The sequence below is a fragment of the Vulpes vulpes genome, chromosome 4, assembly GCF_048418805.1.
Source record: "Vulpes vulpes isolate BD-2025 chromosome 4, VulVul3, whole genome shotgun sequence".
In the NCBI taxonomy this organism is placed as follows: Eukaryota; Metazoa; Chordata; class Mammalia; order Carnivora; family Canidae; genus Vulpes; species Vulpes vulpes.
Genome location: NC_132783.1, coordinates 133,385,040 through 133,669,137, shown reverse-complemented (window position 1 = coordinate 133,669,137; position 284,098 = coordinate 133,385,040). Strand labels below are relative to the sequence as shown.

At 42.4% G+C, this 284,098-nt stretch overlaps 2 protein-coding genes, 2 long non-coding RNA genes and 1 pseudogene across 8 annotated transcripts; 3 read left to right on the top strand and 2 right to left on the bottom strand.

The window, feature by feature from the left end:
- Positions 1 to 70,571: 70,571 nt before the first annotated feature.
- Positions 70,572 to 77,920, bottom strand: LOC112908616 (large ribosomal subunit protein eL21-like; annotated as a pseudogene).
- Positions 77,921 to 85,375: 7,455 nt separating this feature from the next.
- Positions 85,376 to 105,780, top strand: SUB1 (SUB1 regulator of transcription). 3 transcript variants are annotated; one of them, XM_072757127.1, is made up of 6 exons: positions 85,416 to 85,489; positions 86,317 to 86,376; positions 88,042 to 88,114; positions 90,141 to 90,263; positions 100,990 to 101,098; positions 102,780 to 105,780. In XM_072757127.1, exons 2-6 carry the CDS (start codon positions 86,345 to 86,347, stop codon positions 102,857 to 102,859), a joined length of 417 nt encoding a protein of 138 aa, XP_072613228.1. In that variant the 5' UTR covers positions 85,416 to 85,489; positions 86,317 to 86,344; the 3' UTR covers positions 102,860 to 105,780. The 3 variants fall into 3 exon arrangements, with proteins under 3 accessions (XP_072613227.1, XP_072613228.1, XP_072613226.1); XM_072757125.1 differs by having other exon boundaries at positions 85,443 to 85,489; positions 86,317 to 86,931; XM_072757126.1 differs by lacking the exon at positions 86,317 to 86,376 and having other exon boundaries at positions 85,376 to 85,489.
- A 9,281-nt stretch (positions 105,781 to 115,061) lies between these two features.
- LOC140598693 (uncharacterized) lies at positions 115,062 to 119,079 on the top strand. The gene is made up of 2 exons (XR_012001314.1): positions 115,062 to 117,349; positions 117,812 to 119,079. It is a non-coding gene; the product is annotated as an uncharacterized lncRNA (long non-coding RNA).
- A 9,950-nt stretch (positions 119,080 to 129,029) lies between these two features.
- On the bottom strand, positions 129,030 to 170,452 carry LOC112908607 (uncharacterized). 2 transcript variants are annotated; one of them, XR_012001312.1, is made up of 4 exons: positions 170,189 to 170,452; positions 163,447 to 163,517; positions 133,618 to 133,819; positions 129,030 to 131,149 (listed from the first exon to the last, which is right to left on the bottom strand). It is a non-coding gene; the product is annotated as an uncharacterized lncRNA (long non-coding RNA). The 2 variants fall into 2 exon arrangements; XR_012001313.1 differs by lacking the exon at positions 163,447 to 163,517.
- Positions 170,453 to 170,599: 147 nt separating this feature from the next.
- NPR3 (natriuretic peptide receptor 3) lies at positions 170,600 to 241,121 on the top strand. Of its 2 annotated transcripts, none has more exons than XM_025984101.2 (8): positions 170,600 to 172,294; positions 182,113 to 182,235; positions 193,044 to 193,210; positions 225,655 to 225,790; positions 231,137 to 231,231; positions 232,867 to 233,002; positions 234,460 to 234,544; positions 235,586 to 241,121. In XM_025984101.2, the coding sequence occupies exons 1-8, from the start codon at positions 171,544 to 171,546 to the stop codon at positions 235,695 to 235,697; spliced, it is 1,605 nt and encodes a 534-aa protein (XP_025839886.1). In that variant the 5' UTR covers positions 170,600 to 171,543; the 3' UTR covers positions 235,698 to 241,121. The 2 variants fall into 2 exon arrangements, with proteins under 2 accessions (XP_025839886.1, XP_025839884.1); XM_025984099.2 differs by having other exon boundaries at positions 170,601 to 172,294; positions 234,457 to 234,544.
- The last annotated feature ends 42,977 nt before the right edge of the window (positions 241,122 to 284,098 follow it).

Here is a 284,098-nt window from a genome sequence, read left to right as displayed (position 1 = left end):
ATCAGGCTAGGTCCTGGAGATGTCTCAGGGAAGAAAATCAAGTCCCGTGCACGCAGGGAATTTACGTTCTGGGGAGGAAGGAAGAGGATGTCAGACGGGTATTGACCAAATGGTAGAGCTGATGGTGATTGCAGCTTTAAGAATGAAGCCCAGCAAAGACAGAGAGGGGAGGGAGGTGTTAATTTTATATAGGGTGGGTGTAGAGCAATCACCTGAGCAGAGCCTTGAAGGGAGAGAGGAAGAGCCCGGTAGATACCTGGAGGAAGGATAGCAAATGGAAGGTCCCAAAGCTGGAGTGCTCAGGCGCTGCAAGGAAGTTAGGGTGGCTGGAGTTGAGTGATAAGGAGACGAGATCTGCAGAAAGGTCCCTGGTAAGAAGGCCAGATCTTTCATAGTAAGGACAGGAGAATACTTTCCCCCGTGAAAGCATTTCTTTCTTCCCTTTTTAAAAATTGTTTTAAAAGATTTTATTTATTTACTTATGAGAGACTCAGAGAGAGAGAGGCAGAGACACAGGCAGAGGGAGAAGCAGGCTCTATGCAGGGAGCCCGATGGGTAATTCCATCTGGGGACCCTGGGATCACAACCGAGCCACCCAGGTGCCACTCTTCCCTCTTTCTTTCTCATTGTTTTCTCTTTACTATCCCAGTTCATTTCCAAACATTCTCTTTTCTCTTACAGTCCTTCTTCTGATTGACTGTTTCCTTCCACCTTCCCTCCTCCCATCAATGCTTAAGTGCTCCATTTCATCTCTTCCTCATCTTCCCCATGCCCCAGACCCTCTGCTACTGGCCTCTCCTCAATGTTTATTTATTTATTAAAAAAAAAACCTGATTATTTTTTTAAAAGTTTATTTAAGTAATCCCTACATCCAATGTGGGGCTTGAACTCAACACCAAGATCAAGAGTCACTTGCTCCTCCAACCAAGCCAGCCATGTGCCCCTCCTCAATGTTTAATATGAGCATTAAAAAGAAACTCAAGGGGTGAATCAGAGCTCACTCATGAAGTTTAGGGCTTTATCCCACCTTCTTATGCCACAGTAGAAACAATACCTCAATTCTCATTTGCGCCAACCTGGCTCCCCCACACCTCCTACAAAGGTACGAGTTCTAAGAACTTGTGTGATTTATCCTCTTACTCATTTGAAAAAGAGAAAATGTGGAACATTGGGGGGGAAATCAATGTCATTGTTTTTGACAATACTGACGTTTCTCTAGGCAAAAGTTATTTGCAGTCCAAGTGTGTTGCTAGGAAAAAATATCTCCTAAGTAGGGTATTAGAACTGCATTTTAAAGGTAATTTGTCTTGAACTTCATGGAGCACTAAAGCTTTTAAGGCATCGACTGTAACTGTTTTGATAAACTTGTACTATTATTTACTAGGCTACTTGAATAAAACTGGAGGAGAAAAGACAGGTGTTAATCACCTGCCTAGAAAGATTATTTTTAGGCCAATTTTATGCTTGGCTGCTTGGCAGGCCTTTAGAGGATGGAAGAGGCCTGCTGGCACACCCCAGTGAGCAAGCAGGTAACTAGAAAGAGGAAGGTGTGCCTCTTCTCTTTGGTAACTGTTCTTGGAGTTCAGGGTAGGTGTGGTAGTAGTGAAAATTGCTTACAACAGTGTACTCTTTAAGGAGGGAATCTGTAGGTAGGGCTCAACTTGCCATTGGCATGGGTTTATTTAAGGAAGGAGTTTGGGGTGGACTTGGAAACCAGAAGCCTGGGGTCCTTTTCCTGGGCATTTGGTAGTGGAATTACCTGAACACGTTATTTAATATTTCTCAACCTGTATGACAGGAATAATAATAACATTTCCCTCCCAGGACTGTGGTGAGGGTTAAATGAGGCAGCATTTTTATAAAACAATGCCAAGCATAGTATATTTATGTAAAAAGAACTAGGCAGGATGATTGTGAATCTTTTCAAAATCTACCTTCTAGTAAGTGACTGTGCAACTCACTCACCCAAAACCAAAAAGTAGGTGGCTCTGGCCTAGAAAGCTTTCTGTCCCAGATGTATCTAGTCTAGCCAACATGGCAATATGCAATCCTCTAGACCAAAAACAGAAGGTGGGAGACCAATTACAACATCTGTCATCCTTCATGTCCAGAAATGGTTGGCATTGAAACAGAAAAAAATTACTCTTAGCAGTTCTTCTCCACACTTCAGCTAGAGTGAGGGGTTTATTTATTTATTTATTTATTTAATTATTTATTTATTCATTCATGAGACACACACACACACAGACCCTGATTGACTGTTTCCTTCATAAGCAGGAGACATAAGCAGAGGGAGAACAGGCTCCATGCAGGGAACCTGAGGTGGGACTCCCCAGGACTCCAGGATCACTCCCTGGGCCGAAGGCAGGGGCTAAACCACTGAGCCACCAAGGGATCCCCTAGAGTGAGGGGTTTAAAATGTAAATCTGATCAAACCCTTCTGTGCCTCCCCTCAGTCTTAAGATAAAGCAAAACTTTTACAGGGCTTCCAGGGTCCTGTGTAGTCAGGCCTATCAGCCTTTTCCAGTTACCTTGGCCTCCTATTTACCATGCTCCTCCCCCCCGCCCCCACCATAGGAGGGCTTTGTGTGTTCTCCCCGGCCAGAATGTTCTTCCTTCTCTTCAACTAGTTAATCCTCCTGCTTCAAGATCTCCACTCAGTCAATTCCTCCTCAGGCTTTCCTGACTCCCTGATCCATCAGACCCTTATTATGCTCTCAGAGCACCAGGCATCCCTCCTGAAGTTGCCTTTGTGACAGCTGCAATCTCCTGCTTACTGCATGGTTGTTTGATTAACATTATTTCTCCCATCAAACTACAGCTTGATGAAGGCAGGGTGCCAATATTGGATGCCTGGTGATAGGCACCCAGTAAGTACTTGTTGAATAAATGAACCAGGCAGGGCACAGCTTCATCTTTGATGATTCACAAGGTAGTTTCAGGAACCTGTAATGCCTCAGGGTCATCATTAAGAACTTCAATTAGCATCTGAGGGCAATGAGAAAACGTTAATTGGCAGACCCATTAACCGCAAGGTGGAGCTAGCCTGAGAGGGTCTGTCCCTAAACTCACTCCAACATATCTAGTCACCTTTAGTCACATGTTTGAGTGGAGACCTAGTATCCTGAAAGGCCTTGTTAGAATACAAACCTGTCAGCCAGGGAGGATACCCTAGGAGCTACTCTATACACCAAGAGAGTAAGGCTTGGGGGGATGAGGGCTTGGTCTCTGAAGCTGTACCCATATGGCTTCAAATCTCAGCTCTCATTACCTGCTCTGTAACCTCAGCCACAACCTGTCTGTGCTTCACTTTCTCCTCAGTAAATAGAGATGATACAGTGGTGTCTACAGCAAGGGATTGTTGGTAGGGCTTTAACAGCTTCCTAAAGATTCTAGATCAATGTTGGGTTCATTGCAAGTACTGTGAGTGTTGGCCGGTTATCCTAACCGTGACCCATTCTTGTCACTGCCAGAGAATAAGCCAAAGGGTAGGATGGGTTTTTTTTTGGTAGGGGAAGGGGAGGGTCCAGTCCACGGTGGCATAGAATGGACAGGACCAGGTTAGGGAAGAGGGCACAGAGGATCATAGAGAGGCATGCAAGAGGAGGCAAGGGACAAACTGCTGCTGCGTTGTTTCCCTGAGAACCCAGGGAGGGAGCAAGAAGGCCAGGAAACTCTTGGAACCTGTGATGGTCTCCCAGGATAATTACAGTCATTGCATTTGGGGCTAATAAAGAAAGGACAGGAAATGAGGCCCAAACTCTGGGCCTGACTTGGACAACCTGAGATTCCAGGCATTCTGGGGCAACTCAGGCAGGTGGTACTGGGAGGGGACAGCACGTGGAGAACAACAGAGTCAGGCTAGGGAGCTGACCCACTGTCAGACTGGCTCTTAAGGGCCAATTGGGATAGAACAATGTTCATAATTCAAATGGAAAGTTCTGATATTAATCAAGAAAACCTTAACTGAAGGATGCACTCCAGGTGGTGGGCATGACAGTGAAAGACCAGGAAGCCTTCCCCTCTAAATTCTTCCATCCCCACCTGTCCTCTCCCTCCTTCCTCCTTCTCTCCCTTCCCCTCTACTCTCTCCTCCCTTCTCTTGGAGGAGTAGCCCTGTGGTCTGGGAGATGTGCTATAGTAAGAATATTCTTCCGAATCCAATTGCAGTTCTTGAGTTTTTGGCCAAAGGATGGGAATGATGGATAAATGGATGGAGGCATGAAGGACTTTGAAAGAATTAAGGAAAACTGAGAACCATGGTCCCAGGTCAGACACTAGGGCCATCCACAGAGATAAAATTCATCATCCTTGATCAACACAGTGACACCTACTGGTGCAAATGGGGGGTTAGAGCAAAGATTAGGTATTTCATCTCAATAAGAGAGTTTATAATATAGTGGTTTCTTATAGGGCTAGGTTTTGTGGATTCAAATCCTACACCACATACTAGTTGTGTAGACCAAGGACAAGTTATATAACCTCTCTGAGAGATCCCCGGGTGGCACAGCGGTTTAGCGCCTGCCTTTGGCCCAGGGCGTGATCCTGGAGACCGGGGATCAAGTCCCAAGTCAGGCTCCCAGTGCATGGAGCCTGCTTCTCCCTCTGCCTATGTCTCTTCCTCTCTCTCTCTCTCTGTGTGACTATCATAAACAAATAAAAATTAAAAAAAAATTCTATTAAAAAAATAAAATAAAATAAAATAAAAAATAACCTCTCTGAGACCCAGTTCCTTCAGGAAATAATAACACTAGTTCATATGGTTGTTGTGGACATTAAATGAATTAATACATATTAAGTTCTTAGAACATTGCTTGACACATAGCAAGTGCTCAATACAATCCTTTTCATTACCGTAAAGACTAAATAGATATTACCAATGTCTTTAGGAATAAGGATCTCTTGGCACAGATAGTCTCTTATCTCTGTCACCCTGTTATACTAATTTTTTTCTATTTAATTTTTAAATTGAAATATAATTCACCTGCCGTAAGACTCACCCTTTCAAAGCATTCAATTCAGGGTTTTTTTAGTATATTCATAAAATTGTGCACCTCTCACTACTAATTTCAGAACATTTTCCTGACTCCATTACCAAATCCTGAACCTATTAGTAGTCATTCCCCATGCCCTATTCCTCCAAGTCTCTGGTAACAGCACTAACCTATTTTTTGTCTTTTTTTTTTTTAAAGTCTAGTTGTTTTTTTATTTTTATTTTTATTTATTTTATGATAGTCACAGAGAGAGAGAGAGAGAGAGAGGCAGAGATACAGGCAGAGGGAGAAGCAGGCTCCATGCACCGGGAGCCTGACGTGGGACTCGATCCCGGGTCTCCAGGATCACGCCCTGGGCCAAAGGCAGGCGCTAAACCGCTGAGCCACCCAGGGATCCCTTATTTTTTGTCTTTATGGATTTGTCTATACTGGACATTTAATATATATATTTTAAATATTTTATTTATTTTTTTCATGAGAGACACAGAGAGAGAGAGAGGAAGAGACACAGGCAGAGAAAGAAGCAGGCTCCATGCAGGAAGCCCGATGTGAAACTCGATCCTGGGACTCCAGGATCTTGGCCTGGGCTGAAGGCAGCCACTTAACCGCTGAGCCACCCAGGCATCCCATGGACATTTAATGTAAATGGAATCATATGACTTAAAGCTTTTTGCATCTGGCTCCTTTCACTTAGTTTAATGTTTTCATGTTTCCTTTATGTTACAGCATATATTGGTACTTCATCCCTTTTTTATGACTGAATAATATTCCATAGTTTGGATATACCTCATCTCATTTATCATTCATAAGTTGATGGACATTTGGGTTGTTCCTACTATTTGTCTATTAAGAATAATGCTACTATTAACATTTGTGATGATACACTTTATGTGTCAACTTGACTGAGATAAGGATAACTGGTAAAACATTATTTCTGGGTGTGTCTGTGAGGGTGTCTTTGGAGGAGATTAGCATTTGAATCAGTAGACTGAATAACGATGCCCTCACTTATAGGAGTGGGCATCACCCAATCTGTCAAGGCCCTGAATAGAACAAAAGGGCAGAGGCCTGGAGAATCTGCTCTTTCTGCCTGAGCTGAGACATTCGTCCTCCCTTGCCCTCGGACTTGGAGCTCCTGGTTCTTGGGCCTTTCAGCTCCAACAGGGGCTTACATTTTGGTTCTGATTCTCAGGCCTTCAGACTTGGACTAAATTTTGTTACCAGCTTTCCTGGTTGACTAGCTTGCAGATAGGTGACTGAGAGACTTCTTGGCCTCTATAACGATGTGAGCCAATTCTTATAATAAATATCCTCATATATATTACTGTATATCCTATTGGTTATGTTATTCTGGAGAACCCTGACTAATACAAAATTTTGCATAGACATGCTTTCAGTTCTCTTGAGTGCAATTTCTGGTGCACACTTAAAAAAACTCCAACTTTCTAAATACTTCTAACTCTCTTTCTCTGCACAGCCACTTCAAAAGCCTACTAGTTGATCTTTCTAAGGATCTAATCCTCTCAATCCCATTTTCTTTTTTTTTTTTTTTTTTTTTTTAAATCTTTTTATTTATTATAGTCAAGAGAGAGAGAGAGAGAGAGAGAGAGAGAGAGAGAGAGAGAGAGAGAGAGGCAGAGGGAGAAGCAGGCTCCATGCACCGGGAGCCCGATGTGGGACTCGATCCGGGGTCTCCGGGATCGCGCCCTGGGCCAAAGGCAGGCGCCAAACCGCTGCGCCACCCAGGGATCCCTCAATCCCATTTTCTACATAATTATCAAAGGATCTAAGATGAGAAAAATAATAATAGTAAGAACAACTATTTACATTATAATAATTCATTCTTTTAAAAAACCTGAGGTAGGGGGATCCCTGGGTGGCGCAGCGGTTTGGCGCCTGCCTTTGGCCCAGGGCGGGATCCTGGAGACCCGGGATCGAGTCCCGAGTTGGGCTCCCGGTGCATGGAGCCTGCTTCTCCCTCTGCCTATGTCTCTACCTCTCTTTCTCTCTCTCTGTGTGACTATCATTAAAAAAACAAACAAACAAACAAACAAACAAAAAACCCTGAGGTAGAGACTATTATACTTATTCCAATTAGAGATGATAAAACTGAGTTCACAAAGCTAGTAAGTGGCAGAGGCAGGATTTAAATCTAATATCACCCTGACTCCAAAATGCCTAACCTCTAAGATGTACCGCCTTCTTGAAACACCTCTGGCCAACATATCACCACCCTACTGAAGACCTTACAAAGACTACCACTTACCTAAAGTAAAAACATGACCTATTATTTATTGTACATGGCTATATCTCATTCATAAATTCCTGGAACATTTATATTATCAACTCACTATTTTATTCTGAAGCATCCCATACTTTGCATTTCCTCACATATATCAGACTTGTCATTTCTTGCTTGATGTCTTTCTTTCTCCCAGGAAAGAATGTAGTAAATTCCAGAGTCAGGAACCATGCCTGTTTTATCCACTGTTAAATTCCCAATGCCTAGGACAATGGCAAGAACATAGTAGGCACTTGATAACTATTTGTGGGACGAATGAAGTAGTTCTGTGTTTTCATCTCTTGAGGACAATGGTTTATGATATGTATCTTTGGTATCTCCCTCCACCCTCCTCCGACTACCACCTGCCACAGTACTAAGCACATAAGACATGCCAACCTGTTTTAGTCCTCCCAGCTCCCTTGATACTTGGCACAGGTTATCCGCTGCCAAGTCTCAACACCAGTGTTGTAAGGGTTTCTTTGTGTGTCAGTAACACATTCTGAGGAATCGGAAGAACATGCAGAACTCAAAGCAGCCATAAAGAATAGCTATTTAGGGGCTTGGAGAAGAGTTTAAGCCATGCTGTGATCTCATTTAGAGATTGACATGAAATTAGCGAGTGATTTTGGAAGGGCATATCAGTGACAGAAACTAAATTGTTAATGTTTAACTTATTTTTAAAATTTTTTTATTTATTCATTCATGAGAGACACAGAGAAAGAGGCAGAGACATAGGCAGAGAGAGACGCAGGCTCCTCACAGGGAGCCCGATGCGGGACGCGATCCCCGACCCTGGGATCATGCCCTGGGCCAAAGGCAGACGTTCAACCACTGAGCCACCCAGGCGTCCCATAGTTGTTGAACTTAAATGACCATACATGGCCAGTGACTATCATATTGGATAGTACAATACTAGGATCAGATGACCTGGTTCAAATCCTGGTTCTACTCTATGACTGACCAATTTGCTTAACCTCCTTGTACCTGCTCTCTTTACCTATAAAATAGGGAAAATAATAGTACTGATATCATAAATGTGGTGTGAGAATTAAGTGACTACATATACACATCAAACTAGCATGGGGGTGGCAAGAGAAAGAGGCTGACTGACATACCAAAAAATGGGTCATCTAGTCCACCTGATTAATAGAGCGCCTCCTCTGCTGGAAACACCCTGTCATGGGCATTTGCACAGAATAGTAGTTTCCTATCACTGCCATAACAAATACTACAAACTTCTTGACCTGTAACTGCACACGTCATCTTATAATTCTGTAGATAACCCAATCCATTTTTCCATTGTAAACATAAGGAAATAGGTCTAGGGAGGTAGGTGACTTGCCCAAGATCACAGAACTCCTTAGCCACAGGGGCACATCCAGACACATCTGACTTCTACTCAAAAGCCAGTTTCATTTCAACATGGAGATTTATTACTTATGATTAGTATGGATAATAGCAACCCCAACTTTGTAACATAAACTTACATTAAGTACCCTTATTCTCTTTTACACAGAAATACCAGGAAGAGGGCAGTCCAGGTGGCTCAGTGGTTTAGCGCTGCCTTCAGCCCAGGGCGTGATCCTGGAGACCCAGGATGGAGTCCCACGTCAGGTTCCCTGCATGGAGCCTGCTTCTCCCTCTCCCTCTGCCTGTGTCTCTGCCTCTCTCTCTCTCTCTCTCTTTCTGTGTCTCTCATGAATAAGTAAAATCTTAAAAAAAAAAAAAAAAAAGTAGTACCAGGAAGAGTAGAGGCTGGGTCTTTCGGGACTGTTTTCCTCACCCTTCCCTCTGCGTTTATGCTTGTGTATTCCCTCTGTGTTTATGCTTGTGTAATCAGGCTACTTCTAGAGGACTTGTCTTCTTTGGGGAAGAGGCCTGGAGGGCCAGAATTTCTAAGAGGTGAAACAGACTTTATTTCCCCTTTTGTGGTGGTTTAAAAGAAGCTTTGCCTGTATAACGAATTAATTTTTAAATTAAAAACCTAGTTCTAAGTACATCTGATTTGCACACATCTTGGAAATACAGTCATTTGTACCCTGGCTCCCCCACTCCCACCTACCTTGAATCTGCTTTCTAGCTGTCACATTGCCCCCTCATCTCCCCTTCCTCTGCCCACTCCACACTCCACCTGTGTGGTCAGCACCCCCGTCCCCTTGCTGCTGCAACCCAGCTAGGCTGGAGGCCAGGAGCATCTGAGAGACCCCTTCTCTGCCTGGAAGGCCCTTGGAGTTGTTATCCTCTTGCAGAGACTCAGTCAGAGCCCCAGAGCCCCTGGGCTTGGCTGTGACTCCACAAAGGCCTCTCTTCTGCCCTTACCAGCAAGGACCTGAAGTAGCAGTCAGCCTCCAGTACTTTCAGAAAGGACTCCAAGCCGAGGTAGCCACACCCCCACCTTCCTGGTTTCTCTTAGCCACATCTCAGAGCCCAACAGGCAAGGTTCTGTGTAAGTGGGGTAGGAACTGTACATTTAAATGTCTAAACATGTGAGTGTGGAGCAAGTGGAGCTGTCTTAACTGCAGTGGGAGTGCCAATTGTTTGAACCACTAGGGGAAGTTGTCAGACAGTATCTGTTCAAGCTCAACAAGTGCAGACTTACTGCCTAGCCATACTTCTCCTGGATATACCTACAGAAATGTGTATTTACATGTTTACTAAAAGATCTGTTCAAGAATATTCATGGGAACAGCTATTTATATCATTGAAAGTTGGATGCTCTCCAAATATTCATCAACAGTCAAATGGGTAAAATAAATTCTATTCATATAAGAGAACATTATTAGCAAAGAGAATGAATGAATGATCAATATATGCAGCAGCATAGATGGTACTCACAAAGATATGATTGAGAAAAAAAAAGACATAAATAAGTACAGGCTATATGTTATTTTCATGAAATTTTTCTTCCCTTCCCCCCAGTTTTATTGAGATATGATTGACATATTATGTAAGTTGACGATATACAATGGGATGATTTGACACACATATATATTGTGAAATGGTGACCATAATAAAATTAGTTAACACATCCATTACCTCACATGATTATAATTTTTTACATGAAGTTCTGACTAAAAACAGGCAAAATTAATCTCTAGTGTTGTAAGTCAGGATAGGATTTGAACCGAGGCATCTTATTCCAAATCTAGGTCTCTTAGTCATTATGGCATTTTGCCCCCAAGGAAGAAGAGCACCTTTTTGCCAAGAACCTGTACTATAGGCATAGAGACATGATGTGGTCTTGTATTGGCAAAATGGCCTCCAGAATTCAGCTTGCCTGCAGACAAGTCTCGTGGCCTCCAGTATTAGTGAGATTATATTCAGCTTCAAATAATTGAAAGCTGACTAGTAAATATGAACAATAAGTACATTTATTGCTTACTTAGCATGAAGTCCTAGGACTGGTTAAATGGCTCAGCATCACTAAGCACTCTTGGCTTCACCATTACCAGGGTATTAGCTATTCTTCCTCTCGTATGTTATCTCCTGGTCACAGGATGGCTGCTGATGCTCCAACTACACAGGAGGAAGGGGCAAAGGAAAAAGGATTTTTTTAATGGCCAACATTCTTTTCCATCTCATTGGCCATAACTGATCGATGTGCCCACCCCTAAGCCCATTATTGAAAAAGGGGAATAGTAGTTCAATGATTGTCTTACACAAATCATTATTCACCCCCTGGGGTTCTGTTGCTGAGGTTCCCACCCATTACAAAATAAGGGTTCTGTTAGGAAAGAGAGGGAATGGCTGCTGTATTAGTCTGTTAGGGCTCTAGCCAACTAGAGGCTGTAGAGTCCAATGTCAGGGTCCAGCAGGGGTCAGTTTCTGTTAAATATTCTCTTCCTCTTTGGAAACAGGTGTGCTGTGCTCTCATGTGCTCTACCTTTCTCGGAATGTGTGTTAGGAGTGGGAGAGAGTGAGAGAGAGAAAGAGCAAGTTCTCTGATATCTCTTCTTATAAAAGCCCTAATTCCATCATGAGAGCCCCACCCTAATGACCTCAATTAACCCTAACTGCTCCCAAAGGCCTCATCTTCAAATATTATCACAGTGGGCATAAGGACTTCAACATTTGAATGGGGGGGAGGGGGACACAAACATTCTGTTCATAACAGTTGCCAAGTAGGCAATAAATAGCATCTGCCATTCCTTCTCTGTGGGATGATTAGGTGGTCCCAGCTGATACCAACCTGGGGAATACGTTGGTTGCAGGCAACATCAAAGATGCAATCATGGTACTCTCAGCAATAGTGAAATCATGTTTCTCTAGCCACTCAGGCCTAACGCATTCTCTCACATTCTCCTTCACGGACCTCCAGAGCTTGGGACACCTTGTGAATGGGCTCTATCCTCAATGTCCTTGATGATCTTAGTCATCACAGGGCAGGCTGAGTGTGGGTGGGTATTGCTTCTGTCATAAGATCTGGTTTATCCCAAAGAGCCTAGAACCTGTGATGATGTACAGTAGCCTATTGGCAATTTCCTGAGGTCTCTGTCCATGTACTCTTTGTCTGCCTATGCCCTCTGTCTCCGCCACAACTTCATGGTTATCCACGTTGCTCAATTTTGAGGCAAGGCCTGGGGATGGGTATGTCTAGTCTCCTGGATAGAGGAAGTCAATATAACAGATTAATATTTCACCAACAGTAATCTACATACTTCTTCACTTGATATCTTCAGATGCCTTCCTTTCTACCACCTTCACCCCAGAAAGCTGGACCTGAGTCATTCACTTCTCTGTGGGTATGAAAATTAGGGATCTTTGATTACAGGCAATAGAAACCAACTCTGGCTGATGAAATCCATAGGGGACTTTTGAAGAGACTATAGAAAGCTCACCTGCTTAGCAAGAAGGCCAGAGGATCAGGCTGGGAATTGGATAGGAACAAAGTCATCTCTGGAACGTAAAGAAGCAGGAGCTGCAGAAATAGTCTGGATGAACACCACTGTCTAATGAATGAAAGCTAACCATTTTCAATTCCATTCTCTGCAGAACATTTGAACTAAAGGCAGGATCAATTTCAGATGGATTGCACATTTAATTGTGAAAGGAAAAGTCAATAAAGCCTTTAGAGGAAAACAGAGGAGAGCCCTTTTCAGCCAGAGACAGCAGGGCAGGGTATCACATACAAGCCAGGCTTGTCTAGGGGAGGACTCCTAATCTAGACCAGGCATGGGAGGTGGAGGCAGCGCCCCGGGTTTGGAGGGGGTGTGCTTGTGGCCCACCGGTTTGAGAAGCTTAAGCACAGCAGATACTAGGCCTGTGGCAGCCTGTTTCCAGGTCCCTTCCGTGGTGGTTTGGGTATTCCCAATACCCCTCCATTCTTAGGATCAGCTCAGCCTGCTGGAAAAAGGCCTCAAGGCCCACAGCTGAGCAGGGACAGATATCATGCATGTCCTCTCCCAGCAAAGGTGCTCAATTAGCTGGAGGCGAAAGATAGGAAACCAGCTTAGCAAGTGCAGAAATCCATCATTCCCAGGGAAGCTCTCTGAGACAGTGAGGCACACAGCTCTGAGATCGGAGATTGAAATTCAGGCCCACAGGTTACTTCAGCAGAGGAATAGAGCAGTGGGAGCAGAGAACACATGTTTTGCCTATGTCTTAATGAAAAACAACTATGGCTCTTGTGCCAGACCTGTTCTAAGCACTTCACATGCACCATCTTTTCAATCCTCCTGATAACTGTCGTGTAGGTTGCTATTCCTCTCCTCATTTTACAGATGAGGAAACTGAGGCTCAGAAAGTTTAAGGCACTTGCCTCAGATCACACTTCGTGTCAACTTGACTGGGCCATGGGGTGCCCAGATGTTTGGTCGAATCTTATTCTGAGCAGACTGTGAGGGTGTTTTTGGATGAAGTTAACATCCAAAATCAATCATCCTCAATTAATCATCCTCAATCAGTAGACTGAGTAAAACAGTCCGTAGCCTGAGGGAAAAGGCAGAGCTGGGATTTAAATGTTAGCAACATGGCTCCAGAGATCCTTCACCACTGTACCCTGTATTGCCTCTCGTGTAAGCCAGGCAGATAAACATAGACCCCAAAGCAGACTATTTGAGTAAGGACTGGCAACCAGAATGCATCAGCGGTCAAGGAGACACAGACACAGATGCATTCCAAGGTTGAGAACTAGAGAGCCAGAGGGGGTGGAGAGCAGGAGGGAGCGTCACAGAGCCAGGGTGTGAGAGTGTGGCCATGCTGAGGCACGATTCCGTGCAGCTCTCGTTCACCTTGTACCTCTCCTTGGAGGGCTCCCAAATGTGCTTCTTGATTTTTTTAAAAAAGATTTTATGTATTTGAGAGAGAGAGATACAGAATGCGAGCAGGGGGAAGTGGGGAGGGGCAGAAGAGAGAGAGAGAGAGAATCTCAAGTAGATTCCATGCTGAGCCCAGAGCCTGGCGTGGGGCTTGATCTCACAACCCTGAGGTCATCACCTGAGTTGGAATCGAGAGTCAAATTAACTGATTTAACTATCCAGGCACCCCTTCCTTCTTTTCTTTCTTTCTTTCTTTCTTCCTTCCTTCTTTCCTTTCTTTCTTTCTTTCTTTTTTATTTTTTACTTTTTATTTATGATAGTCACACAGAGAGAGAGAGATAGAGAGGCAGAGACATAGGCAGAGGGAGAAGCAGGCTCCATGCACTGGGAGCCCAATGTGGGATTCGATCCCAGGTCTCCAGGATCGCGCCCTGGGCCAAAGGCAGGCGCCAAACCACTGGGCCACCCAGGGATCCCTCTTTCTTTCTTTCTTTCTTTCTTTCTTTCTTTCTTTCTTTCTTTCTTTCTTTCTTTCTTTTTTTTCTTTCTTCTTTCTTTCTTTCTTCTCTCTCTCTCTCTTTCTCTCTTCTTTCTTTCTTTCTTGATTTTATTTTTTAAGTAATCTCTACACTCAACGTGAGGCTCAAACTGACACCCCAAGATCAAGAATTCAGTGTTCTACTGACTGAACCAGCCAGGTGCCCCTGCCCTCCAAATGTGTTTCTTAACATCTCTGTGAGACTTCTAACGCTAAGTTGATAAAGAGAATCTTGGGTTCCCTCATAATTCCACGGTGGAACTTGCCCAGCAAATCCTACTGCTTTGAGGATTTTTGCATACATCGGACTTCTTCAATACCTTCATATATATATATATATATATATATATATATATATATATATCATACATGGATAATATGTGGTATACATGTTTATTGCAAGGAATTGGCTCATGCAGTTATGGAGAGTGAGAAGTCTCAAGATGTGCAGTTGGCAAGTACGAGGGCCAGGAGAGTTTATATGTAATTTCAGACCAAGTCCAAAGGCCTAGGAACAAGGAGAGTGATGGTGTAAGTTTCAGTAAAAAAAAAAAAAAAAAAAAAAAAAGACACAGGCTCAAGATCAATGTTCTAGTTTGAGTCCAAAGGCTGGAAAAAGACCAATGTCCCAGCTCAAGCTGTTAGGCAAGAAGAGCTCCTTTTTACTTGAAGGAGGGTCAGTTTATTTTGTTCTATTGTTGATTTGTTGAAGGCCATCTATGTGAAGGAGGGCAATCTGCTTCAACCAGTCTCCTGATTCGAATGTGAATCTCATCCAAAACCACACAGCAGACCCAGAATAAGGTTTGATCAAGTGTCTGGGCACTCCAAGGTCCAGTCAAGTTGATGCATAAAATTAACCATCAAGGGGTGCCTGGATGGCTCAGTTGGTTGAACCTCTGACTCTTGGTTTTGGCTCAGGTCATGATCTCATGGGTTGTGGGATCAAGTGGTGCATAGGGCTCCACACTCAGCAGGGAGTCTGCTTAAGGATTCTCTCCCTCTGCCCCTCCCCCCTCACTCTCTCCTCCAAATGAACAAATAACTAAATCTTTAAAAAAAATTTTAACTATCATTGGGATGCCAGGGTGGCTCAACGGTTGAGCGTCTGCCTTTGGCTCAGGGCGTGATCCCTGGGTCCTGGGATCAAGTCCTGTATCAGGTTCCCCAAGGGGAGCCTGCTTCTCCCTCTGCCTGTGTCTCTGCCTCTCTCTGTGTGTCTCTCATGCATAAATAAATAAAATCTTAAGAAAAAAATTTAACCATAACACTGTCCTTCATTTTTTAATTGGAATTAAATGCTCCAAGTCCCAAACTGTTATCCTGGTTACTTTTATTTTTTTTTTTTTTATTTTTTTTTTTTTTTCCTGGTTACTTTTAAAGGGTGTGATTCCGGGAGGGGAAGAAGAACTTTAGTGTTTAAAAAGAGGATTAAGAGCAGCCCGGGTGGCTCAGGGGTTTAGCGCTGCCTTCAGCCCAGGGTGAGATCCTGGAGACCCGGGATTGAGTCCCGTGTTGGGCTCCCTGCATGGAGCCTGCTTCTCCCTCTGCCTGTGTCTCTGCCTCTCTCTCTGTCTCTCTGTGTGTCTCTCATGAATAAATCTTTTAAAAAAATAAAAATAAACAGAGTATTAAAAATAAATAGTGGAACTTTGAGTAAATGGTGCTTTTGGAGGGTACTTTTCTATATTTTTTGGTGCATCTCCAAATTAAAAAATGTTACATTAAAAATAATGATCCAACTGCCAGTTATAGAAAATGCAGAGGACAAAGGAATATGTTTAATAAACCATGTGATACAATAAGCAAAATCCATAACTATTGGAAGTTATTCAGGATAAACAACCTAGTTTCTTCAATAGATAAATTGCAAGTGTTATAAAAAGAAGTAGAAGGAAAATCTATGATTAAATGAGATTTTAAAAACATAGAAATCATTTGCAAGATGTGGACATTATTTGGAATCTCGGTTTTTAAAAACCCCCAAAAATTAAAAATTCATAGCATTTATGAGACAATTGGAAATTTAAACAGTGACAGGACATTTGACACTAGTAAGTCTTTTTTTTAAAAAAGTGTGATGATTGTATTGTGGCTATGTTTTAAAAACTTATCTTTTAAAGAAACATACTCACATTTTTTTAAAAGATTTTATTTATTTATTTATGAGAGACCTAGAAAGACAGAGACACAGGCAGAGGGAGGAGAAGCAGGCTCCATGCAAGGAGCCTGATGTGGGATTTGATCCTGGGTCTCTGGGATCACGCCCAGAGCCAAAGGCAGACACACTCAACCACTGAGCCACCCAGGCATCCCAGCATACTCAACATTTTAAGGATAAAAGAATATTATGTCTGAGATTTGCTTCAAAATAATTTGGACTCTACATGTTGGCAAATTGAACACCAATAAAAAATAAAAATAAAAATAAATAATTTGGACAGGGGCAGCCCGGGTGGCTCAGCGGTTTAGCACTGCCTTCAGCCCAGAGCCTGATCCTGGAGACCCGGGATCAAGTTCCACATCGGGCTCCCTCCACGGAGCCTGCTTTTCCCTCTGCCTGTGTCTCTGCCTCTTTCTGTGTGTCTCATGAATAAATAAATAAAATCTTTAAAAACAAAACAAAACAAAAAACCCTAAAAGGGAGGAGGAAAACTTAAAAAAAAATTTTGGACAAGGGTGTGGATAGGGCAGGGTTGATAGTTTAGGGGATTAAGTGATACATAGAGGGTTCATAATACTATTTGGTCTACTTTTGTGTAAGTTGGATATTCTTCATAGATAGATTTAGGGACGCCTGGGTGGCTCAGTAGTTGAGCATCTGCCTTCCGCTCAGGGCATGATCCTGGAGTCCCGGGATCGAGTCCCGCATTGGGCTCCCTGCAGGGAGCCTACTTCTCTCTCTGCCTATGTCTCTGCCTCTCTCTGTGTCTCTCATGAATAAATAAATAAAATCTAAAAAAAAAAAAAATTAAAGAAATTTATATGTCCAGCACAATTTAATTGTCGGTAATTATTTCTGCCCCTGCAACTGCAAAAGACTTATTTAAAAACTTACAGGTTCACTCAAAAGTTGAAAGTTTCAGATGCTAAGAAAATTTCATCTCCGTTTTCCTCCTCCTACACAACATAATTGTCATTCCGGCTGCAGAACCAAACTCATGTGAAACCACATACAACACAAAGTAAATTGTCAGCTCACTTCTGGTTTCTGGCTGCAACTCAGCCTGGAGTTGGCTGTGTTCCTTCAGGTTCCCAGGCGAAGCCTTTGTTGAGACTCTTCCTGCTACAGAGACGGCACCAGATGCCAGGGCTTATGCAAAACCCAGAGGGGTCACCAAAATGATTAAGACAGGGGCCCTGCTCTCAAGAATGTGAATCCACCGTTCCACACAAATGGAGAACCATCCCCATTTCCCAGAGCATCTTCAAGAGTGTGAGATTCCAGATACATTGGACTCTCCTCAGCTCCTTTCTCTCACTACACTTCCTAGAGTTCATCCTGTTTCACAGCTTTATATTCATCTAAAAGGTGATAATTCCTAGGTTCACATCTCCAGCCCTGCCTTCTCTCCTGATTGCCACTCAGATGTTCACTTGTTTTCAAGACATTCCCATCTCAACGACGAAGATGATTCTAGAACTACTAAGTAACAGGGTTCCTGTTGCTGACTCAAGGTGCACTCCCACCCCTCTCTGCCCCTACCAGGAAGTCATTTTGATGCTTCTCTTTTCTTCATTTTCCATATGTTTCCATATGTTCCAGCTGTTTACTAAATTCTCTGGACTCTACCTTCAAACTATTCCCCAAATCTGTCTCCTGCTCACCACTTTACCACTGCCATTTTGGTCCAAATCACTAGTATCTCTCATTTGGGTTACTGTAGTAACCTTCCAACTAGTTTTGCTGCTTCTTGACTTATCACTGGTATCAATGAAGAGTAGGCTTTAAAGATACTAATCAGATTGCAAGTCACCCTCCTACTTCCCTCTGAAGTCTCTCTAGTGGCTTCCTTTCCTACTTAAAATGAAATTCAAATTCCTTGCTTGGCTGACAGGCTCCTTAGCCATCTGAACCCTGCCCACCCACTGTTTCCCACTCACCTTGGCTCATTCTCCCGTAGCCACTGGACTTTATGATGCTCTTTGAATGTTTGCTCCAGCCTCAGGTCCTGATATCTGCTCTTCCTATTCTAATTTATTCTTCCTTAAAACTTCTAATGGCTTGTTCCGTCCCTTGGTTCAAGTGCTAACTTAGATGTTAGGTTCTAAAAATGCCTTCTCAAAAAAAAAAAAAAAAATGCCTTCTCTCTGCCCTATACCAAAGAGCCTTACCTCTGCTTCGCATTTACCCTCCTATTTACCTTATTTTTTGTATAGCACTTATCACCACTTAAAATGATATATTTATGTTTATTTTTTTATTTTCTGTTTCCTTCCCTTCCTCTTCCTAGGAATATAGGCTTCATGAAGTCAAGGAAGGGATTGTGTGTTTCACTGTTGTATCTCTAGGGCCTTTACTCAGTGATTGAATAAATATTTGTTGAGTGAATTGAATGAGTGAATCTTCCAGGACTAGCTTGATATGGATTTATCTTTTCTAGAGAATGGGAAAATGAAAATGCCAGTTTGTTATCCTGCTTAGAATCTCAAAGATGCAGGCATGAGCTATGAGGTTCATGTGCATTTCCCCACAGGCTACCGGATTCTTTCCTCAAAAGAGCCTGGTGCCTGGTACATTGGGACTGACATGTGACCCCCAGAGCTGTACCCACATTCAACTAGAGATCACTAACTTTACCTTAACCTTCCTGGTGGTGTTCTAGAAGCAAAGCAACTCACCAACAGGAACACTCATACTTGGCCCATGAGCCCTGTTTAGGTTGCTGAGGAGAGAGGGTTTGAATGCAGCCTTGATAAGAGTCTCAAATGATCTTTAGGCTCAGCTGTCTTGTAACTATGTCCTGGGGAGAAAAGTCTTGGGCTAAAATGAAAACATTACTTTAGCTTCAGAGCTGTGGAGAGCAGTACAGGGTGGCTCTGTTTTGTGGCTTATAAAGTGTAACCCAGGTTGGAAGAAAGGGTTTCACTTCAGCAGGAACTGAGAGGAGTTGTACCTCACCTGTGACTCCAGAGACATGAGAGGTTTTCTAGGGGATGGTGGGGGCACCAGCCATAGGGGGGAGGGTGAAGACTTGTGTAGCCAGTCACGGCATGTGTCTGGTGAGTAGTGACTATTGGAATGATAGGCAAGGTACATGGTAAACACTGGGGATGTGACCAACGGGGCTGGATTAAATTATGTTTAGAGCCCTTTGATTTTTTTTTTTAAAGATTTTATTTATTTATTTTTTTGTTGAGAGAGAGAGAGAGAGAAAGCATGAGCAGAGGGGAGAGGCAGAGGGAGAGGGAAAAGCAGACTCTGCTGAGCAGGGAGCCCAACACAGGGCTCGATCCCAGGATCCTGAGATCATGACCTGAGCTGAAGGCAGGCACTTAACCAACTGAGCCACCCAGGGACCCCTATGGCCCTTTGATTTTTTGCAATTAATTAATTAATTGCCCTTTGATTTTTAAAAGATTTATTTATTTTAGAGAGAGAAAGAGAGTGTGCAAGTGGGGGGAGGGGCAGAGAGAGAGAGAGAATCTTAAGCAGACTCCCCACTGAGCGGGGAGCCCGGTGCAGGGCTTGATCCCCCAACCCTGAGGACCAAAATCAGGAGTTGGATGCTCAACTGACCAAGCCAGCCAGGTGCCCCTATGGCCCTTTGATTTTTAAAACAGGTAGTTATATATTTTAGAACAATTTCTATTTTTAAAAAGTGGGAGCTGGATCAGTTAGGTTTTACTGCAATGGTTTTGTGTAAAACAAACTGAAATTTCAGAGGCTTCTATCAATATCAACACCACATTTTTGTTTCTCACTCTAGGTTACTGGAGTGGTTCTGCTTCAGGCTATGAGTCTGGTTCAGGTCAACTCCCCGTGTCTCTCACGCTGGGACCAGCAGCTTCTCATGGGAGATGGCTGGGGTCCAAGAAACCAAGCCAGATCTTGCAAGCACGTTTAAAGCCTCTGCTTAGGTGACGTTCACTAATATTCCACTGACAAACCAACCACAGGGTCAAGCTCGACATCAATGGGGCATGAAAAGGTACTGCCCTGGGAGACCCTACAAAGCCGCACCGCAAAGGCTGTGGATGTTTCTTTTTTTGCTGAGAAGTGAAGGAGCAGTAACCCAATATCCTACAGGGCCCATCAAGGCTGTTTAGAGGCACAAGTGAGTTACCATGGAAACATCTTGAGTGAGAAGAGTAAAATCTCAACGATTGGGGCATGCAGCCAAGATTGTTCCTTTGTTCCTGTGACTTTGATATATATTCCTTGATTTTTACCCTCCAGGCTAAAATTTGAGCCTTCTTGATTTTTACCTCCAGGCAAAAATATGAGCCTGTGGAAGTTTGGATTACAGGGCCATGAATTTCTGTCTCTGGCAGGAAGTAGCAAAGCTGGAAGCTTGAGTACATAGAGTTTGCAATTTGTAATCTCAAGGGCTGTATGCTTAGGTGGTGAAATGCAGCAACCAGGCCTGGCATGGAAAAATAAAGCTCTTGGGTCTTTTTTCAGGTTTGCCTAAAATTACAGGTAAGATCTTCCTTGCTCTGCATTTATGAGCTTGGTTCAGCCATGACTTCTTTTCACATCTAAGAACTATAGCAACACTCAGTGTATTGACATCGTGAGAGAATCAAGGTCTCATGCAACTGATGTTTCCATGTAATGGAAACTTGTCTCTTCAAGTGCCAAAATGGTGTTTATTTTAACCATTAAAGTAGAAATTGTCTTAAAATTTGTAATTTGTTAACTGTCTTAAAAATTGAAGAGGCCTAAACATAATTCATTCTTTTCTTAAAGACTCAAGATATTTGGGGTGCTTGGGTGGCTCAGTGGGTTAAGCGCCTGACTCTTGATTTTTGGCTTAGGTCATGATCTCAGGATCCTGGGATTGAGCCCCATGTCAGGCTCCCCACTCAGCAGAGAGTCTGCTTTTCTTCTCCCTGGGCCCTTTCCCCTACTCTCTCTCTCTCTCTCTCTTTTTTTTTTTTTTTTAAGATTTTATTTATTTATTCATGAGAGAGAGAGAGAGAGAGAGGCAGAGACACAGGCAGAGGGAGAAGCAGGCTCCATGCAGGGAGTCCGACATGGGACTTGATCCCAGGACTCCAGGTTCACGCCCTGGGCCAAAGGTGCTTAACCACTGAGCCACCCAGGGATCCCCCTTTCCCCTACTCTTTTTTTTTTTAATATATATTTTTTAAGATTTTATTTATTTATTCATGATAGTCACACACACACAGAGAGAGAGAGAGAGAGAGAGAGAGAGAGAGGCAGAGACATAGGCAGAGGGAGAAGCAGGCTCCATGCAGGGAGCCTGATGTGGGATTCGATCCCGGGTCTCCAGGATCACGCCCTGGGCCAAAGGCAGGTGCTAAACCACTGCGCCACCCAGGGATCCCCCCTTTTTTTTATATATATATATATTTTTAAGATTTTATTTATTCCTTTCCCCTACTCTTACACTTTCTGTCTCACACACAAAAAAGTAAATTACGGGGGTACCTGGCTGGCTCAGTTGGAGGAACATGTGAGTCCTGATTTTGGGGTTGGGGTTGTGAGTTCAAGCCCCCATTGGGTGTAGACATTACTTCAAATAAATAAAATTAAAAAAAAGTAAATTATAACAACCTGATAAAAATAAAATTTCTGTACTACCAAAGATACATACTCAACTTACAAAGCATGCAAAAGACTAGAAAGAATAACTATCACAAATATAAAAGGCAAAACATTAGCATTCCAAATGTAGAAAGAATGACTACAAATTAATAAGGAAAAGATAACCTAGGGATACCTGGATGGCACAGTTGGTTAAGTGTCTGCCTTTGGCTCGGGTTATGATCTCAGGGCCCTAGGATTGAGCCCCATGTACACTGGGCTCCCTGCTCAGCAGTGAGTCTGCTTCTCCCTCTCCCTCTACCCTTCCTCCCCACTCACACTCTGTCTCTCTCAGAAATTAATAAACAAAATCCTTTTTTTAAAGGAAAAAATAATAGAAGTATGGGCAAAGGAAATGAACAGACAATTCTGTGAAGAAGAAATACAAATGGCCAAAAACATAAAAAGATGTTCAGTCTCCCCAGTGATAGAATAATATATAGTAAGCCATAACAAAGATATCCTTTTTACCTATCATATTGGCAAAAATTTTAAAAATCACTTCTAGAAAAAATGAGTGGGAAATATCAGAAAGGGAGACAGAACATGAAAGACTCCTAACTCTGGGAAACGAACTAGGGGTGGTGGAAGGGTAGGTGGGCGGGGGGTGGGGGTGACTGGGTGATGGGCACTGAGGGGGGCACTTGACGGGATGAGCGCTGGGTGTTATTCTATATGTTGGCAAATTGAACACCAATAAAAATAAATTTATAATAAAAAATCACTTCTAAAAAAATCACTTCTAACCAACATTGATGAAGATGTGGGAAAACAGTTATCTGCACACGTCCTTAAATGCAAATCATGACTAGCCCTTTTGGAAAGCAAATTATCAGTATTTATTAAAATTTTAAATGTTTATACATTCAACCTAGATATTCACTTCCAGATGGCTTGCCTAAGGAAACATGCATGTGTGCACTGTGAAACATATAGGATTTTCCCTGACACATGTTCATGAAACCATCTAAATATCCATCAATGGGGGAAGTGTTAAATAAACTGGTAAGCCCATCCTATATATTGGGGGAACATCCATTTCTTTTCTGGTTTCCTATTTCCAATGAGAGGAAATTAACTTAGAGTGACATATCTGTCCCCTTATTCACACCTCTCTATGGGAAGAAGGTACATCTGTGGTTAGTGAATTTGGAAGAAAGAAGTAGATATGCTTAGCCAAGTTCTTTCCTTTTTCTCTTTTTTGATGACCATCAGGAACACTGCATTTTGACCTGTTTTCCACTGCATGACACATTAGTAAATAAATGAGGAGCCTATTTCCACCCCATCTACCTAATTATAGGCTGAGCTACTTGTAGCCAAAGATTTGAATCCATGTTCTATCCAATGTTTAGCAGTAAAAAAGCAGACACTGTGGGCTACTATCTATTTTTCAGTTGCTTCTGTTTGGGGATGGGAATAAACTGCAAATAGCTTCCTAAAAACCCAACAACTCAGAACCTTGAGCAGGAGACAAAGACTGGCCCCCAGAAAAGAAAAAAACACACAGAGAGATCATGCTCCTGACACACCCAGGGCTGCTGGCATTATACTTTGTTACTGTTGTAGGAAGGACAGAGCCAGGGTTTCTTTTGCCCTTGACTATTTGAAATATGGTTTGAACTGTGACTACATTTTATATCAGCTTTTAGAGTCGAGCAGGAAACTAACCTCTTAGATTCATTTGGCTTGTCTACAGGTTAGAGTCATATCCACCATGCTGACCAATTATATAACCTCTGACCATGACTTCAGAATTTAGAGGCTCAAAAAATACAGCTCCATCATGAGAATGGATGCATGCGTGCATATGTATTTAATAAACTTAAAAAAATTAAAGTATAACATACATGCAAAAAAGTGCTCAAATCCCTTCAATGAATGATTACAAAGTGAGCACTACTGATATCCACCACTCAGATCAAAAAACAGAAAATTATCTTATTAGTAAGCAACTATGCCAACCTCTTGGGATGAAACAACTCATTAGAATTGTTGTAAAGGCAAAGGCTAAGAAAGTGATTAAAAGACCTATATCTAGGAGTCAGAGTCAAGGAAAAACTAACTGGATGATGGGCATTAGGAGGGCACGTGATGTGATGAGCACTGCAGGTTATACACAACTGATATATTATTGAACACATCTGAGACTAATGATATACTATATATTGGCTAACAGAATTTTAAATAAAGGAACTGGGGCACCTGGGTGGCTCAGTGGTTGAGCATCTGCCTTTGGCTCAGAGCCTGACCCCAGGGTCCTGGGATTGAGTTCTGTGTCAGGCTCCCTGGAGGGAGCCTGCTTCTCCCTCTGCCTATGTCTCTGCCTCTTAAAAATCTTAAAAAAAAAAAGAACTAATTTTTTTCTAACTGGGTTTGAAAAATCTGCTTTAAGGGGCACCTGGGTGGCTCTGTGGTTTAAGTGTCTGACTCTTGACCTCAGCTCAGGTCTTGAGTTCTAGCTCTGTGTTGGGCTCCATGCTGGGCATAGAGCCTACTTTTAAAAAAATCTACTTTAGGATAGAACAGTGGAAGAATGCAAGCAAAATAAAGATAGAGATTCCCTTCAGAAAAGATTGAGATCTGAGAGCCTTGACATCAATATGTGGTCCCCAGGGTAGCAGCATGAACATCACGAGGAACTTGATAGAAATGCAAATACGCTGGCCCTTCCCCAGACCTATTTCGCAAAAGTTCCGCAGGTAGGGCTCAGTAGCAAAACTTCTAGGAGATTCTGGTGCCTGCTAGAAGATTGAGAACCATCTCAGAGCATAGGCTAGGTGGAATTGAAAGAGAAAATGATGAATTTTGTCATGAGCTATCATATCTCTTGCATCTGTTCTCCTAAGGGCCCATTCATCTTTCCCCACAATCATTAACTCTCCCTGGGAGGCCTACATCCCTGCCCCTTTCTCTTTAAGATAGCACTTAATCTTGAGTTCTAAAGCCGCTTCTGGGAGTTCCTCGTTTTTTTCCTGGGTATTTCCCATGTACACATAAGGTATACATGTTAATAAACTTCTGTCTTTCTCTTGTTATTCAGTCTTTTATTACAGAGGTCTCAGCTAAGAACTTAGAAAGGGTAGAGGGAATTTTTTTCAATACCTACCCCCCAGAATGGAATTGTCTGAGTCAGGAAAATGATATTAGAATTTGTTTGCTGTTGTCATTTGTTTGTTTGTTTGAAAACAAATGCTTTCAGGAAACCCAGAACTCACTGATTTAATGTCTCTCTTTCTCAGAGACCCCACAAGATGAGTTGCAGATAATTATGCTAGAAAAGCATTATCTGGGCCAGAAAGCAAAAGGCTGGTGGGGATGAAGGCACTCAGGCCTAGGGAGCAATATCAGCCATGCAGGAGTTAGAGAGTCAATGGACAAAAATAGCTGGCTAAACTGCTTAGAATCTTCCTGAAGGAGGATGGGGATATGGAACCCCAGGTTCCATATTACTACATTACTTACTACATTACTTATCCCATTACTACAGAAAAAACCTGGCAGAAGAAAAGTAATTCAAGACCTGAAATTCAAATACAGGACCTCAAAAATATGAAAAGCTAAAGAAAGCCTAGCATTTGAGGAAGAACAGATGGCAGATGTGTGGGCCCTCTGCAGGCCTCCAGGAGAATCTACTCCAGGTGACTCCAGCTGAAACAAAAGTGAGGACTCAGGAAATTAGGCCCTGGAATCCCAAGGAGTGCTGGGCTGGTGCTCAACAATGGCAACAACTTTCCTGGACCACCTCTGCTGAATCTCAGCTGTGCATAGACCTGAATATTCACAGTAAGAGGAGCACAGGACCAAAATGTTTGTTCAGGAGAGAGTGTGAAGGCTTTGTCACAGAGTACTGAGTGGCCAGGAATACAGGGGAGATGTGAACGAAGAGGTTTGAAATCAGCTGGGTGGCTAAGAAAAGAACCTCAGGTAAAACCTGGTGCCTTTGCAAGAATGTCTCAAATGCTATCCTCCAAAGAAGGAGACATTTTTCTTCTATGTCTATTAAATTCATGGTTCTCTAATTCACCTTTTTTAAAAAATATAGTTTGTTTTCAGGCTATGGTCTCCAGATAACTGACATGGATGATTTGCTTTCTGGGAGGGCTGGAAACAAAGGTTTCTCCAGCTAATCTCCTTTTCTTAGATTCCATGGCCTTGGTCTTTGGTAATCATAAGTTTCTAGATCAAGCTTTTTTACTTAAGAGCTATCATGAGGGATTGGGAGTTGTTTGAGTTCCCAAGATATGATAGCTTTGTGGCTGGTGCCAAGACAATTTTGTGAATCCTATTTACTCTTTGGACTCATTAAAAGGGAGGTACATTAGAGTCTTACCATTGAATGGATTCAAAGTATGAGGGCTTAAAAGAACTATACTCATTCCAGTGGACATCAATGGGAAGGTATTTTGCTGAAGCAAACTTCACTCTACTGGGCATTAGTGTGAGAAACTTCAGGCAGAAACTGAGCATAATAAGAAGTCAATCAGAGAGGAAAAGTTTTGGATTTTAACCTCTTCAAACCTTAACTTACAAGGTTAAGGGAATTCCATCTTTGGACTTTAATTTTTCTATGAGATAGCCATAGTAGGAGGGAGAATGTATTCAAATCTCTATGTTACAGATATTATGCTTGTGGTTATTGTGGCAAAATATACAGAACATACAAGAAAATTTACTATTTTAACTATTTGTAAGGACAGGGCATCCAAAAGAACTCACTTATCATCAATCCCTTCCCCTGGAGTTTCAACAACCAGAGAGGACAGACTCTTATCACAGGAGAGCAGATTAGAAGTTGACATCACCCCCAGACAAACTATGTTACGAACGATCATATTTACTATCTATTCTTCTAAAGAAAAGCCCATTCATCTTTCCTAAAAATCATTTACTCTCCCCTAAGAGGCCTGCATCTTCCCTCCTCTTTCCCTAGTAAGATGGTATTTAATCTTGAATTCTAATGCCACCTTGGAGAGTTATTCATTTTTCCTTAATTATTTCCTGTATACATATGAAGTATACTTTTTAACAAACGTGTTTGGTTTTCTTATGCTAAACTGTCATTTATTACAGAAGTCTCAGCAAAGAACTCAGAAGAGTAGACGGAAAATTATTTTTTCTCTTCTACAACATAATGTCTTCAAGTGTCAGTCATGTGGTAGCATGTGTAAGAATTTATTTGCTTTTGAAAGTTGAATAATACTCTATTGTGTGTTTATGCATGTGTTCTGCTCATCCATTAGCGGACATTAGGGTTGTTTCTACCTTTTGGCTCTTATAAATCGTGCTGCTGTGAATTTGGGTGTACAAATCTGAGTTCCTGCTTTCAGTTCTTTTGGACATATACCCGGAAGTGAAATTGCTGGGACATCTGATAATTCTATTTTTAATAGGAGCCCCACACTGTTTTCCACAGTGGCTACACCATTTTATATTCCCATCAGCAATGTGAAAGAGTTCCATGTTTTCCCACATACTCACCAATATTTATTTTCTGGCTTTTTGATAATAGCTATCTTAATGTTATAATGGTAACTCATTGTGGCTTTTGATCTGTAGTTCCCTAATGATTAGTAATGCTGAACATCTTTTCATTTGTTTATTGCCCTTTTATATATCTTTGGAGAAATATCTATTCAAGTCTGTATATTATTTCATTTACCATAATGCCTTCAAAGTCCATCCATGTTGTCACAGATGGCAGGATTTCCTTCTTTCTCATGACCAAATAACATTTTATATATATAATTATAAATATATAATGTATGTATATATATGTATCTGTATCTGTATATGTGTGTGTGTAGAAAGGTGATAGATTGTTTGATCCGCATTCATCCGTTGACAGATACTTTAGTTGTTTCCACATCTGGCTATTATGAATAATTCTGCAATGAACTTAAGAGAGCAGCTATCTCTTAAATATTCTGTTTTCATTTCCTTTGCATATATACCAAAAGTGGCATTGCTGGATCAAATGATAGTTCTATTTTTTTTAAGATTTTATTTACTTATTTGACAAAAAGATAGCACAAGCAGGGGGAGTGGCAGGCAGAGAGAGAGGGAGAAGCAGGTTCCCCGCTGAGCAAGGAGCCCAAAGTGGGGCTTGATTCCAGGACCCTGGGACCATGACCTGAGCCAAAGGCAGATGCTTAACTGTCTGAGTCACCCAAGCACCCCTTGTAGTTTTATTTTTAATTTTTGAGGAACTTTCACACTATTTTCCATGGTGGCTGTACCAATTTACATTCCCACCAAAGGTGCACAAGGAATCCTTTTTCTCCACATCCTTTTCAACACTTGTTATTTCTTGTCTTTTTGATAATAGCTATTCTGACTAGTATGAGGTGATATCTCATTTCAATTTGCGTTTTCCTGATGATTATGAGGCTGAGGGTCTTTTCATGTATCTGTTGGCCATTTGTATGTCTTTAGAAAAATGTCTATTCAGTTTCTCTGACCATTTTTTAAATTGGATTTGTTGTTGTTATAGAGTTGTATGAGTTCTTTATATATTTGGGTATTACTTTCTTATTAATATATAAGTTGCAAATATTTTCTCCCATCAGGTAAGAGTTGCCTTGGTTTCATTTGCTGTACAGAAGATTTTTAGTTTGACATAGTTCCACTTGTTTATTTTTGCTTTTGTTGCCTTTGATTTCTGTGTCAAATCCAAAATATCTCTGCCAAGGAGGACATCAAAGATCTTACTGCATGCTGTTTTCTTCTAGGTCTTACATTCAAGTCTTTAATCCATTTTGAGCAGCTTTCTGTGTACGATGTGAGATAGTGGTCCAGTTTCACTCTTTCTTATTTGGCAGTCCAATTTTCCCAACACCATTTCCTGAAGAGACTGTCCTTTCTCCAGTGTATATTCTTGGCTCCTTTGTTGTAAATTAATTGACCATATGTATGTGGGGTTTTTTTTCCTGAGCTTTTTATTCTGTTCAGTTCATCTACGTGTCTGTTTTTGTGCCATTATCATACCGTTTTGATTACTATGGCTTTTTAATACTATAGGTTTGTAATATAGTTTGAAAACAGGAAGTGTGATGTCTCCAGCTCTGTTCTTCTTAAGATTGTTTTGGCTGTTTGGGGTCTGTTGTGATTGCATACAAACTTTAGATTGTTGTATTTCTGTGAAAAATGCCACTGGAATTTTCATAGGGATCGCATTGAATCTGTAGATCACTTTGGTAGTATGGGCATTTTTTTTTTTAATGGACTTTGCGAAGCCTTACAATTACATGCTTGAGCTAGAATGCCAGGCTCCCCAGGGCTCAAAGATTTTATTTCTTTATTCATGAGAGACACACACACAGAGAGGCAGAGACACAGGCAGAGGGAGAAGCAGGCTCCATGCAGGGAGCCCGACGTGGGATTCGATCCTGGGTCTCCTGGATCAGGCCCTGGGCCGAAGGCAGAACTAAACCTCTGAGCCACCTGGGCTGCCCAGTATGGGCATTTTCATAGTATTAATTATTTCAATCCATGAACATGGAATATCGATCTATGCATGTCTTCTTCAGTTTCTTTAATCAATATCTTATAGTTTTCAGTGTACAGGGTTATCACGTTTTTGGTTAAATTTTTCTGAGGTATTTTATTCTTTTTGCTACAACTGTAAATGGGATTTTTTAAATTTCTCTTTCTGATAGTTCATTATTAGTATATAAAAATGCAACATATTTTTATATATCGATTTTATATCCTGCTACTTTACTGAATTTGCTTATTAGTTCAAACAATTTTTTGGTGGCGTCTTTAGCCTTTAAGACTATTATATATGACATATATAATATCATGTGATCTGAAAATAGTGGCAATTGTACTTCTTCGTCTCCCATTTGGATGCCTTTTATTTCTTTTGCTTGCCTAATTATTCTGCCTAGGACTTTAAATACTATGTTGAACAGAAGTGGTGAAAGCACATGTATCCTCATCTTGTTCTTGATCTTCCAGAAAAATTTTCAGTCTTTCACTGTTCAGTATGATGTTAGCTGTAAGTTTCTAATATATGACCTTAATTGTGTTAGATATTACACTTTTGAAAAGATACCTTTTTTTGCTGTATAACCTTTGGTGAGTTATGGACAATATGACTGGGCATGTTTATGATGGGAAGCAAAACATGGATCACGTTTTCGTTTAGATAACATCAAGGTCTAAGTAGGTTTAATAAATGCACTCTCCTAACCCATATTAGAGTCTGCTGAGGTTAAAATGCAAACTTAACAATGTAAAATGCAATGTTCACAAGATAGATCTATAAAGGAATAATTATTGCTATTGAGGGAATGGATTCATGAAGGCAGAAGCCAGGGACATTCTGATAGAAAGGGGGTATCAACCATGCCTCTGCATTTTGATCTAAAAGAGTTACAGGAACAAAAAGCTGGAAAATGATCAGGGCAGTCTCCATTTCCCTGGCCTCAGTTAGATTCTAGATTATATTCCTGTCCTCCTTCCTTTCCTCATCCACTCACTCATTCCTATGAGAAGAGACTGGTTTGTCTGATTGATGAGTTGGGTAGAGGAGCTGGGCACCTTAGCTCAGCCCTTTTGCTCCCATTTTCCAAAGTGTCTGCCTGGAGGGCGTTCTAGCCTGTGCCCTGCTCTGTGGTCAGCTCTGAAGCCTGAGGACATGTGGATATCTAAGGATGCCTGTGACCCCACAGGTAAGCCCATGGTCATTCAGGGGTGAAATGCACCCCTACCCCTAAAGGTAGATGTACCTTTAAGCCATGTTTTCTAATCAGCATATTAACAACATAGACATTTTGATTTCTGTAAGTTTTTGTTTTGTTTTGTTTTTTAAATATTTTATTTATTTATTCATGAGAGACACACACACACAGAGAGAGAGAGAGAGAGAGAGAGAGAGAGGCAGAAACATAGGAGGAGGGAGAAGCGGGCTCCATGCAGGGAGCCCAACGTGGGACTCCATCCCGGGACTCCAGGATCACGCCCTGGGCTGAAGGCAGGTGCTAAACCACTGAGCCACCCAGGGATCCCCAAGTTTTTGATTTATATCTGTCTTTCTTCATTGATCACAGACTGAGGAGAATTATTTTGGCTTCCTAAATTCTCAATACTGCGGAATAGTATGTAGCAGTTAAAAAGAATTAAATGGCTCCATATATATACAAATGGAAAGATGTATTGATAAAAGAAGTCTTTTAAAAAGTTTTTAAATTTTTATCTTGATTTATTTAATTTTTTAAAATATTTTTATTTATTTATTCATGAGAGACACAGAGAGAGAGGCAGAGACACAGGCAGAGGGAGAAGCAGGCTCCATGCAGGGAGCCCGATGTGGGACTTGATCCCGGAACTCTGGGATCACGCCCTGGGCTGAAGGCAGACGCTTAACTGCTGAGCCACCCAGGCGTCCCTGATTTTTTTAATTTTTAAAATATTTTATTTTTAAGTAATCTCTATAACCCAGTGTGGGGCTCAAACACACAACCCTGTGATCAAGAATCACATGTGCATCTGGTTGAGCCAGCCAAGCACCCTTAAAGATTTTTTTAAAAGATTTTATTTATTTACTTCAGAGAGAAGGGCTCCTGGTCAATTAAGCATCTGTCTTCAGCTAGATAGTGATCCCAGGGTCCTGGGATCAAGCCCCACGTCGGGCTCCCTGCTCAATTGGCAACCTGCTTCTCCCTCTCCCCACTCCCCATGCTCTCTCTTGCCATCTTTCTATCTCTCTCTCAAATAAATAAAATCTTTTAAAAGAAAGAGAGAGAGAGAGGATGAGCAGGGAGAAGGACAGAGGGAGAGCAGACTTTCTGCTGAGCAGGGAGCCCATGATCTGAGCTGAAGGCAGCTGCTTAACAGACTGAGCCACCCAGGCACCTCACCCCTAAAGATTTTTTTTAAGATTTAATTTATTTATTCATGAGAGACACAGAGAGAGGCAGAGCTGTAGACAGAGGGAGAAGCAGGCTCCATGCAGGGAGCCTGATGTAGGACTTGATCCCCGGACCTGGGCTCATACCCTAAGCTGAAGGCAGACGCTCGACTGTTGAGCCACCCAGGCATCCCACCCCTAAAGATTTTTTATTTATTTATTTATTTATTTTATTTTATTTTATTTTAATTTTTTATTTATTTATTTATGATAGTCACAGAGAGAGAGAGAGAGAGGCAGAGACATAGGCAGAGGAAGAAGCAGGCTCCATGCACCGGGAGCGCGGCGTGGGATTCGATCCCGGGTCTCCAGGATCACGCCCTGGGCCAAAGGCAGGCGCTAAACCGCTGCGCCACCCAGGGATCCCAGATTTTTTATTTTTAAGTAATCTCTAGACCCAATGCAGGGCTCAAACTCATAACCCTGAGATCAAGAGTTGCACACTCCACTGACTGAGCCAGCCAAGTGTCCCAATAAAAGAGTCTTATTTCAATAAAAAAAAACTAAGCTGCAAAAGAAGATAGGTACAATATGACCCTATTTATTATTTTGGAAAAGCTCTACTGGCTCACAAATATCTGTATTTCTCCATGTACATTTATATATGTAAATATATATATATATATAGAAAGTTCTGGAAGGACATACTCCAAACTAATAAAAATGGCTTATATGTGGTCTACTTGATTTTTTTTTTTACAGTAGAATATATCTATGTAATTAATAGTTAAAAAAAATCTTGCATTTGAGTAGAATGTCTGGCTAAAGGCCAGCTTGTTTTGTAGGTTCAAAGGCCTTTTTTCTATTACTTTCTGGTTAAGAGTTGTAAGATTTTCCCTAATTAGGGTGTTGGGGATGGAGTGGGTCTGTAAGCCAGATGGAATCCAGGGGCCACAAAGTGAATGCAAGCTCTTTCCTGAAGAGCAGATTCTGGGGTCCGTAAAGAGGGGTCCAGACACTACAAAGAAGGGGGAACCTGAAGGGGCAGGCCTGGAATTGAAGTGGGTGCTGGTGGAGCCAAAGACCCACACTGAATTTGGGACTTGATTTTTATTGGGTGCTTTCTGTGACCTACAGTTGTAGGTTGGCCCGGTTCCATGCATGGAGTTGGGCTAGGCAAGAAGCGCACGTTGAAGGGCTGCTAAATGCCTGTGTAAAGTCTCCAAGTATCCAAATATTTTAGGTGGGTGCAATAAATTGTGTGGCTATTTTGAGAGCTGATAGATATCCTTTCCTACAAAACAGTCCTGATGTATCTTTGAAAAGGACTCTGAACCTGCAGATCTGTCCTTGCAAAGCTCTGCGTGGGTGTTGAGTGGTGAGACGCCAGAACACTAAAACTGATTTTCTAGGGCACCTGGGTGGTTCAGTGGTTGAGCATCGGCCTTTGGCTCAGGTCGTGATCCTGGAATCGAGTCCTGCATCTGGCTCCCCACAGGGAGCCTGCTACGCCCTCTGCTCTATGTCTCTGCCTCTCTCTGTGTGTCTCTCATGGGTTAAAAAATAAAATCTTAAAAGAATAGTAAAAACAAAACTGATTTTCTGCTAACGTAAATTGTAGTTTACCTTTTAACCACCAGGGGGCGAACGCATTTCGGTCAGAGACCTGGTTTGGGGCTGGGCTGGAGCCAAGGGGGATAATTACCTCCAGGTGTAGGGGACTCCAGCAGCCTCTTCCTGGAGGCCATAAAAATTAACCCTTCAATTGTCCAAATGGATTGTGTCTTTTTGATTATTGGTTCTGCCCTATGGTTATTGGCTCTAAACCAGGTTTAGGAAGACACTGTGTTAACAATTTCACTTAACTCTCGCTTATCCCAGCATTTGTTTGAGAACTCTTTCAGCTGGTTGCTTCTCCTGTCTTATATATTTGACAAAGGGGCCTAAACACATAAGACAAAATGACAAAAATCGACATAAATTGAATGGAAATATGACAAAATATGACAAAGATATGACAACAATTGAATGGAAAAGGATACGACCCGTGGTCTTCGTTTTTGTCATCAAAGACTAAATCACAAAAAAAGACCCATTCCCGTGTGAACAGAAAGAAAAGAGAAAAACAGCATAGAATTCCAAGAAACAACATTCCATCTTTTGTTTACTTGTCTCTTTGTTTAGTTTTAAGGTCGTGAGCAGATGGTCTGGCTACATCAATAACACATGAAGTCAGAACTTACTAGAACTGAGTTAGCTGGAGATTCTGGAGGGCAGGCTGTGCTAATAGCACAACCCATCTCCCTGGGGCACTATTTTTCTAAGTATAGCCTTGCCTAGTGCATTTGAACCACCTGGGGGAAGGAGGTTCATAAAAATGCAGCTTTCTGGGCTGCATCCCAACCAACTGAATCAGAATCTGGATCTCGGAATCCGCCTTTTAAATGAGTTGCCTGGTTGGTTTCTTATGAATGAATATGCATTACTTTTGAGATATGAGGTAAGCTTCCTGGGGTGAAGTAAGAGGGGAGATGTGGCAGCAGGGATAGTCCTGTGTCAGGTTTCAAAGACCTTACCCTGAGGTAAGGGTCACACGTCTCAGGAAGCTGCCCTGTGGAAAGCATAAATGGCGGAAAGCTGGGCCTGAGGATGGACAAGAAAGGCTGTGGGGCTATAGGAGATAGACTGATGTGTCACTGGGAGGAGACATCTGAAAGGAGACTGGGGATTACTGGATATGACAGGAAGTCCCTCTAAAGCATCCCTGAGGACTCCTTGTTGGACACCACTCAGAAGCCCCCAGCCATCCCAAGCACAATATCCAACAATATCGGTATCATCTGCAGAGCACCTGAGAAAAGTTCCTCTTGCCCCCACGTATCCCCCCTTCAGAAAGTCTCCTCACTTAATCACACTTCCTGGAATTTCACCAAGTATAGCTCCATTTGTGTGGGATTGTGTTTTGTTTTCAAATCTTCTTTTCAAGTGCAAATCCTCTTGGGGGAAATGAAGCTTCTATTCACACGCTGGAGGGAATTTTCTTCTTGCTTCTTGTTGCATCCTTGTGATCTCTCACACTGAGAAGAAAAAGAAACATTTTTGTTGAGTTGAGAGGAAGAGGGAATTTTAGAGCTGGGGAAATCTGAACGAAGGAAGGAAGAATGGGAACAGAATGTTGATTCCAGGGATGTTCTAAGCAGGGAAAACCTCCAGAGCTGCTTCTGGTCTTGCAGGGCTTTCAGCCCTAAGCATAATTCTGGCTGGAAGAAATAAGAAATCGAGAGTACTGGTAGCTGGAATGAAATCTTAGTCTGCGAGCTCCGGAATGGAAGACCTAGAACTTTCAGCATGTTTTTATATCACCCTCATTTCTACTTTGCCTTCCTGTACCTGTCTCTTGACTAGGTTAAGACACCAACCTCCAAATCTCAGTGGCTTACCTCAGCGGAGGCTTATTTCTTGTTTATGTCGCCTGTCTGGGCCAGCAGAGGGGCTCTACTTGTTCTTCTCACTTAGGGATCCAGGCTGAAGGACTCACCTCCACGAGCGCTCCCACCGTTACATCCTAGGTGCCTGCACATAGTAGGCAGTCACAGAGCAGATAGTAATTGAATGGACGAGTCTGTGAGTAAACAAGTAAATAAGATGGAAATTTCTCATGTGGGTCTCAGGCATTCGATTCAGCCCTGTGTTTGATACCCTGCACATCCTTAAATCAATGCTTACAGAACTGGGAAGAAGTTTAATTTACAAGTCTTCCCAAGAAAAGAAACAGCTGAGGAAACATTTGATGCATGGAACCATTCAGGAGGAGAAGGGAGACAAGCCTAATTCCATCTGTATTTCTTTAAATTATTTAACTATTAAACAAAGTAATATAGATAGGCACATGTTTTTTTAAATTTATTTTTTATTTATTTATGACAGTCACACAGAGAGAGAGAGAGGCAGAGACACAGGCAGAGGGAGAAGCAGGCTCCATGCACCGGGAGCCCGATGTGGGATTCGATTCCGGGTCTCCAGGATCGCGCCCTGGGCCAAAGGCAGGCGCCAAACCGCTGCGCCACCCAGGGATCCCTAGGCACATGTTTTTTAAAAATTAAATTCTACAGTGTTATTTACCTACTCTTGTGCACCAGGGATGGACCCTGCTACCCCGAGGCAGCCTCTCAGGTTCAGTTTTTAGGTAATTACTTCTGTGTGTCCATTGTCCTCACGCTGCTGTTTCTTGGTTTATCAGCTTTAGACACTATCTCTTGATTTCCTGTTTTAGGCTGCTCACACTCCTCTCCCAGTAGAAATAGACTGGCATTTTTAGTTCTTCTAGTGGTTACTGTTTTAACATTAAGTAATGGACATGCATGTCTCTTTCTTGTTCCAATGATTTTAGGCAATATCTTTGTGATTTTATTAAAAGTCAGAAAAGCTTGCCTTTCCCTTGAACTCCTCTCTCCGTGCTCTCCTTCCCAAGTCCTGACATCTGTCATTTTGTTTTCACGTTATCCAGGCTGGTAAGGTTTACATTCCATTTTTTTTAAAGTGTATTTTCATTTATTTATTAATGAGACACACACACATAGAGAGAGAGAGAGGCAGAGACACAGGCAGAGGGAGAGGCAGGCTCCACGCAGGGAGCCCGATGTGGGACTCGATCCCGGGTCTCCAGGATCACACCCTGGGCTGAAGGTGGCGCTTAACCGCTGAGCCCCCCGGGCTGCCCTACATTCCATTTTGTAACCATAACTTGTTGCTCCAGACTTTGTCCAGTTTGATTCTAAAAGGTCAAAGTCTCTGGGGGAGGAGAGAGATTTGGCAGGTCCCCTGAGACAAAGCCTGACCTGAAAGGGCCACCTAGATGGGCTAAGGGACTTTATTCGAGGCCTCAGAAGTGAGTGGGAGCTGAGTTGTCACCTGTCATTACCTGTGCTCAGGGGCTAGGGCAGCTGTGCTTTGAGAACTTCCCAACAGTAGCCAGCACCTCACCCAGTGTCACCGCAAATGGCGACTCCCTAAACCTTTGCTCAGCCCCTATTTGTCTTACCATATATATGTAGCTAACCCCCAAAACGTAATATCCTGAGACATCAATAAATTCCCCCAAAAGGAGCCCTAACACTCATCAGAGGCAATTCTCTACGCTGGTCCTGAGATCTGAGGGCCTGCAAAGGTACCCAGCTTAAGACTCTGCATCCAGCACCCCGGGGCTGGAGCAGTGGTTACACTTCATGGCTCCTGTAGACCTTTCGTAGACACCTTGGTTTCCTCCTCACTTCTCCATCTGCCTCTGTCATACCCACAGAACTTTGGGAGGCAATTTCCATCCATGGCATTTCTACACATTTTATGGCGGCCTTTTTCCAGATAAACTTCAAGATTGTTTGCATAGCAAACATCCTTGGTAGCTAGAGATAATGTGTCTCTCTGGGTCAGAAGAGGTTCCTGACTAATATAATGAAGATACCGTCTTCCTCAGGGACATGGGGGTGAGGGAAAGGTTTGCTAGCAGTTCCCTTATAAGACTGGGAGTTTCCTCTGGTACAATATGGACCTCTGTGTGGGCAGTGCTCACCCCAGCAGGCTCCGCATCACCCTATTAGACTTGGAGGGAAGCTTCGTCCTGGGAGTTAGACCTTCCCTCTGTATTTAAGGCAGTGGTTTCCTCGATTCTCTGCCTTTAAAATCCCTCCTCTGCTCTCTTCTGTTCTCTTCCTTTACTGTCATTTGAATGAGGTGTCAGGTGTGGCCAGAGATAGATTATTAATGTGTGTGCTCTGATTACCTAGTTGGACCAGAAACTCCATTTGCAATTCAATATAAACTGAAGAAATAATACAGAGAGATCTTTTTGAGATTTCCAGGAGGCTCATATCACGCAACATTCAATAGTAAATTGCAAGGCATATTGCATGATAAAAAGGGATATTTTTGCTGATTCCCAAATCTTTCTTTTTTGCATGACTCCACAGATTTTCACCATAGGGATCAGCAGAACCTCCCTCCACCCCCTCCCAGCAGAATCTTTTAAAGATCAGAGGCTGGGTGGAATTTTTTTAGCAGCATGAAGAAGGGGAGACAGGGGAGACATGATGCCCTCCACTGCAAATCGTAGAGGTTGCCTCTGTGGATTGTTTTCCAGAACACTGTTCACACATTCCTGTTCACAGCCTACGGTTACCAGACTCCTGTGCAGCTAGGGCTCCTCAAAACACTCATCCAGTGAGACCTCGAGGCAGGAATGAGACCCTGGCTGAGGGCTAGGAGACTGTTTCCTGGAAAGCACCATAGTGGAAGTTTTGATTCTTCTGGAGCAATGGTGGTGGGTTTCTGTTGTTTAATATCAGATGTCATGGGCATGATTACTGCTAATTTATACAGCATCTTGTATTAACTAGAAAAAAATACCTAATGCAGCCTAAAGCACTTTCATTCCAACTGTAAAAAAAATTGTCATTAAGGGGCACCTGGGTGGCTCAGTCAGTTAAGTGTCTGCCTTCTGCTCAGGTTGTGACCCCAGGGTCCTGGAATGGAGCCCCTCTCCCCCTTAACAGGCTCCCTGCTCAGCAGGGAGTCTGCTTCCCCCTCCCTCTGCCCCCCTTCCCATCGTTCCTTCTCTCTCTCTCTCTCTCTCTCTCTCTCATGCATGGACTCTAAGTAAATAAATAAAATCTTTTTAAAAAATTGTCATTAGGGCACTGATATCTTAGAATAAGACACCATCTGCTGGAATTGTAATAAATAATGTAAGATGCCTACCATGTGAATAGCACACCTTGGGATTATAAAGAGAATCCTAATCCGAGATGCTAAATGGCCTGCAGTGGCAATAGTGAGGTCATTGTTAGTTTGCTAGGATCCTTCCCTAATCCAAGGCCAGTTCCCTTCATAGTCTTCTCAGAAATGCATAAGGAGGGGCGCCTGGGTGGCTCAGCTGTTGAGCCTCTGCCTTTGGCTCAGGTCTTGATCTCAGAGCCCTGGGATGGAGTCCCACCTCAGCTCCCTGCGTGGAGCCTGCTTCTCCCTCGGCCTGTGTCTCTGCCTCTCTCTGTGTGTCTTTCATGAATAGATAAATAAAATCTTTAGAAACAAATGCATAAGGCCACTTGATACCTTTAATTAATCCCTTTCTGCATAAACTAACTACAGGGGTTCTTGTCAGCCACTCCCAACTCTGATGGATACAGACAGAAAACACAGAGAAAGTAGCAGCAGTGAGGAGGAGAGGGGGAAAACCAAATGAGTCTTTTTTATTTTTTTTAAGATTTTATTTATTTATTCATGAGAGACACAGAGAGTAGAGAGAGACTGACACAGGCAGAGGGAGAAGCAGGCTCCATGCAGGGAGCCCAATGTAGGACTCAATCCTGGGTCCCCAAGATCATGTCCTGGGCTGAAGGCGGCGCTAAACCACTGAGCCACCTGGGCTGCCCACAAATGAGTCTTTGAGGTCTGTAGGAAGGACAAAAGTTCTCAGGAAGAGAGATGTGATCTTCCACTTAGCTGCTAGGAAGACAGAGTGAGTTCCTTGAAAAGACTCACAATCTGGTTATAGGTTCGAGAGAGGAGAAAAAATATATTTATGTGAAAAATGAATGCACTAGATATTTTTAAATCAGCAAAATATCCCTTTATATGCTGTGTTACAATTTGCAATGTACTAGTTGAGTGATTTTGACATAAATAAACGTGCGATTCCTTTGGTTGTACCTCCGTGTTGGAAAGGAAGTAGCTGTCTTGTCCATGCCACAAATTGATATGCTGATGGAGCCCAGACACCACGTCTGGAAGGATGTCCATTGGAAGGTTCCCGCGGCTGACAGTGGGGGGTGCTGGAGGCCTGGGGGTGGCCTGTGTCCTCCTGTTTCATCAGCTTCCCTCCTGGTTTTCCTCACTGGTGTGGAAAACAGATTTTCACAGTTTTGAGCCAGATTGCCTCCTCTTCCCTTGCTACCCACCTTTTAGTTATCTTACTTCTGGTGAAAGCTAGGTGGGGGAAGGGCCGGGTCCTTGATTTTGTCATCAGTATAGAGACTGTATCTCCACTTATAGCTGCATCTTCTGCTTGCAGGCGGAAAACATACAGGCCCATAAGAGATAGCATAGAGACCTCCTGCCCTCATTTTCTACCACCTTGGATTTCTTTCTTCCTTTTTAAATATTTATTTATGTATTTGAGAGCATGCACACCCACGAGTGGGGGAGGGGCAGGGAGCCTCCTCAAGCAGACTCCCCACTGAGCCTGGAGCTGCTGCAGGGCTTCATTCCACGACCCATGAGATGGTGACCTGAGCCCAAACCAAGAGAGGCTCAACCAACTAGCCACCCAGGCACCCCTACCCCCTCAGATTTCTTATCCCCTCTGCCTCTCCATGGAGGCGCTTCCTTCCCTTACCCTTTTGCCCTCTTCCTCAGTTTGAATTCAATCTTCCAGCCACATCTGGTTCTTTCCCAATAGATCCAGGGCTTGGGGCCTGGAGGATGCTGGACCAGAGGGCAAGAGAGGCCTCTGGGAGGAACTGCCCTTGAGGAGTGGCAGAGGGAGGTACCCAAACCGTTGACACTTTCCAGTCTAACAGATCTTTGGGTTATGATGTTAAGAGGCATGGCTGCCTCCTCCTGTTATTCCAATCCATTTTGTGTTCAACCCTGGAGGAGGAACGGTAAGGGAGGCGGGAAATCCCTTTCCTGCCACATATAAAATATTGCAGATGTTAGCTGATGATTACAAAGACCGTAAGGCAGGCCAAGAAACTGGGGGGGGGGGGGGGGGGGGGGCGGGGAGGAGAGTTTGCGGAACTGACTGCTCAGGGCAGATGCTCTGGAGGATTAAATTACTGAGAGTGAGGTTGTCGATGCCATTCCTCGGCCCTGCCATTCCTCGGCCCTGCTCCTGCTCAGTACGGCTGGCAGCTATTTCAAGCCTGTGGGCAAGAGAGAGTAGACACTATTTGTCTTGAGGAGGCACTTTATTTTATTCCTTGTTCTGGAAAATGATACCCACCCCTGCATGTATGTGGGTGCCTTTTTTATGATGTGTTACTCAGAGATTCAGAGTAAGGAACAGTGGTAGACTGGGCATTTTCTTTCTTTCTTTCTTTCTTTCTTTCTTTCTTTCTTTCTTTCTTTCTTTCTTTCTTTCCTTCTTTCTTTCTTTCTCTCTTTCTGATTTCACTTATCTAGAGAGAGAGAGTGTGTGAGTGGGGGGCAGAGGGAGAGAGAGAATCCCAAGCAGGCTCTATGCTCAGCACAGAGTCCCACATGGGGCTAGATCCCAGGACCCTGAGATCATGACCCGAGCTGAAATCAAGAGTTGGATGCTTGGGCAGCCTCGGTGGCTCAGCGGTTTAGCGCCGCCTACAGTCTGGGGCGTGATCCTGGAGACCTGGGATCGAGTCCTGCATTGGTCTCCCTGCATGGAGCCTGCTCCTCCCTCTGCCTGTGTCTCTGCCTCTCTCTCTCTCTCTCTCTCTCTCTCTCTCTCTCTCTCCTCTCTGTGTATTCTCATGAATATATAAATAAAAATAAAATCTAAAAAAAAAAAAAGAGTCGGATGCTTAATTGACTGAGCCACCCAGGCGTCCCATGGATTTAGCTTCTTCTCCAGCCATTTCCCCCTCCTCTGGGAACAGCCCTATGGTTTTGTGCAGGGAACACCTTTTTTCACTCTCAGTTTACCGAGTCGGTGAGACTGAACCCCATCTGACCCACCCCTATTCCAAGCTGGTGCTTATGTCAGCCTAAGCCATCTGTCACAGTGAATGTATGGGGGTGTCCATGTGACTTAAGTTGGGATGATGAGAGTCAGCCCCAGAACTTTGCTGTCACTTTGTGAAAGTGGGGCTTGCCCTCTGCTGTGGGTGCTAAGTGGATGGAATAGAAGTCTGCAGTGGCTCCTGGCTTTCTTGGTGAAAGCCTGATGGAGGATGTTGTGTGATGACGAGAGAAGGTTCCTGAGAATGTTGTCTGAGGGTCTGCATCCAGCTGCAGCTGAAGCTGATACTGCCCCAGGACTTCGCATTACTCGTGCCTCTAAGTCTTCCTTCCCTCTGTCCTTTATTTGCACCATTTTGCATTTGGATTCCTGTCACTTGCAACAGGAAGGGTCCACGTGGCTCCAGAAAGCTCAGCAGGTCCCTCCACGGTTGCTCTACTGGGCAGAACAAAATGAGTCCCGCTGAGCCTTTGCCTCTGACACTGCGCTTGCAGTGGATGGAGCTTGCAGGCTTCTTTCCAGGTCATGTTTAACTCGGAGCACACAGCTGCCTCTGAGAAAGATTGCCAGCCGGGAGTCGGCAGCCAGAACTCAGCTAAACAACCAACGCACTCAGTTCTTTGCTATTGTATGCCAGAGCTCACCGAGGACGCCCAAGAACAAAAATGAAACATAATAAAGGTCTGTCATGAGTTCGGAAAGTCCGAGTTCCACTTGCACCCATGTGAAAAAAAAATTGTTCTCAGACCCCCTGGAAGAGATAGCTCTTGGCTCACTGACATGAGCTGATGTGAAAATGTTCCTTGAGTGGAAGGCAGCAGCTGTGAAGGGGTGGGCAATTGGAAAGGAGAGGCCACTTTAATATTTGTTTGTCTAGCAAACATTGCTTGGGCGCCTTCTATTGTGCTAATGACAGAAACACTAATAAAAGACAAGGTTCATGCTTTCAAGAAGCTCGCAGGTAGGTCAGGGAGTCGGGCCAGGAAATTGATGGATACATGCAATTAGTGATACTTCCTATGGAGATAATAGAAACTAATAGAAAGGTGTTGCCCCTCCAGTGGTGCCCATCGCTTCTTCCTTCATTCATAGAATCCTGATTTTATTCGAGGAGGCAAGATGCTCAGGTGGGCGGGCCCCACTCGAGGCTCTGGATGAACCATGATAGGTGCAAGCTAGTGATTCACATTTTGGGATGCATCAGAATCACCCTGGGAGGGGCTTTTAAAATCCGGAATCCCAAGCCTCACCCTGAGTTTCTGATTCACTAGGTCTAGGTGAGGCCCAAGAATTTGTATTTCCAGCAAATTCTAGGTGATGCTGCTGCTGCTGGCCTGAGTAGGGGTCATCTAAATCAAACGTGGTGGCCTAGTTCAGCAGGTCTGGTGTTTGGGTTTGGGATGGGGAGGGGTACATGACCAAGTTCTGGCCAATGAAGTTTTGGGATTTTTCTGACTTTAGTGGCTGCGGTTCATGGTCACACTGCTCAGAAGAATGAAGAGGTAGGAGCAGACAAAGAGTGGTGGGCAGCAAAGCAAAGTCTATTGAGCAGTAGTATAAAGCTCCTGGAGAGAGAGGGAGCCCGAGAGGGTTGCTCTCAGAGTTTCCATGTTTAGGCGTTTTTATGAGCTCTTTTGCACTGAGGGTGTGCAGAGTTGTGCCAATCAGGGCTTCGGCCATGTGTCTGTCTACCTATGAGGTAAACATCTATGTGCTGATGGGCTTTTTTGCTGACATCTGGGGGCTTATGTCTTCACTGCCCCTTGCCTGTGACAGTGACAGATGCTTTGTAGGTTATTGTCTTATTTTAGGACATTTTGCAGAAGTCGTTTCTATAAAGGCTGCAAAGGAGAATGCTGGTGTGGTTCCGTCTAAGCTGTGAAACAAGGTGTCAGTGCTGTTTTCTCTTAGCTGTCCTGACTCCGTAATTTCTAGTTGGGGACCCTGGCCCTGACTACCTAACTGTCCAACTAACTCGTAACAAAGTGAAAGGGAAAGCCTATGGAGAATTTCCAAGAAGAATGTTTACTTCCCAAGAAAAAGTGAGTTGAAAAGAGGCCTTCCCTTTCATCCAGCTTTGGGTGGATGAGGAGACACAATTGACTTGTTCTGACTCTTGGATGCGGCCAGGAGACTTGCAAAAATCCTGACATTGGTGAGGAACTAAGCAAACTCCAGAACCCCGCACCTTCAGACTCTGCTGTGTGAAATAATTAAATGTTATTCCCACTTTCATTTAGAGCAGGAAATATTCCAGCTGATTCTGAGGGCCACTGATCTGAGATTGAGTGGGATGGAGTATCAGGAAAGGCTTCCAAGAGGAGGTGACTCACTCTTGTTTCCTGGCTCTTCAGGGAGAATGGTTCCCACTTGTGCTTTGGCAAAATGACAAATGATGACACCTTATAGACTCATTATATTACAGAGTCACTTTTGAACTGGCTAAAGGAGGAAGTTAAATTTATCAATACCAAGGGTTTATTTCACATATAAAAAACTGTGTAGGAACAGAGAGTGAAGAAAGCATTCAGTCTACCTGTGGTAGAGTCGAGGAACAATTTGTGTAGGAGGTGACATTTGGTCCAGGCCACTTATAGCTGATGCCAGGTGGAGGGAAAGCATAGGGCTAGAGCCTAATTGTAGTATGTACCCATATGTTTGTAAGGCATAAGTGATCTTTTTTTTATAAATTTTTTTTAAATTTTTTATTTATTTATGATAGTCACAGAGAGAGAAAGAGAGAGAGGCAGAGACATAGGCAGAGGGAGAAGCAGGCTCCATGCCCTGGGAGCCCGATGTGGGATTCGATCCCGGGTCTCCAGGATCGCGCCCTGGGCCAAAGGCAGGTGCCAAACCGCTGCGCCACCCAGGGATCCCCGGCATAAGTGATTTTAAGAACATGTCATCCAGGGGAAATGGCATAGACAATAGTCCAAAGACCCAACAGAGCTTGGTGTCTCTGGGTAAAAGCACACTATGACATGATGACCTAGCGGCAGGATGGGTTGGACTGTGCCATGATATGAAAAAGTTGGAGAGCATTGGATTAGATAAAATTAGGAAGCAAATTCAAGAACATCAGTTAAGTCAACAAAAAAAAAAAAAAAAAAAAAAAAAAAAGGACTATCCCAATCCTCAAAAGCTTCTGAAACCCAATCCCTTCTCTTATGGAGGCAGTCTTTGCCTTGGAGAGGGAATCGTTTCTCATTGTTCCATGCTCTGCTTGTCATTTTACAATGCCTGGTAACCAAAATCTTAATACAACATGGCCTGGGGTGGAGTGGAGCAGGAAATGATAGAAAATGATCATTTAGATTATTTTGGGTTAAACGATGAGATTGCTCACAGCTGGGGGTTTCCAGTCCCAGGGCTCCATTCACTCGCCCCACCCAACCACCACAAGGATGAGGGGACCAGTAGCTCCACACATCTGTAACCCATTGCTTTTTTACTTATGAAAGTCCTGATGACGTATCTGAGAATGAATTTGAGGATCCTTAAACAAAGATGATGGGATATGATTTTAGTTTGGGCTGAATTTAGGGGAAAGAGTGCAAGTTATATGCTAGTGCGGACGGAAGAGTCTGGCTTTTCTCTTTTTCAACAATGGAAAATAGCTTTTGAAATGATGTATAATAATGTTCATTAAAACAAATCAGAAACTTGTAAATCAGATTTCACCTTTGGTCCCAGGAAAGATGCACCTTAGACCCACTGCCTGGGGAGGGCAGCTACTTCCTTTTGATCTTTCAGTGACAGCTTTTTTTGAGATACGATGCACCTATAAAATTCACCTTTTTAAAGTGTACAGTTCAATGGTTTCAGTATATTCACAAGATTATGGAACTATCCTCTCCATCCAAGAGGACTGCCTGAGGGAACAGTAGGACCCAATGGAAACAGTCCGGGGGGGGGGGGTCGGGGGGAGGTCAAGTGTTGACAGGTCGCATCCCCATCTTCCAGAGTGGCATGGGGTGTTGGAGGGAGCAGAGAGTAGGCTAGTGTAGAAGGGCAGTCAGAGGACTTCCTGAGCAGCTCCCCAGAGCTAATTGGGACAGAAGCATCATCTTGATCATTTAATTTGTTCAGAGAAACTGCCCAGCTGGAGTGGTCAGAAGTCACAGAGAGAGGGAGGGGCTGGCAGAAGGAAAAGAAAAAGAAGCATCAGGACACCCTTCCTCTAGCTGAGGGAAGAAATATGTTTCAAGTTCACTCCAAGCTAACAGTTCTGATGATTACACCTGACAAGACATTAATTTCTTTTTCTTTTTTTAAGATTTAAAATGTTTATTTATTTGAGAGAGAGTGAGGGCACATAAGTACAGAGGGAGAGAAAGAAGTGGACTCTCCATGGAGCAGAGAGCAGGACTTGGGGCTTGATCCCAGGATTCTGGGATCAGGACTTGAGCTGAAGGCAGATGCTTAACCGACTGAGCCACCCAGGTGCTCCAAGATATTAATTTCTAAAATTCAATTTTTGTTGTGGCTGAAAGCAATGAGAAAATATTTTTCTTTTCTTAGAATAAGTGGTAAACTGTGGGGTTGTCCCAGGTTTCATTCTGGACAATTCTTAGCAAGAATTAACCCCACAGGGCATGTAGTTCTTGTTCAACATAGAAGTTACCCTTATTAATAAATGACTTCAAGAAGTGATAAGTGGTATGAGGAATAAAAATTGTTCAGGTGAGGGACCCCTGGGTGACTCAGCGGTTGGCCACCTGCCTTCTACCCAGGGCGTGATCCTGGAGTGCTGGGATCGAGTCCCACATCCGGCTCCCTGCATGGGGCCTGCTTCTCCCTCTGCCTGTGTCTCTGCCTCTCTCTCTGTGTGTCTTTCATGAATGAATAAATAAAATCTTTAAAAAAAATTGTTCAGGTGAGAGATGAAGATAAGGGGTTTGGCTCAGGGGTTTAGCACCTGCCTTTGGCCCAGGGCATGATCCTGGAGTCCCGGGATCAAGTCCCACATCCGGCTCCCCGTATGGAGCCTGCTTCTCCCTCCTCCTGTGTCTCTGCCTCTCTCTCTCTCTCTCTGTGTTTCTCATGAATAAATAAATAAAATCTTAAAAAAAAAAAGAAATAAGGTATTTGGGACAAATGGAGAAAATTGCTTTAAAAATGGACATGATTTGGGGTGCTGGGGTGGCGCAGTCCATTAAGTTGTCCAACTCTTGACTTTGGCTCAAGTCATGACCTCAGAGTGGTGGGATCAAGCCCTGCCTTGGGCTCTGCACTCTGTAGACAGTCAGCTTGAGATTCTCTCTTCCTCTGTCCCTCCCCCAACATGTATATGCATGCGTGTGCTCTCTCTCTCTCTCTGATAGATAACTAAATCTTTTTAAAAAGGGACATGATTTAGTAGAAGATTAGATATGAGAAGTAACGAAGAAGGATGAGTCAAAAAGAAAAAAAGAAAAAAGAAGAAGGATGAGTCAAAGATGGCTCTAAGTTTTCTAGTTTAGGGAATTAGGTGGATGATGGTCCCAAAACTAGAAAAGAGGAACACAAAGGAAGGGGCAGAACTGGATGGGGGAGAGGAAGACAGAGTTTTGTTTTGGACTGAGTTCGAGGTGCACGTACGTGTCCCAGGAAGGTCAGAGTCCAGGAAAGAGTTAGAAATACACCCAGGAGCTCAGGAGACAATTCAGATGGTATGGATTTTGGAGTTTTCGGGACATGGAATGCAGGGGATACAAGGCTAGATAAAACCCTGCAGAGAAAAAGAGCTCAGGGTGAGAGAAGACTTGAGAAGGAGCCAACATTTAATGGTTAGCAGAAGGTACCAAAGCGACTGCAAAGGAGCGGTAGAAAGAGCTAAAAGAAAGAGAGGGGTCCTGGCTGGCGCAGTCAGGAGAGCTTGTGACTCTTGATCTTGAGATTGTGGGTTCGAGCCTCACAGTGGGTGAGAGATTACTTGAAAATAAAATCTTTAAGAAAAAGGGAAAGAGAACATGGTAACCACACTCCTAACATAGGGAGTGAGGGAGGATGTTGGAGCCACACAACCACTCCTTTCAATAGGACAAACAAATTAAATCTTGGTGATGGCTGATCTAACAGTAATACTACACTATTCTTCACGGCACATCAGCTAACATTCTTGGCCCAATGATAAGATGTGGCATTTGAGCAGCAGATAAACTTGCAGAATCTCGCCTGCTCTTTTGCCTGGTGACTCCTTAAAATCAGTGACTTGACCCTGCAAGATAATTGGATAGAGTTGGGTTTTGGACCAAGGTCCAGAATGAAGTCAACTGTTGACTTCTGGATCATTGATCAGATCCACACCCCTTAACATGGGATAAAAGGCCCTTCGTGCTCTGACTACTGATTCCTTTTCAACCTTATCTTTCACAGTTCCCTTCTGTTTACCTTACCCTCCATGCAATCCATTTACTCCAATGTGCCAAGTGCTCCCTCACCCCTCATGCCTCTCCCTACGTTGCTTTCTCAGCTTGGAATACCAGTCTCCAGCCTAAAACCCCTGTCAGCTTCCCCTTGGTCTTGGAATAAAATTCAAATATGATGATATGGACAAACAGTGTATGTTCTCATTCATTTGGGGAATATAAATAATAGTGAAAGGGAATATAAAGGAAGGGAAAAGAAATGTTGGGAAATATCAGGAAGGGAGACAGAACATAAAGACTCCTAACTCTGGGAAACGAACTAGGGGTGGTGGAAGGGGAGGAGGGCGGGTGTTGGAGGGGAATGGGTGACGGGCACTGAGGGGGACACTTGACGGGATGAGCACTGGGTGTTATTCTGTATGTTGGTAAATTGAACACCAATAAAAATTAATTTTTAAAAAAACAAATATGATGATATATGACCATATCTTTGCCTCTTGATAAAGAAAAACCAACCCCATGAGGAAGTTTCATGCTACCTAAACTGCCAATTAGAAGAAAAATTGAAATCTTGGGAAAGGCGCAGCTCTGTAAGTTTTTAGTGGACAGAGTGTGCCACCTGATAGGTAATGCTTTCATCATCTTTCACTGAAGCCAGCCTTTTTTTTTTTTTTTTTACTTATTTATTTATTCATAGAGACACACAGAGAGAGAAGAGGCAGAGACAGAGGCAGAGGGAGAAGCAGGCTCCATACAGGGAGCCCGACATGGGACTTGATCCCGCGTCTCCAGGATCACACCCTGGGCTGCAGGCGGCGCTAAACTGCTGTGCCACCAGGGCTGCCCTGAAGCCAGCCTTTTGAATTTGCTAATTTATAATCCTATTTCCCCTCCTCTGTGGAATGGCATGGTATCCTTCTCCCCGACCTCAGTTTCGTGAACTTTCCCCTTCTTTCCCTGAATGTCACAAAATCTCTCCTCCCCTACGAGTCACAGGACAATTCTCAGCCAGGTTCTTAAGTGTACCTATATTAAAAGAAAATCTGTCACATGCTCTCGGTTGTTTTCTTTCCCCAAATCTGTAGCTTCAGTCTAATCTTGGGAAAACATCAGACAAACCCAAACTCAGAATATTCTATGAAATACCTGGCACTCTTCAAGAATGTCAAGGTCAAGAGAAGCAAGAAAAGACAGAGAAACTGTCATAGACTGGAGGAGGCAAAGGAGACATGACAAGTGACGGATATGGGATCCTGGATTAGGTCCTGGGAACAGAAGGAATAATTTAGTGAAAATTGGAGAAATCCAAATAAACTGTAGTCAATAGTACTGTACCAATGTTAATTTCTTATTTTTGAGGAATGTGCCATGGTATGAAAGATGTGAACATTTAGAAAACTAAAAGAACTCCTATATATAACTTGATATATTAAAAGAGCTAAGGTGTGGGGTCACCCAGCTTCTGGCTGGTGAATACTCTCCTTCTTCCTTCCTTAGTTCTTAGTAAATGACAAATCCTTAAATTCTAAGTTCCGCACTACTTCTCTGATCTTCTCCCATGCTATCTTTCCCTTTATCAGGTTCACTTTAGCCTGCACCTTCTAGTTCCTGGGACACCAACCTCCACTGCAGGGTCCTTGAGCTCGTCATTTCTTATACCTCCCAGCTCTTTCCCCTACTTCTTTGCGGGGCTGGCTTCTCTCCTTCAAATCTCGGCCTAGTGTCCTTCAAGGAAGGAGAGGCCTTTATGACCACCTCTCCCATCGAACTGTCACAGCATCTTTGGTGTTTTTCTTTATTACACATCATCATGATCTGTAATGTATTGATTTATTTATAAGATTTTCTCCCCTCCAGAACATTGGCTCCATGAGGGCAGAGACCTTGTGTATCTCGTTCTCTGTTCTACCGCCTGCCCTTAACACAGTGCTTTGCCTATAAGAGTTGTTCAACCAAAAATATTTGTTAAGGGAATAACAAAGGGTAATTTTCCAAGAGTTGAAAACATGACACTCATCAAACATATTGTGAACATGTGTCAAATATTTACTTAACTCATTTAATGAAGGAACCAGCAGGATAATAAAGCTGGTCTAAGGAGAATTCTAGGAGCAGAGTCAGGAGGCATGCTGAAATCAGTTAGCTTCCTTCCAGGTAAATCTGGTTAATGTCCTAAAGGGCAATAGATATCATCTTTGGGGTTTGTCTTTTCTTCTGAATCATTTGCATCTCTAATGGACAAAACCCTACAAATTAATAGGTAACTACACAGAACCTAGACCCTAATGATAAGTAACAAGTCAAACAAATGTACATTTTAAAAAAAGATTGTGTTTATTTATTTGACAAAAGAGAGCACAAGCAGGGGGAGTGGCAGGCGGAGGGAAAGAGAGAAGCAGGCTACCTCCTGAGCCAGGAGCCCTATGCGGGGCTTAATCCCAGGACCACCTGAGCTGAAAGCAGATGCTTAACCAACGGAACCACCCAGGCACCTCTGAAGGTACATTCTTTAGAGGAACTATGCTTGAGTAGGTCTGCTGGCGTGCTCTGGCATGACATTCAAAGGACATAGAATCATCTTTTTGCCTTAGTTCTAAGTATTGGACAATCACAAAACCCCAGGATGAATGAACAAACGGAAAATTTCCTATTGAAAAGGGGAGGGTTCAATGAGTTAGGGAGCAAGGCAACAGCTACCCACTTTAGCACATCTTCCCCGGAGTCAGCATCTTCTTCAGGAGTTAGCTGGTGTGTCACCATCTCTGGGAAGTCCACCTCGAGCTTCTGCTCTCCCCTGGTCGGGCAAACTAGGGTATTCATCCTCATTATTGAGACAGAGATTGTTATCCGGGCCCTAGATTTTTTTCCTGTGACGTGTGTAGCCCTGCCTTATGCCAAGACACCCTACTCCTGTTGTACCCCTCGCTTCCCGGGCCACATTTTTTGTTTTGTTGATGTACATGAGACGTCCCCTGGGATTCCCAGAAATAATTAAATAATTGAGGTGGGGTTGGGAGGAGACTCCCAGGGTGAGATGCCCCATCCCTGCAATCAGTAAGTGAGGCCAAGGGGTCAGGACAACGTCATCAGAAATGTACAGAGGACCGCTTGTGTTCGGGCTGCTGAAATCAGCTGCACGCCACTCAGACAAGTGTCAGAGCTGCGTCCTCACTGCTCTCTCGATCCCATGAGGATGCTACTCCGCAACAGGTCCAGAGGCCAGCCTCCCACAGGCATCCTTCTCTAGCTTTAGAATTTACTTTATTCGTGGGGATAACAATCTCTGGGACCAAAGGCCTGAGCATCGAACCGGGGACTATTCCAAGAAGAAATCCTTTCCAGGCTCACAAAGACTCAACCGAAGCTGAAAACGGTCCCCTTAGTACATCAGAAGGGAGCTTCAGGCATGTGGCATCTGGCCAGGGAACTGACTCAAGACAAATCTGTAGCAGCCCGGAGGTGCTGGAGGGGAGTTTGGGGAACAATCAGTGCTGGGAGCCCAGGGCAGCAGCTCCCAGGGGTTGCCTCCTCCCGCTCTGATGCTCCTTCTCTGCCAGCTCTGCTCGCAGGAGCCAGAGGCGGTTCCACCAGGAGATCAGGAGACCCTGGAGCCAGTCTGGCCCATCACTTTCGTCATGCAGGTGAGGAATCCAAGGCACAGAGAAAGGAAGGGATTTGCCCGGAGCCACACAGTGGACAGAAGCTGGATCTCTCGGTCAAGCATTTCCAATCCCTGGTAGTGGGCGAGACAGGGGCCGAGGCGACACGTGGGGTGGCCCTCCAGCTGATGCAAGCCTGTTCCTGGTGCGGAGCTCAAGCATCAATCAACAAACAGGAGGAAGCGAGATGAGGCCCAAGTGTACGGGAGCAGCATGTGACATCCCCGCACAGACGTAATTCAAAGCAGTGCCATGGCAACCAGCGCTCACTCGGGGCCCAGACAGCACTGGCAGCTTCATTAAAATTGGCTTCATTAAAAGTGGCTTCTCACTGGCTGAGCAGAGTGCTCCAGCCTCAGTTTCCCCTGTAGTGAGTGACCCTAAAATACACCAAGTTCTGACTAGTTCAGCTTCTTCACCAAAGGTCGTGTGTGTGTGTGTGTGTGAGAAACAACAAGAGAAATAAACTCCACAGCCTTGGGAATCCCCAAGAATTACTATGTCTAGCAGTATGGTTCTGCTTCCTCTTAGAGCAACGCATGTTCCAAAATGCGTTCCCTGAACACTGATGTCCCAAAGAGGTGGCCCAGGTGGTGAGGGGAAGGCAAGGGGGAAGGGCACCACCACCTATCTTGCTTACATACTGCAGGTTCTGCTGCTACCAATAAATAAATACGTCAATTGTAAACCGAGGCAGGAGACCAGGAGGGGTCTGGGCTGAGTTAAGCTTCATCAGGAGGATTGGTTTCTAAGCCATCACACTGAGATGCTGAGGCTTCCTTGACTTTAACCTGAATGCTCATGTAATCAGCAACACAGAACTCCTCAAACAGACCATTTGTTGTCTCTTAATATGTGCTTTCCCCTTCTTTCTCTGATTTTTCCAGTTGGGCCCCTTGAAATACAGACCTCCAGCTACCCTGACATGTTGGCATGGGCCTGTGACCGGTTCTGCTTTTTCTACTGAGTGGACGTGCGGCTTTCCGGATGTGCCCTCTCCTGGGGCCTCCCCCTCTTCTCTTTAGCGCTGATAGTGTGACAAACCACAGTGGGCCATGGGGATGAGGGCCACACCGCAGAAATGGCAGAGCACTAAGATACTTTTGGATAATTAAAAAATATTGCCACTTATTTTATGAGTCTAAAAAAAAATAATGTAGGAAGTACTCATATGCTAGATACATGCAGCCTGGTTTGTTCTGAAGGAAGCGCTTGAACCTGAACTGCCCTACCAGCCCTCTATTCTTTTTTTTTTTTTTAAGTACGGTAGATGCCCAGTGTGGAGCGCAACATGGGGCTTGAACTCATGACCCTAAGATCAAGACCTGAACTGAGATCAAGAGTTGGACGTTTAAGGATTCTAAAAATTTTATTTATTCATGAGGGACACACAGAGAGAGGAAGAGACACTGGCAGAGGGAGAAGCAGGCTCCATGCAGGGAGCCCGACGTGGGACTCGATCTTGGGACCCCGGGGATCATACCCTGAGCTGAAGGCAGACGCTTAACCACAGAGGCACCCAGGTGACCCAAGAGTTGGATATTTAACTGACTGAGCCACCAAGGTGTCCCCAGCCCTCTTTTTTTTTTTTTTTTATTCTTTCTGTATTAACAGCTGAATTGGCATCCTATAATACTCCCACTGAAACTGCCATTGGTTATGCTAAAAGTGTTATTTAGGACACTTTGGGGTACATGTAACCATAAGCCTACTGAAAACAATTTTAAGATATAGGCGTTAAAAAAATGATGTCACTTCAGGGGCACGTGGGTGGCTCAAGCGCTTGAGCAGCTAACTCTTAATTTCAGCTCAGGCCATGGTCTCAGGGTCATGGGATGGAGCCCAGTGTTGGGCTCTGGGCTCCTCGGTGGTGGTGGTGGTGTGTCTCCTGCAGATTCTCTCTCTCCTTCTTACTCTGCCCCTTCCTCCTGCTCACATTCTAAATAAATAAATAATAAAATCTTAAAAAAAAAAATGATGTCACTTCAGAAGAAATCCAGAGGTAAGGAGATCCCAGGGCTGGTTCATCATTAGTTGTTTACTGATGACAAATTACTGCTATGACAAGTTATCACAAAATTTATGACTGAAAACAACACAACTTGATTCTCTTACAGTTCTGGAGGCCAGAAGTCTGAAGTCAGTTTCACTGGACTAGTGTCAGTTGGCAGGGCCGATATTTTCTGGAAGCTCTAGGGAAGAATCTGTTTGCCTCCTTGAGCTTTTGAAGGCCGCCCACATTCCCTGGCCCACGGCCCCCTCCTTGAGATCCTGCAACATCACATGTCCTGCTGTCCAACCTCCCTTGGCCTCCCTATCCTAAGGACCCCTGTGGCGAACAGTTAGGGCCCACCCGGATGATTCAGGATAAACTCTTATTTGAAGATCCTTAACTTAATCATACCTGCAGAGTCCCTTTTGTTACATAAAGTAAGATTTGCAGGTTCCGGGGATTAGAGCATGGATATCTTTGAGGAGGTTGTTTGAGTTGTTAAGTGCCCAGGCTCTTTCTGTTTTTCTGCTCTGCCACTCTCAATATTTTGGTGGTATCTCCCTTCAGGATTTAAAAAATTAATTAATTTTAAAATTCCAGCATAGTTGGCCTACAATGTTGTTAGTATCAGGTGTACAACAGTGTTTCAGGTCTTCCTTTGTGGCTTTAAAGTCATTTTGGGGCTCCAAGCATCACACCTTCGCAAGGCCTCATCTCCAGCCAGAAGAGAGGGAGGTTCCCAGCTTGTCTCTTCGGTTATCAAGGAGGACCTGCTTTCCCAGAGGTTCTCGACAGAAGCCACGGCAAGTCCCAGGAGCAAGGACTGGGTCACCTGTCTGTGCTCTAGCAACAAACAAGCCCGGTAATTTGCTCATCTCTGCAGCAGGACGTGGGTGCCAATGCTAAGAGGGAGAAGGACTGTGAGGTAGGCAGCATCTCACTCTTGAAGGTCTTGCTGTTGATTCCACAAGTGTGCATACCATTGAGGAGCTCTTGTTTCCAGGCTGCCATAATCATGACAGATAAACTTCCATGGATGGAAGGAAAGAAGTTTAACGTGTGTGTATGTGTGTGTGTGCGCGCGTGCAAAGCATCAAACATAATGTTGAACAACTATGTTCATGAAACATGAACTCTTTAAGGACAATGTGTCATAAATGAGTTGTCTCTCATTCCTTCAATGACATCTGAATCATCTTTTTTCTTCCAGACTTCTCCATCAAGGGCTGAAGTTACAAATAGAATAAAAAAGGTCTCTGGTGCCAAAGAGATCTTGGATAATCTAGAGACAATCTAGTGAAGAAAGGGTGTCGCTCTGAGGGAGACATAAGATGTTGGGGTGAGGCATGGTGTTGCTTTATGAAACCCAGCGGCTGTCAAGTTTTATGGAAGCAAGACATGAACCAGGACTGGCTGATGGTCTCTCACGTTCCTATTTCATAGTTTCTTCCCTCCGTACCGTACCTTCTCTCTTTCTCCTTTCTGCCTGCATGACCATGGTTGGATACCCTACAACGAATGGATGGCTTCCCCTGCAGTTGGCTGTCCCACCATAATGTGGTGAGGTCACACCATCACATAGCATCATATAGGTGCTAGACTTCACTAGGAGGTCACACTATAGGTCACACCATCATATAGGTGCTAGCCACACTAGGAGGGTTGTAAGTGCAGGAGACCCCCATAGGTGTCTCTCAGAGATGACGAAAAAAATGAAGATGTGGGGGGCAGGCTGGAATTTGAGGTGGTGGTTGTAATCGGAGTCACTTATGTTAACTGTCTGAACCCACTTTCAGACAACTTGTTCCACTTCTTTGAGCCTGGAAAAGAGTGAACAAAAATCTTTCTGGGTTTGGAGGAGAGGGGGAGTGGCCCACTGCTCTCCCCAGGGAGCACTGAAGCAGGCTGCCACGGAGAGGCTCACGGCAGGTGTGGAGATGTGCGGCTGGCACAAGGCCAGATCCTGTTGTGTTTTGGATTAAGTAGGAAAAGTTCCTGCCCAGAATTAAAGAGTTGGCAAACGTGCGTGGGATTTTCATCTTGTGCTCAGCGGGTCTCTAGCTCCATCCTGGTCCCACGTCAGGAAAGGGAAGTTGGGGTGCTGTTGCCCCTGGCAGGCAACTGTTAGTCCTGGCACTTCTTTAACAGTTCCATTTCCATAAACAATCACAGGCCAAATGCTCTGACTATGACATCGTCTTTGTGGGGGAGACATTTCCGGTTGCAAAGACCTTGAATCTTTAGGAAGCTGCACTTTGTCACTAGAGACGTGAGGGGTGGAAATGGGGGCCCTAGCTAGCTGTTAGTAGCTGGTGTTTTTCTCAAAAGCTAATGTACTTTTCATCTTGACTTCAAATTAAACATGATGATTGGTAAGAATACTTGTAGTAGATGTGAAGGCTCATTTTGTTATATTTTATTTTTTTAAGATTTTATTTACTTAGAGAGAGAGAGAGAGAGCAGGGGTAGTGAGAGGCAGAGGGAGAAGCAGACTGCCCTCTGAGCAGGGAGCCCGCTGCGGGGCTTGATCCCAGGACCCTGAGATCATGACCTGAGCTGAAGGCAGATGCTTAACCAACTGAGCCACCCAGGTGCCCTCTTATTTTGTTTTAATCCAAAAACATTTTGTCCTTTTCTGGGGCCTCAGGAGGCTGGCCTCACCTGGTCAGGCATTCACTGGGTTCACCCTCTCATTCAGGGAAGGAAAGTGAAGCAACCCTTTTTTTTGAAAAGCTGTCTTCTCCTGTCCTAGAAGAAAGTGGATCAAAAGGAGAATGACTGCTTCTTTCTTGTTGTTGAGAGTCTAGTTTTGAAGGGTCAGGGAGGCTTTTCCTGCTGGTCCATTAGAGACAATTTTGAGGAAAAGAAAGAAAATGAAGAAAGAATAAAGAAAATAGGAAGTTTGAGGGGGGAAAGCTGGGGATTTTGAAGAGAAAAGCTGGAGGTAGTGGTGACAGGGGCTGTTGTCCAAGAGGTGCCAGAGGAGGGGCCCCCAGAAGAGGGTCATTTAGAAGCTGTTCCTGAGTTGAAGTCCTGCCAGCTTTCCTATGCGGCTTATGCAATTTTCATTCCACATTCTGGCTTTATTTTCTGTAACAACTGAATTCCCAGTTCCTAATCCACCAGGGCTTCACCCTCAGTGTCCTGGGCATTTATCTGAGTTTAAATCTGCATCTGCAGGGCTTGTGAACATGGAAGTGTGGCGATGGTGGCAGTGAAGGCCCATCTGATCTTCGCTCATCTGTCCACATACGTGTCTGCCACGACTGTCCCTCCAGCACACCAGCTCATGCAGCTTGCACCTGGGATGCCCCTCGTTCCTGTCCACTTGGTTCCTTCAAGTCCCAGGGCCTTTCCCATGTTACTCCTGTCTTAGTCTCGAGGGCAACAGACTCTGAGGCATGAACTCTTCTGTAGCAATTAGGGCACAAAGCTCTAGGCCCTGTCACAGTGACATCTGTCTTGGTTGTCCATCCCTCTTTACACCAGCACAAAGCATTTTTTTTTCCAGAGTGGAGAAGGTGCCCTCCTCCCATCCTGCTTCCAAACATCTGACCCTGCCTGACTCTTCTCAGTACCTCTCTGGGCTTCAGACTTTTAGAAGCCACAGTCAGGAAGAAGTCTGTCTGTTTATCTCTCTCATTCTCTTTTGCTCTTGCCCTTCCAAAAGGCAAGAGGCATGAAATAGACTATTGGCTGGAAATGGATAGACAAGGAAAATACATAGAAAAAATTAGTTAAAGGTTCAAAATATTATTCTGCATGTGCATAGATGGGAACCTCATGTCATCTGCCCAGAACTAAACCAGCTTGTACATCTGGAATCAGAATCACCTGTGTGCCTGCTAAAAATATAGACTCCTGTGCCCTACCCAAAGTCTGTTGAATCAGAAGCCTTCCAGGCAACTCTTATGTGCACTAAAACTCAAGAGTGTTCTCGTCCCAGTCTCAGTCAAATCATCTACTGGGTTTTAACATCGAGTCGTGCTTGTTCTCAAGTTGGGCCTGAGCACTTAATGTGTGTGTTCCAATCATTGTTAAGTTGCATGGTGGGACGTGAGATTCCCCATTTCTAACAAATGCTGCTGTGGTTGGAGGACCACATTTGGAGGGGCAGAGTGCTGGACAGTCTACGTTGCTATGCTCTGCAGGCCTGTGAGGCTGTCTTGAGACTTCTCAAGTCCCTGGTGCCAGTGGCTTGCTTGAACTGGGATTGGAAATTGGGGCACACTCATGGATACTGTGCTTTGTTGACTGGGCTCTACCCAGTGGTCATCTAGACTCACTCTTCCCTCCTCTTTCTGACCCCTACTCCCACCCCACTCTGCTACCCCTGCTCGGCCCTAAGGGGCAAACCCACTGCCAAGCCCCCCGTCTTCCTCACCCTGGGAGCCTCATCTGACTATTGATAAATAGCTGAATAGATTCCCTAGAGAATCTTTAAATTTGCTAATATGACAAAGTCCTTTCTGGGAGAAAAGGGGAAGTAAAATTTGAGCAAGCAAATAAAGATAAGTCAGGAGTTCTTTTTTCTCTTTAGGTTCATCTGCTGTGGGACAGAAATGACAGCCACAGACACTAGCCTTGACTTTGAAAGAAGAGCTGAGTCTGAGGCTGTGGGAACTCCTGCCCCTTTTTGATAGGTGGAGGGTAAAGAGGAACCCTAAACTTTCTTGCATGGCATGTACTCATCCCTCTAGTCCTTGGGGAGTAGGGAAGAGAGTTCTAGGACGTAAGAAGTGGTGAGATTCTTTTCTACAGCCATGGAAGACTTCTGATGTTCAAACCATCGTGACTTTGATCTCTGTTTTCTAATACTAAGAAAGCAGACCTCAGGTAGAGGCACAGGGAAAGACCTACCTGCGGTGTGCTGCAGACATGGAGAATCATTGGTCACATTGAAGGGTCTAAGGTTGGGACACCTGGGTGGCTCAGCAGTTGACCGTCTGCCTTTGGCCCAGGGTGTGATCCTGGAGTCCTGGGATCGAGTCCCACATCAGGCTTCCTGCATGGAGCCTGCTTCTCCCTCTGCCTGTGTCTCTGCCTCTCTCTGTGTCTCTCATGAATAAATAAGTAAAATCTTAAACAAAAAAAGGTCTATTGGAGTGAAGCCAGTAGTGGTCAATGGACTGTAATGCCAATGGATCCAGAAAGAAATCCCTGACCATATGCCTCTGGACCGGAATGAGATCCCCTAGGCCTGGGAGGATAAGAAGTCATTGGCCCTGTAGCCAAAAACAACACTTCTCGGGCAGTGCCACCCAGGCAAGGGTCTGTGGAAAGCTCCATCAATGGCACCTGGGGGAATTTAATAACAACAATTCCAATGCCCACACCAAAGAGGATGATTCAACAGGGCCCAGTGGACTATATTTTAAAAAACACTCATCAGGCAGTTTTATATAGACAGGTTTAGGAACCAACGCCTTAGTACTCAATTTGCCAAATTTTTAGCAGAATGGTTCATTCATTAGATACTTATTGAACAACTGCTATATGTCATGTGTTGTTCTAAGCCCTGGGCAAGCAGTAGTGAATGAGATTAGTAATGTATTTGTAGAGCTTCAAAATATGAAACAGATAAAAACAAGGAGCGGATTTTTCAGGAATTTTAAATATTTGTTTTTTGGCCGAAAATACTGGTTTTTGCTGAATCCCTGAAGCACCACCAGATTCTGTGGTATATAGTTTGAGAACCGCTGCCTTGGAGGGCTGGGAAGCAGTTTGCAGCAATAAAACTAAGACGGGCTTTCAGTTTCTTGATCGATTCGGTGGGGACACCTTACGGTCTTACTGTGAGTAACAAAAGAACCAAACACAAAGCATGGGGTATAGGGCATGGTGTGCAGCCCACCTTTGCTGCATCTTCTTTCTCTTCTCTGTGCGTGGGGAGCAGGTTACTTAAGCAAGAGGATGATGTGGAGGACGAAATGTACGTGGAAGTGTGTTGCAAGAGGGATCTGTGGGTCAGGCAGGATAATGAGAGGCACAAAATACAGAGGCCAGGGAGATGCTCTATCACTACTGTAACAAGGAGCAACCACAGTTGCAAAATGGTTCAGCTGCTGTGGGAAATAGGGAGTACCTCAAAAAAGTTAAACTCAGTATCACCATATGATCCCTCAAGTCTACTCCTAGTTATATGTCCACGAGAGAAGAAGATGCATGGCCATACAAAAACACGTAACCAAAGTTCATGGCGGCATTATCCATGAGAGCCAGAAGTAGACACAACCTAAATGTCCACCAAGTGATGAATGGATAAGCAAAGTATGATCTATCCACACAGTGGGATATTATTCAGCCATAAAAAGGAATGAAATGTGGCTGATAATGTGCAACAGCATGGATGAACTTAAAATAGTTATAGGGAGTGAAAGGAGCCAGTTTCAGAAGACCATATATTGTCCAATTCCATTCATACAAAATGGTCAGAATAAGGAAATCTATAGAAACAGAAAGTAGATTAGTGGTGGCCAGAGACTGGAGGGAGGGAGTAGAGAGTGACTGCTAATGAGCAAGGAGTTTCTTTGGGGGTAATGTCCATGTTCTGAAACCAGATAGTGGTGACAGTGACACAATTTTGTAAACATACTAAAACCCAGTGAATTGTACACTTTAAAAAGGTGAATTTTATGACATGTAGATGATAGCTCTCTCTCTCTCTTTTTTTTTTTTTAAAGATTTTTATTTATTTATTCAGGAGAGACACACAGAGAGAGGCAGAGGCATAGGCAGAGGGAGAAGCAGGCTCTCTCTGGGGACCCTGATGTAGGACTCAATTCCAGGACTCTGGGATCACGACCTGAGCTGAAGGCAGATGCTCAAACACTGAGTCACCCAGGCATCCCACATGTACATGACATCTTAATCTAAAAAATTTTTTAAAAAAAGACTTCATTTATTTAAGACAGAGAACATGAGCCAGTGAGAGAGAGAGAGAGAGAATGAGCAGGGGTGAGGGTCAAAGGGAGAAGCAGGCTTCCCCGCTCAGCTGTGCTCCCCACTCTCTCTCTCATGCTCTCTCAAATAAATAAATAAAATCTTTTTTTTTTTTTAAAGAAGCAATTAGAGACAATAATGCTAACCAATGTTCTGTGTCCAAGAAATAAGACAGGGATGCCTGGGTGGTTCAGTGGTTGAACGTCTGCCTTTGGCTCAGGGTGTGATCCCGGGGTCCTGGGATGGAGTCCCACGTTGGGCTCCCTGCCCAGCTGGGGGCCGCTTCTCCCTCTCCCTCTGCCTGCCACCGCCCCCCCTCGCTTGTGCTTTGTGCTCTCACTCTCTTAAAATTTTTAAGTCCTTTAAAAAATACAAGAACTAAGACAATACTCAGAGCCTGTCGTGCCTTAGCCAGAACCCACAAGCAGCTGCAGAAGGCAACCCGGGGTTCAGATGACAAACCTGGTCAGGCCCAAGATTGCCTTTCTTTGCCAGGGTTTGAAGAGTTTATCAGTGTCTCAGAGGGACACCTGGATGGCTCTGTGGTTGAGCGTCTGTCTGCCTTCAGCTTGAGTTGTGATCCCGGAGACCCGGGATCAAGTCTCATGCCGGGTTCCCTGCGTGGAGCCTGCTTCTCCCTCTGCCTATGTCTCTGCCTCTCTCTCTCTCTCTGTGTGTGTGTCTCTCATGAATAAATAAGTAAAATCTTTTAAAAACAAGTCTTTCAGACAAGAGGGATTAGCGATTAACAAAACTATGCCTGTTACACTTATAATAATAATAATTTTTTCTGGGCCTATGTTCTTTATATATGTTTATATTCAAGCCATAGGAATGGTTTGTTACTTTTCAAATACTTAATTCATTTTGCTATTTTTCAAACACCCAGTTCCAGAAGCTCATTCTGGATGTCAGACATTCAGTGCCATGTCCTGCTATAGTGCAGGTTGGAGGTCTTGGGGACTAGACACATAAGCTCACCAGACAACAGGTACACTGGTCTGGGTCATGTGAATCTCCTGATCAAGTCTGACAGCATCCTGTTGGGTGGGTGAGGAAAGTATTTTGAGGAACAGCAACTTGGAATTTACACGCTGTATGAAAATGCCTTAGGGGGACAGAAGGTGTTTTTAAGCATGAAAAGTTTGGATCATTGATGGGAGAAAAGGACTGCCAGGGAATCATAATTCCACTTTCTGGCTCATCACCGCCTTTGGGTTTTCTCCCTTGACTGGTTCTGACAATGTGCCATTTTACAGAATGTGTCACTGTTGCTTCGGAGCTGCCACATATGCTCTGCTGCACATCTGGGATTATTGCATCAGGTTTGCAAAACCAGTTAAAAAAAATCTTTTCAAGTTTGCCTTTAGCATTTTGCAAGGAGGTTACTCATCAGCTGTTTGTTTATGCTCTCTAGTGATTGTTTTGCACATTATCAATGAGTAGCGTGCAATTACACCATTATAATGGCAAGTATAAATGGAATTCTCAGTAGGGCATTTCTGGGAGAATAGATGGCCTCTTTCTAGGCCCGGTGCCCCAAAGAGACTCCACAGTTAGACAAACCAGTGGTTGCAGGGAGATGAGGGCCCTGTGGTCATATTGCCAAAACTAAGGGCTTCTAGCAACCCTCCTTCAGGCCATTAGCCAACAAATCTCAAATGTTGATGGCACACCAAGACAGGTTTGCCAAGAAGACCCATCTGAACCTCTTGCTACCCATATTTCTGATCCAAATTATTCATGACAAACCTCCCCTCTCCTGGAATTGACTCTGAATTAAAACGATCCTAATGTTCTGGATGTAATTAAAACCTCATTTGTTCATGCATTTTTAAACAACAGCTTTTATTGAGATATGATTTACATATCGTAAAAGTCACTCTTTTAAAGTGTACAGTTCAGTAGCTTTTAGCGTATTCATGGAGTTAGCATCTCTACTCTTGAATTTTAGAACATTTCCATCACCCCAAACAGAAACCTTGTACCCATTAGTGATCATGCACCATTGCCTCTCATTCCCCATCTTCTTCTGATCTCTGTAAACCACTGTTCTACATTCTGACTCCAAATTTGCCTCTTCTGGGCATTTGATACAAACAGATTCATACAATGTGGTCTTTTGTCACTGGCTTCATTCACGTTGAAACATGTATCAGTACATTCATACTTAAATTTTTTAATTTTTATTTATTTTTTAAGATTTTATTTATTTATTCATGACAGACAGAGAGAGAGAGAGAGGCAGAGACACAGGCAGAGGGAGAAGCAGGCTCCACGCAGGGAGCCCGACATGGGACTCGATCCCGGGTCTCCAGGATCACGCCCTGAGCTGCTGGCAGTGCTAAACTGCTGAGCCACCTGGGCTGCCCTTAAAAATTTTTAAATTGTGGGGGCACCTGGGTGGCTCAGTGGTTGAGCATCTGCCTTTGGCTCAGGTCATGATCCAAAGGGATCGAGTCCCACATTGTGGTCCCTGTGAGGAGTCTGCTTTTCCCTCTGCCTGTGTCTCTGCCTCTCTCTCTGTGTCTCTCATGAATAAATAAATAAAATCTTAAAAATTAAAAAAAAAGTTGTAGTAAAATACACATAACACAAAACTTATCATCTTCACTCTTTTTAGGTCTATAGTTCAATAGGGTTAAGTATGTTCATGTTCTGCAACCAATCTCCAAAACTCTTTCAACTTGCAAAGCCAAAAATCTATATCCATTAAACAATAACTCCTCATTCTGCACTCCTCGTGGCTCCTGGCAACCCCCATTCTCTTCCTGTATCTATGAATTTGACTCTTCTGGGTGCCTCATGTGTGTGGAACCATACAGTATCTGTCTTTTTGTGACTGGCTTATTTAACTTAGCATAATATCATCAAGGATCATCCACGTTGTAGCATGTGTGAGGATTTTCTGCCTTTTTAGAGCTGAATAATATTCCTCTGTGTGTGTGTGTGTGTGTGTGTGTGTGTAATATACCAATCACACTTTTTTACATATTCTTCTGTTGATGGACACTTGGGTTGCTTCCATCTTTTGGCTATTGTGGATAATGTTCTGACCATGGGTGGCTGCTTTCAATTCTTTGGGAATTGAAACAGAATTGCTGGTCATATGGTAGTTCTCTTTTTAGTTTATTGAGGAACTACCATACTGTTTTCCATGGTGGTGGTGGCATCATTTTACATTCCTGCCAGCAGTACATAAGGGATTCAATTTCTCCTATATGTCTCCAACATTTGATGTTTACTGTAATTATTATTTTTTGACAGTAGTTATCCTCGGGGGTGTGAGGTGGCATTCATTCATTTTCAGTGCTAGCTGGGAAGAGGGGCTGTCAGCAAGAGAAAAATATATACAAGATAGTAGACAGAATCTTTGCTTCAATCTTAAAATTCAATTAGGGAAGTAAGATCATAATTTTAATTTTGACATTTTTAAAGCAATTACAATGTTCCAGGCACTGTGTTAAATGCTTCTCTAATCCAGAACATTTTCAGCAGCCCTGTGTGGTAGGCCGGATTACCACCGTCGTGGAGGACAGGAGCCTGGGATGTCCCAGTGCTTTGCCAGCTGTCTCCAGGTCAGAGTTGAAAGCCTAGATGAACCACCTCTCACTCTGAAGACTCTGTTCTCTCTCTAAATCAGAGGATGAGGTTAGCTTGATCTTGTTAGCCCAGTCTTGCAGGGCTGGAGAAACTGGCATGGCCTGCGGAGGTAAGGGCAGGTGGTGCTAGGCTTACACTGGAAACGTTAGTCATCTGTTGTTACACACTTTTACCCACTGTCTAGAACTGGAACGGAATTTGTAAGTGGAAGGGATGGAGAATCCACCTGTAGATGTCCTCTCTCCTCCCCACTGTGATTTTTATAGAGGAAGGAAAAGGACCCCCGAGGTCTCTAGCTGATGACATCTAACCGATGTCATAGAGATGGATATAGCAGGAGAAGTGAAATACCAGGAGAGGTGGCGCACCAGGACCTGAATGCTGGCCTATTGACAAGTCTGATTCTTGTTTATTCTAGGACCATGTTGCTGTTTAATGCCCCCACCTAATCTCTATTCTCTCTCTGTCTCCAGGTTCTCCACATTGCCACTGAAATAATTTTTGGCCCAGACCTACTTGAAGGGGCTCACCAACCCTCCTAACTTTGAACTAGTGACAAAACCCAGCAGGCCCTCATAGAGGGAATGGGGGTTCCAGCAGGAGTTATAGTTTTAGAACAAGCGTGAGCAAGACGAGAGTAGGGGAGGCGTGTGGAAGGCAGAAGCTATCATTTATCCAGTTGGGTTCTCGAGACCATTGCAGAGGGGCTCCCTAGGGGCAGTCTCCTGTATCTCAGCTCTGATTCAAGCCCTCTTGAATCCAGTTCTATTCCTCTAGGCAGGATTTTAGGACTACAGTGATGGTCAATTTTATGTATCAACCTGGCTAGGCGATGGCTGTGTTAACCACGAGCCTAGATGTTGCTGTGAAGGCGTTTTCAGATGTGATTAACATTTAGATAAGTAGACTTTGAGTAAAGCAGACCACCCTCCATAATATGGGTGGGCCTCATCTAATCAGTTGAAAACCTTAAGAGCAAAAATAGAAATTCCCCAAGAAAGAGGGAATTGTGTCTGCCGTTTGCCTTTGCACACAAGACGGCAACATCAGCTCTTCCCAGCCTGCCTTGCAGACTTCAGACGTTCCAGCCTTCACAGTCATGTGAGCCAATTCCTTAAAATCTCTCTTGCTATGCATACATGTACGCACACACACACATACAAACTCTTGGTTGTGTGTGTGTGTGTGTGTGTTTTGAGAACCTTAATGCAACTACCTCAATGTCCAAAGATATATGGCCTTGGTGCTCCTGTAATTTGGTATTAGGGTGGAATTTACAACTGGTGGAGGTAGCTTAGCTCTCAGGCCCCGTCTCATTGGGGACAAGGTTTTAGGAAAAACCAGAGGTGGCACAGAAGGAAATACATTGCACACTGACAGCCCAATTTAAACAGTACCCACCATCCTTATAGCAGCTTGTTTTGAAAGAACCTTTTTTAAAAATCATGATCTTTCCCCCCATTATAGCTTTTTGTCTGTTTCCCTCTCTGATGCTGTTTGTTTTTCTCACTCTTGTGAAGCACCTGCAAGATACCAGCCCCCATCCCCGGGCTTATTCATTGGCGGGGGTGGGTGGGGGTGTCAGTCAAGGAAGTAATGGTCCACCTCTGTGCTCTAGCAGAGCTCATCACCCCACCAGGTGGACAGGAGACAGCAGGGGAGGCACTTTACTGATGCTCAGAGGCCGGCTTGAAGCGGTTGAAATTGAAGTTCTGGGAGGAGAAAGCTGCAGAGGCAGCTGCAGGCAGAACCAGTAGGAGAGGGGATGGGCTGGAAGCAGGAGAGAAGATGGGCTGGGCGGGAAAGCCTGGCCTCCTTTAAGCAACACCATTACCTGGAAAGCCACGAGACAGAGTGCAAGGGCTGCAGAGGGGGATGGTCCTGACTGGTGATGTCTCTCCAGGGGCCCTGTACATCCTCTCTGCTGACAGAGGTAGTTAGGGGCCTATTGTCCTTGGGAACGTTCTGGATGCAAAATACACAAGAAATGGCACTAATCACTTTCCTGCCTTGTTGTGAGCATCCCGAGAGCTGCTGTGTGTGGAAGCACCCGAAGCTATACCAACAGCACCCATTTTACCATTACCTTTGATACCTGGAGAAAATGAACTCCTATAGCCAGGTTGCTATGCCAACGGGAACAATACATGTCATCTATCTATATGCTTCTCTATGGATAGACAACTATTTATAATTATCTAATTATTCACTACATTATAAATTTTATAAGGTTATTATTTGGGGCACCTGCGTGGCTCAGTCGATTAAGCGTTTGCCTTGGACCTAGGTCATGATCCCAAGGTCTTGGGATCAAGCCCCACCTCAGGCTCTCTGCACAGCAGAGAGTCTGCTTCTCCCTCTCTCTCTGCCTCCCCTACCCTGCACGTGCTCTCTCTCTCTCTCTCTCTCACATAAATAAATAAAATATTAAAACAAAAAGTTATTAGTTATAGCCACTGGCATAATTTTCAGACAAGAAAGGAACATTTGCAGGTGAGTGTTTGTGTACGGAGATGTGAGGGTACAGCAAGGCCCCCTGCTCACTCCCCCTACACTAAGTCAGGGCTCCTACATAACATGTAAAATATACCATTGTAATATACTTCCGGATATAATTTTAGGATCACTCGAATGATGAGTTATTGCTCTGTGATATGTCATCTTTCTTCTTATGCAGAATTCCCAGGAATGAATGTCCTAGGATGGCAAAGTCACTCTGATTAAGTCAGCTCCCCAAAGCTGCAATTCTCAAGTGGGGAATGTTTTGCCTCCTGGAGGATATGTGGCAATGTTTGGAGCTGTTTTTTGGTTGTCAGGACTGGGGGAGGGGTGTCATTGGCATCCAGTAGAAGCTAGGGATGCTGCTTCCCATTTTACAATGCACAGAAGAGCCCCACAACAAAGGATTACTTCTCCCATGGGGCATCCAGGTAGCTCAGTGGTTGAGCATCTGCCTTTGGCACAGGTCGTGATCCCAGGGTCCTAGGATGGAGTCTCGCATCGGGCTCCCTGCGTGGAGCCTGCTTCTCCTCTGCCTATGTCTCTGCCTCTCTCTCTGTGTCTCTCATGAATAAATAAACTCTTAAAAAAGAAAAAGAAAAAGAATTACTCCACCCCATACGCAATAGTTTCTGGGTTGAGAAACTCTGCCCAAGGGCCAATCAGCAATCCTCCAGACTGGCCCCTCTTCCCAGTCTTTGTGGGCAACAGGCATATTCCTGGGCTTCTTTCTTCTGCATTTTAGGGCCGCTTTGTCCTTTCCCTGGGATAACTTCCTCAGGAGAAACAACATGTTTTTTTTTTTTTTAAAGATTTTATTTTTACATCTTTATTATGAAGGACACAGAGAGAGGCAGAGACACAGGCAGAGGGAGAAGCAGACTCCCTGCAGCGAGTGTGATGAGGGACTCGATCCCATGACCCCGGGATCACAACCTGAGTGTGGAAGGCAGATGCTCAACCACTGAGCCATCCAGGTGCCTGCAACATATTTTTTAAAAGTAATGAAAACAAGCACTCCTGTTCAGACTTGGAGAGCTGCAACCCTTATTTCTTCTTCAGCTTGCCTTGTTTCACCACCAGTTAACCTGTGGGGCGTGCAGGGGCAGTCCACAGGAGGAGGCTCACACGGGGCTGTGAGGGCCCGGCCTCCTATGCAATTCCCTTAGTCCTCAGAGAGACCTGCTTGAGGTCAGGGGGGCCCCTGTGCAGGAGGGGATCCAGCCGGCTGGGGCCTCCTTTTACATCTTTGAGGGACGTGGACTGTGAAGGGAGTTAACTGAAAGCAAATGGCAGGAAACCAGCGTCTGTCTGCGGGCTCCCCTGTGTGAGGGAACATCTTGCTTCAGCACGATTGTCTAGGCTCAGAAACTAAAGTGTCTGCAAGGGGCAGGAGGAAGGTAGGAGGAAGGCTGATAAAGTATACAGTTTAAAACGTCATCCTGGGGTCCTGGGATGGAGTCCCGCATGGGCTCCCCTCAGGGAGCCTGCTTCTCTCTCTGCCCATGTCTCTGCCTCTCTCTCTATGTCTCTCTCATGAATAAATAAATAAAATCTTTTTTAAAAATAAAATAAAAAAAATAAAACATCCTACGTTGTTCAGGTGTACCGGTCAAGGCCCAGACAAGCCTTGCTCATCTAGAAGCTCCCCAGGCCTGGAGAGGAGAAGAGCTAGCAAGGGGCCTAGGGCGCAGAATGCACAGAGCCGCTCCCTCTTGGGGTCCTGCGATTCCAGGGGCAGTGCAGCACCACCTTGAGAGCGTTCCAGCTAGCTCTCTTGCCTCCCCTCCGCCTGGCCTGTGGGTCCCCCAGCTTCAGAGGGGCTGGAGCTGCCTATGCTACTGGAAAGGGTACAGCAGGTCACAGGATGCTTGCGAGCACCCAGGGGCCTGAGTGATCTTGAATCTCCTTTTGTCCAGCTTTAGAGATAAACCCTCACAAAGTCTCCTGGTCTCAGATTCTTCCTTCCAGCTCTGCCCCAGCCTATTCTTAGTCCGGATTATTTGTCTTGCTTCCCTAGAATGTCCGCAGTACTTTTCTCATTTCCAAATCGCGGGTGCTCCTCTTTCTGCCTAGCCAAGCAGTATCTCTCTTTCGACCCTCTGAATCCTATGGTTCTCCGTGAGCTCTCTTAACAATAATTTTTTTTTAATTACAAAAAATGTGTTGTTGAAGTACACTTCACATACAATCTTATATTAGTTTTGGGTGTACAATGTACTGATTCAACAATTTTGTGCACCGTGCTCACCATGACAAGTGTCATCGCCATCTGTCACCATACCACGTTATTATATTTTTTACTATATTCTCTATGCTGTACTTTTCATCTCCATGGCTTATTTATTTTACGACTGGAAGCTTGTGTCTCTTAATCCCCTCCATCAACTTTACCTACCCACCTCTTTCCGTGGTATTGATTACGTGGCTTGATTGTTCTCTGTATTTAAGAGTCTGGTTTTGTTTGTTTGTTTTAAGATTCTACATGTTACTTTAGCATTTTATTCAAAGCACTTGCCAATGCTGTCATCCTTTTTCTCTTGCACTTATTAATTTATAACGTACTGTTTGTGGCAGGCTGAATAATGGCCACTAAGGATAGCCACATCCTAATCCCTGGAGCCTGTGAATGTACGTCAGGTGGCAAGAAGGACTTGGCCATCGTGATTCAGCTAAAGACCTTGAGATGAGGAGGTTTTCCTGGATTATCCGGATGGGCTGCAAATGGGATCCCAAGGCCCCTACAAGACGGAGGCAGAGGGAGAATTGACTGCAGCAGGAGGTGTGATGTTGCAGGGACTCCAGAGAGGGCCATGGGCTAAGGACTGTGAGTGGCCCTCAGAAGCTGGAAGCCAAGACGACTAGGGAACATGGTCTCCTTTCAGAACCTCCAAAAGGAAACATCCCTTCCAACATCTTGCACTTAAACTCCATGAGACGTGTGGCCACCACAACTGTAAAAGAAGAAATCTGTGTTATGTCACCTAGTTTGTGGTTGTTAGCTTCAGCAGCGATAGGAAGCTGGTATGCTGTCCTTGTGTTCTGGTAAACAGTACGCACGTTTTTCTAGACTGTACATGCATGAAGGAGTCAGTGTGGTTTGGGATTAAGAGTAATGGCTCTGGAGCAATCAAACCTGGGTTCAAATTCTGGCCACCCCTTGTAGTGGACATTTGCCAATGTTTTGTCCCCTCAGGCTTTTGGAATTTCTTCCTCTGTGAGGCAGACCGTGTGACCTAATATTCATTTTCCACTTTCCATTACTAAGAGAACTCTGATTTTGTGAATGTGGAACACGTGACCGTCTTAAAAACAATCACATTTCACCCTCTCCTTTTTTTAAAAAAATTTTTTATTTATTTATGATAGAGAGAGAGAGAGAGAGAGGCAGACAGACAGGCAGAGGGAGAAGCAGGCTCCATGCACCGGGAGCCCGACGTGGGATTCGATCCCGGGTCTCCAGGATCGCGCCCTGGGCCAAAGGTAGGTGCCAAACCGCTGTGCCACCCAGGGATCCCTCACCTTCTCCTTTGAAGCTACAGCAGCCACTGACAGTTCTGGCCTTGTGGTCCTTTCTAGGAGGGGCTTCAGAGGAAGCTCTTTAAAAAGGATTGATTCTGATTAGCATGAGCCTTTGCCCTTTGACTTGAAGGCCACAAGCTAAGGATGGCGGAGTGGAAAGGTAGACGTATGTGGGGTCCCTGGTGGAACCATGGAGACAGCATTCCAGCCTGGTTCGCACACTTCCAGGCTTGTTACTTTGTAGGAAGAATAAGCCCTTTGTTTCAGGAAGCCACTGTTTTCTCTTTGTTTTTGCTTTAAATATTTCTTTGGGGGAGGGGCTATCACACTTCTCAATTAGGAGAAACATTTTACAGTTTAGAGGTCTTCTTTTTTTTTTTTTTTTTAAAGGTTTTATTTATTTATTCATGAGAGAAACACAGAGAGAGGCAGAGACACAGGCAGAGGGAGAAGCAGGCACCACACTGGGAGCCCAATGCGGGGACCGGATCCCAGAACCCCAGGATCACCACCTGAGCTGAAGGCAGATGCTCAACGGCTGAGCCACCCAGACCTCCCTCTTTTTTTTTTTTTTTTTTTTTTTACACTTTATCATGCCATGAATTTGTAGGGAGTGGGTTTCAGCAGCTTAAGCTCCTTTCTGTTGGTTCTCACAAAGTGTGCTTCTTGGATGGAGCCACCAGGCACTTCAGTTGAACCCAAGTAACTTCTCTTTGGCTTCCTTCTTTTTCTGGTCATTTTTCTTCAGAGGCTTCAGCAATCTATCTCTGCTCTTAGAGTGCTTAATATGCTCACTACGCACATCGATTCTCTTGGCAAGCCTCCTGCCCTTAACTTGTTTGTTTACAGCAATGCCAACAGCATGCTGGGTACCATTGTAGACTTTTCCAGTTTTGCCATGGTAACGTTTGTGGGGCATTTCATTTTGAACAGTGTTCACTCCCTTGATGGCCACCGTATCACCTGTCTTGTACACTTGCATGGATGCGGCTGGAAGAACAAATCTATTTTCCAAAAGGCCTAGAGAACATATAGCCGGAGCCCTTCCTCTTTTCTTCTTGTTGGTCATCTTGGTGTGTTACTGGAAGATGGAGGATCTGGCTAAAAGGCTAACCCACTGTTTTTTGTGTGTCCTTTATTACATTAACCCTATAATTTATCATTTCTTTCACTTTATGGAACTTAGCCATTTTTATCTTTGATTCTAGTATATTCTAATCTGTTGTACATGTATCTGTGACCAGGCTCCAAACTTCTTGAAAGAGGCAAATTACCAGTGGGTAGGAACACAGTCTCTGGAGTTCCATAGCCCTGGCATATTTGTTAGGATAAGTGGTACCAGTGGGATAGCAGACAAAACTCAAGTTCTCTGTGGCTCCATGCAATAGAAGCTTATTGTTCACACGAAGCCCTTTCTGGTGTGCACTGTCATTCAGGGAGCTAGGCTCTGGCTGTCTCATAGTTCTTTATTGCCTCGTCTCCCCAAAGTGGTTTTCCCACGTGCACCGTTAGGAACTTGGACAGATATAGCTACTCATTAGATTGAGCTGTAAGAAACTGATGATGTTTGAACACAAAAATAGCCTACAAAATGGCAGTTTCACATGATTCTGCTTAATTTTACATGTGTGATTTTAAGCAAGAGACTCTAAATCCATTTCCTCAGCTGTAAAATGGGGTACCAATACTCCCTCCCTCTAGGGAGGTTATACAGATTAAATAAGAGGATGAATGCAAAGGACCTAGTAAAGGGTCTGACACATAGTAGGTGGCTCAAAAGGCTAGTGCTTAGCTTAGGCTCTTTGGCACATACTAGCTACTCCTTAACTATCTTTAAAGAAATTGAGATACAATTCACATACCATAAAATTCACCTCTTTAAAGTGTATAATTCAGTGGTTTTTAGTATATTCATAGAGTTGTGCAACAATCACCACCAATTTCAGAACATGTTCACCATCCCAAAATGAAACCTCATATCCAATTAGCAGTCACTTTTTTTAAAATTTTATTTATGATAGTCACAGAGAGAGAGAGAGAGAGAGAGAGGCAGAGACATAGGGAGAGGGAGAAACAGGCTCCATGCACTGGGAGCCCGACGTGGAATTCGATCCCGGGTCTCCAGGATCGCGCCCTGGGCCAAAGTCAGGTGCTAAACTGCTGCGCCACCCAGGGATCCCTAGCAGTCACTTTAATTATCTTCTAACTGCTACTCCAGTCCTGGATTCAATCATCTTTTCTCCTTAATATTATTATTTATTAACTTACTTTTAATTGAGGTATAGTGGACACACAACGTTACACTGGAATCAGGTGTGAAACAACATGATTCGATAACTAGATGTTATGCTATGCTCAACCCGAGTGTAGCTACCATCTGTCACCATCCAAGGCTATTACAATACCATTGACTGAATCCCCTGTACCTTTTATCCCTGTGACTTTATTTATTTCATAATTGGAATCAATTATTTTTTGAAAGAATAAACTTTGTTGAGAGTACCTTGCTGAGAGTACTTGGTTATAGGACTCACTCAGTATTTATTAATTTTAATTCCTATAGAGTTAAATAAACATTACTTGTTTATTCATCAATTGGGAGCCCAATTTCATGTGTGTGTGCATGTGTGTGTTAAGTGTATATAATCATGGACATCTCACATTGAAGCTCAGGAAATCAGATTCTCCTACACCAGAATCATAAAAAAGACAAAGATAACAACAACAATAATAACACGGGTAACAATCCTGGCTGTGTATTTAGGAAGACATGAGGAAGTCATTGCGATGCTGTGCGGCTGTGGGGATCTCTACCTCCAGGTCTGGGAGAGAATCATGGGAGAGAGTGGAATCCTTCTCGAATGAAGTGACCTTCTTCATACTCCTCCGCTCTTGGAGCCTCAAGAGAAGAAACAGAATCAGTGTTTAGGAGGGTGCCTAGAAAGTTCCTCAGTTGTATTTAATTTTTTATTTTAGAGCACTTTACAAATAGCACTATTTTGGGCACACACAAAGCAGGGCAAGTCAAAGTGAAATAGTCCTTCACAGCTAAGAATGTCTACTTTCCACACCTGTCAGATTGGACAGGATGTGTCACTGGGGGAGTTGGCTTGATTCTGTTCAGTCACAGCTGTAGAAGCAGATGCATTTTTGCCTACTTTACATTCTTAAAGAAAGGTCATCCTGGAAAACAACCCACTTGAGTATTTACATTACTCTGCATGGTGGATGGTTTCAATAGTTAATCACTGAACTATATTTATTTTGGAGACGGTTCATTGCTCTGATTTCGAAACAGTTCTGCTGTTGCACCTGCTGTGGCTACCAGTGCATTGTTCCGGCTTGGGTCCTTCCTTAAAAGTGTGAGCTGCTGTCACCTCGGAAGGAGCAAGAAATACTGTGCCACTGCATGGAAATCAAAATAGTTCCATTATTTTAATTTCTGATGCCTAGGAATGAACAGAAGATACAAGAAAGAAATCTTTAAATGTGAATGTGACCAATTTGGTGATAAAACACTTTATTTTATTTTATTTTTTTAAAGCTTTCTTTTTTTTTTTAAGATTTTATTTATTTATGAGAGACACAGAGAGAGAGAGAGGCAGAGACACAGGCAGAGAGAGAAGCAGGCTCCATGCAGGGAGCCCCACGTGGGACTCGATCCCAGGTCTCCAGGATCACACCCTGGGCTGAAGGCAGGCACTAAACCGCTGAGCCACCTGGGCTGCCCCTGATAAAACATTTTAAAAAATGAATAATCAAAATAAAACTTGCAGACCAAATGGAGGAACGAAAGTGAAAATAAAAACAGCCCATGGTGGGTCAGTGGGTCCTGCCAGCTGGTTACACAGTTGTCTGGAATCACATGGAATACTTAGTTCGACTGCTGACAGAGCAGGCAACTGAGAGGCAGAGAGGTGAAATGACTTGCCCTCGCCCTATTCTGGTGGATATCACGATTGGTCTCTGCACTCGGCTGTTCAGCATTCTTTCTGTCACCCTATACAGCCACCATGTGTCAATTCTGAGTGACAATAACACGGAGTTTGGGCACCTGTAACTCTTACCTTGAATTCTGCAGGCTTAACACTTCTACTTAGCTTATGAAGTCTGGAGCAACCCTGAGTAGGTTTGGGAATCAAGTAACAACAAACACCACCCTTGAGAGCATGGACTATGGGTTGTGCTTGATATTTGGGATGCAGGCAGTTGAGATCAAACTCTGGTCCCTTTACTCACACCAGCTGTGTGATGCTGGTGTCCCAGGGTTGCCTTAACAAATTATTACAAACTGGCTGGCTTGAAACAACAGAAATGTATTCTCTCACAGTTTTGGAGCTAGAAGTCCAAGATCAAGGTGTCACCGGAGTCATGCTACCTGTGATGGCTTCAGGGAAGAATAATACTTCCTTGCCTTTTCCTAGCTTCTGTGCCTTCCAGCAATCTCTTGGACATTGGCTTGTAGACACTTCATTCCAGTTTCTGCCGAGGTCATCACATGGCTTTCTTCTCCATTTCTCTGTATCCAAATCTTTGTCTCTTTTCTCTTATAAAGACACCAGTTCTTGGATTTACAGCCTGCTGTAATTTAGTATGATCTCATCTTAATTGGATCACATGTGCAAAGACTCTATTTCCAAATGAACATTGTACATCCACAGGTACTAGGAATAAACCAGTAAACCAGTTTTGGGTCTGAATAGCAAAGAATTAATAAAAATTGCATAAGTAACCTAAATAGATGTAAATTTGTGTAGTGTGTTTAAAATAGGCAAGTTTTATAACAAAACTATACTGGAGAAGAACGATTCAGTTTCATAGAAGACATCTCATCTTAAAAAAAGATCTAGATTTTCCGGGAAGAGACATTAGTAATCTGAGAATATACTTTTGCAGAATCTAATGTGGTAAGGGGTCTCCAGAAGTTTCTTTAAAGGTAAACCTTGAGCAATGGCGAAGAACAAGAAAAAGCAGAGAAGTAAAACAGCAGAGTTGTTGAAATTGCTAATGGTTATAACAGTTGAAGTTCTTTTAGAGAATAAATAGAAAAAATATCTGGAGAGGAATCATTTACAATGACTTTTAAGTCATTTAAATTTTAAATCATTTAAAATTGTTCATTCATGTTTTCCATTAAAAATAATTAAAATAAAGATGATGTCACTGATTTCTTCACCTTGCTATGTCCCTCTGTGTGTAGGTTCCTGTTTTCCTTATTTGGCCTTTTTTTTTTTTTTTAAGGTTTTATTTTTAAGTAATCTTTACACTCAGCATCGGGCTGGAACCCACAACCCTGAGATCACAAGTTGCACGCTCCACTGACCACTGTCTGAGCCAACCCCTCCTTATTTTTTTCTATGTTTCAGTCTGACATAATTAGATATGCTTCTATGTAACTCCAAATATTTAATTTAATTAATATTTAATTTAATTTATTTTAGCTTTCCAAGCTATTTAAGCTTGCAGTCTAGGCCTAACAACCTAGCAGAAGTCACTGAAGCACATATGTCCACCTAAAGTGTTATTAAAAAGTAGAACTTTTAATAAACAGAGAGAGATACCAGAATCTATATATCTATCTTGATTCCTCAATCATAGTTAAATGTTTGAAACTGGAAGTAAGAAGTTGACTGCTTTTGAACAACATGTATTTACTAAAGATAGAGTGATGTAAAAAGACCACAATTCTAAATGAGATAAAGTAGCATTGCCATGTGGACCCTGATCTGTAGGTTTCTGTGATGGTCCAGATCCAATATCCTACATAGCCACCCTGAACTCCATTATTCAGAGGTATTCACTAGATTAGTTGGGTTTCTCAATGCAGGCATCACTCAGCCCTTTGGTCTCTGGTTAAGTGGCTTAACAGGGCTGTGGCAGATGGAGTTCTTGTTTCAGCAGAGACTATGACAGTATTTGATTGTCATTTCAGTCACTATGCTACCCTGTTGGCCGATATGGCTCATGCTGCGTATAGACAGTCTTCCTAGGGTGTGATGGCCAATCAGCCAGGTAAACATTAGGGTTGGGCCCTAGGTAAAGAGGAAAATGCTTGGATTGGATTTTCTTATTGGGTTCTTTCTTTCTTTTTTTCTCTATTTCTTCCTTTTTTTTTTTAAGATTTTATTTATTTATTCATGAGAGATACAGAGAAATAGAGAGGCAGAGACACAGGCAGAAGGAGAAGCAGGCTCCATGCAGGAAGCCCGATGTGGAGCTTGATCCCTGGACTCTAGGATCACGCCCTGAACCAAAGGCAGATGCTCAACCGCTGAGCCACCCAGGCATCCCTCATATTGGTTTCATTGATTATCAAAGGCAACATAGGATGCATGTTAAGTATGGAGCCCTCCAAAAAAGTTTGACTAAGCAATACAACACCTAAATGAACAGTCCTCCGTGGTAGTCTCCTTGGGAGGTTATATACTTGTTCAGTGATACCACATTTATGCTGGAATACTTCTTCTTTTTTTGAGGGGTGGGGGTTGCCACCAGGGCCAGTTAGTCATCCATATAAGGATATCATTTTATTATGAATGTTTTATGACTCATATAATCATGGATCTGAGACTTCTTTTGCTCTTAACAAATAAAAATTGACCTCAAACGCTAAATATTTCCTGTCACCAGGGACAAATAAAAGACCATGCTTTAAGCTCTGACAGCTATTCTCAAAACAGAGTTCTGAAAGTTAACTCTGACCAATGTCAGAGTCATTGTGATAATCGCATAGCTTCTAAGAAGACTTCTGAAGGGGAAAACATTCATTTGGATGTAAGTTATGGCATATTTACTAGAAACTACACCATTTTATAGGGTATTCAATATGTCAGGTATAGGTAGTAAGAGGAGTTACGCCATTCACCCAGTAAAAACGGTATGTATATTTTTGTCATTATAAAATGCAGTCTTCTATAAAAGGTGATGTAGCATTTCTAATGAAAGTTTGATCTAAGAATAGCTCTACTACCAAGTTCGGAAAAGTCACCCTAGGGGAAAAAATGCTTAGCAGTTTGTATTTAAATAGCCTCCTTAAATATATTCCTGTTACTCTTTGCATATGACCTTACATATAATTCATATTTATTTATAATTACTTGAGTGAGAAGTATTAAACTCTGGGAACTATAAATTATTAACTTTTTAATGTTCTACTATGAAAGTTAATTTCAGCAGATAAATAGGAAAAAAAAAAGCCTGTAGTACCCTGTTTGGTAGAAGAAAATTCGTGTGAGAAGGGCATAGCCCCACACATTCAGGAGCAAACACAACCCTCCCTCTCACCCCACATTCCTATCAGTTTGTCCATTTTGGTCTCTAGCTGTCCACAGAGGAGGAATTTTACTCTTTGCTTTTGATTACTGTTGGCTTTTTTTTTTTTTTTTTTTTGATCTGGTGTTAGGTCTCCCTGAAGCCAGGCCTACATGACATTGGGTGAATATTCTTTTTTTAAAAAAATATTTATTTATTCATGAGAGACACACAGAGAGAGGCAGAGACATAGGCAGAAGGAGAAGCAGGCTCCCCATGGGGAGCCTGATGTAGGACTCAATCCTGGGACCCTGGGATCAGGATTTGAATCAAAGACAGATGCTCAACCACTGAGTCACCCAGGTGCCCCCATTGGGTGAATATTCTCACTAGTTCCTTCCCTCCCTGTCTCTAGATCTAAGTTCCCAGACTCTTAGCAGGATAGGAAGAGGAGAAAGAAAACTACTTTTTCAACCTTCCTCAAAGCCTGTGAAGTTTTTTCTCACTGTTCTTCCTCTGAGGGATGTAGCTTGTAGCTGGTGAAGATAGATATTTCCAGTGTCTCCTCTTAGGGAGAGGGTGCACCACCCTGTCATGTTGTACCCTCCTCTCCCTTCCCACTTACCCAGCATCCTTGCACCAAAGGGTGCCCCGGGCTCACTTGCACTTCTTTCCTCATCTGCATGCATGATCCAGATGCCCCCCTCCTAGGTGTTCCTGAGACCTCTAGACGTCCAAAGACCCCAATACTTTAATATTCAGATGAATGGTTGTCACTTCACTTGCTGCAGGATCTCCAGTAGTCTTGCTAAGTTGTCTAAAAATCTTCTGGAGGTCTAATCATTCTGTGCTGTAGTCTGGTTCCCTATTTTAGCCTAGATCCTCTTGACCAGGGAGGTTTTCTATGATTGCGTTTCAATCACTATTCATTCCATCTAGTGGCAGAAACTTCATCCTGGCCAATTTCAGGTTAAACCCCTGATTTCTCCCCTTCCTACTTTCTCCCCTTCTAAATTCTGTGCAGGGGTGGGGTGGGTGGGCTTATGCTGCCAGAGCATCAAGAATGGTGATGGTGGGATCCAGCCTATTTCCCCCATCTGCCCATGCAAGGTCTTCAGTTAAGAGTGGTCATGTCTGGTTCTTGTCTTTCTTGCTTCTTCACACTGGTGTTTGTTGAGATGTCCTTTGTTCTGTGCAGTCTATTCCGATCACGGCTGGTGGGATCTCCTTGCCCTGACCGCAAGGCCTCCACAGATCTCCTGGTTGTCAGCTCCACATCTGGGCAACTCTTGGCAAGTAAGGAAAATATTCTGCTGAGTCCTGCGGCACCTTGGTGGGCCCGGGGAAATGAGTGAGGCTGGCGTAGGTCTGCCCTTCTTGGCACACAGACGTCCCTACACCATGTGGGGTACAGAGGACTTCTGGGAGCTTTCCCACCTGGCTAGCAAGTCCCTGGTTTGCTTTGCTCTCAGATCCTCAAATTCTCTGGGGATCTTCCCCCAGGGCTGGTCTGGAAACAGGGCACAGGAGTACTTCTCAAAGACACCAAAGATAACTTTTATCTTATTTCTCTCTGGCTCTCCCTTTCCATAATCTGGAGAACATCTCCAGGGGGTTGGAGTAGGGACAGAAAGAACAGGATTTGACTAATTACCTATTGTTTTAAATCTATAATTTATGCCTGGAATCCTAAGATTTCATTTAAAAAAATTTCCCCTCTTTTTTATTTTATTTTTTAATATTTTATTTAAATTCAATTTGCCAACATATAGTATAACACCCAGTGCTCATGCCATGCCATCAAGTGCCCTCCTTAGTGCCCGTCACCCAGTCACCCCATCTCCCCACCCTCCTCTCTTTCTGCAACACTTGGTTTCCCACAGTTAGGAATTTCTCATGGTTTGTCTTCCTCTCTAATTTTTCCCTGCTCAGTTTCCCTCCTTTCCCTTACCCTCCAGCTCCATCTACATCGAAGCAAATGGTAGGTATTCATCCTTTTTGATGGCTGAGTAATATTCCATTGTGTATATAGACCACATCTTCTTTATCCATTCATCTGTTGAAGGACATTGTGGCTCCTTCCAGTTTGGTTATTGCAGACATTGCTGCGGTGAACCTTGAGGGGCAGGTCATTTCACTACATCTGTATCTTTGGGATAAATACCCAGTAGTGCAATTGCTGGGTCGTAGGATAGCTCTATTTTTAACTTCTTGAGGAGCCTCCACACTGTTTTCCAGAGAGGCTGCAGCATCTTGCTTTTCCACCAACAGTGCAAGAGGGGTCCCCTTTCTCTACATCCTTGCCAACATTTGTTGTTTCCTGTCTTGTTCATTTTAGACATTCTTACTGGTGTAAAGTGGTATCTCACTGTGGTTTGGATGGAATCCTAAGACCTTAAAAGTCAAAAGCCCAGAACACAGCCCAGTACCCTGCTTTAATATCCTGCTCCTCATGGAATGCTGTAGCTGGGGAAGTGGGAAGTCAGGAAAGGGTAAGGGTCAGAAAGTGGGAAGTGTGGGGAATGGGCACTACTCCAGGTAACATTTCAAAATAATATCTTGCCGCCTGAACAAATCTTCTTCTGAAGTTTTGGAAGCAATGAGTAACAGAGGTGTTTGCAGGGCAGTGCATGGCTGGGAATCACTGAAAAGTCCACCCCTACCCCCTCCAGGGCTCTAGGAATTTCTCCCATCTGTCTCGTCGTCCTCAAGCTCTGGTCTTCCAGGGCAAATAAACTGGTTCCCTCACTCTTTCTTTTCTCTTCTCATCTCTGCTCCCCAAAGCGCCTCCCTTTCTGTCTACCTACAGATACTCCAAATTCAGCTCAGTTTGTATCATCCACTTCTTCCAGAGCAAGACCTGGAGTGAGGAAGGGCCTCCACAGAGGACGTTCACATCCAAAGATTCCAAAGATCCAAAAATCCAAAGATTCCCTCTGGGATTTTTCCTATAAAAGGAACAATTCCCAGGACGCTTGGCTGGCTCAGTCCAAGGAGCTTGTGGCTCTTGATCTTGGGGTTGTGAGTTTGAGCCCCACATTGGGAGTAGAGATTACTTACAATAAAGAAATATTTTTTTTAAAAAAGGAGCAATTTCCCACCCCGTTCTGTACAAAGGTTCATGAATTCACCTCCCTCCTATTATTTGAAAACAATCACAGTCCTATTTTGCTGTAAATAAAAAAACTTCCTTCCTCTTTCACCTACATGTAAACATAGATTTTTATTACTGTTTTGAATTATATGCATATTTTTTTAAAAAGTGGAAGTCACTTATTTTCAAGGATTTGCTAACAGTTTCACCAAGTTTCAAAACCCAAGAAAACAGCCAACTACATTTGCATGCAAAGCCTCACATTTCCCTGCTTCTAAAAATTCATACTTCCTTAACAGTTCTCCTCCTCCCAGAGCTCAGAGAATCGAAATCCAAACCGGCTGCAGGCATATCGCCCAGTTCGCTCAGTGACACAGAAACTGAATGAAAACTTTTGTTAAAGGGGGAGGGAATGGAGACACCGAGGACGCTGTATTTATATGTATTGGTGCTGGATTTACCTAGAATAGTAAGCAAGATTTTGAAGGAGACCAAATATGTCATTCCAGAATATGCCTCGAAATTGATATCAAAACTATTTTGAGCTAAACGTACTTAAAAAAAAAAAAAACCATCAGGTACAAGAATGACACTGACTATCCCCCCTTTTCTAACTAAATGCAGAAGATAAAACCCCCATATGGAAGATGTCTTTCCCAAACCAGAAGGAAAGTAACGTTCTTATCAAGACAGGATGTTGAGACTGAGAGAATTCTGTACAAATAGGCCCTGTTCAAATTCTTATCTTTCTTTAGCCTCCCCACATAACTGAGTTACTTTTCCACAATTGCCTCTACTTCAACCTAATATAAAGGCTTGTAGGTTTTGCGACTACTTTGAGTCTTCATTTCCTTCTGTGGGCCGTAGTGCCAGGCGAAACTTGCATTAAATTTTTTTTGTATGCTTTTCTCCTCTTTATCTTATGTCAATTAAATTCTCAGACTCAGTGAAGACCCTAAGAGGGTAGAGAGAATCTTAAGCAGACTCCGGGTCAGTGGATAGCCTGTCATGGGGCTTGATCTCACGACCCCAAGATCATGATCTGAGGCAAAATCAAGAGTCAGATGCTTAGCCTACTGAACCACCCAGGCGCCCCACAAAATATATATTTTTAAGGAACTAACTTATAATTTTTGTCTACATTTAATCTTTTAAAAGTCAAATAATCCTAGAAGGGAAAGGGTCTGGAGACAGATGTTTCACTGGAGTGTTCAGACTTAGACGCAGCTTTTGGATTCAGCTTGTTCCTCAAACCCTTCACACAGGCCATACATACTCCCTCCAGCTTCTCCAGAGAAGGTACAGCTCCCTTCTTCTGTGTGATGGGGTGGATGGGAACCACTGATCTCCTTGCTCCATATACAGTCCCAACCATTCCCTGCCCCTTCAACCCGTCCATGGCATCTCAGGCCTATAATTTTGAGCTTCTCTAGGATTCTGCAGCTACTTTGCCAACTCCTTTGCCATTCTTCTACCTGCTGTTCTTCTTCATGTTTTGAGATTCTGAACCATGTTTCCTGCTAGGCTGGCCCTGAGAATGCACATCTCTGTTCTACTTATAGGGAGTGAGTTTGACTCAGGGCCTGGTGATATCTGCTGAGTACTATTTTTTACCAAGTGTTGCTCTGCTGGGGTTGTGGCCTCTGCTCTGTCCTGGGTACTGTGTCCTCTCTTACACACTGAGGCCCTCGGAGTTTATTTTTTGGTAGTCACCTTGAGGCCGCACAATTTCACAGTGGCACCATAATCATAAAGAAGGAAGGTTGACTCTGTTTCCTCTGTATTTAATGCAGGCAAATGGGTTTAAAGCAAAGTCACTTGGACCCAGTGGGTTTAAGTTTAGAACAGCTCTTTCTTCTCCTTATTACTCCTGGTGGTCTCTCTGTTGGACTCAGACATGTGCACAGAGAGCTCAGCAGGGGCCGAGCCCATAGACAGTCACTTTGATATTCTAGAAATGTATCACTTCTTATTTTAGGAATCAGAGAAACCTCCTTGACAGTGTTTCTAGCCTCTAGCTCTTTTTTTCATTCTTCAACCCTATGTTCATATCATTCCAGACATTCCCAATCATTTTAACTGCCCTGGCTCAAAAATCTTCCACACTTCACTGTTTTTTTCATAAGGGATAATCCAAACTCCTTGGACTTCATTTAGGGCCTTTTCCCATTTGGCTTCATCCTACTTTTCCGAAGAATTTCTTACTCTTCCTCTGTGCTGACTCTACTCCAATTGATTGATACTCGTAATTTCTCAATGTGCATTAGTCATTTTGTGGTCATACCTTGCAGAGTGTTCCTCTTTTCTCACTCCACATGTTCTCTCTCATCCCCCCAGGTCAAGCTTAAGACTGTCTTTCTCTTCAAAGTGTTTCCAGTTTATTCCAATCTGGAGGCCCAGCTATCTGTGGAATTTTATAGTATTTGTGGCAGTAGCTGTCATTTGACAATTATACAGAGCCTTGTGCTATTTCATGTACATCGATATCTCAAAACACAACAGCTTGGCTAACACAGATCCATTTCTCTGGGCACAGAGAGGCACAGACACCTCTGGAGGGAAGCTGTGGGATTCCTTGGCATTGATTAGTAATCATGAGTAAGGAAAAGGCAGAGGTGCTGTCTTGGATCCTGGAGAAAAGTCAGAACTGGGCCCCTGCAGCTCTGCAGAGCCAGCATTTCCTAGGACTCGGGCATCCCTAGCACTGAGCCTGGGTAGCTGTCATGTTGGCCATATCTGTTGTAGCCTCTGGTCTCTGATGGGCTTCTACATCCAGTGAATTTTTTGATCTTCACTCGTCCGGGCCTTAGGGCCTTTGGTTTCTTTGAAACTCTCAGCACCGGGGAGTCTGGGTGGCAAAGTTGGTTAAGTGGCCGACACTTGATCTGGACTCAGGTCATGATCTCAAGGTGGTGAGATGGAGCCCCGTATCTGGCTCTGTGCTCAGCACAGAGACTGCTTGAGATTCTCTCTAACCTCCGCCCCTCCAGCTCCTGGGCTCCTCCTGCTTGCACATGTGCACCATCTCGCTCTCCCAAATCAATCAATCAATCTTAAAAAAAGAAAGAAAGAAAGAAAGAAAGAAAGAAAGAAACCTCCAGCACCAACATTTTTAGTCCTGCTGTCCCTTTTCATTCAGGTCCATGCCCAAGTAGTTGCATTTCATCCCGAATCATATCTAAATTAACCTCACCCAACAGTCTGTATGGCATCATCCTGTTTTTCTTTTTTTTCATAGCACGTATCTGAAAAATGTTTGCTTATTTATGCTGTTTCATGTGTTTACAGCAGCCCTATCAATCTTGTTTATTCCTGCATTCCCAGCACTTAGAATAGTGCTAACATATAGTAGGTGCTAAACACATGTTTACTGAATGAGTACATAAACTGGAGAAGGACCTTTGGACCGTTTCTTGCATTTGAGCAAAGAGAGTTGTAACTCTGTTGTGAAGAAGGAGGAGGAGAGGTTGGGTGGCAGAAGGCTACAACCAGAGCTCTGAACCCTGTCCCTTCTCAGCCAGCCCCAGGTTTCCAGGGAGAGCCACATTCATGGCTTTCAGGGCCTGGGAAGCCCAGTGATCCTCTAGTTACCCCAGTATTGAGTTCAGTACAACCACAATGCCCCCTACAATGCCCTAGGGCACTGTTGGCCTCAGGGGAACTCTGGTCAGCGGGCCATAGTGTTGATGAGGGAGCTCCCCAAACTTCCTTTGGGTATGCAAGCTCTAGGCTAGCGAGCAACCATGCTAGAACAGTGGCTGTTAAGTATGTTCCTTTTTTTTTTTTTTTTTTTTACAAATTAAGTACTTTTTACCTTTTCAACTTTCTCATTGAAGTGTAACTTGTGTGTTGTGAAATGTACAAATATTAAGTGAAATCTTACATCTGTGTACACCTGTGTAACTGTCACCCAGACCAAGAAGTATTCAGCATCCTAGCAGATTCCTTCTTGCTTGAAGTGATATCCCCTGAGGGTAACCTGACCTAGATCCCCATAGATTATTTCTGCCTTTTTTGGGGAACATCATATAAAAGGAATTATACAGTAAGCGTTTCATTTTTTTGAAAGTGGTTATCTAGCCTGACGCTGCATGAACGGGAAAGGGATAAGAACTTTTGCATTCTCCCTCCGTCTGCAGTAGTGTGAGTCAGGCAGCGGGGCGTTTGAATCGTGACTCACTCCCTGTATAACCTCCAGCTGCTTATTCAGCCTTGTTGAACCTTGGTTTTTCTTCATTAGGAAATAGAGTAATTAATTATTCCTACTTTGGAAAGTGCTTGTTAAGATGAGTAATGTATGCAAAGTGCCTCATGCAGTGCCTGGCACATAGTGGGTGCTTGATAAATGTGTGTTGGATAAATAAAGCTTTATATATATTCTTGGCTAGAGTAGGCATTCATTAAACATACACTCAAATAATCTCTTGGCCGTGTTCTTGCTTGTACTATAGATTTCTCTTGTCTTCTGTGAACTACCTCTAGGAATCAGTTTAAACATAAGGGTGTGTGTGGCCAAGGACTTCTGTCAAGATTTCTTATACTTTCTGGAATTAAATGTGTGACTTTGGCTTACTTCCTTCGGATTTTACAAACCAGAGTTAAATACTGGGGATGGGGGTAAGGGCCATAAAATGGGCTTTTTCAGTTTGGACATTTCACTTTAGTACGAGAAACATTTGGGCAGCCCGGGTGGCTCAGAGGTTTAGCTCCTGCCTTCGGCCCAGGGCGTGATCCCGGGGTCCTGGGATCGAGTCCTGCATCGGGCTCCCTGCAGGGAGCCTGCTTCTTCCTCTGCCTGTGTCTCTGCCTCTCTCTCCGTGTCTCTCATAAATAAATGCAATCTTAAAAAAAAAAAAGAAATATTTGTGGAACACGTGCAAAGCTCAATGTTGCTCCTTCCCGTTTCATTCGTGCCCTCATCCACTCACAGGTGAGACTCCACCTGCAGAGCACCTCACTTTCAAGGGCCCCGCTCAGGGCGAGGGCCGGTCCCTTTAAGGCCCTGGAAAGGGTTTCGGTGTTGGTTTCGGCGGCGAGGCCACGCCCCGTCACGTGTGCGCAGCCCCAAAGGGGCGGGGCCGGCGTCTCCGGGCTTCCGTCACTTCCGTTTCTCTGTCAGTTGCAAGCGAGCGAGCAGAAGGCAGTTCGGCCGCGAGAGTGGAGCGTGAGTGCCGGCTCCCCGCCCCCACCCCTCGAACCCGGCCTGGCCGCCCCCGCCCCCGCCCCGGGCCGCGAGCCGCCCGCGGCCTCTCCCCCGCCCGCAGGCCGCGGCCGCGCGAACGGCGGCGCCGCCGGGCCTCGCCCGCCTCCGTCGGCGACCCGCGCCCCGGCGCCGCAGGCCCCTCGGCGCCACACGCTGGCTCCGGGCTTGGCTCTGGCGCGGCGGCCGCGGGCGGCGGGGGGCGGCGGGGCGCGGCCGGGCGGGGGCGGGGAGCCGCGAGGACGGGGCCGGGACGCCCCCCGGGACAATGCAGCGGCGGCGCGGACGCCGGCCCCCCCCCGAGGCCTGGCTGGGGCTCCCGGGCCGGCGCCCAGGGTGGGGGGGGCCGTGTGGGGGAGGGCGAGGGCGGCCCCCGTCGGAGCGGGGCTGAGGGGGCGGGGGGAGGGCGGCCGGCGCGCGGGGGAGCTCACGCTTCGAGAGGAGAAAATGGCGCTTGGTGCAAGTCCCTCCCCTTCCACACGGTCTCCTCCGCACTCGGCCGCCTCCCACGCCCCCTGCGACCGGCCTGCCTCCCCCTCCTCAGCCGCCGCGGCCCGGCGTTCCGGCCGCGTCCTCGCGCGCGCCCCCCTCGCGGCCGCGGGCCCCGCACGCCCGCCTGGCCCCAGTTAGTCCCGGTTGATTCTCCCCTCGGCTTTTCCAGTCCTCCCTCCACGCCATTCCTCAAGGACCGAAGATCCCCCCCCCCGTGGCGTTTTTGTATATTATTCTACGCTTTAGCATTTTAGTATCACCTGCCTGAATTACTGGCCTTCCTCCTTTTTCTTTTGAAGGGTGAAGATTGATGAAGTAAACGAGGAAATGTATCTTGTCCAGAGCTCAGAGTGGCTTCAGTTAGCATTACCTTTTTCTTCTTTTTTTTTTTTTTAAATGTTTTGTTTTGGTTTTTGTTTTTGTTGAATGGCCTTCTAATTTGGGTTAATTACGAGGTCGTTCTTTGAAATGATCTTAGGCTGCCCTCCCCTCCCCCCCCCCCCCCCCCCCCCCGCCTCGCCCGCAGCTTTTAATAGACCGTATAGTTATGCTTGACTGTTTCAAAGTGAAAAAAAAAAAAAGGTTATGTCTAATTTAATTACCTTTTAAAAAAATGATTGTTGACGTTATTAGCTACTAGCGTAGAAAAACCTGAATTGCTTTTTGGAGTTCTGGTTGTAAAATGGAGCAGTAGCAGCCATAGGATATAAAATGTGGTTCTGAACGCTGCTGGTTCATCCCCCCCCCCCCCCCCCCCGAATTTACTGTTCTCATCAAGAAATTACCAGTTAAAATCAGCATGGCTGGTTGAGCATGTTTGAGCTTTTTGAAATTAGTGGCCAGGATCGGGATGGATGGCCCACTTCTTTTACCTTGACCTCTTCTTGTGGAACACATTTAGCGTTGGTGCCAAGGCAAGTTTAATCTGGAGAGCTGGATTCCTTAGTATTCTTTGAGGAGAAAATGAAGTTTTTTTTTTCTTTTTTTTTCCCCCTTTTATTCAACATTTACAGACTGTGTGCTGCATAGATGGGGCCCTTTAGGGAGTACAAAAACTAATAGGACTCAGTCTTTTTGGAGATGGAGACAGCCTAAGATACTTTGATAATTCAAATTCACCTGGTATTATAAAGTGTCTTGAAGAGAGTGTCTTGGAATGCTCTGAAATTTGGGCTTTAGCTTTTTTTTTTTTTTTTTTTTTTAAGTCTCTGCAAACGTAGATCTGCACAGGACTCTGTCCTGCTGTGCTCAGGCACTCAGTAAAAGTCTACTGGAAAGCAGGATACTGGGTTATGTACTATGTACCTCTGGGGGAGCTAGGGTCACAGTATGAATTTGAGAAAAGATTTTGCCCCTCCCCTAAGCAGATTCTTCAAAATTTAGTTATATTTCAGAGTGGAACATCAGTGTGAAATGTAATGAACTGTAAAAAATTATGTACAGCCGTGTGAACTCTGAATTAGTGCTTATTTTGATGGCATGGTCAAAAAGCCAAGGAAAATAAACAAAATATGAAAAAATAGGATTATATGGGCAAATGAATTACATCTGTATAGTGCAGCTGTTCCCCGTGTTCTCTGAATGTTGAGGTCAGTTCATGCAATGAATAATGCTGTTAGGTCTCATCAGTGAGAAATAGAAAGTAGTGCTGAGAATTTTCCTATTCCTGGTTTTAACAGAGATTGCTGTCAGCTGCCTTGTAATTTGTCTTACTCATAAATCTCTTAACTCGTCTAAAATGAAGTATAAAAAGACTCAATGGGCTTTGAGAAAGGGGTATAGGAGTGTGAGATGTGTATGACATTGAATTCTTTCTCTTTGCGGGATTCTCCTGGCTAGTTCTGGGTGTTCTTTTCAATTGGAAGAGTATAGACTAAGAATTTTAGCATTGTGCTTAGCGTAACAACTCCAATACCACAAAATGGTAGAACCATGAAACTTCCTGAATTTTTGCTTCGGAAGGAGTTAAGTCGAAGGTAATGTACAATTTGTAAATTATTGTGTATAATGTATTTTTCTTTCAGAATGCCTAAATCAAAGGAACTTGTTTCTTCAAGCTCTTCTGGCAGCGATTCTGACAGTGAGGTTGACAAAAAGGTGACTATTAATGCAAGTCATTTCTCTGATACTTCATTCAGCAGTATTTCTCGCATTCAGGTCTGAAGGACAGTAAGGCGTATGGGAATGGTAATGGGAGAGCCTAGATGGGGGTCTCTGAAAGTGCACATGGCTCCTGGACCACTTGATCAAGGTGCCTAGAGTACTTGGACGAGCAGGCTCCTGGCCCCTACGCCTGACTTGAGCAAATCTTTAGACTTAAAGGAGTCTCACAACGAGGACTTCTAGGAACCCTAAAGCTATAGAATCACCACCTTATTCCCTAAGGGGAGTAGCATTAGAATTAGGCCAGAGCCTCTGCCTTTATTCAGAAATTTGACTGCCTTCTCAGCCATTGATCTTTATCCAGCCCACTAGGATTACTTAAAATCTACCAAGCTTACATTTTAGGTTAGATTATTATTTACTCTGGTCCTCTCCTTTTAGTTAAATCAAGACCCAGCAAAGCTAACATGAAATTATTCATTGTGACAGTGGGCTTTTTGCATGAGATGACAACTCTGCTGAAAGTGTTGTATTCCGCCTAACTGAGCAACTCACACTGTAGTCAGAGCTTCCTTCAATGCAGAACTGTTTTTTATTTCCTAGGAGCTTGCATAATGATGTCTCAAGTTCATTTGGCAGTGTTAGTTAAGTGAGCTTATGGGAAACTTTTGGATAAGATGGACCTTTAGGGAAATACAGAATATTAACCTAAAGGTTGGAATAAGGGATCCCTGGGTGGCGCAGCGGTTTGGCGCCTGCCTTTGGCCCAGGGCGTGATCCTGGAGACCCGGGATCGAATCCCACGTCGGGCTCCCGGTGCATGGAGCCTGCTTCTCCCTCTGCCTGTGTCTCTGCCTCTCTCTCTCTCTCTGTGACTGTCATAAATAAATAAAAATTTAAAAAAAAAAAAAAATAAAGGTTGGAATAAGACCTCAAAGAGCATACATAGCTATACTCCAGAAAAAAATATCTATTAGTTTTTTTTTTTATTTGCACTAAGTATGGCTTTTGGATATTCATTTAATAAATTTTTACTGAGCTCTTATGTGCCAGTCCATAGAGAATATCCAGGCCCTGATGTAAAGAAAAATTACTTTCTGCTTTATTGAGCTGAGTTAATTTTTGCTGTTTGTCCAGAATAGTACTATTAATCCTATAAACACATTAAATACATTCATTTTTTTCAGTTTATATACATGTGTATATTTTACCTACTTCCATCTAATTTAGTAATATACTAACATTAGTTTTTACTTCCCATTAGGGAACATGACTGCCCTCTGCTGTTTAGGTTTGGAACTCTGCTGGTTTTCATTGGCTGTTAGGTTGTATTAAGAATGAGGCTATATAAAGTTTTTACAATGCTGCTTTATTTAAAACATTGTTTTGATTTTGAATGCTAATCTAGCATATTGCTGTCCACTTCCAGTGAAATTTTCTTTTTTTTTTTTTTTGTGATAAGGGAGTTCTTGAGTTGTTGACTTCTAATGCCCAGTAGTAAATAGCTTTCTTAGCATATTCCTAAGTTTTCAAAGTCAATTTAAGTCCCTTTTGAAATAGGCAGGGCATAAATAACATCCTAGATTAGAGTTAGTTGGTTATGTTTTTTCTAATTAATACATATTTTTTATAAGAAACAAGTTGCTAACTTTAGTAGACTTACGGCTTCCAAAAGCTTATTCAAAAGCAGCAGGCCTTCATTTCTATCTTTTTTACCCCCTTCCAAGGAAATCATATGTGGGATACTGGTCTAGAAAAGAATTGTTTCTCTGGTTATTATCACTGTGATGCCTGAAGTGGTTTTTTTTTGGCTTCTGAGAACATATTTTGAAAACACTGTTAGATCTTAGCTCCATAGTTATATCATCAAGTGAAACTTGCCTGTGTATGTATTTATGGTTTTCTTTCTTAATAAATGCAGTCCTTTGATCTTTTAAGTTTTAAAAAGTAATGAAGTGTTGAACCTGAGATGTGTCTTATGTCTGCAAATTTTAACCATTATGCTTGTTTTTCTTTCAAGTTAAAGAGGAAAAAGCAAGTTACGCCAGAGAAACCTGTGAAGAAGCAAAAGACTGGCGAAACTTCAAGAGCCCTGTCATCCTCTAAGCAGAGCAGCAGCAGCAGAGATGATAACATGTTTCAGGTAATTTCCTTAGATCCAGAGGAATTGATCTGACAGATGTTAAAAGTAATCTAACATGTATCATATTAAGGATATTTCATAGAAATTATAAGATGGTAGATTATTGTTAAAGTCTAGCCTATAGTTTGGCTAAGTGTAAAACAATTTAAAAGTTACAGACATCCAAAAAGATTGATAACTGCACATTTATTAGGAAGCAGTTTGGAGGAGGTAGGTCTAGTATTGGGCTGTGTGATATGGATGGGATATTACTGGAGAAGCAGCACCAATTTGGCCTACATAGTTTGGGCTTGATAAGAAGAGGTGACGGGCACCTGGGTGACTCAGTAGGTTAAGCGTCGGACTCTTGATTTCTGCTCAGGGTTCTGGGATGGAGCCTGTGTTGGACTCTGCCCTCAGCAGGGTACTTGCTTGAGATTCTCTCTCTCCTCCTCTCTCTGCCCCTCCCCCTACTCATGCTTGCTCATGCTCTAAAATAAACCTTAAAAAGAAAGAAAAAAAAAAACAAAAAAAAACAGTGGCAAATAGATTTACTGAAATTGGCCCTCTGTATATTATGGGGAATAAAATAGGATTGAAAATCTAGGTAAAGCAAGGGAAATGTTTCAAGAAGGTGGGGCGGGGGGGCAAATATTAGTTGAAGCCAAAATGTTGGACAGATTGAAGCTGCAAACATTTGACTTGTATACATGTATGCATATATGTACACACATGTATGTACATATAAAACACATTATTTCATAATATATATTTTAAACTACATATTTTTAACTTTCTGATGGCCTTGAAAGATAATGCCAGGGTTAAGGTTAAATACATATTTTTAACTTCCTGATGGCCTTGAAAGATAATGCCAGGATTAAGGTTAGAATGGGAAAATAGGGGTGTCTGGGTCACTCAGTTAAGGGTCTGCCTTTGTTTTGTCCAAGGGCCCCACGGTTGGCCCTGGGATCGAGCCAGTCAGGCTTCCAGGAGGAGTCTGCTTTTCCCTTTTCTCTCCCCCTGCTTTTTTTTTCTCTTTGTCTCTCAAATAAATAGATAAAATCTTTTTTTAAAAAAAAAGATTGGGAAAATAGAAGTTGGATATTTTTACTCGCTTTTGCTTAGTTCTGTGTGTGGATAAGGAAAACACACATAATGGCTATATATAATACGATGGAACACAGAATATGCTAAGACAGATTTCAGGTACACTGATCCCATGATAAATGGTAACTAAACTGATACTGTAATTTTCTTGACTAGTAATCATTTCACTATGATTATATCAAGTCATGTATTTCTCTGTCAAAAAATATTAAAAGTATAGACAAAATGCAGATGAATTCTTTAGTTATGGGTAGAATAGGGGAGGAGACTAATTTGGTAGAGAACATCAGTCATTGTATATAAGGAAGAATTATGAAAGGGCCCTCATTTCTTTGAGTTGATAATAAGTTGAATGATTACTGTATTTCATCAGACCTTGCTGAATTCTGGGTGTGTAGTGATGAGCCAAGTAGATGTGGTCTCTGGTTCCATGGAATTTATGAGGATAAATATTATAGTCATAAAACACATAATTTAAGTTATGATAGGGGCTGAGAAGTAAAAAGGCAGATTGTTTTAACAGAGAAGTTGCTCTAGGAATTTCTTTCTAAAGAAGTGGTACTTGAAGCTTAAGGCATAAAGGAGGGAGCCAGTCACATGAAGAGGGAATCCTTTTCAGAGTAGAGAGACTTGTGCAAATATTTTGTGGCTGGAACTTGGGAATTCTGGTTGAGTGTAGATCTAGTTGGTAAGGAGGTTGAGGGGCAGGTCTTGTGCCATTTTCCTGTTGGAAGGTCATTTTTAGGAGTTTGAGTATTATTCTAAGTGCTGTGGGAAGCTCTCTTAAGGGGCAGAATGAAATGTGATATCTGTAAGAGGCTGTCCCTTCCTTTCATAGACTCTGTTATGTAGAATGAAGTGCTGCGTAGGAATATTTTAACTTAATATGTGCCATGGAGGTAAAAACTTTCAAGTACCTGGGCAACTATCTTGGGCTTTTCTCTGATCTGTTCTTGTTCACCATATACCTACCTTTTGCCTGTGTAATAAGAGTATCTGTGTTATTTTAATGGGTTTTATCTTGTACATTGAAGAAACCAGGACCCACATTTAGAGATTGTATTCTGTTAGAACAGCTTGGGGAAAACCAGATCTATTTTTAGGGGATGGTTATTTCACCAAATAAAGTGAGTTCATTTTTAAAATCTCACTTGGAAAGCTTCTTGAACATACAGCTACGAGGCTCCTCACCCATTTGAAAGTGCCTCTAGGAGGAACCAGGTATTTTATTTTTAAAGTGACTTTTCAGAGATCTTAGTAGTGATTATCCCTAAGAGATAATCTTTAGTTTTGTTGCCATTATAGCTTTTTCCTTGTAATGGTATTTTGGCTACAGAAAAATAGCTGGGTGGTAATACTTAATTTTAATTGGTTTAAGAGCATGTTAGAATACATTGGTTGTATAATATAAAACGAGGGCTTCATTTTCATTTGTTTTTTTTTTTTTTCATTTTTGTTCTTTTTTTTTTTATTTGTTTTTTTTTTTTTTCATTTTCATTTGTAATAATGGTTTGATAATTTTATTAGCCGGGTGAAGGGTGAGGTTTTTGGAAGGAAAAATTAAACTCGTGTTTTGTAAAGGGGTGTGTGTGTTTATAAATAGCTATGTGTTTTTTATGTGTTTTTTTTTTTTTAACACCAAGAAAGGGCCTTGAAGACAGCTCACCAAATGGAACTTGTTAAGACATTGCTAGCATCTGTCAGGACTCAAGTTCTCAGTCATACGTTGTCAAAAACAAATAAGATCTAAAATCTAAATTAGAACTGTTTGGCTATTAGTAACTCTAAGACAAGATTTTTTTTTAATCTCCATATCCATCACTTGAGAAATAATCGTCTGGTAAGCAGCGTACATAAACATAAGCAGCTCTTTAAATGTAATACTTGAAGAGAATTGTACCCAAGGAAAGTCATTGCACTGATCATTCAAACTCCAGAATGTTTTGGGCAGAATCTTGACTAGAGAGGAAATACTACTAGATGCTTGGCTTGTGTCTGGTTCCTTCAGCTCTGAATTTAAGAACTTGGTTTCAAAGAGACATCATCTCCTTGAGGTAGGACTTACGTGATCTTAAAGACAGTCCAGAGACCTATTTGTAAAGATTTAGAACCTGTGTCCTAAAAGGTTAGAATGTTAGAATGGTTGAGACAGGGGACTTGGATCTGTATGTTTCTTCAAAGGTAAACAAGGGTAAGTAATACTACCCTAGTTGATTTAATTATTTAAGGATAAACCTGATCCTTTAAGATTCTGTCATTACAGAGACAGTTTTCTTTTTAAAGATTTTATTTATTTATTCATGAGAGACACATAGAGAAGCAGAGACACAGGCACAGGGAGAAGCAGGCTCCATGCAGGGAGCCTGACGTGGTACTTGATTCCGGGTGTCCAGGATCACGCCCTGGACTGAAGGCAGCGCTAAACTGTTGAGCCACCGGGGCTGCCCAGGACAATTTTTTAAAAAAAGATTTTATTTATTGGACAGAGAGCAAGTGCACGCACACAAGTTGGGAGTAGGAAAGGGAGCTCTATGTGAGACTCGACCCCAGGACCTTAGGATCATGACCTGAGCCTAGGGAAGACACTGACTGACTGAGCTACTCAGGAACCCCAACAGAGACCATTCTTAAGCTGGTGTGACGTTGAGGATTCAGATATGTATTCTAGAAACTCATGAAATTATTTTCTTCTTTGAATTTTTTTTGGTATATGAAAGAATTATTCATAACTTTGATCAGATCTCTAAAGGAGAAGTTAATCAAAAAAATTTAAGAATTAGTGTTCAATATAATGTACATGCTTTTTTCCCCCCTTGTTAAATTCCACATTATATGCATGTAAGATTATATGCATTCTGTCATCTGATTTTATTATTTCCTCTCCTAACACAATTGTAGAGATATTTATTCTTCTCTCTTTTTTTTAAAAGAGTTTATTTATTCATGAGAGACACAGGCAGAGGGAGAAGCAGGCTTCATGCAAGGAGCCTGATGCTGGGACCCTGGGATCACGCCTGAAGGCAGACCCCCAACTGCTGGGCCACCCAGCCATCCCTCTTTATTAATCTTGTCTATATATTATTCCTTCTCGTTTCTTTTCTTTTTTTTTTTTTTTTTTCTTTTGGTGGCGGGAAGGGAGTTGGTGACTTTGTCAGCTTCATTTTTCCTCAAGGGAGTGATGACTGTTGGGCAAGTTCCTTTCTTTTTTTAATAAACATTATTGAGAGATAGTTTATATATATATAATGAAATGTGCACATTAAGCATAATTTGGTGAGCTGTGGTAAATGAACACGCTCTTGTAACAAGGCTCTGTTATCCCAGAAAGTTCCCTCTTGCCTTCCCTTTGCAGGCATTCCCTCCATCTGAGGTAACCACTGATCTGATTTTATCACTATAGATTTTTTTTGCTTGTTCTAGAAGCTCGTATAAACAGAATCCTACGATTTGTATTGTTTTGGGCCTGGTTTTTGCTCAGCATAACATCTTGGGGCCAGTTCTTATTGTATCAGTAGTTCCATTTTATTGCTGAGTAGTATTCCAGTGTAGGGTTATATAACAGTTTGTTTATCCATTCACTTTGGATAGACCTTGGGCTGTTAGGAATAAAGCTGATGGGAACATTCTTGTTCAAGTTTTGTGGATTTATTTTTTTCCTTGTTGGGTCAGTATCAGATGCATTTACTGGGCCATAGGCTAAGTGTATGTTTAGCTTTATAAGAAGCTGTCAAAACTCTTTTCTGTAGTAGCTGTACCATTTTATGCACCCACCAGCAACATGTGAGATTCTAGTTGCTTCATATCCTCATTGGGTTTTGTCAGGGTTTAATGCTACTCCCCTAAGTTACTGGATGTGTACTAGGAGCTTGTTACAGTTTACTTTGCATTTGTCTCCTGTCTTAATCTTTTTTGGAAGATTTTGTTCAAGTCTTTTTTTTTTGTCCATTAAAAAAATAGAGGTCATTTGATTTATTGAGTTGAAAGAGTTCTTAATGTATTTTAGATACGAGTTCTTTGTCAGCTATCAGTATAGTGGATATTTTCTTTAGGTCTGTGGCTTGCCTGTTAATCTTCTTAGGCATTTTTAAGAAGTTTTAATTTTGATTAAATCAGTTTTTATCACTTTTCTTTTTTGGTTAATTTTTTTTTTTTAAGATTTTATTTATTCATGAGAGAGACATAGGCAGAGGGAGAAGTAAGCTCCATGCAGGGAGACTGACGTGGGACTTGATCCCGGGTCTCTAGGATCATGCCCTGGGCCGAAGGTGGCTCTAAACCCGCTGAGCACTGAACTACCTGGGCTACCCTGGGTAATGCTTTTTAATGACATTTCTCTACCTGCTCCAGAGGCCACACAAATTTGCCAGTTTTTTTTTTTTTACCTAGAATTTTTATAGTTTTAACTTTCATGTTTCGGTGTGTGATCCATGTCGAATTTAGTTTCTCTGTGTGTGGTGTGAAATAGAGGTTGAGCTCATTTCTGCCCCCACAGAGCTATCCAGTGGTTCTGTACCATTTGTTGAAAAGACATTGACTCATGTTGGATTTTAGTTTTTTGTTGTTGTTTTGTTTTTTAAAGATTTTCATTTTATTCATTTATGAGAAAGGCAGAGACAGCAGGCAGAGGAAGAAGCAAACTCCCTGTGGGAGCCTGATGCAGGACTCAATCCCAGGACCCTGGGATCACGACCTGAGCCAAACGCAGATGCTCAACCACTGAGCCACCCAGGCGTCCCTCATGTTGGGTCTTTGTAATGAAAATCTGTAAATATGTAAAGTATGTGTCTATTTCTGATCTCTCTTATTCTATTGGCCTGTATGTCTTTTACTTCAGTATCACAGTCATAATTACTGCACTTTTATAGTGAGTCTTGAAATCAGGTAGCAAAGGTTCTTTGACATTATTCTTCACCTTCAGGATGATTTTTGCTCTTCTTTGAATTTTGTATTTCTATACACATTATGGAATCAGGCTTGTCAAGTTTTACTGTAAACCTACTGGGATTTTGATTGGGATTGGGTAAAGCTGAAGATCAATTTGGGAATAGGCAGGTTGGCAGTGCTGAGTCTTCCAGTTCATGAATATGGTGTCTCTGCATTTATTTAGATCTTCTTGAATTTCTGTTTTGTGAATTTCATTGTAGAGGTCTTGTTAAACTTATTCTTAAGTATTTTATATATATATTTTAAGGTCTATTTATTGAGAGAGAGAGTGTGCACATGCTGTGTGGGGGACCAAGGGAGGGGCAGAGGGAAAGAAGCAGACTTCCTGCTGAATGCAGAGCTCAGAGGGGCTCCATCCCATGATCCTGAAATTGGGACATGAGCTGAAACCAAGAATTTCAACTGACTGAGCCACCCAGGTACCCCTACTATTTTATGTGTTTTGATACTATCATAAATGTATTCTCTCTTCATTTTCCAGTTTACTGCTAGAAAAAATGTTATATAATTTAGTGTAAATATATGTGTATTGTATGTATATTTATTATAGGTTACATGTGCCCTTTTTAGAGACTTCTTATAACTTTCTGTGGTGTTGATTTGTGAGTTTTAATCATCCTTTTAATTCTTTTTCTTTATGGTTAATATCCCACTATAATACTGAAAACAGGTGGTGAGCATAGACATTCATGCCTTGTTTTTGATCTTAGGGGCAAAGCATCCTTCTAACTCTCTCCTTTCTCTGATGCCATCCACTGTTGTGTAAACTCTGGAACAAATATGTGTACTGCTGTAGTTTTGCTGGTGTGGTCGCAGAGAATGAAAAGCCATAGGGATAAACATGGTGCATTTTCCTGTAGGGCCCCCTCTTTGGAGATGTTCGTTAAAACTTTCTATGTTAAAATGAACACTGATACCCTGGGGATTAGTTACAAAATGCACAGTAAATTTTAGATTATAATAAGAGACTCAAATTTTGGTAGAGCACTATTAGTCTGTTTCCACATTTTCGCTTCCATCCAGCCCCACAGCTCTTCAGTGCTGGTGTTCTCTGAAACGTTAGCAAATTTTAGATTATCATTTTACTGATCTATACTTTTTTCTTTGGATAGTTTCTTGTTTACTATATACATCAAAAACAAGGTATTTGGAAAGTGGTTAAGGACATTAAGTTGTAAATTCACAAAGTTTTGGCTATGGATGGTCAGCATTTTTTTTTTTTTTTAATTTCAACTTTATTTGGTTAATGTGTTCAATTCCAGTATCATGGTAGAAATGGCTGAAGAATAGCCTTCATGTGGTTCAGCTCAAGCACCCTTGGGAGGAAGAAAATGCCGCTTCTGTTAATCTGTAGCAAACAAAAATATTTATAATACACCTCGATGAAGTCATGGGTAAAGGAGCTTCTGAGAAGTTTCTAGGGAGCAAGGGTAGAAATTAAAGTACCTAGCTATCCATTTGTTGTGTGTTCATTGTATTGTTCCATGTTCTTTAAAATAGTTGAATAGTTGTTTGTAGTAATTTGAGTAGTAAAATGCCATTAATGTACTTACAACATGTTTGTCTCTTTAAAAGAAAGGTTTGTTTTCAGTCTTTTTTATTCTTTTTCTAGTGAGATTTTAAAGTTTTAAGTCTATTTTCATATTTTATTTATTTATTTTATTTATGACAGACCTAGAGAGAGAGAGGCAGAGACACAGGCAGAGGAAGAAGCAGGCTCCATGCCAGGAGCCCGATGCAGGACTCGATCCCAGGACTCCAGGATCGCGCCCTGGGCCAAAGGCAGGCGCGAAACCACTGAGCCACCCAGAGATCCCCTATTTTCATATTTTAGATTCTCAGGAATACAAGCCTTGCAGAAGAGAGTAGTGGCAGTATTTTTTCTGCTTCTGTGCCTTTTTTTTTTTGTCCTTAGCTCAAGAACCTACAAAGGCTCCAGAGTTCTCTTCCTGGTTTTTCAAGTCCTCTTCAGTATAGCTCCATCTGTTCAACCTGTCTTGAGTCTCAGCAGTGTTGTATCTTTCTGTTAGTCCCTTCTATGCCCTTGTCATTTTTTTCTTTTACTTAATTAATGAGCTGTCATGTTCAAGGTTAGATCCTAATACCTAAGGTCTCTGTCACTTGCTCAAGCCCACTCCAAACTGTTACTTGACTTTTCAGTATCACTTTATTTAGTAGGGTTTCAGTACATTTTAATATATATATACAGGTAGCTGGTGGGCTTACTAGCTAAAGGGCTTACTACAGAGTGGGTTTACTGTAAAAACCAAAATGAAACAATGTGTACAGTTCAGTGCTTAGCTACCTAAGATACTTCTACATTTCTTAGTTACTAAATCAGCATTATAAATCACAATTAGCAATTTCACTATGATAATTGTTTTGTTCCTATTTAATTTATCCATTAAAACAGTTTACTGGGAACCCAGTATTGATAGGCACTGAGGCGAGGGGGGGGGGGCAGTGCAAAGAAGACTGTATAAAAATTAAGCCATTAAAACTGACAATAAGATCACTGGTGACTTTAGGCAGTGGGAGTTCAATGATTAAAAACAGTATTTTTTTCCTTTTAAAATTTAGCAATAAAAGGAAGAAGGAAACATGGAGAAAGTTATAAAACGTTGCAGTGTAGAGAAATGCTTTATTGAAAAAGGAGAATGAGCATGTTAGCAAATGGTAGATAAGAATTTCTCCAATGGAAAGAGAATTCATATGCAAGAAATGGCATAGGGAAAGTAAAGAAATTTTAAGAACTGATCATGATGTGAGTACAGAGAAGAGAGATTTGAAGGCACTTACCCATACGCATTGGACTTCATTTTCGCCATAAAGCATGGGGCATACCCTGGAAGTAGGGGCATGAAACTTATGTGAGGGTAGAAAACTAAAGGAAAATGAACCAGATCTAGCTGGGATAAGGAAAAGCAGTCTAAGAGCACATAGGCAAGATGGATGCCAAATAAAATTTACTGATCAGCACAGCACAGTAATATTTGGTATCCCAATAAAAGGATTATTTAATAATCAATGGACCCAGTTGGAAGAAAAAGGAACAGGTTAAATCCAGAATCTTTACATGTTAATGTGTTCCAAGCACAAATATCACAGCCAGTTTTTAGTTAAAATTGAAGTATAGTCTTAGAATGAGTTAAAAGTTTTGATCAGAAAGTATGATTTCTTAGTTGAGGTGTTAGTATATTACAGTAGTGTACGACATCCTGGAAAGTGCTTCCAGACATTTTGTTGAGTAAAGCCTTTTCCTTCCCTGTGAAATTTGTAGTTGTTAAACACAATATAAGGTTTGCAAAAAATGGTTTTCTATGGATAGTTTTAAGTTCTTAATTTGAGACTGGGTGAAGAATTAAAGATGTTATTTGAAATGAATGTCTAAAAGGAAAAGCTTTCTCATGTTCTGTTGGCTGGGTATCTGGATTCTTAAAATGGTATATAGCTAGTGGGGCCTGGATTCCTTGTGGTTGTAGTTGGTACTGCAAAAGTTTACTTTCTAATGATTTTTATTGTAAAAAAGACAACCTAAAATTTACTATCTTAACCATTTTTAAGCATACAATAATAGTGTTACATATGTTCATATTACTGTGAAACAGATCTCCAGAACTCTTTTCATCTAGCAATACTTAAATAACTCCCCTTACCTCCTCCCCTGGCCCCTGATAACCACCATTCTGCTTTCTGTCTCTGAATCTGACTAGTCTAGGCTCTTTTGTATAGTGGAATCATACAATATGCATCTTTTTAAAAAAGATTTATTTATTTTAGAGTGAGAGTTTGAGTGTGGCGGGGAGGGGTAGAGGGAGAATCTCAAGCAGACTTCCCACCCAGTGTGGAGCCCTATATGGGACTCCATCTCATGACCCTCATGACCTGAGCCGAAATCAAGAGTTGGATACTCAACTGACTGAGCCACCCAAGTGCCCCAATATGCATTTTTTTGTGAGTGGTTTATTTCACTTAGCATAGGTCAGCAAAGTTATCCATGTGATGGCATTTTCTTTTAAAAGGCTGAATAATATTCCACGGCATGTATATATACCACATTTTGTTTATCCATCCATCTGACAATGGACATTTGGGTTGTTTCCATCTTTGGGCTGTTGTGAGTAATGCTGCTGTGAACATAGGTATATAAATATCTTTTCAAGATGTTTCATTTCTTTTAGGTACATACCCAGAAATGGGGTTGCTGGATCATTTCGAGATCATATATTCTATTTTTAATTTTTTGAAGAACCTCCATACTGTTTTTCATAGTATTACTCTCTTTTACTAATGATTCCTTTAACATGAATGTGATTGAAAGTATGAGATGTACTTTTAATTCCATCTTTTTAAGAAAGGTTTCTTCTTAACAGTGACCTTTCCTTTGGTTGTAGTTTTGATACTGAGAATAGTAGTTATTTTCATGATTAAAAGTAGAAGGAATGTGCAGCAAGTTGTGAATATAAGTATGGACACCACTGTTGAAAATGAATACCTTGGGATGCCTGGGTGGCTCAGCGGCTGAGCGTCTACCTTCAGCTCGGTGTGATCCTGGTCCCCACCCACATGGGGCTCCCTGTTGGGGGCCTGTTTCTTCCTCTATGTCTCTGCCTCTCTTTCTATGTGTCTCATGAATAAATAAATAAAATCTTAAAAAAATGAATACCTTTCCATGTTTTTATTTCTTTTGCAGATTGGGAAAATGAGGTACGTCAGTGTTCGGGACTTTAAAGGGAAAGTCCTAATTGATATTAGAGAATATTGGATGGATCCAGAAGGTGAAATGAAACCTGGAAGAAAAGGTGAGATTTAATTTCCTGAATTTGGTCCTAATATGAGGACTAAACTAAAAATAAAGTAACCTACTTTATTTGAAACAAATAATGTTGGCAGTGCATTTGGAGCATCCTCATTCAGTTCATGAATAGTAGTAATCTTTTAGACGTGGTATTTAACTTGTTTTAGTGACATATCTTAAATAGCTGTTGGAATACAACCCAGAAAAAATTATACCCCTAATATCACTTCATTTGCTTGGATAGAACTTAAAAAAAATTTTTACATGAGTTCTTGGGTAGACATTATCTGGGAAGTTGTAAAATTAGGAATCAAAAATTCTGGTTTACAGTGTTTCCTTTGGGTTCGTCTCCTGAAGGATATCTGTTGGGGGTGGGGGGGTGTGAGTATCCTTTTAGTGGGTCTTTGTCCTTTTTCTGTTGTGCTTCACCCAGTCCCAGGCATATCTGCATTGTAGAAGCATACTTATCATATAGCTAGAGAATGTTTATGTACTAACAAATTCATATATTTGGGTAGTTGGCTGTTATAGGTTGATCTTTAGCTAATAAAAAAAATACCTCCTTATCATCTTCTACTCTGCCTGTTTGTCATCTTGAAGGACCACTTGTTTGCTTCATACAGATCTTAGGTTAATTGAACCTAACCTGTTTTCTTATTCAGGGCTACTGCTGGATTGCTCATTCAAGTCATTTCGTTGTGCCCTATGCTGGATTTCTTTTTGTTCCTGCAAATGTTTACTAAAACAATTTGATAGCTTTAAAGTCCTTCCAAAGTGTTGACCCACTATGTTCTTCTGCCTTCCTCTCAATTTCATGGTCTCCCAGCAGTTTTCTGAGAAATACAGTAATTCTTCCACTTCTAGTTTATTTCTGTTTAGTTTATTTCTCTGTTTGTATGGGTCAAGTGTTAGAATATTAGAAGTTCCAAGTGCAAAGTACTTTCTCTTTACATTTTTACCTCTTAAATAGAAAAGACCTGTTATTAGCTGACATTTTAAATGTTTACTTATGTGTCAGATGATAGGCTTTTTATTCAGAGTAGCTCATTTATTGACTCACAACACCGCTTTGAGGTGTGAATACCATTTTACTGGTGAGGAGACTGAGGCTCAGATAATATCCCACCCCCCCTCCCCCTTTCTTTTTTAAGGTCATAGAGTTAGTGATAGGGAGGCTGGTATTGGAACCTGGACAGCAGGACTCCAGAATGCATTTTTAATCACTGTGTACATTCTGAGAACTCCTGTATGGGTCACATCCCAGGAATTTTTCCAAAATGAAATGAATGCTTCTGGGAGAACTTAGCACAAAGTTGTTCACCTTGAATTCCTATAGAAATTTTGAGCGAATATTGGAACCAATTAGGTACAGAAATGGAGTGTCACATGCCAAATCTGGACCTGGCCACTTAGGCCTGCTTGGTTCAAGCTTTTGTGAGTTACATCTTCAAATCATTTGTTCTCACAGGCTATAATAAGTATTATGCAGGATACAATGTTGGACATAAAAATGAACATAAGACTGGTCTGCTCGGGTAATTGTGATGAATCTGTAATTAACAAGATTTGACTCTCCGTATGGTACCATTGACATTTGTCTATAAAAAAGTATTTTAGTTGGGAGTATGAAAATTGTCAAAGCTTAAATAGATTTCTGACTTTTAACTTTTAAAACTTTGTTTTAGGTATTTCTTTAAATCCTGAGCAATGGAGCCAGCTGAAGGAACAGATTTCTGACATTGATGATGCAGTAAGAAAACTGTAAAATCAGAGCCATATAAAACCTGTACTGTTCTAGTTGTTTTAATCTGTCTTTTTACATTGGCTTTTGTTTTCTAAACGTTGTTTTCCAAGCTATTGTATATTTGGATTGCAGAACAATTTGTAAGATTGAATACTTTTTTTTTATGTGCATTATTAAAAGTGTTCTGAGTGAAGCTAATTGTCAACTTGATTAAGGAGGATTGCTTTGTGCCCGCCACCTAGTGTAAAATAAAATCAAGTAATACAATCTTAACTGTTGTGGCCTTTTTTCAAAAGAATTGGTACTGTTTAAGGCCAAAAGTAACAGTTTATAGACCTGTTAGTTTCACCTTGGCTTTTACATTCAAAAGGATTTGTATTGCATTGAATTTATAAACTCTGACTTGTGAAAACCATAGTTGATCTATTTTCTTCCAGCCCAATGTCTAGACTTGTTGGTATTTCCAGTGATATTTCCCTTCCCCCCCTTTTTTCTTTACATTGTTTTCCTTTAGTAACTTGTCATGTTCCGTTTTCATTTCACTTTTTGCTCTTTTTCTTGAATATATTATACTAATTTTGGAAAGTCAGTGAAACTGTCAAAATGTTAGTTATCTCAATAAGGTACTTGTAATTAAAATATATGAGAACTACAATCACTAATTCTACTGTATTAAATATTAGGAGATATAGTTTGATAAACATGGCTTGTATGAAAACTGAGCAAGTAAGTGTATGTCGTTACCTGTAGTGTTCTGTGTAGTTACCTTATTGCTTAGTCTGCAGAGAATAATGACTTAGATGTCTGATTTGCTTTCACTTATTAAACTTGTTCACCATGGGATGATGTCTATAAAAAAATCAGATACTGTTATATTAGATTAGGATTTAATAAAAATTGTGAAAGCTTACTGGCCTAACATTTTATTTTGTAACATTGAGTATGGATTATATATAGCCAGGAATATCGCTGAGCTTTACTGTCATAGTAGGTCATGTGGTTAGTTTTTGGAAGAAAGAGTATATGGAACATATACTTCTGTTTTTTGGCCTTTTCTTAGTAGACTTGATTCCTTTGCAGTTAGTCTACTGAACAGTAGTATTCTAGACTTAATGTTACGAAGTTTTAGCAGGCACTCTGAAATAATTTTCATTGAAGCATAGTGATAAGCAGATCCAGATTGAGGCACAGATTTCAGGGGCTTTGCAGCAATAAACACGGCATAGTGTGCCTTAGGAGAATTTAAGGGAACTACAACTGAAATGAAAGAAAGTGGCAGTGAAGAAGAAGGAATTCTCTTCAAACTAAATGAAACACATGATATTTTGATCACATTTATAGAACACAATTCTAGATGGAATAGTTGAAAGGTTTAAAGACCTGTAAAAAAAAATTCTTGGTAACATTGTTTTTGGTAGCTAATCTTAAATGGTTTATTGCCATATCAGAGAGTTGCACTATTATACCAAGTTTGATTACTGCGTCTAAAACATTTTATAGTAGAATTGTCAAGGACTTGATTTCAAAACTAGTTGCCAGGATACGCATAGTTACTACATTTTTTTTCTGGCAGCTGTTCTGAGTATGTTTTTACAGTTTTTAGATAATTTTTCTAGTGTTTTTAGCAGTAACCCTAATAGGTGCATAATTGGGGGAATCTCTCCTGGTATTTTAGCCTCCTTCAAATAATAGGTATCAAAAATGTTCAAAATGGTATTTTAGACAAACTATACTTGATTGAAAACTTTCCCCTTATTTGGGAACATATATGTTCTATTAACTTAATTGGATGGATTTTTAAAGTATTCCTTTACTACATATACAGAAAGGATATTAGAACTCAGAACTTTGATTTTGGTGTAGTTGAAGAGGAGAGGATGGGTAAATTTCCTAGGTATATATGAATTCAGGGTGTATGCACATTTTGAAGCAATCTGCTAATACAGGGATGGTGCTGAAATCTCTTACTAGGCATTTTCTTAGCTGTATAGCATTATGTCATTAAAATCTTCATGTAAGGAGTGCTTCCCTGACATATTTTGATAAGCTGACTGCTAAATTCAATTGAATCTATTACTGGATATGTAATATACAGAAATTTTTGTCTTTTTTTGGGTATAGGAAATGAAAAGGTTTAAAAGAAGAGACTGGTTAATTGTACTGAGAAGTTAGAGGACTGAGGTTTCCTGTTTAAACTTCCCTTCTTGGTAAGATTTCTTCCAGGAAGAAAACTTGGCATTTTAAGGCAGCGGTTTCTTTCTTTGTATAATGCCAGAATGAATTTAATTAATGCCAGCCCTGAGTGTACTTGTAGAAGAGTTTTCCTAATGGGGTTATCTTCTTTATCTTTTAAAGTATGAGTAGCTTTTGAGCAATTTCCAGTGCTGTTGGCATTTTATTTAAAGAACAACCACTAAAAAAGAAAAACTATAATTTGATTATTCTCTTTTGCTTTGCTTCATAACTGCTTTTGAAGACTACTCCTACCTCATTAGCTCGTCAAGTTACTGTGATGATGTACGTATTTCTACATAGGAAAAAAAGACTTAGGGAAAAAAATAAAGTATGTACACCCTGGCTTGGCTATTGAGGGGAGAGAGAACTGAGTGTTACTTATGTGTTTCTGATTAGGGATGTCAGGAGAGCACTATAAAGTTTGAAATTTTTAAAAAGTGCTGGCTAATCTTTAGGTATCTCCTAAAATTCTTTGCTATTTACTTTTTATAGAAAGTAATCCAGTGAAACACTTAAATTTTTTTTTTTAAGTGGTATTTTCCAGATAAAGTCTAAGGGTATAAACATTGGCTTAGTCACAAATATGTAATTCTGTAATCGTGGAATAACCTGTGTGCTTTGTTCAGTGCATCTTCCATGGAGATGTCAATGAATATAGTATTCCATCTGTGAATATTTTAAATGTTCAAATAAAAATCAGAAATGTGCCCTATGTGTCATCCCAGTTTCACAGACCTCAAGACGAATGGCTTAGTTACCTGTTGAATGGGTTTTGTTTAACAAATAGAATGCCTTCCTGTGTGAGTGCTTTTGGAATGTGAATTCTTAGCATAAATCTTCTGAAGACCTCTGGGACCGGACTGGACTGGACTGGGTGGAACAGGGTGGGGGTAGGATGTGCAGGTTGAGGTGGTGTGGGCCTGTTTTCTCCATCTGTCTAATCCAGATGGAACAATGCAAATTCTAAGGTGTACAGAATCTCTTCTCTTTTTTTAACCTTTTTGTTTTGTAGTCTGATTATTTCTTGTTATACTTAACTACACTGAATGCTAGACTCCATTGAGTATTTTAAACTTACATTTTCATTTAGAAAGTGTCTCTCTTTTCTTAGTACTTTTGCTTTGTTATATTTTGAAATTTCATTGTTCAGATTTCTGTTCAGGGAAACTTACACAGGGATAGAAAGATCCATGGAAGACTACCCATGACTCTTCTTGGTCCATCCAATCAACTGTAAATTTGTAGAGCATACTGACTCAGTCCAGTCAAGAAGGAAAATATTATACTTGGAATTTACACAGTTAATCACTGACTTTACAGTTTTGTAGTATGTCTCAAGTACGGGATTAAAAATGGATTTAAAAAGCATAAAACATTAAAAAATTATGGAATTATTTACTGTGTAACAGTTCATCCAAGACTTAATACATTTTAAGGTACAAGGTCTTGCTACACGGGAATTTTCCTCAACTCGCTTTTTGTAAGTCCTTTACAGAATTTAGACCATCCTGTACCTGCTTTTAAAGCCATTTCAGCCCTAGAGTAACAATGACGTGTTTCTGAGGAAAGGGAAACACTCCTTTCACTCTTGGGCTCTTGATCAAGTTTAAATAGTTTATCTTTCTTCTTGGGTGACTTATTTTAGCTTGGAAATGATTTTAGGGCACTTTCTTACTCTAGCTCAGCCAGGAAAAACACTTATTCTGAATCTCAGCAGTTGGATTCCATATCCCAGGGTAACAAAAGCACTGTGTAGAAAGTGCTTCCTCCTACCAGCCATACCAGAACCTCACTAAAATTGTGTATGTCGTGGCTCATGTGTGTTGAAAGCCATGTGAAGTTCCGATTTGCCCTATTCTAATAACACCAAGTCTTCTGATAGCTCCTACTCTGACTCCCCCCACCCCCCCCAAAACATAGTTATTGCAATAGTGGTACATATGTAAATATATTCTCTCCATGGTAACATCGCTTAACCTAGAGGCCCCATTCAAATTCTGCCGATTATTCCAATAATGTCTTTATAGCAAAAGCTTCTTAACCCATTTGATAGTTGTGTCTCTTTAGTCTTTGTTCTGACACACTTCTTCAGTCTTTCCTTGATTTTTACAACCTTGCCATTTCTGCAGATCTGTCTTTTGTAGGTTGCTGGTGATGGTGACAGTGGGGAAGGCAGAGGCTGGTTGAACAAGAAGCAGAGACTCAGCAGCTTGGCTGTAAAGGATAAAGAGAAATGAGGGGTGATGGTACCCGGGTGGCTCAGCAGTTGAGCATCTGCCTTTGGTTCAGGGTGTGATCCCAGGGTTCCGGGATCAATTCCCCCATTGGGCTCCCTGCAGGGAACCTGCTTCTCCCTCTGCCTGTGTCTCTGCCTCTCTGTGTCTCTCATGAATAAATAAATAAAATCTTAAAAAATTAAATGACAGGTGGGAGGATGTGGGGTCAGGGGAAATCAGTGTGTGGTCGAAACAGTGCAACATCTGGCTGTGGCTACATTCAGTATATGTTTAAATTGACCTTTGTGTGTCAGTTACAGTTTCAGTCACTTCCCAATTCGGTTTTCTGGTAACTTCTTCCTAAGTGCCACCTGAACTGTGAATACTTTCAGTATTTTTAAGGAAAAAATCTCTACTCCATTTTAATGTGAATGAGATCATTTGGTTCTCACTTTTTGCTCTTCTGAGCAGCTCAGCTGTTCAAGTTCAGAGCATGGACTTGTCCAGTGCGTGTTGGCCGCTTTGCAGTCATCCCTGGTGCGTGAGCCAGTCACGAGCCTCTCCCGTTTATTGTTTTTTGAGGTATGAGCTCTGTTTCCTCTGTTCACTGTTGGTCTTGGAAGATGAAGAGAGAGAACGTTTTCGTGGATTCACGCTTGAGTGATACAAAAGGATGAAAGGGTAGTGAGAAGGTGTATGGTAGTAGCAATCTGAAGGTTTTCAGGAATTTGAGGGTTTCAACCTCAGTCTAGGGTCAAGAGTATCTCCTGGTGGTCAGGTTTGAAGACCAACCCTTTATGTTAATTGGGAAGTAATTTCAGAAGCTTTATGATTTTCCTTAAAATTATTAATTTTTTAAGATTACATTTTTTCATGAGTGACACAGAGAGAGGCGGAGACATAGGCAGAGGGAGAAGCAGGCTCCCTGCAGGGAACCTGATGTGGGACTCCATCCAGGATCTCAGGATCACGCTCTGAGCCACCCAGACTTCCCTCCTTAAAATTCTTTGTTCAGAAACAAAGGGTTTTTTTTTTTTTTTTTTGTCATCCAAGCACTCAAATCTGTCTTTCATCTGTGACTTTTTTTTATCCCCCCCACCCCCCAATACAGGGAAATGCTTCTTGCTCAGCATAGAGTCATTAACTGGTAGGCAGAGAAAGCTCTCAGAAACAATTGAGAACATTTTCAATGCATTAGAGTCCTGTAACAGTGGTTCTTAAATTTTTAAACAGAAAGGAAGCTATTAACTTGCTGTGAAGCAATGTTCAGAGCAGTATTGTCTCAAGCCACTTCCATTAGAAAACCGCCTCCAGAAGGTCAATGGGTGTGAGAACTTGGAAAGAAATTTAAAAATGCACTGAATGAAGTCTGGGTCTGTAACCTTTTCAACTCCAGCAATCTCCAGGAGGGAGAAAAGGAACCGGAGTACTTATATCTCTTTCCTGTACGTATTGAAAAAAATTTGGGTTAGACTCCTTTTTAGGAATTTTTTATCTTCGGAAAGGCGGAAGCACTAAGTTGAATTATGAAGTTCATGTACACCGTCCCTTCCTGTAAACTACCCAGTGGAGTAGTAACCACTTGGATTCGTTGAGTGCCAGGGTGGAGAAGTGTGGTGAGTGGTGGGCATTTTACTGCTCTTCCCATCTAATATTCATCATGCCATGAGAAGGTTCTCTTCTCCTCACTTTACAAGTGGCAGTGGAGGTTTCCAGAGTACAGCTGACTTGGTAAAGCAACAAAGAACATGGCAGAAGCAGAATTCGAATCCACGTCTGGCTAACTCCAAACCTGAGACTGTTTACCTCACTATGTTCCTCTGATGCAGGCCTTGGCCAGTGGCGGAATTCTCTCTCGCTTCATCGATTGGGCGGCAGACTCGACCGCAGGAACCGTCGTCCTGATGTTCACTGGCATCATAAGCTTGGGTTGTTGTCTGACCCAGTGAATCTTGTTCATTGTCTTCAAACCACATTCGCAGCACCAACGGGAAGGGCAGTCGTTCATCCTTGCACCCCAGCACGTAGTAGCGTGCATGCTAGGGTTAGGTTGACTTTGTCGAACCCTTTAATCAAGGCTGAACTCCCCCAAAGAGTCTGTGTTGGATTGCACCTGTTAGGTTTTGCCACTGGCCAGAGCTCCTAAAATTGAGACAGGTTGAATTTTTTTTTTTAAAGGATTTTAAGTAATCTCCACACCCAACATGGGGCTCAAATTCAGGACCCCAAGATCAAGAGTCACATGCTCCACCAACTGAGCCATCTACGCACCCCAGGTGGAACTATTCTTGAGTATAGGGACTAGGATTTCCTTTTGTCTTGGTCTCCACTAACTTCAGGCACCATGGGCTTTGTGATAGTGTAGGAAAAAAACCGGTGATGATAATACTGGGGAAAAGAAGAGGATTATATGAGATTTGGCCTTATGATCTCTTTTCCTTCTTAACTTTTTAATGGGTCTAATGAAATTGGACCTGCAGGCTCTCCACTGTATGTGGGCTGTGCTGTCTTCCAGGGCTCTTCTAAATCCACTCAGCTCTCTGGCCCTGCAGGCTGGCCGGATGGCCACAGCCCCAGGCGCCCCTGCGCTCTGGCTTCTGGCTGGTGCAGAGCCTCACTAGGAGATTGAAGAGACTTAAGAATAGAGGTCCGGTATTTGTTCCCTGGAGTTCCTCCCTCCCTCCCAGGTCCCCTTGGGCTGGCTGTGTCTCTCCACTAAAGGTGACCTCTCAAAGAGCTTTACCCAGTTCTCTCCTGATTTCCAATAGTCACCCCCTTACCTCGTCCCTTTGGGCCTAATGTTAACTATCTCTGTGGTCTTATACTCGACTCGTGTTTGTAAACGGTCTCCATTAAACCCTTCTCGTGCTGCGGTGTGAGGGTGCCACCTGCTTCCTGTTGGCCCTGTGACTGCTCTGGGAATGGGTACCAGAAACGGCCCCAGGGAACACCCTCTAAGTTGTGTAGCGGGCACATGTATCTGGAGAGGACAGGGCGAGGGTCGGTGGGGGCAGTGAGACCTGAGGAAAGCGTGGTCCGTGGCTGTGCCACAGCTACCGACTCCCAGTGTGGTAGCCTGGAGGTGCAGCTGAGGGGCAAGGCTTCAGGGACCAAGCCGTGGGGCTTGGGACCCTTTATCGATGCGGCAAGTGGGACTGACAGCCCGGAGAAGGTACAGAGGGAAAGAAAAAGTAAAAGCCACGCACATAAAACCAAGACTGAAAGAGCTAGAGAGGCTCCTTGGCAGCTTTGGAGGAGCCTCCTCTGTGGGGGCAGAGCAGTGCTGGAACGAGCCCAGGACTGGCTGGGAGGGGTGGGGAGCTGCACCATCGTGGCTCCAGTTCGATGCTTAGTGCTCGTAGATCTCTTAAGGGTGCTCACTGGGGAAGGAGGCGGCATTGAGCTGAGGACTTGGAACCTCCAAATTTCCCTGGACCTCTGTTGCTTGCAGAGGCAGCCACAGCACCTCCTGCTGCCTCCAGCTCCACAGCCAGAGTGAGATCCTGATGTACCCCTGTTAGGGTTACAGGGCCTGCTGGGGGAGGAGAGCCTATAAACAAATGGAGGAGGGGCTGAGAGGGCGTTTGTCGGGGGGAGCTCTAAGCATCTAAGACCAAAAGGGGTCATAGATGGGAGTGGTCTCTCTCACTCTCACATCCAGTAATCAGGAGAAGAGTGTTTGCCTTCCATCCCATGACCTTGGACTTGAAACCTCCCCCCCCCCCCCCCCCCCCCCCAGCAAACACACATTTTTATTTGGGGAATTTTCAGACCTACAGAAACATTGAAGGAACAGTAAAAAGAACGTCCTTATATCCTTTACCTATTATTTTGCAACATTCATCTTTTTTTCTGAATTGTTTGAAAATAAATTGCAGATACATATGTAAATGCATATGTATGCGAACACACACTCATCTATACATAATGTACAAATCTTTCTGGTTGGACTATTTGAAGCGAACCAAACCATAGATAGGCTATTACCTCGATACCTCAGTATGCATTTCTTAGGAATAAAGACATGCTAAACACAAATAACAGTTTTAAAAGAAAAATAACCATGTTTTCCAAAACAAAAAATGAGAAGGGGGGTCACATTACTCTACCTATTACCATTCTCTTTAATAGAAGAAAGTGGGGTTTATCCTACCTGCTTCTGTGATATGTCGTTTGGGTTGAAGTATGTGAAGAGAACTCCACCTCAGAGAAATAAGTGATTGGAAAAGAAAGGAGTATTTTAGTAGCCTTTGCAGATAAGGCTTCATAAGAGCCACCAAACTTGACAAGTGGTAGTTTCTGGAGGGTTAGTTGCACTGTGTGATTTTTGCTTGAAAGCTTGAATCCCATCAGTGGCAACAAATGTTTTTTTTTCCTTGAAATGAGAGACCCAGTTTATTTATATTTGAGAATGTCTGCAGATCCACAAGTCTGAATAATCATAGTTTGGCAGTCATTCCTGCAAGCAAAAATGGTGCTCCATGGAGGGCAACAGCGGTTTGGGTTCATAATCCAGTTGTGTTTATGCTTTTCCTTGAGACAGCCATTGGCCCTCAGTATGCATCTCCTAAAAAGAAAAATATTCTTCTGCCTAACTTCACTACCTGTTACCACACCTTAGAAAAATTCACTCATTTTATTCAGTATTCAGTTTATATTTAAAGTTCTCGAATTGTTCCCCAGGGTGTTCTCGTTTCTTCCCCTGATGCAGTCAGTATCTGGTTGAGGTTCACGCCCTTCAGTTGGTTATTAGTGTCTTTTTTTTTTTTTTAAAGATTTTATTTATTCATGAGAGACACAGAGAGAGAGGCAGAGACACAGGCAGAGGGAGAAGCAGGCTCCATGCAGGGGGCCTGACGTGGGACTCGATCCCAGGTCACCAGGATCACACCCTGGGCTGAGGGGGCGCTAAACGGCTGAGCCACCCAGGCTGCCCTAGTGTCTTTTTTTTTTTTTTTAGATTTTATTTATTCATGAGAGATGCAGAAAGAGAGGCAGAGACACAGGCAGAGGGAGAAGCAGGCTCCCTGCAGGGAGCCCGATGTGGGAATCAGCCCGGGACCCCAGGACCACAACCTGAGCCAAAGGCAGATGCTCAACCACTGAGCCACCCAGGCATCCCTATTAATGTCTTTTAATCTAGAATAACTACCTACTATCTATGTTTTCCAAAACACTGTTTTTTAAAGAGTTCAAGCCAACTATAGTATATCTTATAGTATATCTCACCTTCTTGATTTGTCTTTTCATTTTCCTCATGGCTCCCTTCAGGTAAAATGTCTTTGGCAAGAAAACTACGTAGGTGAGGTTCTGTACGTGGGGCACACAGCACGCCCTCAGGCCCATCGGGCCAGGTTGCTTCACTCTGATCACTAGGTTAGTTAAGGTAATTGCCAGATCTTTCATTTAAGGCTACCTTCCCCCACTCTTAATTCTTTGAGAAGCAGCTAAGTTTGGGGGACTTAGTGTGGGAGGGAGGAATGGTTCCAGTGAGTTGGTGGTGGACATTGCCCTTGGCCGTCTTGGACTTAAGCCACTGAACCAGTGGACTTGTCAGCTGAGTTAACTGATCTTGATTGTCTAGAGGAAGCTGGGCTATGGGGAACTATGGAAACAAGATTTATTGATGACCTTTTATATCCCCTTGACCAGTTGTCCTGGTGAATGAAAAATTGCAACAACCCATAAAATACTCCCAAGTGTCCCAGACGCTGTAGCGACGCAGAGTTTGAACCCTGGTCTGGCCAAGGTGCTGGGAGAGGTTAAGGAGCCCATGAGTGGACAGTGGGAAAGGGCAGCCACAGTGACCCAACACAGGCCTCGCGGACGTCAGGAGCGTCGTAGCAGTGCTTTATGTTACTCGGTGGTTTCTTGTCTCCCTTCTCTTTCTTTCTTTCTTTTTTTTTTTTTTTTCAAGTTTTAATTTAAATTACAGTTAGTTCACATATAGTGTGATATTAGTTTCAGGCCTTTTCTCTGAAATAAGTTATGTGGGTAACACCAGTGTTGGCTAAAGCTTTAGGTTTAGGTGGGAGTGTGAGAAAAATCAGTATCAACTTGTAACGACATGGTAGTTGATAGAACTTCATGCCCACCCTGTGGTGGGGGCTTAGTCCTCCTACCAGATGAAGGACCAGAGAGGATGATGGGGAGTGTGTGTGTGTGTGTGTCTGTGTGTGTGTGCGTGTGTGTGTGTTACATGTTCCATCTCCCTCCAGATCCATTGTACCTTGTTCTGTGTCCTGGAGGCTGATGCGTATGTATGGATCACATCCACAGGCCATCCTCTCTAGTTTCTGGTTGGGTTTGGTCCATCATGGAAGGAGAAAGGGGTGGAAAGGAATCGCTTCAGGCCTGCTGTGCTTCTCATCACTGCTCTTCTCAAGGTGACTTCTATGTGAATTTCTTCTTTTGGGTTCCGGTAACTGCTCTTTCCCCTCTTTTGGCTGTGGACGGTAACAGCTCCTCCATTGCTACCAGTTCCGTGTTAGAGCATGGTGACCTTTGGTTTTCCTGTGCCTTTTGCCCACACCTTTATAAATAATCTATTTTAATGAACACACTGCTTGAATTAGCCTAATTTGCGTGCATCTTTTCAAACTGGGAACCTGAGTGATAACAGGCAGATAGGGTTAGAGAGAACTAGTACTGGGATGAAAGCTCTGTTGCTTGGTCCTCTGGATTAAAGTCAAAGGAAGATCAAGTGAGTCTGTCTTCAAACCTTTGCCTTTGGCCTTGCAAAGAACTTCCTTCAGTTATTTTCTCCGTGTGTGTTCTCCTGGTGAAGAGTGGCCTCTAAAAACAGTCATATTAATGACCAGAAACAACTGCTAAAGTCATCAACTAAAAACGATCGATTTCCCAAGGAAGAAAAATTCTTCAAAGTTGGGTCCACCAATTTAATTGGGCACACTCCTCTCTACCCAGGCCGCAAATTTTCACCATCTCAGAACCAGAGAATCAAGGTCGTGAGGAGGAACCTGAGATCAGCGGCAATCTCATGTTGCTGTGCATCAATGATTAGAAGTCACCTGCCACTGCCACTGCCACTCGACCAGGAAGAGGTTCCCAGCACATCCAGCCTCCACAGTGGTTTGCCAAGTGGCTCTGGCAAACGGAGAGGAAGAGGAGGATGTTTGGGTGCAGGTATCTTCTGCTTTTCAAAAGGTCGCAGTAGGCCACTTCGCTTTTACAAGAGACCTTGTACCTGTTTTGGCTAACTGAAAGAAATTCAAGGAAGATTTTCTTTTATATATATATATATATATATAAAGACAAAAAGCAAAAATAGTGCTCAGTGTTTTGCAGCAAGCTCTTAACAGAGGCCCTGTGCACCCAGAGCAGTGAGGGTGGCGCCACCCAGCGGCTTCCCTGGGAACTACATGCAGCATCTCCGCATCAAGCTGCCAGAGCTTTGAACTGTGTCTGTGAGCATCTGTGCTTTGTCTTGATAGATTCTGTGCAGCTGTTAGCAAGATGGGTACTGAGGTATCAGAAAAGCTTAAGGCTATTTTTTGGGCCTGGGAATGCTCCAGATTTTTTCCATTATAAATTAATGGTGATCGCTTCTTTGCTTTCCACCCTTTTGGCTTATGAAAGGTTTCAGAGGAGTGCTCTGTTTCGTGAGGGAATCTATACTTGGAAGCGGTGGGAGATGTTGGCAACTTTGGAAAAATGGCCAGAGTAAATTGTCAAGGCAGGTAGACAAGTTGGACATCAGCTTGTAGTCGCAAGTGGCAGGCTTGGAAGCCTTGACGGTTCATCATGTGAGAGGTCAACTTCTGCCATAGACAGATTTTTATTCTCTTTGCTGTCTGCCCCACTGGTGCAAATCGTTTTACAAGGAAGGAATGTATTGAAAGGTAAAGAACTTGGCAACTTATAAAAGTGTTGGTGGTAAGGAAGTCTTTGTTATGACCCTTCCAGTGTGGCCAAAGGAACGGTTTGCTTTGGTGAACTTCAATGTCCGTCACAGGTTATGGCTGGGCTCATCGGGGATGGCTTTCCATACCTGTGAATGGAAAGCTTTACATACTTCATTTGTGTTTTTAATAGAATCCTGCATATCTTTAAATATCGGACTATTCTGTTGTGAGTGGCTCCTGAGGGAACAGCAGTAAGTGCCGTGGGCCGTCTATTAGTGTGGGGAGATTGTCTTTCTATTGTCCGTGGATCTCATATTTGTGAGAGCTACATGCAAGGCATGTGGCCTCTTGAATCTGTTCTGTGGACTAATTTCAGCCAGTTATTTTTCAGAATTCTCTCCCACTGTTCCACTGTCCTGCTGATTCTGGGAGCTGTGAACACTGAAAAGGCTTTGTTATAGACTTCCTTTGTAATTTGACCTGGATGTAGTTGGCTTCTGTTATTATTGGACAAAGAATCTCAAAGAGAATCTTCTTGATGACAGTTGTTCTAACAGCTTTAGTGTATAGACATGCTTTCAGTTCATGCAGGAAGCCTATTAGCAACAATTAGCAAAATGTATTTATATGAAAATACACATCTTCATTTGGGTCCATCTCAACATTTACAAATGTCTCGTACAAGGGAGACTGAATTGCCTTCTCTGTGAGCTTGACAAATAGGAAAGGTATGACAATATTGCCCGATAACGCTGGAAAAGTTCATAGCAAAGTGCCTCTTTCTTCTCAGTTGGAGATGCCATTCCAAAGGCCACACGGGCAGTCGATGAGGAGATCCTTGGACACCACCTAGTGGCCATCTAGGGACTGTCAAAGGCGACAGCAGCGCTGCTCAAATTATCTGTGGTGAAAGACATGTCATCTCTCCAATTGGTTGTGCACCAGTACTTTTGTAAAATACAACAAAAAAATTACTAGAAAAGTTATATAAAAATACACACAGAGTACAAGTCGCAATTCTTAATGATTAGATTCAACAAAGAATATAATTTTAATAAATATAATCAGAACAAAAAGTAGAAAGAAAATAAAAAATATCCATCATTCACTGCAAATGTAAATAAAACTGAACAAACTGTTAGGGTGGGATAGCTATCTTCCCATGTTAAATGCCTAAATGCAGTTGTGAACAAATGCCACAGATACCAGTATTTTAGTTTTGTATCAAATATTTGTTATAAATGTACTAATATTTGCTATGCGCAAATATTAAATTTTTAACGTGATAAGTGAACTTGTTTCCTCACTTGTTCAAATTATCTAACCTAGATTGAAAATTTGTCTGATCTAGATTTATCTGATCACTTCTTAAAATGTATCTAGTCTAGATGATGATGTTACTCTGGGGATAATGTATATTATGCTGTTTCTATGTTTTGTTTTTAATAACTTACATAATAGGAGAATCAGCTCATAGGGGCTAGTTTGAGATGCTCATTTGTTACTTTTATGGAGATTGAGACAAGGGAGTTTATATTTTCAAAAGTCATCACCAATCCTTCACAAGTAATCAATTTTAACAATATTTCCTATATTGCTATAGTTAAAATTAAATCATCTTTTGATGAAATGAATTCAAGATCTATTTCCATCTTTTGATGGAAAATAAAATTCAAAATATTCTATCTAGTATCTAAAGTATTGGTAATTATTGTTAAATTATGGTAAATGATATTATGGTCTGTAAATTTTGTCTTTCCAAATTATAACTTTCGTTTTTGCCCTCAGATCTTATTTGCAGCTGGAGAACATGTTGCATAAAACTATTAAAATCATTAAAAGTATTGATGTTACCAGGCAAAGAAGTAAGGCTGTTCAAGTCACATCTTTAAAAAGTAGGAACCAATTTCTTTTTTTTTTTAAACTAAGAGCTTGTTCCTGACTTTGTCAGTGAAACTCCCCTCTTGAGTAACTATCATATCCAGTAAGAGATAATGATTGTTTACAATCAGCTTCTATATTATCACATCATAGTATTTATCATGTCGAAATATTAGCTTTTATGTCATTCATGATTTTTGCTACGTAATAAACATACTATTAGGATTATCTGCTTTTTTGTTTGTTTTGTTTTTGTTTTAATATAGCAAGACCTTCTTAATTAAAGGAGCAGCGCACTGCACTGATTTAAAAGGGTAAATACAGGAGGGTAAGGGGTAAGGGGGTTGGCTTCCAGGGGTCATACACACACACACACACACAGAAAATTATAAAGCAAATGGGCAAAATGTTAAAAATTGGTAAATCTGGGTAAGGGGTAAAAGTCTTTATATATTCTTGCAACTCTTCTGAAAGTTTGAAATTATTTCAAACTAAAAAAAGAAAAGGAAAAAGATCATTATTTGACTGGGAAGTAACCACACCACCAAAATCTATCTCATGATTACAAGTATTATTAAATCTTTAAACCAGGTAAAAATAAATAAGTAAATTAATAAACAACATAAATTACTTCCTAATTTAGCTGGTAGTATGAAACATAAATTTAAAAGAAAGCTACCTTGACTAAAAATTAAAATTATTGTATTATTGTATAACAAGTGGTGAAAATAAATGCTTACATTTTCTAAGATTTGCACATGCTTTTTTTTTTACAGCTGACAAAGAAATGTAAAACAGTGCATCTTGTAATATGGTTCTCCTGCTCAGGACTCCTACTCATCTCTGGCACACAGCTCACCAGCGAGTGGGACAGCCCTGGAATGTTCTTTGCCCTTTGCCACATACCCAGTGCTTGGATGTTGCACCAATGTCAAGTTACTTGAAGTGTTCCTGGCACCTCCTTTCAACTTCTGTACTTGATTTGTTTTGGACCAGTACTACCCTTCGATCAGCACTGGTGTAAGGGACTCTGGAAGGAAAAATGTTGTTTTCCTTCTCTACACACAACACTCACATTTCTGGTCTCTAAGTATGTGGGGCTTTTCCTGTATACCGAGTGATTCTCCAGTTGTCCGGACAGCAGTGAGGTGTCCTGCTGTGAGGTTCAGTTCCGACACTACCTGGAGTTAGCATCAGGTCCCACAGGTTAAGGGCTCAGTCCCACAGGACTGACCCCCTCCCTACTTCAGATGCTGGCAAGTCCAAGGTGTCACCTGGGCTTCCAGAAAGTTCTATAATTTGCCATAATGGCTCACAGACCTCGGGAAAACAGTTTACATACTAGATTACCAGTTTAGTATATAAGGATATAATAACTCAGGAACAGCCAAATGAAAGAGCTGCATAGGGCGAAGTGTGGGGAATGGGGGCTCCATGCTCTCTCCAGACATACCGCCTGCCCACCGTCTCCACATATTCACCGACCTGGAAGCTCTCCAAACCCCTTCAGTTAAGGTTGTTAGGGTTTTTATGGAGACTTCATTACTGTAGACATGATTGATTAAGTCATCGGCCATGAGCGATTATCTCAATTTCTCCCCTCTCCCCTTCCAGGAAGTGGATGGGGGTAAGGGGGTAGGGCAGGAAATTCTAACCTAATTGTATGCCCGGTTCCCCTGGCAGCCAGGCCCAGTCCTGACGCTAGCCAGGAGCCCCCAGCCACTAGTCAGCTCATGAGCATTCAAAAAGACACCTCACTTGAGAGATTCCAGGGGCCAGGAAATAAGACAGACACCAAATATATATTTCTTATGTCACTAACATCCTGTTGTTTTTCAAGAGTCTTCTCTGAATTTGAGACTTGATTTCGGAGCACAGCAACCAGCTAAGGGAGACTGGTTGGTGCATGTGAATAAAGACAAGAGTTGACCTAAAACTTGCAGAATTCATTTTGCAAAGTCCTGGTAATTTTTTCTTTTTTGGTTCCGTTTGCATGGTGACAGTACAATTATTCAGATGAAAAAGAAAGTAAACCAGAAAGACATTCTGTGCTCAACTTTCACTTTCTCCCAGCAATTATTGGAATGCCAGCAATGAAGTCTCTTTGAAAATACTGATCTAAACACAACCCAAGCTTGGTTTCTTCAATGGTGGGATTGCATATTTATCAGGGACATGAAGAAGGGTTTTCTGGTCGTGTTAGTGCCTGTTTGAATATTACTGCCCACCTATGTTCACGATTTCAAATGGCACCAATCAGCATGTTAGTATGATTTTTTTCCCCCTAGCAACATTGAGCTGTTTGGGTAGATAGTGAGTTTCTGTGACATTGAGTTTTGCAGGTAAGTAGAACAGAGGGTGAGATGGCCAAGGGGGTTGAATGTTTGAATGTTTGCAAGAGAGCATTTAAAGTGTTGGACATGGGATATACGGTGGGTGAAGCAGGCAGACAGTGTATGGTGCTGGGGGCGAGGGTAGGTGATGGATCCTGGAAAAATGGTCATGTCAGTAAATTGGGGGGTCTCAACAAGCTCAATGTTTTTGGAGTGGGACTTGGGGTCAATAAGCTATAGTTTGGGTACTTTAGTTCAAGATTTGAGAGGTGGCTGAGAAGTGGAGGAGATTTTTAGATGAGAGGGTTGGGGAAAGGAGGGAAGAGGATATTGAACGGATGAAGTCATCTTTGAGGCATGAAGAAAGGGTGACCAGGGGCGCTTGGGTGGCTCAGTGGTTGAGCATCTGCCGTTGGCTCAGGTCATGATCCTGGGAGGATCGAGTCCCGCATCGGGCTCCCCGCAGGGATCCTGCTTCTAGCTCTGCCCATGTTTCTGCCTCTCTCTCGGTCTTTCATGAATAAATAAATAAAGAATCTTAAAAAAAAGAAAGGGTGACCAGAAGGTCAGTAAGTGACACTAACACAGAGGCTTAGTGAGGGCTCTTTAAAATAATCTGACTTCAAAATAATCTGTAGTTTAAAAAAACCTTTTGTTTGTGAAATAATTTCGGACTTTAAAAAGTTACAAGAACAGCACAAAAGATTGGGGTAAGCACCTACTCAGGTTCTTACAGCGTTAATATCTTACATAACCACAGTATAATCGTCAGAATCAGGAAATACGTAGTCTTATAGACATTAACTTGAATTTCACTACTGTCCCACCGAAGTCCTTATTTTTGGTTCAGGTTCCAGTCCAGGATCACACACTGCATTTTCTCGTCCTGTCTTCTTTGTTTCCTCTAATTTGAAGCACTTACTCAATCCTTCTTGACCTTGATATTTGGGAAATACACTGGCCAATTATTTTGTAGGGTATCTCTCAATTTGGGTTGTGTAATGTGCGCTGATGATTAAATTCAGGCTCTGCGTTTTTGGCAAGGATGTAGCCTAATTTTAGTACATCTTATCAGGAGGTCCGTGGTGTTTATTTGTCCCACTATTGGTGATCACTTTGACAGTTTGGTTAAGGTGGTGTCTGCTGGAGGTCCCCTGTGCCGTTACCCAAGGGGAAGGAGGAATATACGGGTGGGACAAGGAGCACACTTTGGAAGGAGCAAGGAGGACCCCTATCCTCCACCCCTCAAGTGAGGGAAGCCCCAGCATCGGTGAAGAGGGCTGGGGTGGTGGTGTCCTCAGAGGGCCTCGCGCCTCTTGTAAGACAGGGGCGAAGGGGTGCCTGGGGGCTCAGTGGTTAAGTGTCTGCCCTCAGCTCGGTCATGATCTCCAGGTCCTGGGATCGAGCCCCATGTCAGGCTCCCTGCTCATTGGGGAGCCTGCTTCTCCTCTCCCTCTGCCACTCTCCCTGCTTGTGTTCTCTCTCAAATAAATAAATAAAATCTTTAAAAAATAATAATAAAACATGGGCATGATGGGATCACTTGGAGGAGAAGCTGGCAATGCTAGAGGATTTGCTGCCAGCAGAAGCTGATTCCGGAGGACCCAGGGAAGGAAGGGAAATTGGGTGAGATGGGGGGCAGTGCAGGGCCACCTGGGGGTATGGACTGTGACAACAGTCGGCCTGGGGGCTTGGCCTGCAGGTGGTGGCTGAGGGGAGAAGGCTGGTGGGGTGTGGTGGGCTCAGGCCCATGGCCAAGCCACCGAGAGCTCATCAGAAGTGTGAAATTTGGGCCCAACTTCAGACACTGAGAAGCAGAATCTCCAGTTTTCATGAGATGTCCGAGTAGTACGTAAACATCTTTTCTTTTTTACGATTTATTTATTTGAGAGAGAGCGCTGGTGCGTGTGACTGGGGCGAGGGGCAGGGGAGAGAGAATCTCAAGCAGACTCCCCGCTGAGCATGGGGCCCCATGAGGGGCTCAATCTTACCACCGTGAGATCGTGACCTGAGTGGAAATCAAGAGTCAGATGCTTACCCTACTGAGGTGCCCAGGTGCCCTAGAGTCTTTTTCTTTAGCCGTCTCAGCGATTCGGAGATACAGACCTACAAACAAATCTCTTTTTACCTAAACCGAGTGGGCCGGATTCTGTTGCCTGCCACTGGGAAGCTTGACCAGTATACCTCCTCTCCCCAAGCGGGTGAGTCACAGCAATGCTCCATGGTGAGGTGAAGGAGGAAGCCACCTGTGGGTGTGTCCTGCTTCATGGATTTTCTCCTAATGGGACCACAGACAAAGGGGATCGAGAGATGGGATCTAGCCCATTCACAGACTGGAGGCCATGAGACTCCACCCATGAGCTGGCCTCACTCCTGTTACGAGCTGAATGTGTTCTCACAATACTCAGATGTCGAAGCCCAAACCCCCAGTGTGGCTTTATTTGAAGATGGAACTTCTAAGGAAGCGAGTAAGGGTAATGAGGTTGTCATTAGAGTGGGGCCTTGATCCAATAGGATTAGTGTCCTTATAAGAAGAAGCACCAGAGCTTGCTCACATTCTCACTCTCTCTCTCTGTCTCTCACTTGCACCGAGAAGAGGTCATGTGAGCACACAGAGAGATGTATAAGCTAAGAGAAGAGGTCTAGGAATGAAACCTACTTTACTAACACCTTGATCTTGGACTTTCCAGCTTCCAGAACTGTGAGAAATAAGATGTCTGTGTTTTAAACCATCCGGTGTATGGTATTTTGTTATAGCAACCCAAGCTGACTAACACGATTACCGTAGCTGTCCCCACACAGGACCTTCTGCAGAATCAGTACTGTTCATGCTGCACAATGAGGTCTTTTTCATAGTGAGTAATGAATAACATGGTTCTGTATTATGCTATTTTTCAGCAGGTAAAGATTTTGTCACAGAATTGATGCCCATATACATCAAGAATTTATATAAAACTATGTATATATAATATTTATATATAAATTATAAATGCATTATTTTTATATAAATATATGTCATATACATATTTATATATTTTAATGTCGATAAGAAGGGAAAGCCTTGAGTGAAAATATCAGGAGTCAAACTGGGAAACAAACAAGGGGTGGTGGAAAGGGAGGTGGGCAGGGTGGGGGTGACTGGGTGACGGGCACTGAGGGGAGCACTTGATGGGATGAGCACTGGGTGTTATGCTATATGTTGGCAAATTGAATTCCAATTAAAAAAAAAGAAAAGAAAAGAAAATATCAGGAGTCAGGGGGCAGAGCTGTTGCCCAGACCCAGCCTGGTCCCTACAGGGTTGTCAGCGCTGACTTGTCACAGCAGAGTCTGGTTCTGCCTGCGTGGCTTTAATGACCTGTAGCTTTCTACAGCATGTGTCCTTTTCCATCTGACTTCTTGGCCTCAGCATTTGGCTTGTGAATCCATCCACGTTGTGACATGTAGGTATAGACTGCTCATGGTCATTGTGTTGGTAGTCTGTGTGCCGTTTCTCTGCATGTTATTTATGTTTAACATGGGCAATTCTGTGAAAACCTAATTCCTCTTATATGTACCGTGTGAGTAAATCTTCCTTGACATTTGCTCATCTTGTGTAGGGTCTATTTATCTTGCTTCCTTTGAGTGACAGTTGAATGGCTCGGTATTCTTTCCCTTCCTTTTGCTGTGTTACAACAATATGTTTTCCTTGTGGAGGGCAGGGTAGGGAGGGCAAGGTCAGATCTTGGGACTAAGTCAGATCCATTGGTGAGGATCCTGATCTTTCATTCTCTTCTGAGCCATTGAAATGTCCAGGACAGATTCACACAGTCATTGGTGTGTCCCACCCCAACGGGCATAAGTTCGGTCTCCTGACTCAACCTGTTGCCCTGGATGAGCTACGGCAACACTTCTTGCTTTTGTTTTTAACCTTGATGGGTTAAAACAGGTGAAGTAAATAAGTACAGAACACGAATGAAACAAAATTATGGAAACTCATTCTAGTCAAAGATCGTAAGATGTTCATTATTTTGCCAGAAGGTGGTAGCAAAGTTACAATCAGAACGTGAGTAAAAAATTTCAACACTTAATGAAAAGCAAACAGAACCAAATAAAAACAAAACAAAACAAAAAAAAAGGAACTAGGAAAATTGTAAAATGGCACCTGCTTATTTAATACGTAATTTTTACCTTATAATCCAGTTATTAGAACTCAGTATTATTAGAAGAAAATACTCTACAAAATAGAGATATTAAGTCTGATGAAATGAATGTGACGAAAAAATTCTTGACGAGTCCAAAGTCTTTATCAGACTAAACTTCTATCCTCTCCACAGCATTTGCTACTGAATTAAGAGAATGGAAACGAAAGTGGTAAAGTAATAAAGTTCACAACATGCTACAAACTCTCACAGTGGTATCCCATTTGGTGCCCATTTACATTATTCAACACATTGTCCAACAGGACAATGTTGGGAAAGAAGCTAAAATCTAATAACTAACATGGTCTCTGTTGAGACGATCATGATTAATTTATGAAAATTGAAGTAAAGAAATGAGAAGAACCTAAACAGACACTTCTCTTGCTTCTTTTTTCTCTCCTGTTCAGGATACTTTCAATGTTCCTTCATTTCCTTTCCCACCTAATGAACTTCCAGTTCATTCATTCATTTGTTCATTCATTCCTTTATTTCTTATTCTTCATTGAGTCTACCATATGCCAGGCACTGTTCTAGAGGCCACAGAAATCATGGTGACCAAGACAAATAAGGACTCTGGCTATAGGCGTGCTGGTGTATTACTAGTTTTTAATAGACTGAAACAGCAAATGTTGTCTTTAAGATTTTCAGAGGCTAAGCCTGTTACCTAACACATTATATGACATGGACTTTGAAAAAATTTTACAAAACCTAGTCTCTTTTTGCTGTCAATCAACAAACGAGTTCCTGTTGAAGGTCTGATTGGACCTCTCTGTGCTCTAGCCATGAACGCAAGAACCGGCTCCACGTGGGGATCTTTCTTTCCTTCTATTTGTTAACGTTTTTTTTCAGAGCTGGCCAATTTGTCATGGGGTTTGGAGGGCAGAGTAGGGATGAGAAATGCCTTTTAGCTAGGCAGAGAGAAACAGAAGGGGAGTTGTTAAGAAAAAGTGCCCCGAAGTTTTAGAACAACCTATCTCAAAGGATGGCTTCCTGAAGTGCACTTTCCCTGCTCTGTTTCTCTAAACCATACAGGCCAACCAGTGAAAACACACACCGGATCCAAGAGCCCCTTTCTCACCTGCCTGACGGATCTGCTTTGTCTTTGAACGTTTGAAGCAAGAGGAGGTCACTGTGACTTCCTGAGGCCAACAATTCCATTTGTGGAAGTCAGGAAGTCTTCAAGGGTCTCTCCATCTATCGAGCTGTAGTTTGTTGCTCTGTAAGGTCACCCTAATTTGATACTTTGAGAGCTAAAAAAAGGAAAGATCTGCTTTTCCTTTCACAGGAGGAAATTCATATGTTGGGAAACCCATGGACACACTGGGTGAAATCCACTCGACGTTCTCCAGGGCGCTGGAGTCTCTCCGGGGCAGAAGCTGCTTCCCTGGGGGTACATTTCTCTGAGACCCCCTTACTAATTACAGCCATCATCACCTTGTCGGCCTTACGAGGGCCTTGACCCCAACCTATGGGTCAAGACCAAGGGCAATTACCTCCCATCGTCCCCACAATTTTTTTAGTAAATAGTGATTTCCAACAATGTCTTTTGCTTGCTCTCTGGAAGTCCCCTGCCTGCTTGCCCTCAGATCCTCCCAGGAGGCCAAGGAAAGATGGCACGCTCAAAGATTTGATCCCTAACGCCTTTCTCTTTGAAATTCTGTCTTGCTCTTACCTTCCTTGCAGCTTCTGGGCAAGGGCCCTGCAGTGTGAGCAATGGATCCAAAGGCAAGGGCAGTTGCTGTTGCTCCAGACCATCGTTTCCCCCTCAGGCTCGGAGGTAGCTCTCTGGGGTTCCGAGGAGATGGGTGCCAGAAGCATGAGAGGCAGCCAGGCAGCTGGGCTGGGTCCCCACCAGCCTCCCGCCCACCCACATTCTTAGTCACATCATAGTTACTTTTGCATTCACTCCTTTTCTTGATTTGGCAAGGGCAAGGTGAGGTCTACTTAAGAAACCTGTTACTGCCTAGTTACTCTTTCCGAAAGGAAAATAAATAATACAACGAGAAGATGAAGAAGAGAATCGAGCAAAGAAAACGTTTGGGGGGTAAGAGACGTGGGACGGGAAGGAGCAGCATGTTCGCAGGTGCGCGTCTATCAGAGGAGCTTGGTCTGGCCCAGCCCCTGGCAAGCATGGACTTGGGAGGTTTCCTGTAGCCTTGAGATTCTGTAATTCTATTTCCACCGAACAAAATCCACAGACTCCTCTGGCAACTTCCAACATCTCACAAACCTTAGAGTCAGGAAATTTCATGAAAATCCTCAGGAGAGAAGTTATAATCCGTGGCACGCTTCTGAGCCTTGCACACAGCAAGGTGTCCTTAGCGTGTGGGGATGTGGGCCGAGGCGAGACCCGGGAATTAAAGGACACTTCTCTGCCATCGATGAACTTCTTCCGTGTGAATTCTTGGCCTGGAAGTGGGAATGTTTTAGGGGAAGGGGAGAACACCTCTGCCCCTGAACCTCAAGTCACTGCACATGCTTTGCTTCACGGTGGCCGGACCTCCCTGCCGTGTGCAGAGGGGAGCCTCGATCTGCAGGGACTTAGGGCGGAGGATGGGCGCAGAGGCCCCGTGTGGCCCTTGGTGCCTCCCACCAGCCCTGCCTTTCAAAACACTAGCATGCTCAGGACACCTGAGCATCCATCCAGTAGCTTCCATGGTGCTCGCTCTCAGAAATGGCTTCGTGGCATACGAGAGGACAGTGGCTTGCTTGTACAGGGCTGTCTTCCTAGCGACGGCCTCACCGGCCGTGAGCACGGCGTTTGGAGTCAGGAGACTTGGATTTCAGTCTTAGATCCTGGTTAGCAGGGGGGGCTTTATCAGGTCGCCTAACTTTGCAGAGCACGATTTTCTCATCTGCGAAAGGGGATGATACTAGCAATAGTGTTTGCTGTTGGAATGAAATGAATATTTCATCATCTATGATATGTCATAAATGTATCGTAGATACTGTATAAGGGACACTTCAATGACCAGTTGGACACAGCAAGACAAGCCCATTATGTGGTGCACCACCACACTCCTGGTGTTCACGTTCGTGGTGGTTGGAGTGTGTCTTGTAACCGCCCAGAAGGGTTGGAGAGGAGAGCCTGGGTCCTATTTGAGCAGCAGAAGGAGGCGGTAGAAAAGAGCTCTGGTTCTAAGTATTTTGATGGAAGCGCAGGTGCCACCAACTTCAGGAGACCACAGCTGCTGGCTCAGGTGGAGGGTCAAGTGGTCTTGCCTTTGGTCGTTCCTCCTCACTAAGCGCCCTGCCCTGGCGTCTGTCCCCTCTCCCTGAGGCTCCCTGTCTTCCACGGCGTCCAAATCAGGCCCTGGACTCTCTCAGGAAAGGCTCCGAGATCACACTGTGCCCCCTCGGAGGAAAGCTCTTTGTTCCTTTCTTTCAAAGGTTTGCTGTGCTTTCCCAGCTGCTGAGGTGGGGCCACTGCGGCGTCTCCCAGTTCCCTTCCATGCCCTGTGACAGATGTCCTCCCTAGTCGGGGTGCCTGGGAGGCACGAGGGCCGGCAGGCAGAGGGGGAGGCTCTGGAGAGGGGGAGCCAGCACAGGAAGGGCGCGCTGCGGACGCCTGTGTGCTGCTCAGTGGGGGCCGGAGGGACAAGCCGGGGGACTGGGCGTCATTGGGCCTGCCTGGCTTCTCTGTTCCGAAGAGGGGAGCACTTGTGGCAGCAGCAGCGGTAAGGCAGGAGCACCCAGAATGAAGACGCCGGCTCTGGGGCACGTGGGTGGCTCAGCGGTTGAGCGTCTGCCTTCAGCCCAGGGCGTGATCCTGGGGTCCTGGGATCGAGTCCTGCATCGGGTTCCCTCCAGGGAGCCTGCTTCTCCCTCTGCTTGTGTCTCTGCCTCTTTCTCTGTGTCTCCCATGAATAAATAAGTAAAATCTTAAAAAAAAAAAAAAAAAAAAAAAAGAAGCCTGCTCTGATCCCATGGAATGTCATAGACTGACATTTGCCAGTGGAGGACAGATTCTTTCAATCTTATTATCTCTCTTGGTCTAGACCAGCACTATCCAGTAGAACTTTATGCTGTTATTTTAAACAACTATGAAAAATTAAATAAAAAATTTTTAAAGTCTATTTTGTGGTCACATGAACCACATTCCCAGCGCTCAGTACGTACATGTAGCTACTGGCTACCATTTTGGAAGCCCAGGTCCAGACCAGCCACCCTGTGGATGTGGGATGGACATTACTGTGCTCCTTGGATCTGCTGGTCCATGTCCTGAAGAACAAGAAGAGAGCATGGACTCGAAGGCCCTCAGGAGCCAGGAGGGTGAAGAAAGGGAGTGTGGTGGGTGGGTGAGCTGTGGGAGTGGGGGGCCCTGGGCCAGAACCCAGACCCCAGAATATGCGCCTTGTCCTAAGAGCAGCTGTTACTTGGCTTTGGCTAATTGCTGCCATTTGGAACTGTAGGTCGGGCTGGGCGGGGGTGGCGGGGGGTGGAGCAGATCTTTCTTTTCTGACATTGATAGATGAATTTTAAAAAATTCAACACTATATAGGTTAGAGACAACAAAAACTGAAAAGACAAAAAAAACAACAACAACAACAACACATTGGAGCCTTGACATAGTCCAGGAGCCCCCAATTTCACATTCTGCAGATGGACTACACCACTGTACCTGGAGGGAGGACTGCGGGAATGTTGGCTGTAGGAGGCTGGAGCTTGGATGTGAGCTTCTAGAAATGGGTAGACTGAATGAAGGAGATTGTGGTAGGAGTAAAAAGGAATGAGGAAACAAAACACGTTTGTTTGTTTTTTTTTTCTTTTAAAGGCCAAAAGTCGGAGAAACCTCCAATATGTACACAGGCTGATGGAGAGGAGGGCTAGGGATTGGCCTCCGGCTACAAAGAGTCTCTCATTAGGGGCAGCGGGTTTCCCCGGTGATCCCGGTTTCCCCCATGTCAGCATTTTGTAAGTGCTGTGGGCTCGTCCACGGGCAAGGAGGGGAAACGTGTTTCCTTGCCCCAAGGCACACAGCTGTCGGGTTTGGGCCCCCAAATCTCCCCTGTGGGGGTCCAAAGCCATAGCACAGCTCAGCATCTCAAAATGACAATACTAACGTTTCAGTGAAAGGAATGGATGGTGGGGTGGGAGTGGGGTGGGGCGAGATTTAGTTTAGTTATAGAGATGCCAGTTATCTTAATGGATAATTAATTGTCCTGCTGTTCCTTGGTGAACGTTAACCATATTCAATTCATTTTTTAAAAGATTTTATTTATTTATTCATGAAAGACAGAGAGAGAGAGAGAGAGAGAGGCAGAGAGAGGAGCAGAGGGAGAAGCAGGCTCCATGCAGGGAGCCCCATGTGGGACTCGGAGATCACATCCTGAGCTCAACTGCTGAGCCACCCAGGTGTCCCAACCATATTCAATCAATTCTTCTGACATATAAGGGTTAGAGACAGCTTTCAAATGATCAAAAAATAAAGTGCATCATGCTGAATGTATCTGTTCTACAAATTCAAGACTGCAAAAAAATGGCCTTTTTTAAAAAGATGTATTTATTTATTTCAGAGAGGGTGAGCATGAGCAGGGGGAGGGGCAGAGGGAGAGAATCTCAAGTAGGCTCCCCACTGAGCACGGAGCCTCCCTGGGGCTTGGTCTCAGGACCCTGAGATCATGACCTGAGCCAAAATCAAGAGTTGGACGCTTAATGGCCTGAGCCATCCAGGCCCCCCCAACCCCGCAAAATGCTGTGTTTTAATAGTTCCAGTCTCTTTGACCATCTGTATTGCTAGATTGCATTCACTATGTGTCTTGGTTCAGATGCTTCAAGAAAAATGATTTATCTGTGATTCAAAGTCCTGGGTTATGTTTCAGTTATGATCAGATGTTCTGCTGATTGTATTCACACTGCGGTCTTTTTTTTTTTTTTTTAAAGATTTTATTCATTTATTCATGAGAGACACAGAGAGAGAGGGGCAGAGACACAGGCAGAGGGAGAAGCAGGCTCCCTGTAGGGAGCCCCATGTGAGACTCAGTCCCAGGACCCCGGGGTCACGCCCTGAGCCAAAGGCACTCACCGCTGAGCCACCCAGGCATTCCTCTTCTTCCTCTTCTTATAAGGACACCAGTCCTATAGCAGTAGGGCCCCATCTGTATGACCTCATTTGACTACGATTATCTTTTTTAAAGTTCTCTCTCCAAATACAGTCAAAATGAGGTTTAGGGTTTTAACACAAATTTTAGGGGGAACAAAATTCAGTCCATAAAAACTTCTTTCATTTTAGGTATCAGATCATTTCTTTTAGGAGCCAGTGGTGCCTGACAGTCATTGCCCACCACCCCTAGTTTAATAAAAAAGAGACCCAAACAAACCAGGTCCTTCAAGGTTCACCCTGGAAAGAGAATCTCCTGGTGAAGAGGAACGGCTGGATCCTATAGCCCCTTTGTTTGTACCTCAAGTTCCACCATCTGGTGGGGGATCTCTTATATGCACCCCTGCTACCAACTCCATGACGACTGGGGGTAGCGGTGAGAGTGGCAACGATTGTTTCCCTTTTAACAAAACTGGCCTAAACAGGGAAGTGTGACCTTTCCACGCATGCCTACAGCACAGTGGAGCCAAGGTCACGTCAGAGAGGCCTTCCTGAGATCTAAGAAGGGACAAAGGCAGAGAATTACTGACTGCTACAGGAAGCCAATAGGCCCTTGGCCAAGTCTTCTCTGCTTAGGGTCCCCTGGAGCGAGCTGCCTTGCTTCCTAGTTCCTGGGGTACTAAAGATAACCTAACCTTCCAAATTCTATTCCAAGAGAGAATTCCTATACAACTTTTTTCTATTTCCGGTGCCCCCCCTTGCTGGTTACCCCAGCAGTGACCAGCCCTATGCAGGGGAAGTCATGGAGGCACAACCCTAACGAGACAACATCCCAGCCCTGGGAGTTTCCCCCCTTTGTCTCCATGGCGTGGCTAAATGGTGAGTCCCCGTTATCTTCCTAGTTGTTCTAGATTAGGTACCGATGTGAGCAAGGCACCCTTGGCAAGCTAAGTTGCTCACATGCCATCTTTCTGTCGGGTGCTAGATGATCTCTACTTCATTCCAACTGTTTACTCTTGCATCTTTCTTCCTTCCGGATGACACATCCAATGCCCCCCAAAGAGAAGTCAACGGGCTGAGATTCAATAATCCTACCAGACCTTGCTTGCAGAGTTTAATTGTCATAATTATGCAACAACCTCAAATAGCATGAAAACACACCCTGAAATCCCTATAGGCTCCCCAAGCAGTTGCACAGCAATAACGAATGGACTAAAACAACATATTTACATCCACACATTCTGAGCATCTAGTCTTTGTGACAACATTTAGAAAATACTGTTTCCCATACATGCATTTTATCTACCAAATAAAAATTGATGGAGAAAGCCTTCGTGAAGAAAAGGAGAATGTTAGCAGTAAAAGCCAAGGTTATTATCCTTTTTTTTTTCAAGGTTATTATCCTAAATCAATTGTGACTCTGATTCCCAGCCTTCTGCTGTCACTCTTCAAATCAGGCCCCCGGTCTAAGGTCTGGGAGGCTATGCCAGTTCCTGATTCAGCTCCTGACAGTGCACAGGATTCCTCTTTGAGCATTCCTCTGGAGAACTGAAATCCACTTCCTTAAAGAGAAAATTATGGAAATTTAAGGCACTGTGTTGTGATCTTAGTGGAGACAAATCTTAAAAAGGAGTTCCTTTTTTATTTTATTTTATTTTATTTTCTAAGGATCTTATTTATTTGAGAGAGAGAGAGCATGAATGTGTGTGTGTGTGTGTGTGTGTGTGTGTGTGTGTGTGTGTGTGTGTAGGTGGGGGCGGGTCAGAGAGAGAGGGAGAAGCAGACTCTGTTGAGCCAGGAGCCCGACACGGAGCTCGATCCCAGGACCCTGGGATCATGACCTGAGCCGAAGGCAGACACTTAACCGAGCCACCCAGACCCCTGCAAGAGTTCCTTCTTTAAAAATTTATTTTAATTTTTAAAAAATAGACAATGATAGAAAAGACCAGGAAGACAGACTCAATTTTTCCTTGAAAATATTTAATTTCCGTGTTTCCAATTTTGACTCTTTGGGTCTGATGGTAGCTAAGAGCAGAACCTTTTCAATCTAGGGCTTAATTAAAACAGGCCTTTCCATTGTTGATTCATACAGTAAGCATTTATTAAAGGCCACCAGGTAGGTCTGAGGGATGCAGAGGTGGGAAGTGACACTCTCCTTGCTTTCCAGGGTGTACGTTAGGACCTACAGTGGGGTGAGCAGTCCCCCGAAGCAGCCCACTCAGTGGTCCGGGCAGCCTGGTGGCCTTTGCAGGAACTCTGGCACCTGGGAGGTTTAGGGCGGCTTGGAATGAAGTGGGTCATGTGTCTTTCTGTGTATAAAGTAGGACGTGAGGGGAGACTGTGGCTGCATGGCTCCCTGGGTTCAGCAGATGTCAGAAAAAAGTTGTTCCCATGACTCAAAAAAAAAAAAAGATAGTAACCCCAGCTTTTGATCGAATATAGCTTGTTTGCCAGGGGATGGGGCAGGGAGAGGACAAAGTGTGGAGAAAAGCACACTCATGTACTGCAGTGCAAATGCCGAAGAGTCTACCAGGCAAATGCAATGGAGTGTCCAGGGGAAACCTCCAGGCACATGATGCCAGGGGCATGAGCTGAGGGACACAGAAAGGCTCTAGCGCCTAGCGCCTTTACGGCAGCTCTCCTAGAAAGGACTCAAAGGGCTTAGCCCTTTTCCTTAGTAGGAAATTAGTTTTTATTGTCTGTAACACCCTATGATGCTTTTTAATATCTGTGCTCTCCCTTCTCTATTAATCTCTCTCTGGACCATCCATGAGAACTCCCCCCGCCTGCATTTTGCCGTCTTCAAAGCTTAGCTGGCTCTTATTTTATCCATAAGGTGGCTTTGTCTGACACCGTCAGTAGATGTCACTGTCAAATAGTTGAAGGCGTCTACCCAACCAAGCCCTTAGGTCAGAAGCTTCAGGTTCCCTTGGATGCATTTACTCCCTACTTGGTTGGCTCCGTAGGGTCCAAAATCTGTGTAGAGTATTTACTTAAGACAGTGGTGTGGCCACCTCTCCATTTCAGATGTGACGTTTGAGGCTTGGTTTGCCCGGGGTCTGTGATCACAGGCTGTCACCGGCCTCCAGCTGCAGAGCATTGCCTCATGCAGTAGGAAGCCACAGTTGCCCTTCAAGGCTGATTCAATGGCATTTAATGGTATCTAACCCTGGCCCATTGCCCTCTGGACCTAGATCTTTAAGTTGTGGCCAAAATCTTAGCTCTGAAGATGGAGACAGGATCAGATACCACATGGTCTCGCGCGTAGGAGCCAGTCTGAGGGTGTCCTGTCACTTGATAGCAGACAGACACTCTTCATCAGCTACTCAGGACTCCAGGCGCCAGGAAGTAAGTTGAGGTCAGGGAGTTTGTTTTATCTACTGATTTGGAAAAATATTTAGCCTCCCTGGAGCAGGGATGTGCATTCCGTGTGCCTGAAGCCATGAAATTTGGCAAGTTCCATATCAGATGCCTAAAACTGTTATACAACTCTGTCTAATTTAGATTGTAAGGCTGCCAGAGGCAACCGGGTGTCTCCTTTGGTCCAAAAGTCCCCTCTGACAATTCTTAGGGCCCAACAATCAAAACCAACCCACAACAATAATAATGATAATAACAATAGTATCCATTGCTCAGGTCCGATGACACCGCTGTGGATAATCAGAAGCTAGAGTTTGGTCCAGAGGGACATGTGAGAACTTGTGCAATAATTTGGCCCTCTTGCAAATGAAGACAAAGGTATCTGACGGTGTAGGTTAGAAGGAAAACATCTCCCAAGCTAGTGTTTCTTCTAAAATTGGCTGTGGCGATCCAAAAAAAGAAAAGGCATCTTTCTTATAATTTTTCACAGAAGAGGCTGTTGCATGTCCCAGATCGTTTTTATTCAGAATTTTCTTAAGAAGATCTAATTCTACTTGATTTTGCATGGCATATGTGAATCTGCAAGAACAAGCGCTCAGAACTTTGTCCTCTGGCAAAGTTACACTCAAAACAGAAAAGCAAACTCAAAACCGGTATGTCTAACACTTACCTTCCGGATGGTCAGTGATACTTCGGCTGTGTTTGTGTGTATGTGTATACAACTATAGAAAGGGTGTATATTTTAGATTCAAAGAGATGTGGGTTCAGCCTGTCCCTCAGCATATTCTTCAGCCTTCTTGTCTTTATGCTCTGTTTATCACACCAGCGTGTATCCTGTGGAACACTCATTTTGTAGAATAGAAAACAAGGATCTCGGGAAAGAAGAAAAGAAACCGAATTAAAAATTAAGTTTGGAAAGTGCTAGGTTGAATAAAGCTCAACTGGCTTTTTGGTTGCAGGGTCACTCAGAGCCTTTACTATATTCACATCTAATGAGACTATCAAAGAGGGGAGGGATATAAATTAAAATACACAAGGAATATCCAAGAGTTGCTCAAACTTAGGTATGGAAACTCTTTCTCCTAGAGCATCACATGGAATCCAGGAATTTAGAAAAATCATGACTACATCCCTCAGGACGCTTCAGGCTGCAAATAATAGAGACCCAACAGTAACTCTTTTTTTTTTTTTTTTTTTTTGACCCAACACTAACTTAGACATTTGCTCGGATGACCAAACCAAAGGCAGGACATAGTGGAGCAGGTTATAATAGTTAATGTTTATTGTGAGATGATCGTGTGCCAAGCACTGTTCAACATGCTTCATCTGTGTTAATTCACTCACAATAGCCCCACGAGTGAAGTACTATTATTATCTTTTTACAAAGGTGAAACTCAGGTTCGGAGACCTTTCCCAGCGTTCCCCAGGCAGTCTGACTCCGAGCCCACTCTTGGAAGCACCGTGCATTGCACATCTCTAGGGACTTCAATCTCGTCAAAGTTTATTTTCTCAGTGTGACTCTTGTGTCCTTGGATCTGTTTCATCCTCTTCAAACAGCTTTCCCTGTGAGATTAGAGACCTCTTAGCTTGCCCTTCCCCTCTTTCCTAGGAGAGGGATCCTTCCCTAAAATGCTCTGCTGGAAACATTTTGGAGCAGGGCTACGATCAGCCCCACTGGAGGTCACCTGCCCCGTCTTGGTGGGCAGGAGGGTGAGGAGCTCTCATGAGCTCAGCTCACATACCCCTACGGTGGCTTGCAGAGCGGAGGACGTCATTGACCACATCCACTACAGCTACATGGTCTTCGTGGTGGGGTGGCGGGGAGCGGGTCTCTGAAAGAAGGAAGGTGAGTTTTTCTAGAAGAAGGCTGGGGCCTTGGTATTCTGATATCTGACACACACTGGGATCTTTTAGGACCCAACGGGCTGAGTATATAAAGCTGCCAGCACCGTTCCTGGCTCTGAAATAGGCCTTCCGTTTGTTGCGGCTACTCTTTGTTAATTTATTTTTTTATTTTTAATATTTTTGTTGTGGCTCCTCTTCCATTCAGGTTGCAGAAGAGGTAGACCCTCCATTTAATGAGGATACCAAACAGGGGTTGACGAGGGAGAAAGGGATGCCAGAGAGCTTCCTCCAATCCTTAGATGGGGACGATCGCACAAACAACACCCTGATTTCCCGCCACCCCCACACCCACAAATTCTAAAGGTCTTTGACTACTTGCAGGAATGGGTCGCCAAGTCCCCAATGGGGCTCGGGGGCCCTGGTGGCTGGGGTTCTGAAGGGACACTGTGAGTCATGGGACCCACGAGGTGGGTCCTCCACCCTTGCTGTTGTTCCTTCCAGGTCACTGTCATAAATCACCATAAACTCAGTGACTTAAACAGCACAGATCCACCACCCTGCAGTTCTGGAGTCCAGAAGGAAACACCGGGCCAGATCATGGGGCTAAGATCAAGATGTTGGGAAGGCCGTGTTCCTTCTGGAGGCTCCGGGGGAGGATCCCTTTCCTTGCCCTTTCCAGGTTCTAGAAGCTGCCACATTCCTCCATCGGTGTCCCCTCCTCCGTCTCCAAAGGCATCCCCCAGCGTCTAGCCCTGACCCCCTGCCTTCCTCCTTAGGGACTCCTGGGATTACGCTGGGCCAAGCCCCGTCCAGGTACCGCAGGATGATCGCTTCTTCCCAAGGCCCTTTAACTTAATCACACCTGCGCGGTCCCTTCACAGGTTTCAGGGCTTGGATGGGGGAAATCTTTGGCAGGGGAGGGGCATTAATCGGCCTGCCCCAGCTGTCCTGTTCACTGGGAAACCTCCGGACGGCTTTGGCTGTTTGTCACATGCACACATCATTCCACGGGGCTGGCAGCCGTCTGTTGCAGGCTTTAGGGGCAGCGGGCGGGCACCCGCAGGGCGGAGAGCTGCAGGTCCTGGATCCCCCATGGAGGAGGTGCGCTGGACGGTCCCTGCTGCTCCTCCAGGGAGCTGGGCTTCTGCAGGGGTCATTGCACGGTAGGGGCCCAGGTCACCCAGAGAGCCCTTCCCCCACCGTGAGGTTTTCCTCCACGAAGGGAAGAAATTTCTTGGCAACCTGTCGCTAGCTGCAGCCATATAAATCTGCTGTATTTAAGCAACCTTTATGGAAAAGCAAACGCGACGGATAGGTCTCTGGAACAACTCTCATGCCTGTGCTCCAAGAAAAATGCACCAGACCATCCATCACGGTCTTGTTTGCAATGATGTAAAAGTGCAAACAACCGAAGTTTCCTTCAGGAACAGAATGGATATAAACGATTGATACACCCCATGGTAATCAGCACAAGTGACTTGGAAGTCTGTATAGTAATATGGAAAAAAACCAAAACTACAATATGAAGTGAAAAAAATCCCCAAGTTACAGAATTATATTGTTTATGTACTTAGGAAGTAAAAGTTTAAAAATATGCTTGGGATGGAAATACTTCAGCTTTAGGATAGTGAGCTTCTCTGGGCTGGGGGCAGGAAATGACCCTGGGAAAGGCCACGGAGGAGACAGCGGCTGCAGTGCTAAGTTTCACTTCATTAACAACAGAAAAACCTGAAGGAAATACGGATGGCAAAGCGAAAATATTTATTATAGCCAAATGGTGTACTATACTCTATTTTGTGTATTTTGAAATAGTTAGTAATAAAGTAATAATTAATAAAAAAATCTATGCATAAGCCATAACAGATTTAGATTTTTTCTTTTAAAGCAACCTTTTTAAATCTATAATACAATGTTAAAAGGAAATTTGAGGGCAGCCTGGGTGGCTCAGCGGTTTAGTGCCGCCTTCCGCCCAGGGCCTGATCCTGGAGACCTGGGATCGAGTCCCACGTCAGGCTCCCTGCATGGAGGCTGCTTCTCCCTCTGCCTGTGTCTCTGCCTCTCTCTCTGTGTGTTTTTCGTAAATAAATAAATAAAATCTTAAAAAAAAAAAAAAGGAAATTTGAACTAGTCCCATTAGGGAGTCAAACTGCATACTGAGCCAGTGAATGATTGGTAGATTTTCTATTTATTTATTTATTTATTTATTTATTTATTATTTATTTAGCCTTTTTTTTTTTAAAAAAAAGATTTTATTTATTCATGAGAGACACAGAGAGAGACAGAGACACAGGCAGAGGGAGAAGCAGGCTCCATGCAGGGAGCCTGACGTGGGACTCGATCCCAGGTCTCCAGGATCACGCCCTGAGCCAAAGGCAGGTGCTCAACCACTGAGCCCCGATTTGTACGTTTTCAATTCTACACCCTGACTTAGCGCTCAAGCCTCGGGCCTGTAATTATAACACTACAGCTAGTAATCTGCCTACTTGTCTGGCTATATAGCATGGCCAGTGAGAATGTATTCTCTTGTACAAAATCCCACTTGAAAAGGGAATGAGATTTTTTTTTCTTCTTTGTTTTTACCAACACTAATTTTACTAAAAACCTGTCTAGTATGATAGCATGATAATTCCATCATGAACTTGCTTTAGCAGGGTAAAGTCCATGTTCCAGATTTTTTCCTCCCAGGGACTTAGGCAATAGACATGAGTTTTCTCTGTGGAACTCAATGGAAACATGTGCTAGGTAAATTTTTTTTTTTATAATAAATATAGAAAAATCCCTACAACCATTATGGTCATATTGAATTTTGAATAGGACATCATCCAAATAATGATGTAAGAATGCAACTTCCCCAGTGCTACATTTCTGCTTATACAAGATGTTACAGGCAAGTTTAAAAGTGACCGCTACTTCGAAATTTGATATAGTCGTCCTGTGTCTATTCTTTTCCAGCCACCTGGTGCTTTGTACTTTTCTGTGCTCTGCAAGTACCATGTCGTGCTATTTCTCCAGTCTTAGCAGATTGCAAGGAGAGGTTCTTGACACTGTATGGAAGGAGAATTTATAGTTGAAAAACGAGATTTTAAGGAGTTGAGGTAGTGGAGTGAGAAGTGAACATATAAAGATTTTTATACAGTTTTAGGGACGCCTGGGTGGCTCAACGGTTGAGCGCCTGCCTTTGGCTCAGGGTGTGATCCTGGGGTCCTGTGTTTCATGAATAAATAAAATCTTAAAAAAACCAATTTCTCCTTTTAAAATTTAAATCCAGTTTGCCAACATATTATTAGTTTCAGATGCATATTTTAATAATTCATCTGTCACGTATAACACCCATGCTCATCACATCACGTGCCCTCCTTAAAGCCCAGCACCCAGTCACCCCATCCCCCCACCCACCTCCCCTCCAATAACCTTCAGTTTGTTTCCTAGAGTTAGAGTCTCTCATGGTTTTTCTCCCTCTCTGATGACTTCCCACTCAGTTTTCCCTCCCTTCCTCTGACCCTCTGTGCTGTTTCTTATATTCCACATATGAGTGAAACCATATAATTGTATTTCTCTGATATACAATTTCTTGTTGTTGCTCACTGAGTCAGAGTGGTAAAGATAATACATCCATGGCTGCTGCTAGGCCGTACAGACTCTCCGTGTAAAACTTATAATGCCCCACGTTCTCTGGGTGGACACAGCCTCAATCGGCCAGGTACCCTTGTGCAGGGCACGACCCGCCCAACCATCCATGGCAGCTTTGAGAGGGATTATCCATAGCATCTTACACGTCTTTAAACAGTAATATGGTTATGCTACAAATAATTTAAATGTGCTCGATGGAAACTTTTTAGGGTCTTTCTTCTGCACTTGAAACAATGTGCATGCAAATATCTTTGCTGAGATAGCATGTACAGTGAGAGACATGTTGCTTCCTCCTTGTCCATGTGTCCATCCGAATAGCCAGCCAGTGGGGACTGCAGGGTCACTTCCACGCTCACTGTGGCTCCATGGGGGCCGCCTGGGGAGGGTGGGGGGAGCAGTAGTCCCCAGGGGCTGATGCGGCCCGAGTTGGCAGTAGGGCAATGATAAATTGGGCCAGACAGATGGCACCTACCAGTAGAAATAAAGTAACTTGAGCGCCAAGCTGTGTCTCCTGACTGTGCTGCACACACACACGGTCGTCCAGTCACTTGAATGTGAGCCGTCCCAGGCAACTGGGGTCCGCAACCCAAGGAAAGCATGGCACAGGGAGCTTGGTGCGGATGGAATGAATGAGGGATGACGGATTTCTTTTATTATTTAATAGACCTCCCAATAATTGGCTAGAATTAGAAAATCCCAACAGGAAACAACCACCAGAAAAGTTGGAAATGTTCTGTTTGAATTTTTTCAAGCCACTGACTATGTTTTAGTCAGAGTCAAATGAACATTTCTCATGCATTTTTAAAAATATTTTATTTATTTATTTGAGAGAGAGAGAGAGAGAGAGAAGCAGACTTCCCACTGAGCAGAGAGAGCCCAGTGTGGGGCTCGATCCCAGGATCTTGGGATTATGACCTGAGGCAGGGCACTTAACCATCAGCGTTGGGACCCAACGCTGGGACACCCAGGCATCCCTCTCATGCACTTTTAAAAGATAGAATCTTGGAGCAATCATGTAGGAAAGCTGCAAGTACAACACAGAACATTATTACCTCCGAGACTTCTCTTTTCCTCTCTGGTAATTAGTAAGTAGATCAGTAACTATTTTTGTGGAGAGCTGTATGTACCCTGTACCTCGTTAAACGGACAATTCATTGATTGTGTTTTTCCAGTATGAATATGGGTTCACGTGTTTGGGTAAGAATCTATGATTACCGTAGCTTATCTTGATAAACTGTCCCCATTTTGGCCCCCATTCGGGCTGGCTTCTGCTCTTTTTTGGCATGTCCCCTCATCCCCTGAGCACTGCTTGCTCTCTGGCGTCAGAGGCTCCAGGCTCATCTTCTGCTTTCCCTGCCCAGCCTGGGGCCGGCTGGCCATCCCTCAGGGAGCCCTGGTTCCCTTCAGTGGCCAGTGGTGGTTAGGATTGGGTACTGGGTGTGCTCACTGTTACTGGGGTATTCTTACTCCTGGGCCCTTTTAGTAGGTAGATTCTCTCACTGTCTCTCTTGATATAGGTATGTGCAGAAACACACTCTTAAATTTATATTAATTTCTGTATCTGCTATTTGTTGAAACTCATGACCGCCCACCAATACCTCCAATCCGAATCCATCACCGTAAAAGTTCATTCCTTCTCTCCTGTATTTGTACCTCTCCTCTGCATGAGAAGCCTGGCTCCATTTGCTTTATAGTTGTCCCCCCTCATTGGGGGTTTCCGTTTCTTGGGGTTCAGTTAGTCGTGGTCAGCCGTGGTCCGGAAGTAGATGATCCTCCTTCTGACCTATTGTCATAGGGTCACTAGATGCCTAATGCTATGGCACCACGCCTCCGCCATCGCCTCACCTCATCTCATCAGGCAGGCGGTGTATCATCTCATGTCATCACAAGAAATAGAAAGGTGTGTTGGCAAATCAAATTCCAAATTCCAATAAAAAAATATACAAAAAAAAGGAAAAGAGTAGTTTATTATCAGATTTCAAAAAAAATAAATAGGAAAGAGTACAGTAAGATATTTTGAGAGACCACATTCATACAGCTACTCCTCTCCCCCCACTTGTGTGCTCTCTCTCTCTCTCTCAAATTAATAAAATCTTTATTTATTTATTTATTTTTAAAGAGCAGTGGGGAGGGTCCAAGGAGAGGGAGAAGCAAGCTCTCTGCTGAGCAGGGGCTGGATCCCAGGACCCTGGGATCACAACCTGAGCTGAAGGCTGATGCCCAACTAACTGAGCCACCCAAGTGTCCCATAAATAAAATCTTACCAAAAAAAAAAAAAAAAAAAGGAAAGAAAGGAAGAATAAAAGGACCCTAACCTTAACCTCACTAAATAAAAATGTTGAACCATTTTAAAAAATAGTGCTGATTTGGAGACAGGCCAAGTTGTTGGCCTTCCTGGGGCGCCTGGTGTCTACTCAGCCCTGGCTGTCAAGCCCTCTTATATATGTCTTAGTTCCTTCCTTCTGTACAATCCCAGAGCACAATCCTGAGGAAGTAGGCTTCCCTCCGCTTCCTTTACCTTCCTGAGTTTTCATTGAAGACATGCTCTGGGTCTACCTTCATTTTCTATTTTCAGCAGTCCAGCTTCCACGTGCATTCTTCCTTTTCTAAATATGCCTGTCAGGAATGACTTGGGCTTACTGGCATCCAAATTCTCAGGCTTGCCAAAGAGATGTATGGCGGTAGGTTTGTTACTTGAATTTGTTTCTCAGGAACTTGTGACTGAATTTCTATACATGTTTATTCCTGAATCTAGAGAGCTGTGTTCTTTCTTTCTTTCTTTCTTTCTTTCTTTCTTTCTTTCTTTCTTTCTTCTTTCTTTCTTTCCTTCCTTCCTTCTTTCTTCTTTCTTTCTGACTTGGCATTGTAGCTGACACATATGAGGCAATCAGTGTATGTTTGTTGGGTTGTAACGAGTGATGTTGACTGATGCTGTACCCCACAGTGTTTGAACACCTGATGAGCTGAAACTGGGAAAACTTCTGACTTTTAATTTGTTTGGTCAGCTGTCCCTTTGTTCTGGGGGAACTAGTTGAGACGGGCCTTTAGTACTGAAAGGTGAAGCAAAGACCTTTTGGAACTGACAGGTGTTTGCTAAATGACTAGTCTGTGTACACGGGGGGTGGGGAGCGATATGGTGGGCAGAGCCGCCTTGCTGCCCATTATCTTTGCATCAGTGGGGTTCTTCCAAGTACAGATCCAGGCCATGGAGTTTTGTACGTCAGTGCTCCAAACACTGGAGCAACGTGTATCTATTCTTGCTCCAGTATCAGGGGCAGAGACTCTGAAGAGTGTGGGAACACACACAGGCCCCAATCTTCTCTTGCCTTATGCTGGAGGAGAGACTGTGCCAAAGAGCTTTGCTTGGAGCAAAGCGACCTGGGTGGGACTTGGCTGACCCCAAATGGTGTTATTAAAGATTGAATACCCCATTTGGCAAATGTACCAATACAGAAATGCGTTCTGATGTCTTTGGGGGCTAAAGAACAATACTACAGCCCTGGGAGTGGAGGCTGGAGTTTCCTGTGAAAGGAACGGACAGTCTGACCACCAATCAGTCATCCTGGAAAGAGGTCAGCCCTGAGGAAGGAGGTGGGAGCATAAGGGGTGGGTCTTAGCAGAGGCAGAGGAGGAGTGTCTTTTTCCTAAGCCCTCAGGTCAGTTGGCCTGGAGCACTTTAGGAACTATTTTCCGGAAAGCATCTATTTCACACACTCTTTTACTTACTTTGAGCACTCCATTCCAACTGCCTTTCCCCTCCAAAAAGCCAATTCTTTGCCCCACGATTCTTTATTTTGGTAAAGACGTTCGTGTGTGTCCTGGTGGCTCACAGCACTTAATTATTGGTTTATCCAAGATGATTGTAAAGAAACAATGACATAAAATAAAATGCTGAAATGTCAAAGTGAAAACATCAGTGATGATCTATGTTAGTTTCACAGCAGGGCTATGTTGATTTTCTTTTCTTTTTTCTTAAATTTTTATTTATTTATGTATGATAGTCACAGAGAGAGAGAGAGAGAGGCAGAGACAGAAGCAGGCTCCATGCACCGGGAGCCCGATGTGGGATTCGATCCCGGGTCTCCAGGATCACGCCCTGGGCCAAAGGCAGGCGCTAAACCGCTGCGCCACCCAGGGATCCCCGTATGTTGATTTTCTGATGGAACAATTCTTTGTCATATGGGACTGGCCTCCCAATTATAGGGCATTTAGCATTCTTGATTCCCTTAATTTTTATGACAACCAAAACCCACCCCACACAAATCCAAATGCTCCTGGGTGTAGGAAAGTACCATTCCTGTTGAGAACCATCAAAGCCTTCATTGCCTAGAAGTTATGATGTCTGAAGTAGTTGTGAGATCACCAAAATTCCAGAGTGAATTAGAGAGCCAGAAAAGAAACCAAGTCCTCTCACTCCTATAAGTGAATCTTATTATCCTCTTCACCTGAAATTAAGAAACTAAAGTTCAGTCCTTAATTGGTTAATTAAGGACATGTATGGGTCACAGAATTCATAAATGGCAAAGCCTGTAGTCAGCCCCAGGCCTGGGTGCTTTCAAAGCTCATCCATTACACTTGATCTCGTGATGCTCATAAGTTAGCTCATATCCAGTTAGAAATGAAGACCCTGACATGCTTGGCACTTTCTACAGGATAACTTCCCCCAGCTTACAGCTAAAAAAGTGATGATCCATAGATTTTTCTTTCTTTATATATATATATATATATAACATATATATAATATATATATATATATATTTCTTTCTTTATATATATATATATATAACAGATTTATTTATTTAATTGAGAGAGAGAGAGTGAGAGAGAGCATGAGCAAGCAGGGGGAGGGACAGAGGCAGAGAGAGATAATCCCAAGCAGACTCCCCACTGAGATCAGGGCCCAAAACAGGGCTCAATGCTGAGACAAGACCCTGAGATCATGACCGGAGCTGAAATCAAGAGTTGGATGCTCAACTGACTGAGCCACCAGGTACCCCCATACTATTTTTCTGGTATTTCTAAAATGTTCTAATTTTTCTCATGTAAGGTACAGTAAAAGTTGACATCTTTAGGTGACAGATGGTGCAGAAATCTCTTATTTTTTTTTTTAGTTATTACTCAACTATTAACTCATTTGGAATTGTGCAAGTAATTAAACTTGCCCAACCTTGCATTCTTTCAGTATGACCAACTTCATCATGGGAGTTTTCATACAGATATAAAATGTTGACAAACATGTTATTATTATTTTTTAAAAGATTTTATTTATTTATTTGAGAGAGAGAGTGAGAGTGAGAGAACGTGAGGTGGGAAAGAGGAGAAGCAGACTCCCCGCTGAATAGGGTGCAGGGCTTGATCCCAGGACCCTGAGATCATGATCTGAGTGGAAGGCAGATGCTTAATATGCTGAGTAACCTAGGCACCCCAAAACATGTTATTATTAATGTATTAATATTAAAAGCAAATTCTTTGAATTTCTAACTACGGAAAATAAGGGCTATATATAATATTATGTGTAAAATGAAACTAAATATCTTAAAAATATTTTATTTATTTGAGAGAGAGAAAGAGAGAGAGAGAGAGAGGGAGAGAGAGAGCAAGCATGCTCATGAGCTGGGGGAGGGGCAGAGGGAGAAGCAGACTCCCTGCTGAGCATGGGGCCAGGTGCATCACCAGGGCCTGAGATCATGACCTGAGTCGAAGTCAGACGTTTAATCAACTGAGCCACCCAGGCACCCCAAAATGAAATTGTATATTAAGAAGATATTTCCGTATTGCCTCTTTTCATAAACCTAGACCATTAACTAGTTCTCTTGATCTATGTAATCAGGATCATCCTGGGATTTGGAACTAGCACATGCAAGATTACATTTTTCTTATGTGGGTGATATGAGAGCTCTTCTTCACTGAAATATTCTCAGTGCTATTTGTTCATGTTTCTAAGACACTTGTAAACAAGGCATAATTATAGATTAAAGAGACGATGCCATCAGTGATAATCAGAATCTTTCTGTTATAGATGATCACCCAGATAATCATAACATGCTGATATTAAACTTTCTGAGATTATTTTAGAAATATAAATGCACAATTCAAGCATTCTTGAAGGAGCCTATCTTGCCTATGGAAGCATTGCTTTTCAGCCATCAGTGTTTTGTTCCTTATTTTTTTTTAAAGATTTATTTATTTATTTATTCATGATAGAAAGAGAGAGAGAGAGAGAGAGACAGAGATACACAGGCAGAGGGAGAAGCAGGCTCCATGCCGGGAGTCCGATGTGGGACTTGATCCCAGGACTCCAGGATCACGCCCTGGGCCAAAGGCAGGCGCCAAACCGCTGAGCCACCCAGTGATCCCCTGTTTTGTACCTTATTAAGATGCTATAATTCTGATTCTAACTCAGTCATAGAATTTAGAATAATTTTAAAAAATGTATTTAGGAAGTCAATACTTGCAAAATCTGGTTGAGTTGATCTTTTTAAAAGGAGAAGAATGTCATTTAGTCTTACTGGGTCAGAAATATTTTAAAATCAAGTGCTGTGTTTCACAATCACTGGGAAGCCAAATTCTCCACATGTGCATTTACTCAGAATAGCTGGATAATTATTAGCCATTTCATAACTAGAGGAATGGTCAGAGTCCCAACCTCTACTAACTCAATTTACATGCTTTAAAACTACAATTTGACAAACATGTATTACTGTATTGGTAGAAATTGGAGCTTTCACCCACTCCATAGAGGTCATCACGAGGCTGTAAGGTGTTTTTTTTTTTTTTTTTCTCTCTCTCTCTTTAAATACAACTTGCAGAAGACCAAGGCCATAAGAACTACCAGATGCATATGGAAATTTATACACCATACATATTAGGAATTCATAGCAGCAAATCATTGTAAAACCCTTTCCAAAGGGTTCATCACACATTCATTCTAAGGATGATGCCATTGCTCGAAACACCTGTTCCTCAAACTGGAGCTCATGATCCCTGGGGTTCCAAGGATATAGTCTCAGATATCCATGCATTCTCCATAAGAAAGTTTAAAAGTTGCATTTAAGTTTCTAAAATACTCTAAAAAATTTTAATATCGGCAGGTTATGGAGCATCTGAGCGATCATCCTGTGGCTGACCGTTGTCAAGAATTTTTAGGTCCCTGTTTGCCTTTGTGTTTCTGATTCATTAACATCAAATAGTGCTCCTCTAATTATTGTGGGCTAATAAGAAAAGAGCACAGATATGATGGTCAAGTAATGACCTGGCCCTGCTGCCCCAAGGTGGGACAATCCCTGTGGATTGAAGGGATAAGGGGTGGGAGAACTGAGTCATGGGCAAGCACGCCACAGCACAGCTCTGCTGGACTCTGAAATGCCTGCAGCGAGGCGGGCAGGACCAGATGCACGTTGGCAGTAGCAGCTCCGCCTCCAAAAAATATCAGCTGTCAAGTTCAATTTATGTAAGTAACTTGAATTTCACTGCTTTTGTCGTTTTGTTTGGATTGAATTTTAAAATTTGTTGTGGCTTCATGATCCTATAAGTGCTATAAATCCAAGGATTTCTACCCCCATTTTCATAGTTGTACTCATCTAAGTAACGTTGTAGTAAAAAGTAATTTAAGACACTAGATGGTCCATGAACTTTTTTAAGAAAGATATTTTGTTTATTTTGTTAGAAGCGGTCCTTTTGAGAAACAGTACTCTCAACATTTTGGACCTTTTCTCTAGCATTTGCCTCTGGTGTGCCTTTCCTTGCCTGTTTTCAATACTCCAGATCTTTCTCCTCTGATCGTGGATGTGCTGAGGTCACTGCAGCAGACATTTTGTTGCCCGTTCAGCACCCACGCAGCCTACCGATGGCTCCTGCCCCTCTGTTTTCCTTTCTGGAATGCAGTCCTGGTGGAACTGCCAATCCCGGTGCCCCCTCCCACCTCCACCCCATTCCCTGGCCTGGGGCTGGACAGGGGATCCAATGATGTCAGACAGCCTGTCACTGGAATTTGAGGCTTGACGCAGAGTGACACCAGGACTGAAAAGGTGGAGGCCCAAGGCAGCCTCCTGCCTGTTAGCTCCTGCTACTTTATTCCCTGGTTTTGCCTGGATTCCGTCCTTTCCAAAATTTGCCGGTCAGCCATTGCTTTAATTCTGTGGGCCGACATTACTTTTCAACCAGTCACCTCTTCTTCTTTCTTCTTCTTCTTCTTCTTCTTCTTCTTCTTCTTCTTCTTCTTCTTCTTCTTCTTCTTATTCCTTCTCCTTCTACTTCTCCTTCTTCTCCTCCTTCTTCTCCTTCTGCTTCTCCTTTTCCTTCTCCTCCTCTTCCTCCTCCTCCTCCTTCTTCTTCTTCTTCTTCTTCTTCTTCTTCTTCTTCTTCTTCTTCTTCTTTCTTCTTCTTCTTCTTTCTTATTTTCTTTCTTTCTTTCTTTCTTTCTTTCTTTCTTTCTTTCTTTCTTTCTTTTTTCTTTCCTTCTTTCCTTCTTTCTTGTTTCTGTTACACATAACCATTGATGGAATCACAAGGGTTAAGTCTGGTAAAAAGGGTCAATGAAAAAAAAGGGTCAATGATAATGGGAGGAAACTTTGGGTCAAAAAAATAATGTGGGAATAAAGTCATATGTATAGCATTTATTGTGGCTCCTCATCTGGCTGTTCATTCCGTAAACACAACTGAAAAGAAGCTGTGGAGCCTGGTGGCGTTAGCGTCAAATGGTGCTGGTTCTCTCACTTACCAGCTGTGTGTGTAACCTTGAACATGTGCCTCAAACTCCCCAAGCCTGTTTCCTCATAGGTAAGTTGAGGATAATAATAGTAAATACCACATGGTATTGTTGTGAAGATTAAATGAGGTAAGATACATAAAACTGATACTAAATACTTAGAATATAAAGTGTTGTTATTACAATTTTGATATGCCTTATGAGATGGTCATTGAGCTCCATGCTGGGGATGCAAAAGTAGTAAGAGAAAAGAAGTCCATTCACGTTTTCTTGGAGAACACATTGACTTTGAAGAAGCACATTGGTAATCTGCCTCAGGTGGAAAGCAAGGAATTAAGCACCTCCAAGGAAATGCTTAATTAAAAGTTGAGTGGGAATGGGAAGAGGAGAGAGATTAGTCCAAGAATGACAGATTGGGGATTTTAGAGTGAAAAGTGTAATATGATGCAGCCTATGTAAAGTTAGGGGACAGTTGTTATCTGTGTTTTATTCCTGTAGTTCTTTGTGGGGTTGTGGAATTAAGGGACAACTCCAGGTTTATAATTCATATTATCCTCAGAAAACAGACCCTTGAAACAGGATTTTGGGGTTGGGTTGTGTATCTAGTCAAGAAGCCCAGAGATCACCTGCTTGGTAGGGGTGAGGGGAGAATGAGACATGGATAATTTGTGGCACCTAGCAGTACCATGACTGCCCAAATGATCACTGCATGATGAAGAAGTGCAGATGGAGGGCAAGGCAAGGCAGATGGGGATCATGTGGCTGTGGGATTTAATCGCTATAGTGATAGTCGTGTTTGTAAAAATCATGGGGACACCTGGTTTCTTCTAGATAGTCCGAGGGAAATGAAAAGCTTTAAAGATAAACTTAAGAATACACATAGGGAACCAGAAGGCCTTTAGGACAGCTTGGAGGGAATCCTTTTTTTTTTGTAACTGCAGGGTTGATATGGCTGAGGGGTAAAGGGTAAGGAAGGTAAAACCTGCTAGACTTCTTACCCTACGGCAAGGGCACTGGTGAAGCTGGAGTGGGACAGGAGGCCTGGCTGATTTGAAGACACTTAGGCAGACATGGACAAGGCTGAGAACTTTGAATCTGTGAGTTCTCCTTATCTCCCCTGCCCGCAGAGGAAGCCGTACTCCTCTCTGAGAGAACAAGCCTTCCCCTCCTAATAGCCTTTTATACTTGGCAATTGCATCCCAAACCAGTGTCACCACTCATTGTTTCCAGGCCCATAACAAGAGTTAAAACCAACAGAGCCCTGATGGAGAGGCTCAAGGGCTGGTCTGGGAAGACAGAGTTTATACACAGCTACAAGATGTCACCAATCTGAGTTGGCAAGAGTCTGGGGAGGAACTGTGAGAGTGGATTCTAAAGGTGTTAGACCAAAAAGGACACTATGTGAGGCTCTTTTGGTGTGAATTATTAACATTGGAGCACGCTTCTGGGATTCTAGATGTAATGCCTTGGCTTCAGTGTGCTACATTGGCTAATCAAAATCTGGACTCAACAGCCATGGCGTGGCAGATTGTGTTTTCTGAAGTGTTTGGAATATATATCCCGTCCCATGTGCTTAGTCCTAGGGCCAAGTCAGTTCTCTTGCTCTCTATCACAGTAGAGTTTGGAGGAATATTGGTCATTTTGATATCCCATAGTGGATGGAATTATGCTAATGACGAGGATATAGCAAACCATTTTGATGTCTTACCAAGAAAAAGGTATGCCTTAGGGTGAAAAATAAACCCTGAGAAAGTTTAGGGCTTTGGTATCTTGGTTAGTTTTTAGAGCCTAGTGATCTGAACATTTTGGGATATTCTTCTAAAGAGAGAGACATGTTATTGCACCTTGCCTTGCTCGCCCGTAAGAATGAGGTATGATGCTTAGTGAACCTTTCTGCATTTTGGAGGCATGTGCCCCATTGGGGCATGCTGCTTTGACTCACTTACTGGGTAACCCATAGGAACAGTTTTGAATAGGGTCTGAAATAAGAAAAGGTTGTGCAGCAGGTCTGGGCTGAGGTCCCAGCCACCCTGTCATATGAGCCTTATGATCCAGTAGAATCAGCAATAGGAGAAAATTTCTTTGGGAGAAGAAACTCCAATATAAGAAAAATAAATAAGATTTTTATCTTCTAATTTTTATAAAATAATACATGCTTATTGTGGAAATTTAAAATATACAAGGAAAAAGAAGAAAATAAATCAACTATAACCCTACAACTCATATAACTGTGGATCCTATTTTGGTGCATATCCTCCCGGTGTTTTGTTTCATTTTGTTTTGTTTTTTTCCTAATGGATGTTAGTACTTGTCTCTTTCTACAGAAGAGCAGATTGTATAGAACATAGAATTCCATAACTTACATTTTTCATTAAGTATGTTAAAAGCACTTCCTTATTCTTGAGCAACATTATTTCAAAAATGTGTTTCATGGTTCCTTGTATGGATATCTCATGATTTACTTAATTTCTTAGCTGTGGATAGTTAGAATGTTTTTGATTTTTAGCTATAATGACAGGTTTTGCTGACCAACATATTTTAATTTTTATTCTATTAAAACTAACCCCACAACCTGTAAAAGAAAGAAAACTCTGACTTGAAAAGTAATATATCTTTAAATTTAAAAAATGTGGAAAAAATACAGATAGATTTTAAACGGGAGAGGAGGAAGGTAAAGTGTGCCTCTATCCTTACGATAATGTGAAGCTTTCTGAATGTAATACTTTTGTGATTTAGGTGATGGGCTCAGTTTCATATCCCACCAGCTTTGAGCAAAGTCTGGGACAGAATTATATGTCAAACCCCCAGATTGTATAGATTTCCTCTTGTGTTTCTCCATCAGAGTTGATGAATGTCAAATAGCAGTTCTACATGACATATTGGTTTGGGTTAATTCTGCCAAAAAAACGACTTGCCTGAGAGTGGCCTTCTGTATTAATCATGATTTCTAGTTTCTTTATTTTACGACATTTGACATCTTGGGAGGCCTTGCTGGCTGGGGAGAGACTGCCCCTTCCCGGGCTAGCTGGTTTCTAGAGAGCACCAATGACTCCCCGGTGAGCGGCTTTCTCATCACATCCAAAGTCTGACTCCCCAGCCACTTCCTTTCCTTAACTCACACACCAAACCACTGCTTCCTGTGCCCTAAATCAGGTCCTGGACAGCTGGAGACCACCCCTAGAGCTTAGAGCCCCATGAAATTATATTCAAACTATTCATCTTCAACTTGTTCAAACCTGTCAATACTGCCTTGCTCATTCCTTCCCCAAGAATTAAGGGCCTGGCTCATCCTTTCTTTGCTCCTTCTGCATCTTGGTACTTTCCTACACCCTGCGTGGTGTGGTGGGCGCCCCCTCTCCTTAACAGTAAACATTCTAAAGCTGCCTAGTGTCCCAATTCTATGCCCTTCCTGAGCCTTTCCCAGTTTATAGCAACATCCAGGCAGGGCTGGTGTGCATCTAGCATTTTAGGATTGCCTGAGACCTGAAGTTCTGTGGACAGAGATTTCTCCCCTAATACAGAATGCCTTTTGGCTATTACAATTTGTTTTTTATTTATCTTGTTTTATTATTATTATTATTATTATTATTATTATTATTATTTAACTGGATCGTCATGGTTTTTCCTTGTTCAAAAGAAGAAAACAATCCATTATTTTGCTTCATAATCTTTGAATAGCTGCATGAAACCAGAGGACCCCTGGATTTTATATGACGAGCATATGTCTATAGAAAATGTAAATTTTATCCACTGTGAATCTTCCCCCAAAGCCCAGTAATTGGGCATATAAAAGATGTCAACCAAAGCCTCTGTTTGATCTCCATAGCTCTGGCAGTTTAAAAATGACTCCTGCTGAGAACGAGAAAAGTGCCTGCTTACAATGAGACTAGGAAGCACAGGGACTTCTAAGATAATGAGTGATTCCCCAGGAAAGCATAAATCAAACAGAAGTAGAACCTGAGGGCTTATGTATGTATTAAAAATATTTTTTACCCTGCAAAATAAACTTGGTGGATCATTTTTTAAATGGCTTACTTGATAAAATGCTGAATTTAGAAAATTAAAAAAATTCGGTCAAACATTAAATGCTCACTGAGTAGCATGTCTACACACTGCAGGCTCAGAACAAGAATTGCAAAAGTTCTTAATAACATAACATATGATAACACAATTAAGATATACTGAGGAATGATGGAGTCCCTAAGCCTTCATGCTTGGCTTCCCTTAGTGGCAGTGGGTATTTTTAATCCCTTCACTTTCCAGGCCCTCCTTCACCCATGAGATGAAAGAATTGGACTGGTTCCTTTCAGTTCTAAAATTCTGACATATCAATAATTTACTTGGGATTCTTTCTATGACTATTCCAAGCCCATCTTTAGATCTTTAGATTAGAAAACTCTATGGTAGAGACCTTTCCTCTTAATAGATTAGCAGTCCCAAACACGTCTGATATATGTCAAAATGTAGATGCATGCATTTATATTTTATAATGAAGAAATGAAAAAAAGGAGGCCCCCTGGGTGGCTCAGTCGGTTAAGCATCTGGCTCTTGATCTTGGCTCAGGTGATGATGTTGGGGTTGTGAGCTTAGGCCTCAAACTGGGCTCCGTGATGGGTGTGGAGCCTCCTTAAAAAAAAAAAAAAGAAATGGGAAAAAAAAGATTAATGGCTAAAATGGAAAACTCTTTGACAACGATTTCTCAACGCGAAAAGGGTAGATGGCGTTCAGCAGGGTTGTGGAGTTGGGGAGCCCACCTCGCTGGGCGGCTCGGAGTTGCTCTCCACTATAATAGTGACACTTGACACTGGTAAATTCAATCCCAGTTCTGGTTGAATCCAAACCCCTTGTTTTGCCTGTGGAATACTCCTTTAGGAATGTGGGCTTTTGAGTTAAATAACTGGGTTCAGGTTCTGGCCCTGACACATGCTTCCAGTGCTACTGCAGGCAAATTATTCCAGTTTTTGGAGGCTCAAGTTTCATCATCTCTGTAAGGAAGCTGATACTAATGCCTACTTCAGAGAGTTACTGTGAGATGTCAACGAGCTAATGCCTGCAGGGCACTCAACAGTGCCTCGTTCTCACTGAGCAAGTGCTCAAAAGGTGGCTCCCCTTATTACGCTATATTGCCTTCTTGGATCTCAATTCCATGTCCTTATGCTCTTGTGGGATTAGGAAAAGTACAGAAAAAATGAGATATGATTTATAAATAATATAAAGGAAGTTGAGAGGGTGGAAGTAGGGCATCTGGTATAAGAGAAAGATGAACTATTTCATGAAGGTAGAAACTAAATCCTAATAAAGTTTACAAAGGCAGAGAAATTAACTTATGAAATGACAGATAAAAAAAAATCAGTCTCCGATTGGGAAGGAACAAGATATTGTGACTCTCATAAAGCTTTTGTATCACAGACATTTTGATGAGCAGATGGCTTAGGGTGTGATTGTTATTTGGGTGGTAACAGCAGGGTGTTCCTGGGTGGTTTCATCCCTTCTTCATAATCCTGGAGAAGAAAATGAAATAGATTCAAGGCCATTGGGCTTTTTCCTGCTTGGAGTTATAATTTGTCTTTTTCTCTCCTCTTTTAAGAGTTCAACCCTTTGTAAGAGCACTTGGCTCATGTTCTAAGTCTTGATGGGAGAAGACACCACCTTCCCTCATCAGAAGCCAAAAGGAACATTTTCTCTTCTTCCAACCCTCGCACACGGCCAGAGGCAGCCCTCGACCTGAGCTCTGCAACATGGACATACTCTCAGACTCTGGCTCCTCTAGGAGGGATACAGTGAAGGGTGGACTGGGCTCTTCTCGCCAGGACTACCCTTCCCGAGTTCTGAGGATTATCTATTTCCCTGTGGCGAGCTCCCCCTCCCCTCAATTCTTGGCACCTCGAGTCACCTCGCATTGAAATCCCTTTCTGCAGAAGAGAACCTGTGCGTTTTGGTTCCCTCCAGGAGCAGCCTGGGAAAGAGCTTGAAAGCAAGAAATTTCTTTGGCTTTTTTACTGGTTAGGAGAGTGGAGAAGTGAGATGGGAAGAGAGGCAGCTGCTAAAAGGTGCATAATCACAGCCAGCACAGTGGGCCCCTGGAGGGTGCCCTCTGCGGAACTCTGTGAGCCTGTGGGAACAGGGATCTTTGAGTCATCTTGCTCTCGGGGGGCAGGCTCTGGGGGAGTGGGTCCTAGCCTCAGGGCCCTCCTGGCTGCCCTTGGTGCAGGCAGCCTCCTGCTTCGGGGAGAGCCTCCAGTCGGAGCTGCAGCCACTGGCAGTGGAGCCCGGGCTGCAGTTCACGGGGGATCCAGGTGGGCTGCCGAGAGCACCTGCTGCAGAGCCAGCCAGGCCCAGTTGCCTGAGAATCAGAACCGGGACATGCGCCTGCTAGAAGCAGGCTGGTAAGGCCAGCATCGCTGGCTCCCGGACATGTGCACATCCTCCTGACAGCCTCAGCCATCCGGGTGCCCCTCCTTCCAGATGCCTGGACCTCGGCAAAAACAGGCCCGACGGTGGTGCGCTGGCTGCCAGGGAGTGGGGACAGGAAAGGCTCCCTCTGACCCTGTTCCCACAGTAGGAGGCAGAACACTGAATGCCGCCTACTTTGTCCTGAAGTTGGGGGGTTGAGGGCCGGGGAGGCCTTGTGGGGAGAGCCCCAACAGATCCTCATTGCAGCCGCCACTTGGCATCTCCATTTTCACGTTCACTAGCATCCCCAAACCCCACAGCCAACCAGGGCAATCACCTGCCTAACATGATGGGTTATTCTTCATGTGACTAAAAATGCCCTCACTTTTCCCCCTAAGGAAGACCAACCCGAATCACATGGGTTATGGCAAACAGCTCTGGCTCAGGACTTGTCAATGGGGTCTGTCCTTTCTCTAGTTCTGCACTGATCCCATCTCAATATTTCTGCAGCTGGAGAGCAGAACAAAAGGTGAAGCCCTAGTGTGTGATGAGAAGAGTGATAGTGCTCCAGAGGTGGCTGAGTTCCCAAAGTAGACAGCCTGTGACACCAACGTCAGGGCCACGACTGGGCAAGAGTGGTGCCCTATGACGTGGGATGGGGAAAATCTTGAAGTCCCAGACTCATCTGGGCATCCTGAGCCTGAGGAAAGGGTGTACTATTCCCATGAAAAGCCACCCTCCCTGCTTGCTGGAAGACAGCACATGGTGTCTGCCAAGCAGCCCACCACACAGTCCTCAGGATCCACACCCATCTCCTCTTCGGGTCGCGGCTCAGAAAAGAGCATGGGAGTGGACAGAGACTCTAATGCCAGAAAGCCCACCTGCTGGCTACGTGCTGGGGAAGGGCCCAGAGGACAGTCCATCGAGCAACATGTTAAAGAATGCTCTGTTCAGAGGGCACCAGATTCGCTGAGAGTCTCTTTGGTCATTGTCCCTGTAGGTGAGGCTGATGACAGAACTGAGCTTCCTGATAACGGAGGGATAAAAGGACTCCAAAATAATAAAGAAGAGCAGGTCTTTAATCATCAGGAGCAATGAGGCTACAGGATCAGAGGGTCATGGGGTTGGGCAGGGCTGATTCCAAGAAGGCTACAGAGTTAATAGATGCGCTCCCTGGGAAGGAGGCAGAAGGGCAGGCAGTAAGGGTATTGCTTAATTTAAGCCATGGAGAGAAATCAAGGATGGAAACTAAAAGGGCTGAATGCAGCCAGACCTAAAAGTCATGATCCTTTGGTCAGTTTTCATACCTGAGCTATTTTAAGGCAGATACCCTGAATTAAGGACAGGCCATGTCTCCAGAAGGAAGGATACCCAACACCGTAGCAAGTAGATATGGTGATGATTCCTCTAATCTCTTTCCAGAGAGACCCATAGCCATTTGCTCAGATAACCAATCACTGGGAAAAAGGGGATAACCAAACATTTCCAAACCTGTTGGACATAGGGTACAAGGTGACATTGCTGTCTGAGAACCCAAAGCAGTTTTGTGGACAACTGTTCTAGTGGGGGCACATGGGAGGCCAGGAAATAGAGTCTTGACCCAGGTCTACTTCGCAGTGGGTTGGCTAGGTCTATACCAGTTAAGCTGGTCCCTAGCCTGCTAGATGGCAGAGACTCTACACTGGCCTGAAAGATGAGAGCACCACAGCGAGGATTCCCTGAAACTCCTCACCCTGCCTCCTGCCACAGCCCAAACAACACTGCATCCTCGTGGGAAATAGCACAGGCTGATGTTACCCTAAGGCATGCAGGGGATAGTGGTCCTCCTGCATCCCTATTTAGTTCGCAGATTCAGCCCCTACAAAATCTAGACTAATCCCGAAGGATTACAGAAGGTTACTCACACCCAGCCAGGTAATACCTTGGACTGCAGCTGCTGTGCCAGATGTGGGCCTCTAAGCAAAACCTCAGGCGCACAGATAGTGGATGAATGGTGGATGAATGCTGATATGAATGGACACTGAAGAACAGTGAGGAATGTGTCCTTTTCCATTCCTGTTAGACAGGAGATTAGAACAGTTCATACCCTGCTAGGGGTGGACAGTGGTGTACATTTGTGGTCTGTAAGTGTTCTTACCTTGGGTCACTTCTCTTTCCACATGACATGGATGACTAAGTGTGCAGCCCTACACTCTGCTTGTGTCACTACTTTCCTTCACTGCTGTGTTTAGGGCTGTCCCTATGGCACAGTGGAGGTCCATTTTCAGTCCTGCATACCGTCATCAGCTGGTCATCAGGGACTCTCCTCCATACTCCTTAGGGTGGGAGCTGAAAGAGGGGAACCTGTGAACCCACCTAGAATGCATTCTTCTGCATTATATATCTGTCACCTCAACTTTGTTGGACATTGGTCACCATAGTTTAATACTGGAAACTCAAGCTGCTTGTGGTGACACACTAAATCCAGAATCTTGGGTGAAGTTACCTGTATTAGTCCAGATGTAACCAGAGAAACAGAACCAATGGGAGATATGCATTAAAAAGTTTATTCTAGGGGATCCCTGGATGGCTTAGCGGTTTAGTGCCTGCCTGTGGCCCAGGGCGTGGTCCTGGAGACCCGGGATTGAGTCCTGCAGCAGGCTCCCTGCATGGAGCCTGCTTCTCTCTCTGCCTATGTCTCTTTCTCTCTGTGTCTCTCATGAATAAATAAATAAAATCTTAAAAAAAAAGTTTATTCCAGGTGTCTGGGTGGCTCAGTCAGTTAAGTGTCTGCCTTCGGCTCAGGTCATGATACTGGGGTCATGGAATGGAGCCCCACATCTGGCTCCCTGCTCAGTGGGGAGCCTGCTTACCGTCATCAGCTGGTCATCAGGGACTCTCCTCCATACTCCTTAGGGTGGGAGCTGAAAGAGGGGAGCCTGTGAGCCCACCTAGAACGCATTCTTCTGCATTATATATCTGTATATATGGTAAAAAGATAACTAGTTGCCAGAGTTTGGGGACAGGACTGAGATGAAAACACAGAACGTGGTCTTTAATCATCAGGAGATAATGACATTTATCTACCGTTACGGTATCAGAGGGATTATTTTCACTGCCCTAAACATCCTCCACGTTCTGTGTTTTCATCTCTGTCCTGTCCCCAAACTCTGGCAACTAGTTATCTTTTTACTATCTCCATAATTTTGTCTTCCTAAACTGTCATATGCTTGGAATCATACAGTATGCAGCCTTTTCAGATTGATTTCTTTCGCTTAGTAATATGCACTTAAGCTTTTCCCATGCCTTTTCGTGGCTTGAGAGCTCATTTATTTTTAGGCAGAATAATATTCCATTATCTGATGTACCACAGTTGATTTATCCATTCACCTACTGAAGGACATTTTGGTTGCTTCCAAGTTTTAGCAATTATGAATAAAGCTGCTATAAACATCTGTGTGCAGGTTTTGTGTGAGTATAAGTTTTCAATTCCTTTGGGTAAATACCACGGAGCATGATTGCTAGATCATATGGTAAGAGTATGTTTAGCTTCGTAAGAAACAGCCAAACAACCTTCTGATGTGGTTGCACCATTTTTCATTCCCATCAGCAGTGAGTGAGAGTTCCTGTTGCTACACATCCTCACCAGCATTTGGTGTTGGTAGTGTTTGATCTTGGCCATCCTGTTAGGTGTGTTGTGGTTGAATCTTTTTTTTTTTGACCCGGAAATTTTCAGATCTTTCCATTACTTTTGAGTTATTTGAGAACTCTTTTGAATAAAGAGTTCACCAATACCACAACAAATAAACCCAAGTGTTATTGGGTACCCGATAGGACATTTGAGTTTTCACCTGTATTGTCTCATTAAATACCATGAGATCTATACTCTTGTTACCCTCTTTCATTTTTGAGGAAAGTGAGATTTAGGGAAATTGCCTAAATTCACTCAGCTGGAGTTCAGTCTAGTTCTATTTGGCTTCAAAGTCTATGGCTTTTTATTTTGGAATAGTTTTAGGTTACAGAAAAATTGCAAATATAGCACAAAGGGTTCCTGCATTCCCAATGCTATGGGCTGAATGTGTGTGTTCCAAAATTCATATTTTGAAGCTTAAACCCCAGTGTAATGATATTGGGAAGAGTGACTTGGTGAGGTGATTAGATCATGAGTGTGGGGCCCCAATCATGGGATTAGTGCCATTGTAAAAGAGACTCCAGAGAGCTCCCTCACCCCTTCCACAGTGTGAAAACATGGCAAGAGGATGGCCCTCTATGAACCAGGAAGTTCACTAGACCCTGAATCTGGCGGCACCTTGGTCTTGGACTTCCAAGCCTCCGGAACTGTGAGAAATAAATGTTTTTGTTTAAGCCATCCAACCTATGATATTTTATTATAGCCACCTGAATGGACTAACACATTCTGTTTCCCCTAATGTTAACATCTTCTGTAACTGCGGCACATTTGCTGAAACTTTGAGCTTAACATTGGTACTTTACTATTAATTAAGCTCTAGACTTTTTTCAGATTTCACCAGTTTTTCCACTAATGTCCTTTTTCTATCTCAGGACCCAATCCAGGATACCAAATTACATGTAGTGAACTTGTTGTTTTAACCATTTCACTCGGATTGCTCTACAGAGATTTATCATCTACAAAAAGGTATAAAGTTCCATAATTGTTCTATCAGCCTAATATTGGAACTGTTCAGGTCAAACATTTCTGGTTTTCTTAGAATATGCCAATCACTTTGATTTTCAGATATGCTTTGATTTTTGGCCTGACCTAAAACCTCAGAAACTTTTCTGAGCTTTCTGTAATAGCTTTCAGTGACACTTTTTGAGTTTCTTGGTTTTCCAGAGAAACAAACTCCCAAGTCACCATGTTAATGTTATTCGGAACTCTGCTGTCCTCTTGTCCCGATGACTTCCTTCGAAAAGGCTTTCAATGTCCTTTTTGTCTCAGTTCCTGTTGCTATCACATTGGTCCATCCAGGAAAAGATTATTTCACATCTGGGCTATTATATGAACACTTAAAGACTCTTCTAACCTCTAGATTCCCTTCAGTTCCAAACCCATCTTTAATGTCAAGACCAGACTAACCTTTTAAAATCATTAGCTTCATCATATTATCCCCTGCCTAAAAATCCTCAGGCTCTGCTCAATGATTTCAGGAGAAATTTTCAAGTTCTAATATGTTATTAACAGTTTTCCCTATTCTTTTTCCATTCCATCTTCCTATGACTTTCCCATATGAACTCTTCACCTCAATGAGTCCATCCTCTGAGTCTAGCCAGCACACACCGTTAACTGACTCAAAGCTCGTGAGACTACTATAATTTGGAGTGTCCGTTGTCCTTTCTTTTCTTTCTTTCCTTCCTTCCTTTTTTTAAAAAAATATTTTATTTATTTATTCATGAGACACACACACAGAGAGGCAGAGACATAGGCAGAGGGAGAAGCAGGTTCCCCGTGGGGAGCCCGATGTGGGACTTGATCCCCAGGACCCCAGGATCATGACCTGAGCTAAAGGCTGATGCTTAACCACTGAGCCACTCAGGTGCCCCTGTTATCTCTTTACTATGTTCAAATATTTCCCATCTTTTTTTTTTTTTTTTTAATTTCCCATCTTTTAAAGAATGGTTCAAGGTTTATCTGATGGCTCTCCAGGACATGTAAAGAGTAATTCTCTCCTCTTAGTCATTCAGAACTTCCAGAGTTTAAGTTTATCAATGTGCCTGAGTGATGATGGGAAGCTGATTTGTAATTTTAATTATGTACCCTCATGTGTCTTCTCATTTTATTATTACCACCACCCACGTATACACAGTCTCTGTCTAGGCAAGATTCTCTTGCCTTGTGCTCCCTGGATACAGCTGAAACAAGGACAGAGCTTTGAAAGACTTTCTGTAAAACAGGAAAAAAAAAGGAAAAAATAAATACTATATTTCAAAAAGCCACAAGTAACTCAATGTACATAATACAAATTACTCAATTTACCTTGATGTATGAGTTAGGATTAAGTTCAGATGTATTGGTTAAAAACTCAAACAAAAAGAGTGGCTAAAAAAAAAAAGAATGGATAAAAAATATAGTTTGTTCACTCTTGTAAAAGAAACCTACCAGTCTACCAGTGGGGTCTCAGATACTGATTTTCCTTCTCCACCATCCTTGGCACAAAGTCTCCATCCCAAAGGTCATTTCACAATGTAATATGACTGCTGGAGCTCCAGCCATCATGTACGTATTCCAGGAAGGAAGAAGTGAAAAGGCTGACAGATTCATCCATTAGTTGATGGACCCTTGGGCTGTTTCTACAGTTTGGCTCTTATAGATAATGCTACTATAAGCAGGGGATGCATGTATCCCTTTGAATTAGGATTTTTATTCTTTGGGTAAATACCTAGTGGTGCAATTGCTGGACCATAGGGTAGTTCTATTTTTAACTTTTTGAGGAAAATCCACTGTTTTCCAGAATTTTATTAGCTATATTTAGCTTCACATTGTCATACTTAGTTTCAAGGGAGGCTGATCAATATAGTTTTTCAATAAAGAAGATTATTGCCTTGAATAAAATGGGGTTCTGTTAATAAGGACAAAGGGAAGAATGTATATTGGGTGGAAAACTAGCCTTCTCTGTAACAGATTGCTTCCATGGCTGAGAATTCCTGTTCAGTAGATGTCCTCCAGCTCCAAAGCTCGAAGTCTCATTGCCTATTTTGTTTGTACCTTGAACTTTTTCTCCAGTCTTCATGTGGGGATGTTGTCTTAAAACCCATTATCTCAGTGTTCTCTCAATCTTCTGGGCCAGCCCAACCCAGAAGAGTTAAATATTTCTCTAGGTTTCACTTTTTGGCCAGGGAATCATACCTCTTTCTAGGTGACTCTCAGTAAATCAGTACTTTTAGTGTAGTATGCTGTGGAACTGTCCTCTAGAATAGTAGACTGTTATTTTAGTGGCTCCCAATGAAGCATGCATCTGGCACTCACTCTCTTACATGGTACCCTCCCATGTTGATGTTAGGTTTGGCTATGTGACATGCTTTGGCCAATGAGACATCAGCAAATGTCAAGCCTGATGTCCCCAGGGCTGGAACTATCAGCGCACTGACATAATAAAGTCTATAATATGAGAAGCCCACAGTCAATATCATACTTAATGGTGTAAAGTTAAGATACTTTAGGATCAGGAAAGGAAAAGGACGCCCACTCTCACCATTTCCATTTAACATAATATTGGGAGCCCAAGCCACAGAAATTAGGCAAGGAAAAGAAATGAAAAACATCTTAGTTGGAAAGGAAGAAGTAATATTATCTCTGCAGATGACATGATCCTATGTAAACAAAACCTAAAGACTCCACTAAAAAACTGTTAGAACTCAGTTACTACATGAATAAATTAATTCTGCTAAGTTGCAGGATATACAGTTAACATATAAAATTCAGTTGTGTGTTTCTATACATTAACAATGAACTATCTGAAAGAGAAAAAAAGGAAACCCATTTATGGTGGCATAAAAAACAATAAAGTAGGAATAAATTTCACCAAGCAAGTGAAAGTCCTGTGCACTGAAAGCTATAAGACGTTGATGGAAGAAATTGAAGACACAACAATTGGAAAATATACCAACCCAATGTACTTGGATTAGAAGGATTAATATTGTTAAAATGTTCACAATACTGAGAGCAATTTACAGATTCAATGCTATTCTTATCAAATTCCAATGGCATTTTCCACAGAAATTAAAAATAATCTGTCCTAAAATTTTTATGGAGCCTCAAAGGACCCCTAAACCAAAACAATACTGAAAAGAACAAAGTTACAGTATTGCATTTCCTGATTTCAAACTATATTATGAAACTATAATGATCAAAACAGTATAATTCTGGCATCAAAACAGGCACACAAACCAGTGTGTCAGAATTGAGAACCCAGAGGACCCATGCATATGTAGTCAACTAATCTTTGACAAGGGCATCAAGAACACACAATGGGGAAAGGATATCTCTTTAAGATGATATTGGGAAAACGATATCCACATGTGAAGGAATGAGATTGAACCCCTATCTTGGACGACTCACAAAAATTAACCTGAAATGAATTAAATACTTATATATTAGACCTGAAACCACAAAACTTATAGAAGAAGACAGGGAAACAGCTCTATGACTTGGTCTTGGTAATGATTTCTTGGATAAGATACTAAAAGCACAGGCAACAAAAATTAAAACAAACAAGTGGGACACATCAAACTAAAGAGCTTCTGTTTAGCTAAAGAAGTTCATCAATAAACTGAAAAGGCAACCTATGGAAGGGGAGAAAATATTTGTGAATCATGTATTTGTTAAGGGGTTGATATCCAAAATATATAGTGCCCATCCCAAATAGCAAAAAAATAAACAATCCAATTTAAAAATGAACAAAGGACACAAAAATACAGTATTTCCAAAGAATATATATAAATTAATGGCCGGCAGATGTATGAAAAGATGCTCAATATCGCTTGTCATCAGGGAAATGTGAACCAAACCCACAATGAGATATCACCTCATATCTGTTAGGGTGGCTTTTATCAAAAAGAGGAGATACATGGTGAAAATGTGCATAAAAGGGAACCTTTATACACTATTGGTGGGAGTGTAAATTTGTGTAGCCATGATGAAAAGCAGTATGACAGTTTCTCAGAAAATTAAACATAGAACTACCATATGATCCAGCAATCTCACTTCTGGTAATCTTTCCAAAGGGAGTAAAATCAGTGTCTTAAAGAGATATCTGCACTCCCATGTTTACTGCAGCACTATTCACAATAGCAAAGATATGAAAACAGCCTAAATGTCCTTCAATGGATGAGTGGATTAAAAAATGCGAGATCTATTTGTATATACATATTTACATATATATATGTGAACGTATATAATGTAATATTACAATGAATATATGGTGGGATATTACTCATCCATAAAAAGGGCATAATGTAATTTGTTTTTTTCTTATTTTTTCTTATTTTTATTTTTTTGCATAATGTACTTTGTAACAACATGGATGAACCTGGAAGACATTATGGTAAGTGGAATAAGCCAGAGAAAGACAAATACTGTATGCTATCACTTATATATAGAATAAAAAAGAAAGCTGATTCCATAGAAACAGAGAATGAAATAGTGGTTGCCAGGCGCTGGGGGGAGAGGGAAATAGGGAGATGTAGGTCAAAAGGAATAAAAAACTTTCAGTTATAAGAGGAATTAGTTCAGAGGATCAAATGTACAGCATGGTGACTATAGTTAATGATACAGGACTGTGTACTTGAATGTTGCTAAGAGATTTTAAGCGTTCTCACCAAACATATAAAAAGAGTTAACTATATGAGGTGATGCATATATGCATTAATTTTCTTGAACTTGGTAACTAGTCTACAATGTATATGTACACCACATTATCACAATGTACACTTTAAATATGTATAATTATACTTGTGAATTATTCCTCAATAAAGTTGGGAAAAAAGAGATTACCAGGTCTAAAAATTAAACCAAAGTAATGATACAAAATTTTCACCTAATAGTTAAGATCTATCCATGTTACTCTATGTGAAAATAAGAAATAGCATAATGCAATTTCTATATTGGAATGACACAGGCATGCACAAGAAACGCTCTTTTTCAAGAATATAGACCTACCTAATGCGTATATTAAACACATAAAGAGGATCCCATGCAGTAAAAGGAATGTGAAGAAACCAATGAGGGAGAGAAAGTAAGACAAGAAACTTGCAGATTAAAAAAAAAAAAAAAAAAAGAATCTTGCAGATTGATAGGTGCCAGATTGAATGTGACAAGAATTGATGATACAGTTAACTAAAAATATTTGTGCCTGAGGTGAAAAAAACCTCATAGTGATCTAGTATGACATGAATGATTTGCAATTTGAGACAATTTTGTACACTTACATACACTGGAATATGAGAAATTGCCCAGGTAGAAAGTCCTTTCCATGTCATACCTCGAGACTTCGAAGAGTCTGCAATGTAATGGATTCAGGTTAAAATAATCTTTACTATTTTCCCCAGGTAGTTAGTAAAGGGAGAAAGAGAAGAAGTCCTGAAAAGAGGACATTTTCTGTAGGATGGATGAAGAGGAGAAGAATATTTAATGCCAAAAGAGTTACCAACAATTGAAAAGTAACAATGTCAGCTTGAAGAAACATTTTTCTCTGTTAGTGTTAGGGCGAAATTTGATGTCACAACATGATCACCGCAAATATGAGAGGGCAAATGTCAAGAATTTTCCTGATGTTTTCCTCATGGCATTCTATTCTATTTTAGTCTCATGTATCAGCTATCCAAGATTTAATACCTAGTGGAATGTACTTGCTGGAAAGAAAATAAAAATTATATTTCACAACATTGCACATAGTGTAAAAAAATTTATCCTCATCACCTTAAATTCCTCTTCCTGACAAAAGATAATGTACTGATTTTTTTTTTTTTTTTAGGATACTGTATTTTTCCCACGAACAAGGAAATAATCAAGAATGGAGTATGAGTGATGAGATGTTGGTGAATCAGTATGTTAAAGACGTCCTAAAATTGGCATTTAGGATTTTTGGTGACTTATATCGTTTGTGTATTCAGAAATCCAACATGGTCATATCTGAATGTCTTGAAAATTATGGGCAGCCCGGGTGGCTCAGCGGTTTAGCACTGCCTTCTACCCAGGGCCTGATCCTGGAGACCCGGGATCGAGTCCCATGTTGGGCTGCCAGCAGGGAGCCTGCTTCTCCCTCTGCCTGTGTCTCTGCCTCTCTCTCTCTCAATCTGTGTCTCTCATGAATAAGTAAAAAATAAAATCTTTAAAAAAAAGAAAATTATGAATTTAGAAGTTTATATATATGAGTTTGTATCTACGAGTGAATTTCTCTTTGAATTATCTCTTTTTTCCCTTTCATTATTTTGTTATTTCTCTTCTAAATTATGTCTTATGGAAAATTTATATTCTTTGGATTTATTATTGGTGAGAAAAATTTTAAGTGCCTACTGTGCCTTTCTTGAAGGAGGGAATGCAGGATTAAAGAAAAAACTGCAGCTGTCATGAAGCTTATATTCTAATAGATTAATGCTCATTAATTCAGAGTATAAACCGTTGAACATTGTGATGTAATAACACCAGGAAAATTATTTTTATGTTTTTGAAATTTGATAGAATTTTGTCCTGATATTGTTTCTCCTGAACATAGCACAGTTGACTATTATAACGTGATTTTCTATCGCATAGAATTAAGTATAACTTGGGTCAATCACAGCCCCAAACAAAGCAAATAAATGTCTGATACAGTAGGTTTAATTAAGCCATAGAACACGATAGTCCTTGGCTCACTGTAGGTATCTTAAAAGGTTTGCTGAATTGCACAAGAGCGTTAAACCCTGGGCCTGACATTTTTATTACCTGGGTACTTAGCACATTAGGATCTGTTTTATTCTTTTCTCATTATTTGTGATAAATGCCCATGATCTATAAATTAAATACATTCCTTCCAGCACAATCCTCTGTGCTTCCATACAACCTGCTTATTGCTTCCCCATCCCCAAAGTCCTGCCCCTCTGTGCAAGCTGCTTAATTTTTTCCCAAAAAGGGAAATCACTCTCTGATGTATCCCTGGCTCCCCTGGCTCCCTTTAGCTCTGTCAGACTGGAGGCCGCCTGACTTTCTGGAGGAGCCTCTTAGATGGGAAGGGCAGCCGTGGGGGGCAAACATCGGCTCCTGCTCTCTTTGCTCTCCTGTGCAGAGGGAAGGATATTGAACACGCTCTTGTCTCAAGCTTATCAGGAAATATCTGAGGTTGGGAATCACAGTGATTGCCCAAAAGCTTCCCCCAGGGAAGCCACTGTCACCAACCATTATTAAGTAAGGCCTGGTGATCAGGTGATAGATAATTCCAAGCAAGTTACACGGAAGGCTTACTGTTTGGGGTTTTGAATTAATTCCTTCATTCCATAAACATTTATTGAACACTTACTTGGTGCAGTATTTTCTACCAGGCATCAAAGGGAATTTAATAATGAGAACTGCCATTTATTAATTTCCTACCATATACAAAGCACTCTGCATCTATTTTTTCTTTCCTTTTTTTAAAACAATTTTATTTATTTATTTGAGAGAGAGAGAGAGAGAGAGAGAGAGAGAGAGCATGAGGGAGGCTGGAGCAGGGGCAGAGGGAGAGCCAGACTTCCCACTGAGCAGGAGCCGGATTCGGGACTTGATCCCAGGACACTGGTAGCATGACCAGAGCAGAAGGCAGACGACTAACCGACTGAGCCACCCCTCTGCATCTCTTTTTTCTGATCCTTTCTTTTACAATACTAGGACAATATTACTCTCTCCAGTGTAAAGAAATACAAGAAAATCGAGCTCAATGAAGACACTGAAGGTCACACAGGTGAGGGGATAACCTGCCCATGCGCTGGAAGGGTTGTCTGTGGGTGCTCTTTCCCCAGGATGCCACTCGGAAGCCCAGACCCCAGCCCAGACATACCTCCCTGTACAGGGAAATAACATCAAGTGTGGTCATGACCCCGAGGAACACTGTGGAAGCCCAGAGGGGAGAGATGAGTGTGGCTGAGGTTTGGGGCTATTAGCAAAGGTGTATGGGGAAATAGCATCGTCTAAGAGAGTAGGACCCAAAGGCCGTGGACTTTGCCCTAAGGAGATTTTCCCAAAATTCCACTCTATGTATTTTTATTTGTGCCTTCACAAATCCTTTCTGGAAAAGCACAATGCAATGTACAACTAAAGACACCAGCTGAATACAACAGTAACGGTATGCATGCAGGTGAGGCACGCACACTGCTTTTCGTCAATGTGCTACTCTACATTAAATAATAACTTCCCTCTAAATCAATGATAGGAAAATTCTTCGTGTGGCTTGCAAATCCGAGGGAACACATGCCAGTACTCGGGCTAAAGCACAGCAGCTCCACATTTTTCAGAAGTCTTTCTCATGTCATTTTGTCTCAGGACGTCTTCAAAGAAGTGAAAAGAGATCGTGGTTAATGGGAACCTAAGAGGACAGGACACAGAAACAAATCTGGCCTCAAGGAAGCAAGTCCGTTGGAGCTGTTTTCAAAAGAATAACCCCGGGCCATCTGGAACTGCAGTTTCTGGTGAAATTGAATCACAAATTCAAATAGAAAAAAATATGCAATTGCTATTATTTATAGCGCTGGAAAATAAATCAGAGATTCGTAAAATAGAAGAAAAGGGGTCAATGAATAGAGTCGCTGCTAAGGAAAGCTGAAACCCAGAGGCAACGTCGTCGATTTAATTTTTTGGCATTCACGGATTTCTCTCCCAGGTTTTGAATGGTCTCCCTCTAAAACATTAGCTATATGTTAAAACTCAATGCTCATTAAATTACAGAAATGTTCTGAACTGTGTGTAATATTCTTTCATCTTTTCTGCCTCTAGGGGGAAGTGTGTTTTCACCAATTCTGTCCCTGGAAGATATTTTCTCTGTGGGCCACAGGGGTATGCTTCGATGTGACCTCAGGGCTGGCTTCAGGAGGGAGAAGATGTTCTCTGAGAAAAATCTTGAAGCCATCCACCCCCCTTTTTTTCCTTTTTTTGGAAGGCCCTTTACTTTAGAAGTTGCCCCTGGGGTTGTGGCAGGGAGGTTATACAGAGTATTAAAATTAGTGGAAAAAACTTCCTTATGATAGCTTCTAGCACATTTCACAGGATGGCATGTCGAGGTTCTCTGGACAACGCTGTCTTTCCTGGTGGCAGAGTTAACACGTAGACACTGGACACGTCAAAGAGTTGGCAAACGAACACTGCATATAGAAAAGTGGCCACCTTATTTTAGTAGCTTAACCTTAAAAAATACAGTTTGTGGACATGGATGAAAACGTTTCTAAATCCTATAAAAAAAAGTCTACTAGCTTTTGTAATAATCATGTTAGAGCTAACATTGCCTTTCATGTGGTTAATTTTATTTTGCAGAATTTCCCTGCAACTTTCTTTTGTTTTTCTTCAGCAATTGTAGCCAGAAACAATGTACTAAATGAAAAGGTTAGCGATCTTTTTTTTTTTTCCGTTTCACTGTTTTATAGAGTTGAAAGGAACATGTTTAAAAATTGACTCTAAGGGATGAATTATTGCTATTTTCTTTTTTCCTTCTTTCTTGGCTTAATCTGTCTTTATGTTTATAGTGCTGCAAAAATTCTATTATACTCTATTAATAGTTATCTTAGTGTACTGTATATCCTCAAAACTTAGCTGCATATGAAATAAAATTTTATTTTATTTTTTAAAAGATTTTATTTATTTATTCATGAGAGACACAGGCAGAGGGAGAAGCAGGCCCCATGCAGGGAGCCTGATGTGGGACTCAACCCCGGGTCTCCAGGATCAGGCCCTGGGCTGAAGGTGGCGCTAAACCGCTGAGCCACCCAGGCTGCCCAAAGTCAAATTTTAATACAAAGAATGTTATTACTTGATGAAAGTTAGCTTTGTTTCCAAATCTCTTCTACACGGCATAATAGGTGGTACATGCTTATTTCTAATTCAATCCCATTTAAAAATATTCTCAGGGATGAAGATGTATTTAAATACCTCATTTTTAGTCTTTGGCCTTAATTTAGTGAGCAAAGTGAGGAAGGGGTGTCAGCTAGTGAGGAAGGGGTGTCAGCTTGAGTGACTTCTAACATCTTTTCCAGTTCTGAGATTAGAGAACTTCATGGTATTCAAGAAATTTATACAGACTTTCCAGCCCCTGAGGAAAAAAAAATCTAATTTGATGGAAAGTAAACAAACTCATAACATTAAAATTCATATACTTATATTACTTCCATTAATGTGCATATTTTCAATTAAAATTTTTTTCTTTAAAAATCCTAATTTCTCATTGAACAAGTCCTGGGGAGGTAATGTATAGCACGTTGACTATAGTTAAGATTGAGTTGCATATTTGAAATTTGCAAAGAGATCTTAGAAGTTCTCATCACAAGAAGAAGATTTTTGTACCTATGCATGATGATGAAAGTTAACTAGACTTATTGTGGTGACCATTTCCCAGTATGTACAAATATGGAATCATTATGTAGTGCACTTGAGACTAATGCAATGTTACATATCAATTATACCTCAATTAAAAAAATCCTAATTTCTGCTCACAGGAAAATTTCAAGGGGCGCTTTGAGCACCAGCAAGAGCAGTAACACTGGCCTCTCGGGTTCTGCTGTCTAGTTTGGGGGCCCTTCCTTTCCACAGCTTGTCGGTGCCCTTGAGTGACATGCTGGAAGTTGAGAACTCTGATCCAAAGGCCACGGAGAGGCTATGATACCCCAACGTAAATGCACTGCCCTGGGCGTGACCCTTGGTGTGGCTGGGGCAGAGGCGTTCACGCCGGGTGCCACTGAAACCCCAGACTCTCCTAATAAGCCCACACCACTCAGTGGGCAGAATCATATCGCCATTGGCCGGTGTTCCCCAGACACAGGGCACAGAAAGCAGTAATAGGAAACCTCGGTCCCTTCACGTCTCCTGGCAACCAGTCTTGAAATCCATTAAGACCCTTGGAATTTGTGATTTAGTTGTGTCCTCCCTCTCCCTCCCTCCTTTCCTTCCTTCCTTCCTTCCCTCTCCTCCTTCCCTCCCTCCCTCCCTCCCTCCCTCTCTTCTCAGGAGTCCAGGAAGGGTTTAATCGCTGTGAAGTGCTAAATCTCCCTTCCCAGCGTGTGCCAATGACTCTCGTTGTGGGATTCAAATTTTATACAGATGCCTCTTTTGCTACTGATTAGCAGCTCTAATTAAATACATGAGACTTCTTGCAGGAGTAGGAAGGTCCTACTCGAAGATCCAGGGATCATAGTGCATAAACCTGAAATCTAAGTGACCCAGAGGGCGAAACGTTATCCGTAATTACAGTTTCGGTGCCAGAAAGAGCGTCAAGGAGGTGCTGTTGCTTGAAGTTGCCACGTCTCCTGAAACCCCACTTGCCTTTTCACCGTCACAAAGGAGAGCGATTGTTCTTTGGGGCCTCCGCGTTGAAAGAAAAAAAGGAAAAAAAAAAAAAAGGAAGAGCAAGGAAAAGAAAAGAGAAAAAGAGAAAAAGAAAAGAAGAGAAAAAAAGAAAAGAAAAGAAGAAAAGAAAAGGAAAAGAAAAGAAAAGAAAAGAAAAGAAAAGAAAAGAAAAGAAAAGAAAAAAAGAAAAGAAAAGAACCGCCACCACCAAACCCACCGAAGGCAGCGCCTGGGGCGGGGGCATCGGTGCTGGGTCGGCTGCAAGTTTCTGCCGAGAGAGGGCGTCGGCCTAAGACCAGTAGGAGGTCGCGGACACAGTCTAATGAGACCATTTGAAAACGTTTTCAGTTTATTTTAATCTGCGGCGCTTCGGCATCAGAATTCCCCAGTCCCGCAGCGCGTTCGCCCCGCAGGTGACCTCGGTGTGGCCGGGCTGCACGCGCGCCGCAGGGCTCCCGCGCCCCCCGCCCCCCGCCCCCCGGGCGCCGACTCCGCCGCGTTCGCAGCCTGGTCTCCGCCGCCCGCGACCCGGGCCCTTCCTGGGCGGTGCGGAGCCGCGAGCGCGCGGTCTGCGGCGGCCCCGAGGAGAAGCGGTGGGGACGGGGGGGGGGGGGGGGTGCTCCTGCCCGGAGGGGACCCCGGGTGACGACCTGGGGAGGTGTCCTGCGTTACCTGGCTTGGCAGACAAAACCCCGAGGACGCTCGGAGATGCTCGTCAGACTCCTCGCCACCTCCGGAGGCCGAGCGCCGCGCTCGCCTTCGGGAGCCACAAGTTTCGCTTTTCCGCGCGCAGCTCGCGGGCCTCGGGGCTGTGCGGTCCCCGCCGTCCTGGGGACGCGGCGGCGGGGCGGGGCGGGGCGGGGGCGCAGGTCGCGCCCGGGCTGGGCTGGCTGCCAGTTCCCGGCGCCCGGTCCCGCCGTCGGCCCTGGGCCCCTGGTCCCCGTCCCCTGACCTTGCGCCAGGGGCCCGGGAGGGGCTGGGGCCCGCCCCGAGGCGGCGCGTCACGAGGGAATCTGGCCCGAGTGAGAAAGAGGTGAGAGGGAGCGCGGGATTTACGCAGTTTTGCAACGAAACTGCACGTTTGGAGTTTGGAGGACCACCCCCTTCCTCCAGTCCTGTCGTTTGCACCGCGCGCGCATGTGTGTGTGTGTGTGTGTGCGCGCCCGCGCTCGTTTCTTCCCTTTCAAACACGTTTTCCCCCTTTTCAAGCCTGGAGCTGGGGAAAGCGCGGGGGCGCGCGGGCCCGGGGCAAGGCGGGGGGGGCCCGGGGGGGCCCAGGGGCGGCGCGGACGTGGGCGCCTGCGGCCTTAAGGACCCGGCGGGGCGGGCTGGGAGCTGTCGGGGTTAGGGACCCGGGAGCGCTGGGAAGGTGCGCGTGCGGGGAGGAGCCCTGATGTAAGAATGTTAATGAGAGGCTCCCCCAGCCCAGCCCCCCCGCCCCCACCCCCCCCCCCCGCTGGAAATACAAGCCCAGCCTCGGAGCGCCTTGTGTGGTAACGCGCTCCGCGGCCGCGGCCACGCTATTTAAACGCGGGCTATGGATCCAGGAACCGGCGCGAATCAATGAGATCAAACGCGGGGGAGATGCACCGTCAATTCCAAGCACTGGGACAAGTCTAACTTTTTTTTTTTTTTTTTTTCCTCTCTCTCTTCTACAAATACGCTTTCAAAAGCCATCTAGCAACGCCCAAATAAGAAGCCACCTCTAAGCAAAATAGCATATATAAAGGGAGGGCGAATATATATATATATATAAGTATATGTAGGAATATATTACAGGCGTACAGGTTTACGCGCGGCGAACTTTTTTTCTTCCTTTTCTCTCTCTCTCTCTCTTTTTTTTTTTAAACGGTTGACACGGCCAAGAAGGACTCCTCCTCTGTCTTTGGGCGAAGGGGGTATTTGTTCTGTTTTCTTAGAGCGCCCAAGGGGGCGCAGGGACCTCGGAGAGAAGAGCGAGGCGGCGAGAGCCGGGGTGCGGGGGGGCGGAGGGCGAGCCGGCGGCGAGGCGGCCTTCCTGCGGCGCGATGCCGTCCCCGCTGGTGCTCACCCGCCCCGCGTGCGTCCTGCTGGTCTGGGCGTTGCTGGTCGGCGGCGGCGGCGGCGGCGGGGGCGCCAGCCTCGGCGGAGGGCGCCGGCAGAGAGAGGCGCTGCCGCCGCAGAAGATCGAGGTGCTGGTGCTGCTGCCCCAGGACGACTCGTACCTGTTCTCGCTGGCCCGGGTGCGGCCGGCCATCGAGTACGCGCTGCGCAGCGTGGAGGGCAACGGGACCGAGCGACGGCTGCTGCCGCCCGGCACCCGCTTCCAGGTGGCCTACGAGGACTCGGACTGCGGCAACCGCGCGCTCTTCAGCCTGGTGGACCGCGTGGCGGCGGCGCGCGGCGCCAAGCCCGACCTCATCCTGGGGCCGGTGTGCGAGTACGCGGCGGCGCCCGTGGCCCGGCTTGCGTCGCACTGGGACCTGCCGATGCTGTCGGCCGGGGCTCTGGCCGCCGGCTTCCAGCACAAGGACACGGAGTACTCGCACCTCACGCGCGTGGCACCCGCATACGCCAAGATGGGTGAGATGATGCTCGCCCTGTTCCGCCACCACCAGTGGAGCCGCGCCGCGCTGGTCTACAGCGACGACAAGCTGGAGCGGAACTGCTACTTCACCCTCGAAGGGGTCCACGAGGTCTTCCAGGAGGAGGGCTTGCACACGTCCGCCTACAACTTCGATGAGACCAAAGACTTGGACCTGGACGACATCGTGCGCTACATCCAGGCCAGTGAGCGAGGTGAGCAGGAGCGCGCCCCGGGCTCCCGGCCCTAACCCCGCCGCCCCGCCGGCTCGCCCCGCCGGCTCTCCCCACACACCCGTGCGCTCCTCTGCGGACCCCGCGGCCCCCCTCGCGCCCCCCGCCGCACCGAGGACCCGGGGCGGACGCGCACTCGGGGATGCCCCCGGGCGTGCGCTGCTTGGCTGCGACAGCCTTTGCCCGTCGCCCTCCGCGGTCGCGAGGGGAATGCAGAGGTCCTGGGGAGGCGGTGGGCCCGGGGGAGGGGCGCCTGAGCCGCAGCTGCGAGTGCCCAGGTCCGACAGGTGCTGTCAAATCGCTTGGGTTTTCCTTCTTCTCCGTCCCATCGCCAGCGCCGGGCTGGTGGCTGGGGGCGCACTCCCGGCTCCCCGCGGCAGCCAGGGTCTGCGCGCGGCCCGACGCCGGACACCTTGTTCCGCGGCCCTTTACCCGCGCGCCCCCTCCCAGGGCGCTAGCCCGGGCGTTGCTCCCGCCGGCCCCGCTGCCTGGCTGGCTTGCTTCCCCGGCTTTCCCTGGCTGCGCCTTCCGCAGATCCCAGCTTTCTTTTAAAGGGTCATTGTTTCGCCCTTCTCATTCCTTCCGTGGCGCTTATAAACGAGCTTCTGTGGTTTCCACCAAAAATGCCTCGCAGTGTCTGGACCCAGGCGACACTCCGTCCGCCCCCCCAGCCCCCCGCCCCCAGCCCCCCGCCCCCAGCCCCAGCCCGCGCCACCGCACCTTCCGCACCGAGGTCTCTAAAGCGCCCGGAGCGAGGCTGTGCGGGAGCGCGCGCTGGGAAGCGGGCGCTGACAGCCTTTGCACGTGCGCCCCAAGTTTTCTCCTCCCGTCTGTGGGAGTTTGCATGACCAGCAAAACCGGACAAAGCTCGTGGCTGAGGATGGCGGCCGCGGCTACGGGGAGCGGGAGGAGAAATGGGGGGCGGGGGGGGGCGCGGATACCTAATCTCAGAAGCCCCCAGTGCAGCCCATTTCACTGCAGCGTAGGGGGCGTGGAGGTGGGCTGAGGTGCCAGCATAGGAGAGTTGCCTCCTTCCTGGTGTCAGGTTTGGGGTGCACAGTGCTAGAGGAATCCCCCTCGGCTCGGCTCCCCCCTCGGCGTGCACGCCCCTGGAGTGCCGGTGGGGCAGCCCCGGCACAGCTCCCCGCGACCCCACGCGGGGAGGCCAGAGGCGAGAAGGGCTGCGCCCCACGCAGGGCTAGTCCACGATCTGGCACGGGCAGGCGCCGGGCGCTGGGGCGGGGGGACAGCGCCGCCGGAAGCTGGGGGCCCCGGCGCAGGTGAGGGGGCAGGGGCTCCCCGGGGGGCATCCCCCAGCCCGGCTTGGCCGCTGGCACGCGGGAGCGCACGCGCGCCTCGGAGAAGCGGCGGGAGCTGTTGACGGTGGGTGCGTGACCTGCAGGCTGTGGGCGCCCAGTCCCTGCCCGACAGGCAGGCGGGCGCGGGGTTTGCTGATGAGGATGAAGGGCCCTTGCGTCCCAGCGCCGCGGACTCGCCACGCCCGCGGACAAACCCACGTGTGCTTCCTCCCGCCCGGTCCCGGGGTCCTGCGCAGCCCCGTAGACCCGGGGTTGCCGCGTTCCCCGAACCTGACTCTTCCCCGCTGGGCTCTCGAGGGCCTGGCGCGTCCGGGGCAGGCTTTGGGGCAGGAGGCGCGCGGGGGTGGGGGTGGGGGTGGGGGTTGACCTGCGGGCGGGAGCCCCGGCTGCCAGGGCGCCTGTGCGGCCGCAGCCCTGCGGGTCGGGACGCTGGCGGCCACCCCTGCGCGCGCGGCCTGAGAGTCATGGCCTAGGGTCGCCCGATGGGGGCGGATCGCGCCCCCGGACCCTGAGTCTCCCGAGGCTGAGGCTGAGGCCGGGGGCAGGGAGGCGCCAGGGCCCTGGTGGGCCTGGGGGCTTCGGAGAGCTTGGGCTGCAGCTGGGTGCCGCGGAGTATCTCTGGTGACCGAAGCCTCATAGCTGTTCCCAGGTCTTTTTGCAGCAGCAGCAGCAGCAGCAGCTGCTGCTGCTTTTATTTTGTCCAAGACCGAGTTTAGTGGTGAAATCTCGGGGGCTGCACTGTGCGTGTTTTACAGGTGACGAGGCTACCATTCTTACTCTGAAATATATTTCCGACAGTGACTTGGCAGAAAGAGAAACATTCATAAATAATAAAACAAAAGCAGTTTCGCTCCTAAGTCTGTTAAACACCCCGATTCCCACCCTAGGTGCTCGGTAACAAAGCTCTCTCCAGGGATCTTTTACTAATCCCCCTTACTTTGCCCTAAGCGGTTAAAGTGTTTCATAGGGCTTCGGTACAGGGGTTCGGTGGAGTTTGACTTCCAGAGCACCTGCCCCGGCTCAGGCGTTACTGGCATAAGAGGTTGACCTGCTACTACATCTCACACCTCAGGCTCCTCAGGTAAAGGGGAAGTTGTTGGGGTGGCCTGTCTTAGGGATGCCGAGAGGGTTAAATGAGCTGACCCAGAGCGTGTGCTGAAACGGTGCCAGACACATACCCAGGGCTCAGTAAACGTCAGGTTTGATTGTGGCTCTTATGATTTTATGTATATGATGATAATCACCCTCACGGAGGTGAGGCCACGTCATGGAGAAAGAGCCCTGGCAGGAGAAGCAGATGCTCTGGCTTTGGCACCTCTACTCGGCTGCTGCTGCTGCGTGGCCTCTGCAAAGCATTTACCTTCTCAGAGGGAGAATTTCCTCCTCCTGAAACAGTGAGGTCAGATGAGAATCAGGCCTCTTCACCCTGATCTGTGGTTTGGATTTGTGCTCATTCAAATATTAAAAACATAACCGACCACATTTTTGTTCTTGAAAGCTCCGTATTAAACATCATAGAACCAGAGAGTAGCCTCCCCCCTTCCAGCCCCCGTTTTTTGGAGATAACATTTTTAGCACTTTTTCTGAACTTACTCTCGTCTTTAAAATCATATCACAAATGTTTGAATTTCTTAATGGGTAAAAACTGATGTGCCACCATCTCAAATAGTAATATGACTAGAATTTCACTTGTCTGTGTGCTGTAAAAGGAAGAGCTGAGGAGCATTAATTATCCCTTTCAGGGATTTACCTTTGAAGCAAATAATTACATTTTTTTCCCTCTTTTGTTTTTAGCCAACATGCATCATCACCAAAATACACATACCTGAGTCTGTATTAGTAAAAAAGTGATGATCTTTACTTAAAACTTATTCAATTCCACAGTCCACTACTGCCCTCAGTATTCTGGAGTCAGCAATAAATTTATTTTTAAAAAGACAAGTTAAAACAATTTTTTTTCAAGCAACAGAAGCTAGCAATTGTCTTGTCTATACACCTTAGGAGGCGCAGAACTAGATGTAGTATGTACACACATTTTTGTATAATGAACTGCAGTTTTATCCTTTTAGTCATTAATGTTGATGTGCGCCTGCTAACAACTATAGAGATAACAGTATTTAATCAGTACAAGAGTCATTTATTTTTAGAATTAGGCTGGAGTAAATGACCAAGTGGTTGATAAGCAGAATTTTTAAGCAAAGAATGTATGATAAGTGTAAAATAACTAACAGCAGGGGAAAAAAGAAGCATTGTAAGCTGCAGTGTAGAAGCTCTGAAAGCCTTTGGAGTGGATGGACCTTTGTGAACAACAAAAATAAAAGTGCAATCTCTATTTCGCAAATGAAACCCAATATATAGTGTAGAAATGGCCAGAAAGAAGTCCTTTTTTTAAAAAAAATATTAATTTTATGGGAGTTGGTTATACAGCTATATAGTTTAAAAAGTCAGAAGATTACAGGAGCCTAATTAGGAACAAAAGTTTCCTGTCTCCTGCTTCCCATGCCTCACTTCCCCAAGGAAAGCACTTGCAACCCTTGCAGCGACTTCTGTAGGTATTTGACTTTGTACTTCTAAATGACATGTTACATTGATTATTTCAGTTGGAGGTTTTCTCTCCTGCCATCCCAGGGGCAGATGATAATTTAGTTCTCTTCCCCTGCATGGGTAATCACATGCTCAAGCTCTCCTTGCAGACATCCTTTCAGAATGGTTGTATAAAACTTTTTTGGTTAGCTCAGCTTTCAATGTCTATATCATTATTGCCTTCTAAATGCTATTTGTAGTTGGACCAAATGGGCTATTACGACAATATTTTCTTTATTGTTCTGGTTTTCTTTGGGTTGAAAAAAAAAAAGCCTGTTTTTGCTTGTTTGCTTAGTTTCCTATGGACTTAAAACTAAATCATCCATCAACCCTATTTTAAGCCCTGAGATGTTCCAGTTTGATTCTTTTTTTCTTTCCCTTTTTAAAAAAGATTTTATTTCTTTATCTGAGAGAGAGAGAGAGAGAGAGAGAGCACAAGCAAGGGGAGGGCCAGGGGGGAGGGAGAAGTAGGCTCTCTGCTGAGCAGGGAGCCCAATGTGGGGCTCAATCCCAGAACTCTGGATTATGACCTGAGCTGAAGGCAGATATTTAACTGACTGAGCCACCCAGGTGCCCCCAGTTTGGTTATTTTCTAAGCAGGCTGCACAGTTGTCACTCTGGAGTCTTTCTTTAATACCCCCCTACAACTTCCATGGCCTCCCTTTCTCTCTCTCTGATTAGATCCCTATGTGTTCCTCTTTCTTGGTTTGCTCTTGTTTGGTGAAGCACATCCTCTGGGAACTTTCTCTGAAAGGAAGGATGAGAGCTAAAACTGGATACCTTTCATGACCAAAAATGTCTTCATTCTACCCTTATACATTATTATGGACATCTAGGTTGGAAGTCATTTTCCCTCAAGATTTGAAGGATTGTCTTATATGTAAATTCCAATGTTGCTACTAGGAAGCTTGAATTGATTTGGGTTCTTGACCTATTGTTTGTTATCTGTTTTTTTTTTTTTTCCTGAAAAATTTCGGAATTTTCTCTTTGCTCTCAAAGTTTTAACATTTTGTTATGATGTATTTTCATGCCAGTATCTTGCCTTATGCACTTCAGAGTATTGGGGGATACACCTCTTCAGTTCAGAAACTCATGTCTTTCAGTTCTAAAAAAATTTCTTAAATTATTTCTTTTATCCCCTTCATTTTCTCTGTTCTGTCCAGAACAGAGATGTTATTTGTGTTATTTGGATGTTAGACTTCTTGAATTGAAACTCTATCTTCCTTATCTCTTTTTCCTACTTCCTACCTGTTTTTTAAAAAGAAATTCCTCTTATTTAGATATTTCCTTGACGATTCCCCAAATTTCTATTAAGTTTTGGTTTCTGATTTCTGAGATCATGTTTTCAATTTGCAGTACATTGCATATCTTGGTTTGCTTCCATGAAATAACATCTCTCTTCTTTTTTTGAGCTTAGAATCAAATGGAAGATGGGTGCAAGAGTCAGCTGGAGAATATGAAAGTGTTTCTTTTTTAAAGATTTTATTTATTTATTTGAGAGAGAGCGAGCAAGCACATGACTGGGGGGGAGAAGCAGAGAGAGAGAGAGAGAGAGAGAGAAGCAGACTCCCTCTGAGCAAGGAGCCTGATGCAGGACTCCATCCCAGGACCCTGAGATCATGACCTGAGTAGAAGGTAGATGCTATACTGACTGAGCCACCCAGGTACTCCAAAAATGAAAATATGTTTTTATTATTGATAAAACCTATTGGAAAACAAGGATTTAGATTTGTTGCCAAAAGGGCCTACTTACTGTTACTTCTCCCTTAATATGTGCCCTCTGCAAGCAGACACATACCTGAAAGACGAAGGGAGAAAGGACTGGCATGCCATTTTTGTTTTTAGATTCACCAATCCAATAATTTACTCCTTTTCTTCCGGTGGGAGAGAGGATGAGTGAAGGCACTTGTGGGATGAGGAGGGTCACCTTCTTAGAGTTTGCTCCAGATGAAAACATGAGACTGGGGAAAAGATACCCCCCTAACTCAGATATGGTACCCGGACTGTTTCTGGTTCTCTGAGTTGGCTTCTTGTGGCCACCCCCTGGCACTTCTCTCTGCCGTTCTTAGGGTGATCGCAAAGTCACTTACAGAGGACACTGGGAGTCAGATGGTGGAAGGTGCCGTGGGACATCACAAGTTCTCCGGCAAAGAGAGAGAAATAGAGCAGAATGCTGAACAGTCCATCCAGAAACTTAGAATCACACCATCATCCCTCCTTCTACAAGTTCAACAATTTGACCAAAAAAATTGACTATGTATATATTTAACTGTGCTTAAATACAGCACAAATTGTCTTAACTGACCTTCATTTAAGCAGCCTGCAGCATTAACTGTAGCTCTCTTTTTCTCCATACACTTTATTGACTGTTGGTGAATGCTGGTCATTGTATACTTCTCCTGATTATGCCCACACGCTTCTCACACTTGTCCACGTTCTTTCCAAGAGTTGTCACCAAATCCGTTTATACCAGTTGTACTTATTATAATAAGTGTGTAATTTAATTAGTTCTTATATAAACTGAAGAAACATGAGTCGGAAGAGAAAGCTATTTCAGTGAAAACTATTTTAAACCTTCTGACAGATTGTATAAAGGCAAGTGGCTAAAAATAGTTGCTGTTGAATTAGGCATGAATGAAACAGCCCTAAGGGATTTGGGAACATCCTAGAAATCTAAAAGGATTCTGCGTTCCCTCCACTTCGCCAGTGTCTGTAAGTGCTTGCTCCAACTTAAACTGGATGATAATGTGCATTACGGGCTTCTTTTATGCAAGAAAAAACAATATCCTGCCCATGAACTTCAAAACTAGGGTCTCCTTTTTGAGAGTTGAACTGCATGGTCCACACAAAATGGATGAGATCTTAAATAATCAAAGTCTGCTCGGAGAGCCTCAGTGCTGCCCTGCGTCACTCCTGCTCAGTCCCAGCAGGTACTGACATTTAAAGAAGGAGTTTGTCTGTCAGAGGCCTATCTTGGTGGTCATGGAAAAAGGGAGAAGGAGATGGGCCAGAGCTGTAAAAATAGACAAAGAAGTGATGGGGGGCAAGTGTTGGGCAAGGGCCCAGCCAGGACTTACGGAAGCCTGTGTTCCGTCATGAGGGCACAGCGGTTAGGTCCTGGGGTGGTAAAGCACTTACAAGGATGCTTAGGGTTACCAAGGCTTGATGCCTTTGGATGCCTGAATCCTCCAACAGACCTCCCTGATTAGTATTTCATCCTCACTAACATCCTACTGCGTACAATTTGGCTTCTCATTTGGCATGCCCAGGTACATGTTGACACAAATGTGTTTGTGACAATTCTGGCCCTCATTAAAATGAAGGAATATGCATTTGAGAGTATCTAAAAACATCTGAGTTAGGTTATTGGGATTCTGACTCCAAACAAGGACTCTACTCTTTATGCACTGACAGGTTCTCTATCTGGGGGTTTAGGGCCAGACTCCGGACTATGATCAGCTGATCACAAGACGACGAGGGCTGCTGGTGGACAGTCAGCTAGAGCCTCCAGGGGCCTTCTGTAGATGCCCACTCTTGGAATCTGCACTCTTCAAACTTGTCCAGCCTCCGCCTTTTCCTTATTGGCTGCTCTGTTGCGGGCACTGTGGCTCCTTCATCATTTCTGGGACTAGAATTTGAATCCGAGCTAAAATAAGGGTCTTGGTCATAATGAGTGATGAAAAGTTTCTTTCAAAGCTTCCTTACTGAGGCATCTTGGTATTTGACTCTTTATCCCAAATATATAACAATATTTCGAGGCACAAACAACACCTACTCCCACAGTTAGAGACCTTTTGGAATTTTGTATTGTTAAAACTTGTTCTCTAGACCTTTAGCCTGCACAGCAAGCCCTTCTGTAGTAAGAAATGTCAGAGTCATGATCTAACACTCTGAATTAACATGTGTAATAAATGAAATATCAACAGGCGCCTAACCCTTCATGGAGGTTGCCAAGGTAGCTTTGGCACAGCCTGAAGTTTGCTTTATGTCTTTCAGCACCCATGCTTGTACAAAGAACAGACACATCTCGGAGGGCTGGCGTGCATGGTGATAACATGGGGACAGCCCCCAGGGTTCTCCGGGTCACCTCTCTCCGTGTGTGAGAGTGGTCTGCATGGTGGGGACCAGGCCGTGGACAGCGATCCAGTTAACTGGAGAACGGCCGGGCACCCACTTCACGCTAGCCTGTTGGAGCTCTTGGGGGGGCGGACAACCATGTTCTGGAGCCGCTTAAAGCTGCTCAGGTTTGGCAGTGTGGATAGAAACTGAGCAAACGTGAGGAGGGACCTGCAGTCTTGTTAACTATTTCCTATATATGGTGAGACAGCTTGAGAAAAATGTTTTGGAATTCAGGCAGAAAGCTTATACTGCTCACCGCCTCCTCTGATTTGCCAAACGACGGTTCCCCCTAAAACCACTCAGTTTGCTTTTTTAGGAAAATGTACTTACTATGCTATTCAGTACAAAAAGCAGGTGATACTCTTCACTGGCTTACGCTGGGCAAATCTGATGACAGCTTTGAAGTATTTTTTAAAAACTTTATTTCGAAATAATTTTATACTTTTGGAAAAGATGTAAGAAAGTATAAAGAACTTTCCCCAGCCTTCACCCAGACTGTCACCAATTGTTAACATTTCGCCCTATATGCTTTCACTCCAAATCTCTCCCCAACTCCTTCCCTTCCTACCCCCTTTCAACGCGCGTGTGCGCGCGCGCGCGCACACACACACACACACACACACACACTATCTTTTTATGAACCATTTGAGAGGTAAGTAGGGCCATCATGCTCCCTTACTCCTAAATACTTAAGTGTGTGATTACAAGAGCGAGGGCATTCACTTACATAACCACAGTCCCGAGACTGTGGTTATGAGAAGCAAAAACTTTTTTTTTTAAGATTTTATTTATTTATTCATGATAGAGAGAGAGAGAGAGAGAAAGAGGCAGAGACACAGGCAGAGGGAGAAGCAGGCTCCATTCAGGGAGCCCGATGTGGGACTCGATCCTGGGTCTCCAGGATCCTGCCCTGGGCCTAAGGGAGGTGCTCAACTGCTGAGCCACCCAGGGATCCCCGAGAAGCAAAAACTTTAACACAGATGCAATACTGCTAATTTACAGCCCCATCTCTCCAGTTGTCTCAATGATGCCCTTTCTAGCAAAACATATATTTTTAAAGATTTTATTTATTTATTCATGATAGACATAGAGAGAGAGAGAGGCAGAGACACAGGCAGAGGGAGAAGCAGGCTCCACACAGGGAGCCCAACGCGGGCCTCGATCCCGGGTCTCCAGGATCACGCCCTGGGACAAAGGCAGGCGCTAAACCGCTGCGCCACCCGGGCTGCCCAACATACATTTATTTATTTATTTATTTATTTATTTATTTATTTAATATATATATTTTTAATTCATCCACGAGAGACACAGAGAGAGAGGCAGACACAGGCAGAGGGAGAAGCAGGCCCCATGCAGGGAGCCTGATGTGAGACTCGATCCCAGGACTCCAGGATCACGCCCTGGGCCAAAGGCAGGTGCTAAACCGCTGAGCCACCCAGGGATCCCCCAACATTTTTTTTTATTACCTTTCTCTTAAGGACGCAAGATCGCACATTTCGTTTTCTGCTCCTCGAAGTCTTTTTGGCGTCGAGCATCCCCAAAGCTGGGTGTTGGGGCCCCCTCCCAGCTCCGGGTGCGCAGTGGCCCCCGAGGTGCGGGGGGCAGGCGGGTGGGCGGCCGCGGCCTCGTGGGTCACCTGTTGCGCGGGCGTCGGCCGGCGGCCTCCGGTGCAGCTGCGGGCCTGTCCCTCCGCGGGTGGGAGGAACGAGGGGGGACGGCTGGGGCGAGGTGGGCACCCCCGCCCCGCCGGCTCTGACGCGGTGTGCTCCTCCCCCGCAGTGGTGATCATGTGCGCGAGCGGCGACACGATCCGCGGCATCATGCTGGCGGCGCACCGGCGCGGGATGACGGGCGGCGACTACGCCTTCTTCAACATCGAGCTCTTCAACAGTTCTTCGTACGGTAACTGTGCTTCCAGCCCCCCCCCCCCGCCCCCATCAGGTGTCAGAACAGGTCCCCAGGGCGGCCCGGGTGGCCCAGCGCTGTAGCGCCGCCTGCGGCCCAGGGCGTGACCCTGGAGACCCGGGATCGAGGCCCGTGTCGGGCTCCCTGCGTGGGGCCTGCTGCTCCCTGGGCCTGGGTCTCTGCCTTTCTCTCTCTCTCTCTCTCTCTCTGTCTCTCATGAATAAACAAAAAAATCTTAAAAAGAAAAAAAAAAAAAGAAAAGAAAAAAAACCAGGTCCCCAGGAAGCCAGCAATGTGAATTCCCTCCATAGATTCGGTCCCATTAAAAGGATTTTTAGAAATTTGTGATACTCTCCTAAGTCCTCAAGCTCTTCTTCTCTGGGAACCCCGAGCAAGAGGGTGCCTCATACTGGGGGGTGCCAGGGGACTTGTCCGGGTGAGAGCATAGCTCTGGGCACTCCAGATGGTCACAGATCCAGCCCCAAAGACCCTCCCTTTCCAGGGTGTTTCCAGCTGCAGGTTACCACCATGAGGGGCTTTGGGAATATTTTAATGAGATGTGGGCATGATTTTTAATAGAATAGACTAGAATATGTCGAGGTAATAGGACATGTCAAAATGTGTCGCACATTGCATGCATATTATTACTTCATAAAACTTATTCATATAATTGTACGTGTGTACCTATTTAAGCACGTTACACTACACGTATGTTTGTAATGGGCCGCAGTGTGAAAGTAAAATACTCCTTACAGGCGAATTGGGGTAAAGCATTTTGAAAGCTACTGCTCCCAGCCCCTTCCTTCCAGATGACCACAGGTTAAGCTTTCCCTCTTTAGAAGTTTGAGATCCACCAACGCCTCTGATTGAAAGCATAGGATTCTTTAAAACAGATCTGGGGAACTTCTGGGTGTTTCTGTGCTGGAGGGTGGTTGAGAAGGCCAGGGAAATCACAGGTTCAAAACACACCCTCCACACGTGGTTAGGGCTCTTTCCAAGGGGACAGCATGCGACAATGGAACATTTTCTCAATATTTCTCAAATACTGCACATTGGCTGCTCAGAACGGAGCAGTGATAGGGAATCATTAGTGTACTTGTAACAAATGGCTTGTTTCTGCTGAACTCTTCTTGCTGTCGAGAGACAGACAGGATCTAAACCTTAAAGGATACACCTCAATTTCCTGCTCTGATTCCCTGGCTTGGTCAAACAACTCAAGCAATAGAACATTGTGCATAAACAGATAATAAAACAGAGTTCTCACAGGGATAAAGAAAAGTTGACGAGGGATCCCTGGGTGGCGCAGTGGTTTGGCGCCTACCTTTGGCCCAGGGCGTGATCCTAGAGACGCGGGATCAAATCCCACATCGGGCTCTTGGTGCGTGGAGCCTGCTTCTCCCTCTGCCTGTGTCTCTGCCTCTCTCTCTCTCTCTCTCTCTCTGTGACTATCATAAATAAATAAAAATTAAAAAAAAAAAAGAAAATTTGACGAAACAAAAGTTTCGTCTCCTGCTTCCTGCAGTGGATAAGGTTGAAGAGTTGAGGCTTGCAGGATGAACACCCATTTTTTCCTTCTTGCTGTCATGGTTCTCTTTCCCCTTCTTTGGCATAAGCCAAATGGTGGTCTCATTTTTTGACCCCAGATCAGAATGTAATTATATTATTGGCTATAATATTGAGTTCACAGAGATAGTGACAGAGACCGGTGAGAATTATTAAACATTTATTCTGAGTTTTGCACACTGGTGATGCAAACATAGTATTTATTTGGAGAAAATGCATGTGAATGCACATTATAAATGGGCCAGTGCAGTGCAAATATTAGGTATTGGAATTCCTCGCATTCACAGATAAAGTTTGTGGTACTTTGCTAATCACCATACGTGAGTATTACAGAAAATTTGAGAAACAGAAAATCACAGGGAAGAAAATAAGCTACTATAATTCTGCCTCCCAGCTAAAGTTTAATCATAATATTTAGAAGCATGTGCATCTTGCTTATTTTATAAAAAATATATTTATAAAAAGATTTTTCAATAAAATGGTTATACTATTTCAAGTGTGGCTACACAGGGTTTTATAATGCTGATAGGCCATCTTTACCTGACCAGTCTCTCATTTTTCAATATTTCTGTTGTTCTCAGCTTTTTACTATTAAGAATAATGTTATATTGAGTAGTCTTGTGTGTGCGTCACATATGTGTGTGTATATATATATATATATGCTTTTGCAACAGACTATGAGTTTGTATGTTTTCCTGCATCCTTACATCATCTAACTTTTAAATTATTTATTCAAATTTCTTTTTATGCAAAGTTTTGCAGTTTCTTCATTTATATTCCGTACCATTCTTGTTGAATTCATTTTTAGATATTATGTTCTCGGGTATTATTAATGATCATGTTCTTTTCCCATTACATTTTATAACTGTAGTTGTTTTATAGAAAAGCTAAGAGATTCTGTTTTATTTATCTTGCAAGGGTTCCATAAATTAAATCCCCTATTCCAATAGCTTTTATATCATTTTTATATAGCAACACGAGTTCTTCCCCATTTTGTCAGTTGAACATTTTCTTTTTCTTTTTTTATTGCATTGGCAAGAACCTCCAGGATAATATTATATAACTATGATGATACTTTAATTTCTGACTTCTTGAATTGAAGTAGATGTTAAAGTATCCTTTTATTTCTAGTTTGTTAAGTGTGGTTTTAAAAACTGGAAATGAGTGGTGAATTTTATCACGTACATTTGACCTATTCTTTTAATACATTTCCTAAGACTGAACCAATGTAGTGTTCTTGGAATTAAGTATACTTTGTCATGATGACTCTTTTAGGCGTACTGCTGATTTTAACTTTTTAGTATCTTATTTAGGATTTTTGAGTCTATATTCATGGGTGAGATTGGACAGAGTTTTCTTGCCTTGAGGTGGTATTGCCAGATTTTAATATCAGGTTTATATTAGCTTTATAAAATTAATTGGGACACTTTCCATTGTTTTTGTGCTCTAGAACAGTTTATATACCATAAGAATATTCCTTGAAAGATGGAAACAATTCAACTCTGTATCTGGACCTAACTTCTTTTTAGAGGTAATTTTTGAAAAACTTAAAAAAATTTATTTTGAAATAATTTAGACTTACAGAAAACTTGCAAAAATAATAGAGTTCATATATACCTTTTATCCAGATTCCTCTAATGTTAATAATTTAAATAACCATAGTATAATTATCAAAATGAGAATATTAACATTGATACAATATTACTAACTAAACTACAAGCCTTATTTGAAATTGACTACTTTTCCTCCTCATGATCTTTTTCTGTTCCAGGATCCAATCCATTTAGTTGTTGTATCTTCTTAATCTTCACCAATCTGTGTTATTTCCTCAGTCTTTCTTTGTCTTTCATGACCTGACACTTTTGATGAGTCTGTTATTTTGTAAATTGTCTCCCAATTTGGATTTACCTGTTGTTTTCACATGGTAAGATTAAGTTTATACTTATTCGTCAAGAATACTACAAAAATGACATCGTGTCCTTCTCATTGCATGGTATCACGGCATAAGAAGTCATAGCCATGTGACTTACTCTTGGTGATTTGGGGACAACTTTTTAAAATGCATTTTTCCTTGTGTTCAGTTTTTCTGCTTCTTGAAACTTAAACTGCGTAGAGTTTATACACCGTGCTCCATACAACTTTCAGAGTATCCTTGGAGTTTCTGATTAGACCTCTTTTCATTTTTATCTTTTATGTAATGGTTGCTTAGGCTTTGGGCTCTGGTATCAGTCTGGCAAATTGAGGTAACCCTGCCCTCCCCTGCCGGCCTCAGTTTCTTCTAACGGTAATAATAGTACTTACCTCATGGCATCAAGCTGAGTAATAGATGAGGTAATGTATGTGAGATACATAGCAAACACCTTGAAACATAGTGAGTGTTTAATAAATGTTAGCTATATTAGTAGTCTCAGTTTACTTTGATGATTATATATAGTTTTTAAAAAATGGTAAGTTTATACATTTTTCTTGGTGTAGTTTATTTTTAAAAACATTTTATTTATTTATTTGAGAGAGTGAGAGACAGAGAAAGTGAGTGAGGTGGGGGGCAGGGGGAGAGGGAGAGGGAGACTCCCACCTGAGCAGGGAGCCCCAGGTGGGGCTTGATCCCAGGACCCTGAGATTATGACCTGAGCCAAAGGCAGACACTTAACCAACCCAAGCACCCCTCTTGGTATAGTTTTATAGACAAGTTTAGGCCATATAGTCTGTTAACAGATTGGCCAACTTTTATCTAATACGGTTTAAAAATGGTTGTAGGTGCATTAGGAACTACATTTGCATACAAATAACCAAGACTTCGGCCTATAGTCATTTAAACAAATGTAGAGGTTTATCCTCTCACCTGTAAGAAGTCCAGAGGTGGGCAGCCCGGTGTAGAGGTGGTGGTTCCATGTCATCAGGGATCCAAGCTTCTTCTGTATTTTGGCTCCCTTAATCTTAGTGAACAGTGTCCATCCTCAAAATCATAAGACTGTGGCTAGGACTCCAGGGATGGTGTCTTCATCCTAGGCAAGACGAAGAGGGAAAGATGACAGGCAAACAGAGACCATCTCACCATCTCAGTTGACTCAGTTCTGTTTGAAGGTCTTTCTGGAAGCCCCTCTCACTAACTTCTACTTACTTTGCTACTCCTAGTTGTGAGAGATGCCAGGAAATGTGTATTTTCAGCTAGACTCAGTGTCACCCCAAAGCAATTTAGGAATCTGTTACTAAGGAAGAAGCAAGAATGGGTATAGGGAGGCAAATGTCTACTCTTGCCACAAACCCCGAAGCCCTGTTCCTCCCTAGGGCAGAAGCAGTAAACAGAATCTTCTGGCAGGCAGAGAGACCTAGATCAAGGTTCTGGTGTCTATCATCAGTAAGGGATCTTCTCTGAGATTTTTTTTTTTTAAAGATTTATTTATTTGAGGGATCCCTGGGTGGCGCAGCGGTTTGGCGCCTGCCTTTGGCCCAGGGCGCGATCCTGGAGACCTGGGATCGAATCCCACATCGGGCTCCCGGTGCATGGAGCCTGCTTCTCCCTCTGCCTGTGTCTCTGCCTCTCTCTCTCTCTCTGTGTGACTATCATAAATAAATAAAAATTAAAAAAAAAAGATTTATTTATTTGAGACAGAGAGTGTATGAGTCCAGGTACACACATGTGCAAGAGTGGGGGAGGGGCAGAGGGAGAGAATCTTCAAGCAGACTCCCTGCTGAGCGTGGAGCCCCACCGGGTGCTTCATTCCACGACCCATGAGATCATGACTTGAGCCAAGACCAAGAATTGTAACCTTAACCGACTGAGCCACCTAGGCTCCCCATTGTGCCCTAACAATCAGATACATGTTCATGAAAAGTTCTTCAACATCCTTTTCTACCTGTGCTTCCTCACACCAAACTCTACACCAGTTCTAGAAAAAGGCTGTATTTTAATTAATACTTGCTATTAGATCTTAAAAGAACCCCATATTGATAGTGTCCATATTTACTAATTACTGGATTGTTTGTTCTTGATGAGAACTCAAAAAAATTCTCAGATCTGCTCAAATTATGGTTATAGGAATTCAGAATATATTATGGAGGATTTCAAATGATGGAAAATAAGACTGACAGGATAGGTTTAAAAAAATCTAGAGAAGTGGTGTCTGGGCACCTCCCTCAGTTGGTTAAACATCTGATGATTTCAGCTCAGGTCATGATCTCAGGGTTCAGGGATTAAGTCTTCTGTCAGGCTCTCTGCTCAGCATGGGGTCTGCTTGAGATTCTCTCTCTGCCCCTTCCCCCTGCTCACACACATGCTCTCTCTTGTAAATCAACAAATCAATATATCTTTTTAAAAAATCTAGAGAGAAGATGATATTATATTGCCCTGTAGAGTTCTAAATAGCACCTATCAGCATTCTTATTCACTGGCATTATCATCTTTGGATGTAAGTTAGGTGGCAAGTTATTTGGGTGATCCTGTCCAGGGCTGTTAAGATTATTGTAGAGCTTTCTTGACTTCCTAATAACTCAGAGGGCACTAATTAAGGTGAACATGGAAGTATAGCAGAGTTAGGGGATGCACATCAATTATTTGACTTGCTAAAAGTGGAAAGAGAAAAATTGAGGAGAGACTAGATTTATTATGTTTTACTATAAAAGTAATACATATGCACATTAAAGTCAGTTTGGGATGATGTGAAAAGAAAAAGAATTCTCACACAATCTTTGAACTGTAACAGTTGTTAAACCACATTTAGACACTTCCTCTTTTGATCTTACTTTCTGTGTTACTTTTGTTTTTTTTTTTTTTAACACTTTGTCATCCCATCGTATGTTCATTTTTAAAGCTTGGGACACCTCAAAGTCTCGTGAGATGAATATGGAGCAGGGATGGCATGGCAGCAGTGTTTGGAGTCTGGCTTGCATTTGAATCCTGCTTCTGTTTATTAGCTAAGGGACTTGGGGCACATCAATTTCCTTGAGCCTCAGTTTCCTCATCTGTATGGTGGCAGTTATATTTACATCTTCCTCATGGAGTTTTTAAAAGGATTAAAGAATGAAATGCTACAGCCAATGCCATTCACAATGGCATCACCCACTAAGTGGTGCTGTTATTACTGTTGGGAGCAACTGGACCAGCCTAGTTCGTGGCAAGCATATAACACCTGGACATTTGGAGAGGGTGGGGTGAGCCGAGGTCAAGAGCCATAATGCTACACAGCCAGCCCAGGTGAGCTCCAGGCATTCATTTCTTGGACATTTTCTGTGTTGTCTCGGCTAGTTATCCTGGTGTGGGTACCCCTTGCCAGCGCCAGCTCCGTGGCCACGAGATTGCTGAGTACAGGGCTTGGTGACGAGCAGGTTATCTCTTTCACAAATATTCTGTGCTCTTACTCTACACACAAGTTTGGGGCTCCATGATGTTTAATACAAAACAAAGCAAATTCACTTTCCTTGTTTCTGAAACAACTGCAAAGAGGCACCTTCCCTACTTTTCACTCAGTAGACTTCTTTTTCCTCTTCTTAATCTCATGCTCAGGACCACTGGAAGAATATGATGTTAGTGCTCGCCACTCTGCAAGTGTTATCATCAAGGTCACCGACGGCCTTCTCCGTGCCTCTAAAGCAGTGCTGTCCAGTGGGCCTTTCTGTGATGCTGACTGTGTTCTGTGATGCCCAGGGTGGTGGTTACCAGCCCCATGTGGCTACCGAGCACCCAACGTGTGGCACGTGAGACTGGGAAACCGAATTCTAAATTGTACTTAACTTTAATAAATTTAAATCTAAATAGTCACACATGTGGCTGGTGGCTGCTCTCTTAGGCAGCACAGCTCTAGAGCATTCCATATTGTTTCCACCAGTTTCTTTCTGGAGACCCAGGTTTTCTTAGTGTTGGTGGGCCCAGCATTCTTTGGTTCCATGTCAGCTCCTCTCTGTCTCCTCATACTCCTCCTGCCCACTAGGAACACCATCCCCAAAGTGTCTGTGCCCGGCCCTTCCCCCTTCTCTTTCTTATCCAGTGCAGTCAGGCCCTGGTCTAACTCGAGGCCATCTGGAAATGACATCCAGCTCTCTCTCTAGCACTCACTCCTCTTTCTGGCTTCACACCACTATTTCCAGCTCCAGCCTGGTGTTGTCACTTGGGCATTCTGGAGTTGGTCACCTTGGATTGACCGTGACCCTAACTGAAATCATTACCATTTCCACATCACTTCCCTCCTCCTCCATCTGGCTCTGCTCTTTCCTCTAATTACAACCCCTTTTGCTTTCCTCACTGGCGTCACCAGCGATGTGCCTCCCTTCCCGGTGTCCCTCACTCCCTCACTCTGGTAGAGTCTTGAGATTCCTTCGCACTGTCCTCTCCTTTCATTCTCAAGGGCTCTCCCTCTTCTTATGATTCTAAAAGCAGTAAATATTGAAAATTCACTAGATTCACACACCCACATATGCAAAAAAAAAAAAAAAAAAAAAAGAAAGAAAGAAAGAGCAAAAGAATACTTGCTCGTGATTCTAACTACGCAGAAAAGCATGTTTGGCTTTTTGGAGTGTGACTTCCTCGCATAGCCTCCCGTAACCTCTTGCCGGGACGGCTGTGGCTGTGAACCCTCCATGTCTCCCCATGCGAATCCATTGCTATTTCCCAAGGCGTGATTCTGATCATGTCATTCTTCTGTTACACTCATAAATCTCCAGAGGCACCCAGTTGTCTACTGAATTAAATTTGTCCCTACAGATGGGGCATCATGCCAAGCCAACTCTGCTTTTCCAGTGTTCAACAGCCTGGGTGTGGGCAGCGTTACTGACACATTACAATAAGGAGCACCCACAAACTCAGGCAGTCACGGGATTGATTATGGTGGTGACTAGATAAGTATTTAATTTGGATTAGATTTATTAAGCATTACTGCTTTCCTTTTTTTTCCTAGGAGACAAAACTCCAAAGTTATTACCCTTTAGATTGCGGTAGACAGATGTATTGTATCGTATTTTTTTTCTTTCAGAAAAAAAGTGTTTTCCTATTTCAGTAAGTGCGATACTTGCTGTTTTCAGTTCTGTGTGTGTTTTCTAATTCTGCCCCTGTAGGGTTAAGTATTTTCTTTCTTAGGCACCTGGAGAGTACTCTTTCCTAGAGCTAAGAAACTCTGACCCTCTTGGCCTGCAGAGCTCACTCCCGTTGTCTTGATATCTCAAATCAATGATAAAGAATCAATAAACTTTGATTGCATGCTTAAAAGAAATGGGTTCCTCCTTGGGATGAAGATGTTCTGGACATTCTTAGAATTGGAGGGGGGGTCTTCCTGGTGAATGGATTTGGCTCCTCATCAAAGGCCACGTTGTCTGTGTCTCGAGCACCCAGCTGGCTGTCCCCTGGCTCGGGGCAGGACCTGCAGTGAGGTCACTACAGGCACCGCTGCCTGCCCTGCATGCGGTCGCCTCCTTGGTGTTTGGGAGGTTTCATATGGAGGAGGACTTTGTCAAGTTTGGTTTAGTGGCCTGAAATTTAGAATGGATCTAGTCTTTAATGAATTCTGTCCTCAGCTCTGTCTTATTTATCTTTTAACAGCTCCCTGGCACATAGAAACAATTAGTAAATGGTTGCTATTATGAGGATTATCATTAGACAACACCACACACAAGCTTTTGCCTCTGCCCCTTCTCGAGCTGTGGACTGGGGCTCCCAGCTGCCTACTGGGTGTCGTATACATTTGCACCTTTGCCTGTGCCATGGCTCTGCCAAGCACCCCTTTACGTCTTGCTGTCCTTCTATTAAAATCCTGTTCATACATTTAGGACCCGAGATGCTGCTTCATCCTTCCTTCCCTTGCCTTTTCCTACACCTTCTGCTTGCTTCTTTGTACTCTTCGGCGCCTCCTGCCCAGAGTGACCTAGCTGTTACCCTGTCATAACTTCAGCTATTTATATGGTGGCTCTGAATCCCTTTTTTGAGGCTGGCAGAGGCTGTTCCAGACATTCGTAATGCCTACCGTGGTGCCCATCACAGAACCTTGCGGGGCATACGTAGTTCACTGATATTTGTCTGATTTAAGCACTGATAGGAGTTCTTCACCAAGCTCTGTCTGGAAGAGGAGAGGGATGCTCTGGAGCCCAAGCATCCTCACTATTCAGCCGCTGGGCTCCAGGTGTCCGGCCGTGGACTAGGGCTCGATGCGCACAAATGACTCTGATGTTGGACTCCAGCAGGTTGAATTCTTAGAGGTGATTCCAGAGATCTGTAGGGATCATAATGATAATTGATAGAAACAACAGTTCATTGCCAAACATTTCGTTTTGGGGTCCTGCAGGCCACGTGTGCCCTCAAAAATGAAATCATAAAGAGAAGAGTAATATATCTTATGCACATCATTTGCCTTTGCTTTTGTGAACGGGAGCACTGTGAGGCAAGGGGCACTCAGTTTCTCAATGCCTCTATTTCCCCAACTGTAAAAGGGGATAATGTACCGGAACCACAGAGTCTTGTGAAGAGTTTTTAAAAAATATATAAAAAAATATTTTATTTAAATTCAATTTGCCAACATAGACTCTTGTGAAGATTAAATGAGTTTATACATATACAGTGTTCAATAAATAGAGCTTTGTTATTATAATAGCGCTCAATGAATGTTAGCAATTTTTATTTTATCACCATCGATGCACTGATGGATATGGCCCAATAAATAATTTTTATATGACGTTGCCAGCACTGGAGAGAGATAAGTCCTCATGTTCACCTAAGTTACTTTCATTCTGAAGAGATTCCAGAAATATTTCAAAAAATATCAATAATCTCAAACTTTTTTCTATGACTAGCGCCAACTTTATCATACTTGTGCATATCCGTTGTCATACGTGGCATTCCTGTCATTCCACATCCACATAACATCAGGTTTATTGTACCAGCGTAACAACTCAGTTGACCTCCACAGTTGATAGTAGGTATTTTAAAAAACAATGTGAATGGAAAGGAGTAAAAACTTTCTTCTTATTTCTGCAGTGCTGCAGTTCTCAGAGGCTGAAAATGACAGTTACGTGGTTATTATAAGGCAGTTACCTCTAGCGTGCTTTTCTTTCTCTCTCACATTTCAAAAGAACACGTGTTCACAAGGCCTTCTCCTTTGAGGATCTTGGCATTGTCAGGTTATATCCAAGTGCAAAACGATGACAATACCGCTTGCCCCAGCTGCCAAAGTAACATGCAGTGACACACTGCAGTCGAAGAGGGAGAATGGTCCCTTTATGGTGACTGCCTTGGAATTATAAATATTTTTATTTCTCTGTAGGAGATGGCTCGTGGAAGAGAGGAGACAAACATGACTTTGAAGCTAAGCAAGCATACTCGTCCCTCCAAACAATCACTCTACTGAGGACAGTGAAGCCTGAATTTGAGAAGTTTTCCATGGAGGTGAAAAGTTCTGTTGAGAAACAAGGACTCAATGAGGAGGATTATGTAAGTGCTTGATTATGGGCCTGGACCTTCAGCATCCCGAAAACAGTCTTCTAATTAAATCAGAGGTGACAGTGTCCCACTCTGAACCATTCAAGACTTCCTAGGTTCGTGTCTGAATGTCACTGAGCTTTCTGTGTGTTTTTTTTCTGGCCTGTACCCACACCCCCAGTCACCCCCACCCCACTTTTTCAACTGCTGCAGGAGGGAAAATTGCTCTTTGTGGGTACTTGTGGTAATGCTGAGCAGATGTCCGTAGACTTCCATCGCCTATTTGGCTGTGAGCGTGTTGGGGGACAAGATGGATGATGGAGTGCCAAAGTTTTGCATGCTTAATTTTTCCAAAGCTTGATGGCAGAGATCATTTGAGTTTTAGAAGTCCCTTCTCGCAATCTTTTTGGCGAGTCTGCTTTTCTCTCTTATGGCAGTGTAATGTCTCTCAGGTATTCCAGATCTTCCCACTCCATGAGTGCTGTTTTTACCGATGCATTCTTTGGACACACTATGGACCAAGCAAAGGAACTCATCTAAGAGGTGGCCCCAAAGACAGCTGACCATACCAGGGTTGGCACCATTGTTTTGAGGCCTCTGGCACACTTTGCTATGTGGCTCCTCAAAACTCTGCATTACTCCTATAGATTTTTTCTCAGAGAAGGATGAGCAGTGGACTCCTCAGACTGGTTGGGTTGGTGAGCTGATTTTCAAAACTGTTAACTCCTCAGTGTCTAAAGCAGAAAAGGAACACCTTCTCAGCAATAAGTAGATCACTTTGGATAGTTCTTGCCCAAAGTGGATAATGGCCATTTTCGTATGACCAGTTTCACTTGGGCACTTCCAAACAGGACCTCTCTCAATTTCTTTATTTGAAGTATTACTGGCTACAGACATTGGCCTCAGACAGACCTACATTCAGAGGCTGAATCTAACACTTAGCTGTGTGATCTAGGGCAAATTACACAATCTCCCTGGTCCAAACTACTCCTCCCTGTAGGGAGGATTACTGATAATTCTATCTGAAGCATTTAGTGTTAGCTCCATCAAAAAGTTGGAGCTCAATAAAGGATGCCTCTTTTATACTATTGTTATATTACACCTGTCTTTATAAGAATTTGCTATCAAAAGAAATATAAAGGGTCTTAAAAGCCTATTTATTCATGTCTTAAATGTTAGGTGTAATACACATATCATTTAAAATACCTTTTGACTTTCTAAATCAGTACTGCCCAGTGTGTGTGTGTGTATGTATATATGTTATATATATATTTGTTACATAGATATATGCCACAGATGTAATTTAAAATTTCTAGGGGGATCCCTGGGTGGCGCAGCGGTTTGGCGCCTGCCTTTGGCCCAGGGCGCAATCCTGGAGACCCGGGATCGAATCCCATGTCGGGCTCCTGGTGCATGGAGCCTGCTTCTCCCTCTGCCTGTGTCTCTGCCTCTCTCTCTCTCTCTCTCTCTGTGACTATCCTAAATAAATAAAAAAATAAAATAAAATTTCTAGTAGTTACATTTTTAAAAAGTTAAAATAACCAGGTGAAATTAATTAATTTGAATAACACATTTTATTTAAATATAAATTTAAATATATAATGTTCTTTCAACATTAATCAACGTAAAAACTATGGAGGAGATTATAAATTCTTTTTATTATGTAAAGTCTTTGAAATCCAGTGTGTATTTTAGCCTTACAACATATCTAATTCTGTTCAAATGCTCAGTAGCCATATGTGACTAGTGGCTACCATATAGGACAGTGGGTTCTGAATCATGAAAGAAGTAGAGCTTCGGCAATAGAGCCAAGTTTGAGGAAACCTATGATAGTATTGTCATCATCCAAGTCCTTTGCCTCAGGAATAGGAAAGAACATAAAAGCACTGAACATTTTTGTTTGGCCTCCTACCTGAGGCTGTTGAAGTTCAAGTATTAAAATAGAGGCTGTTCCACATAATGATGTTTCTTGGACAAAAGAAGTATGTTCCTCTGTACCTACTGAAAAGATCCATAATATATTCCAAGCCAAGTGCTTTAGAGATTAGGTGTAGTTGATTACAATATTGTTTCTCTCTGATGATGGGATCATTAAAAATGACTTTATAAGTAAATAAGAATTATAATTTTAGGTAGAAATTAGATCTTATAAGAATTTATGCCAATTTTAAACATGCATCTACTTTTCATATTTTATGTTTTTTTTTTTTAAGATTTATTTATTTTTAGAGAGAGTGCCTGAGAGCAAGCAGGGGTCGGGAGGGACGGAGGAGGAGGGAGAGATTGAGACTCTAAGGCAGACTCCCTGCTCAGCACAGAGGCCTGGCAAGGGGCTGGATCTCATAATCCTGAGATCATGACCTGAGCTGAAATCAAGAGTCAGATGCTTAACTGACTGAACCACCCAGGTGCCCCAGCATAAGTTATGTGTGTTCTGGTTGGGCTCTTTTGAGCGCTAGTTGCAGATGTTCATTGGGTTAGTTTAGACAGGAGGTTGTGGTGAGTATTGTGGAAGAGGGAGATAGGGGAGTCAAAGACCCAGGAGCTGCTGTAGCTGGGAATCATAGGTGCTAGACCTTGATCTAACGCAGCAGGAGATGCTTAACACAGCTCGCAAGGCTTGGTGGTCTTCATTCTGGGACTCAGCTCTTTTGTAAAGGTCTTTTCTTCTCTTCTTTATACTAACGGGTTTTCTTATCTACTTATTTAGAACTTCAGTTCATGACACTCATCATGGGCTTTTCAGCCTCTGCTACTGATTTCAAATCCAGCAACTTTGGTGGACTCCCTTATGAGTTCTAAAGTTTACCACTCATTTTCTAAACAATCACATGACTTGTGAATAGTGGCAGTTTTGTTTCTTTTTAATTCTTTTCCTAGGTATGCTTAATTAAAAGTATACTTCATTAAATTAAGTATAACTAATTAAATTAAAACTTTTAATGGCACTGGCTAGGATCCCAGTACAGTATTAAATATAAGCAGTGATAGTGGGCAACCTTGCCTTGTTTTTAACTTTAATATGAAGAACACATAACATCTCATATCTATTTATATCATCATTTTAGCATAATGTTTAGTGTGGAATTTTGGGGAGAGTCCTTGTTAGATTATGGAAGTTCCCTTCTATTCTTTGTTGGTGAAGTTTTGTTTTGTTTGGCACAATTGCATCTTTTATTAGAATAACTGAAACAAAAATAGCACAACAAGTATTGAAGTTTATATAGTGTAATTTAGGGAAAGACTTTGGACACAGGTTTTTATCATAGGCACTGTGAATTGTAATATACCCCTGACACTATGTCATATGTGTTGTACTGCACTCATCATATTTAGCATGTTGGCAGCAGCCTTTAAAAGGTTCTGATCGTCTCAAAATGCAAAAATTTGAAACTTTAAACTTTTGTAAGTCTATACTGAAACATTGAGAGGTTGAGTGGCTCTGATTTTTTAAATGAAATTACTATTAGAATAGTAATTTTGTTTTTTGTTTTTTTTTTTTTTTGTGTAACAGAGTATGAAACGTTCATTTTACAGTTTCAGGCTTGCCATTTCTTTTTTTTTTTAATTAATTTTTATTGGTGTTCAATTTACCAACATACAGAAAAACACCCAGTGCTCATCCCATCAAGTGTCCACCTCAGTGCCCGTCACCCATTCCTCTCCAACCCCCGCCCTCCTCCCCCCTTCCACCACCCCTAGTTCGTTTCCCCGAGTTAGGTAGAATAGTAATTTTGATTTCAAATTTTGATTTCAAAATTTTGAATTAAAAGATTTTGATTTCAAATTTTGATGGATTAATGCAATTTTGTTTCCATAAAATTGATTTTCTTTTCCTTTATCCCACCCTTTTTTCCCCCATCTCTACCTCTTGGCCTCTCTTTTTAAAACTGAATTTTTAAAATTGAGATACTTGCAGTTTTAAGATGCAGTACAGAGAGATTGGTTGTATATATTGCCCAATTTTCCCCATCGGTAACACTTTGGAAAATTATGTATATGATCACAATACAGATATTGATACTGATACAGTGCACTGACCTGTGTGTGTGTGTGTGTGTGTGTGTGTGTGTGCATAGAGTGTGCATATTAAGTTCTATGCAATTTTATCATCTGTGTAGGTTGGGGTGTTTGAAATTCATTAAATGCCTTTTCTATATCTGCTGAAATAATCAGATGATTTTTTTCTTAATTCTGTTATAATGTGCTAAGTCGCACTACTAGATTTTTCTCTCTTCCAGTTTTGTTGAGATAAAATTGACATATATCATATAAATTAATATTTTATATATGTATATATGGCACAGTGCTTACCACAGTAAGTTTAGTTAACCTCCATCACCTTGCATAGTTACAAAACATTTTTTTCTTGTGATGAGAAGTTTTATAATCTACTATCTTGGCACCTTTCAAATATACAATATCGTATTAACTATAGTTATCATACTGTACATTAGATTTTCAGAACTTATTTATCATATAACTGGAAGTTTGTATTTTTTAAACATCATTTTCATTACTAGATTTTTCTAATGTTAACAATGTCTGCACTCCAGGCATAACTCTGGTCTCTGTATACTTCAAGACTTTGAGCTTCTCTATTTCCCAGGTCATATTGTGGGGAGTAAGATTATGGTTGAACCTATGCATGTTTGCCTAGGTACAGCTTCTTCAGCTGCATCATCTCAGAGGCTATTTATTGGCAACCTGTACATTAGCATCTCTGGGTCAAATATCTACTCCTGTTTTCCTCATCTGTGGTGGGTAGTTTGGTGGGTGCATGTGTGTGGTGTGATAGAAAATCAGACTACTTAGGGCAGGGCTATCATTAGGGCTGTATCTGTTGCATGTACTGTAATGGTCTAGTTCTTAGTACATGTGTCTTTAGGATGATGTTTTCACCATTCTTACAGGTAACATAAAAATATAAAATATATATATTAAAATATTTATTTATTTTGGAGAGAGAGAGAGAACACGTGCAGGTGGAGGGAGGGGCAGAGGGAGAAGAGGAGGGAGAGAATATCAAGCATATTCCCCGCTGAGCACAGAGCCCCATGAAATGGGGCTCAATCTCAGCACCCTGAGATCATGACCTAGGCCAAAATCAAGTCAGCCACTTAACTGACAAATATTTTTAAAGTACATTTGTTTTTTTACTAGTGAACCTAATGGAGACCTATTCCATTCTGATACATCATGTTTTAGTGGAGCCCAGGGGCCATTACTGGAGACAGTGCAGCGTGATGGTTAAAATATGTGGCCTTGGGGTTTCATAGACCTGCCTCTGCCTCTTACTGTTCTTATCTTGGGCACATTTCTGAAACTCTGTGCCTTAGTTTACTGACTATATATAAAATGAGGATAATAATTTTTAACTGACAAGGCTGTTGAGAGAACTAAAGAATTGTATATAAATAATATTTAACACAATGCCAGATGCTTAGTAAATATTTAATGGACAATAGCTATTATTTCTCTTACTTTCGTTTCTTATACTCCATACCAGTGTATATGATGCTTCTGCACGTCTGTGGTCCCTACTACTCCTATTTACCCTTTAGATCTCGACTCAGACACCACCTTCTCAGGACATGTCTTCCCTGACACTCCACACTATGTTAAGGCACTCTGATCCTTTCCATCATAGCCTCTAGCTATGTGTGGGCTTTTCTAATTAAATCTGGCCTCTTCTTCCAGACTGTAACCCTTGTGAGAGGAGGAACTATTTCTGTTCATTCTTGCCTCCCTTTGTTCTGTGCTTGGTACAAAGGAAGCAGCCAATAAATGTAAACTTTTATTTTCATGCTTATGATTTTAGTTATCATTAAACCAGAGAACATCAAATCTGACCTACTCTCATCACAGTGATGGAAAGGTAGAAACTGAGGCCCAGGCAGGTGAGGTGGCCTTTCCAGACGTAACTAGTACGCTTCACTCAATGTAACAATGTTGGGTGGTGATGGAATCCTGTACCAGACCTTGTTCAGTCCACAAAGTGAGGAGTCAGTTTCACTTACGTTGTGGGAGATGGTATTGGGGGATAGTAATGGGTTTTCATAATGGGGATTCTGAAGATTCTCTGAGAATCATCAGAAACCTAAAGTTAGAAGTAAGACTCCACTGAAGAGGCCCTCAAGTATCAGAGGGGCTCCCACCGTGGCTCAGACAAGTATTTGGAAAGTGCCTGCTTGGCCTTTTCTGGTGGAGCCATATGGGCAGTGGATCTCACTCAAGGGTATCTTAATGGGTGTTTGGCCTTTGCCGTGTGAGTGGTTCCAATTCTAGAGCCCTGGCATTTGGTTTTAGAATGCACTGTGTGGTAGCCAAGCCAAGATTAGTTGCATCCCCTGACTCCTGCTTCAATGACTTTCTTTTTCCACTACATCAGTCTGACCCTTTTATTAACAACGTGCCCAACATGGAGGTGAACCCATGACCTGAAGATTAAGTGTCTCGGGTCCTACAAGTGAGCCTGGCAGGCAACACAGGCTGAAGTACTTCCTTCCTTTTCCTGCACCCTGCCTGCCCAAATACGCTCTTTTAAGATATCAATTTCTCTTTACTCTTTTACACGCTTGACAAAATCTGGCTAGTAGTCTGTCTGTCTCTTCATCTGCAGCAACCTGTTTTCCTTGTTTTCTTCTGCAGTGTAAATCATTATTTTCTAGATCATGAGATGCTGTTTACTGAGTTCTCCAGATAGCATGGTTGTGAGCTTGATCTGTGACCCTGCAGTGGTCCTACCTGGGATGAGGTCCTCTTTACCTAAAAATACTGAAGCAGGTATATCCATGGCCATGAGCTCTGGAAGCCCACCAGAGCTGCATCTCTATGCTAGCATGGATATAAAACATTATGCACCACAACGTAAAGCATTCTGGTACACTGACAGTACTCACAGAGGTGTGGACAGTTTATCTTGTAGCAGACCCTGTGTGGTGTATATATGAAAATATCCATGGTCTTAGTATTTTCAGGTGATGCTCTAGGGAATAGGGTGCAGGGTGTAGGAAAAGGAAGGAAGTACTAGGGAGTAGGTGTATGTTTCTGGAGAGAGGGGCCAGGACCCTTCACCTGATTCTTAATGGGGTTAGTGTCACAAAAAAGTAAGAGTCATTGAACTAGACGATGGCTAGTCAGCATTCCATTTGCCCAGTTATTGTCGGAAGCCCTGTGTATTCTCATGGGTAGGGCATAACATTGTGCATGTGCAACTGCATTGAAAAATCACTCCCCTGGAAGAAAATGAAGAAACACCTAAATGTTTGAGTATTTCCTAATTTTAACTTCTAAAACCATTAGTTTATTGCTGAGATGAAAGAGATACTAGGTCATTCCTTCCTTCCTTCATTTTGGACTAGAGAGTCAGTCTAGTCTTTCTAGTTCCTAGTGTTTTCACATTATGACTTTAAGAGGTAGACTTAAATTTGTCCTTGCTACTATTTCTCAATTTAGACTGAGCCAGGGCTGGAGACATCTTTTCCCCTCTGGCAGCCTGTCTGACTTTTCAGTCGTGTAAATCCCACTCTTGGCCTTGCCCCATTCTCCCTATTGTGTTTGGCACTTCTGTGGCCCATTCACTGGCTGGCCTCATGAACAGTTGGCTCTGCCTTTGGGTGAAGCTCACCTTCTTCCCCTGATGTTGTTGTTGTTGAAACCAAAGTAATACAGGGCTTTCTAGATTGAATACAACAAATGAAAAAAGAACCTGACTGAATTAAAAATAAATTTATGCTACTGTAAGAGTTATGGACAAACAGCAGTGTCCTGTTCTTCTCTACTCCTGACTCCCATCCCTTAGAGGCAATAATCCTTAATGTTTTTATTGGCTTCTTCTGCTGTTTCCCTCTATATTTTTAAAATAGCTTATTTATACTGCTGTTTTTGATATGAAAAATTTGATATCTCATTATTTTCTAAAATGGAAAGAAATTTACACACTTTTTCTACAAATACTAATTTTCCTTCCATCCTTCCATTCTTCCAGTATTTTATAACATAGTTTTTAGTTAAAGGTACATTCTTAAAAAAAAATTGAAGAAAAGCTACCCCCCATATTCAAAGTTATTATTATGACTGTATAATATTGAACCAGGTAGCAGAACCATGTGGTGTTTTATGATTGATTACATTTCCTTTCCTGTATAGCCCTTTTCCTCTGAAGTTAATAATTTTCTTGTTTTTCTATTTGCTTCCATGTAGTTCTCACTATTTCATTCTCATTCCCTATAAGGATGGTATTGATTTTTCTTTTTCAGTTCCTGTTTTTCTGCTCCAGTTTAGAGTAATTGCTTCCTTTACTATCAAACTGGAAATGTCCTTCAGTTTTTTCCTGTATTTGTTCTCCTTTTTCTTGGATGTCAAATCTTCTTAGTTGAATTTTATTCTAGTTTTGAGGGAGAAGGTGGTATGAGTGGAAATCTTTTGAGACTTTGAATATCAGAAAACATTTTGTTTTATTGTTTTATATAATCGATTATTTAGCTGGGTATAAAATTTTCGTTTGAAGATTAATTTTCCCTCAAATTTTGATATCATTGCTCTATTGTTTTGGAGCTTTTGGTGTTACCTTTCTGATTATTTATCCTTTTTATGTCACTTTTTCCCCCCTCTACTTCTAGAAGCCTTTAGTTGTTGTCGATTGTTTAATCAGGGTCTGGTCAAGAAAAACTAGGTAATTCAACAGAAGGAGTTTAATAGGAGAAGCTAAATTTAAGGTGTAGGAAAAGCTGAAATGCCAAGTGGAATAGTAAGGCAAACCAGAAACTGCAACAGCAAGAGCTATTACTACTTCCAGAGGTAGCAAGACCAGGAGAGAAATAGTTATACCAAAGAGGGGCCAAAGAGTTAGGGCTGGTCACAGGAGCTAGAAGCATGGAAGAAATACATCCTTTGCCAGAGATGGTTGCTACCTAAGGCGAGATGGGAGAGAGGAAGAAATATCCTGGCTTTTCCCTTCTTCCTGACTTTTCCACCAGTACTTCCTGTTGGCTGAACCAACCAGAAGTCAGCTGACAGGGCTATGCAGCCTGGAAGGATTATCTGCCTATGATATAGAGCAGAGCAAAGCAGATGTAGGGAGGGGAAATGAATTGGAGGCCACAGGCAGACAATTGGCTCACTGGTGCTCTGCTGTTTCACAATGATGTGTCTTGGTGTGGGTCTTATAAAATCTTTGTGCTCGTCACTTTGTTTGCTCTTTCCAGAATTTTAAAGTTGGATGTCAGCTCTTTTCAGTTGATTCTCCAATTTTTTCTGCCATTTTCAACTCTGCCTTTTTCTTTTCCTTTCTGAGAGATTGCCTCAACTTTATTTTCCAAACTTCCCATTGAATTTTTAAATTTTGCTATCATAGTTATAATTTCCAAGAGCTCTCTCTTATTATCTGAGTACCTCTCTTTCTAAAAAATAGTACTCTTCTATTGTTTCCTGGATTTAATATCTTATCTTTCTGTATATACCCTTTCATCAGTTCTAGAGTACACTTATTTCACATTTTAACTTATCTGAAGTTGGGATCCATTTATAATTGGTAGACTGTCATCATTTAGTAAGTAGAATATTTTCTAAGGGAACACAAAACAGATGATTTTTGTAATTCTGGTATCTTTTGTTGAAACAAGTTGTTTTTTGTAAGTTTTCTTTTACTTTCTTCATTACTTATTTCAAATTCCTTTAAAAATATTACTTTTGATTTCTTTCTCTTTCATATTACAAGGTTTTCTTAAACTATTGGTAATCCTTAGCTATTTACATTTAAGGGTGATCCATGAAAGAGGCTATCTAGAAGCTCTGTGTGCATGAGAACTTGTTTAGAGGTAGATATTATTGTAAGGTGATAAGATATTGAGCTAGCTTTTTCAAAGGGTTATCCCAAATATGATTAGCTGGAGGTTGTTTCTCTTAGGCTCATCGGGTTAACTAAAGAATTCTCCTCCAAATCCCTTCCTGAGAGTCATAAGGCTTCTGTACATTCTGGGAGACCATGGTGGGGAAGCCTTACCTCTAGGATTGTAGAATTTTCACTTGAACCCCACTTTCAGTTTTATGGTCACTGGGACTCCAGCCTGATATCTTCCTGTTCAGATATTTTTTTGTGTGTCAACACTTTCAGCCGATAAACCTGTTTTCTGCCTGGATAGAAAGGGATAATTTCTTCTCTGGGTAAGGTTTGGCGGTGGCTGGGGGAGGGATGCGTTCATCTGACTTGAGGTGATCTGTACAGACTTTCAACTAATCCTGCCATTTTCAGCTGTGTGGCATCCCTGCCTCCAGAGATAACTAGTGTCTCCAGTTCTAGAATCTCTTTACAAGAATTCTTTGTTTTCTAGTGGAGCTCCCTGCTCTGTTCCTGTGCACACTCCAGCTTTAGTTTTTTGGGTCTGTTGTGTTAGTCACCCCTTTCCAGCTTTCAGAATTTTGTTGATGTTTCTCATCTACTCTTTCCTTCCTGCACTCTTTCCACTTAGAAGTTTGCACCTTAAAAAATTCTTGTAATGGTTTTTTTTTTTTTTTTGGTAGGGATTTTGGAGGGACTTTGTGTTTTTCCAGAAGTCTCCTTGGATTGTTGAATCTCAGGACTACGCAAATGTTCAAAGATGGCGATGCCATCCTGTTTTGTGTGTTTGTTTGTTTGTTTGTTTTTGGTAGTGACAGGTGTGGGTGAGTAATCTTGCTATATTTAAAGCAAGGAAGAGAGTTGTGTGTGTTTGAGAGAGGGATCTATCATGTTTCTTTTGGACCCCAATGCTGTAGCTCCTTTAGAAATTCCTGTTTGGTTCTAGTTTCCCTTCTAGTGTCTATTTTTTCTTGACTTAATAGCTTAGTGCTCATTTCCTCACCCTCACAGACATGTGTTCCTTCTATGATTCTTTAAAAACAACTATACACAAACAACACACATCAACAGTAATACTAAGGAAAGGGTTGTTCTTTTACAGGTTTATTATACTGGTGTATGAATTTTTTTTTTTTTTTTTTACTTTATGTCTAGGGCTAAACTCCTCTAATATAACTTATATACCAGCCTCACTTGAAAATGATTCTTTTGTACGTATACAGGAACATCATCTAGGGATCCTTTGGCCAAAGTAGACGTTTAGGTTTTAAAGTAGATGTTTTAAAAGCCAAGTGGACTTTTAAGGTTAAAAGATGGGATATTTAAATGACAATAACGGGGGCTGTTTGCCTCCTGGTAGGTTATTTGTAATTTATTACAATGCAGTGGCAAGGATTTAAAACCCTTTCTAGAATCTGTTAGGACTCTCTTATTGTAAAACAAAATACTTTGGAAAACGAGTTAAAAAGCATTTAAAGACATTAAACATATTAAGATGTCCCCATTGTGGGGCTCAGTTACCTTCCAAAGCAGGGACTGTCTCCTCTGAATGTGATCCAACCCCTGGTAATCTCCAGTATTGCAGACAGCATTATTCTAGAGCCAAATGCAATCCAGCTGGGAAAGAGCTGTAGGAGAGAAGGCAGATTTCCTGACCATGGACTAGGGCAGTGGCCTTGGGCAGAGATAGCCGTTGGCCAGGTCCCTTTACCTCTTGGGGCTTCCTCTATTGTAAAACCAGAGATTCGGGCTACCGCGTCAAGGAGCTTTCCTATCCCCGGGTTTCTGTTATTATGTATTGAAAGTGTTTTTCTGACTTTAGTCTTAATTTAGAGGCTGCCTTTCATTGTCTGTATCTGGGTTGGAAGGTACATATCCCTTATTGAAAAATCACAGTGTAACAATCATCACACACACACCCCTTCCAAACAATCCCCTTTTAGGAGACTTTTATTACAATACACTATGCTGCTGCTTGCGACAATACCTCAAAAAAGTCTCTTGGAAATTTTTATTACTGTAGTTTTTAAAAACCAGAGACCAACTTTTCTTCAGGTTTGAAGTGGTTGCCATTCTATGGCACGTGTTTGTGTTCACAGAACCCCTCTCTGCATACGTAAGTAACTGCAGTGTTTTGTGTTCAATTTGCATTAGCAAAGATACAGCTGCAAGTGTACTTTTGCAAAATTAGAGCCTAGTTTTTAAGAATGGACCAGAACTGTTTTTTAGTATTTCTCCAGTTAACCTCAGAAATGGCTTTTTGTTATTAAGAAAGGGTGTTCTAGTTATAAAGGATGTATAGAGTCCATTTTTTATGAAATAATGCTGCATCCTTAGTGCTTTAGCTTTCAAATTCAGTTTCGAGCTTCTTAATGCCACCTCTGTTCTTGACTTGGGGTAGAATTTGGTAAATGCTGTTTTCATTTCTAACCAGGTATTCTGAGCAGGGGGTGATTTTATAACCTTGAATATTTGCTCGTTTGAGGTTAGTGGGCCACCCATAGCTTGTTTTTTCTCCTTATTTAAAAGTTGAAAATTTAACTAATTAAACAAATATTCCGGCAGTGTTTGATGCACAGCAGTATTGTTAGGGAGGTGGGATGTGTATCTGGGCACTGACTCTCTCCCACGTTTCCCTCTGACACTCAAAAGTGAAATGGGAGCCTGGGGAGCAGCCGATTTATCTAGCCAAGGTATTTGAACAGAGACAGGTTTAATAAATCATTGTTTAGATAGGCCACACATTACATTTTGGAAAGTCCAAAATGTTGAAAAACAACATTCTCATTTCCTTCAATGAGGGGATGGCCTAGCAGTAAAGCTGTCTAAACCAGCTTGTATTTTGACACTGGTTTTGCACAGGAACAGAGTGGGAGGTGACATCAGTTGAAAAGTTATCAGGTCATCAATAAAATCTTGGCCAGGCACTTCACTCCCTCTTGTCTTAACATAGTTTCATTTAATGGACTCTATACTTTTACCGAGATTTTTAAAAGTTCGCCCTTCAGTAAAAGAAAAAAATGCAGCTGATGGATGCAAGCCGTGTTTGCCCCACTTCTGGTGGGATTGTGCACAGGCGAGCTTTTGTGTCTGCCAAGGATGCATCAGAATAGAGGAGACCCTCCCCCCTTTGCCCGGCCATCTCCCCTTTTTGTCCTCACCCCCTTTCTTTAAAGCCAGCCAGGGAATAATTTGTCCAAATGAAAGGGCCCTTTCAGGCACTGGAGAGCTTTGCTAATTGTATTTGAAAGAGTAAAAGCGAACCACAAGTTGGCTTTTAACAACAGAAAAATAATGAGTTCACATGCCAACATATTAATAAGATTAGTTTTATTAGGAAAACGTAATCAGGCAGACAGTGGCACTGCAAAAGGAAGGGCTTATTAAAAGCCATTCTTTTTGCTAGCTAAAGAAATACCAGTTGGCTTTCAAAACACATTTAAATAAAGATGCCCTGAAATCTAAAAAATAGTTTCCTTTTCTTGAAATAGGAAAATTGTTCTGAAATTTTTTATTCCTATGGTTTTTAAATAGCTTTAGTTGTGCTAAATTAGAATATTTTAAAAACTTGGGAATCTCCTATTTCAAGTGCTTTCTGTTTGCTTGTAAGTAATTATCCATATGCTTGTGATTTTTCACATTTTGGCAGGTGTGGATTTATTAATTGCAAAAATAGTATTGAACAGGTGCGATCTGAAAATGTTTAAGGAAGACCACAGTACCTATGAAAAAGGATTTTTTCCAAACAGTAGGTTTCATTTTGACCTTTTGAAAGACAATCTTTGTTTTTTAATTTCCATTATGTACAGTGATGTAATTTCAGTTAGAAAGATATTTTGCAATAGCCGCGACAATATACTCAAATACGCATGACTAAAATAGCAATGCAGTGGGGAAATATGTTTCACAATTGGAAGCCTAAGCTGTTTTACTTTTTTTTTTATTTGTATTGTCACTGCATAGAGTAGAGGATATTTTAGCACATTTGGCCAAATTCTTCACAACGAAAATACAATTTAAGTTCTTTTCAGAATAGTCAGATCACTTAAAATGTGGACTGTGGCTACATTACCAGTTCAGCTTGCAAAAAGAACATGCATCAGCTCTAACAATTATATCCGTTAGTGCAAGTGAAGGAACAGACAACAAAATTGGAGAGGATGAAAGCTCTGGTTTTTTGTTTTTCCTCCCCTGATGCTCCTGGCTCAGAGTTTCAGCATCCCCCTTTTCCCATATGGTGAGGAATTCATTTACACAAAGATATTGGGGTTCAGTAGATTAACATTACCAGGATGTTGCACTTCTAGGAAGAACCTAGAAAAGGAAGACTTACAGTAAATGAACCTAAAGGTGGTATTTTGCTGTCAGGAGGAGGAGGTGAAAGAGTCACCTGTAAGCCAGGATTCATTCTTTCACTGAGAGCTCTGCTCAGGAAATGTTGCTTTGGTCACATCACCCCCCCCCCCCCCCCCCCCCCCGCCTCCTCCCCAGCTGGAGCAGCATGGCACTTTCAGAACTTCAACTCCCTTACATGAAGCCTTGCATTTCACGGATAGAACAGCAGCAAAAGGCCTCTGCAGTTGACATAATGTGACAGGAGCCAGAAGAGAATGCCCGTGTGTTCAGCCTTCCAGCTTGGGAGAAGGGAGGAGGGCGGCGCCCAGGCCCTGGGCAGCTTCATGGGCCGCTGCTCTAGCCCCGGATTCTGGTGTTTGATGCTGACAGCAGCCACAGGTTTTTGAAGTCTGAGGGCAGAGTGTGGTTCATAAGGCCTGGCCATTGATGCTGCTTATCCGGGTGGGTGGGTGTGGTGGAGGAGCCCAAGGTAGTGGTTCAATAAATATTAATTAATGGGCATTAAAACAATTGATGACCTCGGGGCATGCCACCTTGTGTGCCAGAGACTTTAATCTGCGAAATGGAGAAAACCACACTGAGTTGCTCTTGGAAGTTATGAAAAATGATTGTAAAGGGGTTTTACAAGCTTAAGCGCCTTGAGTGATAGTGTCCAAAGAAAATAGCCCGGCAGCTGAGAGCAGAACATCCCATAGCCCTGTGAGCAGTGTGCAGTAGCAGTTTTAAATGACATCCTTTCTGGGGTGCAGCCAATTGTTAAAAGAGAGGAACTAGGATAATGTATTGCTGGGGACTCAATCCTCTTCCCAGTTGTGATGAAATCTGAAAGTAACTCAAGCTGTAGGAAATTATTTTGGATTAGTATTTGTCTTCTGATTTTTTTCTCCCCCTGGAGTGAACTTGCTTCATTTATAAAGTTCTAAAAATCTTGCTCCCACAGGCTGTGATTGGAGGTAGGGAGGAAGTGAACCGAGGAATTTTTTTTTTTGTATAATAATTTGATAATTGGTCTGAATTTGGGGATCTTTATTAATTACTTCCTTTATTCTTTCCATTTCCTGTTATCTCTAGGTGAGATAAGCACTAATTCACTGAACTCAGATAGCTGTGTTTTTATCCTAGACTAAAGATCTTGAAAATTTAATTTTTCTATTAGCAAATGGCCTCATGTCAGATTGGCGCCCCAGTTTGCCCAGTGTTGGCATACGAATGCATTTCAATTTTAGGACACTTTTCCTTTTCTATACACATCAGTGACACATATTATGTTAAACCTCCATCCAAGAATTTCTTGGGGAGAACAGATTTCAGATATAGTCTACGCACTCTCTCGGTGCACATGTATTCTTGCGGAGCACTTGACCCAGAGTATCACCATGCATATAGTTGAGCCTGAAGATGATTATTGTGTGAATCTGTATGCATACCATCCAGCATTTACCATGTCCTTCCTTTGGTCAAGGCATTGTGCCAGGTCCTGTGAGGATGATTCAGCATCTGTGTGGATGGCTCTGGAAGTACAGGGAAGAAGAGATAGGTACAGATGAGCCTCCTAAATGAGGCTAAGTGAATCCAGGCTTAGAAGTCGGAATGCCATTAGACACATTTAGGGAATAGTGAGCAAAATAACCTGGCTTGACCGGACGGATTTCACAGAGGAGTAGTTTGGAAAGGTCTCTTTCTGTGGTGAAATTTGCCCTTCCCTTGGCTGCCAAGACGCCGCCATCTCCAAGTTCTCTGCCTACGCAGCAGTCCTTCCTAGTGTCCTTTCATGAATCCTCTTTCCCACTTGCTCCACAAATATTGGTGTTTCCCAGGGTTCTTCCCTTGGCCCTTTTCTCTCTAAACACAATTTCTGGGCAGCACATCCACTTGTCTGGGCAGGATGTTCATCTCTATGTGGATAGCTCCTAAATTTATATCTCCAATTGCAACCTCTCTCTTGAGTGACAGGCCCCTGCTTCCAATTTCCCACCAGTACCTCTGCCTGAATAACATGGTGTCTTCCCGCCTCGTCCTTTTATTGGGAACTGCTCAATTTCGGTGCTTGGCTGGACAAAGCATAGAGGGGAGTCAAGGAGGATGGAAGTTTGAATTCAAGGAACTTGTTCTATGTGCAGAAGGAAGTGGGAAGTAGGAGACTAGTCAAAAAAAGATTGTCAAGGATTTTGAAAGTAGAGCAGCTCCAGGTGATGACAAGGTCTAGGGTCTTGCTACTCACAGTGTAGTCTCTGGAGCAGTGGCATTAGGATCAACTGGGAGACTGTAGAAATGAGGCATCTTAGTGCCTCATTCCTTGGACCTACTGAGTCAGAACCTGCATTTGGATGAGGTTCCTAGGTGACCTGTATGCACATTAAAGTCCGAGAAGCATTGGTTTAGGGTGTGTGCATGAAAGTGAGTTGAAACTGAGTGGAAATGAAATTTGTCAAATAATGGCAATCAGGGGACCAAGAGGCTATAGTGTTAAATGAATGAATAATGCACAGGGACGTTGAAATGGCCCAGTATGAATGCAATAGTGTGGGTGGAGAGGAAGAATGTGAGCTGACTGCCAACCTCCTTAATGCATTCATTATGCCCTGGGAATGAGGGAGGGTCCTTGAATCAGATGACAGTGAGATTTGAGAGAGGATTTTTGACATTTCAGTTCTTTGAGAATAGAGTCTCTAATTAGGACTTTTCCTCTTTAAGTTCCATGTCTCAGTTCTTAAAATAACATAGCAGGTTCTTAAATGATGATGGATGGGCTTTATGAGCAGTGGACCTAACAAGGCTAAGCCCTTTTTTTCTGGCTTTATGTCAATTTATAATTTTTCTTTTCTTCTTCCTTTTTTTTTTTATAGCAGCAAGAGCTGGCTTTAATAATCTGATATCCGATATTCTCCCTTTGATCCTATTTTCCTGACGATTAAAAATGTGTTTGCTAGGATAAACTTTCACATTCTGTTTTTTCTTCCTCCCGATATGCAGATAACATCTTGGGAATCTTATGTTAGAGAAGTTATATTAGTCTTTGAAAGAAGAGGCCAATATCTGTGGTGCTCTATCTCTGGTGCCTTGCTTGATAACACTGATGACGAAGGTGCTGGTTTAGAGTCAGGTGACTTGAGTTCTGGTTATAGTTCTGTCCTGGTATCTGTGTGACTTTGAGTGAATCAGGCCACTGCTGCGCGCTTCAGTTTCTCATGTGTACAATATGTTGGTTGGACTGTATGAGCTCTAAATTCCCTTCAATTTGTGGAATTTTTAAATTCTCTGATTATTTTGGGCTGTACCCAGGAGCTTCTTCTATTGTGGCCAATAATATTTATTGAGCTCAGTGTTATTGTGCCTTGCAAAATATTCGGGCTACCACCATGATTCAAAATCATGACACATGTGCATCCAGAGTATTTTACTCTGACCATTTCGGTAACTTTCCTAGAAGTATTGAGTCTCCTCACATTAGCTGAGAATGTTAGCTCTACATGTTTTAAAAAAGAAATGCAGTATATTTTAATTGTTTAACGGAATGAAACAATTTTCTTAATGAGATAGGCTTAAAAAGATCAATCTCTTCAAAATGTATAATAAGATGCAGCATGATCCATCCTTGTGAAGACTATGGGGCATTTCTTGAAATTTGAAGACTTAACTGAATTCTCAAACTGTAGACCTGAAGGCGTACTTTCGGGATAATTACAAGGGATGACTATTTTTCCTGGTAGTTAGTAAGCATATGAAACTCATTATTTGCATAGTTTCCAACGGCTGTCCTAAAATGTGTTCCAGAATGATTTAGATAAGTTCATTATGATGGATTCCAAATGGCATTGAGAGCATGTTGATCATTTGGTGTGTTGCTCTATTCTTTTAGGTTGATATCTAAGATCTACGAATATCTTTTTAAAAAGTATTGATTTAAAAATTTTTGATTGATGATAGAAAACAGAACTAGATAAAGCATTTATGTTGACCTGATTGTTATGTATTTTCGTATGTTCTAATAGCACCAACTCTGAAAATTTCTACTACTTTTCAGGCTTGAGTTGTTCATCTAGGGAATTGATTAATAAAGAACACTTTTTATTGTGGGAAATTTCAAATATATACAAAAAGTAAAAGTGTGGTATAGTCAAGCTCCATGTCCCTGTCACTGAGCTTCAACAATTACCAACTCAGTCTAATTTCATCTCTAAACTTGCCTGCCTTCACTCCCAACACCTGATAATTTTGAAGCAAATCAAAGGCATCCTCATGTCATCTGTAAATATTTTAGTTTGTATCTAAAAGATAACACTCTTTATTATTTTCACAAGTATACAATACAGTGTTGTTAAGTATAATTACCATGCTATATATTAGATCCCTAGAACTTACTCATCTTACAACTGAAAGTCTGTACGCTTTGACTAGCATCTCCCCATTTCTCCCATCCCCAGCCCCTGGCAATCAGGCAATCATCATTCCACTTTCTATGAATGTGACTTTCTTAGATTCCACTTACAGGTGAGATCCTTGAGTATTTGTCTTTTTCTGTCTGGTTTATTTTGCTTAGCATAATGCCCTCCTGATTCATCTTGTCATATTGTCACAGATGTTAGGATTTCCTCCTCCTCCTCCTCCTCCTCCTCCTCCTCCTTCTTCTTCTTCTTTCTTCTTCTTCTTCTTCTTCTTCTTCTTCTTCTTCTTCTTCTTCTTCTTCTTCTTTCTTTTTCTTCTTTTTTGATTTCCTTCTTTTTTATGGTTGAATAATATTCTATTGAATATCTACCAGTTACTTTATCTATTAATCCTTTGATGGATACTTAAGTATTTTTTGTGTCTTGGCTATTGTGAATCATGTTGCAGTGAACATGGGGTTGCAGATGTCTCTTCAAGATATTGATTTCATTTCCTTCAGATACATACCCAGAAGTAGTGGTAGTTCTATTTTTAATTTTTTGCGGAATCTCCATACTGTTTTCCATAATGACTGTAACAATTTACATTCCTACCTATGGTGCACAAGTGTTCCTTTTTTTCCATATTCTCACCAACACTTGTTATCTCTTGATTTTTGTTTTGTTTTTAAATTTTTTTTAAGATTTATTTATTTATCTAAGAGAGAGAGATGGAGAGAGAGATGGAGAGAGAGAGAGAAAATGAGTGCTGGGAGAGAGGCAGAGTGAGAGAGAATCCACAAGCAGATTCCCTGCTGAGCATGGAGCCTGATGCCAGGCTTGATTCCAGGACCCTGAGATCACAACCTGAGCCAAAATCTACAGTTGGACCCTTAACCAGCTGAGCCAGTCACCCCTGTTTCCTTTTCTTAAATAATAACCATCCTAAGAAGTCTGAAGTGATATATCATTGTGGTTTGATTTACATTTCCCTGATGATTACTGATGTTGAGCACCTTTTCGTGTTGACTCTCTGTATGAACCTTTTGGGGAAAATGTCTGTTTAGGTCCTTTGCTCATTTCTAAATTAGATTACTGCTATTATTTGCTGTTGAGTTGTATGAGTTCCTTATATATTTTGGATATTGACCCCTTAACAAATAAATGGTTTGCAAGTATTTTCTCCTATTCCATATGGTGCATTTTCATTTGGCTGATGTTTCTTTTGCTGTGCAGAAGCTTTTTAGTGTACATAGTCTCACTTGTTTATTTTTGCCTTTGCTGCTTATACTTTTGATGTCATACCCCCAAAAAATCATTGCCAAGACCAATGTCCAGAAGCTTTTTCCCTGTGTTTTCTCCTGGTAGTTTTCTGGTTTCAGCCTCAAATTTAAGACTTTAATCCATTTTGAGTTAATTTCAGTGCACAGATCTTGATTAAATTTATTCCTAAGTAGTTTGTTGTTTTTGATGCAAAACACTCTTCTTGCTTTTATTAGCGTGAATTTGTTTTGCCCACTCTTAAATTCACATGGCACATACTGTATGAATGGAATCATACAGTATATACTCTTTGTCTGGCTTCTTTCTTTCATATGCTGTTTTGAGATTTTGCATGATGTTTTATTTATTAGTCTTTCTTTTTAAAATTGCTGAGTAATATTTTATTGTGTACCATAATTTCACAATTTATTCTCCTGTTGATGGACTTTTTTTCCAACTTGGGACTATTATGACTAAGGCTGCAGTGAGCATTCTTGTATAAGTCTCTTTGGGGACATAGGCTTTCATTTTTATTGGGTAATATCTAGGAATGAAATTGCTGGGTCATAGCATAGGTGTATGTTTAATTTTATAAGAAACTGCCAAAGTAATACTGTTTTAAATTTCCACCCACAATGTATGAGAGTTAAGTTGTTTCTACAATCTCATCTACATTTGGTGTTGTCAGCTTTTTACTTTTAGTTATTCTGATGAAGGTAGAATGGTACCTCATTGTGTTTTTAAATTGCATTCTCCTGGTGACTAGTGATTTTGAACCTCTTTTCATGTGCTGTGTTGGCTTACTTCATTTTTGTGATGTTTGCTGTGTTGGCTTACTTCATTTTTGTGATGTTTGCTGAACAATTTGCCCAAATTTAAACTGAGTTACTTATCTTTCATTATTGACTTTAAAAGTTCTTTTTAGGGGATCCCTGGGTGGCTCAGTGGTTTAGCGCCTGCCATTGGCCCAGGGTGTGATCCTGGAATTCTAGGATCAAGTCTTGCATCAGGCTCCCTGCATGGAGTCTGCTTCTCTCTCTGCCTGTGTCTCTGCCTCTCTCTCTCTGTGTCTCTCATGAATAAATAAATAAATAAAATCTTTAAAAAAATAAGTTCTTTTTAAATAGTCTGAATATAAGTCAGATTTATATATAATGAATATTTTCTTTCAGTTTTTCACTTTTTAACATCTTTAATGACACCTTTTGGTGGCATAATTATTTTATAATATTCCACTTTCTTTCAAAGCTTTATAGTTTTAGCTCTTATATTGAGATCTGTGATCCATCTCAAATGAATTTTGCTGAGAGATAGAAATCAAGTTTAAGTTTTTTCCTATATTCTGTTTTTTTTCCATTGTGACTTGCTTAAGTGACTTGGCCAAAACTCAGATAATGATGTAAGTGTGAATTCTGAACTCTTTATTCTGTTCCATTACTCTATTTGTCTGTATTTATACCAATTCTATACTGTCTTGAATACTATGGCTTTACAGTCAATTTTGAAATCTGATAATACAAGTCCTCTAATTTGCCTTCCTTTTTAAAGGAAGTTTTTCATCTTCTAAGTTCTTTACTTGTTTTTTTGTTTTTAAGATTTTATTTATTTATTCATGAATGACAGAGAGAGAGAGAGAGAGAGAGGCAGAGACACAAGCAGAGGGAGAAGCAGGCTCAATGCAGGGAGCCCAATGTGGGACTCGATCCCAGGACTCCAGGATCATGCCCTGGGATGAAAGCAGGTGCTAAACCACTGAGCTACCCAGGCATCCCTACTTTTTCTATATAAATTTTAGAAGCAGCTCGTCAATTGCTACAAAAAAAAAGATCCTGGGACTTTTTTTTTATTTGGGTTGTATTGATCTGTAGACTTATTTGGGGAAAAATTGACATCTTAAAAGTATTGACATCTTTCAATCCATGAACATGGTCTATCTCTCCATTTATTTGAGTTGTCTTTAATTTTTCCTCAGTAATGTTTGTAGTTTTCTGTGTGGAGGTTCTACATCTTTGATTAAATTTATTGCTAATAATTTTATGTGTTCTAGAACTGCTGTAAGCAGAATAAACAATTCATTTTCAATTTTTTGTTGGTAGAATATAGAAATACAGTTGGTTTATGTATATTGATTTTGATTTGTTTCTGTTCTTTAAATTGAGATGTTTACTATTCATATATATCTTTTATTTTTATTTTATTTTTTAAAATAAATTAATTTTTATTTTTAAATTTTTATTTATTTATTTATTTATTTATTTTAATAAATTAATTTTTATTGGTGTTCCATTTACCAACATACAGAATAACACCCAGTGCTCATCCCGTCAAGTGTCCCCCTCAGTGCCTGTCACCCATTCACCCCCACCCCCCCGCCCTCCTCCCCTTCCACCACCCCTAGTTCGTTTCCCAGAGTTAGGAGTCTTTATGTTCTGTCTCCCTTCCTGATATTTCCCAACATTTCTTCTCCCTTCCTTTATATTCCCTTTCACTATTATTCATATTCCCCAAATGAATGAGAACATACACTGTTTGTCCTTCTCCAATTGCCTTATTTCACTCAGCATAATACCCTCCAGTTCCATCCACGTTGAAGCAAATGGTAGGTATTTGTCATTTCTAATGGCTGAGTAATATTCCATTGTATACATAAACCACATATTCTTTATCCATTCATCTTTCGATGGACACCGAGGCTCCTTCTACAGTTTGGCTATTGTGGACATTGCTGCTAGAAACATCGGGGTGCAGGTGTCCCGGCGTTTCATTGCATCTGAATCTTTGGGGTAAATCCCAATAGTGCAATTGCTGGGTTGTAGGGCAGGTCTATTTTTAACTCTTTGAGGAACCTCCACACAGTTTTCCAGAGTGGCTGGACCAGTTCACATTCCCATATATATATCTTTTAAATAGTGGATTCAATCTATTTTTAAACTTAACCAGTGAGTATTTATTTTTTCAGTATTGTACTTTTCAGTTCTAGAATATCCACTTGTTCTTTTTTAAAGATTTCATTTCTCTGCTGGTTCCATATTTGGTCGTTCTTTGTGGTCATTTTTTTCTTTAAGCCTTTCTATGTATTTGTAATAGCTTCTTTGATGTTCTTATCTGCTAATTTCAACATTTAGATAATTTCAGGGTCACTTTTTATTCACTGTTTTCTTGACTATAGATCATTTCTCTTGCCCCTGAATGTCTAATATTTTTGAGTTTGTAGTGGATGTTGTAAATATGTTATAAAGACTGTATTCAGTTATGTTATTCTGAAGAGTAATTTTTGTTCCAGCAGGCAGTTAACTTACTAATTACTTTGAGCTTTTGGAGGCTTGGTTTTATTTTTTATTAAGGTGACTCTCTTTTGGTTTGCTTTTAGCTTTAGGACAAATCCTTAGTCTCTTGGTACAGAGAGGTGTGGCCCAATAGGGTTTTACTAGAAAGCCTGAGTTATTTCCCAAGTTACAAACTCCAAATGCTCTTCTGTGCAGAAGGCAGCAATTTAGATGTTCCTTAGCTTCTTCAACTTTCCAGCTGTTGCTTTCTACAGGATTCCTTGGTGCCTTTCCTGTGTGTGTGCAGTTTAGGAATCAACTAAGGACGGCAGAATTTATGAACAGATTTGAGTGCTCCCTTCTCTCTGGCTCTCTTTTTCCTAGGATTTACTCCCTCATTTATGTCCTCAGTATCATTTCTGAACTACATCATCTGTAAAATGCAGATGTGCATTGGGAGCAAAGAAGGCTGTGACTTTCTGCTTGAGTCCTAGCTACTGCATGTCTTCTGGACAAGGAGTACCCTTAGAGGATATTCATATACATTTAGTTCTCATAAAATATGGTCCTTCTTTTCAAGGATCAAATCTCCTACATTTTCTCTTTTCTTCAATTAATTCTTTAAAAAAATTTTTGTTCAGAGAGTATAATTGTTTTTGAAATTTTAATCTGATACAAACAACTGCTTTTTAAAGAGAGTTTAAAAAGAACTCTCTTTTTAAAACAGAACTATGATGCTATTATCACACCTGAAATTTTACAATAATTCCTTAATTTCATCAATAAAGTGTTCAAAATGTTCAGGGAATTAAGTTTCTTGTAAGGTATATAATCTCTCTCTCTCTCTCTGTGTGTGTGTGTGTGTAGCAAATTTGATGGAAAAAGTTTCTTTAAAAAGTTCATTCATTCACTGGCTGAGAATTATATTGTTAGTTTCAGCATAAACATCATGTATCAGTTTTAAAATCTGGAGGTCTTTCTCTTAGTAGCAGCTGCAGGATCAATTTAATGGCAATCTCAACTATATTAGATCCAGTCAAAAGCAAAGAAGTATGTGAAAAAGGCCTTTGAGCAGCTAAAATCAACATAAATCTATTCATTTTATCATAGGAGAATCTCTCAAATTCTTACTCAGAAACTGTTTACCCCATTTTAAGTGTAGTCATAATGTCATAATGAGCTATGTGATTTCTTCCTCAGTTTACAGAACATTAGTAGTAATAAGTCTGAGAGAAGGAGAAGGCATCAAGAGAGGCACAGTGAAAGTAGTAAGTTAATGACAGGTGACAGTGGAGTCAACTCAAGTGAGTTGTGTTAGATGCAGGGCTAGATCCAGGGAAACTAAGATACCTGCCATAGGGTTTGTGCAAGTAGCTTGTGGAATGTCAGAGCACACAAAAGTGCAAGATAGACTGGTGTGTGAGATGATATGAGTTGGCACTAAGTGCACTTGTGGAAGAAAGGAGGAATAGGGTGGTTCAGCAAAAGATCCAGCAAGAACAAGTTTGAGTGGCTCACAGAAGGTTGATGTGTCCATTAGGATCCTGGAAGGAAATAAAAGACACATTGAAAGGAAATGAAAGAGAACTCAGTGAAGGGATGGTCACAGAGTTATATGTGGAGTTAAGGAAGATCAACGAAAGATGGCATAGAACCCCATGACCTGTAAATGTGGGAAGTTGTTACAACCCCTAGACCAGAAGGGGCAACAGGAGGGAAAGGTTACTAGTACCCATGAGGCTTGTGGCAGTTTTGGAGAACCACCTGTGACATCTGATGGAGGAGTGCAGGTGACATCCTGATCTTTATCTCCTTCTACCCTCTCATCTGCTGAACCAACCAGAAGCTAGGGGACAAGGGAACCCAGTTGAGTTGTCCATATAAGTCAGCCTTCCAGAGCACAGAGCTGGTTGAAGAAGGGTGGAAAGTGGATCTGGAGGGAGTAACCCAAGAATATCCAGTAAAGTTGAGTAGGAGTTTGCTTTGGATGAGACAAGGCCCATGGGGAGGGCATTCCAAGCCCAGGGGCTAATGTGTAAAGGTACCTCATGGCATGCTCAGAGAATCCAAGATATTTTGTAAAGAGTAGGGCATAGAGTTCATTTAAGTCTTAGTCTTCTTTTTTATAGACTCTTACTGCTCTTTCCAGTCTATATACTCAAGATACTTTTAGAGCTATCAAGCCAATTAAAAACACAGACTAGAGCACAAAGCTGTTTTCCAGTATTAGTTGGCTGAACACATGTGTCAATAGGATAAATGTCATAACTAGGCAGTCCTGGTTTGGACTCCTACTAAGAACTTGTTCATCCAACATTTTCTGGGATTCTGACCCCATCCATTGACTCAGATATCTCCATTCTGTAAGAGTGTTAGAGTCTATCTCAGGGATAATACAGTGCCTATCTATGAAAGTTTTGGAAGGACTAAGTACAATAGAACTTAACTGTTTACGTAGCCCCTAGCATGTAGGAGATGTTCAAGAAAAGTTAGCTGTTCTAATAATTACCTGGCACTAAAGAGAACTGCTTGACGTTGTTCAATCTAGCATTTTGTAAACTTGTTAACCACAATCCTGCTATTTATAGAGTCATCCATTAACATTTTAAGGAATGCTGCTGCTCTGTGAAATATATCTTGGGAAACTCTGAATTAAGAATTTAATAAAATTAACCTTTTGATTATTCATAGTGATTGAATAAATCAAGAATGCTTGAACTAGGAGTTGGGGTTCTGGATCTTAGCTCAGTTCTAACTACATCTTGAAATTGCTTAAAGAAAAAGGGGGAGGGAGGAGTTTCATTTTAAGATACAGGACATAAAAAATTAAGTTAAATTAAAAAAAATAAGATACAGGACATAAATGAAAAGAAGTCCACCCAAGAAAAAAATCCCCAAAGCCTGGATTTTTGCCCATCTTTTACTTACCATCACATCTCCAGATGACTCAGGGGATGTAGTCTGAAGTTATCAGGATGTTTAAAAGGATGTCATCAAGTTGGAGAAATTAGAATTTACATGTCCCTTCTGATTTTGGCCTTTTAGAAATAATGAAGCCAGAAATTGGCTTTCTGTGTTTCCCTGTCTCCATCTCCCTTTGGCTTTGTTCATCAGCCTTCCTCTTGTCTTGGGTCTGCCTCACCACCTGGCATAAACACTGCAGGCCACACAGGGTCCTGCTGTCTGGCCCAGCCCTTCTCCCATTGGATTTTGGTTTACGCATTTATCCACTTCAACATTGTGCTTGGTAGGACCACAGATCCCTGGGAAGATAGGCCAATGAGTATCCAGAGCAGTCTGTGGGGGTTGGGTCACCAAGCCTTGCAGAGGCACGTCTATCTGGTTGGGCACTGGTGGGATATCAAGGCCAAGACCATACATCACTCATTTGATCATCTGAAAGCCAGGGACAATTAGGTCATTATGTATGTGCATTTCTCAACTAAGCCTTCAAGGGTAATGGGTGATGAGAAATATCCGGATATGACGTGTGTGTGACATATTCAGAGGGCAAACATATCAGATGACTGAATTCTCTGCATGAGCAAGGGGAGAGTTTCTGAGTCATTCTCATTTGCTTGTGCTCCACAGCCACCAATTTGAAGAATCCAATTCCATAGAGTCTTCCCCTACTTTGTTGCTCCCTACCAGGCGGCCCCATGTGGCTTGGGTTGCTGAGGTATGCTCGTGTAAATGGATGCCATATACCAGTGTTGTGGTGCCTGTGTTTAGCTTCCACGGCTGCTGCAATCATTAAAAGGGCAGCCAGTTGCTATAGTAGGGGACGGGTCATAACTTAACGATCTTCCCAGGACTGCTTTTGTTTAATGATCCATTCTGTTTTAGAGAGAGACAGAGGAAAAAAAAATCTGCCTCTGTCTGAGGGCAGCCACATTCTAGGCTGTAAGATCTGAGTTAATCCCGGGGCAGGCATGGCTACAGGGGTGGATCTGGGCCCAGGATAGAGACAGTCATTTGGGAAACTTAGGGCAAACTCCCACCCCATGTAAGTCATAACTTCAGTATAGGGAGGAAGAAATCTGCCAGACATGATGGCAATGCTTCGGCCAGCACACAGCTGGGCCCTGGCTCTCTCCCTGATGTGCTGCCTGACTGTTGTTAGTAAGCCTCTTGACCTTTGCATTTCCTCAGAGTTCAACTAGGATAAGGATTTAGATTTTCAACTTAACTTTCCTCAAGGCTAAAATAAGCAAGTGACCAAGTGTGAATTCCATGAAGGCAGGCCCAGTAGAGAAGAGGCAGGCATTGGAGTGTCTGCCAATAAGAATGAGAACTCCCTCTTTTTGGTGTTGAAGAGGTTGTGATGTCACTTGGTTTATGGAAATTCTTGCTGTTACTCTAAATTATAGATTTTTTAACTTTATGATTCAACAGAAAGTTGAATTAAAACAAAATCTCTGTTTTTATTGCATGGAGATCACTTATAAAGTGTTCATCAAATGTATAATATTCTTTAACCTTTGGTCTATCCATGTAGCATGCCCAGGCCATTTCTTTCCCCCATTCACCACCACAGGGACCCAGTAGGTCAGGATAAGTTTCATTAATGAATTAGACAAGCTGTCATTGTTCCTGCTATGAAGGGGAAAGGGCACGTCCTAGACCCAGTTCTTTTCTCACCTTTTCACCACCAAAATTTCCATTTCTTGGGGCACCTGGGTGGTACAGTTGGCTGAGTGTCTAACTCTCGGTTTCAGCTCAGGTCATGATCTCAGAGTTGTGAGATCAAGCACCATGTCAGGCTCTGAGCTCAGTGTGGAGACTGCTTGAGATTCTCTCTCCCTCTCCCTCTGCCCCTCTTGCTGTCTTCAAAATAGATAAATAAATCTTTAAAAATTTTCCATTTTTCTCATCTCCCCTTCAACTGAGTGAGAGGTTAAAGGTCATGTCTTTTTCAAAAGACTCTTGAGAAATGTTGCCCAATATCCTTTGCTTTCTTCTTTTGCATTGGGAACCACTGGTTTGTGGTAAGGTAGATAAAATCACTGTGTGATATGCTTGAGTTATGTGAATACCACAAGCAAAATCCCAGGACAGCCGAGCCTCGCATTTAACTTTGGTAGCTCTCTCCCAGTGGCCTCTGTCTGAGAGCTTTACAGGCTTTCTCAGATATCCAGACGACCTGGGGAGCTAGATTACTGCTGTGTTATTCACTCTCACTTTACAGAACAGCTGAGGCATGCAGCATACTCTGCTTACTTGTTTGGAACTCAGGCACTGAGGAATTCATCTATGAATTTGCCCCTCCAAAGAGAAATGAGAAAGACTCCACTCACTGTCACAGATAGGAGTCCTGTCATGAAGGGCGACTCTTTATGATCAGTTAAAATATAACAAGATTTCAATTCAGCTTTCTCCATGATAGAGGATTAAAAAAATAACACAACACTAATAGACATGTCTGACAGGTGCTCTCGGAGAGCAAGGCCAGCGACAAAATGGCGCTCTTCCATTTGGAAGACCTGCTGCTGGCCAACTACAGAGGGCAAAATCAAGAGAATGGAGATAAAATGATGAGACCTCTGTTAGTGCCAGCATGCTATCTTGTTCTGGCAAACTTCCCAGAATGAGTGGAAGATGATGAGTGACTTCCATCTTGTTTAAAGGATAGGCATTTTACTTGATACATAGCATAAGTACTTATTACCTCGAAGCTTGCCCTTCATCATGGTCTACTTCATAACTTTGTTGTGTAAAGTCTATCTGTGTGTTTTTGTGGAGCTGTGGTACTGTTTGGTTGGGATTGTAAACTCCCAGGGCTCATGAACTATACTGTTCAGCATCTAGCAGGGGAATGGCTGTGTTAAGGAATTTAATTAAGACTATGCCTAATGACAGTAAGGAAGAGCTTTTTGGCTAGAAATGATGCTAAATACTAGAATACTCAGGTGGGGGAATCCTGTTTTCTTCGATTAGTAACAATAGCATGATCTGTCAGTCAGGACTTTGAGGTTCAAATTTTGTTATGACCAGAAGCAGGGGGACATACCAGATGACTTTGTTCCTTTTAGCCTGGAGGTTGAGTGAAAAATGTTTCAAGGCAACTGAGTACTCTGGATCTTTTTCTCCTTCATTAAAAAAAAAATTACACTTGCAATTTTCAGTGCCTATAATGTGCTAACGGGCTTTCCTCCCATTAAAAAACACGTGTGGATGTGAGAATGTTCTCCTTGAGAAAAGATGGTCTCTAGGGTTTTGCTTCTGGCTTGAAGTTCTATGAGGTAGGTGTTATGAAACCTCCCCCGCAGCAGGCTGGGGTGCCAGTGAACCTCAGTGCGGGTCAACAGCTCTCCTGCTAATTTTGGCAGGAGAGGGAAACACTCAGCTACTTTGGGAGGAAAGAAGGTAAATTTTGCAATCCATTTGCAAATCAAGATAGAATGAGTTTAAAAAAAAAAAAAGATAGAATGAGTTTTCAGACCTGGACATGTGTCCAGAGCTATCTGTTCTCTTCTCCCATCAAACCTGTTAGGAAAAAGAGTAATTTGGATGCCTGGGTGGCTCAGGGTCTGCCTTCAGCCCAGGGCGTGATCCTGGAGTCCCAGGATTGAGTCCCACATCGGGGCTCCCTGCAGGGAGCCTGCTTCTCCCTCTCCCTGTGTCTCTCATGAATAAATAAATAAAATCTTTAAAAAGAAGAAAAGAAAAGGGTAATCCAAGTTCGTGTTTCTCAGCCAGATAATTGGGGAGTGTACAGGGGGCAATTGAGAGGGCCTATCAAGGAAAGAGGATGGGCCAGAAGGGGGTTGGTACTGTGGCACATGTCCTGTGCTTTGGGTCACCAGTGGCAGCATGATGGCCCTAGGTTAGGATTCTCAGAAGGAATCAAGAGGAGGAGGAGGGAGAGAAGTGGACAGCTGATACCCAGTAGCTGGTACTTTACAGTGTAAGCAGGGGCCATACTAGCTCCCCAGGAACAAGGACTAGAGAGGGAACAACCCTCAGTGAGCGAGTGTAGGAAGACTGATAAGGAATGATGCTCTTTTGGTTCCAAGAGTAAGGAGATTAGACCAGAGCTTTTTTAAGGTGTCTTCCGTCTCCCATATGCCAAGGTTCTGTGACTTCCCTTTGTAGCAGGTTGAGTTTTATACAATTAACAAAGGGAAGATAGATCTTTTGAAAAAAATATTTTTATCACGGTCAGAGAAACTGTACAGCTAAAGTCCACTTACTAAGATGCATTAACTCATCAGCACACACACTTTCTCAAGCCATGGTGACTTCACGGCTTAAGTGAAAATTTCATATTTCTTTGGAAAATTGAATTAGCATATCTAAATCAACATATCTGAATTAGCATATCTAGAAAATTATCTTTGACTAGTAGATGTTATTTCCACGCCATTCTTCTTTGCCTAAGAAAATAATGACTGAAACTTAAGTTTGATGATTAAGAGTAAAAGCCAGTGTCTACCATTTGTTTTTGTGGCCCCAGAAACTGTTTTATATGCACTAATTCATTTAATTCCCAGAAGAGCTCTGTGGGATGAATAGGTGCTAAAGTCCCATTTAGCCAATGAGGAAATTGAAGATTAGAGAGATTAAGTAATGTGTCAGGGCTAGGATTAGACTTTGGGTCCAGCAGCTAACTCTGAGCTTTTCTGTTAATCAGCACTCTTCCCTTCCTCCTTCTCTCCTAGATGGTCAGTGGAATTGACCAGTGTGGGGTGCACACTTCATGCTCCGGCAGAATTAGGGGTGTGACCACTCTGGAAGTAAGAGAACTGCTTGGCATGTTAAAGCATGAACAAGGAGCCTTAGTTTCCATGAAATGTAAAATGGGTCCACAAGATATGTTATACCATAAGTGGATTGCTTATTTTCTGAATACTGCTATTAGGAATTAAAGGCTAAGCAGGATCCCTCGGTTTATAGTTCTCTATAGGTACACAATAACAACAACAAAACCTAACTGTGAGCACTGACTCTGTCAGGCACTGTTGGAGGTCTTTCACATCTAGTAATTCATTTAAACCTAAGAGCAACCTCATGAGACAAGTACTATTATTTTCCTCATTTTCCAGATAGGGAAAACAGGCTCAGAGTTGTGGAGAAACACATCTAGGAAGTGGCAAAGCTGAGAAGTGAGCCCAGGTTCTAGCCATTATTCTAAACGGCCTCTCAGCACTGGGCTTTGGCAAATCCAAAATATTTGCTTCTGTGATGAAAACTCATCATCCTTAAGGGCCGGATGAGGCCACCTAGTACTGGACATTGGGCTGTGTCTGCTGTGAATGCTTGTATTTGAATGAGGTGATGCAGATCAGTGTGTCTCTCTTCCTATGGGATCTCTTTCTAGGGGTGAGCATAGAATGCCTCCTCCCCAAGACTCACAGTGGTCATCTGTGGGATGCTGAATTCATTCTGTTCCATGACATTCCATTCTTGTCACTTTCTCCTGAAATAAGACTTGTTTTTAGTTTAGTTTTTTTTTTTTTGTACTTTATACAGAATTTGTAAGCTACTCGGTTTCAAGATTGTATTTGCTCATTTCGTGTTCAATGAATGTTCAGTGGGTTTAAATATAAGAACTTTCAAATGGTACTTATGGAATGAAACAAGGCTCAAAGAAATTAAGTGACTTCCCCCAAAGTACTTGCAACTTAAGTTTCTTGAGGACAAGGGGTATCTTATTTGACCTAGAACTCTGCTGGGATAAACCAGTCGGGTCCAGGCCTATTTCCCTTCCTGTTGTTAGAGCTTAGTAGGGTAGGGGTGGGTCCAGAGTTGGGTAGGGAGGGGTCAGATGCTCAGGAACCACTATGAACACAAGCTGGAAAGAGAAACTGAGATGGAAGAGAGGACACAGATGCTGGGCAGGTTAAAATGGCAGTGCCTACTCTTTTTTGAATCCTTTTGAATCCTAGAGTAGGTGTTCAATGGTGTCTGAAAATGAATGAATGGACCTGCACTGTTCTTTCAGTCAGTGTCACATTCAGAGCATGGAGAGATCGTGGGGACTGTTGAAGATGGTGAAGACCTCAAGGGAGAGGTTGGACTTCAGTTGGCTTGAGGTAGAGAACAGATGTGAGGAAGGAGGAGGGCACCTGTGTAGAGGCCAAAGGCAGATGCACCTGGAATACTTAGCCTCACCAACAGGTACAATTTCCTCGACTTCTGTAATATCTTGTCTGCTTTCCAAATTCCCCAGCTGAGGTATGGTTTTCCTTCTAAGCCAGGGCCAGGAAAACCATGGCGTGATTCTTGTTAGCTACTCTTCTGCTCATCTCTGCCACTGCTTGTGGACCTCAAGTCTAACTTGTTAGCTGTTTTGATTTGCTTACATTACTCATGAATGTTGAGACGTTGGTGTTTGGGCTCACCCAACTGGGGTTTCCTTTCCAGGTTAACATGTTTGTTGAAGGATTCCACGATGCCATCCTCCTCTATGTTCTGGCTTTACATGAAGTACTCAGAGCTGGTTACAGCAAGAAGGATGGAGGGAAAATTATCCAGCAGACTTGGAACAGAACCTTTGAAGGTGAGGATTCAGTCTGTAAGGTGACAACACTCTGCAGGCGATCAAGCTGCTTCTTCCCTGGTTCTGCTTTTCTCTCTTGCACCTGTGGTACTTTGTCAGTTTCTTGTTTTTCTCAGCTGTGAAGTAAGGAGAGTAGGTCAAGATCAACCCACCTCACAGGCTTGTTGTGAAAATTAAATGAGAGAAAGCTTGTGAAAGCGCTTTGGTAGAGTCCCACTGAAACAGGAAGTGCCTTGTCTCCTTCTGATTTTTAGATAACAACTCTGCTTCTTCAAATTAAATTTGTCGCAAGCCTCATTCACAACAAATGATCAGTTTGTGAAGAGTTCTGTGATGTTTTAAAAGAAATTATACCAGGTAATATATTTATCTGTTCAATCCTGGGTAGTCTGAGATGATAAGCAGGTCCAGTCAAGTCCTGTGCTTTCATTTTACTTTTAAAATGGTAAATATCAGCTGTGGGCTTTCTTAAGGACAAAGAAGTGTAAGAACCTTGGAAAAAAAATGCCTATAATCTCATCACTCAAGCAATCTCTGTTGACACTTAAAAATTGTACAAGAATGAGACTGTTCTTGGCTGGAAAATTTAAACAGTACAAAAATGTACAAAATGAAAAGCGAAAGTTTTCCTTCCCACCCTATTCTACTTTCCCTAACGTAACCACTATTAACAATTTCCTATGATTCGGTCTAAAAATATTTTGTGCCTTCTGCCAGCACATATGCATTTGTATATCTTATCAAAAAAATTATACAAAAGGAATATATAATGAATGCCACTCTTCGTCTCAGCTTTTTAAACTTGTATATCAAGTAAAAAAAATTGCCATACGAGCACTCAAAGATTCAGCACATTTTTAAATGATAGTTCCATGGATTTTGGCCATATGGCTGCACAAAGATTCCTTTAATCAGTCTCCTATTGATGGATAACTTCAGTTTTTTACAGTTTTTGCTGTTATGCAAGATGCTATCACAGGCCTCTTATACGTCTTGATGAATATTTGCGAGTACATCTGACAGGGAACATTTCTAGTCATGAGATATCTGGGTCCAAATGTATGTTGGTGTCTTTTTTTTAGTGCCTTTTAAAGTGCATTAAATATTGTCAAATATGTTCCATCAAGGTCTACTAGTCTAAATTCTTGCTAACAGCATCAGAGTGCTTGTTTCCTCTCACTTCACTGATACACTCAAAGAAAATTGACATGAGAGTCAATGAGAATGATCCAGCTGCTGGAGCTTTGGAGCTATCAACTTCATATTCATTCAGTCATCAAATATTCTTAAGCACCTACTGTGTGCCAGGCATTGTTCAAAGTGCTGAGGATTCAGCAGTGCACTAAAGAACCTCCCTGAAATCAACTGAACTTTCAGGGTAGTTGGGGAGGAATTGGTGACAAACAAATAAATACACTATTTCTGGGGCTATATCAGAAAGCAGGGTAGGGAGACAGAACGTGACAGGAGGGGGTGGTAGGAGGACTGTTACTTTAAGGAACAGGGGCCAGGGGAAGGTCTCTAATAATGTTGTGGTTGTGTAGAGACCTGAGGGAAGTGAAAGAAATTATGTAGATATTTAGGAGAGAACATTCTAGACAGAGCAGCGAACACAAAGACCTTGCATTGCCTGTTGAGAGAGAGAGTGCTGAGTTCCCCTGGAAGAACGAAGAGGCCTGGGTGGCTCAAGCACAGCGTGTGAGGGGCAGTGTGTTAGTAGCCACCCTCAGAGAGGCAGCCGGTGGGTAGCGGGCAGATCCTGTGCCCCTGGAAGCTGTGCTGAGGACTTTGGGTTCCACCCTAAGTGAGATGCAGAGCCAACCAGAAGGTTTTGAGGGACATGGTCTTTCTGGAGTTTTTAAAAGGGATCCTTATGGGGATCATGTGGATGGATGTCATCTAAAATGCCTTGATACAGAGTATAGGTTGCTGGACCAGGGTTCAGGACCTGCATCTTAGTCCCTGACACAGTGTTTTGGGCTTCTCTTTCATTACGTGTACAAAGGGGTCAGACTAGCCGATGACCGATGCATCATGCTAACTCTTTCCTTGAGCCCTTTCATACACCGGGGCTATGTCTACATTTATTTGCAGTTCAACTGATAAAATTTTTCAGTGATGCAAACAAGTAGGGCCAGGTCTGGATTTGGGGCACATATATATGGTTTCTCATTTGGGACTTCAGTGTATTCAACTGCCTCATCCTGTCCTTGTCAGGTTCTAGCTGCCTGGGCAGCAGCTATGGTGATAATTGGATGTGGATGTAACTTCTCCTTGGTGGATTTAGCGAATGCCACATCTTACTTGAAACTAGAGTGACATCTACTTTAACTTTAGATAGATTGTAGGACATGAACAAGTAAGTCTTTAGGATTGTCTTGCTCAGCTTCTGACTGCTTCAGTTGAGGAGCTGGAATCAAATAGGATAATTCAGGGGGCATGTTAGGACAGAGTCAAATTTCCCAGAAGTTGTGCCCAATACACTGAGAAACTGGCGTGTGTGGACACAACCTTGGTAGGCCACATCCCGTTCTTAGCTATTCCTCGCTACATGGTGTGGTCATTTGTTCTTGGTCTTCTAAAGGAGGTTGTTAAGGGAAGGGCAGGTGCCCACAAGGGCTGGAATTCAGTTTTGTATAGAGGGCATGAACTAAATTTTCCCATAGACTATCTTGGTGCTTCCATTCTAGGGCCAGGTCTACACAGGCAATATGAAATGAGTCCAAAAACAATTGACTATATAGTTCAGTCTAAACTTAGAATCTTATCTGTCCAAATGTAAAGATAATTGAAGCCAATGTAAGTTTTGAGCTTGAAGTGTTTGGAAAGCCCATTTTATTTGCTAAACACTGATCAATCTGAGGGTAGCCCCCAAAAGAACTCTGAGAAATGGTCGCTCTGTAAGTGACCATTAAATTGTCAAAGGAAAAATACTCTGGATGTTATTCGACAAATTTGGATTTTATTACCATGAAACCTATGACCATCATTCAAGGCTCTCAATAAATGGCTTGGGAAGAAGCTGAATTTCCTCTCTGTGTAAGAGGTCAGAGTGACAAGGTAAATAGGACTGTGGCTCAAACCTTGAGGTCCACTACAGGCCAATAGAAATGAGGGTGGAAAGTCTCATTACTTAGGTACAGGAAAATTCTGCTGTCAGCCTGACAATCTCACCTTATACACAATACTCTCAGGTGAAGTCTCACTTGCTAATTGGCCACCTGAGGGTTCTCACCCCATTTCTTGGCAGAATTGTAATAGCTTAAAGTGTAATGAGGTCTTGGATTACTAGGGCCACTTTGTCTCATAAAACACTCTGCAAAAGCCTTAGCAGAACACACCTTTATAAACACCTCTGAACGGAATGACAGATGGTTTGGGGTAGGCAATATGTTTGGAGACAAATACGCTTTTTAAAAAAGATGTTTCTTATTTAAAAGTTGTAGAGGCTGTTGAAGATAAACACGTTCAATATAGGTGTATCCTTTGTAACCAGTCTATATTAAAAAGACAAATCAAGATGAATGGTAGCTCCATTCTGTTTGTGGCAAAGTAGACCAAGGTCTGGAAAAATCAGTGGTCCTTCAAACCACAACCCAAAGGACAGTAAACCCAAATACTTGCCCTCTCCAAACCACACCAGAGGATGGAACTTTCCCTTGGGATCCCTTTTCCCAGACATTCACTTTACTTCCGGAGAGAATCAAATCAATAGAAACACTAAGAATTACACTGAACTCTATTACAGTTTAAAATGAAAGAAAACAAATAGCCTTAGTTAATTAGGATGTGGCTGACATATACATTCTCTTACTTTAGTTAATGAAAATTACAATGTAGACATATTTAGTATCAAGTAATGATACACACTTGCTTTTACTGATGAGCTAAGCCACTGTTGCTAGCCAGGGCAAAGTCAGATCCTTCCTGTGGGCACTCTGGCCACCCTAAGCCAGTCTTACTACCCCTCACTGCTTCCTTCAACACACCTTCGGCCACCTCCCCCAGAGCCTCATGGTCCCTCTGCTTCCTTTCAGCTTTCATCCCCTTAAATGCTCACAAGGCTAGCCTTTCTGCTGAGAGAGCTACTCCCTGATGACTGCTTGTCTAAATCATGGATTTTTACTAACATTCCTATAAAGACCTGCTCTTTTACTGGGTCTTCCTTGAGTCTCCAACTAGATGCCCGTTCCTTCTGAGTAGTGTGGGCACGGTCGGATGTCCTCTCCCAGATTGCAGGCACAGCGGTAGTAGCCACAGCAGAAGAAGACAACTAATGTCTTTCACACCTGTGGCAGAAGTGCTCAGCCTGTTGTAGCTCACTTAATCTTCTCAACAGCCTCTTGGCTGGGAGGTGCTAGTGTGCCTCTTTCACAGTCCTGAAGACTGAGGCCCAGAGGGCTACATCCTTGCCCACAGTCACAGAGCTCATCGATGTGAAAGCTAGGTTTCAGATGCACGGAGTCAGAAATGCTTAGTCCAGGCTGCCCCTGTCTTGAGTGGGGAACGTGTCTGGTTCATCTCTGCCTCAGTGGCAGCATTAAATTCAGCACCTAGTCATGGCCCAGAGCTCATCTGGATAAACAACGAATGATTTAATTATCCCTATGAGGTGGTGGGTGTCAATTACACTTATCGTGGTCATCATTTCACAACATACAGAAGTCAGACCTTTACGCCATATCCTTGGAACTCATACAGTGATGTGCTGATTATATCCCAGTAAAAACGGGGAAACAAAACCCCCAAAACAAAATATAACAAAAAGGAATGAACACAAGTGGGGTAAAGACTAGCTCTTCTTCAGCGCTTGGCTCCCATGACCTGTGAAGCAGGCCCTTTGCTCTTCTGTGCGTCACCGGAGCCCATAATGAAGTGCATTCGCTGAATCCTGGGCCTGGAATGAGTTTTCTTTTATAATGTTTGGCCAGTGATAACACAAACTCATGACAAGTCTAGGAGCGCACAGCACCTCCAACCTTTCTGTCCTTGAAGTTTTTTTTTTTTTTTTTTAATTAATACAAAACTCTGGGCTAAGCATGCTACTTTCAGGATTAGCCTTAATCTTTTTTTTTTTTTTCTTTTTTTGAACATATTCCCCAAAGAAGGTCATTTATTTCTTTTTCTTTTCATTTTTAAATGGAGAAATGTTAAGAATTTAGGAATGCAGACACAGATGAAATTACAATGTCTTTCCAAATGCCAACAAAAATGCTCAGAGTCTGATGAGATTCCCTGTGGCATGAGTTTGTTTAAAAAATCCTGTCAATTCATTTTCTTGTTTTTGTTGGCAGACGGAGGTCTTTTAAGTCACTAACTTGGAGTTCTTCACATCTCATCCTCTAGGTATTGCCGGGCAGGTGTCCATAGATGCCAATGGAGACCGGTACGGGGATTTCTCTGTGATTGCTATGACAGACCCAGAAGCAGGCACCCAGGAGGTGAGCAAACGAGACTGTGCCTCAGCTGCTTCTTCTGCTTGTTGAGTTTCCAAGGAATGCATGTGTCCTGGTGTCCAAATAGCTGTCCCCAAAGCAGCCTTCAAATAAAAAATGAGCTGAAAATCTTGGAGTTTCCAAGTAGGGAAGGCTCACTTCTGGTCGAGGGTATTTTGGAAGATTTCAAGAAATGGTTCCATGTTGACCCGAAGTGGGGAAATCCCATGTTTCCAGTGGCCGAGTGTCCTTGTTGGTTGGCTCCCACCCAGAGTTGATGTCCTTGTAGCGCTTGATGTGACCTGGCATAAGGGACTTGCTGCTTTTCTCTTAGTATACATGTTTGGCCTTTGTGGGAGGAGCAGAGCCAGCAGGCACTTGCTACATTCCCTGAATGGTTTTCTAACGCTTGGAGTAGTCTGGGTCTCATGTACATTCTAGTCTCTCCCTCTGTAAAAGGTGGATAGTAACAGTCCATTATAGGGTCACTGTCAGCAGTCAGGAGTGAATGTGTGTAAAGTACTCGGTAAGTTCTCAGCACATGCCAGCGATTGTTATATTTTGGTGATTAGTATTAGTATTAGTATTAGTATTGTTATATTTTGGTGATAGTATTCTTTTTACTATGACATGAAATGGCCTGTGGACGCTGGCTGGGCCTCCTTCTGGAGAGAGAGGGGAGATGTCACAGGCCACTCAGGAGCGGTGTGCTGGTGCCCAGAAGAAAGAGAAACAGATCCCGAGAACCTGGGCGGGAAGGTACTTCTAGATCAGGGCTCCGGTAGCTGGTGAAACCTCAGTTGGAACTAGAAACTGTGGACAGACCTTGAACTGAGTCATCCAGGAGTACCGAGCCAGTTGAAAAAGAGAGTTCAGTCTGGAAATGGGGGTGCAAATAGGTAAATTCATCAGAGAGGAGAATGTAACTCCCAAAGTCATGGACTAATCTTCCAGCCAGAGAAGGGTGAAACAGGATGTTCCTAAAAGAGACTTCTTGACTTTTTAAAAAAATATTTTATTTGTTTATTAGAGAGAGAGAGAGAGAGAGGACAAGCAGGGGAACGGGCAGAAGCAGAGGGAGAAGCAGGCTCCCCACTGAGCAGGGAGCCTGATGAAGCCCGATCCCATGACCCCGGGATTCATGACCTGAGCCAAAGGCAGCCGCTTAACCAGCTGCGCCACCCAGGTGCCCCCTTCTTGACTCTTTATAGGGTGGTCTGAGGCTGGGTACCTCTAAGGCTTAATCTGGCTCCGAAGTGGACCCCGACTCTCTCCCATATCCCTGAAAGTAACTTGGGCTCTACTACGGCTGACCGCGTGGCTGCTGTGTGCCAGATGGCAGAGGGGTGCAGCAGTGCCTCCTCCCATGAGCAAGAGAAAAGCCATAAATTCCGAGGTTATCGTTTTCTATATAACCACTTTCCTGCCATGGGAGCCACAGTCCTCCCTAAATTCAGCTTACCTTAAAAGCATCACCAGTGACTGCAAATCTTGACTGATGAAGTCCTCAAGGATGCATCATCTGCGTGATAGGGGAGCCCACCCTGTGCCTCCTCTGGAAACAGAGAACTTTGAGCTTTCAGTTTGCATATATATATATATATATATATATATATATTTTTTTTTTTTGCCTTTACATAGGTTATTGGTGATTACTTTGGAAAAGAAGGTCGTTTTGAAATGCGGCCAAATGTCAAATATCCTTGGGGACCTTTAAAACTGAGAATAGATGAAACCAGAATTGTGGAGCACACCAACAGCTCTCCTTGCAAATCATGTAAGTTTAGAGACTTAATTGCTCTGTGTTTCACCATCTACGGTATTAACCATAATGCAACTTTAAAAGACAGATGTTATCTAGGAGCTCATGTTCCGAATAGTCCAGCTTGCTTTTGGTAAAAAGCATGTGGTAAAACCCATGGGACGAATTCACAAACTGGCAGCCCACTTGCCTCAGAGGTTTCTAGGTCTTTCTTATTTTTTCATAGTGGTAGAAGGCTTCTCCCCATTATTACATCTCTTGCCATAATATAGTCCCTTAACACTTGAGATTTCCACTTAGGGAAAATAAAAAGATCAAATTAAATGTGTAGCAAGTCTCCTTCTGATTTTGAGTTTGCACGTGTCCTCCTCCCCCTCAGAACCGAACAGATAATGTCCCTTAAACGCGACCAAATTTACAAATTGGCAAATATGTGTAAAATATACTATTTATGAGCAGCCTTGCCATACATATAGAAGCAAGTGGACATTCTCAGAAGGAGCTTACAAAGAGGAAAGTGTTGGAAATCGTTGCTTCAGAGAGACCCTTTGATAAGCTGGTGAGGGAGAACCAAGTGAGTATCGGTATTTCAGCCCCGTCCGTCACTGCAGGCTAACATGTGTGTGCTTACTACTTTGGGACCAGCCTTCAAACCGTGTTATTCGTGTATATGTGATAGTTATGGGAAGGAGAAAGGCAGAAATGTGTTAAGAACAATCTGTGGAGTTACTGACAAGTTACACCCTTGTCATTTACTGGTTTTGTGACTGTAGGAATGTTCCCTTACTTCTTTAAACCTCAATTTTCTCATATGTAAAATGAAAAAAGCATACCCAATCCTTTGGGCTGAGGATTAAATGGGATAATGCATTAAAGGCTTGACACTACACTATTTATCATGTTTATATAATAACTGGGACACTACTGAACTCGATTGTTTCAGATTGTTCACATTTTCACAAAGCTATATAGGACATTTTGACATGAAACTCTGGCTTTGGTGAGAGAACATCTAAAAACAGAACACTAGCCCAATGCATTTTTCACCAAATCTTCTAGCACTTCGAAGTGTCATCATCTGTCTGTGAAAATAAGATGTGCTGGGTCAGTGCCGTGGTCTGTCCAGTTGTCTTCTCTGACTAGGAGTTCAAGTGTGGATGGACGGACCTGAAAACCTCCGTTTCCAGTGTTGCTCGGATCCTCCTTGAACCTGCTTCATTCCCATAGCTCTCACTCTTGTAGCAGTGTGTTCATTCATCTGGTCCTTCCTTAAATGCTTCTTAAGCTTTGTACTTGGTAAAAAAAGGAAAGTGCAGGATCCCTTAGAAAAGCTTTCTTAAAAAACAACAACAAAAAAAGGAAATGTGCCATAAGTGGGAAATTGAGATAAACCCTCCAGGGACTGAAACTTGAGACATTTCCAATTGTTTCTCCAAATGAACTCTGATTATCTATGTTTCTTTTTTAAGCAGGTGGTCTAGAAGAATCGGCAGTGACAGGAATTGTGGTGGGGGCCTTACTAGGAGCTGGCTTGTTAATGGCCTTCTACTTTTTCAGGTTAGGACTGCTTTATCAAGTTTTAAAATTCACTTTCTTTTATTGCCTTTATCACTCACCTTTGCACGGTCCTTCTTATCACCTGTCTGTATCTTGCTTTTCCCCCAAAAGCATGGTAATTAAAAAATGGAGCCATTCATTCGTGATGGTATTCGTGACCCAGCTGGTTTGGGTGGTTGATGGGTTAGCATCCTGGGCAGTGGGACAGGGCTTTCTATTGCATCCCTCTATGGGCCACAGAGCCACGGCTATCATTTGATCACAAATATCCTGATGCAAATTCCTATCACCCACCAAATTCGTAAGTGGAGAGGGAATTTGGACAAAGGAAAAACAACTTAACCTATTCTTAAGCTTCCTCCAATTCAGAAATAGGTGTCTGGGTTTGCCTTCCAAAGAGGAGGAGGTGGGTCTGAGCAGGCCACATTCTTGGGCTGGTCTGTGCTCAGTATTTGGAGAATCCACACATTTAAATGCCACTGTGGTTAAGCCCCAAAGCTCGTAAAATTGTAATATTTATGTGTGTTCAAGATACTGATAGTCCCAAATCATGAGGGCGGTCCATTCCTTTGTAATCTTTGGTGATTGAGTTTGTGGCTTAGTCCCAAGTCATTAGACCAAGATTTCTTCATTTCTGTATGGAAATGTAACCCTGAGTGTATGTGACTCTTTGTGGGAACAATTGTATTCCTGTTCCTTTGGTCACAGTCCACTTAATCTGATCTTTATCTCGGACATATCCTGGGAGTTAGGGAGAGCTTCTGTGGCAGAAAGACAAGACTTAACCCACAAGGCACCCAGGGAAAAAGGGGAGGGCTTGTTCTTTGGCATTTCAGAAAGCATGCCAATTTTCCTTGTTGAGTAAGGGCATAACGCCTTGGGGCACGCTGCTTTAATCTCTGACCAGGGTTTCATATTCTATCACTTCTCATTTATCAGCCCAAACCCAGATGTCCCTTGAGGGCATTCTTTGTAAGAGAAACCATAGTATTTTGTAGCCAAGGAAGGTTTTATTACTACATTCACTTTCCCTTTACCCAGGAAGAAATACAGAATAACCATTGAGAGGCGAAGCCAGCAAGAAGAAAGTAACGTTGGAAAACATCGAGAGTTACGGGAAGATTCCATCAGATCCCATTTTTCAGTGGCTTAAAAGAAAGCCTTTTCTTTTGGCCTGAGATTCTTTAAGGAGATAGATGGGATGAAAGACATCAATGGAACAGAAGGAGCGCTCTTGAAGAACTCATTCTTTTAAGCAGTTAGTCATTTTGTTGTAAAATTTCTTTAGAAGCTCAGGAACTGTTATTAATCACCATAAGCCTCCTGGCCTTTCACCTCATGACAAACAAATATGAGAATATAGCCTCACTCTGTTAAATGTTCATACTGTTTCAAGGGCATATGATTAGATTTATGTTTGAAAATCTGATGTCTCCATATCTTGATGGTTTTGGGGGGCATGTCACATAAGGCTACAAAAATGTGGTTTTCTTAAATGAAATGTTTTATAGCTAGAATAAAGTTTTTAAAAGTAGAATATTCTTGGAAAAATTTAACATCCAAAAAGAGGAAAATGTAATGAAAAATCTCAAGGTTGGAAATACAGTGTTCCTTTTTCTAGTGCTGATGGACGGATTTGAAGTTGAGGACTGCTCTGTCCAATGTATATATTTAGGTCCTGACTTCGTATCTTGAAAAAGGATTTCCTGCCTGTCTCCTTCAGTGTCTCATAAAAGCTATTCTGGAAAGTTGTAACTATTAATAAGATAAGAGGATTTATATAAGAAAAGCAAATCTAAAATGTTTCACTTTTTAAGGTAAAAAAAAGCCCTATTTCACACTAACACTTTATTTTTAGGTATTTTAATCTTATATTTTGCTATTAGAAAATGTGTCTATTTTTTCATTTTGAAGATTAAATTCCACTTATATTTTAAAAGCAAAATATAAGTGTACAACAAACCAGCAATGATGAAAGATGCTTCACTTTTTCTCCTTGTTTCCCTCTCCCCCTTGGCCATAGCCAAATGCCAATTGCTGCTTTAATTACAGAGATCTAGAAATGTATTCAGATCACAGACTTTACAGGAGTACATCAATTTATCTGTCTTATTTTTTTCAAAAATTTTTCATTTGTTTTCATTGAAGTTCAATTTGCCAACATATAGTATAATACCCAGTGCTCATCCCATCAAGTGTCCTCCTCAGTGCCCATAACCCAGTTACCCCACCCCACCCCATTTTTCTGTTTTAAATGAAAAGTTATTTTAGGGATAGACCTCTTCCAGTTCTGGTCAAATGATGAGTTTCAACATAAAGGGGTGGAATTTATTAGAATTAACTAGGGTTTAAGGCAGCCCTTTTTCCTCAAGGACAACTTTATACAGTGTTATAGTCATCCACTAATAACCCATGCAATAGTGGGTTAGGGGTAGATATAAGGGATTTGGACAAAGTTAAATAAGTATTGAATATCTGAATATCTCCTTTGTACCCAGTACTCTATACACAGGTTTAAACTCAGGTTGCCATTTTTGCTGATAATTTATAGAGAAAATGGTAAGAGAATAGGGAGTTGCCAAATTAGTGTACCATCTTGTAATTATGTCACTCGGGGCTTTCCTCAGTAACATTTTGAACATCTGGAAAATAGTTTCTAAAATTACCTTAGTGACTATAAAAGACCATGTATAGGGAGGAAAATAGGGGAGTTCAAGCAATTCCTTGGTAGTGATGAAGGTGTAGTCCACACAGGTAGTAGTGGAGGCAGGCAGAGTGAAAGCTGAATATCTTGGAAGCTGGCTGAGCATGCTTCCCTGAAGGAGTCTGCCTCTGTCACTACTATTTCAGCCAGCCGGGTGGCTTATTTCAGTGAATCGATGATTTCTGTGTGAAGCATAGTTCCCCTCTACATTTAAAAAACGGGATTCGGGCAGCTGGAGAGCATGATAACAGAATGAGTTATGATCAACAGAAATGACTATGTTGTAGTTCTCCAGGAGGATGCAAAGGAAAAAGTGCTGACTTCAAAAAAAAGATGGAAAAAGAAGGCAAGAAAGGCAAGCTCCAGAAATTCCAATGTAGGCAGAGAGTTTGGGAAGTAAAATATAGGAGAGAAAACATTTAACAGCTCAGAAATCTTCAGAGTGAAAACAGAATGGAAGGTTTGCATCCATCTTTTTTTTTTTTTTTTTTTTTGTGAATTGAGAGCTTATTTCTCTCTCATTTTTATTTTTCAATGATGTTTTCAATGTGTTTTAGAGATATTCATTTTATACTATCTTGTGTTTGTGAAAAAAATGTAATTTCAAGCCTATGTACAGGGAGAAAATCACTCTACCTGGTTGCAGTCTTTGGATATAAACATTTCTTACCCTTCTGGAATTTATATAGGGGCCTGATAACTGTAACATTTTTAAAGCAAATACTTTTATTTCTACTTCAGGTAGAGGAATAGTTCTAAACTTAATATTATATCCCCAGATAAAATGGTAGAAATAAGGCATTAGTTTTTTTAAAGATGGCAGGACAAATCATGAGGTTTCATAGATACATGCCATTCTGTTCCAAAGTTAAAGCAGTTCTGGGGTTCTTAAGATTGATTGCTTATTTACATGTCTATTTCCACTTCTTTCCTCCTGAAAATCATCATATGAGTCACCAAAAAACCATTAAGTTGGAAAACGTCGCTTGTAGAGAGCATGTAGATCTCACAAGTGTAGGTGTTTGTCCCAAGTGTACCTTGGGTTAAGATCGCTGGAGATTATAATCTGGGACTTAAATTCCTAACTGCTAAGCAGCATCTTTGACAACTAATCATTCATATTTCACCAGAAGCCAGATATCAGACAGCAAAATAAATAGGGCTTTAGTTCTTAAATCAGCCTATAAATTTTTACCCTGAAGTCTAGGGTGTTCAGATTTTAAAAGGGAAGCTTTATCAGTATTTTCTCATCTGGCCAAACAAGATGATATTTATATAGGTCAAAATGAGTATTTACTTTCTGTATATATGGCGTATATATATGGTGTATATACAGAAAGTATATACTCGTTGTGTTGGAAATAAGTATAGGTTTTACGGTTATCATTGTCAACTTTGTAGATTTTTTTTTCTGGGCTCAAAAATAAAAGTTTTCTCCAGATAATCACTTTTATCCAGAAATAATTTTCTGTATCAATCGCATATCTTCCCGCAGATGACTATAGTTTCCATGAGGAAGCCCCTACAACATTACAATTCCCAGAACTGTCAGCTTATCCTTTCCTGAACCACAGACATAGTTCCATAGGCTCTGAAATAGTTTTTGTTTTTGTTTTACATTTCAGAAGCTATATTTAACAGAGGGAGAAGAGAAATGTATGGAAAGAGAATGTCTCCTTTTCTCCTCTTCCTTAAAATTCAGACTTTTGCTTTAGAATATCCCATCAGTTCTCCCTGTTTACAGGTTCTAGGGTCCTTAACTTATTCAAGGAACCTGTGCCCCCTTTGTCCCAGTTTTACCACTTTCTTTCTGATTATTCCTGATTTGGGAAGTGTAAGTTATGCCATTGGCAGTAAGATTGAAGCTATTGTATAGACCTCAACAGACAGTGACAATTCAGAAATGAGCTTCCCGTGGCATCACCACCTTCTTGTGAGTGAGTATACAGGACTATTTGTGGAAGTCTCTTTAGGAGGCCAAATAAAATATTATACCACCAGTATTAAGGGAGTATTTATAAACTGAAAAGAATGCATACTTATGTTTCTTGGGACACAAAGAGCCCAGATCCTGAGTGGATACAGTATAAAACCAAACACCAACCAAAATTAGGCCCCTCGATCTATATTTCATGGGTTCTGTTTAGTTATGCCCTGGTGGTTAGCGCTTTATGGGGAAGCTGAAAACGGGCTAAATTTCTTCTTCAGTGGAAAAAACTGAAACTGAAAACATGGAATATGTTTCTGGGGCAGTGTGGAAGCATAGAGAATGAGAAGGTGCTGTTCAGAGGGATCTGTTTCTTTTTCAGTTGGTCTTTAGAACTACAGAATACCCAATAATTTAGCCCATCTTCAACAGCCAGACTCAGCAAGAAGCTTGGGACACACCCAGCCAGAAGAATCAGGAGCTTGATCCTCTGAAAGAAACAGAAGATGGTGGCATCGCAAGCTGCCACTGTCCTTCCCACCCTTCCTCCCTCACTCCCCCCTCCACCATCCATCGTGGCTCCAAGATGCATCGGCATCTTGCCCAAGCAGGTAGAAACTTGTGAGTAGGACCTCTGTGCTTCCTCAGAGGGAAAGAAGACAAAACAGTGCTGCCTATAAGAATGTAGCTGGCTTTGGATCAGAACCCTTATGCTAACTTGACCACACACGCAGGACAAGCCTGTGATGTGCATATATTCCAAGAAGCCTTGCTTTGGTTTTCAGCATGTAGATCTCACAAATGTCTCTTACAGGCATACCCCACAGCTAGACTCTAGGATTAAAATGACTTTCAAAAGGTGCTGGATTGGATTTTGTTCAAATTTTTCATTAACCACTAATGTTAATTCAGACCAAAGGTAAAGCAATTCTAAACCAGCTGATGCAGTTAATGTTCATGTTTTAAGCTACTTCAAACATGGTGAAAGGGTTTCAATGGAAGCTGAATCTCAGAAGTAAAAATCCATATGTTATAATAGCTCTTTGATGTATCAGGTGTGGATTGATTCTTAAGGGAGAGATTTGAATAAGCAAAACCAAGAGTTAGCAAAAATGCTGTTGCTTTGATTCACGTGTTTAAAGACCTACATTTTATGCACAGGAATAAAGGGCCCTTCCAACAAAAGGTGTAAGTCGTAAACATGGACTACCAAATTGTTTATTTGCTAGGGGACCAAAGCTGTGATAGCACACAATCACTGGGCAGAAAATGTCGAGAAAGAGGAAAATTTGGATTTCAAAACAGGATACCCTATTTATTATTCAACACCAACATCTGAAGAAGTCCAGTGTGGTGTGTCTTACTTACAAGACAGCAATGGGGTGCCCTCAACAACCTGGAGATGCTGTGAGTTTGCAGACTTTTTGTTGGGTCCTGGGAATCTGAGCTTTGTTCCCCGTTTGTTCACGGTGAATAGTTGAAACCAAGAGGACATGGAATAGATACTGTGGAGGATTACTTCTGCAGCCCTTGTCTTCTGGGCCATATTGCTCATTGTTATTTTAAATATGGGACTACCAAACAATACAGATCTACCAGGAGTATGGTAGAAAAATAAAATGAAAGCCGCACAAGATATGGTAGAAAAATAAAATGAAAGCCGCACAAGCTACAATTTATTATTCTAATGTAAGTAGAACTATCTGCATATAATGTGATTTAATTTATTGTTTTGTGTAGAAAATGAAGATTAATGACTGTGGATATAACCCCTGTTTTGTATAATATATTTTATTTCTGGTGCAAACTGGTCATTTAAAGTATCTACTTCATTTGGTGTTTGGATATAAATGTGTATGTGTTCTTGTAAATGTTTCTCTTAAGCAAGAATGCCACATGCTCGCAGTATAACAATGTGTTCTCATTAAAAATACATCCCACAGAAACCTTTTCCTGTTTATGATTCAACCAACATACACTGCACATATCCATATTCTCTGAGGACTTTCTGTTTTCCTAGGGCAAGTTTAAGTAAAGATCAATTAGTGGTTGTGATGAATCGTACTGCTTGAATGGTACCCATGAGAGAACTCAAGAATTTCTGCCCAGCAAAGGGGAAGTTTATAGGAATTAGAAAATAATATATTATAATGAATGGTAAACCTTGATGTGGCAGGTAAGGAAAGAACTCTCGAGGAATGCTATTATCATGCATCTCTACAGCTCTACACAGTTGCACAGTTGGCCTCAGTGACTCCTATTGTTAGGTCCCTTGCCCAGTTTGAAGAGATTCTAGGTCAGTTTTGCCACTCCAAAGAACTCCTTAGGTTCTGGCATTCTAAGCAAACTGACTAGCTTCAAGCATCTCTAGTTGCCTCAGGATTGTAAAAAGCTGCTTCATTATCTGGGAAGTTACTTACAGTTTGTTTTAAGCTGGAGAAACAGTGATTCTCATGGCCCAAGTGATGTTTCCCTGGTCCTGCTGTGGCTACCACTGCCAGTGAAGTCCCTGGATAGCACCACAAATGCCATTCACACTGGGTGCCCCTGTTTGCGAAGACTGAGCAGGATGTGATTCCCAGCTGGAGGTGGGAGTGGGGGTTGGGAGAGGGGTCAGGGAGGGCCTGCCAGGAATGAAGGGTGGGGTGGGGTCAGGAAACCTTCAGGAAACACAGGCTGTCTCAGCCCATCTGGGCTGCCATACCAGAATGCCACAGACTGGGGGTCTTAACCAACAGATATTAATTTCTCACAGTTTTGGAAAGTTTTCTCACAGGCTGGAAGTCCAAGATCAATATGCCTGCCAGTTTGGCTCCTAGTGAGAGCTTTCCTCTTGGCTTATAGAAGGCTGCCTTCTTGCTATACCCTCACTTGTCCTTTCCTGGGTGCATGCTTGTGCAGAAAGAGACAGAGACAGAGATAGAGGTATGTGTTGGAAAGATGAGGCTAGTGTACTGAAGTAACAACAGGCAGAGTACAATCTTATGAGTGAGAAACACAAGGCACCCACACAGGTTGGTAGCTCCCTTGGCATTGGAGTTGCCACTTTGGGGAAGTAAAAACTCTGGGGTTCTTTGGATTGAAGGCACAATTTCAATATATTTACACAAAGGAAGTCAAGTCACAAGATATATTACTTACAAGTCCCAGAAACAGGTGTGTATGTGTGGGGCAGGGAATGCAATGAGGGTGTAGGGTGGGAGGAAGGCAATCCTCTGACCCAGGTCATGAGTCAGCATGAGATAGACGTCAAGGTAGCAAGCACCTGTTATTTATAAGGCAGTAGGGGCAGAAGTCACTAACTTTTCACAGGCTTAACTCCCAAGTGGTTATTTTATAGAGTGCCCCGTGAAAAACAAAGCAGGAACTTATGGCAGGATTCCTAAAGTCCTTGTCTAAATGTCTGTGGATGTAAGGTTACCATACTGTAAAATGCCTAGGCAACAACAGAAAACAAAAGTTATTTTTCTCATCACAAGATAGAGATAGACAAGTAGAGGAGGGGGGCCTCTTGTGTCTCTTCTTATGAGGACACTAATCCTATTAGATCAGGGCCCCACCCTTGTGACCCCATTTAACTTAATTACTTCCTTAGTGGCCCCATTTCCACATAGAACCACACTGGAGGGTTTGGACTTCAACATATGGATTTGAGGGGGGGCACAAACATTCAGTCCATAATGTACAGGGTATTCCTACTACTTTCTCATATCACCTTAGGGACCACAGCCTCCTCGATTCTTTCCATCCCACATCTTACCTCCTCATCTCTCTCTGAACTTCCTCATTCATACGCAACATTCACAACAGGCCAAAGATGCCTCATCACTGTGGCTAGTGGGAACTATGTTCCCTGGAGGAGCCCTAGAGAGCTCCACTGATTCGGGCCCTTCCCTAACTCTAAATCATGGGCTTCTGGAGTTGACATATTGACAACTATTAGGAGAGGTATCAAGGACTGTGTAAAAAAATAGTCATTTAATAAACCATCTATTGGCACCAAACTGGAACTAAGAAAAATAATTTTTCAGGTTTTGTGCATCCCTCTCTATCATTAGCTGTTGAAGCTCTACCATTGCCATTTCAGAGATGAGGACACTCTTGGAGCTGGGTCATAAACCTGTGCAGAAGTGGAGGTTACTGTAGTCCTAAGCTCACTAGGCTGATGTGAGGACTTCAGACTTAGAATCCTGCCTGGCACATAGTGAAGCATTCACTAGGTTGATTATTATACTCTCCTGTTTCCTTGGATAAGGAGACAAAGCCCAGTTGATCATTTTTGATGACCTTCAAGATAATTTGACTTGATGACAAGTAGCCCTGCCCTCTTGTAGGATGAGATGAGAGGCAACGAGGAGGAAGAGGTCCCTTTTCTGTACATCGGCCCCTCCTGAAGGGTCCAGACAAGGGCCAAGAGTGGGGCAGTGATGACCACATCGCCTCTGAAGCCCTCAGGGGGTCTGAGCAGTTTCATTCAGATCTGTTTTCTCCTTGGGTGGAGGTCCCACTGTGGGCCTGGTCAGCACTGCTGCGCACCTGCTTTCTTGTCCTGGCTGATATGGCCCTAAGAACCACTCCCTGACCTCATTACTGTGGGGCAACCAGGCTAGCAGTTGTGATTGGTCAGAGCAATGCCTCCTCCCCTCCCAACATAAAGGACCCTCATAGGTCCTAAAGAACATCTTTCTTACCAGTGGCTGTGCTCAATCCAGGTGTCTCCTAGGAATGCTGGGATTTTGTCCTAAATGCAACAGTGGCACCTCATAAGGCTATTAGTGGGTGGGTGGGGGGTTGCTTAGTGCAGACAAAAGGGGTTCTTATTCCACTGCTACTCCAATGAGTCAAGGGAGACCAGGCATCAGACAGGCCGGTGGGAGATGATGGCATCAAAGCCCTGAAGTTCAGTGTATACAGGGGCACCTCCCAGGCCCTGGGACACCAGAGACCAGGAGAGAGACAACACTGTTCTTTCAAGAGGGCCTCTGATAGTTCAGAATGAGAGTCAGGTAAGGCAGGTCTGGGAGGCTGCATTCCAGGCTGTGTCACCCCCTCCTCACCGCTTAGTGTGGTGGCCAGTGCTGGCTACCATCCACCGAGTGCTTGAAAGGAACCAGCCATGCATGAAAGATCTGTGCTCCTCCAGCAGGAGCGTCTTGGGTGGTGCCAAAGGTATTTTATACTTTCAGGCAAAAATCCAACCAAATATTGTATCTAAATGGAACTTGTCACCTGGTGTCTTAATTGTATACCCCTCATGACCATTCTCAGCACTGTAAAGTGAAGAGTGAGCAAGAGTGTGTGCTGGCTATTGAGAGCTCACCACACTCCAGACTTCTGAAGCATTATATGGTTATCCATATGCCAAGCTGAATAGGGCCATGGTCACCTTGAAAGTGTATAAACAGAGGCACAGAGGTTAAGCAACTTGCCCAAGGCCTCCCACCTACCAAGTGGCAGAGCTGGGGTTTGGAGTCCGGCTGCTTTTCCAGACAATGACTAGGCCAAACCACTTAGCCCAGTAGAATAGTCATTTTCAGTCCAAGTAGAGCTCGCTTCCTTTGCATCACCTTCCCTGTCCAGGCATGTTCCCATCCATCTCTCCTCATCCATCTTCCCTGCCACCGAACAAGTCCTTTATTACCTGAGCCCCAACGTAGTGGGGAGCAGCCTCCTACCTCGGGGTCCCCTCTTCTCCTCATTCTTCTCACTACTGCCGTGTCAGTCTGCCTAAGACATTGCTCTGATGGCATCACTCTCTTGCTCAGTAACCTCTAATGACTCCCGTTCCTCCAGGTCGGATTCCATACCCTGTGCCTGGCGTTCACAGCCCTGTGCCCCGAGTCTTGCTTTACTGCCTCATTAGTCCCTAGTCCTTGGTTCAATCACGTTGTGCTGAATGGGACTTACTTAAACTGGTTTGCTTGTCACGTGCTAAATATTCCCCACACTTTCCTGATTGCAACTTTCTATTCCCTCTGTTCCTCCTGCTTGGAAAACCCTTTGCTTTCTAGTCGGGTCCATCCTTTACCTGCAGTTCACATCCCAGTTCCTCCATAGACTTCCCTGTCCACCCTGGCTTCGGATGAGCTCTCCCTTATTTTGTGGCATTTATTGTCTCAGGGGCTATGAATGCATGGTCTGCAGATGCATTCTGTTGGGCCAGCTAGTGCTCAGAGAAAGAAAAAAGGAATTTTAATGCCTCCGGTGGGGCCAATACTCTCCAATTCCCCAGAAGCCCTATACTCCTTGATGTTTTTATGTCCAATTTTCTCCACCAATTCACAATAGGTTCTGGGGCTTGCAAACCCTGTCTGTTTTGAACAATCATGTGGAGCTTTGTACTCTCTCTTCTGCGGCCACTTTACTTATCCTCTTAACGTCATAAGGTCCATGCTGTTGGCCTTCAAAGAATATACTCACATCTTTCTCTCCTTTTAGCTTCTTGGTCAAGTACTAAGTATTCTAAAATAAAATATTTCCTGCATTAGGGGAATTATTACCCAAATAGTTTTTTTTTTTTTAAGATTGTTTATTTGAGAGAGAAGGGAGAGACAGAGAGAGAGAGAGAGAGAGAGAGAGAGAGAGAGAGAGATGCTCTTTCTCCCCTCTGAGCAGGGAGCTGGACCTGAGGCTCCATCCCAGGACCCAAAGATCATGACCTGAGCCACTCAGGTGCCCCATCCATATAGTTTTTGTAACACTGATACTCTATAGTGTTTCTGCTTTGTGAAAATTTTTAAAAACTGAGATATTCTTAAATGGCTTGTTTAAATCTTTTTTTTTTTTTTTTTTAAAGGTGTGGGGTCTCAGCAAACCACAGGCCTTTGTTAACCTCCGTTTCATCCTTCATACAAGCAGGAGGATTAAAACTACTTTGAAGGGTTCAAGTGGTTCCTGAAATGCAGTAGCAGCTCAAATGGGGGTTATTACTCTTTTCACGAGGTAACCTTAGCGCCTTAGGTTCTCAGGCTCTTGGGGTGAAGACCTGCCCATAAATGTGGTCCTGGGGTCTTCGTCGTACGTGACCTTGTGTTAGACTCTCTCTAACAGGACCCTCCAGGGCTGAACTCCCTCACGCAGTCCCTGCCGCAGGCCTGTGCAGCTGGCACCGCCACCACCACCTCCGAGACACAGAGTGCTTCGACACTTTGCTCTGGTCCCCCAGCCAGGGAATGACAGAGCCAGGCCTGAGAGGTGGTAGCGGCCGCTGCAGCAATGCCGGGAGCCTCTCCTGCCTTTAATTCCGTTGCTCACCGCCCTGTCAGATACCAGCCGGGGCGATAAGGAAAAGGTGGTGCCCTTCCAGAATTTAAGACCTCGGCTCAGAGGTTCCCACGCACTATTTGCAGGCCGGTTGCCAACCTGGGGAATGTTACCAGTTCGTGCTTTAATAAGGAGAATAAGGACAACAATAGGGAAGTGTTCATAAACACGAATTGATTTAATATGTAATAGTTTGGCTTTTTTTTTTTTTCCCTGAGATTACAGCTGTGATTTTGTGTCCGAGCTGTGAGAATACTTTTTCTGTCATTAAATGGTAGTGATAAGAGTGTTTTTGTTTTTGTTTTTTCCTTTTAGGTCTTTACTTGACAGAATTAAATTTTGGTGATTTCAGCTTTTATAGCTGAAATTCATGAAATCCATCAGTCTAGAGACATTATTAGTCTGTTGTGGCGATAGGATTACATAATGTCTGCTTGTTTATTCACGGTGACATGAGAAGAGATCCTGTCTTCTGGGCCAGCCTTCCCCCTTGTTGTCTCTCAGTGGCTTAGAGATACCCATCTGTTCAGTAAATCCTTGTTGGCTGATTCTTTTAAAGGCCACATGAGACCTCTGCCCAGCCCAGATTCCTAATAGTTTATCCTTGTTCTCCTTGAGAGATCTCTCACATTCTCCCTAGTTGAGTGATTCATGGATCATCTTAAAACCAAAACTGTTGGCAAAACAAACATCTCAGACCCCTGCTCTTTCCTTCAAAGATTTTCCTGTTTCTTAGAATCAGCCTCCAGGGTTGAACATTTAGTTACATTTACAAGCAGCTCCTGTGGTGAAACAGAGCACCACTTAATCAGATTATAACCACGACAGTGATAACCATGTGACAATACACTCACAAATGATCACATTAAAACATTTTTTTCTTACTTTATTAAGCCTTTTCTAGCTGCTTAAATTTTTTTCCTTAAAAAATTTGAGTACAGTTGACACACAACGTTCCATTAGTTTTAGGCGTACAGCAGAGCGATCCCACATCTCTGTCCCTTCTGCTATGCTCAGCCTAAGTATAGTCACTGTGTCACAACCCTATCACAGTGTCACTGACTAGATTCCCTATGCTGTGCCTTTTATTCCTTACTTACTCCTTCAGTCGCTGGAAGCTTGTCTCCCCCCATCCTCTTCACTCATTTTGTCCACCCTGCACCCCGCCCCGTGGCAACCATCAGTTTGTTCTCTGTATTTACAGGTCTGATAATGTTTTTTGTTTATTCATTTATTTTGCTTTTTAGATTCCACATGAGTGAAATCACATGGCATTCGTCTTCCTTACTTGTTGTATACTTGCAGATAATCACACTGAAACATTTTTTTCTTACTTTAAGCTTTTTATAGCTGCTTTGACTTAAGGGAAAAAAACAAAAGCTACTGATGCAAAAACCCTGCATATCAGTGTGGATACTTTTTTGCATTTTATTCTTAATTTCTACCCATCCAAGATCCTATATCTTCTCATTGAAGTAATAAGCCTTGTCCCAAAGGCTTTCTCAGATTTTATTTAAGAATTAATTATCTATTATTCTCTGGTTCGTTTGTCATATTAAAAAAAAAATCAACCCACTAGTGGTTTGTTAGAGTTCTTTGTACTGGCTTGTGAGAATAATTTTTTAAAATTTCAGAAACTTTCTGAGCTGATTAACAACATTCTTAAAAGCTAAGTTATATAAGCTTATGATTAAATACATTTTATTTTATTATTATTAATTTTTTTTTTTTTTAGATTTCATTTATTTATTTGAGAGAGAGCCTGAGTAGAAGGAGCCGGGAGGAGTAGAGAGGGAGGGTGAGGGAGAGAAAGAATCTCTCAAGTAGCCTCTGAGCTGAGCACAGAGCCCGATGCAAGGCTCAATCTCACAACCCTGAGATCATGACCTGACCCAAAACCAAGAGTCAGACACTCAGCCAACTGAGCCATTCAGGTACCCCTAAATAAATTTCATTAAAAACAAAGGTAATAAATACTCAAAACATTACTTTCAAGTTATTTCACTACATTTTACTATTATCCATGCATTTGAGGTTATTTTCATCTACTTTATCTGTAAGATACCTGTAAGGAAATGCAAAATAATCATGCACTACTGTATATCTCTTCTTAGTTCCACATCCAGTGAAATCAAGTTGGTAGCTTGACTTTGGCCATGTTATGAGTATTTACACCATGGACATCAATAAATGCTACAAATCATGGCACTTTCTCTCCAGAGACCTGTGCCTCCCAACATACCAACTGTCTACCATTCTCTTCTTCTTACTAGGTGAACCCAGAACACAACCCATCAGTGATGTTTCTCTTTCTCAGAAAAAGAAATTGATATTCTGAGAAGTTAAATGATCTGTTCAAAGTCTCAGTTGATAAACAGTAAACCCAGCACTAAAGCCCAGGGCTTCAAAAGCCTATCTAGTGTTCTTTTTACACTAGAGAATGAAGGACACCTCAGACCAAAAGAACCTTGAGTATTAGGATAAACTTCCAAGCTTAATAATGGCTCCAGAGAAAGTTTTGTCCTGAAGGCATCCCAAGAGATCAAAGATTTGATTCTGGTGACAGAAATCCTTAAAAACAAAAAATGCTATTGGCCATAGCTAATAGTCCCAAATTGTTTTACAAGAAATCCCTGGTATTTTAGTAAGGTTTGTATAAGCAGTGGAAGTTGGAGAATGGGAAAGGGAGGTGCTGGAAGGAAGAGCCCTTTAGGAATCTGATAATTGGAAGCTTTTCTTTTGCTGAATCTTTTAGAACATCCATCTCCTGCAACATTTACAGCTCTCACCCCCACATACCACATATCCATACATGGCACATATGGTAAAGTTAGAAACATGATTAAAAATATAGAAAATAGTAGGTCTTCCAAGGAAGACATCAGTCCATGCATTTGCATAATACCATATCTTGTGGCATTTTCAATACTACATTTATAATGTAGAACCAATCTAAGCATGCTCATAGTACAGCAGAGAAATATTACAGGCTTCCTCAAGAGTAATGAATATAATTTCAGCCTCCTAAATACAAACTCTCAGAGACCCACTGCTATTTTTTAAATCACTTATAGAACAGTGTTTTTAATATACTTAGTTTTTTCCCCATAAAATTGATAAAATGAATGTAATAACAGTTAATAAATTAATGCTTGCCTCATTGTTTCAGGATGTTATTTGCATGGCCCAGCTACTGCACTCTAAGGATCAGTGTTTTCTTTTTCTACTCTCACTGGCTAAGCATGTTCAGTTCCTCTGTAAGCACCATATCTATATTTCTGTGATGGTATTTCTCCCATTCAAGTACTAATCAGGCCCGACCCTGCTTAGCTTCCGAGATTAGACGAGATTGGGCACATTCAGGGTGATATGGCTGTAGACTGTGATGGTATTTCTGACTCAACATTTGACTTTAAATTTCATACCCAGCCTCCCACCCCTCAAATTTTATTTTCTATCATAGGAACTCAGACACATCATAAATATTTCCCTTGACAACCACAATATATACTGTTAATTAAGTATTTGTTTAGATGCAATGTTATTCTAAGTAAAAATGGACAGGGAATATTCTCCATGTCAAACCTTAGACCTAGGTATTCAAATTACAATGATCCCTTGAAAATTTTAAGTATGAGTGATGCTTTCTGATATATAATGAAGGACTGTGAATAAGCAGGAAATAGATACTGGGTACATCTACTGGCCTTCTGGAAAGTTGGGAATCACTGAGATGTTCACGTGATTCTCCTCTTCACTATTGTTGCATTCAAGCAGAATACTGAGAGGTGTAGGAAGCTTATGCTGTTTAGCTTAACACAGAACTTTGTTTTAAAAAAGATTTTATTTATTTATTTGACAGAGAGAGAGAGAAGAGAGAGAGAGCACAAACAAGGGGAGTAGCAGAGAGAGGGAGAGGGAGAGGGAGAAGTAGGCTCCCGGATGCAGGGTTCGATCCCCAGGACCCTGGGATCATGACCTCAGCTGAAGGCAGATGATTAACTGACTAAGCCACCCAGGAACCCCTAACACAGAACTCTCAATGACAAAGGGGGATCTGGGTAACCTTGACAGATTTTATATTGCCGTGTTCATATGTCATGTAGAAGATACAGAGTCCAGGCATGCTGTACCTCAATTAAAGTCAGTCTCTAATTGCTTCACTGCATTTGGCGAAGAAGACTCCTGATGCGATCTGGACTTCTCACCCTTTGCTTGGGAAGCCCATAGTAACTCAACGGTACTGATAGGTCCCCAGGAGCTTCATTCCTTAAATCCCTTTCAAACATGTACAGGAGACATTCCTGCAGCCTACTTAGGAAACTATTTCTTGAGGTATGGTCATCACATTTCTGAAAAATTATGGTGGCAGCTGATCCAAAATCTTGGCCTTGAACTCCAGCCAATGTTTTCTTGACTCCAAAGTGTCCTGCCAAAACAAAGTAATTGCACAGCTGACAGGACCTCTCTTGTTACCTCTTAGGAATGACCATAATTTATAGCCAGCAATGCCAATGGGGGTCTCCCAGTGAGTATGCAGCCATCTGGGTACATTTCAGTGTCATCTCAGGGCTAACGATTTTCTCATACTTACCTTCTCAGGAAAGCACAAAATTCCTTGTCTGAGGCGAATGAACATCCCTGATAAGGAGTTCTGTTTCTACTGTAACTGTGCGCTCCTTTTTTCTCTCTTGATGTCTATTGGTTTCCTGACCTGACAGTTTGCTACCACTTCCTGAGACCTCCAATTCTTCACCTAGGTGCTGGTTTCAGGCTTGAGGTGGCCATGACCAAAGCTGTCACTGGTGAAACTTGTTAAAGGAAAGACATCTTATTTGGCTTTAAAAACAGGTAGGCAGGTGAGGTGGTTGTCAGAGGGGAGACGGTTAGAGGGCTGGACAGAACAGATGAAGAATATCAAGAGGTACAAACTTCCAGTTATAAAATAAATAAGTCACAGAGATGAAAAGTATAGCATAGGGAATGTAGTCAGTAATATTTTAATAATGTTATAGGGTGACAGATGGTGACTACAGTTATCATGGTGAGCACTGAGTAGTGTCTAGAATTATCACAGCACCAGTAAAGTATAGAATTGTTGAAGCACTATGTTGAGTAATGTATAGAATTGAAGTAGTAGTTTCAGTGCCCCTGAAACAAATATAACCCTGTAAGTTAATTATACTTCAATAGATTAAAAAAAACTAAGCTCATACAAAATTCAACTTAGCTATTTGACTTGAAGTTTGCAAAGCAGGAGGAAGCCAGAAAGAGGAGAAAAAAGAAAGTGAGAAAGGCTATGAAGCACAGAAAGGCTGGGAGACTGGTCAATAGGGCAGGAAAAAGCCATCCCCTGAGTGGGATTTCCCTTGCTGTGCAGGGGAAGACATCACCCAGTCTGTTAATGTTCTAAGTAACAACGGAGATCGCAATCCACAAAAGACTCTCTTCTGTGCTGAAAGACTGATTACATGATGTATAAAGGGCTGCGATATTTCATTGGTCATTCAATACATTTTTTTTTAATAGAGAATGTGTGTGTGCTCGTGAATGTGAGGGGTGGAATTAGAAGGGAGGGAGTGGGCGGGGGGAAGAGCCGGAAAGAGAGGGAGAAAGGATCTCAAGCACGTTCTGTGCTCAGTGTGAGGCCCAACATGGGGCTTGATCCCGACCCTGAGATCATAATCTGAGCCAAAATCAAGAGTCAGATGTTTAATCGACTGAGCCACCCAGGCGCCCCTTTTCAGTAAACGTTTTGCTAGCTGTTGGGGACATAATGATGAAAAAAAAAAAAGGAAACTTAACTAAACACAAAACATGGAAGCTTCCTTCTTCTAGAAGGAATAATTGTTGAATTTTTCTGAAAGAACATTCTAGGCTTAACTGTAGGGTCTGGGCTCAGGATCCTCTGGGCTATAGATTCTAAAATCTAGGAGCCTTGTAATGGGACAGGAAGGAAGATGTATCCCTAAACCTTGTGAACCAGGGTGAGAAGATGAGAAACTAAAAGCCCATGGATGCCTAAATGGTGCCCAAGCTAGAAGACTCTGAGGGTCTCCAGGGTTTGTTATTGTACTTAAGAAGCTTCAATGTCCTCTGCTTTCTGATAGAGATAAATACATACAGAAGAAGCACTGAAGAAAGTTCATTATGTTCATCTTCAGGACCAGTCAATGGGAAGAAAGACTTGGGGACTGGTTCTGACAAGGAGGCTTGTAGTCCACCAAAGGTCACCAAAGAGAGATACCTAGTCATGGCAGATTTCTCCAAAACCTTCATTCTCTATCCCAGCATGGCTATTAAAACCCAAGTCCTCGATTCTGTAAAATGACTTCCCCTTCATGCCAAGGACAGTGGCACTTAGGCTCATGCTCTTACTGCTCTGAAGTTCATTCAGTTCCTTCTGCACTGGGGGCCCTGGAGCTTTCCATTGATTTTTTTTTTTTTTTAGAGGAATGTTTGATTCTTTCTCTCTCTTTCTCTCTTTCACTGTTTCCACTATTCTGTAGTGGGCTGTTTCCCAGGTAATCATATTTTCCATACTGGCAGAAATAAAGTCTTTGCAACCCGATGAAAGGTAATGGAAAACTAGACACAGTGGGTGCCTTTTCTCACTCTTAGTTGGGAGGGTCAAGAATTGGTGAAGTCCTTAATCAAGGTCTTTGAGGTGAGATGAGTTTCTGTGTGGAATAGTTTGCATTTCTCCCAAGAAGAGCTTTCTGAGAGGGCATCAGTTACATTTGCTGCAGGATTCCTGGGTGTGCTGCCTGGACCACCTGAAGTCCCTAAACCTCCGTTAGTTATACTTAACCACCTGGGGAATGGAGGCTCCTATTCATGCCTATGGTCTGGACTGCTGGTCTCTGCTTCTTAGGCTCTGACCCACTGGCTAGCCTTGTGTTTAGTTCTTTGTTACCCTGTGATTTCTCACTGCCTGAATGTTTTGAATCAATGCCTTGCTCCAAACTAAATAACTATGCATGTATATCCACCCTTAGCTCACTCACCCGATTCCCAGGTTTCCCCCAAGCCCAGTCCACTCTTGTGTTTTAGCTCTCAGGATATAAATACTTTCTTTTAGCCTATTCCCAGGATGGATGGGGCAAATCTTATGAAGATACTGCCTTGACAGTTCAGGTAGTACAGGTTCTAAGGAGGAGACAGAAATTGGGTGTGTGGCCTCAAAAGATGTGGATCTATCAAGACATCTAGAATTGGGGAGACCTGAAGTTAGCAGAAAGGAGGTCTTGCATAAACCTCTTGAATCCCTTTTGTATTCTGAGATTATTATCTCAGCTCTATCTTCATTTACACTCAATACTTCCCAAGTTACTGGGAAGGACAGACAAGTCCAGACCCCTTAAAACTTTGTATTCTTTCTCCCATTCATCTTCCTGTTGTCTGTGAAGAAGTCTATCACCAGAACTTTACTGAAGTTCATTGCCAACAAGAGAATTTGCGGTCTCTTATTGTGGTAAAAAGTACATAACATAAAATTTACCATCTTAGCCATTTTTTAAAAGATTTTATTTATTTATTAATGAGAGAAACAGAGGTGGGGGGGGCAGAGACAGAGGGAGAAGGGGAGGGAGAAGCAGGCTCCATACAGGGAGTCTGACATGGGACTCCATCCTGGGTCTCCAGGATCACGCTCTGGGGTGAAGGTGGTGCTAAACCACTGAGCCACCTGGGCTGCCCCATCTTAGCCATTTTTAAGCCCAGTAACGTTAGGTATATTCACAGTGTTGTGAAACAGATCTTCAGAACTTTTCTATCCTGCAAATCTAAAACTCTATACCCATTAAACAACAACTCCTCCTTTCCCTGGTAACCCCAATTCTTCTATTTCTGTGAATCTGATGACTAGATATCTCGTATAAGTGGAATTATATAATATTTGTCTTTTTGTGACTCGCTTATTTCACTTAGCATAGTGACCTCAAGGTTCATCCATGTTGTACCGTGTGGCAAGACTTCCTTCCTTTTTAAGGCCTAATAATAGTCTGTGTATGTATTCACATTTTGTTTTTATATTCATCTGTCACTGGACATTTGGGTTGCTTCCATGTCTTGGCTATTGTTAATAGTGCTGCTATAAACATGGGTATGCAAATAACTCTTTGAGACCCTAATTTAAATTCTTTTGGGTATTTACCCAGAAGTCAGATTTCTGGATTATGTGGTAGTCCTATTTTTAATTTTTTGAGGAACCTCCATACTGTTTTCCATAGCAGCTGCATTTTACATTCCTGCCAACAGTTCACAATGGTCCAGTTTCTCCACATCCTTGCTAATACTGATTATTTTCTGTTTTTTTGATAATAGCTATTTTTGATAGAGTGAGGTTGGCAATGTCTTTCTTGTACTTCTTCATAAAATCACTGGAATTATGGATGTTTTGAAAATATCTGATAAGCTAACTTCTGGTAGCTCAGTCAAACTTTCAGTAGCAGATGAGGATTCAAATGATCTTCAAAATTCAAAGAAACTGCAACAAATTAAGTTTTCTGATCAAGAGTGGAAAACATCCAGAACATTCATGTTTGTTTTCTATCCAAAATTATCACTCAATTAATGTTCACCACCAAATTCCACCTGGTTTCGTTACATAAACTTTACAGTGCTCTCCTTACAAGACTTCTGTGTGTTTTCCTAATGATGGAAAGACCACTTCATCTTGGCTTCTGCTTTTCTCCTGTGAGCTCATGCTAAGGTCATTGTGTCGTGTCTTTTATACGTTTGAACTAGGCTAAAACTCCAATCCCTTTTTTTTTTTTTAAATTTTTATTTATTTATGATAGTCACAGAGAGAGAGAGAGAGGCAGAGACACAGGCAGAGGGAGAAGCAGGCTCCATGCACCGGGAGCCCGACGTGGGATTCGATCCTGGGTCTCCAGGATCGCGCCCTGGGCCAAAGGCAGGCGCCAAACCGCTGCGCCACCCAGGGATCCCTCCAATCCCTTTTAATTCTAAGTCTTGGTCTCTCTTCAAACTGGGGCAGTTGGCTTCTACTGGAGGTCACAAAGGTCACCTTGGCTACTTCTAAGTAATGACCACAAGCAACATATTTTCATTGTAAATGACTTTCTTGTTCATCACATTTTATTTGAAGTTGATATTGGATCAAAACCTGGTATACTCAGCTCAGCAGCCTGCATTCCTAAGAGCATCAAGCCATTCCCAAGGAGGGATCTCATGGTATCTTTCTGCCTGGTGTGCCTCTCCTCTAAAGCATGGCTCTAAAATAAAAAATCATACCTCTTATATTACCTTTCATTTCCTTATTATCTCTTGAGGTACAGCCCTCCCCACATTCAGCACAGCAAAGTACATGGCAAGGAGAGAATTTATGACTCACAATTGAATATTTCATTTCACTGGGAGGTAGACTAAGGGCAACACAGTGTGCCAAACTGTGCTTGACCAAATACCATTAAACATTTCAGCCCAATACAACTGAATGCTTCTGCCCTTGAAACTCATTGGCTATTGGTGCTAATTACGAATAAGTTGGTATGGAACCATGATATTTTTGGTCATGTGACCAAGGTGGTGGTTCTCAAACCAGGCACATTGTTGAGGCAACAGATCCTATGAACCCTATTTACTCATACTTGAAAATACTTTGCAAAAGTACTCTCATCATAATTAAAGGACACAGTAAAGTGTGTAAGGGACTGGTACGGAAAGGAAATTTTTTCATGATCAAGACTACGGTGAGCACAAACCAGAAATCTTAAAAAAAAAAAAAATTCAGTGGCAGAGAAGAAAGATTGGAAGAAACCGGGTCTCTGATGATGTTGATGATCCACCTGGAGCCACTATTTTAAGACTTACTGTTAAGTGACATAATTATTATTTAAGATAGGTGAGTGAGGGCTCTCTGTTATTTGCAACCCAAAGCATCCAAAACTATGAAGCCATGTGTAGGGTTATAACAAATGAACAATGGGAAGTTGCTAAAAGGTTTTAACAAAAATATAAAATGGTCAGGTATTAATTGCAAAAAGATGGTCCAGTTTTAGTGTTGAATGTGGTGTCATATGGGTTTAAGGAAAATTGCATGGGGTAAGTACAGAAAAGGACCAGATTTGAGGGGGAAGATCATGAGATATATCTCAGACATGCTGACTGTAATCTGCCTTTAAGTTTTCCTAGTGAAGATGCCAAGTAGGTAGTGAAATATATGGAACGTAGAAATGAAATCCTGTTTGGAGGGATAAATTTAGGAGTCATTAATATATATAGCTATTGAAGTCCTACATATGGATGGATGGGCTTGGGATGAATCCTTGAGGCACTTCAATATTTAATGCCGGGATAGAAGAGGATGAGTCTCCAAAGAAGACAGAGAAGGATATGCAAGGTCTGAATATCTTAGTCTATGAATTTCTACCTAAGAACCCATGGACTAAGGCCTGGACTTGATGATTTCTCAGAATTCTCCTACTTCTGAGATCTTTGATTCTAGGATAATTATGATTGCTCTGTATTGTGGCATCAATGATAAATATTGTTGAATCTTTCTTTGAATCCTGCCAATCTCAAATAATCCTGCCTTTGGACTCATATTACATATTATCTGTATTCCTGTTAGGGCACATACTACATTGTATTGTGGTTGTCTGTGATTATGTCTCATTTCTTTCCTTAAAGGCCAGAAATTACATCTTATTTATGTTTTTATCTTTCTTCCCAAGTTGCTCAACTTAACTGGCAAGGTGTTGTGAATATAATAGGACCCCAACACATTCTTTGGTGAAATGAGTATTTAGTAGGTAATTTTTATTTTTATTTTTATTTATTTATTTATTTTTTTTAGTAGGTAATTTTTATATGCAAATTTTTTTTTTGGAGTTCGATTTGCCAACGTATAGTATAAGACCCAGTGTTCATCCCATCAAGTGTCCCCCTCAGTGCCCATCACCCAGTCACCCCATCCCCCTGCCCACCTCCCTTTCCACTACCTCTTGTTCATTTCCCAGAGTTAGGAGTCTCTCATGTTTTGTCACCCTCTCTGATTTTTCCCACTAATTTTCTCTCCTTTCCCCTTTATTCACCTTCATTAAATTTTTTTTATATTCTCCGAATGAATTAAACCATATAATGACTGTTCTTCTCCGATTGACTTACTTCACTCAGCATAATACCCTCCAGTTCTATCCATGTTGGAGAAAATGGAGAAAAATGGAGAAATTGGACAAATGGTATTTGTCATTTCTAATGGCTGAGTGATATTCAATTGTACACATAAACCACATCTTCTTTATCCATTCATCTTTTGATGGACACCAAGGCTCCTTCCAGTTTGGCTATTGTGGACATTGCTGCTATAAACATTGGGATGCAGGTGTCTCGGCTTTTCACTGCATTTGTATCTTTGGGGTAAATCCCCAGCAGTGCAATTGCTGGGTGGTAGGGTAGCTCTATTTTTAACTCTTTGAGGAACCTCCACACAGTTTTCCAGAGTGGCTGCACCAGTTCACATTCCCACCAACAGTGCAAGAGGGTTCCCCTTTCTCCACATCCTCTCCAACATTTGTGGTTTCCTGTATTGTTAATGTTCCCCATTCTCACTGGTGTGAGGTGGTATCTCATTGTGGTTTTGATTTGTATTTCCCTGATGGCAAGTGATGTGGAGCATTTTCTCATGTGCTTGTTGGCCATGTCTATGTCTTCTTTGGTGAAATTTCTGTTCATGTCTTTTGCCCATTTCATGATTGGATTGTTTGTCTCATTGCTGTTGAGTTTAATAAGTTCTTTATAGATCTTGGATACTAGCCCTTTATCTGATATGTCATTTGCAAATATCTTCTCCCATTCTATACGTTGTCTTTGAGTTTTGTTGACTGTTTCTTTTGCTGTGCAGAAGCTTTTCATCTTGATTAAGTCCCAATAATTCTTTTTGCCTTGTTTCCCTTGCCTTCATAGATGTATCTTGCAAGAAGTTGCTGTGGCCAAGTTCAAAAAGGGTGTTGCCTATGTTCTCCTCTAGGATTTTGATGGTTTCTTGTCTCACATTTAGATCTTTCATCCATTTTGAGTTTATCTTTGTGTATGGTGTAAGAGAATGGTCCAGTAGGTAATTAAAAATACCGAGTGAATTGTTAATTTTTTATACTGAATGCTTGAATGTGAACTAGAAAGTCTGATTGAACACAAAAGTAAATAAAAATCTCATCCTGGAGAGGTCTAAGGGTTATGGGACATTTGCCTGAAGCCTTTTACCCAGTAAGCATCCAGCTGTCTGTTTAAGATGGTAAGATCATTACTAATCACCAACTTCCAGATTTCTAATTCAATCTAATGATCAAAACAGAGCATAAAATAATTCTTACTCTAACCATCACTCTTATGTCCCCAAAGTTGATCATTTTCTTATTTCCTGTAGTGCTACCAAGTTGGATCCTTCCTCAGCTGAGGAAGAAAGGAATGTTGCATTTGGCCAAAGCAGACTTCAAAAATGAATTCAGCATCAGAGACTGGTATAACCTTCAAGATAGTCAATATTATTAGCTCAGTCTTACTATAGTACAGTTTCATGACTGTTTTTAACTACTGTCTACTCAAAACAACACACTTAACATTCAGCTGAGTTCATTACAAAATTTAAGAGTTGGCACAAAATTGGTCTATTGTTATAGGGAAATTGGATAAAGCGTAGAATGAAAGATTAAATGAGACATAAATTTATTGATAGCTTCTGTTTGCTAGGCTCTTTACATTGTTATTTCATTTGACAAGAAAAAGAAAAGTGTACTTGCACTTGTTTTCAGGTCTTACCTATATATTCTTAAGTAATTAAGAATTTGAAGTATTATTACACCATTCATAATAATCAATTTAAGATAAATTAATTAAATGACTTCCATGTCCCAGGTTTTAAAGAAATCTGGATAGGCCCTTCTGCTTTCACATATTGTATAGTCCCTCAAAAATTCCCTCTTTTTAAAGCCAGCAACCATTAAGTTACTCTTAAACCCACACTAAGTACTATTTAACACAGGGGACAGAAAGCCAGATAGGTCTGGTTTCTGGTATCAGTAGTGTCTTTGTTGTGGAGAGATGTCAGTTTCCAAATTCTTACTACACTGTACAGACCTGTGTACCTCAGGCAACTTTATAGCCCAAACCCCACTCCCTGGGGACTTATAGCAACTTGTAAATCCGTGAGGAATTTTTCAGCAAAGTTCTATTTCTTAGTTTATTCATGGATTAGACTTATAAGAGTAGATTCATTCTAAGACTCTAATGAGCAGGGTTTTTTTTTCTTCACACTGAAAAGAACACTTGCTTCTCTTTTTCCAACATTCAGCTTATGATGGTTTTAGAATTTATGTTCTCAGTTATATCCCCCATTGACTTTGAAATCTTAGAAAATACTCACCGTGGTTCTTCCCAGAATCCAGCACTATTCAAAGCCTTTCTTTATGTAGTATTAGAAAATGGAGACCCACAAAACTATTTCACATGAGTTTGTTGCTCTGGTTTACTTCTAAGAACATTGGCTCTGCTCTTCCGACTAACCAGAAGTCATGACAGCGGTCTAATAACTGAGCAATGTCTGTTATTAGGGGTGGAGAACACGAAGAGGATTTCCATATTAAGTTTCTCAGAGCTGGGCTGAGGGTAAGTTCTTTTTTCTTTCACTGGAAAAGATCTGAGCTAGAATTTTTTTTTTAAGACAATATAAGTCTCCAGAATGAAGTCCATAAAACCAATCTGAGAAGTACTAACAGCCCCATTGCTCACTTGGTTAGATGTGCTAACATTACATCTGTGACTGGTCTGGGTTATTTCATTTCATTGACTTCTATGAGGCTATCAGTACATGGGCTTTAAAAAAATTTTTATTCAGAGCTGAATTTCCTTTTAGTTTTCAAGAGTTGCTCATTTCTGTTCCAATATTTCCAAATTTCATTCCTTTCTGTTTCACCTCACTTCAAATGCATTTCAAGGCTATCTTTTTCTTTTTGGATGATAGGACATAACATTTTTGAGTTTAAAGGTCCCTTAAAGTTCACTCATTATGATGCTCTTATTTTACAGATGAGAAAAATGAGGCACAGAGAAGGGAAGGGACTTGCTTGCCATGATTTAGTGGGATTTGTCTTAGATCTTAGTTCTTCTGAGTACTGATTTAGCCACCTGCTTAAAGAGGCAATATAATCTGAAGCAGGGATCAGAACCAAAGCACATATATGAACAGTTTTTTCCCTCATGATATGACTCTATATTAGTTTTCTATGCTATGTGACAAGTTGCCGCAAACATAATTTCTTAAAACAATACACATCTATTATCTATTATACCATAACTATGTGTCCTTAGCTCCTAGAGGCTATCTTGCCCTCTTGACATGGGGCCCTTCCAACATGCCCATTTCCTTCTTTAAAGCCAGCAAGAGAGAAAATCTCTAACAAGATTGTGTCTTATATAACTTAACATAATCAAGGAGAGACATTGCATCACCATTGTCATATTCTATTGGTTAGAAGTAACTGACAAGTAGTGCCCAGACTCAAGGCAAAGAGATGACAGAAAAACATGAATACCAGAAGATGAGGATCTTTGAGGATCACTTTAGGGTCTGCACACTACAACCTTAAACAAATGATTTACTTGGCCTAACATCAGAATAAATTCAAAGCAAGCAGTATTTTCACTGTGGATCATGGTCAATTTGCAAATATATTTCTAGAGGTGTGTCTCCAAGATCCTCTACCTTGTTTAATAATTGTATCCTTTTTACCAATGACTCCATGAAGATACAAAAGATGAATTTTCCAAATTTATGGGTGAATGACATCAGTAGTAACAAATAATTTGGATGACACAATTAGGTTCCATTTTTATTTCCATGCTAATGTAATGGGGATAATATTTTTTATTTATACAAAATGATCTTCATATTTAATTTCCTTGTGTGTGACCTTGTAGACAGCCAGGGGCACCAATTTACCTTGTAAAAATTAAGATTTTTGCAGCAAGAATGCAAGGACAAAGATAATGCTGAACTTTAAATTCCAAAATGGAAGCTTTGCATTCACAGACTGACAATATTTTGAAAGACAGGCTTTGGTAGGGGAGAATAGATTTTTCTAAACTTCTTTAGCTCTGAGTAACAGTTTTGATTATTGAGGACAGAGGGGACTTAGGTATGATGTCACAGAAGCCACTAAGGAAGGAAGGAAAAGTCACCCCTTGCAATCTCAGAGAGCTGTGGGAAGGAGAAAGGAGACAGAGTAGGATATGGAGGTCTAATGCTAGGGCCCTTAGGGTCCTTTTTCAAGGCTTCCAAAATTCAAGGGTGCAGAAGTATCCAGATATGTTTATGGAAACCCAGTAATATTGGAATAATTGGTCAGTTTCCATAGGTATAGCCTGTGGTAACCTGTAAACTTCTGGACTTGGTCTCACAATGGGCTGGGCATCCATAGCTTTCAGTATGGTGTATCACTGACAGACAGATGGACCTAAGGCACCACTTCCAGATTCCCGTGATCCATTTGTGTCACTCGCAGAGCCCAGAAATTCTCACATGCCCTGGCGAGGGCACATGGAAATGCTGAGAGGACTTGGGGTGGAAACCAAGGTTCATAGTGACAATGTTGGGCTCTTACCTGAGCTCTTACCTGAACTCTGTGATCCTGGGGGAAAAAACCCTCATCCTTTTGTGATCTAGGAAAGGGTTCACTCCAAAGAACCATCACCCCCCCCCCCCATGTGACCTAGATAAGATTCTCCCACGGTGCCTGGTTTATTTACAACAAGGCCATACACACACCCTCCAAATTCCCATTTTGGCTCATAAATGATTAGATGAACTGCTTGTGTCTATTGACTAACCAGAAAAAAAAACTTTTTAATTGAACTTCATTTATTCATTTTCTTTTTTTAAGTTGGCTTTTTTATTTTATTTTTTTATTTAAGTAGGCTCCATGCCCGGTTCAGAGCCTTGAACTCATGACTCTGAGATCAAGACCTAGATGAGATCAAGAGTTAGACACTTAACTGACTGAACCATCCAGGTGTCCTCTAACTGAACTTTAGTTAGTTAGGACTCTCTTTATCCTTTGGTCCACCTTCAGCTCTCCTACGAATAGGCTGGCCTCAGGATGAAATATTCTCTCGTCTACTATTCCATCATACCACCCTATCATACCACTTGCTCACAACCAGTTCTTTTTAGCCTTGTTTACTCCTCTATATAAAAGAAAATCTCTATTTGCTGATTTCTTTAGATGTTTCCAGGCAGACATTATACTCAAGATGTCCTCCCTATAATGATAGTCCCTACTCCTATTGCTTTTTTCCCTTTTGCAACAATCCTTCTGAATAAAATATTTCCTTAGTAAGTCTGGATTTGTTTCTATTTGATAACAGCACACTAAGTTTGTGACAAGAGTGAAATGATCAGGGCCACCACTTAGTTGCAGAGGCCAGTATGAGGACCCAAATGCTTAGGTGAGGTCATCAACATCTCTGGGATGAGACCAGACAAATTGTTCCACTGTACAGACCAGGGAGAAGGACCAGAGGAAGACACTCGGATTTGAGGTCCCATTTCCATCATTGTGAAATCTCATGATTCTTTCCTCTAGCCAGTCATCATCTTGGAGAAGAGGGGCTGAAGTGTTCCAAAGGATTGAAAATTTACTCAAAAGAACCGAGTCAATTTCTTCAGGCTTAAGAGTCTTTTTTGAGACACTGTTACCGGAAAATTTATTTTTTTCTTGCCACTCAGCAGGGTCTTATGAGGGTGACTAGCAATGTTACCCAAAGTTTACAAAAGCCACTTTTTCTTAGCACAACTGACAGTAGTGTGTACAAATTTGTGACCAGCTACACTAGAATTATGAATCAAATAAAACAAGATGATGTTCCACAGCAGTAAATGTAAGATCCTGCCTTTGAGTTGAAAAACATGTGAGTACAGGATGCGAATATTTGGTTTAGGAACAGCACGGCAACACTCAGGAAGAAAAAATTAGGGGTTGTATTAGTCAGGAATTTTTTGGTTGCAACTTACAGAAACTCAACTGGAATTAGGCAAAGGGGCAAAAAAGAGAATTTATTGGCTCTCAGAATCCAAGAACAACCAGACGGAGGGAAGGAATATTGCTGCTGGGTTTTAGGGATAAATGGGGCAAGGGATACAAAAGCCCTGGGGCTCTCCATTCTAGTCTTGGCCTCTCTTTGGGTGGCATTCTCCTTTGGGTTTTATTCTCTCTCAGTACAGGCCATCTTTCCATGCTAGGCAGCATTATGACCCTTAAATGCTTGTGAATCTTACCTCTTCTGACTTTTGCTACTATACTTGAAAGAGGCTCAGAAAATTCTGTTGAAGAATTCTGATAGGACACCAGGAAAGGGCTCCTCTGTAGCCAGGGAACATAATCATGTAGGAAAGGGAAGCTTTCAAAATAGCCATTTAAATGTGCTTATGGGGAGGGGGAAAGAGGAGGGCCATTCCAAAATTTCAAGAAGTAAAGGGAGTTTCTGGATAAATAACCCCATACAGTCTAAGTGTAAGTGTGCAGCCAACATTAATATTAAGTCAGTGAGAGAATGTGTTTTTCAGAGAAGCTGATATAGCAGGAGGTTGGGTCTGTAGATGTGGAGTTTGGGGTGCAGCAACAGTTAGCACACCTGGAGGCTGGGGTTTTGTCATGGTGGTCATATTTATAGGAGATTACAGACCACATGGAAGGTGTTTCTAGGAAAGCAAGTAGACGGGTGAGGGAACTCAAATCATTCCACGGTTATTGCTGATGCAGCTATCCTAAGGACTCCTGAAAGCACTGAGGATGTTTAGGTTGGAGAGGAGAAAGCCAAGAGACATAGCAGCTGTTGTCAGCTGCTCCTATTCTTTATGGACTAATACATAGAAGCTTCAGGGCAACACACTGATTCAATATAAGGACTTCCTCACAATTAAAGCTGTCCTGGGATGGATGGGTGTACATGATGAAGTGGTGAGGTAACAATATATGGCAGTATGGGGTTCATTCATTTACTCTTCCATCTCTTCATTCACTCAGCAAATATTTATTCATTAACAAGTAGACAACACTGACAAATAGACAACATACTCTGTGAGAACAGCTCATCTCCATACTACTTACATCTGGTTCACTGTATTGGCACTAAACTAGTATTTTTTTTTAAAGATTTTATTTCTTTATTCATGAGAGACACACAGAGAGACCAGAGACATAAGCAGAGGGAGAAGCAGGCTCCTGTGGGGAGCCTGATGCAGGACGCAATCCCAGGACCCCGGGATCACAACCTGAGCTAAGGGCAGATGCTCAACTGCTGAGCCACCCAGGTGCCTGGCACTATGTTAGTATTTGTTAAATGAATGAAAGATATGAATGAGTGAGGGGCATGGTCATTGTCTTGGGTATTAGAGAGGACCATAGGTCCTTCAAGGAACTGATAAACTAATAATTGAGGCAGCCAACCAAACAGTGATGATGCCCTGTATGTGGTGCTCTGATGCACAAATTGCTCTGAAAGGACGGAGGAGTGGTATTGGCAGAAAGTACTCCTGGGGCTCAGAGCAGGGCTAGCACAGTTAGAAACTTCTTATTGGAAAAGGTGAGCAAGATGGAGAGGAATGGGAAGGACATTCCCAGGGGCAGAAAGAGTATAGGGAACTGGAAGAGGTGGGGCTAGGTGGGGCCTCCTGCTTCTGGGTTGTTCCCTTGCCTAATGGAAGCCCCACTGCAGGTCCTATGGTGGTGGGTTCTGTTCCTTCCATTTCTGCATTGCATTTCTTATTCCTGCCCTGTGATATGTGCTGAACTGGAGGGGGACAGCCAGGGAACTCGAGGCATGCTAAGGAGGCCTTAGGGTGGGGAGAAAGAGGATTTGGCTATCTTAGAAAGTGAGTAAAAAAGCTAGGGTATGTGTTCATCTTGGAAATGTTCTATTTAACAACTGGGTCATGCACATCTGTAACTTTTTTTTTTTTTTTACCATAAGTGACACTAATAAATGTTTTAAAAATGTTATTTAAAAAAAGTCTCTACCTTCACACAGGGAAAGAACAAAGATCTAGGATGCCAAGGTGCCCTAGCCTCCATAGAAGCCCTTCACTCAGTCCTTCCTCAGAGCATTCCTTCCACTGTCACCCCCTCCCTTATTTAAGCTGACCTTTTTTCTCTGTTGTGATGTGACGTCATGCAATATTTTCAGTCTCATAAAGGTGTAAATGATAGAACAAGTTTAATTTCTTACCCATTCAGGGCTCATTTACATTTTATTTTTTATTTATTTATTTTTTAATTTTTATTTATTTATGATAGTCACACACAGAGAGAGAGAGAGGCAGAGACACAGGCAGAGGGAGAAGCAGGCTCCATGCACCGGGAGCCCGACGTGGGATTTGATCCCACGTCGGGCGCCCTGGGCCAAAGGCAGGCGCTAAACCGCTGCGCTACCCAGGGATCCCTCATTTACATTTTAATAACAGAGTTAGCCAAAGCAATGTCATCCTCAATGGGAAATTTAAGTATCTTCAATAGAAGTGGGAAGATTTAGAGGATTTATGATAAAATTAACTTCTTTCCCTCTTGTTCCCAAGAGTCTTTTTTTTTTTAAAGATTTTATTTATTCATTCATGAGAGAGACAGAAAGAGAGGCAGAGACATAGGCAGAGGGAGAAGCAGGCTCCCTGTAGGGAGCCCGATGTGGGACTCGATCCCAGGACCCGGGATCATGACCTGAGCCAAAGGCAGATGCTCAACCACTGAGCCACCCAGTTGTCCCCCAGAAGTTTTTTTCACACTGTATATCATGGATTGGGAAACCAATTTTGTGAGTTACAGCTAGTATTTTAAAAAGAATGAAATAGAATTGAATAGGATAAAACAGATGAAAATATCAGAGTTCATAGCATGTGGTATGAATAATTGATGTTTCACAAAATGTTATTTATTTATTTAAAATTTTATTTATTTATTCACGAGAGACATGGAGAGAGAGGCAGAGACATAGCAGAGGGAGAAGTAGGCTCCCTGCAGAGAGCCTGATGCGGGACTTGATCCCAGGACCCCAGGATCACAACCTGAGCCAAAGGCAGATGCTCAACCACTGAGCCACCCAGGGGCCCCAGAAAAGTACAATTTGATTTTGCCCAAATGAGTTGGCTTTTCTTAGACTAGGGAACAATCTTCGCTAGTCCATCTTGCGTGGTGGTAGGTTCTAAGCAGAATATTTTAATTTACTTTTTTATGTCTCATATCAGAGGAGTGAAAGTCTGTTTTTCCAAGTTTGCTCAGGGAAAGAAACAAAATGAAAGGCCTAACAATCTCCTGCATATCTAAGCAAATAGTTTTTTTGCCTGAGATATCCCCAAGGGAGCATTATAAGAGATGAAAACTTAATGTTTGTTAAGTGTGCCTTTGAGGATTAGAGTCATTAATAATGCATATCTGCTATCCATAAGAGTAAATGTGGATTTCCTATTGGACTTTTCTTTTTGTTGAAAGCAAGAGAACCGACATGGCTTGTTTAAATCAAATAAGGTCACTGAATAACTAATCTTGAGGAAGAAAAGCTAGATCTATTACCAGTATTGAAAAACATTCCCCTATTCCCAAAGGCCAGCTCTATCCTTGAGTTTACAACACCAGATAATGAGGCAGAAGAAGGCACAAAAGTGTTTTTAATGATTATTCCATTTTAGGATAACTGTACATGAAAATGATAGTCTGTACAAACATTTTTTCCCCCAGAAAATCTTCCTGTGCTCTGAAGAGCTGCACGGAGGATTCCATTTTACCAAGAGGATGACTGAAAATGTCAATTAAGGTGAAATAGATCCCACTGGAAATTCAGAAGGACAAGTGGGAGAGTTTTTGCCCCAGGGAAACCACCCAGAATTGTAAACTAGTTATTTATATGATAAAGTTTGCCCAGGATCTGTGCCACCCAGATGCAAAAAAATAAACCTACAATTCTTTGGCCAAATTGATAATGAGTAATGATTAACAAAATGTTCTCTTCCTTGGCTAGACTCCCAGGAGAGAGATTCTGTTTTTCCCAGGTGGCTTAAAGAGGAGTTTGCCTTTGTGTGTTCACCATGTTCCAGGAAGAGGGAGTGCAGAGCTAATACCTCTCCTGCAGGTGAAGTTCCTTGCCTTAGGTGGCCTTTATGGATCAGGCTGCCTAATTACATCATGATCATTTTGAAAGTAAAACTCCAGGAAGCAGTGGGCCAGTGAGAAATACCTCTGACTTTTCGGAATGCTCAGACACACAGTAGTAAGTGGTTACCTTAATGTTCTAATATTTCACAAGCTTTACAACATAGCCTGGATGCTCTCCATATTATATCATCCCCAAGGAAACTGCAACGTGCTGAAAGAAGTCACCTCCAAGCCTTATATGTTATCTAATTTTAGGATGAAAAATTTTTTACTTAAAAGGAATGATAGTTTGGGGAAGGCTGGGAATATTCAATACTATTAGTATTTCTCTCACATTTGGCCCCACAGAATTTGAACAGACTTATTCATAATTTAATAAATAAATGTCTATAAGGAAGCAATGAAATTAAAATGGCATGCAGGGTCCCAAGTACGCATTGTATTAGGGAAATACAGACCACCATGATTATCAGAATGGAGGAGGATGGCACTCTTAACAATGCTGACTGAGAAATGGCAAACATGATCTTTTAAAATAGAGAGCTTTGCTTAGAAATAAATGGTCTGTCTTACATTCTTGCAAAGTTACAGGAATTATATCCAGTATGATCCAAGTTTCACTGGAAATGGTTTATGGACCAGAGAAGTATGTTTGGAGAGACAGTTGAAGAAAATTCAGTAAAAGCTATGAAATGTAAATGAAGTCTAAGAGGCTGGAGCCTTCTATGAATGCCTGTAAAGAGTTTTTTCCAAGAGGAGTTTTTTTGGGATGTACTTCTCGATTCCTGTTTTCATTATTTGCAGCCTAATATATGCATTTCTCCTCTGTGTGAGCTGAGCATGTGTATACTTGATTCTCCCTTGATTCTCTATACCACTTAGCAGAATGCAAGAGTTTCACAGATAAAGGTTGAAAAGAAGGATGAAAGAGAAGAAAAATGAAAGGATATAATGGGGAAAATGGAATGAGGGAAAAGAAAAAAGGAAAAAGAAACAAGTGCTTTTAGAGCCCAGAAAACAGAAGGAAGACAGAAATAGAGGGAGGCCTCATTTATCCTGTTTCAGTCTCGCTGTAGCCAGGACTGCTGTCTTCTTCCTCATCCTGGGAGAAGAGGTGGAGTCTCTTCTGTCTGGGCTTGGGATATGACCAGGAGTGGGGTTCTAGAATAAGCTGTACCCACAAGGTCTCCTAGGAGGGCCAGTCAGGTTGAATGAATTTTAGAGAAGAGAAAGAACAAAGAAGAGAAAGAGGGAGCCCAGAGGCAGTATGTGGGAAAGAACTAGGCAAGTGAGTTTATTGCTGACGCAGAGCAAAGGCTTTGTAGGGTGTGCAAACTAACAGTAGATACATGAGGTTGGTCTTGGCACAGAATAGGTACCCAATAAATAGTCTCTGAGTGAGGTCTGATAATGGAATCTGGGGGTGGAGATGTAGGTGCTAAAAGCTTTAAGGGAATAAATGATTTTTGAGCATATTGGAAGAATTTATATTTCAAATTAATGTGCCAATTATACATCATTTTATTTTCTTCGGTGAAACAATTCCCCTAAGGATCTTGTTGGCAACATGTGTTTTTCGTGGTGTGAGTTTTTGGGCCAAGTGAACACCACGTGTGTGGTGTGTTCCACTGTGATCATCAAATGGACCACTTCTTAATTCAAGACAAGTATTTTCTTCTTGTGAACCCAAGGCCAAGCCAGCAGCTTATCTCCCTGCAGGCATCGCTGCTTCTGTGAGGGGCCACCTTTTCCTTCCTCCTCCTGTTTCCTTACTCCCCATTTCTACCATCACTGTCACTTAGCAAGGACTGGGACCGCCTTGTAAACTGTGGACACCCACCGCTGCTTGCTGATGGTCACTGAAGGCCTAGACTTCTGTTGCTGCCTTCACCTCATCTCCCCCCAGGATCCCCTTTCTGCTTTCTGAGATCCCCATCTCACTGTTGGGAGTTCTGCAGATTACTCTGGCTGGAACAGAAGGGAATGAATGAGAGTCTCAGCATAACTCCCTAACATCCTCAGTGGGAATTTGGGAGGTTTTAGTTTCAAAAGTAGATTGTTGAAAGTGGTAATGAGATCTCATCGTACTATTAGAGCAGTACTATGCTTCAGGAGAAAAATGGGTTAAGGAAGCATCTGGGGATTGGCTCAGAAACTAACCACAATATTTCTATGGCAAATTGGCTACTAATTTGTGAATTATCAACTTAGAAATGACTCTTAGAATCAAGACATATTCACTGAGAACTAACAGAACTAATATGGTCAAACTATTTCAGATTTTGTATAAAACTCAGATGGATCTAACTTGTCTGAATTACGGTTTCAAATAAAGTAGATTGAATACATCCTATTCTAGTAGGCTTGCCTTCATTACGGGCCAATTTGCCCATCGGGAAAGCAGCAATAAAGTCTGATACTCTGGTGGTACTAACACCTTCTGGATGTTTGTAGAAGGAACAACTTTGGGCCAAGTGAACAAGAAAAAAGGAAGTTCCTGAACCACTTGCAAAGGGTTGAGGCTGAAGAACAGATGTCTCTGGGCTGCCCAGACGTCTGCCACATGACCCAGCAGTGCTACCGCTGCCGAAACCCCAAGTCTACAACTCAGGGTGGTCTGGAAGTGGAGGATTGTTTTCTTGAGAGTGGTTTCAAGAATGTAGCTCCTCACCTAATAAAAGGAATGTGCAATGATTAACTGAGTCTAATATTAGCATCTGCAAAATAAAGAGCAATTGGGCCTGCTATGAAAGAGAACAAACGTTGCACGCACCCGCTGCCAGGTAAAATCTGTTCTTTTTTGGTCATAAATCTTTCTTGGAAGCCAGAGAAAAATTTGACTTCCGTCAGAAACACTAGATGAACCAAAGAGAAAGAACATGCTGTTTGGAGATGAAAGCATCTTGAGTTTAAAGCTCTCAGTGTCTTTATTGCCTGTTTTGCTGGCTTCTTTCGGATGGTGTCCTTGACTTGACCATGCCTTGCATTATTTTTCATAGGATGAGGCAGCAGTGGGGGAAAGGTAAGGATGGGACATTTGCTTCAGGCTTTAGCTTTAGTCAGAGAACTAGCATCTGACATTGAACTGCACTGTTCTCTAGGGGGGACCCTTGGTTACACTTTGTACAAAAAAACTTTGATAATTCTGAAGCATACATTGATTTTATGGCTTTCTTAAAGTCAAGGACATCACTAGTTGAGTTGCAGAAGTTGACTTGACTTGTTCATTAAATAACGTTAGCACTCTTGCTGAACCACAGATTCAAATTAGCAGAAGCCACCTTACCTATATTATCTCCTTTGTCTTTATGAAATCCTCTGAGGTAGGGCAGTGGTTCTCAGAGTATGAGCCTCAGTTCTCAGAGTATGAGCATTACTTGGGAACTTCCTAAAAATGTACATTCTTGGGCCCTACCCTGGACTTACTGGGGTGACAATTCGTGTTTTAGTTAAGTCTTCTAAGTGCTTCTGATGCAAAATATAGTTTGGGATCCACCTTTGTAGGAAGCATTATTACCAAAGAATTTATTATATGCCATCTTATCCTGGATCTTTGAAGTCCCTTATAGTTAAAACTTTCAATGTTAAATCCTAGATTTCCAAGGATCTTTGGTATTACGCATGTAGTTGGCAGTCAATAAATGTTCCCTATGTGGCCTCTCTGAGGTACTAAGTAATTTTCTAATTTCCTCCCTTCCTCACTCCCTCCCTCTTCCTCTATCCTTCTTTCCTGCCTTCTTTCCTTCTCCTTGTTTATTTTTTTAGTCTTGCCTTATATGACTTTAGGGAGCATTCTCTTCCCTTTTACATATATTTTAGATGGGGCTGACAATCAACTGGATCTTATCTCACCTGTTGCTTGGTGAGCCACTAAGTGGCTAAGCCACTTAACCCAGGCTCGCATTCAAAATGCTCCACTTTCTGGACAGAGTGATTGGTTCAGAGGTTCTACTAGGGCTACTGAGAGTCTCTGGAGTAGGAGAGATCACCGTAAACTCTATGAAGGAGAGATTCCCTATCTGTGGCTTTGTGAAGACCAAGAAATCAGGTGAACTTGGAACTTTTGGAGGCACATTTGCTTCCATATGGAAAGAGTCTGCCTGGGAATGAAGCCAACTAAGAGGAAGACAAAGCCAAGGTCTGTATGGAGAGAGGGCAGGGAGCTGATGTCACCTTTGAAACTTCATGCCTTAAAGCTGGAGTCTGCTCTCTTCCCAAGGAGAGATTTATAATTAATTCAGCATTCCTTTTGAATACCTTAGCTTAGGATCTTGGGGACATTCATATCAAAGCTTGTTTTCCTTATCACAAAAGTAAGTAGACATCCAAATTTTATCTTAGGTCTTAGAATTGTATCATGTAGAAAGTTAAAGTCCCTTGTTATCATTTCCATTTCCTGAAAATCATTGTATATAGTTTTGTGCATATTCCTTTAGATATTTCCATCAATATAATAATGAAATGGGATTTAATTAAGAATTTTATTAATGTGTATTTTGCCAGAGGCCCATAAAATTAAGCATAAAACAATAGGTATCAATACCTACATTCTAGAGTGAGGTTATCAGACTGTTTATGTAGGATTTGCAAAGTAAGTAATTCAAGTCTTCCATTATTAGCTCATATAAAAAGTTCTATTTTTGAGAAGGCTATGAATTAATGAGGAGATTGACAAGGCCAATAGAAGCACATTTCTGGAGAACATTTTTGGCATGGTGGGTATAACCCCCATGGGCCCCTTTAACCCTAAGTCAAGTGGGAGAGCAGACCTCAAGAAATCACTTTTATACATCCCTGGAATTTGGGGGGATATGGTACCTGGTAGGTCATTCATCATCCTTCATTCCTACTTGTAGGGCAGCAGAGGGAACAGATGAGACTGAACTCATAATGTGATTTGATTTGACTGTCTGCCAACTGTTTCTAATTTGGAATCATTGCAAAACATGAAATCATCCAAGTAGAATGCAACTATCTGGTTTGGTTGACACTTGAGAAACTTTCCTCCATCACATCCAATCACAGATTTCTCCTCCAAAACCACAACCTTTCTTTTACACTCTCCTGAGTCACTGCTCATATCCTGGGTTGTCTCCACTCAGTAGACTCAGGCACAGAACAAATGAAGTTGTTACTGTGTGAAGAGATTTTGTAAGAACCACTTATATGTATAATGACTTTAGTTATGAGTGTACAGACAACAGAAATCTTTACAATAATTTCCAGGTCTATGTACCAATTAACATCAGAATTTCTGGAACTCTAATTCATCTTCTGGACTGTGTATCTACCTTTCCAACCCCAGTTTTTCCTTCCTGTACCCAAATGAACTCTACTGTATAAACTTCTTGAATTCTGCCTATGGTATCTTCCTTCATTGAGTTTTCTCTTTCCTGAGCATCTAGCTTTTAGCTTCTACTCCTTTATAAATACTGTAAGAATATTGTTTATAACAACCACTTATTAACTTTAAAAAAGTGCATTTTTTTGCCACATTACCTCATTTTCTCCTCACAATATCCCTGTGACGTATTACTGTCTCTGTTTTGAAAATGGGAAGACAGAGGCTTGGAGGGATTGAATGATTTGCTCAATGTCACAGCAAATTAGTAGTGGACATAGGGCAAGAATTCAGATTTTCCTGCCTTGCATGGTCTATATCCTTTTTCTTACAACCCCATCTCCTCAGCTGCCTGCTGTATGAAGCCACAAGATTACACTTATTTTTTACCAGCTTCAGCTTTTTCTCTCTGCTCTATAACTCCATCATTTTCCTTCAAACTCCCTAAAGTTTCTTCAAATTCTTTCAGGAGTTTCTAGTAGTAGAGTGTATTTCAAGTATTCTGACCCTGGTCAGACTGAGAGTTGTCAGTTTACAAAGGAATTTTGGGGAACCAATTGCTTCAGCTAATCAATCCAACTTGAATATTTGAGACTTCAATTAATATTTCCTCAGAGGTGTTTTCTTTTTTTAAAGAAAAATGTTTCCCTTTGTAAAGAAAAGAGTTGAAATTCTCATTTAAGGAGATTTCTAAAAAAAAAAACAAAAAAACAAAAAAATCAAGACTTTTCTAAAAAAGCAAGTACTTGAGCAAATATCTGAAAAATGTTGGTAAATTAAAATTTACCTCAAAAATCATTATTTCATTATTATCCTGTATGTATGTAGCATTTATTTTTCTTCTTCCCATATTACTTTTGGTTCCTAGCAGGGTTTTTTAAAGATTTTTTTTTTAAAAAATTATTTTTTCATGAGAGATACACAGAGAGGCAGAGACAGGCAGAGAAAGAAGCAGGCTCCATGCAGGGAGCCCGATGCGGGACTCGATCCCGGGACTCTATCATAGGACTCCAGGACTACACCCTGGGCCGAAGGCCGGCACTAAACCACTGAGCCATCCAGGGATCCCGGTTACTAGCAGATTTTATTAAATCTTTGTTCTATGTAACTATGTCTTGGTCACTTTTCAGCTAAAAGGAGAAAAAAGGACAACCTTTAATATTATGACTTGCTTTTGATATTGTATCATTTAAAAATAGTTGACACCAAATAATAATGAAAATAAGGAATGAAAAAGATTAGTTTTACTTGTATATGGCTGCTCGAACAGACACTAAGTGACTTTTTATAGCTGATTTCCAAATTTATATCTTTCTTTTTTAAAAAAATACAGTTTCAAGTATGTTAGTCTTTATCTTAATCTGTTTAAATATTAAGCTTCCTGGTTTATATGTGTACTGAAAGTGGCTTGGATTAACAACATTTATTCTTAGTTCTTGGAAAAAAATGACATCTTAATTTTATATGTCCAAAAACACAAATCCTCAAGCAGCATTTACAGTAAATGTTTACATATAAAACCTCACTTGACCTTCAAAACAACCCAGTGAAATGTTATCATTATTTACAAGGTGAGAAGTATAAAGGTCAAAAGGCCCTTATTCTGTAAATATTGATTAAGATTTACATAGCTTATGAGAGGAAGGGTTCAATGGAGCTATTTGGCCCAATCTGCAAGTTTAAGAGGGATTTTCACTTTTGTTGCTATGAAGTGGAGATTTTATCTATGGAGACAGGATTTGCCTTTGTCTCTGATGCCAACTTTAACCTGGATTTATTCTATCTTTTTCAAAAAGCCACTTTGCTGTCATTTAAGAAAATGTGATAGTCACTCAGAGGAACTGGGCATCCCCAGATAAATTTGAATTACAGATAAACAATGAAACATTTTAAAATATAAGTATGTTACATGCAGTATTGGGACATATTTACACTAAAAAATGTATTATTTTTCTGAAGTTCGATTTTAACTGGACATCCTATATTTTTAATTTGCTAAATCTAACCCTGCAAACTGACTTCCTAAGCAAGGAGCAGCTGGTGGCCTGGTCCAAGCTTTAAGGATAATGAATCCATTAATAACACTATGGGAGGGGACAAACGTAGAAGCTAACCCTGGATTGTTTGCTGCTTACGAGTGTACTGAGTCTCGGTTCTCTCCTCTGCAAAACAGCAGATAACAGTGTCTATTTCCTTAGGATTGTTGTGAGAATTACATAAAGTAACCCAGAATACCTTTCACATGATGAATGCTCACCAGACTTTGTTTTTATGTTAGTATTCTATATAGTGTCTCCCTTCCCTGAGAATGCAGTGATGATAGTACTTTGAATTATTCATAATATATATTTATATCTGTCTATATCTAGATCTATAGCTATATGTAGAGTTTCTTACTGGCCAGGATGCTTATATTTAGTAACTGCATTGTCTGATCAATCTACTTTAAAAATATTTGTTTCCATTTGTAGTGTGTTTTGTATTAAGTTGCCTACATTTACTATTATTGGTTTCAACTCTGGTTTAAGAAAAAGGGTAGTATTCAATTTAAAAATATTTGGTGATATATTTAACTTCATTTTTTTGTTAGCTTCATTATAGCATTTGTAGACTTTTAATGTATAATGCATTGTAAACTTATATATATATATATATAGTTTTATTGTCAGTTGGAAACTATTTTTCCATTACATCTTAAATGTCTTGAATTTTGATATTAATTAGGAAATAATTTAGGGAAAAATGCAACTATTGTATGCTCTGAATAGTGCAGGTATTGCAGGTTTACCTAAGTCATTTTCTTGTATGTGTGTGTCTGCATACCTATACCTACACATATATGTAGGCATATATACAATAAATGTTTTTGGATTTGACTCTTTATCTTTTAGGTCATGGTTACCATATGATTCTACCTAGAACTCATAAATCTAGTAATAGCTACACACGAGGGACAAAGGACCTCAGCATGATGCTTTTAGAAAGTCTTGTGAGGACTCTGTACTTATCAGTGTGCTAAGTGTTGTGGGATCATGCAGAACTGCATCAAATTTGTGGGGTTTATGATTTGTTTGAGAATGGAAGAATGGGGGATAAAACATACATAAAAGTAACCACAGTAAAAGCAGCAAGTGGTAAAGGACTTCAGATGAGTACTGATAACGTCTGCTATGGGACTAGATGTGTTTGTTTGTCCTATTGCAATGACAAGAGATAAATCCAACTGCCACATATGACATGACTTTAAGGTAAAACACTTTCCCACTGAGGGTTAATTTTCCCTTTTCTTATCTTTTCTTTTTCTCTTCTCCTCTCCTTTTCTGCTAGACACAAACTTACCCATTAAGATCAACATGAAAGGTGATACTTTACAATACTGTCTGTTGCATGACATCCCTAAAGAGCATGCTTTAGTTTTTAAAAATTTTGATGGTTTTCAAAGCTTTCAAAATATTTCAGACTTAAAGTACATAAAATAATATTTTAATGTAAATGAAAATAAAATTAGATTGACTTTTCTATACAAAAATGAACAAAACTGTACTGAGACATTTACCCTCCAGTGCCTAAATGGATGTATTCAACTTGTTCTGCTGAGGTCTGTTGATGGTAGTGGAAGTCACCACACCCTTCAGCAAAGTAGTCTGTCAACAGGCATCAAGAGTCCCAACAATGTCTATATTTTTGTTTCAGTAATCCTGCATCTGAGCAACTAGCTTAAGAAAACAATAAAGGGAAGAGCTGGTCACACACATGTAAACATATAGATTTAAATCTATATGTTTGAAGAAACATAATTTTTTACCTTCATATTCATATTTGCAGTATTAGAAGAAAACAGGGCTGGCACCCACAGGGCAACCAGTGCAGTTGCATAGGGTCCCATAGCTCAGATAGGGTTTCTTGCTTGGGGTTTAATGCTCTCTGGTTGTCATTTTGAAGTTCTAGATACTTTTATCTTCAAACGTGTGCTCTGTAAATGAACTCCAAAGGGACAATGAAGCAGGCACAGGGGGTTTGGAGCCTTGATTTACCTGTGCTCCTGTTTCCTACCACCTCTGTTGGATGGGTTCTCTGCCTCCCACTCCCTGAGAGTGCCCAGTTACTGCCGTTGTCTTCTAACCCTGGTGGGGGGCACGGAGGTGGATAGAAAGAGGCTTGGGGTCAATTATATGCACCCTACACTGTGGGGCAGGGCCCCAGACACCTGTGAGCTCACCTGGAAGTTCCCTGTTGCAACATTAAATACCGAATAAAAAACCCCTTATCTTGACCAGCTGAAAGATCACAATAGAAAAACTTTTTTTCTTGCTTTTGTGGACAAGGATCTCGTATTTGTGTATATATTTGCACAGGGCCCTGTAAGTTATGTGGCTTGCTCTGGGAGAAAATGCTAGTAGGTGAAATTTTAGGAGGCTTGGGGTTCCAGTCCAGTTCTAGCAAGAAGCTATTCTAGATAAAATGGGACAAAGGCAAACAAACTCTTCCCCTTAGCCTCAGACCCAGGCTTCAGGAATGAAGCCAGGAAGGGAGAGAATGCAGACAGCCCATGTCATTCTCTTGAACAGGGTGAATGGCTTTTCCCACACTGGTAAGAAAAAGTCTTCAACTCTTGGCCCTGAGAATTATTGCCCTTCTGGGCTGTGTGTGTGTGTGTGTGTGTGTGTGTGTATAGGAGGGAGGTGTGGAAGGCAGTGCTTCCTGAGTTACTTTCTGTAATATTTCTTGTGACTTTCCTCTTTGTTTCCTTTTTCCCTCCATTTAAAGAAATCATCCCATTATTTGCGATGAGAATTGTCCCAGGTTTTCAGTTCTTGTGTGTGAAGATTTTTGTTCAGAGTAAGAAAAAAGAACTAAGGTAGATTCAGCACTCAAGGAAGACTCATCAATCTTGTTTGTAATTGGGTCTGCCATTGGTGAGTAGCCACTTGGGAGGAAATTGCTCACCCATGTGGAGTGAATGAACTCTTTCAGGCTGCCGGGCCTCCACAGAGGGCCGCACCATGGCCTCCAGCCAGACAGTATCCTCGTGGTGCCTGGCTCAGCTGCAGACTCAGGTTCAGACCAGAGAGCAGTTTGTTCCTCTGGTCCTGCAGATAAGCATCTGTTTGCTCTCCCTTTTCCTGGTTCAGTAGGGCTGAGGTCCCTTTAGAGAGGCATTGACATTTAAATGCATGATGGCTGTGGTGATGGGAATAGGGATATGGACTCACCAAGAGCTTTGAGTCCCTTTGTTTGAAGGAGAGAAGAGCAAGTAATAGTAGTTTTTGTGACGTCAAGGTGAAAGCTGATGAGGTCATTCCTGCTTCCAGTCCATTAATCTCTGGACCATTTGAAGCCAACTGTTTATAAAGAAATGCCAGCTCCATTGGCAGTTTCTCCATAATTGTTCTAAAGAGCTGGCATTACATTTTCTCCCCTCTAACATATTCCAAATAATGCCTTGTTGCAAGAGAGCTCAAGTAAAATAGTTATCCAACCAAATCAACAATGTGAGATCACTTCTTTTAGCCATCAGAGGCATTGGAGATAAATAAATTGATAAGGAAGTGGAATTCCTGTGTTTATGCTTTTAGATGATTTAACTGAAAGAACATTTAGCTGCTGCTCCTTCCTGTTTTGAAAGAACTCTCTGCTTGAGACGCCAGTGACTGAATTCACATCTTCAATATTTTGCATAAAATCCTTCAAAAAAGAAGGCCTCTTGAATGAATTTCATGGCACAAAAGCCCAAGTGCTTCTTAGCTATTATTGGGAATGGCATGGTACCTTGGAGAAGAGGGTCAAAAATCTCCCAGTAACCTTGGGCTATAGTAGAGCTATAACAGAATAAAGAATTAATGGCTTTGTATAAAACAGACTTTCTAGACCCATCCGTTAGGAAAAATAGAAAACAATGCTCTTCTAGAAAGATCCAATCTAGATGAGAAATATTTACATTTGGGGCATAGTGAAGAGTCTAAGAAGGCAAAATCATGGTGATGAGTCCGTAATTTAGTTGAGGACAAGACTGTTGAAAAATATTCCAAAAGCACTTTGTTCTAAATCTCTTAGCAATAATCACCTTGGATTATGGTTGTGTGTTGACTTGTTGATCTCTCCCACTTACCTAAGTCCTCCAAGCTTAGTATTTGGAACAAATGCAATCCTTAAAGGCTTAGCAAATGGAAGAATGAATGAAAAGACTCATTTCTATGTGCTGAGGTATAGAATAAGGAGGAGCAGTCAGGGTGTGGTGATACCCAGAGCAAAACACTTGATGTGTTTTTAAGGCCTTTGCCTCAAACAAGCCATGATGAAAACTTTCAAGGGAAAAATGCTCCCTGAAGGGAAGACTATATTAGCAACACCCACAGTATCTTAAGCAACACTAAACACAGCTCTTGATAGATGAGCTTGGAATTTGGAGCATATATGCCCCTGGGAAATCAGCCAAAAACACTGCATGGCTATATATTTTAAATCTATAGTAACAGCTCAGACAAATTGAGGTTGTTCTCAACTCTGACCCTCACAGGGCTCCTCCCTGGTGAAAGCTGCTTTCCTTTCCCCCTGGTGTTCTCATTTTACACTCTAAAAGAGAGCAAAATGTTCTGCATGGAATTTTATCTTTAAATTTCTGTGGTCAGTGAGGAGAGCCCAAGGGCATGTCTCAGGAAAATGGAAGGACCCAGGTGTGCGGTCTCATCTTCACAGCATGTTATATTTAACACTTTAATAGTCTAAATCAAACACACTGAACTTGGAGCCTTTTTCTAACTTGGGGAAAAAAAATCATGGTTTGACAAATTCCATACAGTTCAACTGAAATCAAGTCTGTTTACCAGAATCAAAGGCCATCGGCAACTGTCGTTAATATTTCTAAACTGTTGTCTAAATAGGCTCCTGAGATGACATGGTTGTCCAGAGTAATGTTCTTTCACAGGCCAACCTGACATGACAGGAACGTTTCTCAAAGAATGAAATTCACGTCAGGCATGAACATGTTCAGCTGTCTCCTTCATTGCTGTGATTGAATCTGTCGTAACGCAGGACTGTGCTTGCATACCTGGTTTACCCAGAGATCTTTTTGTGTTTGACAGTTGTTACTGTAGGAGCCTAACATCCTGCTTGCTCAGAAGAAGGCTAAATTGTCTTTCTCCAGTTTTGCATCATAGAGGCAAGAGTATAACTTGCTGGGTGTGGCTAGTGTTGTAGAAAAACAAAAGCATGAGAATCAGGAATCCTTTCCTTGCTGGCATCTTAGGTGGCATTGAGTTACAACCATGACACTGAACAGAATGGAATAGTGGTTTCTTTAGATCAATCAATTCTTCCAAGCCTCCAGTAGCCTCTATTTGTGCCTCATCCTGAATCCACTCCCTGGGGCTGAAACTAGATCCGCCTCTGGAGATGGGATATTTAGTGAACAGCCCTCTGTTGAGCAGCTACTTCTCAGTGAGGACATCCTTCAAGGTAGAGAAGAAGGAGCTAAGCAGAGGGGAAGGGTTGCATGTGATCATAGCATCAACATGGACCAGGCTGAGGAGAACTGGAAGCCCACCTTAACCGGGGCCTTCTCGGCCACTGCAAACCCCTAAAGGAAGGAATATTCGGGAGAAGGGTCTTCTCCCCTTGGCCTCTAGGCTAAAGCCCTAGTCCCTTGATACAACTTTCAAAGCCTTCCTCATATGGTTTTGCTTACTTTCCCAGCTTAATTTCTTGCCTTTCCAGCCTCAAACTTTACAAACTGACAACCCCCTTCTTCTGTACATACCATGCCACATTCAGGCTTTGCCATACTGCATCTCCTTTGTTTGCCTATTTTTTTCTTTACCTATTAGGATTCAAGTTAAGCATCATCCTGTTCAAGAAGTTTCTTCAAGACCTCCAAGACTGGATTAAGTTCCTTTTTTGGGTCTCCATAATACTCCATGCCTGACCTAATGACATTTTTGTGTAATTATTTGTCTCTTCTCCTTTCTCTAACACAAGAGGTACCAATCCTTCTTCTGGAAAAAAGAACATATTCCCTCAGATGCTGGAAGTGCCACTGGAGACAGCCCTCAAATGTCAGCTTCCTATGGGGATTGCCTTTGTTGAAAAGAGCCACCTAAGCCAAGTTAGGTCCCTTTTCTGGGGTGGTCAGCATCCAGTGACTACCCAACATAGAGGTTAAAGGCTTGGCCCTTACACCTAGGTGGGTTCAAGTCTGAAGCTCACTAGAATTTCAGGACTCTGTAGAGAGAGTCCACTGATAACGCATCACAGTTCAACTTCTCCTTGTGCCTAATCCTGCTTCATTCTTGCCTTTCTATGGGTGTTGAACTCCCATATTAATTTTCTGCATGCTGTTCTCTACCTCAGAATTGGCTTCCAGTGATCTCAGTGTGTGACACCTACCTTCATTTGATCTGAGAAAGTTGAGGACAGAGATGCCTTGTTCATTTTTGTAATTCTAGCACACAGCAAGGTGTCTGGCACAGAGTATGCTTTCAACAAATGCTGGTGGGCAGGTTGAATAAATGAAATTCAAAGTGAGAGAAGCATTTGGTGTTGTTAAAAAAAAGAATGAAGCAGTCAATCAGGTTTCCTCTAGAAGGTTTCATCATACTGATAGCCTTGACAATTAAATAGGAGAAGCCTATTTAATTCTCCAAGCCTGGACTTGGAGTTAACATATTTGGGTGCAAGTCTTATTTTTCTCCGTACTTATTAAGCATGTGCATTGTTGGGTTCTAGCACCAAACAGAGGGCACACTCAAACCTGGTGATTTGAGAAGAATTTAATAAGGGGACTACTTACAAAATGAAGGCCTGGTAAGAAGGGAGTTGGGGAAATAAAGGCCTAGCGCTTATTCTCCATTGCCCTCCTCTCTCCTGCTAGTGAGAAGGTTGGTCATTGGCCAAGCCTAGTGAGAAGCCAGAAGCCCAGGGGGCCCTTGCTGTGGTCCAGTGGCTTCGCAGGCACAGAGGATAGAGAAGAGGGAGAGAGTGAAGAAAGGAAGAGAATGAGTTTGGAGTGACAAACAAGATACTCGGCACAGGGACTACAGAGACTCGAGACTTTAACTGATTTGCCTCTTACCTGGGGAAGGGAGCTCCACCTAGCCCACTGGACAGGTAAGATAGGTGAACGTGCTTTGTTAACTTTAAACTGAAATACCGATATTACATATGGTTTAATTGAAAATATCCACTTAGTGTTTTCAAGAGTAGGTCTTCATACAATCCAAATCTAAGAAAAGTTGCAGCAGACAGTGCTACTGATTCAGTAGCAGGAAATCAGTCCCATGCCTGCTGGCTATACTGCATTTTGATTCATGGGGACTGGGGTTTGGAAAGGCTAACTTTCTGAATCGTGACCTTGTGCCCTGAAATTTTAGTTCTTCAGTTCATACATAAGCATGTAGCATGTTTCCTTCTGTGAGTGGCTTCAGAATTATGAGCCACCAAGTGCTGCTGGTACAGTTCAGCATTATTTGGGAGAATGGTACCACTTGATTTATTTGGTCAATATTCATAAAAAAATGTATATCATACCTTCTGTAACTCCTGCCATAGCTTTCATCCTCCATCTAGTGGAAACTGGCAGGATTTCAAATCTTCTGGAGTAAAGAAAACGTGTCCAGACTCAATGTCATTTGTGGGAAGGGAATTCACAACAGTTGCATTTAGTTTTTAAAAACTGACAATTCTTTCATTTGATTTTGATTTATATTTCGTTACTTTAAAATTCCATTTTATTATTTTGTTTGTGGATATGTGTGTGGCTATGAGACCTAAAAAGCCAGAGAGTTTGAATTTCCTGTGTCCCTTAGCAAAGGGCATTGTGGAATGTGTGCTCACAAAGCAGTTTCAGTTTCATCATTTAATCTCCTTCCCCCCTCCCCCTCCCTCTCTCCTTCTGCCTCCCTTCCTTCTCTCTTTCTTTCTTCCAAACATTCATGCTTGTGTTCACTTCATACATATTTACTGAAACCCTGCCATGTACCAGTCACTATTCTAGGGAGCAGAGATACAGAAATGAATAAACTGAGAAAAACTGCTGCTTATATTCTAGTGGAGGAGACAGACAATAAACAAGATATGTAAGTAAAATACATAGCATGTGAGATGTTGGTTTGGGAGAAAAATCAACTAAAAAAGGGAAATAGGGGGAGCTAAACAGTAATTTTTCAGTGATAAAGGAATGTATTTAACAATACAGGTTGCTCTAAATCAACATAAAATAAAGTTATACTCTGTATTATGAACAAAAAAATTTTGGTTCTAAATCTTTTAATGTAAAGACTGGATAACTCAGTGGGATTCTCTGAGTCCCACATATTTCTCCTGCAAAGTAACAGAATAGGGTGGGGCAGAGAAGGTAGAAACGCTCTAACTGTAGTGAAATGATTTGGTATAATATAGAAATATAATACTCAAAATCATTCTTGACTCCTCTCATTCTTTCAGTCTGTTAGTAAATTCTCTTGGCTCTGCTGTCAACATATGTCCAGAATCAGAGCACATCTCTCACTTCCCCTGCTATCCCCTTGATCTGAACCACTATTATATCTTGTCTGGTTTATTGCAATGAACACCTCACGGCCTCCCAGCTCCTAACTCTACACACATCAGTTGGAGTGAGCCTTTAAAAAGTCGAGTCTTGTCACTCTTTTGTTCAAACCCTGCATTGGCTTCCAATTCATACACAGTAACTGTCAAAATCCTTACAGTGGTCTTCAAGGCCCACTTTGACCTTTCCTACAGCTCTTGCCCTTACTCACTTCCCTCTGGCCACAGTGGCATCTTCATTCTTTGCTGAATGTCAAGAATTTTCTGCCTTTAGGCCTTTGTTTTATCTTCTTCTATCTGGAATGCTTTCCCCAACTTATCCATTTCACTAACTCCCTCAAGTCTTTGTTCAGTTCTCCTACCAGTGAGGCCTATGTGGACTACCCTCATGAAACTTCTCAACCTCTCCCCTTTACCATTTGTACCCCTGACCCTCATCTTCTGCTCTACTTTCTTATTTCCATAGTACACATCACTTTTACATCACATTTACACATTTGATAACTAAAACAATTGACTTATTATGTTTGTGTGTTTCTCTGCCTGCTAGAAGTAACTCCATGAGGGCAGGTTATGTGCCAGGAACACTGCCTGGTCCAGAGCAGGCACTCAATAAGTATTT

Excerpts from the sequence above, each read along its gene's own strand:
- SUB1 (XM_072757125.1), top strand. The coding sequence starts at position 86,831 with ATGTTTGAGCTTTTTGAAATTAGTGGCCAGGATCGGGATGGATGGCCC. Across the intron at positions 90,264-100,989 it reads GAGATGATAACATGTTTCAG|ATTGGGAAAATGAGGTACGT; the intron begins GTAATTTCCTTA and ends TTTCTTTTGCAG. Across the intron at positions 101,099-102,779 it reads AATGAAACCTGGAAGAAAAG|GTATTTCTTTAAATCCTGAG; the intron begins GTGAGATTTAAT and ends ACTTTGTTTTAG.
- NPR3 (XM_025984099.2), top strand. The coding sequence starts at position 171,544 with ATGCCGTCCCCGCTGGTGCTCACCCGCCCCGCGTGCGTCCTGCTGGTC. Across the intron at positions 225,791-231,136 it reads TTGGAACAGAACCTTTGAAG|GTATTGCCGGGCAGGTGTCC; the intron begins GTGAGGATTCAG and ends CTCATCCTCTAG. Across the intron at positions 234,545-235,585 it reads ATGGCCTTCTACTTTTTCAG|GAAGAAATACAGAATAACCA; the intron begins GTTAGGACTGCT and ends CCCTTTACCCAG.